The sequence below is a fragment of the Leptonotus elevatus genome, chromosome 9 (genome assembly GCF_054856555.1).
Source record: "Leptonotus elevatus isolate MCC_2025b chromosome 9, RoL_Lele_1.0, whole genome shotgun sequence".
In the NCBI taxonomy this organism is placed as follows: Eukaryota; Metazoa; Chordata; class Actinopteri; order Syngnathiformes; family Syngnathidae; genus Leptonotus; species Leptonotus elevatus.
The window spans coordinates 14,759,557-15,047,914 of NC_141247.1; the positions used below are offsets into that span (position 1 = coordinate 14,759,557).

A 288,358-nucleotide genomic window follows, 5' to 3' on the forward strand; every position below is an offset into this window, starting at 1 on the left:
TAAAATGAAATAAATACGCATTCATGTATAGATTCTTTGGAAAAGTTCCCTTGCATATGTCCATCGTGTTGACAATATGGCACACGTCACTGTCATGACATGTTTTCTGTGGCTTTGCCCCAGACCGGTTGTCATCCAATCACAAGGCCCATAGAAACAAACATTCATGTACACAACTTTGAGAACGTTATAGTTGTCAGTTAACTTAACACCCATTAGAGAGTCTACCCTGCTTCTTGCACAAAATCAGCTGTAACATTAAATTTATCATTAAAAATATCATTTTCCAGGTTTTCTTTAACTTCAGGTGTATATGGGTCATTTTCATAGAACTTGATCAATACCGATAGAGAAATACCTAACTGAGATGGTTGGCAGTTTTCATTCAAGCTTGTTGAAACAAACACATTCTTTAGTAAAAAATTTTTTTTTTAACTGTTAATACCAAAATGTCTTCACCGTTGTGTCCTAAATGAAATTTTCAGATTTTCTCAACATGCTAGTTCAACATTTTTTATATCTATTTTTGTTCTGCTTTTGTTTAATATAACTTTTCCATAAAAACTACAACAAATTAATCCTAGAGTTGTCCTTTTTTCGGTTATTTTACAAATGGTCCATCTTTGTCACTCATGTTGTCTTTACCATGAATATCATTGAAGAAACCCTCATACTGTTGCAATGCACCAGAGGGATCTGTAAACTGAAGTGCCAGGATGAGATTTTGCATTCACAAATTAGCAGACAGTAAAATAATGCTGTAATTTCTGGGATATGTATGGTATGAATTTATGAAAGTGTCTGAACTACTATATGTCTTTACCATTATTATAATTTTATAAAGACAAACGTGAAATGGGTTTTCTGAGTAGTTAGGATAATTTATGCACTTGTTAAGTTTCAAGTGCAACATGTAAAATGTGCAACTCACTGGATTAATATGAAGTTATTTGTCTTTCCCTTTATGGACTTTTGTATTGGCTATAATGCAAGAAGTGTATTTCAGTGGGCCACCACCATTTGCTCTATAAATAGGGACTGCTTTTACTGCGAATACCTAAAATATTAAATCACAAAAAAGGACTTCAAGCGTTTTTACTAGCATACACATAAAACCAAAGCGGAATGGAAACAAATTAAATTAGAATTGTGTTATTTATTTGGAATTGCCTTTACCACTATTGATCAAATTAAAATATATGAAAATGAATGACCCATAAGCATATTCTCCAAAGCCAAACTCAAGCAGGTTAATCTTTTGATGCTCACTGAACTGAGCAACTTTTGACGCACATTTTTTGTGATCATTTTGACCCATCGAGTCACTCAAATTTTAAGGTATAGGCGATTCCCACAGAAGCGAACGAATAAGAATGGAAATGCATTACCAATAATATTATGAAAGCCGAGTATGAGAAGCTTGCAGGATATAGGGAAAATGGCAAAAGGTGGCTGGTGTTATTCTACACCAAAATATAAGTCTGTCCATTTGTAATAATGTTTCAAGATAATTTAACCATAGCAGCAATTAGTTTTGTAAACATACAGTGAGGGAAATGGGCTTCTGGGCAAAGAATGAAGTCATGCACCCGCATGTGCGATGCAATATGAGCTCTGTTATGATAGCTGCTGCGGCCTCGTGTGTGCATGTTCGTGCGTGGCATGGCGGGATGGCAACTCAAAGTGGAGACTTGGACGTACAGTGTGTAGAATCTTAAAAATAAAAGAAAAAGGCTTTGACACTAAGCTGGAGCAGACCTGGAATTATACGTCTGGTTGGCACATATGGCACAGCAAGCGGGCTATCGGCGGTATCGTAACTCTTTACTTGCTCACTTAAATGTCAGTATTCAGTGAAAATACTGCCAAGAGTAGCAATCAAGGGCCTCTGAAATTTCATTACACTTATCACGTTTGACTATAAACCCCCCTGACGTGGGGCTAATGGGTGATGATGCCATATGAATCATACAGTCTATTTATTGAACTTTTGAACCTTTGGGCTGAACATTTTTTGGGGTCAAAGGATGAATACTGCATGCAGCACGGTGTTTGAGTGGTTAGCAAGTCTGCCTCAAAGTTCTGAGGTTCGCATCAACACCAAATTTCACTGGCCGTGACGACTTGGAAGCTAGGCAGAATGAAGATCTGCCACTTTCAAGCCTCTGGCCGCGCTACTCTATCAGGAATGCTATCATAGGGTGACCATAGTTTGATTGCTTAAAAAAGAAAAAGAAAAAAAAAAGAGGACAATTGGCCCGACCTTGAGATACTTCAATTATACTGATAGTTTACACTTAAAGATATCATACATTATTAACTATTTTAACGTATGCAGAAAATAAAACAAAAAACATAACTCTCTTTTATGATATGACAATGTTCTTAACTTCTTACCCAAACCTTTTTGCTTTCGCGATCGATGTAAAAAAATATATTATGGGGAGTAGAAGGATTGAACGTACACCACGACCATGCCTCCAGTTTGGAAGCGCAGAGCGCTACTCGTAAGCTAAAATTCTGCTTTTTTGAATATGTAACAATAACATACAAAGTACACACACAAAACCTGCTATATTTGCCACCTACACTCCTCATGATCAATTTGAGAGCAGTCCAGTAGTGGTAACAACACGATGCACTCCGCCTCCAATTTGTCCCACAATGAAAACCAAACAATAGAATGAATGGGGGAAAAAAACAAAAAACACACACCTTTTGCAAAGTCGACATGTCCGTGCAAAAGAAGACGTTTGGTCACCCTATGCTATCGTCTCAAAGTCAAAAGGCTCTACAGAGTTGGGCGGATGCACAAATTACCCTTAGTTAACACTGTTAGCTTCCAACAAACAGCACATACCTCGTTGGTAGGTGAAGTTGTCAACACAGTTGGCAGTTGCAGTAGGTTATTTACATTTTGCCATTTAAACTAGACAAGTAATTGTTTAACCTTTCTTCATTCATTCCAAAACCATGTAAGAGGGCAAGCGCTAACGACAAATGTGAGTCACAATGTAATGGAACATTACAGTACATGCCCACTGAGATAATGTACATGGCGTGTTCTGGTGGTCAGTCAATGCAGGGCACATAGACAAACAGCCATTCACACCTATGGGCAATTTTGAGTCTTCAGATCATATGGACAATTGGGCAAATTCCACACAGATGTTCCAACACAGATTCAAAATTAACTGTGAGGCAGATGGGTTAACCACTATACCACCATGCGAGCCAATTAAAATCAATTAAATCAGGACCATTCAAAAGTTTGAGAGCCAAAGTGGAAAAAGTGCCGATGCACATTCCGTGAACATACTTCAGTTTGGTCATTTAAAGTGATAGGGGTTAACATATTCAAATGCAATTACAATTTTATAGATTACCTGCGTAAGGTTGTGCTACCGCCATAGCCTGCCAACAATAGGACGAGTGTTCCAAAGACGTGTTTGGAAGATCAACTTGATTTAGTGGAAAAATACCCTTATTCCCGGATGCAACGCTCCTGAGGGCATTCCATTCCCTAGAGTTCGTTGCAGTGCGTCACTGCTGTCGTGTGGAGAAAACAAAAAGGTAGCTGTAAGCTCTGACCTTCACAAATAACGCCCATCAATATCAGCATCATTTTTGATGCTGATATTGATGGCAATTTTACGTGGCTTACGAAAAAAAGCTCAAAACCTTCATGTTGCTCAAAAAACACTTGAGAGAGGGAGTACTGAGAAACTTTCCACATGCATATCAGAATTCCCAATGTGGCTCAATAATGGCGGGGGGAAAAGCGCTTTCACAGTTGGGGTGAGTTACGTCAATTTTGTAGGGCACGCAGCTTACGAAAAAAATAAAAGAATTCAAGTTGCTCAAAAAGACTTCAGACAGGGAGTGTCAAGACTGTGCAAAGGCAGAGTACTGTGTAGCACTCAATTGTTAATCGATTGGATTTAACTGCCTCTCAACATTTTAGTTTTCTTACTTTTTGGGCGTGGCTAAAACCACAACACAGGTTGCACTTTGGTGTCTGACACATGAGTTGCCGCTATATAAGAACTAACACCTTCGTTGGTTATGCGGCACAATTGCAACATGCTCTTACAGGCAGCTATGACTCATTCCTTTGGAGAATCTGGCCACTTTAAAGTGCCTTGTTGTCAGCCCTAAGTGCGTGCACATCACGCAGATAAAGGTGGACTTGGGGGGGGGGGGGGACCCCTTTAGAGTGCCTCATTAATTGCGTCATGAAAAGCCCTATGATGACCCAGTGGGACATATTCCAGCCACCTCAGACATTTAGTGGATATGTTGTCATGGCTCAAACGAGTGTAATAATTCAAATTTGGCAGTAGAAGACATTTATTTTTGCTTTAAAGGAACCCAGTGTTTTATTGTTTCTACGCATGTATGTTTTGTCTGACATTTAAAATAATTGCTTACACCGTTAATCTATGGTAGACAGTTTAACCTTGAAGCTGCTGATCCAGAAGATTGCTGAGCCTTGGCAGAGGTCTGAGTGTCATTCTAGTTTCTAATGACTTCCCTATGCCGTCTACGGAAGAGACAGTTTACACATAACAGACCGTATAGGTTGTAAAGGCTGCACTTTATTAATTTGTGACAAAGAAAAGCAAGTTATTGCAGACGGAAAGTGATGTAACAACTGTGTCATTCAGTAGCTGCTATCATTTTAAATTATTGCAAGTTAATGCATCCCACTCAGCCTTGAAGCTGGTGGGACAATCCATCCAAGTGTGTTAGGTCATCTAGCAGGAGACTAATGCATCACGCAGCCAGTTTAAACACACTCGCGCGCACACACATCCTGATCTGTCAAACTGCTCTTCTTCCTTCCAGTCCAAGCTATTGGCGCTACATTCTGCATTAAAAACTTCCAATATTTCCACCTTTGATCCACATTGATCTGTTTTTCCTATTAGCGACCGGCCACCAGCACAATGGCTGGAGGAGTTGCGCAATAAAGATGACCCTTTTATTGGGCAGAAGGTACAACAGTGAGCCAGCAGCAGTGCACGAGCCCGCGATCCTCTTTCAATGGTTTGGCAGGTTCTCACACCCGCTGGGGTTTCAGCGCCATAATTCCTCATCCCTTGTGGAAGTGTACAAATAAATATAGATAATCTGGCAGCCCAGCATGGCAGCTGACAGCACTGAATGCATTGCACCGTTGCACAATCCCAAGATGGACTTTTGGAAGTAATGAGGCAAAGAGCGTTTGAAGTCTGTCTGAATCAGGCCTGTAAAAATACGGCGTGCATCCTAAGCCTCTTTCTACACCAAAACTTGCATACGCATGCTTACACAATCTGTCTCTCCTTCCCTTATAGAGACATGAGGTATTCACAGACGTGGCAAAAATATTTACACGCTGCACTTAAGTAGAAGTACAGATACTTGAGAGTGTGTGTGTGTGCGTGTGGGGGAGTGGGCATCGTAAAAGAAGTATTGATTTCACTCGTTCAACAAAAACTTACCGTTACTTAATGACACCAAAAGGCTATGAATCGTCATCAAAATTCATACATCCCTTCTCATGTCCACTTGAACTTCTGAAAATATCATAGAAATTGCTCATTTCAATTATATTATTTTTCTAAATAGTTCAGTTCTAGTATATACTGTTATTTCTTTTTTTTTTAATCTAACATTACATTGAATATTATGAGTTAGCTAGTTTTGGTTTGACTTGTATGCTTCCATAACCCATAAAAAATAAAACAAGAAGCAAAATTAGCTCAAACCTGAATAAGTACACCACATGCGTGTTTTTTTTTTTTTAGATTACACACAAGATTTTTCATATTCTAGAATTGTTTATTTATTTTTGCTTAGCCCAAGAGAACACATTTGTAACTAATCACTCTTGTAGGTGGACAACCGCAATGAATCTCACCGGATATCTTGAGGATATTCTCAAGCGTTCCCATTCACATGTGGTTCTCATCTCATTTATAGTTGCTCTATTTAGTGAGGAAGTTTAAAAATGTGATAAAACAACTTGGTCACCACCCCAACCCACAAACTAAAAAGGAGATATAGTATATATATATATAGAATTAAACTCAAAATTTTGTATGTACCTCAATATGCCTGAAAATGAGGGGGGGTCCAGATGGGCTTTGAGATAAATTATGTTGTACTACCATAAACACTTATTGAACAAATATGTTGATTATGACTTAAGATGTTGAAACCAATTTAAAATGTTTGAGATGTGGGCTTTGGCTCATTAGCTAGCTTGCTCGCGTAATCTAACTAAAGCTGATGGTTTTAATGCTTAGTAATTTGACTCTTGTGTACATGTGGGCAAACTGTTGCTTGAGATATGTTGTGGTCTAATGTATATCCTGGGGTTAGGGTACCGTATATTCTGGGCTTGTCTAGTCGAAACTCCAGAGGGCTGTAAACTTCAGCTACAGATAGGAAAGTAAAAATTGTTTATTTGGAGCTTTTACAGACCAAAAGCAACAAGTAAATACAGAAAAGTGTGTTATTTTGGCCATTGCAAAATTGTTTATCAACTTAAATCTTAAAACCAACCACAAAATTTTATTTTCAAGTAAAAAATTGCATACATGTGTTTAAGTCCCTGTTAAGTGAAAACATTTGTATTCTAAATTTGACACACCACGGGTAAATAATGTTACCAATCTGGCCAAATTTGAATGACAAAAAAAAAGTCACACAAAAGTGATGCTTCAAAATGAGAAATCAAGCCGTTCTCTCCACTCTTGAATGCTGAAAGCACGCCCAGTTGTCAATCACATATCACTTATAAAACCTACAAAAATGGATGCTACTTTGTTTAGCATCTTTCCTATTTCAACACAATTACATATTTGAGCTGTGAAAATAAACCACTTAAAACCTCCCAACTGTCCTCGTGGGGCTTTTCAGCACTGCAACAACGAAGCGCTCTAAAACATCCACGCAAGCTTGAATCCCCAATCTACAAATTGGCTATCAAGTTGGACTAAAAAAATAATTATAATAATAATGCTTTCTGGCGCTTCCGCCTTTCTCACTGGAGCATGCACTCATGGCCAACAATGAGGTGTTCTAAAGCGGCCACACTAGTTCCCCTGTAAGCACACTGGTTGTCAAGTCAGACCTTTAGTTGAAAATAAATAAAAATACAAAACTTTTACTAAGGTCGTAATGTCTTGAAAAAAAATACAATCGTAATTATAATACCGATACACTCAATCAACAACTAATACTTCCGTGGTGTCAAAACATGGCCAGAGGGCTACAAAAGGTGCCTCGTGACTAGGTTGCTGCTTTTAGTGGGCCGTCATTTAAAAAAGCAAGCCTCCGGTTATGTGCATGTGGTAGCAATTTTAGGCATGATAATCTCCCAGCCTGCTCTTTCTAAGGCCTGTGGGTCTAAACAGAAGCCCCCTTTCCCGCGCACCCCGCATACCCTGCCCACTCGTAAACTTGTGGTCGTCTTGGCACTGCAGCACCATGCGATGCCCAATAAAAGAACCGACCAACTGCGGTAAACAATTTTGTTTATAGCGCAAAGCTCTGTAAAAAAAAAAAAGTCAGTGTCCTAAAGCAGCAAAGCATAATCAGGGGGGACAAAACACTGGCAGTCTCAGACGGTTCAAATCAAATGAGCTAAAAAGACAGAGTACACAACAAGAACCAGTGGAAAATTGAGTAGTTAAGTTAAACATGTAAACAAGTGTTTAATTTTTAAGCTTTTATTTAAAATACGGTGTGGAGTTTACCATTGGGAGTTACCATCACAAACATGATTGTTTCTAATAAAAATAAAAATAAAGTAAACATAACAAAAAAATAAAGCTTAAGAGCCTAGTTACAGACATGTTTTTTTTTCTTTTCATTTTTGTATTTTTGTTTTTGCAGTCTGGTGAAAAATCAGTTCACAAATGAGGGTGAGAGGGAGGGGGGGGGGGGAAACATGTTCACATGTTGTAAAAATACATTTCCCAATCTTAACATCACACAAACACACGCACACGGTCACTTTCAAGCGTTCATTCACTCCTTGTTAGATAGATGGTTAGATGTCAGTGCCAAAAGGAAAACAAGAAAGTAGGAAAAGGGAGGTGTGGAACAAGAGAAGCGGTTCGCGGCTTCTAAAAACACATGAGGCTGCTCTACATTCGGAGGGAGGACAACTGCTAAAGGATATGTGTGCATTTCAACCCTGAGAGAGAGAAAGTGACCAATTCTCTTTTTGTTTTGTTTTTTTGGACAGATGACACCAGTGTCTGCTGTGCCCAAACACTCCAGCCCTTTTGGGAGCTCTGGCAGCAGAGTGAAAGACCCTTCAAAAGCCCCGAGTAGTAGCAGAAGTAGTAGTAGGAGGTGGAAGGGTGGTGGTGGCTGCATTCTAACACCCAAGAGTGAAATATCAGCTGGAGCTTTGTGACCGCAAACACACACAATGTGCTTATCTGTTAGCCAGAGCACAAACACGCTGCTGGCGTGACTTTAGAAGTATGAGGATTTACTGTGTAATGAGTTTTACGTCTTTGATCCAAAAATAAAAGCTTTCAAGATCAGGTTCAAATGCTGCAAAGGTGATGTAGAATTTGCCAAAGGAGTATTAGAGCCACACAGGGCGTGTGGGGGGAAAAAAAGGTACGATGAGAATCAAGTTGAAATATTACGAGAATGCCATAACATGAGGGCGAAATAGTCATTTTAGGAAAAGTCTAAATATTACGAACATAACCATGACTGTATTATGATTGCTGTCAAGTTCACAATGAATGTCAATATTTTGGCACATAAACACCATCATCAGTAAGAATAGTAAATATGCATGTACACATTTTCTTCAACTTCTTCTGAGATGATCTGATTAATAAATGGCCTTTAGAGGAAAAACAACACTTTCTCATCTCATAATTTCATTCTAGTGGAGTTAGCAAATTACAAAATGTCACATTTGTTAAAACTGTCATTATGACCTGGCGGAGTAGCACATGAGAAATACGATCGCTCAAAAACAAAACAAAAGAAATAGTCGTCTCTGGCTCCATCTTGTGCCTCTAATTTGATCTAGAAGAAACCACCGCGCATGAGAAAAAACAACCATTTAGAGCCAGGAGCATAATTTACAAGGTGTCAGTCATTTGTTGTGCTCCCATGGGAACACTCATAGCGAGTTACTCTCAGGCCATGACAGTTTTTACAAAGGACAAAAAGTGTTTTGTTATTTAAAAATTGCAAACTCACCCTCAACAATATGACTTCCCTTCATCGTTTCTCCTTTTCAGTGTGACCTTAATACACCTTTGTCGAATTCTGTCTGCCGAGCGACTGGGGAGCTTTTGTTCTTTTTGGCTTGTTCATTTCTACTGGTCACTTTCTGTGGTCAACTGTATTAAGGCAGTGAGTGGTTCCATGGCGACTTTCTACAACGGCTACAGTGAGAAAGGACATAGTAAGGCCTGGGATGGGAGGGAGGTTGGGACACAAGATGGGAAGTGGAGTCTGGGTAGTAGTAGCAGGAGGAGGGGGAGATTTCATATTTTTCAGTACAACATGTAGAACACAGACAGCAATTATCCATAAAAAGAAATCGTCATCTACATTAAAACTAACTGGTATACATGACAGTGCACGGCTGAAATGAAAAAAATATATATAATCATCATCAACAGCAAAATTTAAGATTATTCATCAATGGGACTATAGGGAAAGAGGGGAGGGGGGTATTCTTAAAAATATATACTCATCACATGACAGAGGAGCCAAGCATCACATGCTCCAAGTCACTGGTAGACTCTGATGGGGGAAGGGTGCGGTCCGGAGGGCAAAACTGCACATTACTGGAAACTGACCACCACATAAATGGCAACTGGGGCAGAAAACACTCAGCAGAGGGGAAAGCAGCCACTAATTTGTAAGTTTTTTCTTCTTCATCTGCTTAAAACAAAATCGCACATGCACAACAAACAGAGCAGCAGGGCAGTGACATAAGGGATGCAAAAAAAGAACAAAAATGAAGCATCTACTACTAATGCTCTAGTGACCGAAAACTAGCAGAGCATAAGAACCACCTTTCATTGTTCCTCGTAAATCATTAGCCAGTAAGATGGAGGACAAAGGGGCCGAGGTCAAGGCAAAAAGACGAGCATTGGTTTCCAAGCCTGAGTATTCAGTAACCTATAGAGAGAGATCCTATGTGTCGCTTTGTTTCATGATGGGGGATTATTTTTTTCTCATGATTTCATCTTATCGTTACTGCTACAATATCACAACCCTTCTGGTAAAGAACAGTAAGAAGAATCTAGAAAATCTGTACAAAAAAATAAAAGGGTATGCACGGTACATTCAATATCTGTTACTGAGGTACTAGAAAGGTGTTTCCTTGACACCAGAGCGACAGCGTTAAAGAGTTACTCGTAGGGAGGGACTATTCCTTTGGAAAGAAAACAGCGGAAAGGGACACACACCTGCGCACGCGCACACATTCTTTTACACACCACTGTCGTTAACAAAGCTAGCATGCAAAAGGGAACGTCCCCCTCGCTCCAACTGAGGAATTTAACTCTACTGTCCCCAAGCGTTTAAAGGAAGGATGCGTACTGGGTTCGTGAGCATGTGTGGGGCCGGGGGGTAGTGGGACATACGGCCTGGGGTAGGTCAGTGTGGGGTCATTGCTCAACTAAAGCTTAACAGGAGACTGTCTTCCTGGTCAACTGAAACGAGTGGTTGGGCGGCGCCCTCTGCTGGCGAGGCCCTGCATGTACGGCGCATGATGGAGTATTGGCGCTGCAGCTTTTGGGCATGAGACACAAGTTCATGCCCCTGGGTGGGTCCAGTAGAGGTGAATTCATCAACATAAGGGGAGAGTGAAGGGCATTTGTTAAACACATTTTAAATACGAGCAGAACAATTCCAAACTGGGCAGGTGAGGGTATTTTTTTTCGATTGGGTCTGGTTTATCTGACCCCGTCACAAGTAGGTTGGATGGGAAGGGGGGGGGGGGTATAGAAAAGACGACAGAAGCAGTAACACGAGCCTTTCATGGACAAAGGGGCACTTTCTGCCTGAGCACCTCTACTGGTCAGCCAGTCGAGGATGCAGCCAACTGGAAAGCCTTGATGCCAGAAATGCTTTTTTTCTTTAGAAACATGAACACCAAAAGTCACAACGGATTGACTTTCCATGAAAACAACAGCCAACTACGGAAAAATACCAATCCGATCACTGAATCCTTGAGAACAAAGTTATTGCTGACGTTCGGGAGTGAGAGGGGTCAGTGAAATGAGGATGGATGCGGGTGTGTGAGAGGGGCGGGGGGATTCCGGTGCTGGTCATGTGAGACCACGTGGAGTCACATCAGGTCATCGTGGTGTTCGGGGGGTCGAAATGTGTCTGATGGAGGGAGGAAGGTTTGGAGCCTGGTTATCCAGAGGTGACGGAATGTGCTGGCGGCAGCAGGGGGTCAACGGGAGGGGGCCCGGGGTGGGGTACGGGTGGCTAGGGGGGGGGCTATTGGTCGGAGGGGATGTCTCTGTCGCCTTCAGCCTTATTTGGCTGCCCTGGGGAAGGGGCGTGTGGTGGGTGAGAGACGGGGGCTATGCCATGGGCCAGGTTTGCCGAAACCAGGCTTTCAACCCCAGCTACGGCTCCTGGGAGGCCCCCTGCTGCGGCAACATTGATCAGACCTGGAGGAAATCTGGAAAACAGATTGAATAGATTACATTTGATTTGATGCATCTCCTCCATTTATCTTCATGCTGTCAACTATGACATATACTCCAACTGAAACTTCAGCCACACAATTTATGATCCACGGGCGGCTTACTGTTATTTAATCCAGCCAATCAAGCATTTATTTATTGGATATGTATTTATTATATAAAACATGCAAAATTGGTAATTAAAAGGTATTTATTACAAAATACATTTTTTTCTTATTAATTGGTCGGTTGAGTTATTTGTGAAAAGATTGCAACATTTAATTTGTATTCAATATATTTGAATAAACTGGTTAATAATGATTAACTACATGACAAAAGAACAAATTTAATAATCAAATTTGTTTTCATTGAGTCAGAAAAACTCAGATTTGACATGGTGCACTGCAACTCTGACACAGCTCTTGTATTGGAGCTCATTAGGTTACATAACATCACTGTTGGGCAGAAATCTCCAATGGAGAAATTTGGTCAATTACTTGGCCTGTTATTTTAGCAAACTATCCTCCAATCTACAGTGTTGAAAATGCTTACAAGCTCATCTTGATGATGCAATGTTAATGGCTCAACAAACATACCACAGGGTGTCCTCAATTTACGACAGTTACATTCCTATGGTGCTAAAATAACCCGACTTTGTACAAAAGCTCAAACACGCCTGAAGTAATTTTAACAGTAAATATTTGTATGAAAAAGTTAACCCTGCTTAAATGAAATAAAAAAGCACTTTGCAGTAAACAGAGCGTGGGCCTTCTTCTGCCACATTATCACGAATGCGCTGCTGCACAACCTCTCATTGTGCAAACCGTAAATCGTAAACCAAGTATCCTACATGATGCCAAATAAGTCAATAAGACAAACACAAAATTGCCACACATTCCCACAATTCTTCCAGCAACCTTGTTCAGCCTCAAAGATTACTAAAAACCTGTGCAGCCAATTGTCTTTCTCACCTGTAGGTTGCTCCGTTAAGTTCGGGGTGAACAGTGGGAGCCTCCATGCTGGGCCACTGAGATGCTGCCATCAGATACTCTTTATTCACACAGTTCTTCAGGCTGTCTGGGATACGCCCTAAAATACAACAATCGACGTTTACAGGTTGCACTCTGACAGGATATAGTGCGGCGCCAGTCATGCTGATAGCTGCGTCATGCTGCACCCATCTCACGGCTCCTTTTAACAGACACTTTATTCTTGTATTGGCAGCTAATACAAGGAGGCAAACGCTGCTCATGCCAACACTTCTGTATTAAGTGTACATTTTGTGCTTAAAATATAATATATAAGCGGTAAAGAGTGCCAAACAACACATACACTTACTATAAAATATATACCAGGTTTCATTCACACCCAGATGACAAAAAAAGGGGAAATCTTTTATAGAGGGTAAGTCCAACCCTCTTATAACGGAGGGCATGGCTGTGATCAGAATTAACCAATCACATTCAAACTCCCGTTCAATATGAGTCAGCAGTGCACAGATATGCCACCATTTAAAGTGGTCCTGAGTAATCTCAAATCAAATTCGGTTGTTCCAGTAGGCTTTCCCTGACATTTCTGTAGTCACATTTTACAGCACAAGCCTTCTTTCCAAGCTGGCTGGATAAATAAAAGGTTAAGAATAATCATATGTAGACGCATGTGGATAAATATACATATAATATATAATTATAAAATAAGCATATACTGGAAGACTGTCATTAAGTGGAGAAAAATGCCATGGGCACGTGACAAACATCTTGTTTTTGTTTTTTTCATGTGCACGGGCTATTAATTTAGAGGCCTTATCTTACAAAGCAAAATATCAAAGCCCAATTACATTTAACAAAAACACACTCGAAATCCCGTAGGGAAATATGTCATAGTGTCATAAAACTTAGTCTAAACTTTTCCGCCCTAATTCCAAAAGTTATGTTTGGCAAAAACCAAACTGCTCATCACCATCCATGAGCCAAACCTACAGTGAAGCATTGTGCTGCTACTGACATGTTTTGAATATTTTGTTCCCTCCCTCGGCTGGAACAGGCCTTAATCAGGGTGGAGGGAGTTATGAAGAGCGCTGAACGCCAGTCAGTGAAAGCACAAAACTTTCAGGCTATATCAGGAAAAGCCTACTAGAACTGAAACTTTATTTGAAGTTAATCAGAGGAAATGTAAATGATGGCAGGTGTGTGCTGACTCCTATTTAATATGAGTTGAAATTTGTTTCATTAATTCTGAACACAGCCAAATCTCCAGTTATAAGGCTATACACACTTATAAGCGTATACACAACTACATGATCCCAGTTTTTTATTAAATTGAGTTGTATATGTTATGGGTCACATAAATGTAGAAAACATTTTAAAATGATTAATCACAAAAAAAAAGGCATTTGAAAAGGTCTGTGTAGACGTTTTAGATCCACTGTGTTTAACAACATAATCTGCCATTGACTGACAACTTGATGCGCAGAATCCCAAGTTACATGTCAGCATTTGTTATTCTAAGTCATGCTGAGCATCGGCTAGTTATGAAAAGATGACAGCTGAATGTTTTCATTATTCCAAAGGGAGAGCCCCCGGGAGTGTCTTTCAGCAACCGGAGTTAACGCATTCACAATAAATGGGCTAAAAAGCAGGAAACAACCATACACTATATTCAAGTCGAAATAAGAGTGACTTTCTTGCACAGTGCGCGATTACAGAAGGGAGCAATTCTGCAACACTAGCAGGCTCACATTTATAGTATGGTACTGGAACAGACTATATACTGGCAGTCTGGCACAGCTTCAATTTTAAAGAACCAGATTTCCACATATTGCTAAATAAGGAATTACATACCTACAAAAGGAGAATTACATGTTTAGACAAGCTAGTCATCTGTTTTGGGTTTTCGTTGGCTGCTTGTTTGCACAGCAGATGGTTAAAGTCAACTCGTTCTAAGCTTTTCCTGGAAGCCTTCATATGGTATGCGAGTGATTCTACAGCAAGCGGTGGCATTGGACGTGCCCAACTCCATCATGCAATAAAAGACATCCTTACCAGTAATGGCACGGCGCACTTCCCTAGCTGCTTCCTCCCGAGCCTCCACCGAGGCCTGCTCGCTGTACCAGGATGTGTGTGGGGTACAGATCAAATTGGGGGCGTCTTTAAGGGGGCCAGCTGAAAAACTGTCAAGAACCAGAAGGTTGGTAAAAGGGGAGCGATCGAGTTAGTACTTATCACGTACCTCTCAAAGGGTGAGTGCTGGTTACCTGAAGGGTTCGCTTTCATGGACGTCCAAAGCAGCCCCTCGTATCCGACCTTCTTTTAGGGCCTGAGCCAGTGCTTTCTCATCAACTAGGCCGCCTCTTGATGTGTTCACCAGGAAAGCTCCCTGACGCATCTGTGTTGTGGAGTTAGCAATGCTTCAGTGAAGCTACAGCCCATTTTCACACTCAGCCATGCATACAATAATACTACTGTGGTAACTTGACATACACGTGGACAACATGGTTGTTACCCCTCTATTAATGGGGGTGGGGGGTGCAGTGGTCACTGAAATAACTTGAATCTGGCAAAAATAATGATAAATACAAATTTCATGAAAATTAACCAGTGAAAATCTGACATGGCTTTATTGTGATTCAACAAAATTATTTTAAAATATGAAACATGCCTGGACAAAAATGACGCTAACCCTGGAAAAGATTGGAAATAATTTGATCATATACTGTAGACATGTTCAACCAAGATGTGATCAATTAGCATCACATGCATCTTTGCTTTCAGTTGTGAACGAACTTTGCTACGTTCTCACTGCAGGCAAACGCACTCATGACTACGTTCAACACTGCAGGTCTTAATGCTCAATTCCGAATTTTGGGTGAAATCCAATTTTTTTGAGTAAGCAATTACCTATTAATTGCGACCTCAGTCTGTCTTCTGTGTGATATCGGATTTGAGCCGTTCAGACTGACAAAGTCAGATACAGGTCGCGTTTGGGCAAGAAAATCTGATCTGGATCGCATTTGCCTGCAGTGTGAACATAGTTGCAGATTTTATTCTTCCCCAACTGAAGCCTCTTATGTACATGAAATGAGGTACAATAATTTTGGAAATAATATAATATTTTAAATTCCTATACTGTACTTCATTTGGCCATAACTCTTTTCTTTCTCTGCATTACTGAATTGACTTGAAGGCAGGAAATTTCCCTTTTATTGTTTTTGTGTGTGTGTTTTTAAACCAAAAAACACATTATAAAAGGAATAAAAATAAAGATTATTAAAAAAAAAAACAAGGGGGGGAAAAAAAATAATCCCAACAAAATGTTTTGATTTTTGCTGATTTTTCTCTCTGTTGTAAAGTTAAAGACAAAGTATTGTTAAACAAAATGTTTAGCCTGTATTTCAGCGTTAAGACCAAAAACAAGTTATTTAATACACCTTTTCTGATTAATCAGCCAATTAATTGATTATCAAAATTGTATTCTGCCCAATATCGGAAAATGTTTATCATTCTCCAAAAACCTTTATCAGCCGGGTCCTAATCTTTGTGATTAATTATTCAGAAAGAAAAATTCTGAAACACTTAAAAATAAAGATATAACGTTAACCTGCTCAAAAAAATGGAGGTAAACTGGTTGGCTTTTGTCTAATCTGCAGATACATATAAACAGACTATTCTTATTTCTTTATTTTATACAAGGTAAGGGTCGGCTGGAATACAAAAATTAGCAGGGAGGTGAGTGAGGGGACATATGGTTTAGCATATTTTTCCAGCTCACCTGTTTGATGGTGAAGTCATTGATGAGGTGGTGGTTGTGCTCGTTGAGGCTGCAGTGCAGGGATACGCAGTCCGAGTGGATGAGCAGGTCCTGGAGGGTGGCCATACGCTGCAGTCCCAGGGAGCGCTCGACGCCATCAGGCAAATAGGGGTCATAGAAAATCACGCCATACCCGAAAGCCTTGGCCCGCAGTGCCACCGCTTGGCCAACACGCCCTGAAGGGCCACAATGATAATATCATAAGAGCATGCCAGGTACTCGTATATACAGTATATTAAAAGGAGCTAAACGAGATAGAGACAGACAAACCATTCTCACTCTAAGAATGTTGGCGGGGAGTCAGCCATCCACTTACCAAGCCCAATGATGCCCAGCGTCTCTCCTCGAATACGAGCCGCACCACCAGCCACTTCTCGGATCTGCTCTACACTGGAGGCTCGGGTTCCCTCCCGGAGAGCCTGGTGCATCCAGGTGACTCGCCTGTACAAGTTGAGGATCAAACATAGCGACGTGTCGGCTGTCTCCTCCACTGAGGTTGCTGGAACGTTACACACGGCAATGCCTGCACGGAGAGATGGAACAAATTAAACGGCTAATTCAGACCTTTCGAAAAAAGACAAAGCTCGTATTGAGTTGCATCTCCTCACCAAGCTCAGCAGCTGCTTTGATATCAACATTGTCAAAGCCAGACCCGATTCTGACTATTACTCTGAGGCCTTTAAACTTCTCTAAATCATCTCTCGACAAAGTGATGGTGTGATAAAGCAGGGCGGCCACAGCCTCATTCAGCACCTACAAAGGACAATTGTGCATCAGTTTATATCCTTAGGGTGGAAACATATTCATGAAGACACCATGCAGATGTGTGTATGATTATTTTAGAGTAAATCTTGAAGACTTAAAACATCTTTACCTTCTCGTGAATTTCTTGTGTAGACTGGGCATCACAGAAGGCCACAGTAGCGACGTCTTTGAGGATGGGCATTTCAACAGTGCAGTCGCGCCCATCCAACAGCGCCACCAGTGGCCGTGGATGCATAGGCCCGTTTAGGATGGGGGGTCGGATACCTGAACCAAGGGGAAAGAAAATATCGATGAGCTATACATATGAATGGATGGGGATTGCATGAGCAATTGATGTGACCCGCTATGTTATTCAAAAAAATAAATGGAAGGACTTTATAATAACCAAAATGAGGTTCTGCACCCTTTTCATTAAAGAGTGCAAACTAAATGTTAAAGGAAAAGGACAAACACTTCATGAGTACTTCTGCCAAGCCCAATTTATTACAGTGGACCTCCAAAAATAGCAAATTTCCCTGAATAATTAACACTCCCCTAAAAGTGATAAGCACCTTTATTAGATTAAAACCAAAAATTAACTGCAAACTAGGCTCCCAGGACCTTTCAATTGACTTAAAATATTGCTGTACCCTTAAAAATACAGTACAGCAATCATCTTACAACTAAGCCAGCAGATCCACAACGTCTCCGTACACTTCAACAATAAATTACTGTAGCGGTGAAGTCTGGTGTAAAACAATGAACAATTGACTGCTCAGCAAAGCGCAGGAGTTACATCAATGCGGTGGAGCGGTCTGTGCTCAAAGGAAACACAGTTGCTTTGTAGGTTGAAGTTACATAGAACAGCTAGCACCTCTTTGGTGTTTACAGACCCAAAACCCAGTGGATCCACCTTGTGACAACATGAACTGATGTTCAAAGATACTAGGTAAGCACAGAGTGGACACTAGGGAAGTTTAGCAATGTTCCACTGTGTTGATATGGAATTAACTAGTTTTGACGCTGCGTTTAGTCCTAGATTGATTAAATTATTGCGAGTCAAGACAGGTTCAGCAAACATGAGTGCCGCCATATTTCTGATCTCCCGCTGCCTGGCAATCAGAAATCTAACATGGTTGCTGCAAGATTTTTGATTCAATGTTCTGTCTACGCCGCAGACGTTTGGTTCAAGTGGACATTTAGTTTGATGTTTGAGTTTTACTGCGCATAGCAGAGGATAGATTCATTAAGAAAAAGAAAAAAAAACTGCAAGTAACTGAATTTGTAAATGTCCAACCGCAAATATGGGAATCCACTGCATACACAGGCCAAATGTGTAATAAGCACAAGACAATGCTGTTGCAACTACATATGTATTGTTAGATTTTGACAGTATGCTAAAAAAATGACTTTGCAAATCAGAACATTCACTTTTCATTGGTAAAATAATACCGTATTATACAGTCAATATAGCTAAATAGGGTTAGACAAATAAACAACCCTCAGATAAGATGCAATGCAGTCACTACAACAATAAACCGTGTCTAAATAACTCATGCTACTGACCGACCGTAATTGTTATACCTTGCCATGTTTTCGAATGAGGCGTGTAGGAACTTTCACTGAATTATCTTTTGATTACGTTTACAGATGGGGAATGGGGACTTAACGCAAACCTCTGTCAACCCTTATACAAAACGTTTTTGTGGGATTGTCACTGGCCCGTGATTCCCCCGCTTTGCCAAATTTGGGGACATTACATCAAATCCTTGCTTTGAAAGTAATGCTGTGAACGCAGATACTAACACTTATTACATAATCTTAGTGGTAAAGGCGTAACTTGAGCACAGTTTAATTCTGGTACCAAAGAGAAAAAAAAAGCTGGCAAAACATAAATGTCTCAAGCAATTTCTCACAGCACAACAGCCACTCCACAGCTACAGAACCCTGAAGAGATATTTCTACATTACACGAGTGTCATCTCATTTCCCCAAAATATTTCTACCTCCTCCTGCATCTCTCTTGTCATTCTGAAAGGAGCCATTTACCAATCATCATAACGGTCTGACAATTGTACGGTTCTTATTCCCACAGAGAACTTCACAAATTGTATGTGTCCCATCCATGATTACTAACATGACATGTAACGGAATCTGTAAGCTAACAAGCAAGTGTACAACTTTCCAGCAAATTCGACATGTTGAATTGGCGTCGGGGCAATTGATCACTGTAATTGGCTGTTAGCTAGCAAATCAGCGCACGGGGCAAGAAGAGGAAGTGACGAATGCGGATAAACAGCTTTGGGTAAGCTCCTTGCCTTGGTCGCTGGAGTATCCAGGATTTTGCCCATTTTGTGCGGTTTCTCCTTATCTTGCGCCTTTGCTGCTTTAATCTTAATCAATCACAAGAGAGAGGGTTGACAATGACAGCAGTATACGATACTGTGCAAAAAGCCGCGGGGTTTCATTCACGTGGGAAGACTACGTGAGAGGAAAAAGTAACCAGCATGCGTTTTTTACGTTTTTATATCACGCCCCCGAAAAGAGGTCTCCGGTTGCCTTTAGGAATAATAACTACCACCGCCGACGGTATGGGGGGGAATTACTTCTCACGTAGGTACGTAATAGTCAGAGTCGGTGCGGTGTGCATGTACGTCATTTTTCTATGCGACGTGACGACGTCTGGGTCGACACCACAGGTGGTAGGCGTCTGTCACATTTGGCCGACGTCGGATTGGTGTATCGAGGCTTTAAGACCATGAGCACCTTCGTTGTCATCACCTGATATTTGGCATAAATGCAACATGCAAGTAACTAGCTAGCTATGCCTACACCCTGAAAAGGCATCACCCTTTCAAATTGTCCTCATTTTGTGCATTCAACAAATCAGCGGTTGACCGTTGTGTCTGACATCATAGGTGCTCACTATTAAGTCCAACAACTCGATCTGCCTTACTGTATGTATAAGGACCATGCATGGGAAGAGGAAAGAGATGGGGAAAAGGTGACTGGGAGTGTGGCGGCTGGGGATGAGGGGGAGGGGTGTAGCAATCTGCAGGGTCTCAGAGGGGAGGCAGAAAGGGGGTTCAGGACAGTGTCTGAGTCATGACCTAAATTCTCCAATGTGGGAGACTTCCTCATCCATATTTTTCTACATCCCCTCCCCACTTTTATGAGACACCTTTCTGACAACAGCATCCATCATGCCAACAAATGCTGCATTTCAGAAATTACACACCAAAGGATGTGAACGACAACATCAACTCAAAAGTGGCATTTAATTGGGCTTTTTTAACAGCAAAGCCCATTTTTGTTTTTACTTCTCGCCCCCTACACACCATCTTGATCCTGCTGCGTGACAGGTGTCTGTGGGGGGGGGGGGGGGGGGTTGCGGGGGTAGTGTGGCGAGCTGGAACATTTACTTGGACAAGGAGCAAGAGGTAATGGTGAGAGTGCACAGGAGGAAGACAGCTCAGGGTGAAAAACAAATATTTGTGAACACTTCCTGTGATGGCTGACATTTATCAACACAAAGGAAACGAAAGCACACAGCAGTTGTAAAACAGGAGCTTTCCATTTTTGAAATTTGAAATTTGTTGCAGATGGCTGGAGAATGCGAACAGGCTTACTTCTTACATGCTGGGAGGACAAAGACTAACCGAAAAGGCTTTGTGACAAAGAAGGCCTCAGAAGAAGTTACTGGGGAAATACACAAGCAGGCCTACACACAGGGTAATTTGAGTAAATGACACTGGCATAGCGGGGCCGACAAAATGCAAGCATGGCCGCACACAATACATTTCATTCAGTGATTCATTCATTCTCCCTCCCCTCCCCTCCACTGCATGCTCCCTCTGGCTGCAGTTGGAGGAGTGAGAGGTGAGGGGGGAGGGGCAGCAGATGATGATAATGCAGTAAGAAACGGTACTCCACCCAGACGTGTGCGCGCGCGCATGCACACACAGTTATTCAGTTCCTTCTTAACGGCTGCGGCAACGCAAACGTGCACTGAGCAACACACATGGGAGCGCACACATATTTAGCTGCGCCACACCCAAAACCATAGACGTCACCCCCTCCTCCCACCAGCAGCCAAGGTCCCAGATTTGACACAACACAATCCGAAACATCGAAACGCATGAGCACAAGAGCTAACCTTGCATTATGAAGTCTGTCAGCCCTTCTTCCTCTCTCGCCTCGCTCTCCCTCTATTGCTTTTCTCGCTCCCTCCCTTGCGCTCTCTCAGCTGTCATCCCCGCCCAGGCCTCCCCCCCACCTCCGTTATCCAATCACAGGCGGCTCCATTGAGGGCCAGCCAACCAGCACTAACCTCATTAGCATATAGCAGAGGCCTGAGGGCGGTTTGGGGCCGTTGTCGTTTTTTAAAGAGACAGCTGGCCTGTTTCCCCACGGCGGCGGCCACGACCCTTCACCTTGCACTCTCCTTCTCATCCGTCTCCAGAGAGACTCCCACAATATTCCCTCCATTTTAAGATCGCCATTCACGCCTCGTCTCCATCATCATCATCAACTCCACGCTATAAAATTTTTTAAAGGCCTGTGCCAGGTAACTTCACTACACTTCAACATAGGTCACTAAAATACTTTTCGGCAACAGAAGTTCAGATACTTGTTCTACATGTCATTGCAATTGTATTGAATTTATTATTCAGATTATAACTCATCATGGGGAAATTCCATTTACACTCCGCTTTATATTTTATGCTGCATACCACAGAGAGAACCTGATCACACGCATGCAGGCATGCAAAGAGAAAGTGTCAGAGCGTAGGGGGGGGCTGTATTTCTTGTGTTAGGGGTGCTCCCTTGCTTGCGGGCACCTTAATAGCAAGTTTTAGGATCACAGTTTGTGAAGTCTTGATGATTTAAACTCTTAATATAGGCAATTATTATTATTTATTTATTTTATTGATGAGTAGGGGGACAATTAGTCTGGGATTTTACTTGTTTTATTTTTGACAAAAAATTAAATTCAAAAGTTGGAGATGACATCGCATTAAAGTATTGAATTCAGAATTTTGCCAGTCTAGTGTTTAACACCGATCAAAGCAACGACTTGTTGGCACAGCATTGAGCATATCATTTTGCTCCCTCATATAGCTAAACATTAATTACAACTCACTGGATTGTACAGATGAGTCTAATGCTGTGTGGTCTCTGGGTGCACATTTTGGGTCCAATCAAGAATTTGCTTGATTGTTGTATTTTTTTAATTACTATCAATCAAAACCGGGCATTACCGTCGACAAGGGCTTTTTCTTTTATTGAACTCGTGTTGAATCTTCAAGTCGTAGCTACTTGCTTTAAATACACAAAGGACAGACAAAAACGGATCATTATCTTCTTTGTAAAGAGCATTATTTTTCTAACAGTAGATATTCTCAAAGGACTATGGTTGATGATTAAAACGGTTTAAAAATAATAAGAATCTGCCTTCTTTTGCAACAATACCAACACAACCGAATAAAAACTCACCCTCACAAATGCGGTCGAGCCTCTGGCGCTTGACCTGTTTGTGTTTGTCCATCAGAGCCATAGACTAAGCAGTCTGGATGTTAAACACAGTAGAACCAATATAAGCCTCTTAATAACCTCCACTCCTCTTGACCTGCAAACACAAAAGACATAACAGCTAAAATTATACACTAACCATAAACTTAATTCTTTAACTGCAGTCATGTTTTAAATATGTTTTTCTTTTTCTCAACCAATCATGGCTCACCTGTTTTCTGAATATGAGCCATGATTGGTTGCTACTAGGGATGCACGATAATGCTATTTTCAACTGATACGATCAAGAAAGTGCCAATGTCGATAACCAATAAGTAAGCCCATAATGGTTTACAAAATTAACTTGAATAAAAATGTACTTTTGAACCCTACTATAAGTCCAACATGTACAAATACATTGAAACATTGTGTAAAGCACCATGAAGCAGAATTTTTTTTTTGATCTCTGCTTCAAAGACAACCAGTAACTCATTTTGAGTTTGACAAAACAACAGTCACGTTTTAAAAATGCAACAAAAAAATGCGAAGGTAACATTTTGGGGAGTGTTGCGGAATTTTCAGCAGTTGGGCAAGATAAATAAAACAGTCTGGAAACAATTTGTCTTTTGGATTTCTTGATTCTGTGAAAATGGCTGGGAGTGAATAAATTAATACATGTTAAATAGTTATTTTCCATAACAAGCCAGTAAAGAAAGCCCGCACTGGCGATTGCGATGTTGCCATGATGCATCTTCTGTGAACACGAGGTCACGCGCATTATGATGTCACAAATGTAACACTATCATAGGAGAGGGGAGGGGTTGAGGACTTGGGCACAACTTGAGCAACAACCACAATAGATGGACCAACGTGGCATGTCTATTTTATTATCGGCGGATTTCTTTATTATCTGGTTTATCTGTATGACGACAAATTTGTGGAAAATTGACGATAATAATCGCCCACCGATATTATTGTGCATCCCTAGTTGTCAGGGTTAGGTTAGAGGTGTCTGAAATTAAGGTCAAAACGTTTAGATTTTAAATGCTCTCGTGTGTGGTGGGCACCGGCCTGTCCTACTTTTTTTTTTCAAGCCGATAGGTATTATTTGAGGTTGTGTGCAGGAATTCACATGCCTGAAATTGTTCAGGATCACCACAAAGCCAGTTCAAACTGCAACCTGGGTTTCATTGCGTTATTTGTTTAACAAAAAAAAGAAAGAAAAACACTTCTCGCTGATATTTGAACAAAGTTGACGAAAGAGGCAAATTTCAGTGAGTATAGTTCTTTCTCTGAAGCAGATTTATACAATCACATTAAACTGTCCATACTCATGATGGAGGTACTGTACCAGAACTTTGACCTGATTCCTTAATAACCTTCATCTTAGAAAGTTGGATCATATACATCCTTATTCTTATAAACTGCAACCTTTAAGCGCAATGACAATCTCGTAAAATGTATCAATATATTATTTTATTTTTTTTACATGGTATTGGGACAATCTTGTACAACCACTTAATTCTGGTAATTAAATTCATTTCATCTATATATGTATTTCAGTAACAGCCTTATTTACTTGGCATTAACTAAATTTGGGATTACATGCATAACTGAAATTAACCCAGCTGCGATAGTGTCATGAGAGACCAAGTGCATTCGCTACAATTCAATGAAGACGTTACGGGATGTTGCCAGCACTCACCTGAAAAGCGGTGTCTGTTGTGACAGTTGGGTTGTCAAAGTAGTTTATACTGTAAACAAAGAACAGGAACATACAAATAGACTTTAGATTGTTTCTTGCACCACTGCATGTGCTTGGCTAGTTTGGCAATAGCACATGTACAAAAACTAGAAACCCAACATTTAATCAATCTTATAGAGTAATACTACTGTCAGTCAAAGTCAATCAACGACACCCTGATATCAAGCACTTTGTGGTGTAGATTAAGTATGTGAAGACAACGTGCACATCTGTCACCAACTAGCTGTTGGGAGTTTCCTTGATGTACTGTTCAGTGTTCACCTCACTCTCCTGACCACTAAACACCATTACTTGTGACATAGATTTTAACCACAACCTTGACATTTCTCTAAAAAAAAACAAGTACTTTATAATAATCCAAGATAATTTCCTGAATTTATAATTGCCCCCGAATTATGATTTGTTACTTTGCATTTTATCAATTTACAGTGTTTGTTCAATCTCAACTCTTAATTTGTTTTGTTTATGAATATTTGAGTGCCAAATTAAACCATACATTACCTGACCACAACTGTAAACTTTGGCTCCTTTTTTTTTTTTGTATAGTTTTTAAAACCTAGCCGTTTGGCTTCCTATAACTACTTTAAGTTCATCATTATAATATGCTGTATGTTTCTGTGTTAAGCAATCTTTCCAATAATACCAAACTTTGGAAAATAGGATAAAGCAGGAATGGCGCTACACCTGGGGTAGAAAGGGCTATTGACAATTCTGAACTTGCATCACAAGGGTTTATTGGGTGAAAGCCAAGGACGCTCTCCGCTCATTGAAAAGCATTGGACTTTGGATCATTGTAATTTGATTTGTGAGTATTATTTTCGATTTCAAAATGTGATGAAATGTCATTGGACTACTATAACAATGTGCATAGTTTATACGTTAGTAACAGGCAAAAGCAATATGATACGCCATTTGTAAAGGGAGCATTTATTATGCACTTAAAATACCAGAAATGCTCAGATGTTCGAAATTGTCTATAGCCCCATCATAAATGTGTAGCCCCAGCTAAACCCCTCCAACATTGTATTTGATATTCTAAAATATTCCTAAATTACTCTCTGAGCCCCCCCAAAAAAAATATTAATAATTATCGTCAAGCCCCGTTTAGCCCGAGCACAAGCAGAGAAAAAAAATCTGGAGCAATACCTCGGATAAAGATTAGTAAAGTTCCGAAAGTCTCAAACTTTGATTTAAAAAAAAAATAGGTCAAATAATATGGGCCAGAAAATGGTGCACTTTTTAATTTGTCTGATGAAAATGACACCAGAATAGTCTTTTAAAGATCTGCCTTATAATGCTGGACTCATGTAAAAACTTTTCGATTTTGCACACATACCAACAAAAAGGGGCACTACAGTATTGAGAAACAATAAAACCACACGTACGCGTTCGCATTTATACGCGTACGTGTGGTTTTATAAACATGTGTTGGTAGTTTTAAGCATGCGGAGTTAAGTGCAATCATAGCTTATCATACGTCACACAAAACACTCAGATCATTTGACACAAGTAAACACGTTTCCCGTAAAAGCAATGTGCGAGAAATATAGCATCAAGAGTGTTTAAACTATTTAACAAAGTTGCAAGCTGACTCGATTACAAAGTTGCCTTGTTAGCAGGCAAGTTACCGTTAACCAATTAGCCGAGAACGCTAGCTCGACCGCCTCCCAGACGTCGATAAATGGAAACAATACAATGAATGGTGGACGTTATTTTCTTTTGTCGCGCGTGCTTGATTTTAAGCGGCTTATAAATATCATAAATATCATCTATATTCGCCCAGTAGGTGAATACGTTCCATGTTCACAGCTCTCTAACTGGCGCTAACTAACGACTTAGCATAACGGCTAGCTAGCACAAACAAACAACTCGAGGGTAAAATAAGCTGATATTTGAATGGGAAATACCAAACCGCACCGATTTCCAATGAGTGTAGCATGTAGGGTTGCGTGGCTACCGTAGAGAAGCGAAAAAAGATTGTCGGAAGCTATTTACATAACTACATACGTGATCAACAGCGCTAACTCTAGTTAGCTAGCTAGCAAGCTAGCAGGCTGTTGCCGTGGACGAACGTGCAGCTGTGTGTGTGTGTGTGTGTGGAAGATGCGCGAGGAGGGAGCCCGTTTCGCTCGATTTGTTATCGGCGAGTGGCGCTACGGTTGGGGGTGATCAAACTCAAATCAACATTTCTTGAAGACATAATGAGCATCGCTCACGTGACGGAATTCGAGTGTGACTACAGCGGTAGCCGGTGTTCGAATCTTAGTGGGGGGAAAATTATAGTTATTTACCCCGAAGAAACTCTTTGGAGAGTGCTGAGACCGTATGCGTGCGTCGGCGGTTCCCTCTCTCCCGATCGCCATGAAATTGCACAAAAGAGGAAGTGCTATGTTTGGTGGGGGGCAGTGTGCGTGTGAGAAAGAGCGGCGGTGGTCTGGAAGGAGCGCCCTCACCTTTCATGGCGGAACGGTTACTTTCTACTGGAACTTGAGTCAGCGGATCTTTATTGAACTCACTTTCAGTCACCTGCAGAGGTGACAAAAGTACTCACACTGTATTTATATACTTGTGTTAAAAAAAAAGAGGGGGGGGGGTTGGTATAAGTACTGATGCAACTACAATGTACAAAGAATTTAGAAAAGCATGTGCAAAGACTGATAATATATTGTAAATATTCACATTGACAGCAGCTTTTGAACCTGGGCTTCGGGCTGACTTGGCCGCTTTAGAGTGCCTCATTGTCACTGTGGAATTACAATATGGTGGCTGTATAGCCTAAGGGTGCACACCGTAAAAGTGCTAAGTAGTTCAATGCATGTTGCTTTAGTTGGTTACAAGTTACAACATATTATTTTTCTGTAGTTTTATTTTTATTTTGGTGGTATTATCTGCTCGTTAACTTTTATTCCAACTTGAGTGCCGATGACAGTAATGTTGAAATACTTGCCTTAAAGAATTGTCAGCTAAAGTTTAGTACGTACACCAGCAGCTTGAACTTGGAACTAATTAATTCACTTAACACAATTTAAGTCTGAAAATTAAAACAGCCAACTAGCATGAGAGAATAGTTGTAAAGGTCTGGCTTTATCTGTAGTGTCCACGTTTGTTCCTTTTTTTACTATATAAGAGGTAAAATAGTTAAAGATCTAACAAAAGTGCAGAGTCAAAAATTCTTCCTTTACAACAATATTCACTTTTGATTGACAGGCAGAGTGGAATAATGCAAGTTTATTATAGTGAAGCAGTGCTTTGCATCATACTGAAAGGTATTGTCATGTTTATTGAGCTACATATCACACAGACATTTTTGTCATTCTCTATCAAATTTTATTGGTACATAAATTGTGCAATATATTCATAACCAGAATATTTCCATCAGAAAACGTATGCAAAATCAATCATCTCTGAAAGGCCACCAAAATTCATCTGTATCATTCACTCACATCCACACTGACTCGGGTTCCATTCGCTTCACGATCCATTACATTGTGCCATATTGTTTGTAATGGGCTTGCTGCAGCATTAGTAATTCAACAAGCTAGTCAAGTGCATAACATACCCACTCCGAAGGATCTGAATCAGCACAAAATGAAATTGTGAAATTCATAAAGCTATATGTTGAGTTTAAGGCGTGATCCAATTACAGCGTCGTCTGCATTGTCGTTATCAACCAACTAAAAAGAAGCCACTGAGATGGAAGATAAATGAGTTCAAACATTCGGAGATTTATATTAACTGTTTCATCTACAGTGGGAGGGGCACTTAGAGGTGTTCCAGACTTGTCAAATTGGAAGGCATCTCATCAGACGTGAATACATGTGAGGGGCATGTAAAAACTCTGAACATGGATAAATGGACAAAGGGGATTACTCATTAAAAAATACTCATAACATACTGAAAGACTAAAAATATTTGTCGTGAATGGGAGCTGTATCTCGGAATGTATCATGTGGAGCCTCCATGTACAGCTAATGAGGATATGTCCTCAGGTCATATCATCACATCAGAGGCCGACTTCACAATTTAACACTGTTTTAACTTCCATCAACTGGAATATTGACAAAGCTTCCTTATACAGTATATGCAGGAGAGGAGACTGTTTGCAGTCTTCTCATGAGGGTCATCGTTATAGATGCGATTTATTGTCAGAGGCTAGAGTTATGCCTTACAGGGGGGGGGCCACATGCAAGGTTACACAATTATTCCAGTTTAGCTTTAGTGTATTCTCAGTGTGGACAATGTACCTACTGGTCAGAGAATTAAGTACACCATACAAGAACTGTACAAATAACTAATTTACTGCCATTGATGGTTATAAACATCAAAAAATCATTTGAACTATTTCTATTAGTTGTAACTTTTTTCCCCCATACTTTTGTTGAGTATGAAAACCTAGACTTTTTGTATTGTACATTTAGAACATATATAAAATTTGTGATTAATTGTTGAGTTAACTATTGAAGTCATGCGATTAATTACGATAAAAAAAATTACATTTGATGCCCCTAATTTTTAACAATCTAGAAAATTTTTAATCGTAATTAATCACATGACTTCACTAGTTAACTCACGATTAATCCCAAATTTTATATCTGTTCAAAATGTACAATAAAAAAACAGTTTCTAGGTTTCCATACTCTCGTTAACAAAAGTAGGGAGAAAAAAAAGTTAAACTAATAGTACAAATGATTTTTTTTACGTGTATAGCCGTCAATGGCAGTGTACTAGTTAATTTAACTTTGAGTATTATTTTTCCATCAAAGTGATTAGCATGTGTTGTGCTTCTGTTTCAACATACACTTGTCAGCTTTTAAGAATTACATCTTACCAGTAATACGGCAATTGAACAAGAGAATTATATCAGAATGCAAAACTGAATATTGTCTTTGTAAAGTAAAAAAATATTGATACAGCACTTGTACCGGTTCTCAATAGATTGTGCGGTGCATGACAGTTGTATAGTAGTGAGCATGTGCGGGGAGATCCAGGGTTCAAATAACAGCTCCCACATATTCAAGACGTATGTTAAGCTAATTGGTTACTTTTCATTGCCCATGGCTTAAAGGGGAAGTAACCCCCCACCCCAAAAAGACAATATGTTCTATGCAGCCCCACTACTCAAAATATATGAGTTAAGCAGAAAAATCCAGCCATTTTTATCCATCTCAGGGGGCGGCCATTTTGCCACTTGCTGTCAACTGAAGATGACATCAATGTAACAACCAATCACAGCGCAGCTTCACAAAACAATGAGCTGTGATTGGTCATTGGATTAAAGCGGCTGGATTTTGCTTCATAACTCATATTCCACAAATGTAATGTTAATCATGTTTCGACTAGTGAGGTCACATAAAACATATGATGAGTCATCAGGCCTGTTGCGCAACCTACTGGACAACTTTTCCAAAGAGTAAATTTTGTAGCGCTGGCAAAAACGTTTTGTACTGTGTTGAGCACCAGAAAAAAATACTACTAGTACTAAACATCCACATGGCAGCCCTACTTAAAATTAAATAATTTACCAGCAGAAGCCACAAATTGTCAATTTCACTTCGGAGTGCTGAAAAGGGAGGCACTATTACACTAAAGTTTTTTTTAACAGTAACTAGCTGGAGAGTGGTTTGTTTTTAGCTGCAAACTGCTTTGATCTCGAGTATATTCATAAGCCTGAGGCAGCGGGCGTGTACAAGTGTGCTTAACATAGTGAAAGAAGCTGAGACCACAGGAAGCAGAATTTTCCTCCATCGTCAGTTTTCTTCTATGAGGTTCAAGTCCAGTTCTGTGCAGTCTCGCTCAAACATCAAATGGGCCTCGGGCGTCGCAGTTCTTTTAATTGTATCGTCTTCATCCTCCTCCTCCTCCTCACTTTCACTCAGTGGTCTGATGCTGGCTCGACCCAGAAACTCCACAGGAGACGGAGCAGAGTTCTGGGAATGCACCAGAGCCATGCGAGCGCCTGAACCAGAGACGAGAGCCTCGCCATTGCCAATCTGGAGAAAGAGGCAAAATTGATATCAGGGTGACATACTCGGCCACCATTAACTCATTCACTGCCATTGACGGCTATAGACGTCAAAAATTTATTTGAACTATTTATATTAGCTGAAAGCCATGTCTAATATAGAACAATATTGCTTTGGCGCCATTTTGTGGCATCTTTGGGCCAATGAAGGTGCTTGATTTAGTTAAGACATAGCCTTGTCTAATAGGGGGGGGAGGGAGTGCTTTGCTGCCATCGTGTGGCATCTGTAAGTAATTACAAAGCTATTTTGATTGGTGCCAATTACTTGTGAGAATATTAACTATAGACATCAATGGCAGTGAATGAGTTAACCTAGATTTAGAACAGATATAAAATGTGTGATTAATTGTGAGTCAACTAGTGAAGTCATGCGATTAATTATGATTAAAATTTGTAATCGCCTGACGCTTCAAATTTGTAATAATGTTTCCTCTTTTTTTATTTTATTCATTTATTGCCATTGACGGCTATAAACGTCAAAAAATCATTTAAACTATTTTTATTAGTTCACCATTTTTTTCCACTTTCGTTGACAAGAGTATGAAAACCTAGATTTTTTTATCGTACATTTAGAACAGATATAAAATATGTGATTAATCATGAGTTAACTAGTGAAGTCATGCGATTAGTTACAAGCTCATACCTGCCTCCATAGTTCTTAAGCCGCTCCACTTGAACTAAGGCTAATGGTCCAGTTAAACAGCCCCAAAGCATGATTCTACCCCCACAATCAAACTTTTCCCAACAAACATACCATTTAGAAGAAATTAAACTTCTTTTTTTTTTGTAGTTTCAAAATTATGCAAAACCACACGTGAACTCGCTAACACGTGGGAAAATGCGTTATTGGTCCGATGAAAGTAGAACAGCTGTAATCTTTTTTCTGACTCCTATTTCACATTACAGTTTGAATGTGATTAGCCAATTCTGAACACAACAGAGGGGGTGTGCACAGTTGTGCAATCATATCATCTCAGTAAATTTTTTATATCTCCTCTCAAAAATATGTTTTTTTTTGTACAGGTTATGAAGCACAACAGCAGAAAAAGTTTGGAAATGATTTATCATTGTATCTTTATATATATACATATATATAAACTTGGCATTTGAAGGGGTGTGTAGACTTTTTATAGCCACTACGATTAGAGCTCCTCTACTATATCACATTTCATTGTTTGCTTCCCTGCTAAATTGCATGTGTTTAATACACGAAACCAGTTAAAAACAAAACACAACTGCAGTTTGCCACAGCACACGCCCAGACACAAGCAGACGTGTTGGTTACACCCCACCTCTTAAAAAAAATAAAAAATAAAATAAATAAAAAGAGCTCGTATCTACACAGACACCCCAATACAGTATTTTTAATTTTGTACTAACAATTTTTCTTCTTGCGTCCAAATACATTTACAATGTGTTTTAAAAAGTGCATTTGAGTATGCTAAAGTAATTCTATGGTCTCTCTATAATCGCCGATTTTCATCTTTTGTGGCGGGTCTGGAACCTATCCCTTTCCGATAAACTGGGGTTAAAAGGTGTGCTTGTGTATGTGGACTCAAAGTATGTTCATTTATTTTTATTTTTTATTTTTTTATTAACAGCACCACGCCAATGGATCAGGTATGGCAAAAAAGATAAATTAGACAAGCATCATTAAACTGGAACGCTATTAGCATAAAGCTGCAGCGTAGGGCAAAAGTAGTACACATGTATTGCATTATGTTTATAGCAACTATAAAGAGGAATGAATGTGCATCATATTTTTTAGGGCGGGGTTTAAAAAAATTACGAATCGATATTGAATAAATTTTCTCTTTGGCCTGATATCGATTCATCGATTATTTTAATATCCCTTTTACCCATAAATTCATAAGAAAAACAGAATTTTAAAGGCCATTTTTTGGTATCTTACTGTTTTCTTGAAATGTACTATTCACAGGAAGTATTTTCTTACATTTATGAAAAACCTGACTTATTGCACTTTAAGACAATTCAGAATACAGTATTTTTAATTTACATTTACAATTATTGTTATTATTTATATTATTATTATTGCTATTATTATTACTGTTATAATTATTATTTAGTTACAATTGTTGAATTAGAATCTCAATAAACTAAATCATTTAACCAGTTACTGCCGCTGCAAAATTTTATGCATGTGGTTTGTTTTTCATGCCCTTGGTATTTAAGAAGAATTGATGTCCCGTAATTAATGAATATCAGAGAAAATGTAAATTAATCTGAAAAAAATTGAAGTTGTGAATCGAAATTTAATCGATTGAGGAAATTAGAATTGATGCCCAGCCGTAATATATTGTTTTAACATGTTTTTTTCTTTCTGTACCCTCATGAGACGACCAAAGTGTGAGCCCTAAACTTGCTTCATTTTCAGCAAACCTTTTCCATTTTGCTCTGTTCATGAAGCGTCAAAGGGCTTAACTCATTCACCGCCATAAATTCATTAAAAAATAAATAAAAATTAGGAGTGACAAGCAATAAAAAAATGTTTTATTGTAATTGATCACATGACTTAACTAGTGAACTAATGATTAATCACAAATTTTATATCTTCTAAATGTACAATAAAAAATTATAGGTTTTCATACTCTTGTTAACAAAAACAAAAATTAATTTTTGACGTTTATAGCAGTCAATGGCAATGAATGAATAAAAAAATAAATAAAAAGAGTAAACATTATTACAAATTTGAAGCGTCAGGCGATTACAATTTTTAATCATAATTAATTCCACAAGTCATGCATGAAAGGCGCTGAAACTACCCGAGGCGATGATACCGGCATCGCCAAGCGCAAATAAGCTAACCTGTGTCATCTTGGTGAAGTTGAGCCCCGGCCTTGGGGCAGGTAACACATCTGGGTCGTGGCGCCTCTTCAAGCGAGGTTTGCGCATGTCGCACGGCTGCGAGTGGCATCGCGGCAGCGCTCGGTGCAGGTCGCGCCGAGAGCAGGATGGCGTGCTGCAGGCTGACGTCGGGGAAGGAGACAAAGCCGGGCACTCGGCGGCGGGGCGGCCGTAAGGCAGAGCAGGAACGTGGGCCGGCTGAGGGTGCTGGGACAACACCGAGGTGTTCAGAACTTGCAGAGGCGACAGGGAGTAGCGGCGGTGTAGCACAGAGCGACCGGCTAAGGGCGTCGGGGACGAGGAGCACGAGGACGGGGTGGCGAATGACGAAGAGCAGGCCGTTTTGGGCGAGTCGCACGGGTCCCACGGAAAGCTCCACGACAGCGGAGAGTCGGAAGATAACGCCAAGCTAAAGAAAGTAGGGCTCGAGGAGGAATGTAGAGAGGACGACTTATAGAAGGTCCTGGGGCCGCAAAGAGGCAACGAGCTGGCGACTGAGCCCAGATGAGACGTCCCGACGCTTTGGCTGGCGCGTTTGACCGCAGTCCACACTTTGGATGCACTCGGATGCCACGTGGAGCGGCACTGGGGCAGGTCCTCCGGGACAGACAGCGAGCGACAGTGGCGTTTTGGAGGCGGCGGTGGAGGGGAGCTCTGGAAAGCCGTCACGGAGACCTCAGTCCCATGGCGAGGTTTTGCCACTTGGTATGGCCGCGTGGAATCCAGTCCACATGTTGCAACCGGGTTTTTCTCTGGAAATACCAAGAGAAAATGTGACACGGGTCGTCAACAACCGCGCAAATATTATTTGGGTGAACTTGCCTTGCGTTGGTTTGCACGCACTCCAGGAAGTAGTGGGGCTGGAGCCTAAAGCAGGGAGTGTCTGAAAACACCAGACAAGTCATTTGAATGCCAAAACAAGTCCACAAAGCAATACAGAGTTGTGTTGGCAAGACGGCAATATGACATCATACCATAGCAGGTCCTGTGATTCATTCAACAACAAACATAAACATAAACTAGTGCACACTAAGGACGGGTATTTCACTGCATTTCATTGATTGAGTGAGGAGAAAAACGTCAGTTTGTGTAGATCTATACATGTACTAAACCCATTTTTATATTCAGCAGAGTAATGGACAGAGCTGGAGTAGTTTGAATTTGGGGATGGGAATCTTTGAATGTCTCACGATTCCGATTTTTGGGTCTGCGATTCGATTCAGAATCGATTTTCGGTCAAGAACGCTTTTTGTTTCAAAATGATTTGATTGACAATGATTTTTGCTTCAATCTATAGATGTGCAAGGAATTGTAATGAGCAACTCCAGTCTGACTCGCTAATGCTAACTTTTATCACTCAAAAGAACGGCTCCACACTGCAAAAAAACAACTTTTATTGGAATAACGTGATCGTGACTTTTTCCTTCTACTCTCTAATGTGGCTACAACTTAACAGTGAATCAGACCGCGTGGAACCACACACCTAAGTGGCCAAATCTTGTAAAACATGAACAGCGCTCCAAATAAAAGGCACACACAGACAAAGGCAAGACAGTATAAAATAATTTAAATAAAATCGATTTTGGGACATTAAAAATCGATTCTGAAACGTACTAAATGAGAATCCTTTTTTTTTGCACACTCAGAGTTTGAATGCAGCTCAACTGCACATGGATGACATCATGTTGTTGTTTGCAGCGCAACCTAATTGAGAGTGAATCAACATGCCAGTCTGTGTTGGTTGCTGTCAACAGCTACAACACTCAATTAATTAAGAACAAAACATGAACTGATTATTATGCCCAACCCTACAACACTACCTCTAAACGGGAAAGGCAGCTTTGATTGACTCTTCTTTCTTCCTTGTAATCCATCTACAATATGTTGAAAAAGGCAATGAATGGTGTTTATTTTGTACTTATAATGATTTTGTATTGTATTTTTAAAGGGGGCGTTGATGACGTGCTATGTTACCGGTTCATTGTTGTCCAAAGTAAAAACAGATGTTTAAATGTCCTATTTTGATTAAACACAGAAGATTATCAATCTTCTTTCATGTAAGACTACAGAAATCAGTGAACAATTACTGTTGATATACTGAAATCATAAGATCTGGACAATTTAAAAAAAAAAAGGCTTCCAACCCATTATTCGATTACTAAAATAGCTATCAATTAATTTGATAATCCATTTTTTTTTGACAGCTTTAATTAGAAGTGATAATTTTAAAATGCTCGCATTGTGATGTTTTTCCTACCTTGCTAAACAATTGTTAATAAATAGGATGTGAATAGATTAACATGGTCTTCATTAATATTTTACGTTTACGTACCACATTCACATTGAAAGCCTTGTGATAAGGTTCTTCCAAACTTTGCTTCCGGAGCTGCTCTGTGATGAGTGTCACCATAATGGTAGCGCTGATCCAGGAAGAGACATTTGTCAGACACCTGGCATGATTGATGCCGTGTGCCCTCCACACCTCATTTGGTTACACTGGTTATTACCATCTTCATTTCACCTGAAGGGAGATGAGAAACATCATTACTCTGGAGCACACACAGTTTTCAAGAGGCAATGTTAACTCATTCACTGCCAGTGACGGCTATCGACGTCATAAATTCATTTGAACTATTTCTATTAGTTTAACATTTTTTCCCCCACTTTTGTTAACAAGAGTATGAAAACCTAGATTATTTGTTTAACATTTAGAGCAGATATAAAATGTGTAATTAATCGTGAGCTAACGAGTGAACTCATGTGATTAATTACGAAAAAAAAAAATTTAAATGCCTGACGCCAAATTTTTTCTTTAAGAAAAATAAATAAAATAATTGTATTTAATTTTTCAACTTTTAATCTTTTTTTTTTAATTAAGAAACGATTATTAAAAATTAGGGGCGTCGGGCGATTACATTTTTTTATCGTAATTAATCGCATGACATCACTAGTTACCTCACAATTAATCACAAATTTTATATCTGTTCAAATACAATAAAAACATTCTAGGTTTTCATACTCTTGTTAACAAAAGTGGGGAAAATATTAAACTAATAAAAATGGTTAAAATGAATTTTTGACGTCTATAGCCGTCAATGGCAGTGAATGAGTTAATTTACCAGCAGTTGAACATAGTGCAGTTTTTGAGTATATTCCAATCTTGACAGTGTGAAAAGTTGGATAAAACTTATGAATCGCCAATAAGTGTCTACTGCACTCATGAAAGCCAAGAGTAGAAGTTCACGTTCACAAAAGCCAAAAGCACACATGGACACGAGGAGACCCAGAACAAAGAAACACTTCGCATTCCATCATGGTCACTTAGTATGTGAGAACTGCAAACCCTTATGACTCGCACAAACATCGCAAACCATAGTGAGCGCAATGAACATGCAGACCAAGTCCCAAGTGGAAAGCTTTTTTTTTGGGGGGGGGGGGGGTGAAAATGTGGCAGTCAAAGTTAGTTGGGTCAGCCTAAACAGATAACAGCAGTTGTGACTTGTGGAGAAACCCGAAGGGGGAGGGAGAGACGAAAAAGGGAGAGAATGGGGGAAGTGTGGGGAAAATGAATGGGGATAGGGGTTGGAAGCATGCCATAGAGTCTTTACAAGAGGTACAAAGGAATGATGACAAAGTATACAGCATTTGTAATACAAAGGCAATAAAAAACCACTTGGATGCATCTACATAAAAATAACACCATGTGTTTTCATTTAATAAGACATTTGTATGTATATTAACATGAATACGATCAAATAATTATCAAATCTGCAAACCTCTTTTAAAAAAAATGTTACCATGCCTTAACCAATAACTGTATTACAACCCAAACCATAATTGGGATTAAAACACAATATGTATTTTATGGGTTTGACAGCAGCCAGTAAATATGACAGCAAAGGTGATTCAAATTGTATTTGTTCTAGAAAGTACGCATTATGTTCCAAGTCCAGGTTAAAACTGCTGACAATATGCAACTGGTTGAATATGGTCTGACTCAATACTTAGTGTTGGCAGTCAGATGTGGCCTCGAGGGCCTTCCTCCAGAGGGTAAACGTGGTGCTACATGTCCAAAAAAAAAAAAGCAAGCAAGCAAGCCTTTTCACCAGAATCTAAGTAGTATGCAGACTAGACACTCACAAATAGGAGTAGACAGTAACTATCCGAACTAGTTTTACAAATAAATTGAAGTGCATCTAAAAAAAAATAATGGTACATCATGAATCTACAATGAATTGATTTAATAACGCGAATGACAGCACAGATGAGTTCATTTCTCTAACTTACGTTTTGCGTAGTTTTCTGCATCCCTTTTTGGGGGGGTCTTAATTGACATTAAACACTCAATCAAGACTAGGCAAATAATCGTCAGTCAAAATACAACTTCTTTGCATTAAAAAAAAAAAATCAGACACTGTCTATTGAGCAAAGTTAGCTCAGCAGCACGATGCAGCTCGTGCAACACAACTTAGCAGTCGCCTCTGCTAGCCAGCGAGTAGAATCACAAGAGTCCCTACTATTGACTTTACGTCATATTCTGCTCATTTATGTCGACTACTAGCTTGACATTGCACACAATTGCTGCTGTTATACTTGAGACAATATGACATGACGGAATAAGCACGTCCGGGTAGATACGGTCGCGTTGGCTAGCTTTACGCAGCTTATTTGCAAGCTAGCGTGCTACAGCTGTCTTGATGTATTACCTTCGTTCGGTGGTTCCTTAGCAACCGAAGCTGCACACAGTGCACCGGATGAGAAGAGCGAGGCGGAGTATTTATATAGCCTCTGGGCGATACCATTAAGAGGGGTAGACGCTGCTTCAAATGTCACCATTAGAGAACACCACAAACACTATTCTTATTGTAAACAATGTTTATAAACAGGATCATATTTATATTTATAAATATATTTGCTGGAGTTCTGTTCGTAGCCTCACAATAAACATTTACGCTGTACATATTCAAATTTTAAATAGACTCATCCATAAAGGGCTACAGCAGAAACGAAGGCGGAAATGTCGAAGCTGCGTACAGATTATATATATATATATAAATAGAATTTTAGCAAACAACCTATTATAATTCTGATACATGTTGTGTTTTTGCGCAGACATCTACAGTGACGTACATTTATAATGCAAGGAAAGCTGACTAATTTACCTCGTGTCTACTAGAGACGTAAGTTTACCTCAAGACTTGAACTAACTGAACCGTTCGGCTTTTCTTACACAGAATTATAATACTCTGCCCTGTAAAATATGGCTTCAAAACTACTCCGAAAAGAGGAAACTCTGGCAATGAGGAGTCGATTGATCGGGTAACTATACTCTTAAAAACAACATTCGACTGCTTACGTGTACTGTACTGTTCCATATTTGTTGCTTGCAGGCAATCGTGCAGACTTTTTTATTCAGACGATCCTGTCAAAATTGTACGGGCAAGGGGCCAATATCTTTTTGATGAGAACGACAAGCGGTATCTGGACTGCATCAGCAACGTTCATCATGGTAAAATATTTTATGCTTTGTAATGTTTTTAAAACTGCATGCCATGCTTGTGCCACCTAGTGGCAACGATGACTCAAACACACGGCTTTGCACTATTAGTGGGCCATTGCCACCCCAGTGTCACAAAGGCTGCAGCAGAACAAATGGATCTTCTGAACACCAACACAAGATTCCTGCACGACAATTTAGTCTTGTACGCAGACCGCCTGGCTGCCACCTTGCCCGAGAGACTGTCTGTCTTCTATTTTGTCAACTCTGGGTAGGTAACACTAAAGAAATAGGGATATCAGCTTTTGGGGGGGAACTTTCAAGATCATCCCAAACAGCACTGTACCTTTTTGCACAATTTGCTGTTTCCTCTCCGAACAGCAAAATGATGTACCTTTCTGTAACTCAGGGTTCGAACCAAACCCTGAATCGCATGATTAACTCCCACTCTAACCGAACTAGTAAATTTTAGATTGAACTTCAGCAAATTGTGCAAAAGGTGCAGTACATTTGACCCAAAAGCTCGACGTGTTCTTGTGACAGCTCCGAGGCCAATGATCTTGCACTACGCTTGGCTCAGCAATACACTCAACACGAGGATGTCATCGTGCTTGACCAGTGAGGATTTCCCTACAACAAATCACATTCATTTGTTCACTGTGACTCATCAGCGTCAAATCTCCTTTTAGTGCATACCACGGTCATTTAGTGTCCCTCATCGACATCAGTCCATACAAGTTCCGGAAATTGAATGGACAAAAAGAATGGGTTCACGTGGTGTGTAAATATTTGGTTGCACAAAATGCTAAAATGTGTTTCTGTGTTGTTAAATACTGTAATGTTTCACTGTGTCAGGCACCCTTACCAGACACTTACAGAGGTATGTACAAAGAGGATGAGCCAAATCCAGGTCAAGCTTATGCAGACACAGTCAAGGACTTAATAGAGGAGGTGCACAAGAAAGGTCGCAAGGTGATATGAGAAAAAGGAAAACAAGTCACCGGGAGGCATGTAACAATCATGCAACAAAGTAACACACTTTTGCCCGTTTTCCACAGATATCGGCCTTCTTTGCCGAATCAATGCCAAGTGTGGGAGGACAAATCATTCTGCCACAGGGATACTCGGCCAAAGTTGCAGAGTAAGTTTTGTTTCGTTGATGCACAGTATGTCATTAGCACAAGATTGCACACTTTTGTTTTCCACAGATATGTGCACTCAGCAGGCGGGGTGTTTGTGGCAGATGAGGTGCAGACCGGCTTCGGACGTGTGGGTAGTCACTTTTGGGCTTTTCAGTTGCAAGGAGCAGAATTTTGTCCCGACATAGTGACCATGGGCAAGCCAATGGGGAACGGGCATCCAATTTCGTGCGTGGCAACTACAGCAGAAATAGCTCAAGCTTTCACCGGCAATGGAGTGGAGTACTTTAACACGGTAACTATAATTTAATAGCATTCGATTCATTAGAATTCTAATTTCATGCCGTTGCGCATTTTACACAGTTTGGAGGGAACCCCGTGTCCTGTGCAATTGGTTTAGCCGTCCTTGATGTGATAGACAAAGAGGACCTGAGAGGGAATGCCAAAAGGGTCGGAGCACATCTGAAAGATTTGTTCAGCAAGCTGAAAAGCCGACATAAAATTATTGGAGATGTTAGGTAAAACGGACAAGAACGGTTATTGTTAGCTTAACCATATTTATGGTTGGCTAATCTCATATTCTCAAAACCTGGTGTAAAAGGCATTAAACGGTAGCGGTGCTGTATTACAGGGGCGCCGGACTTTTTGTGGGAGTTGAGCTGGTAGAAGACAGAGAACTGAAGACACCTGCCACCAAATCCGCAGCACAGGTGACGAAAAGGTATAAATGCCAGATACAGCATACACAAGTACCAGGGCTAGTCACAAGCTATTTATATAAACGTAGTGAGTTGGATTTTCAAGAAAACGTCATACATTTGAGCTATTTTTGTTTATGTATTTACCCAAACGTACCTTTAGTTGCTCCATTTAAAATAAATTGATTGACCAATTTTCTGCTCTCATTCAGGCTCAAAGTGGAGGATCGAATCTGTGTCAGTACCGATGGGCCCTGGGAAAGCGTCTTGAAGTTTAAACCGCCCATGTGCTTCAATATGGAGAATGCTGAGCTGGTGGTGCGGTGCATTGATCGCATACTCACAGGTTCATATCAGCATAACGAACATTGAACTTAACTGAACTACACCCTCAACAAAATTTGTACTTTTTCTAGACATGGAAGCCAATGTGAAGCTGGAAAAGGAAGACATCTAGGTTTGTTGATCCTGTAGAAAATGTTTTAATTTAAATCAGACATTGTCAGACTGTCACATTCATTAAGTTCAGAGGTAGAGATGATCTATCATCTGACAGATATAGCACGTTCAATCATTTCACACATTGCTATTGTCTGATGCTCTACAGGGTGTACAAGTTTCCATACATAGGGATATTTATAATGTATACATTTGTTATATTTCAAGTATCCATAGGTATACAAACCTTAAATATGTGCAACATATTGTAATTTGTTTCCAATACCTTAGATATTAAGTACTAACCCTTTGTATGTTTATTTCGTTTCATGCATCATCGGTATACAAACCCCTATGTATGGAAACTTATGGCCCACCCTGCATTTAGGAAATTTCAAATCAGAGGCAACTTAGTGTGGTTACACTACTGTTATCCTGTACTCTTAAGTAAACATTCATTTTTGTGCCAATAGGTATTATGCACCATTTTGCAAGACGGAAAGGAGTAGATTCAATCCATCTGGAGTACATACCTAAAGACAGTTCTACAATCTTTACTGCTCTGATATGTAACCTGTGCATTTTTTAAGTGAACATACGTTCTTTTCAATAAATTTGCAATACTGTGTCAAAATACTCTTCCTAAAATCAATACACATGTTAAAGATTAGCACTTACCAGACCACACACACTATGTTCGTTCAAGTATCCCAGTTCCACATCTAGTGGGTTGAATATTAACACTGCAGGTGGCGAAGCCCTCTCCCGCAGCTTCCCAAAGAGGCATCCGCCGCGATGATTACTCCGGGTATATCGAGCAAGCCATTTAACAGTACAAGACATTTAACATTAACTTTACAAATAATAACAAATAGATCCATTTGTAATATAAACCAAAAGTTTATTTCTACCAATTTGCCCAAGACACTAGAGGAATGAGTATCCAGTGAGAGAGAGGGGGTACCCTCTTACATTTAACAGGCTTGCGTTGAGTTGTATTACACTAGTAAAGCCACTTAAAATTGCAGACACGATCGGGGAAGATCTCCATAAAACCAAAAATAAAATGAAACAAAAGAACACAACAAAAAAAACAAAAAACAAATGCTGGTTGTCTTACTCTACTAGGCCATCTGCAAATTCTTTTAACATGCTTACAAATTTACCCTTTGATTAGTTTCAATCCCTTGAATTTGTCTCACCCCACATCCGAAGCCATGCAACTTGCATCCAACAGTCAGCACGGGAGTACACAACTAAAGATTCTAGAAACACTGAAAAAAGAAAAAAAGAAAAGAAAAAAAACTAAATTGTTTTATTTGTGAGCTTTAAAAGCTCTTGCTCCGGTTTGTAAATCCAGTAGACATGTAAAAATACAACCATAACAATAACATTAGATTCAAAAAGGTACCAAAAAGTACAGTAAAAATAACACTTCCATCACTGGAAATGTAAATGGACACAAAACAATATAAAATAAAAAGTGGAAAAGTGACATTTGCTTCCCCAATTCCTCACTTGATCTGTACAAATGGAGCATGAGTCCAAATTTCTGCCAACTCCAAAGGAAAAGCCAGAGCCCATGTTCGCTGTGGTCAGACCATGGATCTCTTTTCTTATTTACGTTAGACCTTAAGAGAAAAACACGTTGCTTAACGTTACTGAGAATAAACCAAACGTGGAAAGCAGTTACAGAAAGACAAACAGGTGCATGAATGAGTTAATAAACAAGTCAGTGAATGAACAAAGACTTTTCGGGGGTGAACAAAACCGGAAGCAATTACACCAAGGTGAAACGTCCTATTCTCAACCACCACCAGCTCAACCCTTATCGATCAAGTAGTGTTTGTAGGGATGCATCTTAAGATGATAGGTGGAATGGATCCAGACCCCATCAAACAATCTACACTAGACCCCACCACAATGTTGGAATGGAATTTGAATAGATGGAGGTCTTTGGGGGGGAATCAAGAAGGCACCAATGGTAAGAGGAGCTATAGTCTCATACTACCACGGATGATGCAAAAATGCATACCTGCACTACGTGTGATCAGTATGGCTTGTAGCTACTCGGGTGGCCACGTCTTGGAGTTTTCCCATAGCTTGTATTGCCCTGGTCTGGAGGACAAGAGAAAAAGGGACTTGAGTTCTGTACAACATGGAGGACCAAGAAAATAAGCTTCTCCCATTCGCGCTTTCCGTCGGGGGCGCTTATCGCTTACTGTAATCGTAGCCACCCCCATAGCCGTAATAACCAGCAGAGTAGTCATATCCTCCATAGCCGCCATATCCTCCATAGTTTTGCTGTCCGTAGCCTCCATAGTTCTGGTTGTAACCACCTTGGCCCCAGTTGTTATAGTAACCGCCTTGATTCCAGTTCTGGCCCTGGCCTAGAAAAACAAAATGTAGCCATGGTTCCAACTCTTCTACATAAAAGCACAGACCTGCAAATAATCCTTTCTTGGATAAGCACTTACCTCCACGGCCCCTGCCACGCGCACCGCCGTATCCTCCGCGAGCGCCATACTGCTGCTGCTGGTACACCTCTTTGGGTTGGGCTATTTTAATTTCACACTGAAACACAACACACAACCATCGGTAAATCAGAGGCAGCGCCATTAGACGTGAAAGAAAAACGATATTTGCGCACCTTGCTCCCACCAACTGTGTGATACTTTTTCTCCATGACTTTTTTGACATGAGTCTCATCTTGAAAGGTGATGAATACAAAACCCCTCCTCTTTTCACTCTTTGGATCTTGGGGAAGCTCAATTGTCTCAATCTATTTAAAAATAAGGCAAAAATTAGGACTTTTGGATTTCATCAGCTAATTCTATTGTGTGGCAGTATCAATGTAATATCCTACCTCTCCATATGCTTTGAAGTAGTCCTCAATAACCTCCTTTGCCGTGTCTGGGTTAAGCCCCCCTACAAAGATTTTCTTGACTGGATCTTTCTTCATGGCCATAGCTTTCTTAGGGTCAATCTGTCGCCCATCCAGCCTGTGTTCTTTCTGGTCAAGAACCTAAAAAAAAAGAGGAGGAGGGGGGTCAGAACATATTGCATGCATCAAGTGTGCAAACCAATTCAACTTTATTGTGACCACCACTGACCTTATCTACGCTGACTGCATCTTTGAAAAGAATGAAACCAAATCCTCGGGACCTGCCCGTTTGCTGGTCAATTTTGATGGTGCAGTCTGACACCTCGCCAAACTTGGAGAAGTAATCTTTAAGATCCTTCTTGGTTGTGTCCCAGCTAAGGCCACCAACAAACATTTTCCTAAATGCAAGAGAAAAATTGGGTCATTTGATGCAGGCGCCCCCCACTAGGGCTACTTTGACGCTCAGTGTGGCTTGGGGGGGGGATGGTAATAGTGAGCATACACTGTTGGAGAACATCCGTTTACACAAGTACATGGTTGGTTTTATTAGCTAATAATTGTAAAGGTGATATAATCATGGAGGATCTCGTATGCAGTTCTGCTAAAACATTTCGTGATGGCTTAGCCTTGCGCACTGCGCCCATCCCCCACTCACACTGCACATGGCGCCAACAAAGGCCGATTGAACAAAGAAACACGGCAACGGACCTAAGTGACCAAATAAATAAATTCAAGATTATATTTTAATACTCACCCTGCATCTTCTTCGCCTTTACTTGCGTCGATTTGACCACCCTCCGAGCCGCCGTTCTGAGAATCGTCGGCCCCAGCGATCGCTTCGGCCTGGCCGGCTTCACTAAAGTCATCGACTTCGTGGCCGTTTTCGGATGTCTCCATGTACTGTTGCTCGATTTCAGCCATGTTGTGATAATACACCTTAACACACACAAGGCAAAAAAAAACTTAAAGTACGCCGAGCGGGTTTCATAATTTGGCATGCAAACTAGTAGCCATTTGCTAATGCACACGCATTTCCCACCATTTTGACCGGCACGGTTTTCCTTCAACTTAACGGTCAGTTACACTGCCATTTGTTTGCACGGCATAATTACTACCATGTTTACCGCATTTATGAAACACATTAGGCAGAACATCAGTTTCAAGAATATAAAACACAATCGAATGTTCTATTCATATTAACAGTTACGTAACGCGCAGTTAGGCCGCACAAGCCGCATCGCGGGGCCTAGCAATTACCGTATTTTCACATCAACTACTAACATTACAGCAATAGTAAAACGTAATGCTTTCGAAAAATCTACTTACTTGTTCGGTGGAAATTGTCAAAATGTAAAGTAAACTACGCAGATCCGCTAAATATGAAACCTGGGTGCTCTCTAAGATGGATTCTCCCACACGACGACGACTCGTGGTTGGTTTTTCTAGAGCCGGTGGGGAAGGAGGGGGGGGGGGGGGGCGGCTTTCAGATAGAGACGTAACCCGATTGGCCAATCATTGCTGCCAATCACAAGACTGGCCAATCAAGTACGCGGTGACTTCTTTTCATAACTATCACGCAAAATGACACGAACATGGTATATATTATAATATGTGGATGCGGGATTCTGTTCAGTCTATTCTGACCACGGTCCTCACGTCTGGACAATAATCGCATGGTACTTGTTACTGACTTATCATGTCCCAAACTAAAATTGTGTTTGTCATCGGCCCGCCCATGAATGAGACGGCAACTCCAAGATGGCTGCTCCTCCTAGCAACAGGAAGTGAAAGCCGGAGTGGTTTCATGTTTTCTTTGCATCTGTGGCAACTACATCTGTCGGCGACATTTTGAGTATCGTCCACTCGGCCATATTAGAAGAAGCGCACTCACAGATGTGTTACTTTTCGAGCTGAACCTGTACACTAGATAACACATGCTCACTTCTACGAAAGGCTTAACATCTCCATAGCAAACCCGGGTACACCAGCATCGTTTCTACCCCAAATAATATTTTTTAACAACATACCTTCGAAAGTGCTCTATAGATCTGGAAACGTGCGTCGCACGTGTAGCGTAGACGCTAGTTTGTGTGCGTTGAAATCGTATCAGTACAAGCAAGCACTGTGAACGTCTTTACGCAACAACCTCTTTCATGTCTGTGACGTAGACGTAATTAGAAACGTTTTTAAAAGACTAAATGATTTCTCTCCAAGAGGCAAATTTTGAATAGAAATGTCACTTTGAGGACATACGGAAGAAAACGTGACTTTAACTGTATCAATATTGCGTCCATTACAAAATAAATTAAGTAATTTTCTAAATTATTTACAAAATATATTATACAAGCTTTTTAATCTTCAAATTTGTGGTACTGAGAATAAGCGGTTCAGAAAATGAATGAATGGATGGATGTCACGAGCAATTTTAACATATTTACACATCTACTAATGTGATAACTATTTTCCTTGAAACTAAACTACCATATTAATAAAATAAAATATAAGTTTAAGACACTGGAAGATAGACATCTTGATGATTTCATTTCAGTGATCTTTTGCATACTGAACTGTTTTATACAAACCCCACTCCATTGTGTAATTTATTTCACTCTACAAATCCCTTGCCCTGTGAAATTATAGCCTACATCTGTAAAGGTGGTCTCACATTTGATGCTACTTTGCCTCTATCCAGTTGTTAAGACTTTTTATAGCTTTGCTATTGGTTGACATGTAAATGTGTTGTTTTCACAAAGTATTAAAACGAGGGGAAAAAACTAGACAAGAATATGAATGTTGTTTGCATTTTCAAGGGAAGTTTACCGTCGCCCCCTTTTTTTTTAGTAGTGTGCTAAATTCACATCACAGTTTCATTTTGATCCTTCAATTTCAAAATAGTGGGATACTCTTTGAAATTTTGAAATACTTAACACATATAACTGGAATCAGATTGCGTGATTGATTTAGCCTGTTTTATAAAAAATAAACTATTCAATCACGTGCACTAGAAGCTAGAAGAATGTTATTAAATATTCATATTTTATTGCATCATCATATTATTCTTCGCTCTTCTCCCTGATGTCATTCTGCTCCTTCCACAACAGCTCCATCACATATTTGAGGTTTGTTTGGGTTGTTTTTGATGAGCCACTCAGCAAGCCAAACCTATTGAAAGGTTAATAGGGGGTACATGTAAACAATTAAATCCAGTAGTGATGAATACATGTGGGTGACTTTACTTACACAAGGGTTGAGTGGTTTGTGCTTGCAGAGCTCAGTGAGTCCTTGTAGCAAAGTTTGGTTGACATATCGACTCAGGTATTCTTCTGTTTCCTCTCTTGTGGGAACAGTTAGAGCTACACACACGCAAAATAGTATTTCAGTGTCGCTTTTTGAATTTAATGCAAACAACAGCACGCAAGTGTGGATGTGTTTCTTACTGTTTGGGAACATGAATTTGATCTCTCGCTCTGCCACATGAAATGACTCGCTGCCATGGAGAGCGTTTTCCAGCTCAGATGTGGCATATTTGGCTCGAAGGCTGGGGGAACAATTTGCAAATATTTTAAAATAATGTCAATAACTTGTATAATTCATATAAAAAGACGTGTTACTTTTTTCAATTTAATTTTAAATGGTGGCTGGGCAAGTCGCAGTACTAATAGCACCTTCATACCTTTCATGTTCTCCCCGTGCTTGCGTGGTTTTTGTTTATCTCAGAGTAAGCTACTTTCTAACCCAACATTCCAAAAACAACAATATATATTGTAATTGTATCTTAATTTATATTGTACATATTTGTGAATTCTAATAATAGAGCACCATAAAAAAACAAGTCCCATTCAAGTGAAAAATATATTTCATAAAATAACATAACAATGCATTGTTATTTAACCCTTTGTCATTCAAGGAAATTGAATCAAATATCTAGTCATGTTTTGAAATAGCTGTTTACATCGGTGAGAAAACGTTTAATGTAAGAACAAATACTTTCTACTGGCTAAGTCTGTTCTAACAACAGCCATCTTTTGTACCTTATGCCCGAGATACAATCCCGCCAAAACAAAACAACTACGCTTCAAATAGAACATACCTTTCTGGATGAGTTTCTGCTGCCTTAATAGGTCCAATGAGGGCCTTCCAATGGGCTATTGCGTTGTCCCGAGCCAGAGTCAAAGCAATGATTGGACCAGAGCTCATGTACGCTGTCAATTTGGGAAAGGTTAGTTTTCCATGATGTTCCGTGTAGAAGTCACTGCACTGTTCTGGACTTAGTTGAAGTTTTCTCCTCTGCCAGGGATGAATAATTGGGCATGTCAGTGAAATGTTTATAGAAAGTTTAACTAACTAACTTTTGACTGAGTGATCTATGCAATAACACTTGAAATTCACTCTTAAGGTAAGGACACATTTTCCTCTTCATGTGTATGTTAGCCACCATCACTATAAGGCTCTATCAGTTAAAGTTTTTTTTCCATTATTATTTTTTTTTGAAGGTACAACCATGTGGCTTTTTGCAACCAATCGAAAAGAACGATAATAGTATAATAAGTCCATCCCTTTTATTTGTTTTTATTTTAATTTTTTTAACTGCTTATCTATCTCCATTAGGGTGATGAGTGAGCAGCAGCCTATTCCAGTTGACTTTTGGGCTATAAAGAGTTTTCAGTTAATGAAAATATCTTTTTGGATATTCACATTTTGAACTGACAGTGAAGAACACGCATTATTAGCGTTTTCTTACACAAGACGCCCCCTTCTGGTAATACAAAGACATGCATGTACATTTTTGACTGGACCAACCTGTAAAATTGTGAAGCCCGACGTCAGGATGATATCCTCTATCTCTTCACTTTTGTGAATGGCATTCGGTTTAATGATCGCCAAAGTTCTTTCTACATAAATACGAGGGAATTGAAATTCTTCCGCCGTACCCGTTTCTTCCATGTTCTAAATGTTTTATTTTATTTTTTTATTTTATTTTTCTTGTCTTCAATTTTATTTTTGCATTCTGATAGCAGTATGAACGCTTTAACAGTTTGCAAATAGGGATAAAGGTACTTTATGACATCACGCGGTAGTTGGACTGGTAGCGGATTTGATGACGTCAGAATATGAACATGACGAGATTACTTTAATGAATCACACAACGCAGTGTGCCATGGCTAAAGATAAGTGCCACTTCTCCATTTCACGATGGGGTTGTTTTGAAGAACAGATAAGTATTTCAATTACTTCATTCATTAGATTCTGTGGATAAACTCAATTTTCTGCGATTTTATGAACTCAAAATTGGAGTTCTGGATGGTGTTTAGGATTTTAGAAATGCATGCAAATTGGCTGGGTTAAGTAATTTGATGAAAGAATGCACTGCACTGTATTGGATATAGCTTCAACTGAATTTGCGCCAAACATAAGCCCCACCTCAAAAGTATTAGAACAGTAGATGCCATCTTTTTTTTTTTAATTAGTGGGTTAGGGTTGAAATTCACCTTCTTTTTTTTTTAAATTAGGGCTGCAGACTAAAACATTTAAGTTCACAAGATGAAGGAAAACACAACAGCTTATATTTCAATTGTGCTTGCTAGACTTTTTATTTGAGCCCATCTATTTTTCATAATACTGCCCCACTAATTATAATAAATAGCATTGTATTTATATGCTTAGTTTCAGAATTGGGATTTTGCCAAACTACATTGATACTAGTTTGGAATTTAAAAACATGACACCAGTGAAGTATATTTTTAACAAACCATTTTGAACCTGGGAGAGGATAAAAAATGAATGCATAAACACAAACATTGGTACATTAAAAACAAATGATAGCCATCAAACAGCTAGACCAAGGAAAATGATTGACGGCGGAGACAATTTGAGAGCCACAAAGAAACCCCTTGAAACAATTATTGGTGACATTAGCAACAACTTCCAGAGGGTATGAGTGAAGCTCATACTCATAAACATAAACGTACAGCTGCTATGCTAGCAGAACACACATTAAGGATAAAAGTAGTTGAGAAGATCACATGCATGGTCAGAAAGGCCACAAAATAAAATTGTATTGATAGATTTCCAGAATTTCATTTGATAAACAATTTATTTCTTATTTTTCACTTTTTTTTTTTCAGAAGTGATTCAATAATAGTCACATGCACACATGCACATTTATAGTCCTACTGTTTTGTCAGCAATGCTATAACTCAATGATAATCACAGCGTTGATTTTTAACAGGTTAACCGTATTCATTGACAAAAACAAGCATGAATAGATCGTTTTATTATGGTGGATGTTCACCAACATTTTCTAAAGGTGTCAGAACAAGCAGAGCAAGACCTGAAAAAGGGATTCATTTTAAGAAGCAGTTTGAGGTCTCACTTTTTTTTTTTTACCTTGATTACTAGTAAATTACTTTAGATCTACTGCTATACATGAAAACACCGTCTAGACATACACACATTTTGAGTTACTGTATAAACAATAGAACTACAAATCATACAGTTGGAAACATTTTAAATATCTCATCTAAAGGAGCAATTCATAAAGCAAAACTTAAAAAAAAATGTCACTACTCCAAAAAGTATTTTTGCAGTGTTTAACTTTCTTTATGACAGTCCAAAATGTTAAAATGTTACTTGAAACCTTGCCTGTACGGTTAGTAAAGTTATATGTGGTCGGCCAATAGTTTGACATGGAACAAATTCATTCCGCTGACAGTACATGAATTCCCATTGTTGTGAAATTTGAACAACTTCTTGGTCACTAGTTCAACTTTGAAATATCTGCTGTGTTATCCTTTTTCATCCGTCATTTTGCTTCTTGTACAAAAGCTTCGTTACATATTTGAGGCCCATTTGGATTGTTTTTGATGAGCCAGTCAGCAAGCCAAACCTATTGAAGGACACAATGTTAAGGTTTTAGGAACCTGAGGTCATTATTCGTAACTGGTGTTTAATGAATCTGCCTGTCTTGAATATTAAAATAAAATGAATTACTTACACACGGGTTCAGTGGTTTGTGTTTGCAGAGCTCAGTGAGTCCTTGTACAAGTGTTTCTTTCACATATCGACCCAGGTATTCTTCAGTTTCTTCTTTTGTGGGAAAGGCCTCGATCAGAGCTGCATATGGACATAATTATAGGTTGTGCAAATGTTGCATGTCAAACCAAACAATTGTGTGTGTGTGTGTGTGTGTGTGTGTATGTGTGTGTGTGTGTGTGTGTGTGGGTGTGTGTGTGTGTGTGTGTGTGTGTGTGTGTGTGTGTAAGCATCTTACTGTTGGGGAACATAAATTTGATCTCTCGGGCAGCAGCCTGAAATGACTCGCTGCCATGTAGCGCGTTCTGCAGATCAGACGTGCCATATTTTGCTCGAAGGCTACGAGAAAAATCAAAATTCACATTCACAGGAAGATAGATCGACACTCATTAGAGACTGGTGGACAGAATTAACGTAAAACTAATATTAATAAAATTTAAGGGAAGAAATATATTTCATCAGCTGAACGTGAACTTTCTAATCCAAAATGGAGCACTTCTCTTTTGCCAAGCAAGTTGTGGAGAAAATAGGTCTTTGTGCACATTTACAAGGTTAGCATAGTATGGCTAGCAAAAACAAACCAAAAGTTATGTTAAATGGGTATTGAAATGTACTGCTTCATGGAGCTCACCATTCTATTTGAGTTTTTGTGATCTTAGCAGGTCCAATAATTGATTTCCAGTGGGCTACCGCATTGTCTCGGGCCAGAGTCAAGGCAATGGTTGGACCAGAGCTCATGTAGGCAGTCAAGCTGGGAAAGTTGTGTTTTCCATAATGTTCTGCATAGAAATCACTGCACTGTTCTGGAGTCATCTGCACGTTTCTTTTCTGCATGCCAGAGATAAATTGTTAAGACAAATCTTGCAATGCGCACGCAATTGTTGACAATGCTTTCAACATTGAACATACCTGCAAAATAGAAAAACCGTTTCTCAGAATGATGTCCTCAATCTCTTCACTTTTATGAATTGCATCCGGCTTAATGAGCGCCAAAGTTCTTTCCACACGAATACGAGGAAACGAAGCAGGGTCCATGTTACACCAAATGACGAATAAGCGCCCGTTCAACCTTTTTGGTAGGGAGCTCCGTTCATGACGTTGCTAGGATACGGTAAACATTGTACCGCAAGCCCCTCAGGACAAAACGAGCACTCAGCCCTGCGGGCCACCACGTTTGATTTTCACTAATGCTTTAAATTACATTTACATTAATGACTTATTTGGTTAGCAGACAATTGTGTGTTCATATAACCTGAGCCGCACGGCTCTATTGCAAAAGCACTGCCATCTAGAGGACAATAGCGAACACGAAACACTCAAGAGTCAAGACAACTAGACAGAGACAATGAATTTTATAGTACATCACAATACCCGGAAAAAAATGCTTATCCATCAAAACCTTAAATGTAGCTCTAACGATCGGACAATATTGGTTAAATTCCGAACTGCTGTTTATAACAGCAGCATTTTGGTACATTTGTACAATACATTGTATCAAATATAAGATAGTGATATTCATGTCAGGATACGTTTTGGACAGAGCATGAAACCCATACACACAGATTCTTTCAAACAGTTTATTCAAAGTTACTTTGATGAAAAGTTCTTAGCGGGTTCCAATAGTAACCTGCCACACTCTGATCTGGTTGTCAGTGTAGCCAGCAAACAGGGTCTGTACAAAGGGGGGGGGGGAAGAAACATGTTAATATGAATCTAAAATTATGTTACCATATCAACTAAAAAAACAAACATTTGACCCCTCATATTTGCAGGACTGTCACCAGTGAACATCAGAGTTTGAAGTGAATGGGAATAATCACTGGGGAACACTCACTTTTAACACATCTGTACTGAACCGAGCACGTACCTGTCCATCAGCAGACCAGGCCAGAGAGGTGCACTGTGGGGGTTCGGCCTTGCAGTTTGTGCTGATCACCTCCTGTCTCAGCTCATCCACAATAATCTTGCCTTCCAGATCCTGCAGAAATGGGGATAACCCGAGTCAGTAACAACAGCAGTTGGACAAGGAGAAAAGCAGATTTTTTTTTTTTAATGACTCAGAAACAGCCTCTTTATCATCAAATAATTACAGTTGGCATTGGAAGTTTCATCACCGTCAGATACAGCAACGCTAAATACAGCCAGCATGGCTTCTAGAGCATTTAGAAATAGTTTTACCCAGATCTTGATACTGGGACCAGTGGCTGCGCACAGCCAGTAACGGTTGGGGCTGAAGCAGAGGGCATTGATGGTGGCACCGCTGTCCAGGGTGTAGAGGTGCTTGCCCTCGTTCAGGTCCCACAGCATGGCCTGACCATCCTGAAGAGGACAAGACAAACATACTGCATTCATTGTACTTAGACACTCAGAAGCCTCCTTTTTGACCATGACTGAAATGCAGATTAGCGTAAAAACGTCTTCACTGTTGAACCCCGCAAGCGGTGCCTCAACCTGGTATTGTGTTTACCTTTCCACCAGATGCACACAGGGAGCCATCAGGAGAGACTGTCACTGTGTTCAGGTAACCAGTGTGGCCGATGTGGTTTGTCTTGAGCTTGCAGTTGGCAAGGTTCCACACCTTTGAGCAAAAAAACAATAGTCACTAATATGAAGGACACAAACACAATTAATACGATGCTGCACAGCGTTGTGCCCTCATACTAAAAGTATTTCATCAGTGTATGAAACTAAGATAATACATGCAAAATTTGTTTTATAATCACTGGACACAGGCAAATATACAAATATGCATTTTTGATGAGCAGTCTGTAAGGAAGAGCATACCTTGACCATCTTGTCCCAGCCACAAGACACAATAATGGGGTTGCTGCTGTTGGGAGAGAAACGCACGCAAGACACCCACTCGGAATGGCCTTCATCCTGAAAGGGCAAAAAGAACAGGACGTCTTCAGCTGGAACAATCTTGATCACTTATGACAACATTATTGAAATTACACCTTGTCAGTAAGGCAGCAGCTATGGCATATTTTCATAATTCTACCAATGGACCTTATGCACGGCAGGTCATGACGCGTTTCAGGAGGCGGGCGAGCTTCCAGTTTCTCTTTATTCTAAGCTACAGGGAGACCATCTGGAGGAAAAAAATAATTTTTATTTTTGTAATCTGTATATTCAATAGCTCGGAGCTGGTGCTTTTCAAGATGGAAATGTCATTGTGAATTTTACCTCTGTGAATATATTTGAAAAGAGTTTGATTGTATTGCTTTGCGTTAAACTAGCGACCGGAGGTTAGCATGCCTCAGTGGCAAATGCAGAAACGATGCGTGCATAGAGTCCAGTATCCCAACAATTCATTGGATACAAAATTATTTGGATGATTAAAAATACTAATAGAACTAATGGAGGTGTGTGGTACACAAGTCACTAACCCGGGAAGCTTCCAATCAGCCTAACCCAGTTTTTCATTTGACTGCAAAGATTCCATTTTGGCCGCCCACCTGGATAGTGTACTTGCAGATTCCGAGCGTGTTCCACAGTTTGATGGTCTTGTCCCGAGATCCTGACACAATCTGCCGGTTATCGGCAGAAAACGCCACACTCAGGACGTCCTTGGTATGTCCAACAAACTGCCGGGTGGTCATGCCACTGTGGAGATGTCACAACAATTGATAAAGATAATAATAGGGATGTGCAACTACCGATACCAGGCCCTATTTAAAGTACATTATAAAATAAAGCTGAGCTGTTAATAGTAAATTTAAGGAAATGCTATATTGAGATATACAACTAATTTCTTTAATCAGCTGTCATCCTTTGGGGGGAAATTAAAATTGTATGTATTAAAAGTGGTTTCTGCAAAAAATCAAATCGAACATCCCTAGACTTTAAAGCTAAGGATAGGCGAGTACAGATACCAGGTATCCGTATCAGGCCGATACCAAACCCTATATCAAGGTATCGGTACTCATGAATGTGATCGATACTTGTAGCTATCTGATGATCAAGAACTACAAATTTGAAATTAGAAGAACAGAAACATGTCATTAATTGCCATGCACTTTTATGGATGGGATTGATACATCTTATAAATGATGTGTAATTGTTATTTTGGGGAAAATTTTATTTATCAAAAGTACTAGTGGTTTAAAGTGACTACTCAAGAATTTAGTATTTGTAGAGGTAATTGCCTGGAAGTTAAAGTTGTATTGAACATCCCTACTTTTTAAGCAATAATTGTTCCAAAAGGAAATTTTACTAAATATGTAACGGTCAATCTAATCAGATGTGAGGTACAGTTGTAAAGTAAATTAAAAAAAATTGTACATTTATCTTGCAAGAATTTTTTTAAAGGAGCGTTTCCATAAGTTAGAAAGCAAAACCCATTTTAAAATGTTGCAGATAAACTGATCAGTCGATACAATTACATCTTAGAAATAACTTTACAGACAGGCTGAAGGTTTAAAGTACATCCCTTAATGTAGCATATAATCCGTGCAATAGACACAAACACGATCACTGGTTCCGTATATTCCTCTAATCACACAAGCCACATGTCTTAACATCTTGTATTTACTTGGCAAGGTCCCACAGGCGGAGGGTGCCATCCCAGGATCCAGAAAGTGCAAACTGGCCGTCAGATGAGATGACCACATCACTAACAAAGTGAGAGTGGCCCTTCAAGCATCGCTGGGGGATGCCATAGTTGGTTTCATCACGGGTCAGTTTCCACATGATGATGGTCTTGTCTGTGAGGAAGCAATATAAGAAGTATTCAGAATAAATAGATTAACATTTTTACTCAGGCAGTACACTGGAAGAATATTAGCTTGAAATGCTAAAGTGAGATCAACATCTCTAAACTTTTGATTTTAAACGTTCCATGTTCCTCTTGTGGTAGCGTCAAATTTCTTATCTCGCCAATCCTTCATTTTACAGCTCGTTACGGGTTGCACTAGTTAGTGTTAGCAACGCGGCTAAAAAACGCTTTCCTCACGTCTGCCCACCTGTCAGGCTGACTAACTAGACACTGTATTGCCTTACAATTAATGGTAGAGTACGTTTTACACCCACTCCCAACGGCATTGTGCTTTTTTTAACGCTAAGACAGCCAACTCGTTAGCCGCCTAATGCTAAGGCAGCCATGTTGGCGAAACCGGCGGGGGAACCTCACCTCGGGACGCCGACAGAATCATGTCGGGATATTGAGGCGTAGTAGCGATCTGGGTGACCCATCCATTGTGCCCCTTAAGGGTCCCCCTCACTGTCATCTGCTCGGTCATTTTGGCGTCGATCGGTGATGCCTTCAACGAGGATGGAATCAGATTTTCAGAGGTCTAAGTTTACCTAGGTCCTCATTGCATCTAGGCACGGAGAAAAAGGAAGTTGAGACCCGGATGCAAAAACTATGAGGGGTGAGAAGGCAGCAAAGGATTCTGGGAAATGTGGACGTAGCGTTTGGAGATAAGCAACCAGCGACAGTAAACAAGGATTATTATTCACGCACTTGACTGACAAAATGTAATATTTAATTTAAGTGCGATTTATTGTGGTAAATAAAGGGTATTTGACGTTTTAAGTGAAAATTGGGACTTGTATGAATGACACACAGATTATTTGTACTTTACTGCCAGCTAGTGGTAGAGCATTTGTTTGCGTTGCTGGCATCGATAGATAGAAAAAACAAAGAAGTGTTTTAATAATTTTCGGACTAGTGGTTGGGAATCATTGATATCAAATATTTATATAAAATTGTTCTGTTGTATTTACCTTTTATGTACAATACATATGGAACTGTTCGTTTTAAAGCATTTATGTAGGTGCAATTTTTGATTTATTATGTATGTACCATACATTAATTGGACCATTTAGACACATTCTTTGATCATATATATATATATATATATATATATATATATATATATATATATATATATATATATATATATATACACATATATACATATATATATATACATATATATATATACATATATATAAATACATATATATATACATACATATATACATATATATACATGCATATATACATACATATATATATATATATATATATACACACATATATATATATACATATATATACACACATATATATATATACATATATATATACATATATATATACATATATATATATATATGTATACATATATATACACACATATATATGTATATATATATATACACACATATATATATATACACACATACATATATATATATACATATATATATACACACACATATATATACACACACATATATATATACACACACACATATATATATATATATACATATACATACACATATATATATACACATATATACATACATATACACATATATTTATAAATATATATATGTACATACATTTATAAGGGGTAAAACCTCAGTTTTTTTATGATCACTTAGGCTACTGTATTTTAATGTTTAATGTCGAGAGCCTTTTTTTTTTAAAGGTGGTACTCGGTGAAAAAAAGTTTGATAACTAATGAATTAGGATAACATATTAAAATGTACTCCCACTTGAATTAATAAAAAAAAATACATCATGGTACAGATAATTATGCAAGGAGGAAGTGGGAGATGTGTAGTTATAATTTTTCTCACTTTACTGAATGCATTTATTTATTTCAATTTCTTTTTGCTACCAATGTGAAATGCTGCAAACACATTTTTGGTACAATTACTGGAAAAGTCTTCTACATTTCACCAAATGGATAAAATGTTTTAAAATTATATAACTTCATCAACAAAAGATGACCTGTTGAAATCTCAAATACAGTGATCAAACTGATCTGCACACGAAAATGGTGGTGGACAGACAAACGGATTGATCAAACGAAGTCCCAATTTTGACACATGAATAACTGACAGCCACAAACAAACAAAACACCAAAAATAATAGTTTCCACACCAACTTTATTTGATACTAAAAACTGAGTGGTCAGAGTTGATGTAAACAATTCAGGAAAATGTTAATGTCACTTTTTTATGATGAAGTTGTAAAGATCAAACTATTGTGTAAGCTGTTATTGACTTTTTAATCAGTTACAGAGACATATCAAAACTGTTTGCAACTATAATTCGAATAAATTTGGAAAATTGAGATCAACATTTACCTTTGATGTCCTTGTCATTGTATATTTGTGTGAGAATACAGCATATAAAATAATATATCTTAGTTTCTTAACACACTCACACATTTTCCCTGCTTGAACCCAAACAATGGCTGCAGCTGCAGGTTAAGGCTGGAGGCAAAACATGTCCATTTATGTTAAATCAATTGAAATGTGCATGATACAAGATACAAGGCAAGCATAAAACCATACTTTATTTCAGCCACGTTAAATTGACCCAAATTAAAAATATATTTCAACAACAATTACAAAAATAGCTTAATTCATTTACAACCAAATACACAAACAAACATTCTCACAAAGTCAAGCTAATACTGTGATATTATTGGCTACAACACCAAACAATCTAGACATTGTGCTAGTTACTGACTCTGTTAAGGCTTAAAACTGATAGAACCTGCAAAAGAAAGCCCAGTCCTATGTTAATTGTAAGATAACCACGCAACTTCCAGTCAAAAGGCAACACTTTATGCTTTACAGTGACTGTAAACTGGCTTGAGTTAACATTTCTGATGTTATCTTACGGGAAGCTTGTCATGTTAAGAAAACCTTTCAAATAAAACTACATACATGAATGTTTATGCACAAGTAGACTCACTTGAATCTACAAACCCTTCTATGATTTTGTTGTTGGTGCATTAGTATAGAACTTTGGCACATGTATAAAGCTTGTATTACTTGCTTTGGTGACATTTCAATGCTTGAATATTGATAATTAAGTCAGATAAGCCAGAACAAGTAGGTCATCTATCCATTTTATTTTGAACAAACTGCAGTCAAATTTGTACTAATAAAAATAATCCAACTAGTATTTGAACTTCCTATTTGCCATCTATTGCAGTACACAAGGAATTGGGAAATATCACACCTGCATAGTAATTCTGTATAATCAACTAAAAGTGAACAATTTCCAAAATTACTGGTTTACTGATGTTCTTAAAGAACGTGAAATGTAGTTTTCCGTTCACAATAATGTAGTTCCATTGGTGTCATCTCTGTTTTGTGTACATGTAGCAAAAATAATTGTATTTTTCCTGTATCTTTAAATCATTGTGAAACATTTAAAGAAACTTGACAAATATATAAGTCCAGCGAAGTAAACAAATTATTCAGGCCATGTACATGTGTAGCAAAGACAAAAATACACCAATAAGTCCTTTGACCGCTTGGACTAAAACTTTTTCATGACAATTCAAACACGGCCCACAAGATGGAAACATTAACGGCATTCAAAGCCAGTGTAGGATTACTAAATACAACTGAATTCCAAACAAAAAAAGTTGGTAGACAGTTGACCAAAATAAAATAATTTAGTCGGTCAGTCATCAGTTTAAATGACTCCAAAAATAAATCATACAAAGAACAAACATTTAAATCAGCAGCAAGAAAGAACAAAAATGTCTTCATCTGGGATTAGATGACCATGATCAGTCAAACTGAATTACACGTGGTAATGCCAGTTCAAGACAATTAAAACTCAACCCATAAAATGATGAAATTGATTGACTGATGCATTGGTTTACTATGAATACTGTAACGGCTCCTTCAAATCGGCCAATAAACATGGCAATGCATAGGAATGCAAAACGTAACATGACAACACACATTTCCATGTGCCACATATGGAAAAAACAAACAGTGGAAAGCCTATAAAAGAGTGCTTGAAAAGCTATTATTTCTATTATATTCATCCACAACATGGGTTATGATTATGCATGTAATTTGGGCAGATCTTCACTACATAGCCAAACAAGTGATGACTAAAATCATAACGTGCTGTAAATCCTTTCCCTATTTGCCAGTGACGTCACACCACATCATCAGCGAGAGCTTCCAGGGCATCGCGGAAGTGGATTTGTCGAACCCTCCAGGAGAGTTTCCATATTGGAAGGTTTTAATTGTTCAGTAAGACACAAAGGGTGTGCAGGGCGTGTTCTGCTCCATAAAGGCCTCTTTATGTGTCCTTTTTCCCAACAGGCTCTCCCGCTCGCCTTCATGGCTGAATAAGACGCTTGCGTTTAAGCTTCTGCCTGGCCATCTCCTCCTTTCAGAAAACAGAGAGGATGAAAAGAGTGACGCACACTCCTTCATCAGCCACTGCGGAGATCTATCCAAGCGTCCATCAAGCCAAGTAAGTCAGACTTGGTTAGTAAGGCAATTAGACTTCAGCACACTGCACCTGGATTGCCCTGTAAAGAGTCCCACTTCCAGTTCAGTTTTTTTCTTCTGTTAAAGAATGGTTGCTTAGTTGACAACATGGTTTTCTTGAGTTCTTACAATACTGCCGAGTTGTCCATGTTTCAATATATTATATAAAAAAATAAAAATACAAATGAAAAGTCGTTGGTAATCAGTTGCAATATATGCCAAAACAATATGTACAGGTTCCATGCTGCTGGTTAGTCATAGTCATCACTGCAAAAGAAGAATAGAGGGGATACTTGATTAGTTGATTGTTAATCGCATTATCATTACGATGGATTTGATTTAAACTCACTGATTGAAATGCGCAAATGTTAGCACTATAGGCACACACACTGGTATGCATGTTATCCCTGTGTACAAACCCGAATTTTCCAAAAGTTGTGATGTTGTATAAAATGTGAAAAACAATCCAGTAATTTGCTTAATTTTTTCGACTGATAGTCATTTGAATGAATATTCTACAAAGCCAAGCTGTTTAATGTTCAAACTGATACACTTTTGTTCCTTTTAATATTCACTCTGCAACATGTTCCAAAAAGCTGGGATAGGGGTATTTACAATAAAATTATACAAAACAATCAAACATCTAAAAACAATATCCAACTTTATGAGTTATTAAATTAATAAACCACAAAGCAAGCCCTTTTTCTTGTTGTTTTGTGCATTATTCATTTGGCACTTTTGGGTTAATTGAATAACGCGATTGAATTGGGTCAGAAACAAAGCGACCTAACTTTTTGATTTATATAACCCAAAATGTTGAGTCCAATTAAATTAATAACCCACAAAGCAACCCAATTATTTGGGTTGTTTTGTGGGTTATTTATTTGACCCAACGTTTTAGGTCAATTGAATAACTGGATTGAATTGGGTCCGAAAGGAACCGACCCAACTCTTTGGGTTAAAGAACTCAAAAAGTTGGGTCGGTTCGTTTAAATTTTCATTGAATAACCCATCAAGTTGGATAGATCCTTTTTGACCCAATTTAGGTTAATTTTGAACCAACTGTTTTAGAGTGAATCGAATATAGGTTGAAAACAATTTGCAAATCATTGTAATCCGTTTTCATTTAAGTTTTACACAAGTCCCAATTTAATTGAAACGGGGTTTGTCATTATCCCAGTTAGTTGTAATTAGGCCTAACAGTTTAATGGTAAACTTGATGTACTATTCGATTTCTTACCTTGTGCCAGCAGCCTGGTATGGGCAGTCCATCATGTCCCTGCAGAGTAACAACAACAACAGATAAATGTTCATTAACAAGCCACAAAACGTACAGGAATTTAAAATGTTGCTGCATTTTTAGAGTGTATATTAAAAGTCTACACACCCCTGTTCAAATGCAAGGCTTTTGTAAAGTGCCTCTGTTAATACCAAATAAAGTGAATGTGTTCTAGTGGGCTTGTCCTCTCGATTTTTTCTAGCAGAAGCGAAAAGGTTTTGTGCTAACAGTAACACTGAATGGTATTTGGAACCTTTCAGAATTCCCTCCATCTTGACTAAGGCCCCAGTTCTAGATGAAGAAAAGCCACAAAGGATGATGCCGCTGCCACCATTTTTCACTGTTGGTATGGTTTTCTTTTGGTGATGTGTTGTGCTTACGTCAAACATACCTTTGGAAATTATGGCTAAATGTTCAACCTTGCTTTCAAATTTTTGCAAAAGCACTCTTAATATCTCACAAATTAAAGCGTGAAAATGTGTTATTGTTTGATGGAACCAATGATTGTAGTTTGTCAAGGTGGAAGGAAGTTCAAAGAAAGCACAACGTTTCTGCTGGAAAGAAAAACAAGTCAGGAAACGTAATTTATTTTTGGGTTAATCACAGCCAGCACTTGAACTGGTGGCATTTTTCAATTGACTTGTACAGGTTATAGTGGATTTAAAAAAAACCTAAATGTATATAAATCTCATTTTGACAAAAAAATGGCATTAAAACTGGGGTTTGCACAATTTTTATATCCATTGTACACAAGTACAATATAAAATGTATCCTCTGCGTGAGTGCGATGTAAAACAATCTTCAGTATTTTATATTTTTCAAGTTCCAAGTTTTTCGCTTTGCTTCTGGTTTATTTAACAAAAGGCTTTTCCCTAAGAATAACTAACCTTTATCAGTGTCACCATGCAAACAACAGGGTTCAACGAAGTCGACAAAGACACACAAATGAGATAAACACACACATATAGCCAAAGTATAGTGGCGGAAGGAGCAGTAATACTGTACCACAGGACAAGGAGCCACAGGGGAGGAAGGAGGAAGAAGAAGAGGTGGAGGAGACGAAAGTGCTCCTTTCACAGTGAGATCTTTTTTGTCATCACAACCCTGTTAGCAAGAGTCGGTTACACATTCACAACTTGGATGGAGAAACTTACAGAGAAGAAGAAAATGCAAAATTGGAATTTGAGCAGTAGGAGAGATACATGAGAAACAGGAAGAAAGTAAAACACAACAGATACATTAAGTAGTGGTCAGTAATATGGGTCGGAGGTGTCGTACCACAGGACAGGGTTGGTCCAGGCCTGGAGGACCCTGTTCTCCCTTCTGACCCTTCAGTCCTCTCTTTCCAACACTTCCTCTGTCACCCTGGATGAAAACAAAACAGTTCACACACTCTGGGTTACTAAAAGCAACCAACATTTATTTACCCTGACACATTCATAGAAGATTTATCACGTACAAGTTAATTTACATCAACATGATGCCTTTACAAAGATTAAAATTTTGATTGAAGCTGTCAGAGGGGTACTGTCTCTCATTTCCCCTGTTCAACTATAGCTAAATGAAGAACAGTACAACAGTTAAAATATTAGAAACACCGTTGCAAATTACAGCCACAATAATAAACTTCAAAACCTGGTCAAACTAGAAACGAATGATTATCAGCACCTACTGTGTACTTATACAGTATAGTGCTTTACAAATTTATCACAACATTTGTGTGATTTGAATTTCAGTGCGCTTTCAACATTTGACTATTCCAGTTATTCTTTTTATGCTCAAATTTGATGCGGTGAATTATGCATATATGTAAAAAAAAAACAAACAGACTTTATTATTTCCCCCCTGTAAAACATACATTATTTATAACTTTCAATGATAACAATAATATATTTTAGACCTAAAAATGTAGTTTTGGTAAAAAATGTTTTACATATAGTGTATCAACTACTGTATTAAAGAAAAATTACAATGATTATTTTAATTATCACTGCTGTTATTTAGCTGTGTGCAGCTGTGGGATAAACCTTGGGTGGTGGTCTCCACGACAATGAGACGATATGCCTGGCGCATCTGCGGGGGACACTAGCACACATCCACATCCACAATAACATACGCATACACGATCCTGCTTTCATCGCCTTTGTTGGATCGCGCATTTCTTCCCTGTGACGTCCCCAGCACTGCTGAGCTGCTTGTTCACCCGGGTTCTATCACGGCCTACCCTCAACCCTCAATTCCATCTTCCCCGTCTCTGACACGTACAAGTCTTGAGAATTGTTGTAATGTCTGTATGTGCTGTTGTATGAAATATTAATGTGCCAATAAAAAAAACACTGGTTCTGCTCCTTAAGAAAACATTTCTGGATTTTTTTTTTGTACCAACCTTATCTCCTCGTTCCCCCCTGTCACCTTTCTCTCCCATGAGGCCTGGGAAACCCTGCGAAAAGATCAACAAAGAGGTCAGAGTGCAGCTTCTGAGCGGGATAATTAGAAGTGATCCCATTTAAATTCTTAGACACTCACATCAAGTCCGGTTTCCCCTGGCCTACCCTGTGAGATGATTCACATGATACATTTCTTAGTATGAAGTTTTACAATGATAGATGTTCAAATTGTGGATGTGGTCAACTGCCTACTTTTTCTCCTTTGGCCCCTGGAAGACCCACAAGGCCCGGAGACCCAGGTGAACCCTGAAGTCCGTCCAATCCCTGCGATTATAGCACAAAAGCAGATTATCATTGCTGCTATATGTCTGTTTTCTTAACAATATGCTTGCGGCGTTATTCACTTTGTGTCCTGAAAAACCCGTGTCTCCTCTCTCCCCCTTTATCCCAACTCCTGGCTCCCCCTGCATTGTAACACAGGAACTTAAGTACCAAACAACATGGCACAGCATCCACTGAATTGAGAGGTTGCATGCTTACCTTCGGACCAGGCATTCCATGCAGCCCCTGGAAAATATTTTATGTGAATCTATGATTGCTTAAATATCTTCTGCTTTTTGCAATAATGAAAAGAGTACTCACCATGGATCCAGGTGACCCAGCAAGTCCTGGTGGACCTGGTGGGCCAGGAGGGCCTGGCTGGGATATCATTTGAACCTGAGTGAATCAATTAAAGTAGATAGTAAAAGACTTGTCATCATTAATCTCTTTACCTTATCGTTCTGTCAAAGACTCAAGTACACTATTGCGAGAAAACACTTGGCTCGTTTGTGGCATGTGCGACATGTATGATATACAATATTTTAACATTTAAGAAGCTTTGACAACATCTCTCAACATTAACATTCAACTTCTTGGGAATCTTAATTCCATTTTAAGTAAAGATTTAAAAATATCAATGACACTTTAGCAGTGACAATAAATCAAGTCCACTGACCAGGTTGTCGTCCAGTCTGCAGTCACCCTTTTCTCCTTTCTGTCCATCCATGCCCTTTGTGACAAAGACCAAATTGAACCTCAACAAAAACATCACTCAGTATGAGAACATTATTCTTTTTGGGAAAATAGAATTGCTGATATAGATATCAGTAGGTTGAGCACGTGTACCTACAGTAATATTTGGACTACAAGCCCCTACTTTTTTTCACTTGCATTCCTCCCTGCGGCTAATAAAAAGGTGCGGTTTATCCATCAGATCACAAGGGGGCGCACTATAAAGGAAGCGCAAGAGCGTCAGGCAGAGCAAAACAAACCAAGTGAGCCCAAATACAGTAGAAGAGACAGAACGAGAGAGAGAGACAATTTGCGCCCTCATTATGGAAAAGAAAGTAGCAGGAACATTAAAACACCTGCAGCTTCTAGTCGGGTGCGACTTATATGTGTAACAAACTCAAGTATTCCCCAAATTTAGCTAGCGTGGCTTATAATCAGGTGTGCCTTGTAGTCCAGAAATTACTGTAATTAATTTACTATGTGCATTTGCTCACTCACAACTTACCGCAGGCCCAGAAAGGCCCATCTCTCCCTTTTCTCCTCTTTCTCCTTGTGGCCCTATTTCGCCCACATCACCTCTAGGTCCCTGATGGGGAAACAAATTATACGGATTTGTAATAGTGAACAGCCAAAAACAACAGACATTATTTCCTAACTTTCTTTTGCGCACCTTCTCCCCATCCATCCCAGCTAGACCAGGTAAACCAAGCTCCCCCTGAAACATAAAAAAAACATTCTTAAGTAATGAACATGACCTAAAGTAACATCAGCCTATAATAAAGCGACCAGAGTGTAATTAGTCATATTGTTAAATCTGGGCGATGATAATGATGATAATATTACAATACCTTTTCTCCTTGGAAACCTGGGGGGCCAGGTGGTCCAGGTGGACCCTGGTGAAACAAGCAACAAAAAACGTTTAGTTATGCTTTTGGCTATTTACTATTTTGAACCTTTTTTTTCCTGCCGTGTTCAACTTGTTAGCTGGTTAGGGGTAAAATTGCTAACTGCATCCAGTAGCTACGAAAACACTAAAGAGAATAGTTTGCAGATTTTTTTTCTTCTCCAGGTCCACACTGTGCTCCCCTTTAAAGGAGCACAGAAGCTAACCATTTAGCAATATGTTAATGTGGGACTAATAAAGTTGATCTCATCTTATTGTAGTTGAACTTTGCTCAGATGTAAAGCTGCAGTGCATCACGGAGTTGGTTCAATTTGTTTCTCCTATTCTTTATCATGGACTATATGGCATCACAAATACTGTTAGAAACACCTCTCAATTGAATACAATGCTTTTCAACATCACTGCAAATTGCAACTGTGACTCAGGAGGAGCAAGTGAATATTATTGCTAGTGTATGAAACATGACAAGAATCCCAGTGCATTCTATTTATTGTATAGTCATCCCGAAGCAATTTGTACGCCATTTGAGGAGTCCCTTAAATCAGGCACCTAAATCCACAAAAATTCACAATGCTACACTTAATACTTTTCCCTCCGAAGTACTCAATCATCTTGAAGTCATAAAAAAAGTAAACAATATTGCCTCCTCGAGGCGTAAAATGCCTCTCTCCTGTCTGCCATCTAATTTATGTCTTCGATTAAAGCCATGGCAACCATTGGTTGTTTACAACTCAGCATTTGATCTGCAAACATCCATCACGGAAAAAAGGAAGGTGATCCATGCAAACGATCGAGAAAGAATGGTATGAAGTGAATTTTCATATATATATATATATATATATATATATATATATTTTTTTTTTTAATCATGAAGGTTCATTATTGTTGAGATATTTCACACAAATAAGTGAAGTCATACGACCACATTCCTGCTTCCATAAGTCCAGCCGAGAATGTGCGTTATGGTATCAAGTGATAGGCTACTTCCTTCTTGAAAGGCTTCTGATAATATCTCATGTTCGCGTGTTCCCTGACTATTTTCTAACCATATCGTGCTGCTTCGGCAGAATTGCTCAGGGGAACCTAGCTCTGTTAGTAGTTGTTGTTAAATTAAATACACACACCACGGCAGAGATAACCATCTGGTATTAGCATGTAGCAGGGGGACGCAGCCGACAGGGACGTGATGTTCTTTGCTAAGCATTCCCTTAAATTGTGCACCAGCTGAGTAATGGGGAACAGCGCAAACACAGAAACGCCATGCTGCTCGATATATTGTGAGGCACGAGATGGCATGAAAACACACTCAAAACAACGTGACAAAGGCTGTTGATGTTTCTGCATGATTGAGCGTGCGTCTGTAATCGCCGCTCTAATGGATAGGGGCTTCGCGGTTCTCACCAGATGGCTATAGCAGCAGACAAATTCAATAAAAATCGTTTTCAATATGGTGTCATTTATGAAGGGTTTTGCGACAAAGGGCATATTGGTTAAAGAACAGTGCTCGTTTAAGCCTATGTGAGTCTACATATGCTGTGTGATATCTTTTTATGTGTGTGTTAGTCACTGTTTACACCACAAAAGACCATGCAAAGACTGTTGTAGATTACCGAAATACTGATTGTGTTGATGGCCTGTGAAACAAAACAAATCATGCAGCATCACTATCTTGTTTTTCTCCTTTAGTTGTCTTTAATGAGTAATGACTTTAATATGGAATGATAAGGGGATGCCTTTCAAAAAATAATACATGGATATAAAATGGAATCTCCAAAATTAAACATATTGCATTATGGGACTCTGTTTTAATTCCAAGTTTCAAAAGAGATTTTTCCGATTGGAAATAATGGAAAGGGAGTCTCAAGAGGATCACTGAACTAAAGATTTTTTGTTATCGTGGATTAAGATAGTTTGAACACTGTATTTTGCTTGACTTTTGAAGCAAATTTTTTCACCAGAATATTTTTTTTGATATCTACAGAAGCGTATTGCTGCCACATTAAGAAAAACAAAACAAAAACAAGAGTCATATTACGTTCTAACATGATAAATATTATGTTAAAACATAAAACTTATCATGTAAAAACGTGAAAATTATCATGTTAAAACGTGATATGGCTCTTGTTTTTTTTTCTTGGTGTGGCAGCAATACGCTTCCGTAGATATCCAAATTAGATGACTTTTGGAGCGTTTTACTTTGTTGGCTCCATTGTATCACAAACGTGATAGGACATATTCCAAAATGCGTCTTCTCACCTGGAACGCGTCAAGAAGCTTCCCATTGAAGTCAATGATGTCTGAAGTGCCTGAAATGCCCTTTTCACCAGGATAACCCTAAAAAAAAAGATGACAAAATATGAAAACAAAACCATACCATGACACCAAAATACAAAACACACAGCATAATGTAAAAAATAGAGCTACAATAAAATAAGTTCAAAGACTTTGGGCTACTTCATTGGACATCAAGTAGGCACAAAGTTTTAAGTGGTATTCAAAAGATGCACTGAATTAAATATTTAAACTGTAAAATGTTAACAAAAAAAAAAAATCCAGTATAATCTATTTGTTAAGAACAACAATACTTTGAGGACCACTGTACTGTATTATGGCATACATGATACATTTGTGGATCCTCGAGAAGGAAACAAATGAGCAATTTGGATCTCATGCTAAATTGGTTTGCTAAACTTCTTTTGGGTTATGTACTCACCATGGGACCTTGCAGGCCTTGGTCTCCTACTTCTCCTTTGTCTCCCTGTGTGACAAAAATGGTTCAATACACAGAAACATACTCATAATGTTCTAAAAAGTAAAATACAATTCTAATGCATGCTTTGGAGTTTGTTTCAATGTTTTACCATTAATCCTGGCAGTCCATCCATGCCCCTCTCTCCTTTTTCTCCCATTCCCGGCTCACCCTATTTCACACACAGTAAACCCGTAAGTGGTCCAGCATATGCCAGGTGAAAAGAATGCGGGGGAAAAAGATGCAGTATCTCTGGATCTCTCATACCTTTGCCCCTGGAGGACCCTGTAGTCCAGGATATCCAGGTTCCCCATCTTCTCCCTGAAAGTGACAAATAAACAATATGCGTATTACAAAAAACAAAACTTGCACAATCAAGAGAAAGCATTTCGAACAAGTATTATCCAAATACTGTACGTAAGTCAGTATTAACCTTACCGACTTTCCAGGCAATCCTTGAGGCCCCTGAAGCAGGAATAAAAGACAAATGTTTACATTTTCTAGTACAGTATTAGTTAAGGCAGACAAAACAGATCACATTAAAGTAATACAAATGTGAGTTTGCTTAAGAGTCAAACAAAAACACAAAAATCGTGAGATATATTCACCTCAATGCCATCACGACCTTGAAAACCCTGAAGGCACAGAGGAAATGAATGAGAAAGAATCACCTGTACTGATTGTGCTCTAACTATGGCCACTAGGTGGCAGTATTCAACAAGGGAAGCAACGCTGAATTGCAAGTGCAATATACTATTAATGGTAAATGGAGCAACAATGTCCAACAGTGCCCCATTACAGAGGACTTAAGCAGATTAATAACAGCTGGACACTTAAAACACATTCTAGACTGTACTGCTGCCAATAATCATCCAAAGCAATGGGGAATATCTTATCACCACATCAGTTAAGTTCAGGCAATCATTGGAGGCTCATTCTAGCTAAAAAATGACTTGATGTTCGGTAGTTAATTCATTGCATTTGTCAGTCATCTGTATCTAGACATACTGCATTAAAAAATATTTAGGGAAACTGCAGATTAAGCCATAAATGTTAAAATCAAATTGTGTAAAAAGAGAAACAATCCACAACAGCTATAACTCAAACACCAAATGCCATATCGCATTTCTGGCAGCAATTAGGCTCGTTTAAAGTAAACACAACAATTTGTGAGGGCCAGTTGGTCGTTTGAGCCGCTCAACATCTGTTATGAAGTCGCGCATGGCAGAGCATCTTATGAGCTTAGCTTGCCAGCGTGCTATTGCCCCACACATACACAAACATGTGTTTTGAGGGCTATTTAAAGCCTAAAAAAAGACCCTATTAAAGTCATGTTTCAGGGCCCCCACAGAATGGGAGGCACCTTTGGTGTTTGTAAAATTGAAGTTATAAGTCCTCTACATTAAACACATTTTATATATAGATAAAAAATAAAATACAGTACATAAATCTGTTTTATATCAATATCAATAATATGCGAGTCAAAATATTATCAATATATAAAATTAGGGATGTTCAATACTTTTTTTCCCCCAGACCAATACCAGTATGAGTACTCAAGTCATGAGTAGTCACCGATACCAAGCACCAATAGCACTAATACTTTTGAAACATAAAATTCCCCCCCAAAAATCAATGATTAGCATTTTTTTTTTTTATTGCATGAATGGCAATTTTATTTTCTTATAATTTATAGGTCCTCATCATAAAATGGCCAAAGCTGTCACGAGAACCGATACCTTGAAAAAAAAACAATGAAATGCTTTTCAGGATTTGTGCAGTGATTTTTTTTTTTTTTTTAGAAAATAAACTAATTAAAAATAAATAAATAAAAAAAGAAGAAAAAAAAAGAAGAAAATAAATAAACTAAACTAAACTAATGTAATTTAGTACTACTACTACTACTACTACTACTACTACTACTACTACTACTACTACTACTACTACTACTACTAATAATAATAATAATAATAAGCTTCAGCCTCCTTGTGTAGAGTTTGCATGTTGTGTGGTTTTTCTCCTACTTTAGTTTCCTACCCACAAGCCAAAGCCACAGTCACACAGGTTAGGTAAATTGGAGACGATAAATTAGGTGACACTTGAAATAGCTGTCATTCCATTACTTCCTTTCACTTTATAGTTATATGACATACATGACAGGACCGAGCACAATGGCTCAGACTGGCTTGCAGAAACGTCTGAAATCAGACATCTGCACACAACATGGAGAAGCCCTCTGTGATACAAAGCTTTGTCTCACTGCTTGGGAGTTTGGAAATTCCTTTAATCAGCATGCAAAGTTGATGTGAAATTGTCTCTGTCGGGGACCTTCTCTTTCACTTGTCTGTTTATACTCATGATCTTATTGTCAACACAGCAACTCAGTCCCTAAACACTCCCGTACCACTTAAAGGAAACATAGTAGTCATTCCTTTGAGTAAATCAAAACTATTCAGTCTTCCATGCCATAACCACAGCTTTATGTTGCCACTGTGTACAGTATGAACTGAGCTGTGGGAAAGTTATCCTGAGAAACATAAACGGCCTTAGGCGAGAGGCACAGCTATTGTTTGGTGGGGCAGGCGAACTACCAGAGAACTCAAGACTGGTTGCTCAGAAAAAGGTCCTGGAAGGTGGGTGCGGGGTTGATGCTATCGTGGGCACTTGGTGGAAGAAACTTGTGGCTGCTGTCGTATATATAAATCAGATGAAGCCACAAGGGATGTTTTGCAGCTGATTTTAGTTATGCCTTAGCCCATTGGCAGACTCGATTGAAGGAGAGTATACCGTTGCCACTTAATTCATGAATGACAGTTATATACGAGCGTCATCCATTTTAGATGATGCTCACTTTTAATTTACACGGTCTCACAATTAATTTTGTGAGCAGGTTTCAGTGGTGTGGAACTGCACTCCATCATATTGACAGCTGCCCCATCATTATATTTAGCTGAATCAAAATGCTTCCCAGCAGCTGCAATAATAATAATCATGCTGCTGAACAATGTTACCACAGTTACCTTGAAAAAGTAAAGTAGTTGCTTTACTGATGATTCGTTTTGAAAAATAACAATTACTTAATTGTTTACTTGATTTAATTTTTTTTTATTGGATTAAAATTTACTTTATTTGTTACTTTCAGCAACTACTGAGAACTCCACTTAACGTAAAAATGACATCTGGTGTTCATTGAACATTAATGGTCAACAGCACTTTTTTTAATAAAAAAAAAAAGAACTTACTTTTTTATACATATAAACTAAAGGCAGTCTTTTTTTAACTGACAATTGTAAATACAGTAATGGTAAAACTTAGCATTTATAAAGCACATTGTTTATAAATCTAACTACAAAATGCAGGGACCACAAAACCTGCTGGGACTTTGTTAGGTTGAATGTACCGTGCTGCATTTAAAAAAGAAAAAAAAGAAAGAAAAAAAAAGCTAGATAACGCTTACTCTACAGTACAGAATGTAGACTAAATTTAATATTTTCATCTTTAGCTGTGACAAACTGAATGCAAAAAATATTATGATAAGCATTTTTGTGTGTGTGTTTTTTTAGTACATTAATTACTAAAGAAAACTACTGATAATAATGCATCGGATTTATATAGTGCTTTTGTAGACACTCAAAGACGCTTTACAAAGGAATGGATCCATTCACTCACACATTCATACTGCGGTGGCGGTAAGCTACTACTTAAGTAGCCACAGCAGCAGCAGCAGTGTGCGCCTACGGCCCCTCCGACCACCACCAAACATTTGCACCTTCCATACACCAGTGTGACTCGCACTGGAAGCAATTTGTGTGAAGTGCCTTGCTCAAGGACACAACGACACGTGACTTGGGGAGAGCGAGGATCGAACAGCCGACTTTCTGGCTCCGGAACGACCGTCTCTACACCCTGAGCCACGGCCGCCACAGATAATTTGTTATAGTCGTTTGGGGTGTGGGCCCTTGTAAATCTCGAGCCCCAGGACCGCCTGTGTTTGCCTTACGGCGAGCCCCTCGACATCGACAACATTGTGTGACAGTGCGCTTGTTTGTGCATTAGGTCTAAGCTTGTCACATGACAGCAAAGGCAAAGGTTCTTACTGGCTCTCCTGGTGGGCCACGAGGTCCATCTTTGCCGGTGTTCCCAGGGGGGCCTCTGGGACCTGAGGAACCTGGGGGGCCGGGCGGGCCGGCAGGTCCAGCCTGCCCTTGGTCACCCTGAAGAAAGGCAGTAAAAAAAAGAAGAATGAGGGATTGAATGGAGAAAATTGAAACACTTGGGAGAGTGATTTGTCTCTCCACATGAAAGCAAAATGCCTAATCAGCAAAGATCCACAATATGTGTGGAAAACAATGTGTGCTTTTCATGTCAATACTGGGCCTGCACTGCTTGAGTTGACAGACAGTGCTGGCTATTATTCTCTGTTTTACTCTAATGTATTTTTTGGACACATGGGAGAATTAGCAAGAATGCTGTAGTTTTTTTATTTATTTATGCCTGAACAACAAAAGCACAATAGGACCTGATCTTTATCTCTCACAACTTTGAATCATGTTTGATGCCAAATGCCTTACTCTAAGGTAGCAGTGATTTAAACAAGGCAAATAATAACGTTATGTGTATAATGGAATAAAAAAAAATGGAAAAGTAATAATACTGATTACGTTGAATAATTAAAATGTAACAAACTAACTGATAAGTGATGAAGAAAGTCATGTTAATTCAAAAACATGCAGGAGACGCGAGAACTAGGGTCAAAGATAAAAACTCATCTCTTTCAATTTAAACAATCATTAAGAGAAAAGGCTAGAGCTGATTAAAATGAAAGTTTAGTTAAAGTGCTAAAAAGGGAGTCAAAGAAATAATAATCTTAAAATAATATGTTTTATGCACCCACTAAACAATATCCTGATTAATACTGCGTTGAACTGAAAATGGCATCACAGTGGGCTCAGCTTGTGAACATCACATGACCAAACCCAGAAAACAGGTGAGGTCATTACCTGAGCCCTTAGGTACTGTCATGTCATTTTTTTAATCAACAGTAAGTGCGGCAATACAATGCAAACTGGCCTCCCCCTGAGCTGAATAAAAACAGGTGGATTTTAATCTAATACTGTGTTTAGACTAGTGGGGGCACAAAGAACAAATTATGGTCAAGATTCGTTTTTTTTCTTTTACTTGACTTCCCTTCTAAAACAGCACACATGCTTTAGTTGTGCTATACCTTCAGAAAACGTCTCTGAAAGGTGCTGGACTGGTCACCAGCGAGAAAGCCATGATCAAATCTTGGATAGACCATCTAACAGAAGTAGCATGAGATGCAGCAAATGCAAAGAAAGGAAGAAAGAAAGAAAAAGAAAGAAGCAGAGGTCAGTTAAAAAGTAGAGAAACGGCATCAGGTGGGAGGCAGCAATAGAACGGGTGTGGAAATCAGGGGTGAGGGGCTTCTGGGAGCAGAACAGCTGCGGGAACAAGAGTGATCAGCAGGCAAGAGGAAAGAGAAATCTGTCAGGGAGGATGGTTCTCCTTTCCCCGCAATGAGAGACAGATCAGCAGCCCGGCAGAGAGCAACGACTGCTGGGAGGCAAACCAAGAGTTCGCTGCTAAGGACAAACCTTGACAGTGAGAATCTGATTACTGTGCAGTCCTGCAAATGTGTTGTAGTTAGGCGGACCCTGAGAAGAGGAAGTGACAGGTGAGCACCTTGAATGTGGCTTTTGTTCGGCCTTTATTAACCACTTGGTGTCATTGAGATCTCTTGCAGCAGTAGGAAATTTCAGACAACAACATTAAAGGAACATAAAAACATGATTAACAAGGTCAATAAAATAACAAAAATATCAAGACTTCTCAAGGATTTAGGATTGTGCTCCACTAATGCGCACGTACAGTACTGTGCATGCACAAAATATAAATGTCGAGGTACGGTTTTGGGTGATTTATTTTCCGGAGCAAATGAAGAACATTAGTGAAGCTTCCCCGCTTGAGTTCCCATCAGAAGTCGATTGAATGTAAAGTGAAAAAAGGATGAACCGCAAGTTGACAAGAAGAGTCATTTTCATCAGGTTTCTATTAACAGGCTGTGGCGAGTGCAAGGCAGTTTGACTTGTTTCCCATTTTTCAAAACCTTTCAGCATTTTTTTTTGGTCTGTATAATCTGTTCTCTTGACAATAGCGCTCACACACATTTTCTTTACATGCCTTATAAGCGTGTCTGTTTCACATTGGGCTTCTCCGATCCCTCATTTTTATCAGACCATAGCTTGATAGTAAGACATTAAACCACCGTGCCGTTTACTCCGTGGGGGGGGGGGTGGAATGCTTTGGTCGAGGATGAAACTGGAATATGTCGTCTCGTTTTTCAACTCAACTGAAACTAACCTAAACAATGCAGCGACAATCTCCTCCATATGCATTGGAAGCTGTGAAGGCAGGCGGTTTTATTCCTGCACTGCATATGACCTTTACTCCGGAGTTGCTGGCGCTTCCAAGGACATTTGATTATGTTTTAAAGCTGCCGTTATCCTGCGATTGTCATCAGTTCTCAAGAAGGCACTCTCGCTTGACGAAGGCACTCAAAATGAGCGATTGACAGGAAGTGAAAGGTTGACAGAGATTCATTGTCATTTCCCGGTTTGCATGTTTTCTCCTTGCCTCTTAAAAGGGTTCCAAGGTGGAAGAGGCTATGGTAGGTGATGATATCCTGGCCAAACTGAGTTTTTCTTATTTGTTGAGTCTTTTTGAATGAATGAATGAATTAATGAAATTTCTAAAACTATAATCAACCATAATCATTGCTGTCATCATTTTTAAAGAATCTTTGTGCAGTTTGTCACTTTATTTTTTTATTTTTTATTTTTACTCGCGACTGCCTCTGGCCCCAAGCGTAACTGCAGTATCTGTGTCAGGCTCGTTCATGGTGCGCGTGCGAGTACGTGCACGATCTTAACCCTGGAGAACCCACGGGATCAAATTTGGCCCCTATAAATTCTGCTACTCAAATAACAAATAACGTTTTTTTTTTTTTTTACAAATTTGACTTCAAAAGTCCAGAGTGCCATTTCTGACCCCTGCATGGGGTCATCTAGTGGATGAATATTGCACTTACATGAGCCAGAGTGGTGGTGACAAGATGGCTGGCAACATGCCAATTTTGTTGAGCTGGAAATCAATCCAAACAAAACCATCTTCTCAGCAAACCATCAGATGGTAAAATTTGTTTTTTTTTGTTAATCTATTTCATATCATGTTGCAGAATGCCTAGGAGTATGTTTTATATATATATTTTGATAAATTAGCAACTCTGAGCTAGTTAAAAAAAAAGGGTTAAAATTGAAAAAACATATATTTTGGTGTTCAGTGAACTTATAGCTGTCATTTAATGTATAATTCATAATTTTCCAAAGAAAAAAAGGGTTCTTGGGTTCTCCAGGGTTAAAGCGAGAGCCCCTCCCCTCCCCAAAGAAACTGTAGAGCGTGCAGGGTCCGCACACTCTACTGTAAAGCGAAGATAAAAGCTGATAGGTGCAGTCAGAGTAAAACAGTCAGGGCTCTTCGTACTCATCAGGGCATTGGTGGAGCATGCATGATGGAGAAAAAGCCTTAATATGACCTTTTTAAACGGCACAATATGTCAAAAATTATTTATATATTTTCTCGATACAGACACCCATATGTTGTAAATCAGTGCTTCTCAATTATATTTTGTCAATGGAGTTCGCCGTCACGAGCACTTCAAATAAGGCCAGGTACCCACCGGATACCGATACCAGGTATCAGTACTCGCCCATTGCTACTTAAGATTCACAATCATTTAGAATGCTGCAAAGTGTGAATTTTTTTTCCATTGTCACGGATATTGATAATTTTCAAAATGTACAATGAATCAGTAAACATGAATGAATGGAAATTCTAAAACAACATTTTTACAATGATTGTCCCTTTCTTTCATTTCCAGCCATAAAATACAAATTGGCCAAATACAAATGCACTTGGAAGCCAATATTTGGCAAGGCTATGAATAATTGTGGGCTCAGCTGTAGATGTTTGAGTCAATGCTTTAACAAAAATGTCATATTCAAGTTGGAAACCAAACCGCAGTGGATCTAAGCGGTCAATTGTTTATCCTGAAACAAGCTGGTCCCTCCGGGTGACTCGCTGAGTGTTTTGGGGGCTGCTGCACTTATCAGACTCGCAAAGCATTTTCCAATGTAAATAGACCAACAGAAAATTTATGCAAACAAGATGTCTTTGTAGCTAAAAGTATTATTAAAATAATAAAGGAGTTAGGAAATACTTGGGTGGTATTTCTCCAGTGTGTGCAATACCTGTGGCTTGAAACAGGAAGCGCACGGCCAAAATAAGCAGATTGGCTCCATTTGCTCGAACCCCAAATATTGCATAATCACCTCAGAGGGCGAGCCCCGCTTTTATTTTCATGACCTGATATTCTAAGCATAACAAAGGCAAACATAATGAATTAATGGGGTACGTGACTTCTTCAAAGAATCCACTGTGCAAGTCACAGGGGGCCTATTTTCTAAAACCACACTGCATGAAGATAATGACATAATGCCATGGTGAGTGGAATGATATCACATGAAAAGGCAAGACTGACAACATGGACCAGATACAGTACAAAGCTTAGTCACTTCAGAATGTTTAAAAAAAACAAAAAAAAAACACTTTGGTTTGAGACTAGATGGCAACTTCGGCGCTCCCGCAACTATTGTTATGACTTTTGCGGCAAGTCTATATTTATACAGTATCAGCATTTTTCAACTACAGCTATCTTGGTGAGATGATGAGGACATTTTAAACTTCATCCGAGAAACCAGATGAATGTTGGTGATGTTCCAGAAGTAGATGTATAAGGTAAACACATTTCTTTCTTTGCTTAGTATTCTTTTCATTTTGTGTATTTCTTTGGTTGTGTAAAAATGTGTTTGCTTGACTGCATCCCAAAAAGGAAAATATGTTGTCATCAAACATGACAACTGCGTGGTTTTTAGCAGAAGACTGTAAGACGTGTAGGTCCTGTTTATTTATCTTTACTGATGTTTGATAAAGAGTTGTCATATAAAACTGTCCAGGTGACTTCTGAGAACCCGGGCCAGAATGTCAACATGATGTTGTTGTGGTTGATATAACCCCATTCAAGATCTTTAGTTTCCACCTTGTGATGGTCTGTTAGTCTGTCTTGTTTGCATTTTCACTTCCTGCTCTCTTTAGAGAAACTGATTTGGTCATAACAGAAAACTATTGGTTGGCTTGGGAAAGAAACTATACCTTGAGTTCAAATAGGGGTGTTAGAAAAAAATCGATTCGGCAATATATCGCGATATTACAGCACAAAAAAAATCGATTCGATATGCGGCAGAATCGATTTTTAAACATACATTTTTTTATGGGAATATTCAACAAAACCTCTTACTTAGGGTTAGGATTTATGCATTAAGCATGGAAGAATGTTATATTAATGGAACATTAAGCCTTAATATTTTATTTCAGTGCTGTTTAAACATGAAACAGACTGGAACCTGTTTGTTAAATGCAGTGGCTCAGTTATAAGCCTAAATTTTCAGATAAATAAATACATTTTCATACAAATATTACAGTGTTCATGTACAAGTTTACTGATTAGTATTTTCTAAATTTGAGTAAAAAAATAAAATATATTTTGTTGCATATTTTGTTGCATATTTTGACCAATCAATGCCAAAATCAGCTGAGCGAGGATTTCATTTTCCCAAGTAATGTCCTGTGATTAATTTAAACTTTTTTTCAGACCAATACCAGTATGAGTACTCAACTATTGAGTAGTCACGGATACCAATATCAAGTACCGATACCACTAGTACATACAACCCCCCCCTGCCCCCAAAAACAACAAAACAAAACAAAAAACAATGACAGATCATTTTAAAGAAATACCCAATTACAGCCTTTTTCCTTGAAGTTACATGAAATTAATGGCATTTTTTATTCTTCTAATTCCTAATATGTAGTTCCTGATCGGCCACAAGAGGGTGACCGATACTAATATCAGTCACTGTCACAAGTACTGATGCCTTGAAATAAGGTCTGGTATCAGCCCGATACAGACACCTGGTACTGGTACTCGCCAATCCCTAGTTATAGGCCTCTTACTGTTTTGGAATTCTGGAAAAATTGTGTTTTGTAGGACAAAAGGTGCAAATTTCCACGCAACAGTTGAAGTGTGTCTTACCCTTGGCCCAATATCTCCTTGGTCACCCTGAAAACAAACAGGAAAAGAAAAACGTATTATTATTTTTGTACATGGGAGTAGATATACAATACGGTTGTGTAATTGGACAAATCAAAAACGAGTGTCTAAAGAACGCACAACTGACAGTTTCCCTGATGAAAAATTGGAGACGATGTGATGAGCATGGTTAAATAAGGGTGCCAATTTTCCCATCTTGCAATCTGCTCCTCTTAGACCGTGACAGATTTTGTTTACGTCAGTTGTGTTGCGCATTGCCGATGAGTTTATTGAGGCAAATTTGAGCGTTAATTATTTGGATGGATGCAATGTATAAATATCCTCCGATGCGCGGTGCCCCTCGCCTGCCCTTGCAATCGCATCACCATTGTCTTCGGCTTGGCCAGTGGTACAGAGAGCGGGAAAACATCTGGCTATCATCGAGGCTTGTAAACCTGTTAAGTGCCCTAACGTGAGAATGTTCCGAGACACATGAGTTCCCACTTTTCGTCATGTAATCTCAGGCTGCTTTGATGGATGCCCAGTGAATGTGAATGGCGAATGGTAGAGCAGAGACGAAAACACCCAATCAGTTATGTTTGCTATCATGTTGACGGTGTGTGGTCATTCGCGTGAGATACATGCAAAAAGCGTTTAGTTAACTGGTGTCGGACCAGAGTGAAACTTACCTTTTCTCCCTTGGGCCCGGCTGGTCCCTGTGGGAGGGGAGGAGATAAGTGGAGACAGATGGTCAAGATAAATCATCTATCAGACAAGCAACATGTATCCGAAAATGGCACCTCACAGCAGTTCATCAAATGTCAAGCTGGAGGCAGTGATGCCGCTTGTTTCAACCAGTCTTGCGTTTGAAGACATTTCACCATATTACGACTTGACGTCTTTCAAGAATCATTTTTAAGATCGATTGTCTTTGTGAGATAAAAGTAGAGGGGAAAAAAATATTTCTTCGTACAACAGAGGGAAAGTCAACCTTAAACATTTCTTGACAATAATATGTTTTATGTGACCTCACCAGTCTAAACATGAGATTCTGATTAGTATTTATATTAATATTTATTCATATTTGTGGAATATGAGTTATGAAGCAAAATCCAGCCGTTTTTATCCGTCTCAGGTGGCGGCCATTTTGCCACTTGCTTTCGACTGAAGATGACATCACAGTTGCTCGGGGTTCATGAAACGACCAATCATAGCTCAACTGTTTTTTTGAAGCTGAGCTGTGATTGGTTGTTACCTGAGACCTGAGCAACTGTTTTGCCATTTCCAATCAACAGCAAGTGGCAAAATGGCCGCCTTCTGATATTGAGAAAAACAGCTGGATTTTGCTGCTTAATTAATATTCCACTAACGCAACAATAACCAGAATACTGTGTTTAGACCAGTGGGGCTGCATAGAACATATTATTGTAAGGAAAAAATTGTTGCAACCAAAACCCCAACGTTTTGGGTTTTTGGTTGCAATGAGTGCAGTTCAGTTTACACAAACTGAACTGACAGCCTCTTCCCTGCATACAAAAAAAACCCAATCTCAAATGCATCCCAGTAGGATGCAATAATAATGGCTGTTTTTTTCTTTCTTTCCCCTTTCCCTTTCAGTTTGAGTTCATGACCGGGACCTTGGATGGGGGAGGGCACCTGTCCGTCAAAAAATGTTGGTTTCCGACAGGTTGATTTGTAAAATAAATAACTTCAACAAGTGTTAGCTATTAAATAATTAAATATTAAGACAGACTAGTTTAATATAGCAGAAAATGTCCATTTTTAAAATGAACGTAGCAAAGTTGATCCTCTTGAGAAATACGAGCTTAAATAGGCATGTGAATGGAATTGAGTGACGTAATTGAAACCTTTTGTTCCGTTTCTCCACCAAGAGACTCCCTGGGCTATTATCATCCTGCAACAAATGTTTTCCTGACCTTTCTATCGTTACGGTTCCTTTCTGCACCACATTTGGTACCTCAAGGTAAGTTACACTAATCAGATGGCTGTTTTTCATTATTAGGGAAAGTATCCCTAACTTATTGGGCATTCTTTAAATTATGTTAACAATAAAGCCTAGATTTGTGATGTAATACGGAAGTGTGGAAATGCTATAAATAGTTTGGATTGGCAAGCAGTTGAAAAATTGATAGATGGATGAGTTCGTACAAGACAATTCCCCTCGAAGCCCACTGTAAAAAAAAAAAAATAACTCAATGATGGTGCTTAGAGAAAGGAAGTTGTTCAATGTCCGGTTATGATGTGGGTAAGGGGTTTGAACGTTTGGCCAGATGAAGAGTCACCTTGCTCAGGGGGCCCTCGTGGAAGGTTTATAACTCATGTTCCCACGAGTGCGGAACCTAATTTCTGTGCTTCGCCTGTCCCACGCAACACCTGAGGGTATCTCAGAGTGTGGCATTTCAGGGAAAAGTTTGATGAATGGTACTCGGAGGTGAAGTGCTACTTGGTGCGGTTGACTTCAACCTTAACCCCCTCCAATCCTAGGACGACTTTGGAGGTAGAACAAAAATCAAGATGGCTACCGTCAGCGCTTTACTGGACTTGAAACATTCCCTCAGGAGCAGTGAAAGTGACTGATGAGGTTCCGGACCAAACACCCACGTGGATCCCATTGCTCCGAAAACGGGAATTCCTTTGGCGCAAACGACAGGCGCTGACGTGGAGCAAGAACAAGACAACAGGTGTGTGTTTGTGCATGTGTGTGTGTGTGTGTGTGGGGGTGTGTGTGTGTGTGTGTGTGTGTGTGTGTGTGAGAACAGACTACCTGGCTTCCCTTGAGACCCGGTATTCCCTGAAAGGAGTTAAAATACAGTTAAAGTTCAACCATGTTTTGCACGCTTGAAGCATGTTGTGTATTTGTGATTTATGGTCTACTTACTGGTTTACCATCCAAGCCAAGTGGACCCTGTTAGGAGACCAATAAAGAGAATGCATAAAACACACATTTGAGGGAGATGTGCTGGCCCACTACTATTTGGGAAATTATACATTTGGCGATAGTGTGCTCATTTGTTTCTTGGGAGAGACAAAAAGGTTGACAATCAAAATGGTCAGCTGACACATTAAGATATTTACTAACATTTTTTGAAAATATATATTTTTTGCAGTGGTTGTGCTGCTTTCATGATTAGTTTCGGACACTTGTCAAAAAAAACAAAAAACGTCTGGTTAAGAAAAAGGACGGGCATACAAATCAATTAAGAATTGTACTTATTGTCTCTTGAAGGATCTGAGGCAAAATGGGGTATAAATGATCATTGATAACGCTGGCATCAAAACAAGACTTCAGAACATTCAGAAAATCCACAATTAAACTTAATCAATGGGCCATCCCATCCCTCGTTGAGAATAATAGCCTGGGTGCTAATCTTAAATGTTAGATAAATTATATATTATCATCAGGAAACATAACAAAAATTGGAATACAAAGGAAGAATTAGTAAGGATAATCTAAGATTAGGGGAAAAAACAGACCAAAAGGCAGAAGATGGAAAAGAAGAATTAAAATGTAATTTATCCCGTCCCATTCATTTGAACCTGTGTGACAGCTCTACAAGAATGTATGACATTCATTTTACGATGCTTACGGGTAGTTGATATATGTCTGACCATTTATTGATATTGGAAAAAATGAATTGCTAATGGTTCAGGGCCATATGACCTCAAAGTTGTTTTTATCTTTTTTTTTTTGTAATTGTAGATCACACATTTGCTAGTTAGTCATAAAGTACGTTCAGGAATTTACTCATAATGTAGCAAAGAAAAAATATTGCATCAATCATTGCTCTGTATTTAATATAAAATGCATTTTACATGACATGACACATTCTATTTTTCTACTCCATTTTTTTAAATTTTCTTTTGGATCACATATTTGCTAGGTCGATTTTTCCTGGAAAGATTGTGTGGTAAGGCACAAATTGTTGAGCACAACAGGAAGTCATAAAGTATGTTAAGGAATTTATTCATAATGCAGCAAAGAAAAAAATGATCACATTGATCATTAATATAAAATGCATTTTAATAAAAAAATGCAATGGAGCGGGGGGTGGTGGTGGGGGGGCAGTCCATCTGTTTTAATAACTGCAGAATTCTACAGATCCATATCAGATTGATGCTCGTTTGTAGTGCGAGAACGGGAACGAGAGAAAATTCACTATAGGTACTTAATCATGTTGTAATTCTCTGTCAAACCACATCAAAGTAAAAAAAAAATGCAGTGAAAGTTGTCCATTGTGTCAACCTGTGTTTAAAAAAAACCCCTCTCAGCAGCCACTGAAGGTGCAGTTCAAAAAAGCCTTGAAGACCACTTGAACATGAAGTTGGATCAAACTTTCCCCCAAAAACACTCAAACCGCTCAATGCGGACTTCCTCCTTTAACAAGCAGAAACAATGTTAAGCTAAATGTTTTTACAGGCTCCCTTGGGTCACACTTTAAACACAAGCAAACTGGAATCCATCTTTGACCGTCATCATCTGGCCTTGAATGGTTCACATAAGTACAGCTTCTACTTTATCACACTCCCGGGTACCATCAATAGAAATATAGGCTGGAGATGAGGGAGAATGGAAGCGTCTTCTTCTCCTTTTGAGGCGACGTTCTTCTCTTTTGTCTCACAAAAGGGTCACGTAGATGTGAATGAAAAGATTTACAACAAACACTTTTAAGAATGTCCCGATGAGTTTACAGATTCAGATCTTTGGATAGAAACCAAAGATGATCGGAGGTGAAAAGTGTGAAGGAGGAAAGGAACGGCTGATGTTCCAAAGCATACCACATCACGTGTCAAACACGGTGGAAACAAGTGAAGGTGGTAGCAGTGAAAGCCTGGCAAAATTTGGAGGGAGGAAAGCATTCATCATCCAGACTGCAAAGGATTAAAGATAAACTCCATGACCTATTCATCTTCATTCATTCCTGTGTGAAATGAAAACTGAAAATCGACACTTCAGTCACATCTTCAATCCGTAGTTTTTGACGCTTAAAGGCCAAAAACCGATGGACCCAAATGTGCATATAATGTCCTGTATTCACTTCACATAGTGCTTTTGTACATCACAGGATGTTTATTTAATAGACGCAGGGTAATTACTTGCATACTAGTTATTACACCTAAAACAGACTAAGACTAATCATGACACCTAAGACTTCGACTAAGACTCATCATGCACACCATGGAATGAACACAATGGAATGTGTGAGTGATTTTTGTTTTCCCACCAAAGAACCTATGAGCGCTAATTACCGAACCACCAGGCTTCCTGTTCTGTCTCCCTCTGCTGGTCAATGTCATTTTTGTCTTTTGGACACGTTGCGACGTTCCTTATGTATTATTACGTACTTTGCCAATAAATCGGATTCTCATTCTAAAAATCGCAGGACAGAGCATTAGGTGCTCCTGCCATATACTTACGGCATCAAACATTCTTCTTTGTACGCTTTTGAATAATATTTTAGATTTTATTGACAAATTATTGCTATTTTTGGTAAGTGTAAAAGTGCAGCTGTACCATATGGAACACCAATAATAATAATAATAATAATAATAATAATAATAATAATAATAATAATAAAATTTGTATGTAAGGTGTATTATAAATGTCACCACTTAATACCAAATAAGGAACAAAAACAAAATACAAAGGAATAAATGACTATCAAGAATCAGTCATTAATGTTAAGGACAAGTAAGAAAGGGAGGAAAGGTCAACTTTTCATCAGCATTCCCACCACTTTTATGGCCATTGAACACACTTCTGGAAAATAACTTGGCCGCAGGTGGTCATGTCTGTGTATGTTTGCTAATGTGTCTATTAGTACCAATGAAACAGGGCAAGGGGAGTCCTCGCCTTCTTTACTACGCCGCCAACAATGCAGACTCCCAATTAGTCAGTGGGGTGTAATTGTGGAGGATGCGGCTTAAGAAGTTGGTCTACACGCCAGAACAGGCGCCTCGACTGCACATTAAGTTGCGGCACACACATTAAATAAGCTCCATAAGGCATCATTATGTGATATTAAGGGATCACTTCCTCTCCATGTTATCCTACATGATCCTCGCACACAGCACCCGGTAAACTTGTCAAGTTTCCAAAACAACAGCATGGCCACAATTTGTTGCTACGTGACATCTGGCTGTTATAGGAACAGCACAGCAGAGCATACTTCCAACACAAGCATGGCTGACATGTTGTTGGTCGACCGTCTGGCTTTAATGTGCACTCATCAACCAGAGCGCCCATGCTCCGCTGTCTGTCACAAACTGGCACTGTCGTAGAAAACACACTGACCCTGGTGGTGACTGCGCATAGCAAGTGAAATCATTTGGTGTGTGTTTTCCATCCTGCAGAGTTCCTGTCAGTTTGTTAAAGTTGATTGTTTGACAGCAGGAAGGCGCGAGACTCACAGCGGTGATTTATGGGGAAGAAGTATGACAAACCAATGTGTGTGTGTGTGTGTGTGTGTGGGGGGGGGGGTGCCTACACTTGACCACCAACATGCATATACACATTTAGTAGGAAAAGCACATCACAAACATTCGACACTAAAAGTAGTCATGGCAAGGTTGTTCGAGCGTACCATTAATAGTATTAAGGCAAGGCAACTTTATTTATATAGCACATTTCATATGCACAATTAGAGATAGACTCTAATGTTTTTTTCAGGGCCGATACCGATGGCGATTATTAGTAGTCAAGGAGGCCGATAACCGATATTTGAAGCCGATATTCATTTTCAGTAAAAAGGGGGTAAAAATGTTGGCGTCAACATTTTTAAAAATACAAATTCCAATCTTGACTCTGTTGTAATGTCTTAAAGCAGGTTTATTGAACAATTTTTCAGACTTTTTAAAATGTAGATTCTTTTTTTTTTTCATCTTATACAATTGACATCCTTTTAAATTTTAAACAAAATGTTCAGGGAGCTCCCAATGTTATCAGGACGTCTTAAAAGGTTTAATGGAAACTTAAGCAAGTAAATACCATAGCTCTCTATAGTTTTATACAGTAAATATTTCCCCCCCAAATTTAAAAATACCTAAAATCTTAAACTTTAAAATTTTTATATTATTTTGTTATTTTTTTATCACAATTTTTATAAATTTTTTTATTTTATTTTATGTCTAACAAACACAAATGGTTCAGAAGTATCTCTTATAAAGTTAACAGAATTTTTTAATAAATAGCTCCCTGAGATTAAAATGTTTTTTTGATTTACTTTATATCGGCCAGTGAGATTTGAAAAAAGGCCGATATCGATATTTGTCAAAATATCGGCGCCAATAATCGGCTTGGACAATTATCGGCCGGTCTATCACTATTCGCAATATAAAAGTAGCTTTTTCAAAATACAGCTCTATAGACATTTAAAAGCAATAAATAAATGTATAGTGAAGTTCATTTTAAAAATGCTTAAAAAAAACTTAAAAGAAAACATTTGATGCCGACTGTAGTGAGTATTTTTTTCCCTTATGTTGACAAATCCTTACAATATGTTCTATTTGGCCCCACAAGTCCAAACCCAGTATTTTGATTATGAATGTCACATGACCAAATCCAGAAGAACTGGTTAGCTGTGATTGGTTCTAGCTGAGCCCTTAGACACAGTGGTGTCATTTTCAGTCGGCACAAAGTGGTAAAATGGCCGCCCCCCCTAAGATGGATAAAAACGGGTGGAGTTAGCGGCTTAATTCATATTCCACAAACCCAATATTCATGAGAATGTTGTCTTTAGACTAGTGGGGCTGAATAGCACATATTATTGTATTTGCCCTTGAATGCATCTTTCTCCATATAATTTAACCTTTGCTTTTCTGCACTGAATCTTACTGACACATTTTGCCCCATTATGTAAATAAGTTCACATAAATAATACATCACACACCTTTCAGTATGACACTGTGTAGCACAGCAACAAATTACAACCATAACAATAACTGAAGAAACATGAGGGGCCCCGAATGTGATTCAAACGTAGAGCTTTATAACTGTGAGGTAGATGTGCTAAACCCTTTGTCACCATGCTGGCCCAATCTATTATTATTACCTAAAAACAACTCTTTAAGCCATTATTTTGGTTTTCTGTGCAATATAAGGACTACAACATGCAAACTAAGAACGGTGGGATCATCCAGATTATGTACTGTACCCCCCCCCCCCCCCCATGGTAAGAATTAGAAAAACAGTTTTAAGGGATTGCTAATTAAGACGGTGACAAAGACGAATTGAGCCACAGACAAACAAAAACAAATGTTTCACACACTTTGTGCTTTCACTCCACCTGTGTGTAATTAACAGCAGGCATTTCCCGTCAGGAGGGCTTTGCATTACCAGTCAGATTGGGAATCGGACCGAGCGAGAAACCCTTCCACCCCCTCGGGGCGTCTACTTCCCAAAATTCCCAATCAGGCGACACCAGGTAACACAAGTGCAACTAGACTGCGTGCAGTCAACCGTAGTAGCCAGACGCAAGACAGGTCGTCTTGCATAGAGCAGGCTAACCACCCCCCCGGCTAATATCCCATAACAGCTCGCGTGTGCGCTAAAACACTGTGCAGACGGCCAGTTGTGATGAATCAATGTGCTTATAAAACCTGAGCTCTCTTGTGGCGAGTGTGTATCGGTGTGTTCTGATGAGAATTTGATGACGGCGAAACCACAAATCAACAACAGAGCCGAGAGCCGTTTCATCTCATCGCGTCCATCCATGAGCCACACTGTTTATCCTGTGCGGCCCACAAGTGTCACTCTCTCTGGATTAATCATCTTTTAATTGTAACACTGTGCTCTATGGTGAGCAGTTTGATTATTTAGTCGATATATTTGCTATCCAGGTTAAAGTCAAGGCACTAGTATGCTCTTTGTCCCGACTGGTAAAACAATTCAGTGCACTAATAGGATGTCAAAAAGAAATAATAAAAGTCAGGATCCCCCTTCCAGCCACTAGAGGCCACTAAATCACAGACGACAATATCATTGTGCAAATTAATGACATATTATTCAATACTGATTTCATTATGGAACCATAAAGTTAATCATTCAGACACATGTAAGATGCAGGGAAATTTTATTTTGTTTGGTAATCATCAGCACTACATGAGCAAGATAATAAACTCCCAGTTGTTGGTTAAAGCTGCATCATAAGTATATTATTGTATGATGACATTTAATAAAAAAAATGGGCTTCGTGCAAGTCCATTGGATGTTTATGCATTTGTGTATTTTTGGTCTATATCAATGATGTGTGTGTGTTTAAAAAAAAAGAAAATAGTGTAAAAAGAAAGTGGCATATTTTGTCATTTGGGGCCCCCAAATCACATGGTAAGAATATGGAATAGTTCATTGCATGGGAAGGGGGAGAAGTCAAAATGATCATGATAAACGAAGCATTTTGATTTATTCATAAAGTGTGTGCATTTAGACTAAAACAACAACAGTTGATTTAAATCTAAGCCTTTTTTTTTTTAAATCAGCTTTTTTATATGAGATGTTTGTGCCCCCCTAGAAGATTTAAGAGCACTTAATGGTAAGTCTTCCCTTGTAAAAAAAATTTCAATGCACTTATTCTTTTTCCACAAAGAACATGTCAAAAGTAATTTAATTTGCTTGCAAATGCTTATATTCAAATGTTGCGGGGCAGGATACATTACAAATGATCATAAGAAAGAGAAAACACAGCAACAAAAATTGGAATAAAGGGCTATAAAAAGAGCAAGAAAAAATGGAAGAAATAGGGTGAAAAAAATCCAGGAGATGTTTCAAAGAGTTCATAATTGGGTCAAAAGAGGAGTGACAGGCTATAGAACAAATCAAATTTACCGGGTATCCATCCCGTCCCGATTTGCCCTGGTGAGGTTAGAGATTAAAGGATGAAGCAATGAAACAGGTTAGAACAGTGCTGCAGATCATTTTTGAAATATTGTGTTATAATTGTATGACAATCAGGGTTTAGATTTATTTGCACTGTGAAAGTACTTATGAGCTACAAAAATATCAAATTTATTTATTTTTTCTAAACAAATCAGACACCTACTCAGTTTAAATCTTCATGCTAATCAAGATTCAAGATGTTTATTTATCATGTGCTTAGTGAAAACAATGGTAACATTGAACAATGAAATTCTTTGCAGGCATTGAGAATTTTGAGTCCTCAACCGGAAGACAGCAGTTGTGTGCAGTTAGGACATGAATGGAGTGTGTGTATGTGTGCGTTTAAAAAAAAGAAAGATTTATGAGTCCTCAGAGAAGAATAACTTAAGTTGCTGTCCCTAAAAAACACACACACACACACACACACTTCCATTGGTGGTCCATTTACTGCCGAGTTCTGCGGGTGCAGATGCGCAACATGGTTTTGTGACAGTTTGTCGGCCGGTGTTTTCTTTTGCTCTATTCCACATGACAACATACACCCGCTGAATGCGACTTTTATGTGTTGCATGCCTTCACACTGGTCAACGTTAATACTACCTTCCTGGGTGAGATGGAAATGTACTTACAGGAGGTCCTGCAACACAGACAGAAAACAGACATTAGAAAAGAGCGTGTGCATCTCCGTCCGCTGCACATGAATTGTGGTTTGTTTGCAATCAGGCCCCAAACATGGTACAAAACAAGTTCATAAGATTTGCTGCCAAAGGAGTTTGCGGTGAAGTTGTGACGCTACATTCACATCAAAACCGAAAAGGTGATCTGGAACACTTCCTTTGCTAGCGTTTTTAGAGTTTTTGGGAACGATTGCCGCTCATTCGTGCACAGGGTTGGGGAGTAACGGAATACATGTGCGCCGTTATGTAATCAGATTACAATTGTTTTAACTGTATTCCCTTACAGTTGCAGAAAAAAACATGTAATCAGATTACAAGGTACATTTATTAAAAATGGGGATTACTTCGAGCGATTACAATTTCTACGATGACAGAGAGAGAGAGAGAAAGAGAGAGAGAAAAGAGAAAAGAGAAAGAGAAAGAGAGAGAGAGAGAGAAAGAGAAAAAGAGAGAGAGCGCGTGCACGCCTGCGCGAGTGGGACCATTGCTACATGTCGGGGAGGGGACGAGTCATGTCCTCTACACACGGGCAATCAATCAATCAACCAATCTATAGCCTAAATGCTTTTTAATTACACAAGGACTTTTGCTCTTTGTAGGCTGCCCGGGTCCCTATCACCCCCGCAAATCGCAAGGGCACATTGCATAGAATATATATTGTGGTGATATTTATTTTTATTTTGTCTTCATGAGCATACTCGGTATTGGAGTAATCCAAAAGTAATCCAAAGTAATCAAGTTACATTACTTTAATATTATGGTACTTGGATTACGTTACTAACTACATTTTTAGCAGGTAACTTGTAACTGTAACGGAATACATTTTAAAAGTAACCGTTGGAAAGGACACAGTTTACTTCACATAATTTCCAGTGTGTATTACAGAAGTTCTTAGGCTGGTACTTCTTTTGGAATAAATTCCACAAATGCAATCTGGTGTCAGCAATCTTGCACAATGTCATGATGGTGGTTTGAACTCTGAAACTATTATTTACACAATCTTTGGTTGATTTTCTTATAGCCATTCTACTTTAGAAGTTCTACTGTATGCCACAATATAAAGGTAGGTTAAATATTACACTCATGCTGCCCAAATCTACACGATCTGTCAAATGTCCTGGTTGACTGGAGAGAAACTGGTGAATAAAAAAGGAGGGGGTGAAGAAGTGTGAGTTGTTGGGGTTTATGAGGCAGGGAGACTGTCAATTAGTGCTGCTTGTGTCTAGACACTGGGACAAGGGCCTCCTGGGCCCGACACTAAACAAACATGCAGACTCAAAAAGCAATGGAGTGAAAGCAACCTCAAACTTACACTTGACACTAATTGCAAAAACATGAACTTGAGAGTGCTACATATAGAAAAGGTAAAAGTTGAAAGGATTGAAGGGCAGGGAGAAAATAGTGTACGTAGACTACCGGTAAATCATGTGCAGATTCCTACTTACAATTGAGTCTAAAAAGCACACGTCTTTGGGTAATTCAGTTGCCCCAAAAAGTTGGGTCAAATTATTGTAGCACCCTTTAATACAGGAGTTCGCAAATGTTTTTTGTAGAGTACACTTACAAACAAAAAACAAAAAAATAAATACAAATCCTCCTCATAAACCTCATGCCAATTTAGTCAAAGTAAAAAGTAAAAAAAAGATAAAAATGACTGCTTAAAAAAAAAAAAATTCTACCAGTACAGTATAGTATATTGCAAAAATAAAAAAATAAAAAAATAAAATCAAACATTTTTCAAACCCGAGAACCCCAGCAAACCCCATTGTTTGTTTACTGCGTTCCTTGTTTTGCTGATGAATTCTTTGAAGGCTTCCACAGTGTCATACTGAAAACAGCTATTCAAAACGTCATATCAGGGTCAGGGTTATTATAGTTTTTGGAATTTTTCATTATAGTTAGTTTTTATTTCGTTTTGAGTTTTGGTTTTAAAATTTAGTTAGGTTTAATTAGTTTTCAAGGTGGTTCTGTTAGTTTTTATTAGTTTTAGTTATTTCATAAATGCTTAGTTTGTTAGTTTCAGTATTAGTTTTGGTTTAAAAAAAAGTGTATTACTTGTGCGCAATATTTAAAAAACACCATGGGAGCAACTTCATCTGAAGGTGCTTTTCTATTGGCTGCTGCTAGATGACGTCACTTTTGTGTGAAACACTTTTAAATGTCCTTATTCTGCTTAATATCTTAAAATCACATTTAAAATCAGCCCCAAAGGCTCATGCATTAAATTTATTACCAAAGACTAAAACGAAGGACATTTTTGCTATAATTATGGTTAGTTTTGTAAACATCAAATGCACTTTCAGTTAGTTTTCGTTAAAAAAAAAAAAAAAAATCCGTTTTTTATTTTATTTCCTTAACGAAATTGTTTTGAATTTTAGTTTTAGTTTTTTGGTTAGTTTTAGTTAACTAAAATAACCTTGATCAGGGTTTCTCATTCTAAACCATGGGGCAGAGATGTTGGTGCTCACTGGGCTTCAGCAGCTGCTAGTGCTCAGTGAGACAGGCTGACATCTGGACAATGTTAGTACTACCACATGGGCCAGGTTAACACGAGAAGTTGGGCCAACTGAAGCCTAAAGGCCCGACCTGCTGGTTGCAGGCTTTACACCAATCTTCCAGTCACCAAGAGCGCGGTGGAGCGAGTTGGTGGAAAGAGACAGGAAAGGCAAGACAAAACAGGTGGTGGGCTTCACTTACCCGCTTCCCCTCTTCTTCCCATCCTTCCACGCTTTCCGGGAGGCCCTGTGAAAACACACAGATGGAGCAATAAATTCCCCAGTTCAGCGCAGAATGCTCGAGTAGAGAACAAGTGAGCCTCGCTTGTTGTCTCTCTGCAGGCGGTCGTGTGTTGTCTGGCATCCAGGGCGTGCTGATCACACGCAGACAACCTCACGTTGTGTGTCGGCCGTAGATGGATGAGCGACAGTGACGTACGCTCAAACGTTACGCGCAAGATGTGAAAACAAAAAATGTCATCGTGTTCAGAACGGGATGGAGCCTCAGGCATGTTTGCGACTGTTTTTGCACTCTCTTTGGCTGGAGGTCAGGTTCATCAGACCTTACAGCTTTTGCTTTATGTCGGGTCTGGTGTTGGGGGGAGGAGGATATGTTGTGGCCAGCGAGAAGTTTGATTTATGGAATACCAGACTTGCTGCTTCACGGCCATGAATCATTCCTACACCACCGCCGGTTTACGTCAACTTCTTTTCAGTAATTGACCTGGGTTCCCACTTAACAAGGTTGTCACTGACGCTCTGTAGAAATAAATGTTAAGGGCTGCGCACAAATCAGTGGTAACTTTGAGATGTGAATTGTCCGTTAAAAAGAGGACGCCCAATCAGAATTCTCGGATTCGAGTGAGAATAAATCATAGCATATTTAGCTAGTATTGAAGTGGAGGGTGTACAACATGTGATGTGCGCTCTTCGAACGTGACATCAAAAGTGTGGCGTTACTTCGCTGTTTGTCTCTGACGCCATCCTAGCATAAAGGGAGTTTGCAAACTTTGATGCTGAACCGGAGAGATGAACCCTCTATAGTTAGCTTAGCACTAGCTAGGTAGTAGCTACGGCAGATAGGACATAGATGAACGACATGGATAGTTTTAAAACTTTATCAAAAACAAATAAACACACTGTTTTATGCCATTGGCTGCCACTGGATCCTGGAAGCTAAAGAGTGTTATTTCAAACTCAAAAGGAAAACCTTTCTGAAGTGGTTAAGATGTTAAAATGCTATTTATTTCAAGAGTGCTAGCCTATTATGTTTGACTGAAACTCATACAATGTTCAAGAAAAGTTTGTGATATACTGAAAACTATTTGATTTAAAAAGCACATTTCCTTACAATCGTTCGACATAATGGCATTATCAAGTATCGGTACTCAGTAAGTGCTTTATCCTCCTAGATAAAAAAAAAGAAAAAGAAAAAAAAAGAGCTATTAGTCCATTCTTTCCACCAAGTAACATTTTAAAATTCTCCACTGTCAAGTTAAAGTACCACTTGATCGTCACACCCACCCCATTTTTATAATCTTTTGTATGTCATGAAAGTATAAAACAATGCTAGTAGTTAAAAGTAAAAGATAAACTCTCTACTTTGAAGATGAGTGAAAGACACTGTGTGTAATATAGAGAAAGGAGATAACCGCTTGGAAGACAATGCTACATTGAAGCCGCAGTTCAGAAGATTCAGTCACATTCTTCTATTGTTTCAAACCAATATTCAATCATTCATCTCGCGATTAATCAAAGATATTGAGTCCAATTGTTCACTTATTTCAGCTGCTGAGGGCTGTGAGCTCGTTTGCGAATGATAATACACACATGGAAACGCATGCGCGGCTGTGTACGCGTGTCTCAAGTGTTACACTTCTCTATAAGTGGGCTGTGGTCCAGAGTGTTATACTGGAGCCAAGCAGAAGATCATGCGCACCTTTTCTCCTGCGTGTGTGCGTATGCGAGTGTGCTTGAGGCGTCACATCCGAGGAAACTAACACATGGATCCGTGCCAAGATCTTTGTCTTTTACGTCCGATGATTCATGACTGCGCACATAAAATGAAGTCCATCTGACTCACGTTTACAGTATTTAATTTGTTTGTTGACAATGCAAACGATCTGAAAAGGTTTGGACACAATTTCTCCATCAACATCTGAATACTGGTAGTAAGTGTGTCTTGAACAACACACACAACTCTCCATCTATTGTGGCATCACACACACACACACATGCGCTCATCCTCTGTTTTTCACAGCTTGCCTTAAATAAGCTACTGTGACGTTTATTGCAAACAAAGTGCTTCCAGGTAACAAAGTGCAGGAGTCCCAGAACACCGCCCTGACTTTCCTCTCTTGTTGCTCGCATTGTGTGCAGTAATCGAGAACAATGAAGAACAAATGGACGCACGGACACATACACGTACACAGGAACAAGGTTTCAAATTAAATGCTTATCCTTCCAAATAAACTATTTCATCCCCGCTGACCTCAAGAGGCGGTGCCTCGAGTTTACGTGCCAACGTCATTGGTATTTTCTACAGTTCAGTGAAGAGACATCGCTGGCTAATATTTACTTGACAAAATGCAGTTCTGATCTGTCTCTATTGTCTTTCTATCATCCATGCAGCCATCCATCGTGAACTTGCATGCAAGAAATACCAGGGATTAAAAAAAAATAAAATAAATAAAAACAATTAACAAAAATTAACTATTTTCGTAAAAATACCGGTAATTAAAAAAAAAATCATAGAAATCAACAAATCTGCTTCTAAAAACTAATTAAAACTAAATGAATATGAAAAAAAACCCCTACTGTAACTACGTTGAAAGTGCCAAAACCAACATAACCCTGGCAAAAATTGAGCAAAAATTCAATTTTGACAATTGCACGTGTTGTCAAAACAATTCAGGCAGAACAAATAAAGCTTTGAATTCATGAACTTCCAATGACATTTCAGATCAACTATCACTGACGCGGACGCTTTCTTTGCGACCGCCTGAATCCAAACAGCTGACACAACATCTCCTGATCTGTCAAACTTTCCTCCTCTTCGTCCAACTTCTCTTCTAATAAAAACTGGGTGGGGGAGCAGGAAGGGCAGACATGCTGTGGATGTAAACAGTTACAAATGTAGGTGATTCCCATGCCGGGTGACTCATCCGCCCTCGGCGAAGTGTGTCTCTATTGGGTCAAACACGGCTTTGTGAAATAATTCAGTGGGCACAATCGGGATTGGACTCCAACTATACAGTTGATGCATTTTAATGGAGGTTGTTTTAAAATAGGTTCGGTATTGTGCTTATTTGAATGGAGCAATGAAGACAACCTGTTGATTGAAGGAAACTCGCTAATACAATTTTTCTAAGATCATAAACATGTGCATCGTACAGCTGTGAACACTGCGAGTACATACTTAAACTCTCACTGAAAAGTAGGAGAGGGATGCTAAACACATGTAACGATTGTGCGTAATAAGAAAATTATAGGTCCTCTTTTATACTTGACAGTAAGTGTCAAATGAGTTTTATGATAATCACGATCATGTTTTGTCAGAGCCGAGTGATGTCGTAATCCGCTAACATGCTACATGGCTGTTAAGCGGTATATGAATGTGAGATTAGCCCATCGAGGAAACTCGCATCACGTCTGGAATCATTTGGGCTTCTCTGTGACAGAATGTGTGTGAACTTAATGTGTTTATGCTTTCTGGTGAGGGTGTGCATGAAACCGTGGCGCTGCGCTGATGTCTTGCGGGAGTCGAGCAGGTGGTTTGTGTAGAGCTGGTGCTGAAAGACTGTGTAGGCCCTCGCGTGTCACCGTTAATGAGAGGCGAAGGTACGATGGAGCAAACCTGCTTGGAGTGACGCAGCCAAAACAATGAACTATGGGAGGTAAATATGGTGCAAAACTAACTTGTAAAAAAAAAAATTACCTGTAGAAAAAAAGTCTTAATTTGTATCTGTAAAAGTCATGATTTGTACCTGTAAAAAAAAAATTGTACCTGTAAAAAAAAAATTGTACCTGTAAAAGTCATGATTTGTACCTGTAGAAATGACAACTTGTAGTCAAAGAAGTCGCCACTAGGAGTCACAAGTGGTTTTTCTGCTACTGTGCAGTCACGTGAGTTTTGCACCATTTATCTCGCTATAAAAGGTGCAAAACTGATTCGTACTTGTAGAGCGCTGAGATTTGTACTCGTAGAAGAAGAGGGCGGGCTAATGAACAGTGTTGATAAAAAAATAAAAATAAATAAAAAACAAGCACCAAAAAAACAGACTACAAAATAGATCAAAACACCAATTTTGTGACACTGGCCGGTTTGACGTAAAATAATATTTTAGACTCGCATAAAATAAAAACAAATATGCAATTCCATTTAAACACTGAATACGGTCATTGCTAAAACAACAGTATACTTGTAGCCTGAAAACGCAAAAAAATATCTAACTTGATAGACAAATACGAACCAAATCTGTCTTCCGAGTCCTCGTGAATGTCGATAGATGAATCGGTGCACGTCTTGCAAAATAATTCTCTTGCGTGACAATGCTCGAAATAAGCTAAACCCAGATAAACAAACCATATTCAGCCGCCAAGGAATCAGACGTGCGTTCAAACAAATATCTCTCCTCAATTAAGATGCGTGTTTGTTGACCTTGGTCGTGTTTGTGTTCGTGTGTGTGTGTGTGTGTGTACTGAACACGCTTGTTTTTTTCACATGATAGGGAATGGGATGTTCCGTCCATTAAATTGAAGCGGTGACTGCAGACGAGGGAGTATTTCAAAGCAAAATGTAGACAAATGTTAATATCATTTAGATGATACACTGTCTCTTGATAATGAAAATAACATTTTTGATTTGCTGTGATTGGCTGGAGAGCAGTCCAGAGTGAAAAGTTGTTTCCAACTGGATGTTTTATTTTTTTTTAACTTTATTTTTATGTTTTGCGAACGACAGCGGTAAACTGATTTTTTTTCACTTATACCCGTAATGTCTGTCTGAAAAAAGTATCATCTTAATAACTGTGCTTCCTTCGTTTCTTCAGTTATGTGGGATCCCCTTCTTGTGATTGATGTTTAATATCATCTGACATCTCGCTAGAATTTTGATCGCCGTCGCATTGGTCAAAGTGTACTTATGAGTTCTGCTTAAATCATTGCTCAAATGTTGAGTGGAAGGTTTTTTTTTTTTCCGACAAGTTAAGGTTGGGACCACCGGTGTTGCAAGAACATCGAGAGAGAGGCCTGAAGGTGTGAAATCCAGTCCTCAAAAAGAATAAACACAAGGGTTAACATGCTTCCCAATGCACACGGAGCGCACATTAGGAAAATAATTGGGTCACCTGAAGGAGTACAGACAAATAATAAGACTGACTTGGACTACAGACAAGACTCGATGCAGATTCTTTCATGTGATGAACTTTAGCTGTGAGGTATTTGTTTTTTGTGAATGTTGATTTGTCAGAGTTCAATTTATTTTAAATGCTGCTTCTCACTGGGAAAAAAAAACATGTTACTACAATATTTAATCCTTAAAATGTGGTCCTAGTTTGATGTTCTGGAACATGTTAAAGTAAAACCAGCGGTTCTGGGGGAAATTCTTTTGCATGAAAAAACAAAAAGTCTGTGCAGTATTTTTGTGTTTAGGTGTGTATATTTGTGTAAAACAAGACAATGTGTGTGCCCTACTTCAGGAAACAGTTTGAAGGACATCTATGCCTCCTGCGTAATCCTGATAGTTGACGACTGATTTAAGACAGCATTATTTTTTCTCTCCTTTTCCCCAAGTACAGTGCCCCTAATCCCCCCCCAGACATTACCTTTAAGTGGCTTCTTGCTCTGCTTTATATCACTTATTTTATCACACCTAAAGCAGACACGCTAATGACAGCCACTATGGCTGTGGTCAAGGTGAGAGAAGGTAAGAAGATGGAGGTCTTAGATCTTTTCAAACATACTTATAACATATTGCTCTCTTTAAGAATAAGGAAAAGAAGCTCTTAAACCCCCAAATAATCAATGTACTTTTAAGGGTACTGTGTTTTTTCCACTGGGGCGGTACGCTCATACTCATATTGCTTTTGTACCCTTGACATTTGACTTTGCAGCTCGGAAGTAACTAGATCAGGTACATTACAGTCAAATAGTAGATTTGTCCCCTTTACAGGCACAAAATGTTTCTGGGGTCAAAAGTTAATTGTCAAAAGGTACAGAAACAGTGGATGTTTGATGACATACTTTTTCAAATGTACTCGTACAATTAGCGAAATTTACCTTATTATTTACAGATTACTTTTACCGGGATTACTTAAGCTACCACATGCTAAGTAATGTTTTCTGTAAAACATATGCAGCCATTTCATCCAGTATTTAAACACAAGCAGAGAAAGCTGTACAGGATTGTTTTGAGAGTCACTGTGACTATTACTCAGACTCACTAATGCAGCTCTTCAAATGACTTGGATCGATATAAAACACTGAAGTTGAAACATTAGTTTAACACATCAAACCGCGCTTTGAAAATAACTGGGGTTTGTCGTTGAAGCCCCGTCTGCACGGAAGACTAAGATGAAAGCTAACAAACAGTTCTGTTCCTGTTAACGATTTGAAAACGGCAAAAAAAATAAAAGTACAAACAGTTGACACATTGGCCTATTGTTTTAAACTAGAAATAGAACGAATTGAATACAAATAGGAACTGCGGTAACAGAACCATAATTTACACTAATTTCACAGTTGTTCATATGGTATATATACCTTAAGAGTTGTTAAAAACCCCCACATATGGTTGATTCAACTTAAATCGTGAAATGACTGAATCAGATCAAAAATAAAAACAATACCATTTACACCCATCCATAGACACTTTGCTTATGCTTTCCGATTCTCTCAAACGACAACGTATACTTTATAATAACGAGAGAAAAAAAAATGCTTTTGATACCACATACTAGCAATTGATGTCTATCATTTCATTCCTAACTACCCTCTCGGCACGATCATTTGTTATCCACCTCCTTAAAACCGCTTGATGGTTATCCGCAGCCACGCTATTCATCAAATCATTGCGGACGCTTTCAAACGCGATCATGTGTTTGTTTCAAAGACGTTCCCCGCCAAGGTATCATTTCATATTGCTTACACATCGGATGCCATCGCTAGCTGCCGTCTGCGCCGGGATGTTATTGAGGTAATACACACCATGTTTCCAAGTCAAGAAGATTATATTTGTAACGCCATGTAAAGTGGCCACCATGGCAGGTGCAGGCTTGGCTTGGAGGGCGTGAGGGGAGATTTTTGTGGTGGGGGTGGGGCGGGGTGGGGGGGGGGCGGGGGGGGCAAGTCTCCCCTTCTTCCAATGGGTGGCTTCCATATTTGGTCTGCTGAGAGGTTCAAACATGCACAACTCTTCATGAAAATGGGTGGTAAAAGGACTCACACTATAGTTAAATACGAGTACAGTACTTTTGTGGGAGGGAAAAAAGTTTTATCAAATAGAAGTACTGATTAAACTCTGAAATGTAAAATGAGTTTTTACTGCATATAATCAATACTAATCTTAATACCTTATTAACTGTGCTCATAATCAGAAAAATAAAAACATTGCTTGTTGTACGTTTTTTTTTTTTAGGAGCTAGCTAGCTTTGGCTCACCTTTTATACAATCAAAACAATGTGTTTTTATAGCTTTGCTAACATTGCGGAAAGAGCAATGCTAATAATTAAGTACACCTCAAGCCCTTTATACACTTCACTTGGTTTTCTTTGTGTCCGTCGTGGCGTGGGATGGCGGACGGCACACGGATGACGGCACCCTAGCGCAAGCTAATCCATATATGGCACTGGTTGAAAAGGAAGTAGCCTGGTGCGTCTTCTTGTTGGCTGGGACGTTAATTAGATGCAAATAGCTTTGCTCAGAGGAGGAGGAGGAGGAGGAGGAGGCAGAGATGTGATAGAAATACCAGCTAACATTTTTATTGTTAAAAATGCAAAAATTACACATTTTTACCACAAATGGTATATTCTTCAAAGTGAGGTAGATGCTATGGACTTCCGACTTCCGGGTTTCACACATCAGCGCCGTTTCCGGCCACTGCTGGCCACGTTCCAACACTCGCACCCCCACCCCTGCGCCCCGCAACCGAAATGCTTCGGACAACTGAGACAGACACACTACACACTCGCACCCGCAACCGAGGGGCACAAGCGCAAGCACTGGGACGCGGCTCACACGTCGCAAACAGCAACCGGAAATAGCGCTGATGTGTGAAACCCGGAAGTCGGAAGTCCCGCCTCCTCCGTGGCATATAGCCCATTGAGATCTCCATCTCTTGCTGAGCCTTACCAGGCGGCAAAATGAAGAACATTGTTAATAAATGAAAGTTTATTTAATTAAGCCCCCCCCATCCCAAAACTTCTTTACTTTGTGTCCTCATTCCCAGGTTTTGAAAAAAGTACATATATTTTGACAGTAGAAATACAGAAGTACATACTATCTGTTTGCAAATGTGATCTAAGTAAAACATCGAAAATACTCAAGTACAGCTACCTGAAAAATCTACAAAAAGTAGAGTACTTCCCACCACAAGAGTATATTTGGTTCAAATCAAGGTTCCCGCCACGCTTGCAACTGCTTCTGTGCACTCGTAATGACTAACACAGCTGGGAGGGAATGACAAAGAAAGAGGTCTTCTCCAGTCACCCCGGTTGACCGGCTGCATCTCTATCAGGATTTACAACCAGGTGACTTTGCAAAGAGGTGGCGTAGGAGCATGCAGGTAAGCAGGAGTGAAGTGCAGCTGCACAGGGAGCAACGCAACAAGTGATCATTTAGCTCCTGTCAATCCACACGCGCTCATCATCCCACCTCTCCTCCTATAAGTTTACTATTTGATGTCATGGAACAGATTCTTTACACTCTAACCCTTTTGCACATTCTTGCCAAATGACCAAAAACAAAACACAAGAGTCTCTTTTAGGCTGATCAGTGATAAAATGCCCCGAGGCACTGACCTGCCCCCGGCTGGGCTCAAATATTAAAGATGATTTGGAGCCACTCTGGCGTGCAATGCCAAATCATTTTTTTCGTACTCATCTACTAGAATCAGAAGAACCGCAGACATGATCTTGGCATAATGGAGTAACCAGGGCAACGGGGGTGAACGACACGCGCTACATCACTAAAATGTATATATAGCCAATGTGAATGTTATCTAAGGACACTTTTCCCTCTGCTGAAAATATTCAATATTTTCATTTATGAGAGAGGCCGTCCAATAAAACCCTATAAAAGAGTTTATGGTTGAAATTGACTTTTTTTTTTTCCCTCAACAATGAAGCCTTTGTGTTCCTGGTCAATAAATCAGAGAACACGTTGCTTTATCCTAAAAAAGTAATTTTTTCTTCTTCTTCTTCTTTTTTTTTTTTTTTTAAACATTAGAAACAACATTCTCAAGTGTGCAAGCTACCATGGGTAGGCTACGCAATATAAATTACATATTACAATTTATTTGTAAAAAAAAAAACATTTAGAAAGGCAAACAAATCATGTATCCAATCATGAAGCCCTTAGTGTCATAAATTGGAGGATATTTGTGGGATACTCTATTTGTTTTGATTCAATATTTAAATATTGCACCTTTAAGGTCTTGGCAGATACTAATGATAAATTGAGGATAGAGCTTTGAACTTTGTTGTTGAATCGCGGATTGAGTCCTTTGTGTTCCATAAGCCATTTAATTTCCCCACCCTCATTTTGTACAAACCTCATTCATTGTCCAAACTGTAACTCGGACCTTGTCAAGTGCACAACCTGGATGGTGTTTTTTGCACACATTATAGCTTCCTGTAGGAGTGTGCGCGGCTGTTTAGGCGTGTAACACAGTCAACATGTGACCTCCATTCTTCAGGCTGATGCAGACCGTAAATCTGCCGTTGTGCTCTAACACAAGTGACCTCCGAAACCTCACGCGGGAACTCGCATTTCCTTCGTGGTCTCAGCTCACGTTCGGTTAAGAAAGGCCTTGATTGAAACACCAACAAGCAAACACATGTTTTTACTCGGCGGTTTGTGCTATTATATTCGCCTTCTGACTTGAAGCGCTCACAGCTCTACTTCTGACGCATGTGTGAAGCGCTGATGTCGGTGCGAGGTTTCTCATGTTCCCGTCACGTCTTCCCATCTGGCTCAACACTTCCTATGGCTCACGTTTCCTCACACACGTCTGCTGCTCTTTCTGCCACCCCTGCTCTTGTTCTGTGTCACATTTGAGGCAGGCTGCACTTGTCCTTTCGGCATGCTCGACGTCCATCGGCGCCGCTTGTCGGGGTTTCAAATTTCAGTGTACCTCGAAGCCTCCTCACCCCTCCACATGCACCCACCTCAATCTGTGACACACTAAAAAAAAAAAAACATACATGACTCTGTCATGGGCCACTTGTTAGGGAGACATTCTATTTTAATGTATCTTATTTTAAACGAGCGCTTTGATGACTCACAAAGACCTTTCCGCTGTGACCGTTATAAACAAGATTTATCATCACTGCAATAAAGTGCGTGGCTATTACTGACTGCGTTGAGAGTTGTCTACAAATATTGCATTAAGCGAAGCATCTGGGAGGGCGTTGTGATGTGTTACTGACTTAAAGTCAATGCAGCACATGCATACACACTTATAGTAGTAGCGAACAAATGTAGTATATTTAAAAATAGTCAGCACTGCGGACTAGTGATTCACGCTTTTACCTTTACAGTTGAGAGATCATGGGTTCGAATCTCAATGCAGGCCCTCCTGTACGGAGTTTGCAAAGAAGGTTTTCTCTGAATAAACAGGCTTGCTTCAACATAAAAAAGCATTTTAGTTATTTGATGACTCTTTAAAAAAAAAAGGAAAAAAAAGAAGCATGTTAAGTTAATTGATGACTCTATTTTGCCATTAGATGCGAATGCTGTGTTTTGTTTATATGGACCCTGGTTTGACATGTAACCAATTCCGCCCACCTTGCAACCCCAAGTCATGGTTGCTGCTATACACAATGTGAATTTAAGAAACAAAAAACTGTTGATTTTATAAAAAGAAAGAAAATAATGTTTATTCATTATATTGTCATATTGCTTCAGTTCCCTGGAATTAAGCTGCAAAAAAAAAAAAAAAAAATGCTCCACAAACAAAAAACAAAGTTATTGATTCGAAAAAACTGCTGCGCAAAAAATAATAAAAATAAAAACAAGTCTTGTACTTGTTAAATGTAATCAAAATTCTATCAATTAGGCCAGTGATTCCCAGTAATACTTGTGTGCTGCAAGAGATGATCTAATTTTACTTGATAAAATGTATTATTATTCATTACAATTATAACTTTGTTCATCTGCCAGAAAAGTGACAGGAAACAAAGGAACAAGGAAACAAACAAGAAATTGCACAATATAAACAATTGGGTCAATCATAAGACATGGTGATCATATAAGTTTGTGATACAAGCACACAACTTAACAGCAATATTGATTTAATTCATAGCAAAATAAAAGAAGGTTTCTGGGATGGTCCATTGATATTAAACTAGCGGGATTCATTTTTTACAACCAATTAAGCAGACATGAACTACGTTTGCTGTATTAGCATGAAAACTCTCTGACAAGCTGTCATTCCCATCCATTTGTACTATTTCACACACATCTGTTGCACACGGACAGATCACACCAGTGAGGAAACCTTTGCCTATAAGCTAACATAGAAAGGCCTATAAAAAGCTTCTAAATGGAACATCTGTGCTATTTAAAACAAAAAACAAAAAAAAAAAACCCGGATGTTATACATCATACAAACCCGGATAGGTCACAAGGGTCAGACACTTTAGACACTTATTTTAGCAATGCACTCGCTGAGCCTATCCTCATCCGCGCTAAGACGGCAACACAATAGACAATGCCGAATGTCTGGGAACGACGTTCGCGTGCAGCGCGCCAAAGACTAAACAAATGGAGTCGCGCATTAGACCTCACGTAGACTGTGTGTTTGAACTGCTGCCATAAGACATCACAACAAGCGCTCCCATTGAAGACTGGCACTGCCGTGTTATGGTAGGAATGGACACCGCAAAGAAACACTACTTCCTCTCCCTTTTGGGTCCTTCATAACAGCATTAGATGACGGATATCAAAATATTATGCAGAGCCAGTAACAGTGTTTGGACGCGGAGCGGCACAAAGAAAAAGAAGCCCTGGCACTCCGAGGAATCGGCTTGGCTCAAATTTGCTGCGGCATTGTCATTAGTTGCCCATTTTGGACACAAAATGTTTTTTGTCCGCTAAGTGAGTACTTGGCTGTCCTGCCATGGTTGGAGAAATAAACATAGGGGACATGCTTAGAATAATTCACCAATACATAAATATTTCAGGGAGGGAAACACAATTGCTTCCATGTGTCAATACACAGTCGACCACCAACTGTTTAAACACCCACGAGCCCACGTTTTACTCAAGACTCATGCTCGCAAAAGTGGGTGTAAACCTGATTGCTTAAGCAAACTTATGAGGCCGCTGATCTACAAATCGGGTGTACCCCGGATTGTGGGAAACCTCAATAAGAGCATAATGGGGGTTTTGTGTGTTTAAATGGCCTTTCAAAACCTGAATATTGCCAATATTTGGGTTTTGAACTTCCACTTTTTGACTGCAAGTAAATGTGGTCAATGACATTACTCCTTTCAACATTGCATTTTCTTGCGTCTGAGTCATTTCAGCTCAGGGTAATATGTGCGGATTCTACCACAGCAGTTTTTACTATGCTGTCTCAAGTTTTAATGCAATGTTGGGCACATATACATCTATTTAAAAAGAAAAGTTATTTTCTGTAACAATTTGTTTGTCTTCCACTAACACTTCCAATTCCATCACTTCAAATTTCATTTTATGCTTGCGGTGCCCAAAATGTCCATGTTGAAACCCATCACAGCTACATAAAGTGCAAAAATCTCTTTGAAATACGATGGTCACCACCACTTTTCCACCTTGTGCACAAATCAGTTAGAGTGACTATTTTGGGATCTTAGTAGATCAGGCCCCAAGAATGTAAGGTACTTTTTTTTTTAAATAGTGGCTGACATGATGGCAGTGAATTTCATATTTAGTTTTCCCATTTAAAGCTATGCTACACAACTTTTCAACATTCATTGACAGCAACATGGATGTGACTCGAATGTAACCTGTAGCTGGCATGCGAGCTCGACCAGGAGACCTCACACAACATAGCAACGCAAAAACAACACACACAACTATTATACTCTAAACAATTCACTCCTGAAGAGTCTATTTTTTCCCCCTCGTCTTTGGTTGTTGCCAGCGGTCGGAAATGTCTTGTTTCCTTAATGGTTTCCTGTAAAGTTCCCAGGGTCCCTTGTGTATGTTCAGCCATCCTAAAGGGGAGCCTCCTCTGGGCGTCCAAATTGGGCCCAACAGTGTAATCAAGACATGCTCTGCTGAGCCGCTTGATATTCCAAATGGCAGACCTGATCCGGGATTTAAAGGACTTGAGGTCAAAGCAGTGGAAGGCGTCGGGGACCACTCGCATGACTCCGTCACATCATCGTGCAAATGCTTCCCCGTTAGCCACTTTCAGGACGAGGACGCTCAAGAGGTTCTTCCAGAGTTCCGCGGAGGAAGAGGAAGACATTCATTTTTTTCTTGAGACTAGGTTTGTGTGTGCGTTTCCTATCGTTCCACCCGCAAGGGGACCGCCATTCTCTTTACCTCTGCGAGACCTTGTGTAATCACTAAGCATCAGCTCCTCAGGGCAAGACGCGGCCCTTCTACTCCACCATAGTGTCGAGCGGACGCCGTCTTGCGTTCAAGCTCCGCCCTTGGGACTCTAGTCACAATGGCACTGACTGTTAGCACTATAATGAATGGCTATTAAATGGCACAGAATGAAGGTAAGGCATTAGGTAATACAGGGATTATTAGGCTGGGTTATTAGCAGTCATCCATGCTGATTTGGTTCAGTGAGCCAGCACAGCTGTTAGAAACACATGTAGGCAAGAACACAGACAAAGGAGGGGGGCCAGTCATTTCCCTTGCTTATAATTTGTTAGTAGTGAAGCTATATATATATATATATATATATATATATATATATATATATATATATATTAGGGGGTGTGCCCAAAAAATCGATTCTCATAAGAAACACGATTTTCATTTAGTACGATTCAGAATCGATTTGAAATGTGACAAAATCGATGTGTTGCTGCAGTTGGCGTGACTTTTATAAATAGAAGAAGTTCAGAGTCACACCTTAAATGATGGATGAACTTACGGTAAGTGTCTCAAGATATGATAGAGGTTTGAAGTTATATATTCACAGCCGTATTTGAGAAAATATTGGTCTTTTATTTTATTTTTAATTTTTTTATTTTTTCTATAAAGAGCTCAGTATTGTTCATTCGGAAATGTCATCATCATTGCTCTATATTTTTTTTTAATTTTTTTTAATTTTTTTCTCTTTTAATATTGGTCTTAACACTTTTGTAGCTCGCATAGCTAAACAAGGCGGTCAATATATGTTAAACAACTTTTCAAATGAGTTTTTTTTATGTTTCTTTACTGACCAATCGTGGCCATGAAGAAACACGTTTTCAATGGTACAGTACTGGGAGTCCCAGCTGCATTTTCCGTGCCTTCAGACAGTTGTTGATGGATTCTCTCATTATGACTCTGCAAGCTTCACAGTGACACGCACCGTAAGAGTTTGCCCTGTGCAGCTGCACCATCAGCCAGGTGGCTTCACTCCCCTCCCTCACTATTAAATACACGTTGACCTCACGATCCCTGATATTTACGTCTAATTGAGAAAAGTAAATAATTCAATTTAACATGGTGAATAGTTTTTTGTTTGTTTTTTTGCTCACATTGCTGCAGAGCTTTTCTCCAATTTCAATCTGGATCCTGTTAAGGATATTATTAATATCTACAGCATTTCTTGCATGTTTAGTTGCTGATTTCCTTCGGTATACATTGTTCTCCCCACAATGTCGTAGTTCATCATCAGTAATTATTTTTATTTAAAAAATAGTTGTATGTATTTCACTTAAACAGGCTATTTTTTCCTTTCGCTGGCAACATTCCAAATAGTGATTGGAAATTCTAATCAATCTCTCTTTTCACAAAGCTTCCTCAGGAATGGGTTAAAAGCAGAGAATTAATCTGCGACAATGTTATGTGCCTTTAGTGCAGTGTTCTGCTTCTTTCATCTGCAAAATCCAGATTCTCTCAGCTCATTTGATCGTACCCACTTTGAAGCGTTTCCAGCATCTTACGGTACAAAATGACTCACCGCCGCGAGACCTGTACCCGTTTCGGTTCAACGAGCTACTCTCAGGTTCACATGCGCACATATGCTCTGCATCACATACACGAGACATGCATCCACCCTAATCTCCTAATTGCACACGCGCTAGCATGCGCAGTACTCCCACTAAGGTGTTCTGCAGTGTATCACATGCAGCAACGCGTGTGTTAAAGCAAAGACATGAATATCTCAGGTAACCCACAGTATGAATGTTCTTCAGCTGGGGAATGCCACAAGATCAAGTTATCTAAGCAATCGCTTTCATGCTTGACCCACACTTGGGATCGGGGGTGTGTTGTGATGGCTCAGTAATGCGGGTGACACGACGCACGGCGTAGCCACGAGGAGAAATGGTTTCCTTTTATTCAACAGCGTGTTCTGAAGTTCTCGATAATGTCAACACTGAGCAGAACAGAGGCAGCCTTTGATTTGATAACACGCGCGTTTGGCATATTTAGACATTTGTGAGGGCTTTCATTTTCACGGTTGTGAGGAACAGCATTTATTGCACCTTTTCCCACTTAGAGCTGCATTGGACAGGCATCTCCATTACATTGATCTATGTGCTTTGTTTATATTATCAATATGTGTCTCTAAATGTTTCCCATGATTTGGCTTGCAGTAGAGTGAAATTCCCTCCATATGCATTAGACTACATTGAATATGAATAAAGTGGAATGAAAGAATGATGCACATTGATGCTTTTACAAATAATGTGCCTTTTTGGTGAGTTTATATGAAGACTGGGATGCTAAAACTAAAATGAACAATTTGCCCATTGGGCAGAGCAGCTGTTTGTTAGTGAGCAGGATAATGCAAGAACGACAAAAATATTATTTTTTATATATTTATATATTTTTATAAATTTTTATTTTTTTATTTTTTTAAATCCATCTCAGGGGGCGACCATTTTGCTATCACAGTTGCTTAGGGCTCAGATAATGACTAATCATGGCTCAGCTTCAGAAAACAGGTGAACCACGATTGGTCACCGCTCAGCTAAAAAACAACAACAATAAAACAGGTGAGCCATGATTGATCGTTACCTGAGCCCTAAGCAACTGTGATAGCAAAACGGTCGGCCCTTGAGATGGATGAAAAAATATATATAAATATACAAATATATAAATATATAAATAATAATAATAATATATTTTTTGTAATTCTTGCATAATCCTGCTCACTTACAAACAGCTGCTCTGCACAATGGGAATCCGTTCCCCAAACTGAATATCATGAGAAGTTTACATTTCATGGTGAAAACACAGCACACTGAAATGTGCTGCACGTGCTGGCTGCTCTCACATAAAGGTCAGACCCTGCGTGAGCAGAGACCCATAACTTGACAGCCGAGGGCCTAGTAAAGCTTTGGAGGAGGAACATCACTCGTTTCCTGCTCAGTGTCTGTCTTACCCCCCTGGTGGAGGTCGGTGACAGAACATGAGCGTGCTGACAGGAGAAGATATGGCTGGGACCAAAATTCATGGACCGATCGCAAGACGGAGCAAAAGGTTCACATACATCATTCCTATCCGTTCCCCTTAGCACGTATCCCATAGAGAACAGAAGTAAAACTTGACCTAAAACTCTTGCGATCGAACGAGGTGGATTCATCTTGCGTCAAGCTGTGCCTGTTCTGAACCTCACGCTGATGCTAGATGTGGCTTTTGTTTGTTTGCAGTCATTTAGTGGGAAGCGAATGATGAAGTGAGTTCACAAAAGTTTACGGAATATTTCAAACCTGCCCCCGATTTTAGAAACACGTGCTGAACTTTGGAACCTGGATGCATCTAAACACTGGAGGAGGGAACTCCTTTACTTTCACCACATTGCACCCACGTCTGGTTACTCCAAAGGGTAATGGCTTCTGTATGTTTGTAGCTCTACAACATGTACACTATTTGGTAAGCTGTATACAACTTTGATGGTGGGGGTCATTATTTATTCATTTTATAAAGTTGTTTAAGGTCAAAGCTTATGTAGAGTGCAGTGGGGAAAACATTTATACAGCTGGAATTGTAGCGCTCAAAAATTAATTACAAATGAGAAAAACAAACAATTTAACATAATAATTTTCATAAATATTATATATTGTACTGTCTGAACCTGGTTTTGACAATCAGCAAAACTCATCTTCCAGAGCAGTGTTTTTCAAATGGGGGTACGTGAAGCCACTCCTGGGAGTATGTGAGACTAAAAAAAAATAAAAAATAAAACATAGCATCCATGCAAACATGCTTTAAAAGTAATCACTCAATTATGCAAATGTTTCAGTAAAATTTAAGTTCATAAAATAACTGTTATTCAACTTCATTGTCTCATATGACACCTGTCAATCATTTTAAAACATTATTTAAAATTATGATAGGGATTTAAAAAACATTTTTTTTTTAGAACAGACCTTGACTATTACCCCAAAGGAGAACGGTTAATTGTGATAATTTTTATGTGCACAAATCTATAATTAATTTAATTCTTTTTTTCTCTTTTTAGTACTGTAATTGCTTTTTATTTCCAAAAAGTTCAAGGGATGAATGAAATGAGATTCCAAAGTTGAATAAATCAGACAATGATGGCACAACACTCTTTTAAGTCTATTCTGGAAAAAAAATGCTTTGCGTTTGTTGTTAGGGGGTACTTGGATGAAAACATATTTCATAGGGGGTACGCAATTGAAAAAAGAGGTTACTGTGGGTCCACAGGTTTAATGACACACACACACACACACACAAAAAAACGTGACACTGTAACAAAGTATGAGGAAATATCACCTACACTTCAAACATGTGCATAGATTACTGTAAAAACAACTTAAATTCACAGTCTATGGTTCATTTACATTCACCCATCAACAAGCTAACCTAATAGTACCTCAACTTTTCTGAGATGTCATTATGCTGGCACAATTAGTGAGTGCTGGCATAAATCTGAATGTTTACATAAAAATCACCAAATTTACATATTTCAATATCACAGAAATATATATAAATAATTTAAAAAACTTGTGTGTACTGTACCTACGATGCTACCAAAGATGTAAAATGTATGTGGATTGTGCTGGATTAAATTGACAACCACCACTCTTGTTGACAATCTACTTTCTTTACTTCCTGCATCCGCTGATGCATTTTCCTGTTTCCATTAACGCGTCTTCCGATTCAGTGACGTCACTACGCCAGTTTTACAATGACATCAATAGTTACATTACATAATAATATTCTTAACTATTTATAGAAATAGTAATTTATTTGACTGTATACCTTAAACCAGTGCTCATCAGTTTTTGTTACGCCCGTCTAGGAGACGGAAAATATTTCGCCCCCCAACTCTCCGATGCAACCTTAAATACTACAATTCGTCTATAAAATTGCTCTAAGTACGCCTCTTCAGAGCAGCTAATAGTCTTTGTTCCCTGGGGTCACCCACGCACCCCCCAGCATCACACTGTGCCCCCCCCCTTATTTAAGAAGGACTTTACACAACATTTTAACTTAAATTTGACTATAAATAACCAACATGTATCGTATTATTACCAGTATGTTATCTTTAGCATGATCACCGTCAGTGAAAATCCTCTGCAGTCCGACAGGGCCGCCGAGTTAAAAGTAAGCCGACATGCTGGTTCTGATTAGCTTGTTTGCTTTCGTTGGGCCCGAGAGAAGGAACTTCCCCTGCGAGGGCTCAGTGTCAACAGGCCACCTTCTCTACCTTGCAACACGGCCTCCCATGTATGGGAATGACAGTTTCACGCAGGTCCAAAAGAAAGATGAGCAAACGCGACACGGGATGTAAGCGTACCTCACTATTGTTGTTGTCTCTCCTACCAGACGAGGTTAGAACCCAGACTGATGTTGGAATCTGGTGAAACACGCCACAAAGGAGCCACAAACAGCCTCTAATAGAACTGGCCATTATCCTCACCACTGGAATGTGCAGCTAATGCACAGCGACCAGAGACAGGCCCAGTTAACAAACTTGTGGTGGCGCACGGTTTAAAGCTGTAGGGAGCTTATGTTTGGATGTTTTTTTGTTGTTACAGGAGCGAAGCTTGGGAACATGTTAGGAGTCGACGGACAAATATGTTGAGGACGCTAATTGCTAAGTGTATTGCCAGCTAATCAGAAAGCTGATGTAACTGTATTGGCCTTTTCTTGCAACCTATTCACTCCCTCCATGCCTCAGGCCAGGATTGCTCCGTCGGACCCCTCGTCGTACCGTGCCAGACCGTGCTATGCTGAGCACGGAGAGGGTAGTGTTACACTCTATTTGTCACAGGTCAGTGCATCATCTCAGGTTAATTATAACCTGCGGTCTACAGTAAAGTCTCCCATAGACATGTCTGGACATGGTTAGCTACAGTCCCATACTGAAGATCAAATGAACAATGACCACTCAACTGAGTTATCATCAATTTGAGACAAATGTGACCTGGAAAAAGGGAATGTGCGTTCACAGGATCAAGTACAGTGAGCCTTCATTTATCATGAGGGGATGCATTCAAGACCCACCTGCGATAGGTTAAGATTTGCAAGAGAGAAAGTGTATATAAAAATGCAAGCTGTTTGTCACTCCCAGTAGAAGTTTACACATAAAACGGAAAATAATTAACCAATGCCCAGATGAGTACGAAGAGTCCTGACTGTTTTACTCTGACTGAACCTATCAGCTTTTATCTTCCCTTTATAGTAGAGTGTGCGGACCCAGCATACTCCACAGTTTCTTTGTGGAGGGGGAGGTGCGTAGTTTTTCTGACCTCATTTGAAGTCATGTCTTCCTTTGTCAACGAACGCGCACCATGAACGAGCCTGACACAGATGCTGCAGTTACGCTTTGGGCCAGAGGTGGCAGTCGCGAGTAAAAATGTGACAAACTGCACAAAGATCCTATAATGTTAATGTGCCATAGTCTGTCTGGCCATTGGAAATGAGCATGGACACTATATGGTAAGTATTATTTAGGAAAAATAAATAAAAACACATTGCACTTAAGGATCTTCGTAATTGCTGCTATGTTGCTATTCAAATTCACCCATTAGAAAAAAAAATGGATTCAACTTTGTCTGCTGGCCTCCATTTTTTTCATTTTTGTATTTTCAATATTGAAAACTTGCTTTTCATTCAATAAGTCAATTGAACAGATCATTGTACTCATCACCCATTAAAACTGAGCCAACACTGTAATCCGTAAAAAAATGCATACATTCCATCCATCCATCTGTTTTCTTAACCGCTTGTCCTCACAAGGGTCGCTGGAGCCTATCCCAGCTGGCTTGGGGCAGTAGGCGGGGTACACCCTGTACTGGTTGCCAGCCAATCGCAGGCCACACAGAGACGAACAACCATCCACACTCACAATCACACCTACGGACAATTTGGAGTGCTCAATTAACTTTGGAATGTGGGAGGAAACCGGAGCACCCGGAGAAAACCCACGCAAGCACGGGGAGAACATGCAAACTCCACCCAGGAGGGCCGAAACCCGGACTCGATCTCACGCCCTCTGGACTGGTAGGAGGACGTGCTAACCAGTCAGCCACCGTGCCACCCGCATACATTTCAGTATATTCCAATGATTATCTCAATCGAATTCCAAAACCAAAAAGGTGCTACATCATGATTATCATAACCCGTTAAAATACACAAGTGTATAATCTCACCAATACAACCATTTAATGGATCACATTTCACGTGATAGGCCAATGGCAGTTAATTTCCATCCCGAATGCCCACGCTGGTGGCAGAACTACGAAATCCATTTCTCTATATCTTGAAGAGGGGGTCCCTTCTGCAGATTTGCCCAACTATCAGTCAATGGACAAAGAAAAAAACTAAAGTTCTCAACGGCACACATTCTGCATGATTTTTACGCTGGTGTTTGTTCCATGTGTGCGGTTTACCAAGTGATTTCCTGCATGATCAACCCTGAAATCCTCCAAAGAGGTCATTCAAAGCGTCTCAAACCACAGCCTCAAACCAACTGTCAATCTTCTCCAAAATCACTTTGGACAGTGTGAAGCTCATATTGCATTGGCACAATGTCTGCCAGTAATCACGCCAACGAGCAGTGACACAGTGAAGCAGGAGAGGGTTAATCACTTGATGTCACGGAGATGAAGGAACGTATCGTTTCAAAAGTTGAGACGACGAATAACGTCATTGAGCTTCATCAAAACAAACACGAAATGACAAGACTGAGATTATACGGCTATATATGAGGACTTTGGTGAGGTAAGAAAGAACATTTGGAGATGTGGTGGCACTTACCAGCCAAACGAAAAAAAAAAGGCAATGCATGTGGTCGGAATGTCGGATGGACGAGAATCGGATGATGGAAGCGTTTAAGGAAATGGTCAATTTTGATGAATTTGTTGGGAGGACGGAGGTCTGGCTAACAGACGGTAACCAGAAACCCCCGACATTTTCAATGTTTTTTTGGAAGGGCCTGACACAATATGCATGTGGTTGGAGAAAAGTCGAACGAAGAAAACCGCTTACAAATGAAAGTCATAGGACGTGAACTCTAAAAATATGCTTCTGGGAAACCATTAATAAGAGGGCCAAAATGGTTTGAGCTGCACAGCACAAAAGCAGAAACAACAGGAACAGAACGATTTGGCTCTTTCGCAAGAGCTCAGCACAATTACATCGATTACCGTCAGGCCAAAAATGTCTATTAATTAAGGGTAGGTATTTGTCAATTACGCTAACATAGTTTAAACTTAAAGGGGAAGGCAACCCTAACAAATATTTCTTGACAATAATATGTTCTATGCAGCCCCAATAGTCTAAATACAGTATTCTGGTTAATATTAGTGGAATATGAGTTGCGCAGCAAAATCCAGCAGTTTTGATCAATATCAGAAGGCGGCCATTTTGCCACTTACTGTCGACATCACAGTTGCTCAGGTAACAACCAATCACAGCGTAGCTTCAGAAAACAGGTGAGCTGTGATTGGTTGTTACCTGAGAACTGAGCAACTGTGATGTCATCTACAGTTGACAGCAAAGGGCAAAATGGCCGCCCCCTGAGATGGATCAAAACGGCTGGATTTTACTGCATAACTCATATTCCACAAGGCTAATATTAATCAGAATGTCATGTTTAGACTAGTGAGGTCACATATGACATATTGTCAAGAAATGTTTAAGGTTGACCGTTACCCCCAAAAGCCTTAACTCCTAATATGCCTATCTTTCAACTGTAACATATTTTCCACAAAACATTCTCTTTTCAAGTATTAGAACAAGTTATATTTCCTTTTTCTAAATTACAAATGGAATATATTTTCTAGATTTATATATATATGCCCGGGGCATTATGTTCCTAAGTTATACGATCCTTTCCATCTTTTTTAGTGTGTTTCAGTGCATAAAAATATGCAAACTGAAAATTCCAGGCGGATGTCAAAATCTCAAAAAGTTGATATGTCTGGGTCAGCGGCTGGTACAATAATGTTTTTAGTCGTTGAGGTTTTACTGTGTGGTAATAGAACCAAGATGTGTGTGATTAAAAGTAGAACAAAGGGTGTTAAAACAGTATTTGGGACAACGTCACCCTTTTCTCTTAATTGGTTACACTCAATGAAAAACCATGTGCCGTGCGACCTTCCACTCATTGGTAGCCTAGAGGAAGAACAGCCCTTTGATGGGAAATATCAGGTTTAATTCTCACATGTGAAAAAGAGGGATCCTTTCCCAGATCTGTGGTGTAATGCGGGGAAAAATGATGAGGAGATGAGATCTTAGCGGTGTTACGACGATCTGGTTTGGCTTCAGTGAATCTGAATGAATTGATGATAGCGAATCATCACAATACATAAGGCGCCAAAAGAAATAGCTTGCGGGAACGTTTCCTCTTGAAGGCAACGGTAATGATTTTCTTGTGGCAAAGCATCAATACACATCTTTAGACTTAACTTCATTAAAAAAGCAGATATACCAGCTGTTTACTATTGAATTCACTCTAAAATAAATCAGATGCAGGATTTGCTCAATTGAAGCCGCATGAGGGAAGAGCTAAAATAGCCTCTTTCCACCAAACCTCTTGTTGTTCTTGGACTTTTTTTTTTCTTACGCCATCCCTTATAAAGTAAATTGTAAACAGCAGAAAGGGCGCGATACTGAACATGTTGACAATGAGTGCGTAGCATGAGTGGCGAGTTCTGCGCATCTCGGGTCTAATCTGGTTCTGGATGAAGATCCAAGCGTGGAATTCATACCAGTTTTGGGAAAACGAGCAACGTTGCAAAAGAAGAGGACGAGCTAACGGACACCCTACACTTCGACAACTGCCTGGTAAGACAAATTCGATAGCACCCGCAAAAGAAAACGGATGACGAAGAAGTCTGCTCACTAAAACAACAGCAATATAAAACCCGGACACTACAATTTCACTAAAAATCAAATACGCATAATTCTCACCATAAACTATTTAAAACTAATTGAATTGCGTGTCAATCTGGTGACTGGTGGTTGTGTTAGCTAATGCTAAATGCTATCTTGGTTGACAGTTCAACAGCGCTAAACAAGCAATTGCTCGATCCAGGAAGATACTGGAAGCTGGTTGTGCCGTTTACCTTGCGCCGGTCCCACATTGTAACAATGGGAATATACCACCAGAAAATCTCAGCTTGTATTTGTAAATGATGCTGCATTCGAGGATTGTCGGATATATGCGAGTTGTTTTTTCCCAGTTCCGATCTGAAAGCGTTCGAGGCGAAAGTAAACAAAAAAAATGGTGGATAGTGATACATTGTTTTTTATTTTGGTCCTCAAAACTCATTTTGATCTCCAGCCAATTTGCCTTCTCGTGATTTTGCTTCATTTATTGTTTTTATATTATTTCATAAGCATTCCATACAGTTCAGTAGTTCACCGTATAATTTCACGCAGGGAGACATTGGCATACTGCCACATTACGTTGTGTGACGTGAAGTTATGTTGAATATTTATGAATGAAGAAAGCTATCTGGTTTTATACTCGAGTCAATTGTGCTTTACCATTCACGGTCAGTGTTTCCAAAGGGGTCGCCATTGTAGAGTGACGTCACACTGTAGTCTGTTGGTGAATTTGGGGGCCTTTTTTTTTCTCCCAACTTCGCAAGTAGAATTTCTGAGTTCAAGTTCATTCAAGTTCCCGTACACACTTCCTGGTTTGAACTCGGAAAAGTCCGACTTCCGGCCATCTTCGAATGCGGCATTAGTTTGTAAGTAAGTAGGACTTTATTTCCCATGATTCTTAGACACAGAAAGGAGGAAGTAATTCTCGTTCCGGTAAGACGATAACATGGCACACCTGCAAGCGATTAGATGCGGATAAGAATGAAAACGCAAACATGAATGTGAAAATAGATAGGAAGGAATTTAACAGTTAAATTCCTTTTTAATTGGTTTATCGTATGAATCGCTATGACAACTGTGTTATTGACATACACATTGCTCAGACAAATGCTTGCTGACTGAACGAATGAAAAAAAAAAAATAAATGAGGATGCCAAGTGTAAAAGTGGGACAAAACATTGGGGCTGACGAAATCCGCCGGGACTTGGAACACAAGGCTAAAAAACGTGGCCGTCTAACCGGGACGTCTGGCATATGGCGGAACCTCATGATCCCACACTATCAATTCCAGGAGGTGTTGGTCAACATTTCATGGCGGTGGTTTGAACTCGGAAGTTTTGTGCGAGTTCAGAACCATATTTCGCTCCAAACAGGTGTTCAAGGCAAGGGGTCCTCTCCTGTTGTGGTTCCGCTGTATTTAATATTGCGTCAGGCTCCAGCATGCCCACGATCCTCGTGAGGATCAGCAGTTCACATAATGGGTGGATGTTTCTGCAAAATCATGCTAAAACATTACTCTGAAAATTGTTTTTGTCCTTCATCATCGTCTGTCTTAGATCTGATCTGAGCGGTGCGTCTTGTCCATTTCAAGGAAGAACAAAGTGTCTCAATGGACCACCACTTTGACTCCAGCTAGTGGCTGCCAGAGAGGTGCGGTGAGGGGGGGTGGACAACACTCATGTTCTGTCCTTGGCCTGGAACACCAGACGCCACGACACATCCCGCAGAGACTACAGGCGTATGGTTCAGGTTTCATGCTGACAACATGTGCACACACATAAACACATGCAATGTGATCAAGAAATGCGTGTAGGAATCCTCTCCACTGTATTTTTTGAGAAAAGAGATCATTGTGGTTTTCACCATCAGGATGGAGTTTAAAGACAGAACTTCCTTACTGGTATTCCATAAAGTAGTTCACATCGTTGCAGCCACCATTATCATTGTCGGGCTAGAGAACAATATACAGTTTGCTAACAACAAAGAGCTCCAAGGCCAAAAGCTCCCCTCTGAAGTCTGCAATTGATTGACCGTCCACATAGGAAGCTCATCTTTCCTTCCCTGCAGCGACGATGTAATTCACTTAAGGACAACGCAGCCAATGCAGATGAGTAAGGTGCACGTTATCCGGCTGGGTCAGAGGTATGGCTAACGGTCTGGGAATGTCCGGTCGGGGTCAAAACTCACACACGGATGGACAGAGCGCAGCATCCTGTTGGTGGCTAAAAGAGATACCGAGGTTAACTGAGCGGAAATCGGAGGTCAGGTAACCTCACCTGTCCTTGTCTTCAGTTGCAGCCAGTGGAACGAATTCCAAAGCCGAAGGATGGACGGATACGAAGCATGTCACGCTAGGTTACATATGGACACTGATGCAAGAGATACTGAAGTCCTTGAATACTTCATCAAACAGTGGTTGGACTAAGTCAAGTTGGTTCGTAATCCTTCATCTTACATCATAAGATTTTTTGGACAATTTGATTATTTCCAACTATGGCCAAAAGGCCCTTTTCTGTGCTCCAGTATAAAACGCAATAAGCATAAAACCATGATTAGATTTTGGTGTGTGATTAGAACTTGAATGCCTTGACCTCAACTCCATGAAACACATTTGAGAGGAATTTGACACTTTTCTCCATATCGTGTACGGATTTCTGACTCTCCAACACAGCACATTTGCTTCACAGTTTGGAGGTTCTGGGTTCCATTCTTGGTTCTGGCTTTCTTTTCTGGACTCTGATGTTCTCTCCCTTGCCTTGATTTCCTCTCCGTAATTAAACTTCCTCCTATATTCCAAAAAGATGCATTTTATATTCATTGAAAACTTTATAGTGTCCAAAGGGGTGAATGGTTGACTGGGACCTGACCAGTCCATGGTGTAGCCTCTATCTCCTGTCTCATTCAGTCATCATTAGGGTGTCACCTTGTGAAACTTCACGTCTTCTCACCAAACCAGGCCCTGCTAATGCAGTGATTAGGCTTGACGTGCATTGCACAGCGCCAGAGATAAACGATCAAAAATAATCGCAAAAAAAGAGCCATCTGTCAAACAGACGATCGCGGCGCAGCCAGCAGCAGCAGATCTTTTTCATCACGACTGCCGCGGGCAAACTCTCACGGGAGCGCAGAGTAAACAAAGAGAAGCCAGTGAAAAGTGTACTCGCGTTGCAGAGTGAACAAAAAGTCAAGAAAATAAAACTATGAGGCAAATACTTATTGATGGATTCAATTAAATAACCGCATCTTTTGTCCGCTGGGGTTCTGGAGACAGCTCTTGAACCTTTATCTTTTTCTTTCCAAGGTTCAATCTGACATACTGATGAGATTTTATTGTTATTGTTCGTTTTACTACAAAGCAGTGGCTTTCATCATTGCGTTTGTTTTTCCCCTTTTGAGGACTTATTAAACCGGCACTGAAAGCCCATTTACTCTGACAGATCCTGCAGTGATGATAAACAGGAACATGCATTGCATTTCAAGCCAAACACGTAAACAGCGGGGGGTTGATTAGATATGCAGCCAGGATGTTTTATATCTCCTATTCAGAATTTTTGCGATGCACCGCATTTAAGTCCTGGTGCCACTTGACAGCTACATTTTACATGCGCCCCAGTATAGAAATGGCATCTCAGCTTTCCACCTCAAAGCACTTTATGTGGCTTCCACAATAATAGACAACAACGATGAATAATTTTCCAAGGAATTCCTGTGTAGTGGTGCCAGAAAAGCTGGAGGTGCTCTGAGCTCAGAGGAGGCATTACGGTAATTAAGGAATTTGTTCAATTTTGTTTGTGGAGCATAAAGGACATAGCAGTCAAATGGCTCCACCCCAAACTAGGTGCTTTCCCGTATCGCCTTATCCCTATTTCAACCAACTTTTCTTCCGAGAAATTACAACTGATTTTCAAGTCGGGAAACGGACAAGCTGCAATCATTTATCAACATCTTCATCCTGGCGGGAAACAAAATGGTGTTTAAGGAGCGACAATTTGCACCTCTCAGACTGGGAGTCAATCCCAAAAGTTGGGTGGACTTTATAAATCGGCATCTGTTGCGAATTTCTTTCTCGTCATGGTCTTGTTTTTCAATTTTGCTTATGAAATGTCAGGCAGAAAATGATGTCAAAAGCTTCACCAACAAGGAGAAAAATTGCACCTCATGTTTTGATGAATATTAAAAAAAAAACTCAAAAGATTAATACCTTTCTAGTTGTAGAATTTAGCATTCAGCTAAAATGATCTCCATTCAGATGACACACAGACCTCAAGACCTTTGACCTTAGACCATTTTTGACCTCTCTTTCTTTACCCACGGAATCAAAATCAAATTTGTTGGCAATGTATGTAAAAATACATAAGGAATTTATCTTCACACTCACAAGAAACCAGAAAAATAATGACTAACAGAGGCAGGCAGAACAGGAAGCCTGATGGTTCGCTGTTTAGTGCTCCGCTTTTCTTACATGTAAAAAAAAAAAAAAAAAAAAAAAGGAATGTGAGGAATGGATTGTGTTCAACCTTGGAGGTTCACTGAGACAAGCTTCTCCTCTAAGACGAAAATAAATATGGGAGGACTAAAATGGCCCCTCCCACAACCTAATGAGTTAAAGTGCGCCTCCAACAGCAGCATCTGTGACCTTCTCCTTCCAGCCCCCCCCCCCCCCCCCCTAAGGGTGATGTTAGCTAACGATGGCTGACAGGGCCTGAGATCAGGTGTCCCTTTTACCCTGCAGGAGAAGGCTGCGGCGAGGTGACCTGTAGCCTGAACAGGAGTCGTCTGACATGGGGGATCAAACAGTGGCACATGCACATATGTGGGGTTAAAGCCCCCCCCGAAAATCACACGCCTCATATCTTTTATACTGTTATTTAATTTACTGTTTGATTTTTGATAGTATTCAGTTTAAGCAAATCTATTTCTAGAACTATTTCTCACGCCAGTCATGAGACTTCAAACTAAATAATCGCAGCAGGAGAGCAGATTGAATTGCTTATCATATATCAGATTGCATTTATTTCACACAGTATCACAACACAGTATGGGATTTGCACCACTGGACGGAACTTCGCCACACACAACCACTGATTTCTTTTCACTGTCCGTATCGCCAGCTTTTTAAAATTACAACTGTGGTTTTGATCAAATGTATGCATGTATTCAGTCTTGTTTGGAATTTTAACCAATGTAATGTGGAAGCAAATTACATCGTGCCGAGTGAAGAAAAAGATGTTGAACTCTTTCATGACAAAAAAAAGAAGAAAAATGTTTCGTATAATTTCCTACTGGGGAGCCTTTATTAAATGCAGACCAGCAAACCTCAAACTTAAAACACAGCATTATTAACTAAGATTAGATCACCAGTGTGATAGCTATTACTAACAAAGCTTTACACACGTACCACCTAAAAATAAATAAATAAATACTTGGCTTTTCAAGTAGCACTATAAAGTACCTGAAAGTTAAATACAGCTGAAGTATACTAAAAAATGCACTTTACAAAATAAAATAAGAGGTCAAACCACTGTATTATTATGCATAGCCCCCGTACCAAGGACATTTCACACTCTCGGCATGCTGTCAAGGTTGCTCAGCACCAAATTACAACATACACTAGTGGAAACACGGCATTCTGATTCATATTGGGTTCGTGGAATATGAATTAAGCAGCAAAATCATCCCCCTGTTTTTATCCATCTCAGGGGCGGCCATTTTGCCACTTGCTATCAACTAAAAATGACACCACAGTGCCTAAGGTAGTGAGTGACCAATCAGAGCCCAGTTTGCAAATGTCACATGACCAAACTAAGACAACAGGTGAGGCGAGATTGGTCGTTATCTGAGCCCTGAGCAACCGTGATGTCATTTTCAGTCAACAGCAAAAGTGACAAAATGGCCTTCCCTTGAGATGAGATCAGAACACCGTGTTTAGTTTAGTGAGTGTGCATAGAACATATTATTGTAAAGAAAATTATTACATTATGTGCGGTGGAGGTTCCACTAAATTCCTTCACGCTGCTTTTGAGATTCACACTTTCATTTTTCTGGTCCGGACCAACGTGTGTGACGAAAAATAATGGTGTCACATGGGTAACAGATGTGTATTGAATTTGTGTTTAAACGACTGTAGTGTTATTAGCGGACATATTGTATACACATTTCAGCGAAACTGTCCAAAAGTGCACTACAGTTTGTATGCAAGCAGACCAACCCCACACACGCTTGATTCGGCCATCCATGAGATTTTATTTACCATTTAGCCTGTTAAACCTTACCACAATTCTCCAATGATTCGACTAGCCAAAATGATTACAATCAACTTACATTTATTTATAGCCCACACTAAATCAACCATTGCTGCATACAAAGTGCTTTACCTCAATTTTTTTTTTTAACATTGCTGCACAGAACACCGTGAAAAAGTAAAAAAGTGCCATCTTTGATGTGATCCAAATGAGCGCAAAGGAGTCTTAATGAGGGACAAATGAGCACTCTCGTGCGTTCGACTGTTGTGTGGCGCTCACTAAAGACAGAAAGCGTGCGGAATTTAGCAGCTGTGTTTCATTTGGTCAAAAAGATTTTGTCAAAACACACACATTTGTTGCCCATTTGTATAAAATATAATCTGCTTTTAATGGATAATACAACAATGCTGCTCGTCATACATGTAGGGGCTGTAACTAACTCATTACATATACGAATACGCGCACACACACACTTGGCATGACTTTTTCGTTATCTAAAAAAACAACAAATGTTTATCTGAATTAGCCAATGCTGGAGAGCAAAAAGTCTTATAATTGAGCACATCAGTTTAACATCGGATACACTGATGGCTGCGCAATGTTTTCTTTTAAATACTGGCAATGGAGAGAGACTACTTTTTTCTTCAACTCAACATTACATATGTGAATGCAAATTAAGCAATGAATTGTGATTTCTAAATAAAGAGAAATTGATCGTGGGGAGAGATTGCGTTTTAATGAGGAAGTTCCATTTGAATGGGGAGCCTGATATTGAGTTGCGCAACTTTCATATTGAATAATAGCCGACTGCGGAAGACGGGGCAGACATGTTTTCATTAAAAATTAGTAGCTTAATTAATAAACGAATTATAATAATAATTACATCAACACGCACCAGAGCCACAGCGTTTCTTAATTCCTCACATTTTGCAGTAGAAAGCAAACATCTGGACATGAACAGCTGCTCAGAGCCAGTGCACCGGTGTGAAGTCACCGAGGTTAATTGCAGTGCACCTTCCGATGTTTTTTTTGTCCGAGCGCTATATAAACACGCATAATTACACTGTAGGGGCTGGTGTTCCGTATCAAGGCGAGTGTCATCACTTGAATATGATTTCACACTTTGATTTATTGTGACCATTGGCTCGTATCAGCAGAGCAAACACATAATGCGAGAAACAAAAGACATGTGTGCATGTGTGCTCCAGTGTCGTTACATCACATTAAGGCGCTTCTATCGGGGCAACTGCAGCGGTGGCAAGAAAGTTGACATTAGTCACTGACAAGGCAACTTTTAGAAGTGCAATGCTGTGGCAATATTGACTTTATATCTAGTGATGATATTTAGAGTTGACCAATCAAAGGGACAAAAAGTGACATCACACAAAGTCTCCACATTCAAGCGCTGATTAAAAATTATATATATATATATATATATATATATATATATATATACTTGAGCATAATTTTGGGCAACTCTCCCAACCTCCGAATATCATCAAATGTGTACACCACTTTATGTATTTGAAGCTGGCTTACGTGACCTAATTGATCATACAAATCTCACACAATGTTCATATTGCTAAACATGTAACCTCTACAAAATGACACCTGGAGCTTTTATGGCTGGTGTCGGCGCCGAAAATTCACAAGTTACAATTTCTATAAATCTATACTATTTATTGGTCATGTGTTGGTGTTATTATGATGATTTATTTCTTTATGTATTTATTTATTTATTGTTACAAATTATTGACCAATTTAAAGTGCTGAAAAAGGCTTGCTCTCTTTGATGATGCAACGTTAATGGTTGACTTCTTTTTTTTTCAGGTCACAATATGATTCTCAGTCTTTCCAAGACCGCCAGTGTTAGCAAGTTGTTGTTTTTTTGGGGGGTGGGGTTAACAGTTTCAAACAGCTGCAAAGACTGTTGCAACCATTGCTTTATTAGCAGATAAAAAAATTACTCCCCCCCCCCCAACAAGTCCCCTTGTCACAAGCTCATAAAATAAACATCTACCACAATTTATCAAACATGTAAAATATGGCCCCTTATTTTCATTTCTGCTCAGGTGGTCTGCTTTTTTTATTCTGGACAGCGGTCCAAACAAGATAGATTTTGGTGGTGAGTGAATATGTGGAGTCAGATATCAGCTTCAATAGTATTGGCAACGTGAATAAAAAGCGCTACAAAAGTTGAATGTGCAAGTTTTGGATATCCTCAAGGTTATCACCCTGTTAAAATATTGTCCATAAAGATAATCAAAAACAGAGACATGTTGTAACAAAATATAGCGGTATGATGGAGAAGCATTAATAGCGTAATAGATTATAAAAGTCCTCCAAGACAAGGCATGCACATTAAAATGTTATCTCATCGCATAAACGACATGCATGAAATGTAGCTTATGATTAGGTGCCTATTTAAACACGATCTCAGATCTCATAAAGTGTTTAATGTGATAATAATAAGTCAGAATATTAGGTACGCATGTGTGTTCAAATAAAAGGATTCGCTTGGTCCAGGTTCGCTTGCATTTTAAAGGAAGTATTAGATCGGTATTATAGGAATGACAAAATGGTTAACAAGATGGTATGAAGCGCTTATTGATTATTTGGAATGATTGTATTAATCAATGCTAATATGTTGGTAATAAGTCAATTATTAGTTAGTTAAATGTACAATACAACTTTGGATCATAATTGTAAATACACACATAGCCAAGTTGACAAAAAACGTATTGGGAACAATCCTGTTCTCATTTTTATCGCCTCTACAACAGTAAAGATGGCAAGAAAAGTGCATGAGAGCAATTTGTGACTGCAATTGAAACATGATTGTTCAGAGCTGCTGCAAGTCTTCACTGATGACCACAGTATGGTTTTGCGGTCTATCCCGGGTCCAAAAGCCCCGTGGACTGGATTCAGTCGAAAAATTGGCTCATTAAACACACAACACACTGATACACGTGAGCCGCGGCTTATTTGTGAAGCGCATTCCAATGCGACGCTTCCTCGGACATTAAAGAGCCCCCCAGCAAGACAAGCTGTGCCCCCTCCCCAGCACGCATCCGCTGGGCCAGGGTAGGGAGTCCTATTTGCTTTATCGCTGTTGTTTGGATTATACAGTCACTATCCACTAGTGAGCACGAGTGTTGGCCTCTTAGTTTGTTGTTGTACCGTATGGGCAGCCTTTTGAAGTGGCGGGAAAGAAAGCGTGTGCTCCATTTACAGCACAGCGGAGGCCATCACTGCTGCATGCAAATCGGGATCACGTCTGTTCAATATGAATGCTGGCCCAGACCCTGTGTATATTCTAACTTGGCATTGGAAGCTGAGAATCAGTTTCTGAAAATAAACATGACTGTTTTATGAGCATTTAAAGAAACAAGCAATTAAGTCTACTTTACCATTATTATTTTAGAGGTCAACAAGCGAGTTCATATTTCCATATATTTCCATATTGCTGATCATAGCTCACATTTTAGGAACATATTAGGAAGGTCTTAAAATATTTATATATATATATCTGTGATTTCTTACCTTTTTGGTAAACAATCTGAAACCATGCCCCACTGAAAAATGAATGTTTCATCGTTTAGAAACTTTTTTAAGCAGACACCTTACATGTTTAAAACTGGAATATAGATCTTCTTCAGTGGCTGGAATATATCCCACCATAGCTTTTTCACGCCACGACAACCCCAAGTCCCGTCCAGCTATTTTTCAGATGTAGGCTAAGATAGCTAGCTAGCTAGCTAGCTAAATACAGGTCGCAACTGATGAGAATGAAAGTGCTCAAGCTTTTAAATAGTGGGGGAGCCGTTTTAACCACACTCTAATAAAATCAGGAAATCTTAAATGGTGAATTAAAAATCTCCACAACTTAGTATGGCTCTCAGCTTTTGCCCATGTTTTCAGCAATTATTTTCAAATGAATCTGAATTAAATTTACTGTGTATAGTGTCTTTAAATAATGACCAGTCTGTTAGGGTAGACAAAACTTGTAACATATTACATTAATAGGTGAAACCATCAGTCATGACAATTATGAAACTGTCAAGAAAGCCAAATCATTTGGAGCTTCTCTTGGTGCACACATCGACATGATGTATTTACAGCACAGTCGAGTTGTGAGTAATGACACCAGGTCCAACCATAGGAACTGACAAACAAGTTGACAGAGAAGATTAAAGTACACGGGAGGTGAAAACCTTCAGCTTCATCTCTCAAATATTTGCCTCTCTCCGATTTAGCTAAATGTGTTTGAAGTGCTTCCAAACTCCCAAATCCCATAGCATACTGTATCTAATTCAGGTAGCACTTGAGTCATCTTAATGAATCAAATCAGGACAACTATTTCCTTGTGGTGTACAAGTGCAGCATCATTGTATGCGCAACAGCAACTGGAGCAGAACATAGAAAACACACACACAAACTATGAAGCATTCTCTAGCCAGAATGCAAGGCTGAAATAGTTTCTCGGCTGCATGAAAATACTTCCACATGGGAGTGAGATTCAGTGGAACCAAAACAGGACTGTGATTAATACCATAACTGGCACATTGTCAACACAGTGACGTTGTCATGCCAACCACCGCTAAGGTATATGCTCATGTCCATGTGTTGCCTTGACCCATGGTAGCCACTCAGTGTTGACACAGCATGGTGGTTTTGTAAATCAGTGAGCAACACACAGGCACTGATTGGAAATGTTGACTGTATCGTAAGTTGAAGCATATTCCTTTTATCGAATTTGGTGATCATCACGAAAAAAAAAAATATAGACAAGGTTGACAGTGTAACAAATAAAAAAAAAACATTAAGAAAGAACATACCTGCGATGACAGATGGACATCAATGAGACGGCATCATCAGCACCACCAGTGGAAATTCGCAAAGAATGCAAGTAGAAGGAGAGAGAGAAAAAAAGACATCAGTTAAAGGGAAATAATGGAAAAAAAAATACTTTCATTGTTCATTGATATGTACACTACAGTTTGTGAAAAAACTTTTACATTCTCTCCATCTTGGTTACATGCCCGATCACAACCTTTGTTAACATCCTGAAATGACATATTTCAATAAAAAAAATCCACCAATCTTAACTACATGCACCTGTAAAAAAAAAATATATATATTTATATGGCTGAAAGTCATGCCACATGAACATTTTACTGGAGCAGTAGTTCTTAACCTTGTTGGAGGTACCATGAGTTTCCTATTATGCACATTCATCGAACCCTTCTTTATTGAAAAAATCCCCCCAAAGCAAAACAAAGGTATACAAAAGTACAAGAGTAGCCTTTTCATGGAATCTGGCTCTCTCCACCTTGAATTCAGAATGGCTCAATGGTTTGAGTGGTTGTCTCCCATCCGTGAGGTCGTAGGTTCGATCCTCACCCCTGGTGACCATGTCGAAGTGTCCTTGAGCAAAACACTGAACCCAGATTTGCTCCCAGTGGACCTGGCAGCGCCTTGCATGGCAGCAGCCGACCACTGGTGTATGAGTGTGTGTGAACGGGTGAATGTGAGGCTTAATTTGTGTAGCGCTTTGGGCACCATATGGTGTAGTTAAAGCGCTATATAAAAAACAGTCAATTCCATTCCATATGTTCTTGTATACCCAATTTCCTTGAGTGTTGTGCTGGACTGGAATTGCTCAACTTGGCATTGCAAATCATTCAGTTAGGATGCTGACTCCCATCACTCAACTCTCTGTTTTGAAGTGTCAGTGGCAGCAGATACAATGAAAACAGCAGAGGCCCCAGAATTGAACCCTGTGGAACGCCATATGTTTCCGTTATACATGTAAATTCATATTTCACATATTCTTTGGACCAATTTCTTTTTTTTCCTCAACATCGTATGACGGGATTACAACAATAAAGAAATCACACTATGTACCATCACAACTTCCCTGCAGCACAAATAGGCCGAATAATTTAGCGTGATCATCTGCAGCCAATGATGGCCAAGCAGGGCGCGTCATCACGAATAATTTGAGTCGGGTGTGTGTCTTGACGTCCCTCCCGAACTCCTGAGACTCACCGAACCCTTGGGGTCCGATCAAAGAACCACTATGACGTGATATTGCGAGGTAGCAAAGTGCTCTACTAGAAATGAAGGCCAATGGGAGAGGAACGTTAGTATTTGGGCCACATTTCGATGCGGAACACTGTCCTCCTGAAAATAACATCAACATGGCTGTAAACACCACATTGCATATCTAAAAACTTGGGTAAATTGTTTTGCACTCTCTCTACATCCATCTCTGCCTCCATGCTGCACTTGCACATGTGTTTGAGCCGCAACACTTGAGAAACAATGCACTTTTATTCCTCCTTAAAGGGCCGTTCTCACTTCACGTGGTGCGTCTATTAATCTTACTCCAGAGGGCGCCTGACAGTCATCCCATTGCTCAGGTTGTGAGCATCAAAGTCAAAGTCGGACATTTGGACAGAATTTCGAAGTGTCTCAATCAATGAGGAGCAGCTGAAAGCTGTACATATTTTCTCCTCCATATGGAATAAAAAAGGCAAGAAACCACAAGCCTCTATTCCACATCAAGACATGACAGCAGCTCCATTGTTTCTACAAAGAATGATGTGACTTTTCCACTGTGATACGCATAAAAGCAAAGGCCAGGGGTATACTTTATGAAGTTGGGCTTCCTCACACATATATTCACACAACCTCTATAAACACATTAGTCCAGGAAATTGAATGAAATCTGATCTAATGGGAAACATACAGTTATGTTCCTATGGAACTTGACAGATAACCCGCAGACTTTCGCACAAGGCTCACATGAGAACAAGTGATCTGATGTGTGGGAGGTCGAGAGGACCCCTGAACGGCAGTAACGAATAATGGTTACTCTAGGTCAGGGGTCAGCAACCTTTACCGTCAAAAGAGCCATTTCAGGCCAAATAAATGACAAAAAAAATCTGTCTGGAGCTGCAAAACCTTTGAACATAGTGATGAACGAAACAGTAAGGGCATATTATGGTCATTGTTGACCTATTTTCTTCCTTTTTTGGACTTTGGGCTATTTTCTGAATTTTTTCTGGCTTTTTTTTTGAGGGTCTATCAATTTTCTGACATTTTTTGGCAATTTTGTGGACATTTTATGGCAATTTTGGGGATTTCTTATTTTGATTTTTGACATTTTATAGTTACTTTTCCCAAAAAAATTCTGCCTTTTTTTTTAATGAGTTTTCTGACTTTTTTGGGGCAATTTCAAAGACATTTTACGGTAATTTTCAGCATTTCTTTTGTTTTTGGACATTTTATGGTTACTTTTTGAATGTTTTCTTTTCTGCTTTTATTCAAATTAATTTTCTGACTGTTCCCAATTTGATTTGATATGGTGCAGCTCAGTTCAATAGGGTATTATGCAATGAATTTTTTGTTGTTTTACATAAATTTAAATGAACTTGTCAGATATAGCTGCAATAAAATACAATTCGATATGTATCGATATCTTTTCAGGTGGAACGATTTCATTCGGTTTGATTTGACGGACTTGTATCTTTTAATTAATATAATCAGATTCACAATTATTACATCCCTAATAGGTCCCTTCTTTGAAATGATATGTCATTCATTTTGAGGGGAAATGTTATGCATTAATTATTTTGTATAGGTGTCGTTACATTGAACAATATTTCATTTCTACTTCCCTTACTTACTAGAGAATCCAAATCCAAACAAGTCAGAGGTTTACTAGTGATCTGGGACAGATTGTGTTTGACCATGAGGTTAATTTCGTAGTACTACAACATGCAACGAGCAGGTTACAATATGAACACGGTCGTTAGTTGAGAAAAGTGTGACATAAAAGCACTCATTAACCTTCCTATACAAACACAATGGCAATTGGCCAAAAGCCCATTGAGATGCTTATCACCTCTCTTCCTTCTCCCCAGAGGGCTAAAACAACACGGATCAACATGTGGCCCGTTTATATTCTGCACAACGGGGGGGTCAAACGCTGAGCAGATCTCAGCGATAGAGAGTCGTTAGCTCACTGATGGCATCTTCAGCCGATGGGAAGACAAAAAACAAACAAAAAAAACCGCCCTCAGCCAATGGGAGCAAACATCTGTGTCGGCAGAGTCTGCTGTCTATTAAAATATAAACGCTGCTAATAAATGGCGATTGCCTTTCCTACGCATTATTACATACTCTGACTCATTTTTGCCAAGTTAATTAACGAGCATGAGTGGAAGGAATGAAGTATGTACTTTTATTGCGAGTCACGTTGATAGTGGATGATGAGTCGCTGCGTGTAGGTGTCCCGTTGCGCCCCCCACTGACTGCACATGTGAACTGCAGATGGATAGATGCAAGTTACAATCCAGTGTAGCGCCGGGCCCGTCTTCGTTCTCCCCCCCGCCAGCCTGCACGCACCCACGTTTATTCCCACGAGCTTCAAGCTGAGAGTCAGCTGTCGCTCTTATCACCGGGAGAGGAGGCATGGGGTCGCACATCTGGCAACCCCTGGCAGGGACGTCCCGCTGCCCAGTCTCCTCCATCATCCGCCCCCTTTACGGCGCTCACAAGTTGAGCCCTTTTCGTTGCCTTTTACGCCTGCTGAAAAAACAGCTCAAAATGCAGAGGGGAGGTCTGGGTTTCATCTCGGCGCACATGCTCTCACTCAGGAGCTTTTCCAGAGCTTAGAGTGCAACTTAATCAATTAATAACCACATTAAATCATCTTTAATCACTCCGCTGCAAGGCTGCTCGCAGTTTTTTTGATTTTACAAGACTAATCAGGGAGGTGATGTCTAACTTTCCCACATGCCTCCGTTTCCTCCCGAATCCGATGCGGGTCACCCAAGTTAGTGAACGTAAAAGCTGTTTTGGAAAGCGCCGCACCAGCCTGTCTAGATAATACTAAGTCCTTATACTAACAGAGCCTACCGGGCAAGCGGAAAGCCGCTAATCTCCCCCATAGATACACCCTGCAGACTCGGCAAGGACCAAAACCCAGAGTGTTACAAACTGCTTCCCACAAAGAAGTAGATTAGTGCTTGAAAAAGGGAGCACTGGAGCGCTTATACATACTGTGTTGAAATTCCCAAAGACAAATGGAAGAGTGTCGGTTTGAAAAGATTGATTGATCTTGCATCACTGGTTGATACAAGGCAGCTGTTTGACAGGCTTTTACTGTACATCTCTATTGAGACATCTCAAAATCCCATGTCACACTAGATTCTCATTACAATAATTCAGCATATTTGCAAAAGAAAACATGCTTCATAAGTGGTGTGTCCAAATACTCAAAACCGGTGTTTCACATGGCATTTAATTACCGCAATCGGCTCTGGGGAGATTTTTGCAAGTACAAAACCAACCAATATGGTTTTGATTTTGGTGTTTAAAACTCTGTGTGTGTGTGTGTGTGTGTGTGTGTGTGTGTGTGTGTGTGTGTGTGTGTGTGTGTGTGTGTGTGTGTGCGCGTGCATTTTTACATGCACGCCGCTGGGACGACATGCCAACAGCGTTCCCGCGTCTTACAGCATGATGATTGGCATTTGCAAAAAAAACGTCTGGATTTTCGAAGCTCAAACTCAATTCAAGTTGACTTGAGACAATCAAGAGAATATCAAAGACAACAAAGACCATTTTCGACATAAACAGACCTTGAACGGCGCACCGGTGCAGTGCAACGTCAGCGCAAGTGAGCAGCACACCTTTTATTCATTTGGACAGTTCATTTGTGAACGAGGCAGTCTGCATGTGGACTTTAATGGCAAGACTACAACAAACCTTTCAGTTGGAAAATCCAAAAGAATGATTTATTGACGAAGCCAGGGTACCAGTCAAATTTATCCCAACAAAACAAACTTTGCATTAGAATCCACACAGCACCGTTATTCCAAAATGCCACGTTACATTTCCATTCAATAAACCACTTGTGACTATGCTGGTTACCTTATTTAGCACGAGAGATGCAAAAATAATAGAAACGCCTCCTAGCTGTGCCGTTCCAGACAGCTGACGCAATCTTAAACAACTAAAATCAATGAAATGTCAGCATTATTATCAATGTCAAAGCAGGTTGCTTCATACAGCTCTTGTAATGTTCTCATTGGTTTGTGTCAGAGAGTTTAGACATACATCCACATTGGAGTACAATTCATGTCTCTTATGCTATGTAGTAGCTATATTATCAAAATGTGACTCAGGTAATGAGGAGGTCTATATATGGCCACACCGGTACTGTTTTTCACTTTCTCCTTCAAGCTTGAGGCCAACAGTATAATCAAGGTCAGGGTTAAGTTCGCTAATTACCCAACACACAGATCTCTAATAATTACGCCAGTCAATTCAAACAAAATTGACTAAAATACATAACTTTACATAATTGTATCTGCCTTATTTTGGAAAATGTGTCTGTAACCCTCACACAAGATTTCTCTGCCCATGACTTGGCTGGAACAAGATTTACCACTTTCAAGTCGCGTCCATTAATCTCTAGATTTGAAATTCTGACTCTTCTGACTCTTCTGTACAATTGATGAATTATTCACATCTTGAAGCAACTGAGACAAATTGAAGTGCACGTCTTGGCCAAAAAGAGCAGATACTGATTGCAGTCCCAATTATTATTTTTCGGTCTAAAAAACATCAACATGACACAAGCTTTAGGCTGCATCTACTTCTTTTCTATGGGATAAGTGCTCCATTTGTTTATTCAGTACAAAAAAAAAGGTTATGGAAAGAAAAAGTTCTGAAAAAGGAATGTTCTGAACAGAAGCTCACAACATACAGCAAGAAAGTCTAACCCTCGTGGCAAATGAATAGCTTACCCAAGCTAAAACGCAAGCTAGTAAACTTAGCATTTTTATGAAAGCAACCTACAATAAAAACCAGAGTGTGTTAATGGCAGGCTATTCCAATGTAGTGGGTAGTTGACGTCTTTATCAGTAGTGAAACGGCAGCTGTGCCTCAAAGAGTCTCTTATAATGTTTATCGTAGAATTTGAAGCCCACGTGTTGAAATAGCATCTGTAATGCAGTGTTTTTGAAAGTTTAGCTAGCAAACAAAACAAATCCATGTGCAAAAACAGAGCCTTTAATTCGAATTTACAACACAAGTACAAAAGGCACTCCAACAAGTTATCTACAGGTCCAAACGACAAGAATATACATGGCTGGGTCAGAGTTGTTAAAAGCAGAGATTTATTTTGACCATAGCTGGATTTCATGAGAGCTGATTGGCTTTCACGGCAGCGGCCTCTCCCATGAAAAAGTCATCTCAAAGGAGGAAAGCAGTAACTTCCATTTCACCTTTAACATGTTCATACACTCCTCATGCCAGTTAAATGGAAGCAAGTTTTAAGAGCTAAGGAGAAAGGAAATGTCATGTTAAACCACAAGTCTAAAGAATGAGTCTCAACGGGACCTTCCTTGGATCGTTGAACGTGAGCAACAATTACATTTTAGTTGGTTTAATGTTAATATTTCCCGTTATTTCCCACCGTGTAAAAGATTTATTGCTCTTAAAGTGGAGAATTCTGCCATGATTCAAATAGCCCACATTCTGGACATGTCTGTTTTTAATGTTGCAATATTTTCTTATCAACGTCTCTAATGTGCGTGGTCAGTAGTTTTTCAGGGCTTGGTGGCATGTTGCCAACATTTTCTACCGCATATATTCAGGAATCCGCAAAAAGAGAGAAATGCAATCTTTCATTCCAAGAACACACTGGCAAAGACTGCAGTCACAAATTCTTCTCAGTGGTCCGCAGGGTGAAGTTCTTGCTTGCACTTTTCAACACTTAAAACATGCAAAAATAAATAGGGACTGGAAAACTGTGGTCCATATTACACCACAACAGTTTTTGATTTATTTTTAAGATAACATGGAATATCTTTTATTTTCTATCAGTTCTATTCTATTTTTTTCTGTTACATTTTTATGCAAATTACAATTCCTCAAGAGAAAATTCAACTCCTCCTGTATAATAGTATTTTTCTACATATCACACAAGAACCAGATCACACACATGCAGCAATGAAAGGAGAGATGTAAAAACAGTTCTGCACATTTTGGGGGGTGGGAGGGGGGGGGGGGGGGTTCGGGGGTAGGCCTTGTTCAAGGGCACCTCAGCAGTATACAGCAAGCACAGTATAGGCAACAGGTGTCACCAACCTGGTGGCTCCGGGGACCACCAAAAATAGCTTACCAGTGATGAGATATTGTGATTTCCCAGGAATATTGTAAGATTGATCATTTAAAAATGGGAGAGATGTATAGAAATAAAGTGTTGCGTATTGATATTTTTCTAATTATTGTGAGAAACAGGGTTATAATAGTTTTGGATTTGTCATTGTAATTAGTTTTATTTCGGCTTGGCTTTTTATTTTTATTTTTAAGAGCAAGTTTGTAGTTTGTTTTTATAATAGTATCTATTTTTTCAAAACTGTTTTGTTTTAGTTACATTTTTATTAGTTTTAGTTTTTTGTTTTTACAATATGGAATATTTGTTGGGTGCAAGATTGAGAAAAAAAAGGCAGTAAGTGTTTTGTAATAAAGCAAAGTAAACTACAATTCTCAAACAAATAATTAATATCATAACTGAGCTTTTGAGGTGCATTTTAAATGTCAACTTTCATTATCACTTTCAATTTTATGCATGCCCATATTATCTTGATTATGCATGCATGTGTAGATTTTATTTTATTTTTTTGTTTGTGTATGAATTTACAAACAATTGCCATTTGCCACAAGGGACTAAGGGACAATTAAAAGTATTTTTGTTATCGTTTCGATTTGTTTTTATTTAACAATGAATGCCAAATATTGGCATGCAATATAACAATGCAACTAAATTCTGTCCACCACAGAAGGCAAAAGCGCTGCCAGAAATAATAAAGTACACAACATGGATCATTATTCTCGTCTCTTCATTTTTTCCACTTCCCATTTTAACTGAAAAAAAGAGGATGATTTTTAAATAAGTCAACAGACTGGTTTACAAGCTGTCCTCTTGTAATAACTACGCAAGTCTTGGCCTCCACACACTTGGCTTGACATCAAGTAGAACACAGTAAGCAGAGGAACTCCCCCATAAAACTCCACTAGGATATCCCTCTTTGCCCCCCCCCCCCCCCCCCCATTTATACAGGCATCCATCTGATTGGCAGCTTTTATAGTCTTATATTATGTTCAAATGAGATTTTTACTGCGCAGACTGCGATGGGAGAAGATTGGCGGGTCCCCAAATCTTCTTTAGCCACACAGTAGGCTCTTCCTGCCTTGTAATAACAAACCTGTGGCTATTGTCTGTGTGTGGTGGCCCTTCAAATGCATGCGATTGTGTTCCCGCTCATGTGCCAACAAAAAAACAAAGTAAAAAAAAAAGCGTGCTGGGTGTGCTGACCGTAACGAATGAGCCGTGTCACAGCAGCGTCGCCCTCTGCTGCCACCCGGGCCTGCGTGGCCCGCGGCTCCCTCCGCTTCCCAGAGGCCCAATCCAAACCTCGCGTCAACCCGCCCACCTTTTGACCCTGGTAGTAAGCGCGCTGATTAAGACTTCATCAACACACCACGGTCCTCACAGCTGCGTGTTGGTACACACAAGCTTGGCTTTGTCTGCGCACATACACAACATTGCACACATCATGCTGACCCACAATCACTGGGAACCAGGAAGTTGGTAACCTTTCAACCTTGATGACTAGCTACTTAATCTCTCTTCCTTTGACCCCTGGGACTACTTTGCGTGTGAGTGTGAGTGTAGGAATTGAACATCCCACAAATGCTAAGCCAAAGTTTCATATCAATTCACTTTGACTTAATTTTGCTCCAACTTATTAGCCGGGTCTAAGATGGCAGGAGGATATTACGATTTCTAGCTTGTGGATGATTGTTGAAAGTGCAGCTTAATTCCCAGTCAGTCCAACACGTCTGACCCTCAGGCTCAACTTGCCTTTGTCCTCCTCTAATCAAGTCGCACTTTAAAGCTGAGTTGTAACATTCCAAGGACTTTTTTTTTTTTTTTTAATAAACAGCAGCAACTGGCAAACAATTCCATGAGTTGCAATTCAATTGTACTTTCACACCAATCACTCTTTTGTTCTCAGTTGATGAAGAAAGAAAGAAAGACAGTTTTGAGTACGAACTAGTCAAGTATCCTTTTAAGATCAGGTTACACATTGTCACATGGGATAGTATAATAGTAAGAATCATTTTGGACAGATTAGACCTTCTTCCGCATCTGGCAGAGAAAGACCTCCACAACTGTATCTCAAACTTTATAGCATCCATCAAATTTTATTTTTTCAGTTCAGTTGAGCTCAGCTACGTTCATGTCGTCAATCTATGCGAACAACCAATCAGGAGCCAGCGTCAGACGGGGGCGGGATTTTACTGAGCATACAGACACGCTATTGTCAGTCAGTGAGTGAATATTTCCGGTTCGCGAACGAGTCATTGAACGATTTGGTGAATGAATCTTTCGAACGGTTCTTTTTGATGAACTGACTAATGATTCAGTTCACTTAAGTGAAGTGAAGTTAAGGGACTGCAACATGAAAAATCAACTTTTTGGAGCTCTTATCCAAGTTTTCCTCCATTCGCTCTTCTATGAGAAATTCTAGGTTATTCTGCTCTCCGAGAACCAGCCCCTCCCAACCTGAGAAAACGAGCTGTCGGCACGGTTTGACATCATTGCGCGCGGCCCCACCCCCGCACCGCGGACTAAACGCACGCCCACTTTTTCTGAGACCTCCCTCCATGGGAAGATGACAAAAGTAGCCTTTATCAATAAACATTCTGTCCAAATGAATTCAACGCAATCAATTATTCTTCACATTTGCAACGCCAAAGTGCAATGAAATGACAATTGGCTGTCTTAAAATCCATTGGCTCGTTTGCTTTTTTTTTTAACCACTTTTTTTTTTAACCTCTCTGCTCCCCTCCTCTTCCACGATTTCTTGCGGCAAGGACCCATTTTGTTTCAAATGTTTATTCGAGAATTGATGGCTTGCGTGACCAAACGCAGAGATCTAGCAGCCCGTGAAATTTAGAGTCCATTTTAAAAATCGGCTTAAAGCCTATCTGTATGTTTCGTGGGCGTTGCGCGAAACAGCCGGCTCGGATGACGTCATGAGAGGGGCGCGGCAGCCACAGGGGGAGAGGCGGGGTTTTACTGAACCGAGCGTTTGACTTCCGGGTAAGAAAAATAGCCACCGAAATAACTCATATTTCATAAGAAATGACATCGCGATTGTGTCAAAGGTAAGATTTCATCATTATATGTCTATAGTTAACTTTGGAAGGGCTTAAAATACTGAGACAAAAATATTGTGAGCATTAAAAATAGAAGGACTGGTGAAAGTTCATCAGAGCATTTCAATTGGTGCCATGACCCGGATTCCTAAGGTGTGTAGTATACAGTGGTAACCAGACTGTCATACTATAGTAAGAACAGCACTAATTGATTAACAATTGATTGACAAATTGTGAGAGAATTTAGTATCCTATTGCTAAATTAAGGTAACTCAACTATTAGCACCACTGCAGTGCATTTTGCAGGTTTACCTCATGTTGATCAGTAAACACTTTAATGACGGCATCAAGAAAATCTGAAACAGAGCAACATTTGGAATATATCCTCGGCTGTTACTTCATTGCGAAGGCTAGTGTTTTATTTACAAGCATCCTGATTGAGCATAAGCACCGCAAGGATGTGAGCACGGCAACGCCGCCGTTTCATGAGCATGTGCTCGGAGGCTGCAAGGAATTATCACAAAGGGAGGCAGAGAGGATCTCAAGCCATACCGCATCTACGTATGTTTGATAGTGACGCATTGGCCACAGGGCATTGAATCTGCTCGTTTCACGATAGAAGGTGCAGAGGATTAGAAGCGATGGAAATGAATGCAAACAATCAAGAAGAGCAAGAACGTGATCTCAGGCTTCGCTCAAGAATATGAGCAAATTAAAAAAAGGAAAAGAAAAAACGAACATAACCACTGCCTTGTCAGGCAATCCTGATGTCATCAAAGCGCTGAGGCAGCGCAGCGTGACATTGCACTACCCAACAAGTTTATCTCGTGTAACCTGAAGACAAATGTGCTCTCACACAGATATAGGGGGACGACGCACCCACCCGCCATACATGCGAGGCCGGATAAACGGCAAAGTCAATCACAGCGCAGATGCTACTCCGGCTGAGGAAAGATTGTGTCAGGCTAATGTCGGTCATGTCCGGGCATTTACCGGGCAAAACATATTTCAGTTCCTGTCACAACCAATTTGTGCACATCAGTGAGGAGTGTATTTTGGGAGGTATAAGTTGTGGGTGCGTTGGGTTGTTCATTTCAGTTGCATCTTACAGTGTAATTAATTGCATGACTTCAATAGTTAACTCACGATTAATCACACATTTTATATCTGTATTTCTAAAAATAAACCCATGTCAATGAAGACATCGGCTCTTTAGACAAAAGCTAATCATCACTGATTATTATTAACTCATTCACTGCCATTGACGGCTATAGACGTCAAAAATTCATTTGAACTATTTATATTAGTTTAAAAAAAATCCCCACTCTTGTTAGTATGAAAACTTAGAAAAAAATATTGTACATTTAGAACAGATATAAAATGTGTGTTTAATCGTGAGTTAACTATTGAAGTCATGCAATTAATTACAATTAAACATTTTAATCGCCTGATGCGATTTAAAAAGAAAAGAAAAGATTATTAAAAATGCAGGCGATTACATTTTTGAAATGAACAATAAAAAAAACGATTGTTGTTAACAAAAGTGGGAAAAAAAATTCAACTGATAGAAATAGTTCAAATGAATTTTTGACGTCTATAGCCGTCAATGGCAGTGAATGAGTTAACAATTTGATATAGAAATAGCTAAAGAAAATGGATGGACTGACAATGCTTGTCAAATGGTTGCAAATAGCCATGGTTACCAGAACAACTTCCTACTGGATTTTGCTGAAAATACATCCCAGGGATGTTCTCTCACAAGATCTGACTCACCGAGTGGACGCACACTGAGTGTTTATGTACTGTATAAGAGTGTGTGTGAGTGAGTGCGAGCGCCTGTAGCAAATCAAAAGTGTGTGCTCGGTAAACAGCCACTAGAAGCAGAGCAGACACAAACATTTATAATAACAGATGTGTTTGACTTGGGATGATCACGGTCAGTACACAGAAAGAAAAGATCCATTCACATGCCGCCATCCAAGTTAGTGCTGCTCTCACGACCAATCACATTGCTTTGGACTGGGTTGTGCTGGGATTACGGAAACGGGAGAGCCGGCCGATGATTGTGGCATCCATCAGGCGGAAGGAAGATATATCCACTTGCAATTGATCATATTGGTATGACAAATGACCACAGTCGGCGTTAATCCCCAGGAATTCACTTCAGTGCAGTGCGCATATCGTCAAGAACATATATACTTAGTTTGAGTTCTTCCTAAAAACATATACAGTATAATCTCATATGCACTTTGCATCGATAAAAACAGAGCTCTTGCTTTACAAAGAACAGCGACTTCAACGCCCGTCTGTGCTCTCAACACGGATTGAAGAAAGCCAGCCAAGGCGCATTCGACCTCAACACTAACATAACGCTAAATGTGTTTCCACTGAAGGCGGCGGCCGCACTCGAAATTGCGCTATAAATTGGGCATTGACATACACAGCACATACAAAGCGCACACTCGGAGCGCATGCGGTGTGGAAGAGCAATGAAAATATCAAACATAGGACGAAAGAATGTTGAAAATGTTGCTGGTGAAACAGACATGAGGTTCCAATAATATTATTAACAGCGGCATACACTGTAAGATGGAGCTGAAATGAACAACCCAACGCACCCACAACCTATACACTCATCACTGATGTGCACGAATTGGTTGTGACAGGAACTGAAATATGTTTTGCCCGGTAAATTTTCAGATTCGGAACAGAGAAATGAACCCTCCTAGGTTAGCTTAGCGCTAACTTGCTTGGAATACGACGGACATGATAACGGATGGATTTTAAACTTTACCAAAAGCAAAAAACATCCTGGGTTCTACCCGCGGATTCATTAGCGCATATATGTTTTAAAAAAAGGGAATATGAGGCTTGGTAAAGCCTTTGGGACAACAAATGGTGTCGATTAAGCTCTGTATAAGTGCATTCCATGTACCACTACAATCAAATTATAATTTTTTTTTTTTTCTTTTTTTACTATGATGATGATTTTCGGCAAAGGGACATTTAGTAAAGCATTCGAATGGATCCGGGATTTGGTGGTAAAATAGTAAGCAAATATGTAAACGTGAATTTGGGGTACGAGTTCAGGCTATACTAATCATCAAGGGTTATGGTTGAAATTTTAAGATGAACATAAACACAACTTCATTTGACCTTTTCTTAACTTCTCAATGCACATGTCGACCAACAAATTTCCCAGTTCAACTAGAAATGGTATTTTACTAATTCACTGCCATTAACAGCTATAGACGTCAAAAATTCATTTGAACTACTTCTATTAGTTTAATTTTTTTATCGTACATTTAGAAGAGATATAAAATTTGGATTAATTGTGAGTTAACTAGTGAAGTCATGCGATTAATTACGATTAAAAATTGGAATCTTTTTAATTTTTAATCACATGACTTCAATAGTTAACTCATGATTAATCACACATTTTATATCTGTATTTCCCCAAAAAATCTATAGGTTTTCATACTCTTGTTAACAAAAGTGGAAAAAAAATTAAACTAATAGAAATGAATTTTTTACGTCTATAGCCGTCGATGGCAGTGAATGAGTTAAACAGTCTTATTCGTCATGTTTTTCACATTGTGACATTGTGAGACCAAAACGACACGTAACCTTGCCATTGCGAATGAAGTGACCACTGAGCTTATATTAAAGAAAAAAAAGAAAAAAAACGAATTTAAGTAATAAAACAAACACTTTGTGACAGGACATGTTTTTACTTGCGTGCTTTAAGATAAGCAAAAAGAAGGGAAACTGAAAACTAATTGGTCTAGAAATATTTGATAGAATCAGATGTCCCAAGTCTGACATCTGTGATAAGAACTTCAAATGGAAGAAAGTAAGTCAAAGGAAGATAGCCAGGGTACTTTCAGGACAAGAACTTTTGCCTTAAGTGGAAACAAACTATGACCTCAGTGAGTCTCGTTTGCTGCAAACCATTACAGGTTGCTATTTTTATTTTTTTTATCTTTATGCAAATAGATCTTATCCCGTTAAAGCATTTCCTGACAAACAGGAAGTGCTGAATTGGATTTTTATTATACAACAAAGGCAGGGGGTGAAGCGTTAATTAGCCGAAATGTTCAAAAATACATTTAATAACATCAAATTTAGGGTCACCAGACGTCTGGGTTTAATCGGTACAGTCCCGTTTAAAGGACATTTAACCAGTGGGGTTTAACTAGTCAGCGAACTAACTGTTTGGGTCCTGTGTATGTGTCACTCACACAGTTGTCCTAATGATCCATATGGTAAACCAATTAAAAAACACCTGAATCGAATCGCTAGCAGGCGTGTTTTGGTCTTACCGGAACAAGAACTACTTTCTGCTTCTGTGTTTAAGAATCATGGGAAATGTAGTCTTGATGTCGTCGTCGAATATTTCCAATGTTACAATTCAGGACTGGCGTGAGCTAGCTGCCAAGTTCCCAGCTAAACATAAAAGCAGCAATGACACAGCTTAATATGAGCTAACGACCCTCGTGGCTTGAGTTTCATGGTCAATAAACAGCCTCTCAAAAGTGTGTGCGCCGATCAGCATCTTAATGGGAATTTTTCACCTTTAGCACCACAAAAGATTAATGAGCAGCATGTCAGCTCCTTCAAGCAGACGTTCAGAAAACAAACGTCTTAATTGCCTCGGTCAAGCCACTCTCCTCGTTGATTATGATGATTTAAGTGAGCGGGCAAAAGGGCTTCATTAGCGTGGGACGCCAGGTGACCGCAACATCATCTGCGCCATCTGCGCCGCGGAACCTCGTCCAATCTTGAGACCTGCGGCGTGCCCTCTGACCCCACCTAAGCCTCCCTGGGGTTGTTCCCTGTGGACCCTTCCCACTCCGTCCCTGCTCAGTCACATATCACCCACCAGGAAGCGCAGATTGTCCCGCGGCGAACAGATTGGACCCGCCTGTTGTGGTCGGCCTCTGGGGAGGATGGAGGTGAAGTGAAGGCTCGGAAAAGCGGAGAAAGATATCAGAAGCCGCACTCGGTCTGAGAATCGAGTACTGGGAGTGGGTGGGGGTGATGGGAAGAGCGTTGCATCATGAAAACACTATAGCTGAAATGTGATGGAATATTTTAAGAGACACTGGATGTGATGGCTTCTAATGGCCACAAATTGTGAATAGTGACATATATGGAGGTATGACAAATTCATGTATCTCAACAATGCATAAAAAAACAGAGGTCTAGATTCGGCAGTAACAGGCAGCTAAACGAAGATTCTACTGTGTGATTTATTAAAGATTGACCATTATGTTGGAGCCGTTATTCAATTTCAGTAAAAGGGAAAATATATTGTTGTAAAAAAAAAAATCAAAATACAAATTCCAACTCTTAACTTTTCAGATTTAAAATTGCAAAATATATATATATATATATATATTACTGATGTATTTATTTTTTATATCTTAAACAATCGCCGTATATAAAATTAAAAACCTTCTAACAAAAACTTCAGGGAGCTCCCAGGGTCATGAGTAAGTCTTAAAAACCTAAACAAGTAAGTATCATAGCCCCCTATACTTTTCCACAATAAATAAATGTATCCAAAATTATAAATAACTCAAATGTTAAACTTTCATGTATCTTTGTTTTACTTTCAAACAAAAACAAGAGATGCAGTGAGTTCCTAGGGTCAGCAATATCTCTTATAAAGTTAACTGAAATTCTAAATAAATAATTCCCCAGTTTTAAATGGATCTATCTATCTAGGCCGTCAGATTTTTTTTCTTATAATATTCAATATTCGTCAAAATGCCTGGCTGATAAATCGGTCTATCCATACTCCATATGCAGTATTTAGAAGTCATTGTAAAATCTACAAACTGTATCAAGTCAGTGTATGAAGATGTTTATCAGGGTTTGATGAAATAAAATGCACACATGCAGAACCTTGCTCAAGACGTTCGTAATACAAACACAAGCACATTAATGTATATGGTTTCTGTTATTTTGTCAGTTCATCTGTGGTCAAAAAGAAGCATTCTCTTTGAACATTTTTGAGCAATTGTACCTAATGATGTGACCGTGAGCCGAGACGCAACAAAGGACAATTACAGCTGCAACCTGTAAACATGGAAAAAACAAGATAATTGAAGCATTGACCGAAATGCTATCCAGTGTGTATAACTAGCTTCAGCGTAAACTACACACACACAAGTCTCTCTTGACTAATGTGCTTACGTAAGACAAATTCAAAGAATTTCCCTCAGTTAAAAGTGGAGCAATTCGGGTGTTGCCCATCACCACTCTAACGCTCCACTAACATTTCTTCCCCCCCCTTCAAAGAGGACCAATGAGGAGACATTTGTGTGCATCATCCTGTCAAACAAGCTTGAATGATATCTATGAATTACTTCAACATTGTTTGCAAAGACAAGTGTGCTGCTCTTTCCATTTCTCCACGGAAGAGACCTCGTCACGCCGACTGTGCTTGTGTGTGGGCCTTGCACACGAGCTGATGTTTCCATTTCTGGTCATGAACTTTCCCTCAGCGTCAGGGCCCCAAAGGTCACCAGACTTCTCCCGGTTAGCAATTATAGCTCAACAGGAACGTGGATGCAAACTTTTTCGGTAGATCGCGCAGGAATGTAATCCTGAATAAATAGGGTTTACGCGTCAGAATTTGCAATGTCGGCTATGTATTTATGTTGCGTGCCTCAACCCTATGCACACACACCTCACCCCGTGGCACTTCCCTTCAAGCCAGATGTGAGGTCATGTTAACTGAGAAGATGATGAGAAGTGGCACACATCTGTCTTCGCAGCATCATAAGCTTTTGTATGTCTGAATGCCAGAGGTGAGGCCGCGACGACGAAAGACGGCCTCCAGGATCGGCGGATCGCGCCCACGCTGGGAATTGATGGTCTCCAAAGAAATGTAATAATGGGTCTGGTATTGACATTGATGGAAACAGACAGAGGGCAGTGTGGTAAAGATGGAGGCCAGGGTTAGAGGTTCGCCGACGTAGGTTGGAGGAAGGGGTTTGCAGGTTGGGAATCACAAATGTACACAGACATTACAATCATTTATGGAAAAAAAAAAGGGAATAATACTTCAGGGGCGAGAACACAGTGATCCAAAAGCTAAGACTAATTTACAAGTAAGTATATCATAGTATGCAGTGGAAAACAACATTCAGACAAATCATTTTACAATCAATTTGGCTTTTTTTCCCTTTTTTTTTTTCAAAAGGGGAAGTCAACCTTAAATATTTCTTGACAATAATATGTTATATGTGACCTCACTAGTCTAAACAATACATTCTGTATAATATTCCATTTGTGAAATATGAGTTATGCAGCAAAATCCAGACGTTTTTATCCATGTCAGGGGCGGCCATTTTGCCACTTGCTGTCAACTGAAGATGACATCACAGGTGCTCAGGGATCAAGAAACAACCAATCACCGTTCACCTGTTTTCCGAAGATGAGCTGTGATTGGTTGTTACCTGAAACATGAGCAACTGTGATAGCATTTTCACTCGACAGCAAGTGGCCGCCCCCTGACATGGATTAAAAACAGCTTGATTTAGCTACTTAATTCATATTCCACTAACGTGATATTAGCCAGAATACCGTATTTAGACTAGTGTGGCTGCATAGAACATATTATTGTCAAGATTTTTGGAGGGGTTGACTTCCCCTTAAAGTATTCCAGAACAGGAATATATAGCAGCACAAAAAGTTAGTTAATGTACAATTTATATATCAATAAATGTATTGTTTCCTTAAAATAACACAAAATACAGCCACCATTTTTGGCAACGAGTACACCCCTAAGTAAAGTTGCCCATTTTACATCTTTTTTTTTTTTTTTTTTTACAGTGGCTAACGTTTGCTCTCGTCAGTTGTCAATAAAGTTATATATTTTCATATGACAACACTGAAGAAATGACAATGCTACACAAAAAGGTAGTCAATGTACAATTTATATATCAATAAATGTATTGTTTCCTTAAAATAACACAAAATGCAGCCACCATTTTTGGCAACGAGTACACCCCTAAGTAAAGTTGCCCATTTTACTTCTTTTTTTTTTTTTACAGTGGCTAACGTTTGCTATCGTCAGTTGTCAATAAAGTTAAAAGTGCTTACATTTTTTAACATTACCATAAATGTAACTGTAACCACTGCCCGTTAAAGAAATAAAGATTCAAAGATGTCTTTTTTCATTATTTCCTCTGGGAAAATTATTAGAACGCTAACAAAATGGATGTCAACCACAATCCCAACTTCGAAGGCTTCACTGTAAATTGGCTACAAGAGATCTGAAGGGTAGATCGTGGGAAGATACCCCGAGCCTAATGTCATACACACTCTCCTCCAATAAATCTTTTGTTAAAAGCACCCTTCATTTGATGTCCCGCTTGAGGAGAACCACTGTTTACCCGCAAACATCTGCTTACCCCTCAAAGAAGTATACAAAGTTAACCTGGCAACCGCCCTACACACATTAGACAGCACTTACGCTCATTAATACCTGAGAAACTTGTTCTAATGGCGGTGACGCAGGAAGTGACGTTTCCTCCTCGAATGGATGTATTGCAAATCGGCCAAAAGAAACAGACAAGCAAAGACGCGCATACACTCCGAGAGCATTTTCCTACTCGAATCTGTGTGTTTATTTGTGTACGTGTGTAACCGAAGTGTAGCCCGAAGATAAACGTGTTTTGCTCAAGGGCTTTGCGGGCGTTGCTGGAACTAATGACACTTGCAATCACGGTGATAGTCATCAGAGAGCGACAACACGCCGAACCAGCGTCGGCACACACGCCAAAGCCACACATGGGTAATAATTTGTGATTTCCTTCAGAAAACACATGTGCAGTTCAGCCGAGTGAAATCTTTTAAACCAGTCCCCTAAACAATCTGGATAATCGCGGCAAAAAAACAAACAAAAAAAACATTCTTCAACTGAAAACAACAGCATTCTACTTACATTGCAAAGTAATTTCAAAAACATATTTGGCTACACTGGACCACCTTTTGTGCCAACAAAGAAAATGTTATATAGACGACACCAAGTTCAGCTCATATCCATTATAATGGTTTTAACCAGGCTCCACGTTGAGTGACAAGAAATAATATAATATCACGGCACTTATCCAACATCTGCTTTTGCTATTTCCCCTTTAATGACACAGCAATTTGAACAAATCAGGAGCATGTAATTGCCAATGTCTTCAACAAGCCCCATCGCTGTTGATTCTTTTTATCTGATGTATCACGAAGCTCACAAAATGAAGCTCAGCCAGAGTAGCCTGATGTTGATGATGAGATAATAGCCATGACAGTGGTGAAGATTCCTGAGGCTTTTTCTCTGGAATTTGGAAAAGGAAAAAATGTTGACAATAAAAAAAAATAAAAAAATAAAAATAAAAAAAAGTTTGAGGGTGCAGACCACAAACAAACTCAAAAGAGACATCCTGTAAATGTATTTTACAAAATATAAACAGACACAGACAAGCACAACAAGATCCCACCTTGGTTTTCCTGGATGTTCTTCTCAACCTCAACCAAACCGCAATCCAACTACTGTAGTTCCCACAAAGTGACAGGTTGACATAGGATTTGTGTTCACTTGTGTCTGAGACATTTTCAGCACTCCAATCAATCCAAGTCTCCAAGATTAGGAATCACATTTGACTCTCAATTTGAAACGTGGCCCCAGAAGATGAGGTCAAGAGTTGCAATACCATTTTTTTTTCTCCAAACTTGTCAAATCCATTGTCTGGAGACATTTCTACATTATGCAACGTAATTACAGCAATTTATTTCTGCTGCAGCAAAGTAATGGACCACGGGTGGGTCACAGCCAACACACTGGACTGATCACCAATCAATCGGAGGTCACAGAAGGACAAAACCAACCATTCGCATTCATCCTGGATGGCTTTCGGTACAACTCTTCCATTGTAATTTCCAACAAATTACCACTTCAAGGCATAGCAAATGAATAGCAGTACAAAGTAACATTTTGAATTTCTAATGAGAACAACTTTGCGTGTGGAGAGGCGGTAAAGTGCAGTACAGTGACACAAACTGCCCCAAAGGGAAACCGAGTAATTTAAGTCAGCCAAGCGACGGTTGACCACACACAGAGTGCGCTTAGCTCCAAAAATTACCCCCATCTTGGGGGGGGGGGGGGGGGGACATTTAAGTCAATTAGGGATTGTGCGTTCGGCAGCACAACAGATGTAATAACAATGACAGTCAAGTGCACATAAGGTGATTCAGCTTCCAAAATCGGTGAAAAATCTGTACAGCCATGAACAGGTCCCTGGCTAAAAAAATTTAAACAAGTTGGGGATTTAATTGTGTGCTAGCATATTAAGAACGACAAGACAAAGTGTTGTGATATTTGGTTAAATAAGCAACATTTCTATTTTTGTCTTATGCTTGGTTTAATAGTAACAGTGTATTTTTTGAAGAATTGCTCATCATCTTTTTTAGACCGTCATGGTTAGCATTGTGTGTCAGCATTAAGCTAGCTGCTAGCAGACCTTCAAACGACAACACAAAGTTATGACATTTTGTCAAATAAGTATTGGGTCTTTTCTTGTGTTTGTATTATGTTTAGTTTAAGAACTTGGAATCTTTTTGAAGAATTGCTCATCATCTTTGTTATGCTATCATGGTTTGCGTTGTGTGTTAGCATTAAGCTAGCAGAACTTCAAACGACAAGATAAAGTTTTGTTATAGGCCTTTTTTTGTTTGTTCTATTGTGTTTAGTTTAAGAATAACTTGGTATATTTTTCTTTTAGCATTAAGCTAGTAGACCTTCAAACAACAAGACAGTTATGTGATATTTGATATAAACGTGTATTTTTTTGTTGGTTTATGTTTAGTTTTCTAAGCCAAACTGCTGCTTATTGTCAAATTTGCTGCCGCCCTTTAGCACCTGTGACTCAAATGTTTGCTTGCAACTGAAGACAAACAAAACAAAACAAAAAAGCGGAATGATGGCTTGTATCTTGAAAAAGTCTTCAGTTGAGTTACTCTCACGTAGAAGTACAAGTGCACTTGAATGCAAGAGAACTGTGATACTGAGACCAAAACACGCATAGGTCAATCCGGTTGGTTTTATTTTGAGTGTATTGGCCGAGCAGCCCGACTGCTTGTTTATTTAAAACGGCAGGTCCTGTTGGCTCAAGGTCGCCGTGTCCTTCCCAGCTGATGTATGTTTATGTGCGCACAAGCCAGTCGCGGCGGGTGTGATGCAGCGATCCGATTCCAGTCGTGGGCTTGTTGGTATGTTTTTACCCCCGAAGAATTGGGAGGGGATGAAAGGAATGCAAGTAACCCAGGATCCCACTTTAACCTGACACCGCCATCACCGTACCAGCGGGACAACAACGTGCCAAAGCATTCCAACGCTTCTCTAAACAGGGCTTTCGTTCCTCTAGTGCAAGACACTCCTCGGCTTTAGTGTCCCTAACAGTGATCTATGCGTCACAGAAAATACGCTCTGCACCGCAGTTGTCTCTTCACCACTTCTGAGTCCAATTGGATTATTCTGGCTTGTCTGTTGAACAAAATGAGGGCCATCCAATTAGAAAGCTTAAACAATCGATCAGGAAGCCTTACCCCAAACAGTTGTGATAAGACCGTGACGGATGCTAAACACAAGGTCTGAGCTCTTCATGCCAAGGATAAAACTGACTGATAGGCTCATCATGGAGACAAACGGCTCCACAAATCCACACCCGTGATTATTAATGTTCCGTAAATCTTATGGACGTCTACTCACTGACTGATATTTTTAGATGTCAGATTCCATTGTAAAATGGACAGTTTTAATATGAATTGACTGCATATTATACAATTATTAAGTTTCAGGAGAGATACAGTCCCCTAACCTTGCCAGCAAGCGGAATTCTCGCGCTATTTGTTCACAAATATGACAAGAATACATCTTGTACTGCTCCCGCCAATACCTTTGCAACCGACCTTTTTTTTTAAGGTCGGACCAATCAGACGTTGTTTAGGGCGGGACACGCAGCTGTGACGAAACCAGGAAGCGCCGACGCCAAGGGAAACAATTAAACCTAACATAGACCAATGAACGCTGCAACTAATTCTGTTCCCACAGAATTATTCACTGATTCCTTGTTGTATGTTGAAGAGTGAGAGGCGCTTCATGCATTTTTATCTGGTAAAGATTTTTGTGCTCCCCCCACCTCTAAAACGAGACCAAAGACGACATTTCCATCTGCTGCCGTGATTGGGCACAACAAACATGCACTAGATGCCGCATCGTCCAATCAGCTCGAAGTATTGTACAGCAACTCCCTCCTTTCCTGAAGGGATCTGCCGAGTGAAGTTCCAGATTGATAATGTGAAGAACTCCCTTGTGTAAATCACAATTATCAATGTGGCTATTGCCAGGTTAACAGTCTCCGACAAAAGTTTTGGAACGGTGAGGTCAATTCTTTTGTATTTGTTGTATACTGAAGACATTTTAGCTTTGTATCAAAAGATGGATATGAAACAACTTTTATTTCATTCTATTCACATCTAGATAGAACAAAGCCATTTTTTCTTTAAACCCACACCCTTTTCAAGTGAAAAAAAAGTATTGAAACGTGTCTGGTGAGTGTTTCTAGTGAGTTGCCTTTTAGATGTATGGTTTAAATATTAGGTAGTGCTTGTTTCGAGCTTTGGGTTTCACCTGTGAAAACTGCATCCAAACATGAAGACCACAGCTGTCTGTGTGATTAAGCCAACCATTCTAACACATTCACTGCCATTGACGGCTAGAGACATCAAAAATTCATTTTTAACTGTTTCTATTAGTTTAACATTTTCTCCACTTTTGTTAAGAGTATGAAAACCTAGATTATTTTGTTATTGTACATTTAGAACAGATAGAACATTTGTGATTAATTGTGAGTTAACTATTGAAGTCATGCTATTAATTACGATTAGAATTTTAATCGCCTGATGCTCCAAATTTTTGATCTTTTCTTCTTCGGCTATAAACGTCAAAAATTCATTTGAACTATTTCTATTAAAACCTAGAATTGTTTTATTGTACATTTAGAACAGATATAAAATTTGTGTATAATCGTGAGTTAACTAGTGAAGTCATGCGATTAATTACAATTATAAATATAAATTATAATTTCCTGACGCTTTCTAATCTTTTCTTTAAAAGAAAAAAGAAAAAAAGATTATTAAAAATTAGGGGGCGTCAGGTGATTAAAATTTGTAATCTTAATTAATCACATGACTTCACTAGTTAACTCACGATTAATCACAAATTTTATATCCATTCTAAATGAACAATTTTTTTTATAGGGTTTCACAATCTTGTTAAAAAAAAGTGGAAAAATGTTACACTAATAGAAATAGTTGAAATTAATTTTCTATGTCTATAGCCGTCAATGGTAGTGAATGAGTTAATACTGAGAGAGGAGTGAATTTGTACAAACATTGGGCATAGCCAAAACAACAATTTGGAATGTCCTGAAAAAGAAAAAACCTACTGGCGTAGTGACATGAATATGAATAAAGCTTTCATGACAAACAATGCAAACTAATTTGGAAGTCGACAAGGATCTCAGAATAGCTCGTGACGGACAGGAGAAGTTCCACTGTGTTTATTTCAAGAGGGAGGTATTATCTGTCCCAAGAGGAGCTTCATTTCACAAGATATGTTTGGATTGTCTCGATGGGAATTTGAATGAAAACTGCGAAGTGTTTCACATTAAAGCCTTTTGCGTGAGAAGTTTAAATGAGCGCTGTAAGACGAGAATCTAATTGCAAAGGCAGGCGTGGAAAATGTATTAGGCCATTTCGTTCGGCTGTTAGTGGCTGTGGAGCACCGTTACAGGGTCACTGTTCTCACAGGGGGTGTGAGGGGAGGGGGGGGGGACTAATAGAGTCTTCAAGGCCACTAGCATACTCCCTTACGTTTCTCAATTATCTTTCACGCACACACTTGAAACGCACAGCAAATGCAGGTCACTGTGAAAGGGCATTCAGCATTCCCTGCATTCCCACCCGTGCCTGGCATCCTGGCCTCCATCACTGAAGATCTTTCAGACCCTTCTGCGCCACACACATCTTCAAACCGCAAGCTTTCGCGTCACAATAACACCCGTCTAACCTCCATCCTCCCTTTCTTCACTTGCTCCCATTGAGGGGGATTAGCTGCGAGCCACATGCGATTCTCATTTGTGATGTCATTTTTAAGTAGGACTGCACATTGCTCTCCAATGATGCTGATTTATTGGGGAGGTTTGTCACTGAGATGTCGCTCGCTCGTTTGAGAATCAGGTGGTATAAAAGCTCCAAGCGGGGAGTAAATGAATGTTCTGAACAGATACTCCAGCAGGAGCTAAATTATTGGCGTGAGGTGCCAAAGGGTCAATGGTGTGCAATGAGACCTTCGCTATTTGAAGTCAAATCGTGCTTTGCAACTTCTTTGTTGTCTCAAATGTGTTCCCTTGCACTGAAACACAATCGTTGTACCTTTGAGGCTTGATTTTTACTGCTTTGGAACATACCTTTTAGTTACCTTGGAGTCTAATAATTACCTTTAAGTGGTGCAATAATACGGAAGCGTATCGCATTCACTTTTTGACTAATTTTTGGGGGGAGCTTTGTTTTTTTTTGTATTTTTTTTATTATTATTTTTTCTGTTTTATTGAATATTTTTTCCCTAATTTTTGAGGTTTTTTTTTATTTTTTATATTTCTCTCTGTTTTTCAGATTTTTTTTTCTAAAAAAATTTATAGGGTTTTCCCCCAGATTAGAGAACAAACCACAATACAGTATACACATTCATTCCTTTATTAAGAGCTAGTAAGTAAGTAGTTTCTGACTAATTTTTGGGGGGAGCTTTGTTTTTTTGAGTATTTTTTTTCTGTTTTATTGAATATTTTTCCCCTAATTTTCTTGTATTTTTTTTTGTTAAAAAAAATCCTCTGTTTTCCTGATTTTTTTTCAGTTTTTCTAAAAAAAAATTATAGGGTTTTCCCTCAGAGATTAGAGAACAAACCACAATACAGTATACACATTCATTCCTTTATTAAGAGCCAGTAAGTAAACATGACCATCTTATTGCATATGTATGCGGGAAAGTGTCCGCTTCCGCTAATAGTAATAATAATAAAAGTCTGCAACAAGTCACTTGGAGTTCAGAGGTAAAAAATACAAAATTGCTCCAAAAAAACAGAACACCAGCTCTGTTTTTGGAATAAAATTTTCCCCTGTTTTTCGGAGTAATTTTTCCTCCTGTTTTTCTGAATTATTTTTTTCAGCCTGTTTTTCGGAAAAAATATTTGACCGAAAAAAATATCCTGAAAAACAGAAAATGAAAAAAAAAAAGACTCAAAAAACACTGGGGAGGGCAAAGGGCTAACTGAGCTCAATTTGGTCGTTTTTCACCAAAGGGTGTACTCGCTTTTGTTGCCAGACATTTAGCTGTTAATGGCTGTATTTTGCGCTACTTTGAAGGAATAATAAATTGGCACTGTAATATAAGCTCGACACTGACTCATTATCATTGTGTAGAAGTTTCAATTATTATCAATTATTTTTATGATTGTTAAATTTGTCTATCAATTATTCAGTGAATAAGATTTGAAAACATGTTTAAATGTGCATGCCTTTATTCAAAATCAGGAAAACAATTCAAATTGACAGTTCAGAAAACGCACAAATAAAAATGAATTATGATTCAGTTAGTGGTTTGGATGTCAGAAAATAGGCAAAAATGTTGATCATTGTTTTCAAAAGTAAAAGCAATTTTTTTTATTTTGATTCATCCATCCATCCATTATCTGAACTGCTTAATCCGCTTTAATGGACAATGAGAGAAATTGGATAATATTTACTGCCGTGAAGCTGAAATTCCAAGCATTTACCCAAAAAAGATCGAAATTATTCATTGATTATCAAAATATATATATATTTGGATAATTAATTGATCATTGCACCTCTACTGTATATTTAACCACCAAAATGTTCAACCGTAGCATGTAATTTCATCTAGCAAAAGTCTGCTAGCTTCATGCTACCATATAATGTGAATCACTATAAACAGGCTAACACAGATTAGCATACAATCTTCATGACGAATGTACTATAGAAAATTAATGGATGATGGATTTGGTATACTGTAAGAACGCCAAAAAGCCTGGATGGTTTGACACACACACACACACACACACACACACACACACACACACACACACACACACACACACACACACACACACACACACACACACACACACACACACACACACACACACACACACACACACACACACACACACACACACACACACACACACACACACACACACCACGCTACATCGATGGCATCCATCCACCACACCTGTTTGAGTTCACAACCCCGCTGATCGCTGTCAGGGCCCGCCTCCTCTCTGCTGCTTTCATTTCACACCTCCAGCTGTCCATCATTCTGCTTGTCTGTCTCTTTGCGCGTCCTCCTGCTTCACCCATCGCCGCATCTGTTCCCAGCTATCTGTCTGTCGGTCGAGGTGATGATCTTTCTCATCATCCTGGTCTTTGGACTTGATCATCACAGTATTAAATCGCCCACACACACACACGCAGGCATACGCACGAAAGCCCCCGCTGTCCGCCACACTTGCGTCTGCCGTCTGACAATGGAGGAGGCGCTGAGACATGGGGCAAGCTAATGAAAGGCTAAATTTAACCCTCCCGCGCTCACCCCTCCAGTGAGATACAATAAAAAAAAAAACAATCTGAGGAATTTGGGGAGAAAGCTAGTTGGCAAGCCGTTTGGATCGCATGCCTGTATGAAGTCCCACGAGGGAGGAGGAGAAGCAACATTTTGGGGGGATTTGTGGACTGCAAATACCCGAGGAGGTGACATGGAGAAAAAGAGATTCTTGGGTGTAAATGTTAGCCTTAAGTGAGGACACGACCAGGCTGATTAGAAAAAAAGGGTTTTTGAAATACTTGACGTTGTTGACAAACGTACAACCTATCATCAAATAGTTATCTTGTATTGGGAGTCAACCACCATTTTTATTTAGAGCAAACTGTTTTGAAAGCCATTTCACAAAATCCCTTTGAAAATTCAATTTGCTGTTAAAAACAATCCATCAATCAATCAATAATATGATGATAGCTATACCTTCATGTACTTTTTCACAGTTCTAACAACCTTGTGAGGGGAAACCACAAGTACAATGTGGCTGGCAACATTACTATTACTACTACTACAGCAACCAGCAGAGGGCGTACCCAAGTCAGCACTAACTAGCTTGACTTAAAAATAGTAAATAACTTTAACAGATCTGGCTGTTGTTTAAATGCAAAAACATATGACGTCAATGCTAGGTATACACACATATCTAAAAGTAATCTAATGTGGAAAAACTAGAAGGAAGAGAGGAAAGTTTAGCACTGGAACATGAGTGTGCAGCATCATCACAGCTTCAGTACGTTTACATCAGGGGTGTCCAAACTACGGCCTGGGGGCCATTTGTAGCCCACTGTGTCTTGTGGCCCAAGTCATTATATATATATATATATATAAAACAATGACTTTTAACAACCATCTTGAGTGCAGGTGTTGAAAAAGTGGAGCGAGGAGTCGGATAAGAAATCCGACAGAGCTTTTCTAGGTATGCAACGAAACAATTTACAACTAAAATAGTTACAACATTTCTCTTTACGACTCATCATGAATGATGAGATTTCAATGTCAGAAGCCAAAATATTTGTGTCGAGGTCTGATTGGTTCTGAATGTGGAGATTTGCTCAGGGCAGGTGTGGATCTATTCTAGTGGGATACAGGGCTGGAGGCTACCCCAAAATCATGAAAGAATGTTAGAGAATGAAGAGTTAAAAATAACACCAACAAAAAATAACGGCAAAACGTAATTGCTTGATCTATTGTTTTTTCTGTAAACACCCTCGAAAGAAAAATGTTTGGACACCCCTGATTTAGGCTGTTTTTAGGCTAAGGCTTACTTTACTGTGTGACAGGCGGTTCTGCCATTGAATGATGAGATGGTTAGCAATGAGCATATATATCCCTGATATTCTTTTTTTTATTTTACAACAAGGCATTTAATTTTGAATTGCTGGAATATGTTCACCTTAAATAAAGCTTGGAATAAAAATGATTTATCTGTAAGGAAGGAGACCGATCATGTCATGTAGCAGAAAAACAGTGAGAAGAGCACAGTGAGTAATAAGCAGAGTCTTGGAAAGGAAAGTTAACTGACAGTTATCAGAGCATTGAGACTTTAACTGTCCCCGTTTTTAGAACGCCGTCTCCCCGACACACAAATGGCCTAAACATCTGTTGCCGAGGAGACGAATATAAAGCCGCGAGGATGAAACGAGGCGCGAGCTCGCAGGACGGACAGCAACTTATGAGCGGCACTCGGAAACTTGCAGGCAGGTTTGTCAAATAATGTGCTGCCAACCTAATTACGCTATTATGTTCAAGTCCTGAGCAACTGCAAACATCTTGAACGAATCACAGCGAGAACAACATGCGGGGTCCGCTAAATTGGAAGTGACTCTGAGGTTTTGGCTGCGTCGTGCCCAGTCAAACAGAGGATTTACATCTGAGCTTCAAGAAGAAGGAGGAGGAAGAAAAAAAAGAAAAGACGACTTACGATTGGGATTTTAACAATCAATATAAAGCCAGATGCTGAACACTAAATTCTTTATAAAGAGAGCGCAGGAGAGAAATAACACGGAAACGTATTGTTTTCAGACGCCGTGTCCAATTATGTTTATTAAAGTTCATACAAAAATGACAAATGAAGGTCTGTATTGCATTAACTCTGCTACATCCATCAAGCTTGATGCAGAGAAATGGAAAAGGGAAAGCCAGTGCTGTAGGTCCATAAACTTTGCAGGGGGGGCTTTGAACCCCCCACCAACCACTTCATTCGAAATTTGCTCAACAAAAATGAATCATAAAGTAGAGACGCATAAGCTGTCATGTTTAACATGTTCAAAAACTGCAGCACTTGAAATGATGACGAGTTGAGCAAAATATGAGAACATGGCAATACTGTGAGCATGCTTAGTAAAAAACATTTTTTTGTGGGGAGTTTTTTCTTGTCTTTGTTTTATCGTATGGAGGGAAAAAAATCTTAAATAAAATATTTCTAAAAAGAAAGCTGAGTGTTCTCAAACATCTTTCTGTAAACCTCAAGCTTACAATAAAGTGCTATCATGATATTTCCACTTTATTTTGAAAGAAACACATTTCATTCAGTCAGTTAATATTTTTTTACTCCTCAAAAATGTTCGAGTTCACATAAAAAGAACCATTTATGGAACGATTCCACACATGCACACAGTACATTCTGCAGAGTCAAGTTGACCCAATTTAGAGTGGGACCAAATAGACTCCGTTTTAGAGTAATATTTACCCTTAGAAGGGAGTAAAATAAAGAATTGAACAAATATAAATAAGTCACTCAAGGGTTGAGGATTAAACTGGTGACTTTCAGCTTGTGACACTTTATCACCTTAGCTATGCCACTCCTATTGTTTATTTATATCCAAGAGAACACCTGACACATTGTTTTTACTCTTGGAGTTACGAAGGTTCCAGATTACACGAGCGATATACTAGCACAAAGCAGGAGCTGCGTGGCTCGGTAAGTAGATCGGGTGTTTCCCAAGCTGAAGGTCATGAGTTCGTTCCTCAACCCTTGAGTAACCCCCCCCCCCCCCCATTCTTTATTTTACTCTCTTCCAAGTGTAAATGTTACTCTAAAACTGAGTCTATTTGGCCCCACTCTAAAAAGAGTCAAATTTACTGATGGACAAAATAATCAGCCAATAGGAGAACAGTATAAAGGGGTATTACTAACACTAAATAACTCACTTTGAGCTTGCTTATTTTGCTGCATGAAAAAAAATCCTTTATTAGATAACAAAGTGTCATTTCTTAAGGTTTTCCAATATCATGCAGCCCTACCGAGCACATTCTCAAAAAGACATGCATGACATGATTTTCTGCTGTCTTAGCTGAAGAAGTGCTCCAGGCACGTTCTTTTGGCCCAAACAAATATTTTTGCTGCGTCTCTGAAGCAGACTGCTGTGCGAGGTCCACTTCCACATTCAAAGTTAGCGTTCTAACAGCCTGCACATATGGGCTGCACTTGCAGGGAAACAGAGTACACAATGTGCACACACATGCCTATTTGGACCGGAGTGTGTGAAAGTTTTGCGTGTGGAAGGATTTCCCTCTGAAGATGTTTTAATCACCGAGAAGAGGAGCGTCGTTCGCCCCCCGGTGTTTTACCGCAAAGCTGCATCGAATTGCACAACTATGACACTGAAGAAGCCAATACCACATGCGCAATTATAACCAGCAGCAAGAGAAAGTTGGCATTGGTGGGTGTCAAAAAATTTCCACACATTTAATGTTTTTCTATTACTTTGTCCTGCTCTGAGAGGGTCAATTCGTGCAGACTTGAAGTGCAGAAAGAGTCAAAGTCTTTGCGGGTTTACTGGTCCCAAGTTAGAATTTGTATTTTGCCAACATGCAAACATCTGGATACATATTTCCTCTGTTTACGCAGGTCCAATCCCAGAATCCCAAGTTTTTTTTGGTTTTATTTTTTTTGCTGAGCTATACTGGTGCGAGGTAAACGGCACAGCCAGATTCAAATAGATGCCGAGACCGAGCAAAAAAGGTTGGATAATGGTGAGTGCATTGGCTTGTTTAGCGCTGTTCAACTGTCAACCAAGATAGCATTTAGCATTAGCTTAAGTAATAACACAACCAGTCATCAGATTGACTAACGATTTAAGTGGAGAGACTTTATTGTATATTTGATGTTTAGCAAAAATTATAATGTGCCGGTTTTTCATTTTGAAAATCTGGTCACCTGAACCTGTTTATATGTGTTGGCATGTATGTTTGCTCAGGTTCGACGTCCTCCCCAGGCTCTTCTTCATGGCTAACAAGCGGAGAACAGCTAACTGGATTCAGCTCCAACTTGAAGGAGATGAAATGCAGCCAAGTCCGGTATGAGCGCCCGGGGTCAGGTACTGGTCCAAGAGGTTGGGGCCGGGGCCATGTGTGTGCGTGTGTTTGCGTGCAACAGACTAAGTGACTGATGATTGACAGTGGGCAGGCTTGTAAACAAACCGGCGGACTGACAGGTAGACGGACAGACACTTCAAGACCATTAAAGCAAGGTCATCTGATCTGGTTTTTGTAGAGGACCATTTGACCTCATCAGCCTGTCCTGCTTGGACACTCTCACCCCCACTACCACCCCCACATCCCCTGCTGACATCACTACAACCCCTTCATAAGATGCTTTGTCCTTATCTCATTCTGCATGAATATAAATGCTACAGATTCTCCCCCCCAAAAAAATCCCAAATGCCGTTTCAGGTAATAGTGACATCATGAAATATGATCTCTGGAGTCAAGACCAAAGAACAAGAACAGTTAGCCTGAAGAGCTTATCAGATGCCAAAACACTGCACGCCACACCACAGATTGAATCCAACAGCAACCAAGATGTTATCACAGCGGCAATCAATTGATCCTTAATGCTAGCCAGATCAAGTGCAGAAACGGAGAATTTAAATGGGAAGTGTGTGCTCGAGCTATTGGAACGGGTTCGATGGTGCCCTGCCACTTGGCATACTCCCACCGTTTCAACAATCCGCAAGTCACTTGGTAACAGAAAGTGAAAAGAGAAGTAAGCCTTTGGTTGTCAAGCATAATTTATGTTGTAGCTCTATTAGTGACCCCTCATGAACCCTTCCTGTAAATAGTACTGTGGAGTTTTTGTACCTTAAAATTTGAATGCCAAACTTTAGTTGGGCTCTCCAACTTGTGGTTTTCTCCTCATTTCTCTTCATGGACCCCACCACATTTTTCAGCCTGTCACTCGTCCAACTATTCCCACTCCACATACGACTGGAGAACAGCGCTCGGGTGCTGATGGAGGTTTAGCTCCCAGTGGAAAGAGGAGACCGGTGTGAGGTTCTAATACAGCTGGTGTGGGAGTGTGGTGTTGGAAGAGGCGGAATCGGGAAAAACGGTGGGGGTTGCGTTTCTGGCATCCTGTTTTGGACACACTAAATAGGACTTAGTTTTTAAAGCTTAACTCTGAAGACATTATGAGACTCCACTTTTGCAAAAAGGTCAAGGGGTTGCAAGGTTACTGGCAGGAGATCGTTCCTGGATGCAGGGAGGGGGATAAACAACACTAGTGAAGTTCTACGGAGGCCGCCAAGCACACTTTTAAAACTGCCCCCCAGACTGGCCTAACTTTAAAGAGATACTTGACTCATTGAGACGTTTTCAGCAGTAAAAAGTACATATTTTGTCCAGAATGAATTTGACACCTACATTATTTTTTTGTATACAAATAATACCTTTAAAAACTAATTTTGCCACTTGCTGTCGACTGAAGATGACGTCACCTGTGCTGAGGATTGATGAAGTACGTAATTACTGCTGAAAATGACTCAAGTATCCTTTTAATAGAAGGCAACCCAAACATTTTATTTACAATATGTACTAGGTGGCTCCATAAGTTTAAGCAATGTATTATTGCGTTTGTGGGATGTGAATTAAGCAGTAAAATCCCCCTGTATGTATCTATCTCAGGGGGCGGCCATTTTGCCACTTGCTGTCGACTGAAAATGACATCACAGTTGCTCAGGGCTCAGGTAACAACCAATCATAGCTCAGTTTGCAAATGTCACATGACCAAACCCAGAAAACAGCTGAGCCATGATTGGTCATTCCCTTATTCCTGAGCAACTGTGATGTGACGCCATTTTCAGTGAACGGCAACTGGCAAAATGGCCGCACCCTTAGATGGGTTTAAAAATGGCTGAATTTTGCTGCATAGTTCAGATTCCACAAACACGAATATTAATCAGAATGTCATGCTCAGACTAGTGGGGGCGAATAAAGCGTACTGTGCTGTATTATTATAGAGACATTTGTTGCGTTGACTTCCCTTTTAATGCAAGTTATCAGATAGTGAAATTCAATCTTGCAACAATATTGAAAATAATTCTGCCATGTGTGATCTGCCGCACACAGCAGACTATTTGCAGCTCGGGCTCCGGTGAAAGGAGTCAAAATAGAAGTGAGCTTGCGACAACAGCTGTCTTTGTGTTGCCATCTGAGAAAAGCTAAATATACATAACAATCATTCCAAGACATCACAGGGATCATATTCTCTCCAAGTCTTCACTTACAACTTCCGCGTTTAGGTTATGAATTTTCACTTTCAAGGCGGGCTGCGAAGAAATATCGACATTCGCCCGCGATCAGTGGCGCCGCCGCCGCGGCTTGACCGGCTGATATTAAAACAGGTCACGAAAGATAACAAGCACAGCTGCTTTGCGCTGTTTTTGCTTTGTCTTGACCCACACGGACCTGCGAATGTAAATTCGCACAAAAAACATACACGTCCTCGCAGAGGGGCCCGACTTTGAAATGTTAGGCCTACTGTCATGTCTAGGACACGACCCGGGGGGGGGAACATGAAAGGCAATCAGTCACTTTGGAGAGGCGTGTATTAATGAAGGTGGTCAAAGAGCAGCGACCAAACAGAGGAAAGACCGCATTAAATGTGAAAGGTTGACCCCACTTGAGTGAAGCCCCGCTGAGACGAGGAGGAAGACTGAGAGGGAGCCGTAAAAGGGGGAGACGCCGCAGAGGAAAAACGAGGAAGCGCCAAGCACGAGGCGCTTGCGTGGAAAATAAAGTATAATGGAGTGGCATGGGAAATAAAAGATGCTTTCATTCAGGGGAAAGGAAAGTGGTGGAACGAGAGGACTTGAGGAATTTGAGTAGGCAGGAAAAAAAATGGGGTCAACTCAGGAAAGCTTCCAGCTGCGCTGCTCCATTCTGATCTTATCGGTCTTTTGCTGGATTGCGGTGTGCGAAAAGCGTTCTCACCTGCACCTATTGTACACCTTCTCGCATCACACGCAACGGAATCAAATGAGCCGATCTCTTCCGGGAATGAATTGGAGTCCCAGACAAATACATGATCACGTCTGCCCGACTGGATCAACACAGATCTCCCGTAGATAAAGCAGCCGGGCATTTAGTGCCAATAAAGTCATCCCCTGTGACATGTGCTTGTTTAAAAGGATCAGGAGGATTCACGTTGACCAAAATGGGGCTTGGTTCCGAGCTCAAGTGTAGCAGACTGTAAAAAGTAATGAGAAAATAATTGGCTGGGTCCTGACATTGTAAAGTACTTTGCAAAAGGCCACCATACGAGCTGTGGTTTTAGAAATGCTATGTCCACACATAAACCAATATATTTGATTAAAAAAATAAAACAAAATAAAAAAAAGGTTGGATAATGGTGAGTGCACAACCAAAATAGCATTTAGCATTAGCTAAAGCAATAACAACTACCGATCACCTGATTCACTAGCGATTAAATACGTTATAAATAGTTCCTGGTGACAATTCATTGCATATATGACAATCAGCGAAATATAATTTTGAAAACATGGCCACCCTAACGTACATTTGATGAGTAGGAAACTATATGTTAATCAGCAGCTGTACAGCTGTAGAGTCTTTCAAATGTTTACACACCAAACAAATTAGCAGTAGTGGTAGCAGATCAGCAAGTGAGTGATGGTTAAGGCCACAACATTAGGCACATGCACAACATATATCTATGTACCAAATAAGTTCCAGTAATAAGACCCTCAAATGAACTCTTAACATCCTTTTCCTTCACAACAGCCTGTGTTTTCCGCAGACACACACAAAAAAAAAAATGTATGAAGCAGTGGCAGATGGATAACAATGAAGCCAATGCAGCACATCTGGGATGCAATGACACAATGTCAGATAGGTATTAACTTAACAATGTGTTTATTATTGTGGTTGTTTACAGTGGTTAAGAACTGCACTCACACACATGCTGGAAGCGGCTCTAAGTATGATTCACTGCAAACTGCAGTCACAATAATAAACCAAAAAAGACAGATGAGACATCTCGATGGGGGAAGGAATCTACATATGAGACCAAATAAGAGTGGGGAAAAAAACAGCAGAAGCCTAAAAACAAACATGGGACATTTGGGACACTTGATTATCCATCAAATGAATTAAGATCAAAAATGGACAAAAGGGACCATGAAGGACAAAGGAAGTTTCTCCCACAGAGAATATGACGCACAAAGAGCTCTACGAAGAACAGACCTCAAACTTTTGACTTACCGAGCAAGAATGGTACCAATGGTCTTTCAGCTTAAACAGAAACATATTGCATACAGCATTTTGATACAAATGATAAGATCGAGATATAGAACGTCAGGTCCGCTACAAAATCTTTCCGTGACCGAATTCTCCTGATTTAAAGTGCATTCATAAATCCAATTCACATGAGCTGTTTTTTCTTTTTTTCTGGAAATGTCTTCCTTTTTGCATGGGTTGTAAATGAGTTCCTTCTTGAAAATATCATCCATGTGAAAGGTTTGCATACATAGGTCCAAAATGTTCCACTTGCATTCCCAAAGTGGTCCTAAAGTTGCTGGGGGTAGAGGAGGCAACGCCAACAGTGTGATGCAATAATCATACCGCTTGTTCCTAGTGACTGTAGTGACAAATTGCAATATTACATTTCATCACAACGTCAAGTTCTTGTATTTCGTATTATAAGAGCCACATTGTACACAATCCGTTTCCAGTAAATCACACAATCAGAACCACATGGAAACGAGAAAAAACGAATACATAAACATCCCTGTTCCGCGAGAGCATCATTGATGTCTAGATTGAAATAGTCGCAAAAACAGCAAGACACTTGCCACTAAAAACAAACATGCCGTATCTGTATGCGTGCTTGTTTATACTCCAACCCAGCAACCGCCATCTTCATCCTCTGACATTAGTCGTGACCTCTCAACTCGCTCGCAGCTGAGAGACAATTACGCACAAATGCTTAACTGGATGACCATTAGATCACTCAAGTGAAGGCTGAACGGGCCAGCATCAAAACCTCCAGATGTGCAGGGAAACGTAAGGACAGATGGAGGCTGCGGGGACACGCGAGGGCAGCCAAAAAAGATGTCTGCCAAATAGATTGTCCACATGTTCATGTTATTCATTTAAAAAGTATGCGCCAGAAATACTCTCCCGCCTCCCAAAACGCTCTCAGGTACCATTTTTGAAATGACGACTGCAGATAAAAAAAAGAAAAAGAAAAGATAAGGACTCTCAATAGGGGCTGATTTTTGACATGGGCTGTTTATTGAAAAATTAAGGGCCATTCAAAGCATAAGAATGGACATGAAGGCCCACATGTACCACCACTTTAGCTTAAAACGTAAAAAAAAAAACAGATGAGAAAATTATAAAAAGGTTCAACTTGTGTAGCATAAGTCAGTATGAAGCAGGCCTTCATTTCATACCGCGTTTGTTGAGTTCTACAATTACAAAAACAAGAATACTATATAAGAAGAAAAAGATTATCTATTAACTCTATAAGTGTTTTTCTTGGGCTTTTTTTTTTTTTTTTAGTGATGCCACCACAGAAGGGTATCAGTAATGGTAAAAGAGAAACATTTTAATCATAACAATTCAACTAGAAATGGAAGCTTATTGCAACATATGGAACTTTACGAGAGGGACATGAAGTTGATTTGCACAATTTAGGATTTTTACATTTTTAACAAGAAAGCATGTGATCTGAGCAAACCTGCTTTCTCTCTAGCTTCGACCTCTCTACATCTCACCTCTTTTCACATTTGTCCCCCCCCCGTCAGATAACTTGTATCCCCCGTGGTGACAGTTCTTACTCTCGCTTGACTTTATGTTGCTATTTGCACATTGTACACAATATCAGGTAGGGCCGACACAAAATCCAATTCAAGAGCTATGTTAAGAAAAAAACAATCTACTGTCTGTTACATGCTAGAGTGCAGACTTAATATGGACTTTGTTGTTTGTTTGCTATTATTACAGCTGCACAACAAAAGCAGGAATTGTATTTGCTCGTGTGTACTTTTCTTCTGTTAATAAAAGGAAAGGGGGAAAAACAAAACAAAACAGACAAGCTTGTAGTACATTGTGGCCAAATGTTTTTGGCTGCAATTGTTGGGCTGGGCGATGTGGTCTAAAATGAATATCAGGGTGAGATATAACTATGGCAGCATTTCTGAATTGATAAACAAATTTTAGATTTACATTGATGATTTAAATGCAGCATCTTCTTTACTCAGTGAGTATCCCTCTGAGTCTGCTCATTTCTGTATACAACATATGCCCCCCACCCCTCCTCCTCCTCCCAACTGCAGGCTGAAGTTATAGAATGTTTACACAAGGGAAGAAGAGCGGTCACAATGTGGAAGCATTCAGCAGCCTCGGGACATCCAGATCCCAGTCTGGCTGAAATAGAAACTCCCCAGGCAAAACATTAGGCACACCTGTACAATGACATCCTGTACCGGAGAGATTAAATATTTGTATCATTCACTTGTTTGTCATGTTGTTTGCCTGTAACCATAAAGGGCTGAGTATTAATTTGGAGCTGTGTACAAAATAATGTTCTCTGAAATATGATCTTTGTTGTTGTTGTTTTTTTACATATTTTTGTAATCAATGTAGTTTTTCTAAAACTCAATTCAGAAATGCTGCCATAGTTATATCTCACCCTGATATTAATTTTAGACCACATTGCGCAGCGCCAATAATTGCAGCCAAAACAGGCTTGCAAATACAAATCCTGCTTTTGTTGTGCAGATGTAATAATCGCAAACAAACAAGCAAAGTGTTTGGTGAAGTCTGCACTCTACCAAGTAACAGACAGTAGATTTTTTTTATTTTTATACAGCTCTTGAATAAGGCCCTACCTAATATTGTGTAAAATGTGCAAATATGAACAGAAAGTCAAGCGAGAGTAAGACCTGTCACCACGGGATACAAGTTATCTGATGAAAAAAAAAAATAGGTGAAATGTAGAGAGGTCGAAGTCAGAGAGAAAGCAGGCACACCACACTAACATGCCCCGCCCCCAATAGCTCCCCTTCCCATGCACTGGTGTTAACTTGTTGATAGCCATCCCGTCCTCCACCCCTCCTTCTGGCAAAACAACATGGAAAAGTGATGTTGAGGGCTCGTTCAAAGGTCTCCGCATCATTTTTATGAGCGCTACTTTCATTAAAGAGGTGCCGGCAGAGTGACAAGCCTGTTGGGGAACATCTGGATCGCCAGCCTTCACACTTGCAGCACACCGGTGGCTCCCAAAGACAAATATCCAGGAAAGTCGCACCTTCAGGAGGGATGGAGGAATGAATGACGACCTGTGCGCAAACTCCACCTTTCTGTTTTCACTTCATTGCTTCTTATCTGTCTGCTAAATCCATTTGAAGCTCATACTGCAGCTGCACTACATTCCTAATGCACTTAATAGAATGTAAATCCCAAAAGAAGCTCCATGTTTGACATTTTAACAGGTGACAGAATTTGCATCAAAGCCCGCTTGTGCATTTTGCACAAATATGATTTTTACAGTTCAGATTGGTTGTAAATTTAAAGAAGTCATGGGCAGTAAAGTAGAGGATCGTGTGGACCTTACAATGGCATCAATCAGCAAGAGGCCCAGTGGCTGCGTTTTACATTTATTTTTGCTCCTCCGCTAAAAGTCGGTTCAACTTGTCACCTGCCACTTGTGATAATTAAAGACAACTTCCTAATAGTTTCCATATTTAAAAAAATGTCTACTCAGCGTTGCTCAAGAGGGGTCCGTTTTTCTTACTTGTTCTCAGGGGCAATATTTAGAAGTGTATGTGATATTTTTAAAGTGAAAGGAAATGTATTGCAAAAGACTTGGTATAGTTTCCCCACAGTTATAACCGGCATCTTGACAGCATCGGCTCCCTCAGCCCTCCTTCCATGTAAGAGTCCCTTGTCCGTCATTATCCATCACCTATGAGGTCTCAGGGATCCAGAGCGCTGATGTTTGCATTACGTGTAAGTGGATTAAATACAGCAACTGAAGCCAAACGGAGTGCAATGCGTGACTGCAATGCCAGGAGAAAGTAAAAAGTACTAAAACAGGAGCTCATAATAGTCAGAGAGAAAAATATGTGATCACATTTAAAATAAAAACTTACACAAAAAAAAATTATATAGTGACGACTTCACCAGTCAATTAAGGATTTTTTATTTAATGTGAATATAATGTAAAACTGCTTTGCATCCCAATGAGAATTATTCCTATCAACCCAAAATGTTCTTTCTAATAACACATATGTTGCCCCACGAGTCTAAACACGCCATTTTGATTAATCATGTGCTTGTACAATGTGTATTTAGCAGCCAAATCTACCCGTTTTTTTATACATCTCAGAGGGCGGCCATTTTGCCACTTGCTGTCGACTGAAAATGACATCATAATTGCTCATGGTCAGTAATGACCTATCACAGCTCAGCTGTTATCCGAGTTTGGTCATGTGACATGTTTAAACTGAGCCGTGATTGGTCGTTACCAAGCCTTTGAGCACTGTGATGTCATTTTCATTTTTTTATTTTTTTTTATTTTGTACGTGGGTGAGTATGTGCACGTGCGTGTGTGTGCGTGTGCGTGTGCGTGTGCGTGTGTGTGTGTGTGTGTGTGTGTGTGTGTGTGTGTGTGTGTGTGTGTGTGTGTGTGTGTGTGTGTGTGTGTGCGTGTGTGCGTGCGTGTGAGTGTGTACTCATTAGTTCACCTAAAACCTATTAAAAATCCCATACCGTTCCCCTAAACCGAATACTTCAGAATCCAGCTAGAGTCGTGAGGTTGTTAGGAGACCCGAGGAAGGATCAAAGAAAAGAAAAGAAAGGAAAGTGAAATCCAGCGCCGACCAGACATTACCTACTACCCACCGGGTGTGATGTCACTTTCAGTCGACAGCCAGTGGCAAAATGGCCGCCCCTGAGATGGATAAAAACAGGTGGATTTTGCTGCTTATATTTCACATGCACAATATTTATCAGAATACCATGTTTAGACTAGTGGGTCTACATAGAACATATTAGTGTAAATAATTTTTTGGGCTCGACTTCCCATTTAATGAAATGAAACAAAATGACTACATCTCTTAGTACGATTGCAATTTGATGGCCGAAACGGAAAACCTCCTCTGAAAAATTTACATTTTGGAGGAAACCAAAATAACAACTATACTGTCTGTCATAACAACAAACTAAAAGACAAAAAATGTGCATTATCAATATGGCCCCCTGTGGAATAAAGTGCTACTAGTGGACAAGATGGACCAGCATAAGCAGATGATTTGAAAGTGTCGTAATGTGTGTGTGTGTGTGTGTGTGTGTGTGTTGCGAGGGTGGCGATCTCAATGCTGGACGTTCGGCCCTTTGCTCCTTTGTGCGTTCCTCGTGGGCCCTCGAGGCCCCTGCGCAGGCTGCTGAGCGGCCGGTTTGGGTCCAACTGTTTATTTTTCAAAAAGAAAGAATGTCGGCCTGACTATTAAAACGCACAAAGCGAACTTTAATAAGACGGCTGATGAGAGGCCGAGGGGCTTTGGGTTCTGGATATGGTTTGTGTGCATGCGCGTCCATATGAAAACTGTTATTCCTGAAACATATACATTTTGTAATTCAGGAACACATTAGGGTCATACCTGCAACTGCAACTTCGTGTTCACAATTAGGGTTATGCGCTGCAGATGTTTCCTGGCGACAGCGTGGGTTTTAAGTACGCAAACCTATTATTCACTCACAGTTAGCAGGTGAGTTAGAATTTGATCAACCCTTAAAAAAAAGCACACCCGTTGTGTCCGAGCCAACCTCCAAGACACCACCAGAAACATCTCCGAGCTAAATGCCCGCAACTGTTCAAGTGGTCCCTTGGTCTTCTGCAAATAAACTGCACGCACACTTTGGCAAGTGTTCCAACATCATCATTCAAAATAAAGCAAAAAAAAAAAAAAAGCAAGATAAGAGAATGATTCTCATGGTCTTGAGCAGCAGCTCAAGCAGTGAAATGACCTCGTGGGAGCCACTTTAACACTTGATTGATTCACCTTCCTATACATTCAAAATGTACATAAGTGTTCAGCCGCTGCGGCTGCACGCAATGAGATTAAATATATGCCTGGCAAAATCAATGATTGGTGATTGCTGTGTGTTTAGCCCTTTTCACACTGCACTCTCTCATGAACTCATTCACTCCCAGCCATTTTCACCGAAGCAAATCACCTTCGCTCTCGGCTGTTTTACTGGATTTTGACTGATTTTGCAAGGGCCACATAATATTTTGTTCTGTTACTAGAAAAACATGGAAAGATTAGATTCTCATCTTTCATCAGGAAAAAAAATTATATTTCTATCTTTTTTCCGTTTTGCAGCAATTAGCATTAGAATATCATTATTCACAAATCTGTATAAAACTGTGGGGGAAATTAGCTTTTTTCAACATTGCCCTGGTTGATCTCTTTTACTCCAGCTGGCCGTTTTTGTAATAACTAACATTTCCTCAACCGTTCTCTACAGTTGAGAGGCTGCATAAAACACTTCTGTATGCTCTAGCATAAAAAAAAACACATACAAACATATGAATACGTCTTTGGATGACTTAAAACATTTAAAATAGAACGTATTTATACGTTTTTGGAAGCAAATGAGTTAAGGAGCCACATGGAAACATGGAATTGCCAGCATGCCCATATTTGGAAGTGCTGCTATAACAGGCTACCAGGAAGTAAAAACTGAGATTTTGCCACTTTGCCAATTTCAAGAATTCAATTCGATGTCGTCATACCGTGCTGCCCAGCGTCACTCCATTCCGTGTTCCCTGCCCTTCACCGCATACACAATGAATTGGTTTGATGACGCCGTGGGCTTTAAATTTCACACTCCGCTCATACCCGGGTTAGTCAGAAACAGTCCGAAAGATTTTGATTGAACTACAGTATGGGTTTGTTATTGAATTGCAGTTCAATTAACACTGCAAACTGCAACCACAATAATAATAAAAAAATATAGATGAGTCAATGCCTTGCTGAAAATGACAATCAAAATAGATTTTTTATCTTTAGTCAGATTTGTTTTGTTCTGGGTTTTGGATCGATCTCATTACATTCGTATACCGAATAAAATGAACTTGGTAAAATTAGGAAAATAAAAGTATGTATTGTATTGTATGTATTTTATAATGCCAGATGAGTGATTTTCACACATAAACTACATTTAAATTTTTAGTCTGTTTCATGAGGTCATCATCCGCTTATTTTTAAGTCTGTGAAGGGAAACGTAGGAAGAACTTCATTTTCTCCGAGCCTTGCAAACCTTTAATAAAAGTTGATTGTTTTTTAATCAGCCCTTCGTCTGAAAGACCATACCAGTGTACCTAATGTTATGGCCACTGAGTATGAATGGGGAAAAAAAGTCTTGATAATGTTTCAGTAGGGAGAATGACAGAACAAACCAAATGTATTCTTTAAACAGTCATAAAGTCGAACAATCCTTAAGTGAGAACACCTGATAAAAACTAATTTCCTGCATTTCCACTTTTCAAATGGCCATTAATGACCCTTATTATGGCCGGCGTATTCTTCCTGTGGCGTAACATTGGCTGACTTGAGGCGAGTTTCCTGCCTGATTTATTATGGCTTTAAAAACAAATGCAGCTCAGGGGGGTTGTCGACCCCATCCTGGGTCTCAGTCTCCCCCTAAAGCCGGCTTTGCCTCCGTCTCCAACTCCAGGCAGGGGAGCAGGAAGCGCGCCATGCTCCCCCCCCCTCTGCCTTTCGAGGTGAGCTGGAGACCGGCGTGATGGTGGGCTCATTGTGTGCGGCCAATTCAGCGTCGCACAATCGGTGCGGGGAGGCCACGCTTGCCGGAAAACAGGACAAGAAACTTTATCTTATTTTCTTATGTTGGGTGTCAAGGATCCCCGCCACGGACATGCCCTCTCCATTATACAAATACACACAAACATTCTTATCTGGAGGTCTGTGTTGCCATTCAGTGTGTTAATGAGCTCTTATCTGATGGAAATAGATCTGACCGCACAGTCGGGGGTCTGACCTCATGCCCCCGCGCATACTAACACCAAACACTTGGATGCCCTATCCACACTGAAGGGCGAGAACTATGACTCACAGGGATGGGCAAATGACCGTTTGAATGTCCTCCATAGACTACGGTGAAAATTAAAGATCGGTTTATTGCTTTATTATTTTCTTAAAGGGGGAGGTCAGCCTTAAACATTTCTGGACAATAATAATATATGTGACCTCACTAGTTTAAACATGACATTCTGATTAATATTATATTGGTGGAATATGAATTAATAATATGCAGCAAAATCCAGCTGTTTTGATCCATCTCAGGAGGCGGCCATTTTGCCATTTGCTGTCGACTGAAGACATGACAGTTGCTCAGGGCTCAGGCAACGACCAATTACAGCTCGCCTGTTTTCTGAAGGTGAACTGTGATTGGTTGTTACCTGAGAAACAGTGATGTCATTTTCACTCGACATAATGTGACAAAATGGCCGCCTTCTTATATTGATTAAAAAATGTTTTTTACTCATATTCCACTAATGCAATATTAACCAGAATGCCGCATTTAGACTAGTGGGGCTGCATAGAACATATCATTGTCAAGACTTTTTGGGGGGGTTGACTTCCCCTTTAACTCATTCCCAGCAATTTTCACTGAAACAACCCCCCTTTGCTCCCGGCTGTTTTACTGGATTTTTGTCTGATTTTGCAAGGCCCACAGAATATTGTGTTCTATTGCTATACAAACATGGAACCTACCAAAAGAAAGATTAGAGTATCTTCTTTACTCAGGAAAAGATTTATATTTGAACCTGTTTCTGTTTTGCATTAATTAGCATTAGTTTCATCATTATTCACAAACCTGTTCAAAACACTGGGGAAAAGAGCTTGTTGCAACATGGCCCTGGTTGATCTCTTATACTCTGCTGCCACCTGCTGGCAATTTTTGTAATAACGACCATTGCTTAAAAGCGACCTCATCAGGTCAGAAGCTTTATAAAAGCCTTTTCTATGCTCTAGCATAAAAAAAACAAAATAAAACATAAAAACGTATAAATACGTTTTGGGACCATGGCCATATTTAAAATAGAACATTAGTATATGTTTTGGGGAGTAAATGAGTTAAATTAGATTTTTTTTATGTGATTGGAGAATCTGTTTTGAAATGTACAGAATATAATATTGGACCACAAGCTGAGACTTAATCAAAAGTGTCTGTCCTGCTTGGGAGCTGCACTGGAATGACTGTAGGTCGATGTGGGAGTCCTCCGAATGTCATGGGCATTTTTGGAAAAGAGTTTTAACTGAATGAGTCACAACACTCCCCCCATTAGAATTAATAATTGGCTCTGCCTGGCATTTAAAATAGATGCGTGCCCAAGAGTGGGTGGCATCAACACAGCCTGGCCCAAGCCCCCCCCCTCGCTGAATCAGACCTGTTAAAGAGCTTCTAAGAGCAAATGGCAACGATGACAATGCACCGGGACACACAACGCTCACATGGTTGCAATTAGCCCAGACTGGAGCACTGTTTGTCTCCATGCGCAAGTACTGAATGTGTGTGTGCGCGCGCACGTGCGTGCGAAGCGGGTGTTAATGGCAAACACCTGAAGCTTGTAAGAAGCACTGCAGTGTGTTTGCCTTGGCGACTGCTGGCTGGTTGTTTGTGCAAGTGTAAAAGTGTCACGAAGGCTGATAGGACACAAGATAAATGTCACAAAAAGTGTTCTTATCAAAGGAGTGTCTTGAGCTTTTGGAATAAAAAGGCTGCCGTAAACGTTTTGTGCCAATGACATAACCGGCAGCAATGAGAGGAGAGCATATGTGGTTGAAATGCTGCCCCCTCTTGGCCTGATGTGGCAGGGCAAGTAAATGCCACTCGTGTTGCATGTGGTACTGTAGCTCTCACGCACGCAAGCGGCGCGGATGCCTCGGAGATGAGCTTCGGGTTTCAAGTGGTATGATCTGGTGCTAAAAGGGAGAGGAGGTTCTCCTCTTACGGTGTCGTGTTGAAAGAGAAGCTCAGGTCGGCCTCTCAAAGACTTTGCTTCAATTTACGGGACGCACGCAAGTCAAGTCCAGCAAATGCCACTTCAAACATTTTTCACTTGTGAGCCTCACAAATAAAAACAAAGAGTGCCCACGCACATATTTCCTGCCCTGAGCAAGCAAACAAGCCGGTACAATTTTCAGAGAAACGCCAACAACGCTTTATTGAGCAATCTAATTGTTGAGACATGAAAACATATCAAGTCCACAGGCACTCTGGCGCACAGAGCAGCAATAGTTGGAACGAAACAAAACACCACTGCTAACAACCAGAAAATGCATGAAGAAAATTCTAATCACAATGCTGATTTCTTGCATGAAAGCCACGCCAGCTCAGTAGAAACAAACATTTCTTAGTATTGGCAAGATGTCAAACTCAAGACCCATCTGGCCCGCAGTATTATCTGCTTATAGTCAGACAAATTCTTCAGAACTTCACAGTGCATACTGTGAAAGTGACCACGTTTTGTTTTAGGAAAATATGAGTAATATTTTTGCAATGGCCATGTCGTTCAGACATTCACCTGACCTGAATCCAATTGAGCATGCATTTTACTTACTGAAGATGAAGTTGAATAAAAAAAAAATGCCCCAAGAACCAGCAAGAAGCTGACGACAGTTGCAATAGAGATCACCAGTGATGAAATCCAGTGTCTTGCATGGGGATGTTTTTCGATTCCAGACTTCAGGCTGGATTAGCAACCAAGTATTATAAAAAAAATAAAAAATAAAAAAATAATCATGTTTGATTTATGATTGTTTTTAATTTGTCCAATTACTTTCGATTAGGAGGCACATATACAAACTGTTGTAATTCCTACACTTGAATGCTCCATTCCCACTATATCATTAATAACCACGTCACAAATTTTGGGACCGTTTCAAAATCTGATCAGGCATTCACGCCGATCATGATCTGTCGTTTGGTCATCCTGTTTTGTGCATGGTGACCTGAAATGTGATTGCAATGGCTGCCAGGAACATAGTGTACAGTAAACATAGCATAAAAAGACAAGACGTGGAACTACCTCACACTCTAAAACTGGGGTGGGCAAACTCGGTCCTCGAGGGCCGGAGTCCTGCAGATTTTGTCTGTTTCCCTTCTACAACACAGCCGATATAATATGATCTGCTGAGGTGCCAAACCCGGGTCCAGAAAGTAAAAATCCTGCCACAATTTGGCTTTAGCCTCGGGTGCTAGTTAGATAGCTCCCGAGCTAGCTCCCGTGGTGCTCATTTACCTGCTAGGGAGCTAGCTAACCAGCTAGCACTGGGGGCTAAAGTCAAACTGTGGCAGGGTTTTTACTTTCTGGACCTGGATTTGCCACCTCTGAAGCTCTGCATAACCCCGATAACGATTGTGTTGATTGGAATCAGCTTGTATTGGAAGAGGGAAACCTCCCAAACAAACAGTGCCACTCAGATTCTGGCTAACGGACACCATGGCTAGCGATATACTTTTGTCAGAACGGCAAACATGTTAACTGATTTTAAATGACAAATACGAGTGCAGCGTAAAAAAAAAAGAAGCTAATTCTTATACCGCTTTTCTCTTACCCTATGAAGCCAATGTCATAAAAATTTATGTTATAGCATTAGCATTATAGCACTCTCTGAAACAAGTCAAACCTGATGAAACCGCTGAATCACTATTTCTGGCATACTTACATCACTAGCTATTACACAAAGGAAAACCATAACCTGAAAAATGAAAAGAAGTTTGACGCTCCCTACACAAAGAAATCAATAAAAGCACCGATCCATACTGAGATGTAGTAAAATTTAAATAAATACATGCAAAAGGAATAACAGGTCAGTCCTAATCAACTTTTTATGAGGTGCATAAAGTTGTACTTGTGTTAAAAGCATCATCGGTAGCTTTGGCTGTGAAAGGTCCGGCTAGTCGGCGGCAGGGCTCCATTTTGGCAAACACCACCTCACACTTAAAAACTGAATGTGTTGACAACAGGCCAGAAATTCCACTTGTGAACACTTTCACCTGTTCTCCGCTGTTGCAGAACGGGAGAAAATGGGCAACCAGTAGAGAATATTCCCGAAATCTGCAGATAAGCATCTAAAACAAATAAATCTGCACTCGTTTGATATGTGCCTCATGGGGTAGGGGGCTTATTTTCACACTAGCCATTTTCACAAATAACACCTCCCAAAATAGCCATGTCAGGAGTTCACAACATTTTTCTTTTTTTTTTTACTTCAAGACACAAAGCAGAAAGGCGGGTCCTCGTCAGGACTTATACACCTCAAGATCCAGCTTCTAATACATTTATCACCATTCACATCATCACTTTCCATTCAGTTCAGAGGGGAGCGAGAGGGAGTAAGTTACACGGTGTAGGATCGCACCCTCCTCTCTTTGCATCGGGAAGAAGCCAAACGGATCAAAGCGAGCATCTCCCACTGGCAGGAGTGCGAGTGTTCGATTACGGCTGTCACAATAAAAGCTTACGGAACATACTTGAAGGCTCCAACACAGAAAAAGCAACACGCGGACCAGTTCCAAAAGCATCACTGGCAAATACGCAACTGGCTTTCTCGCAGGGCCACTGATGCAAGAACCATCCAAGTGTCCAGTTACTTTATAGTGAGGACACATACCTGGAGGACAGGCGCATTCTTGCCCAAGATCTCGAGTTGTTCGGAGTTTTGGTATCAGCACCATGACTTTCTGAAAAATACACAAAAAGGACAAGTTGAAGTAACTGTACGTGGATTTACACTCACTGACCTTCTTATTAGCAAATTATAACAATATTGTGCTGATAAGGCATTTTTAGTTAGGATTTTATGTATTTCTCTTTTTATTGATTACAGGGCTTAATGCCATTATCAGTAGCAGGCAGAAGCAAAGTCAACACCTGTATTAGAACTGAAGAACATAAAAAAAAAAGTAGAATGTTCCAATTAAGGTGATTTATTTACATCTTTCTTCACTAAAGCTTTTGCATCATTTTATTTTCTTGTATAATATAAGCAGTTTGGAAAATTGGATGGATAGAATATTCTGTATTATATAGATAAATGATTTGTATTTGTTGTTGCACTTTGCACCATATATTATTTTTTCAGCACAAATAATAAACCAGCTGGCATTACAGTAAATGCATGTTACTTTTAGTAGGCCATGATGATATTCAGTATCGGACTTGGTGCCTTATCACTTCAAATGTTGCGTAAATCAATCCCTACCTACTATTGTATGTGCTACCTATAGATGTAAAAAAAAAAAAAAAAAATACATGTGCAAAAAGTCTTCCGTACAATGTACACCTCTCTGCTGACATGATTGAATTTACATTGACAGAAATGAGAACCCCAAATCAAAGATCAGTGGTTTGCTAAGCTAATGCCAATATTTGGAGCTAAAAACAACAACAACAACAACAACAACAACAACAACAACAAAACATGAAAAATGGCCAGATGTTAGAACGATTGGGCTCATTTTTAAACGTTCTGGTCCGAGTGTGTCTCAAGTACCACAACCGACAAGTACCTCTTCCACGAGTTTCCCCACGGAGGCGCTCAGTTGCGGAACCAGACTCCCATCCTCGTTGAGGAAAGTCCCGTGCCCCGCGTGGAAGGTGGGCACTCGCTCCAGTTCCATCTTCAGTCTCTGCTCCAACTGGAGGGTCTTGAAGCTCATCAGCAGACACACGCTGATGGAGCACAGTGACATGAGCATGCACAAGACCACGGGGACCCCGGGAGACCACCGGTGGACGGCGGACTTGGGTGCGCACTGGCACTCAGACGACTTGCTGTCCCCGGCAGAGTCGCGTGAAGATTCCATGCTGAAATCCGACTTTAGAAAGATGAGGTTGGAAATGACGCGTCTGGGAAGTGATACTCCTTAATAGCCTCCGCGGATTATAATTGACGCGTGACACAATCACATCATCCTGCAACGGGCTTTTAGAGGTCCGGTATTGGAACCGGAGGTGCACAAGTTGTTCGGATGCTTGCGGATCCAAAAGGGTAAAGAAGTGCCTCTCAACGTGGATCTTGCTGCGCTGTTAGTGTCTTATGTCCTGCCTGGACTTCAGCGGGACTCGCACTGGAGCACATGTGATTGTTTGCCTCATTAAAAGTTGCACGTTCTACTCATGTTAAGACCGCCCCTCACCACGTGGGACGCCACAGATTTGACAGCTGATAGGAAGACAGCGGATTGGCCACAACACGCCTGATTGCTTTTAACAACCCTCCTCCCATTTATCACCTCAAGCGTTCACTGACCAAAATTGTAGGTGTACAGTTAGTTAAATTTAATGTTGAGGTGGTCATTAACATCAAAAGTGACAATAACTACCAATTGTGACAATCTAATCTGCTGTCTGACAAATGATCAATGTAGGTGTACAGTTAGTTACATTTTATGTTGAGGTGGTCATTAACATCAAGTGAGACAATAACTACCAATTGTGACAATCTAATCTGCTGTCTGACAAATGATCAATCTTGACAGTTTAGTTGTCCCCAGAGGTGAAGTGGCGGCCTGCTTGAACATCGGCAGTCAGTATAGTTTTGATAAGGTTCACGAGTAACTAACTGCCTCCCAGGCGTTGTCAGGTTGTATTTCCAAAATAATTTTGCTGCCACCTTATGTATTTGAGAGGTAACTGCATTGTTAAAAAAACAAAACAGAAAACAGGTATCCATTCAAGTGTTTGGCATTATTCTCATTTATTGAGAAAACAAAACAAGAGACCAGAATACCAGAATCGATTCTATGTACAGTACAAACATTTTGTGCCTCATAACTTTTTACAATACAATGCTGCTGAGACACACAGTATTAATTGGACAATTAATGACACGACCATTATGAACTGTACAATGCAAAAACAACATGGGATCTAATTAGGAAATTGGACCAATGGTGAACAAAAACAAAAACCTACACCTTTATCAAAGCATGTACTGACTGAATGGCAAATAAATAGACTTTAGTTGGGTATTCAATATGGACATTATGCTAAGATGTGACAAAGTCTTGGGCAAAGGCAGAGGACTGATACAGTCAAGTGCATTCACCTCTCCCGGAGAGTGAGGACGTCAAGGCCGGAACCGAGCGCCCTGCCGAAGGCGTCACATGACGACACACTTCGGGGGCTCAGTGCTTTTTGCTGGAGCTACTGCTTGCACTGCTGCTCTCGTGGTAGCAGGAAAAGAACGGATGCTGGAGCGCCTTATCCAACGTGACGCGCTTAGCTGGGTCGTACTCCAGTAACTTCTCCAGGAGGTCAAATAGCTGCTGGTGGTCTTCGCTTTGTGACACCATGTAACGCTTTAGGAAGGATAAGGCCGAATAATTATTATTTTTTTTTAAATAATCATTGGCGCATGTATGCAATGCATTGTCTTCTCATTCTCACCCTGAGCGGTTTGCAGTGTTTCCTGATGTATCGGCCACCGGCGCCGTCAACATCCCAGTCCAGCTTGTTGCGGTGGAGATACCGTTGCTTCCTGTGCAACAATAACAGTATGGGAAACATTCGCCACATGTTTAGAAGTGTTTAGAATGGCGTTCCTCCAAAAGCTGTCCCTGACCTGGTTTTCTGAAGGAGGTTCGTCGGAATCGGGCCCAGGACCCTCTCCATCATAGCGAGGTGTTCCTTGCTGTCATGAGTCTGAAGGTGAAGACAAAACGTGACGAGTGATTTGGACACACAACACTTTACTTTGACAGCCTCGCAAGGACGCACCTGGAAAAGGGTTGAACCGAGGTAGTATTCGATGAGGATGCAGCCCACGCTCCACACGTCACACGAGTGATCCCAGCCAAGGTCTGAAAGACAAAATGTACACTCAACAAAAAGTAGCCAATTATGGTGATGTTTCAGTGCAGTGGTTCATAACCCCTCCTCTTTCCTATGCACATTCAACGAACCCCTTTTCCTTTTTTAATTTTTGCGTGACACAGTACGAAGAGATTACAATAATAAGCAAGTCGACTACTGAGCACACCAATTTTCCCGCAGCACAGATAGGCCAAGCAATGTAGCGTGATCACCTGCAGCCAATGATGGCCAAGCGGGGGTGCATTCAACATGAATCGGATGTGTGTCTTGGCATCCGCCGAACCACTGAGACCGACTCACCGAACCCAGGTTAAGAACCACTGTTTTCACAAGGACCACATACCTAAAATGACTTCAGGGGCACGGTAATGACGTGTGGACACCACAGATGTGTGATGCTCGTGTTCATATGTTGCGTTTCCAAAATCCACTAATTTTATATCCGGTCTCTTCAATGTCCGTTCATCTCGTTTCTAGGGATGAGAATACGTACACGTCGATTAAACTGCAGCAATAATGCAAGCAATCATTGAGAATCCCAATAAAGTGCACGTGAACGTATGCTTACCTTTGTTGGATTGTACACCAGGGTATATTCTGAATCAATAAAGAGGATATTCTCAGGCTTCAGGTCTGTGTGAGTCAATTTATGTTTATGCAGAACTGAAAAGAGGAAAGCAGAAGACATCCATCAAATTAATAGACGCAAAATTAATCATCACAAGTGGGGCGTGCCGCCAGTAACTCACATCTAACAGCCCGAATGGTCTGATAGGCCATTTTGCGGATGTGCTCGACGGGGAAAGGAGCGAAGTTGTTCTCCTTGAGGAAATCGTAGGTGCTGAGGCCGAGCAGCTCGAAACCGATGCAGATGTGACCGTGGTAGTCAAACCAGTCCAGCATGTGAACGCAAGCGCTGTTGAGAAAGAAAGCAATGTCAAGCATCCCGAGCGCCACCGCTAGCAACAATTAGCACGCCGTGCCGTCGCTTACTATCTGCTTTGAGAGTCGAGGGACTTGAGATGTTCGAGCACAGCGACCTCAGACTTGGCTGCTTCGCGGTAGCGATCAATGTTTTTTATGATCTTCAGAGCCACTCGAGCTCCATTGCTAGAACACACGCAGATAAGAATTACAATCTGGTGGGAAACTTAACGCCAACAGGTAAGCCTTATTGCAATCTTACTTTAGATGATCAAGGCATTCGACAACCTTTCCAAAGGCACCCTCTCCAAGAGTACACACAATCTCATCTACACAAAATAGAGAGGGAAAGTTAGAAACAAAGCAATGGCATGGCAAACGCAGCCCTTGGGCTGCTTCATTGCACTAAATAGCTACACTACTATAAATAGGCTTGACACGAAGTGTCATAAAATTTAATGCTTAATGTTATATGACAAGTAGCAAACCTAAAAATTACATCTAACGCAAATATGCATTATCTAGTTGATATTTAGAAATAAAAGACCAGACAAGAGAGTGAAAAAAACAAATGTGATCAGTAGGAAAAAAAGGTATATATTCTATACATCTCGCTTTCAGCATGTCTCCATTGTGATAGATGAGGTGACCCTCGCCATCATCCTCAACACTCCGGGATCTTTTCCTGCTCCTGTGGCGATGACTCCTCCTCTGCATCGGAACCGCCGCAATCCGCCATCACATCAATAACCCATCAGTCAGCCAGCCAGCCGGCACCAGGCCATCACAACGCGACATCGTCATTCATTCAAGCAGGCCGAGGGGGGAGGTGTAGGGGTGGATAGTTTCGGCCCGTTCAGTAACACCGCCAGGCGATTGGACGGAGCAGCAAATTCAAATTCGGCCCCATCGAGAAATTGGGCGCCAGCCACCACATAGTGTGCGTTACAGAAGAAAAACATGGCAACAAGATTTTCAGATGAGACGTTCTCAGAGTAGTGCAGGGAAAAAATGAACTTTTAGTGACAAGTCTTTTACATGTATCTCTTTGCAACTCTTGCAATACAGTGTCATTCATTAGATTTCACAAGCTTTTAAGCTGCTATGTTCCTAATTTTTATTACAATTAAAAAAAGTGTTTTATCTATATGGCAGCTTGGCTAAGTACAAGTGATAATGACCCTTTTGATGGTGTGTGATACAGACTGAAGTGCAAAGAGAAAGAGGTTACTCATACCGAGGAGGACCTGTGGCGAGAGTAGCTTCGTCTGTGCCTTCTGTCTCTGTGTCTGCTTCGTCTGCTTCTTCGACTGCGCCCGCTCCGCCCGGATGATTTGCTGTAATGGTGCCAGTCCCGATCTCTGTCCTTGAAGGTGTAGTCACGGCTGTCCTCTGCACAGGCCATGTCTAAACTGTGTTCCCACGTCTCCCTGTCCCGTGAGTCCACACTGTGGTTTAAACTTCGGTTCTCCAGGAAGAACCTAAAAAAATTATCAAAGATGAACCCAAACCATTCAGATGAGTGGAAAATGGCTTCTTTACAGGGGGGATGCAAAGTCCGGCACAATACTTTTTTCTTTATACCAGCCCTGTAATTCAATGACTCCTAAACTGGATGGAAGCCATAGCACCAGATTGCATTTTAAGTACTTCCTGTGCGCATGCGTAGTTGTACGCACCCTGGACCACAGATAAGAACACAGCTTTGCGTGCAAAAACAAGCAAACAACGCGTTCAAACGTTGATGAAGACATGAACATGATTTTTACCCGTCGTTAGTCTTGTGGTGTCGCTGAGTTCTTCTGTACTTGTTTTCTCGTTCGCTGCTGTGCGAATCTCTGGCCTTCCGTTTGCGATAGTCCATTCTTTCTTCCCAGCTGTACTCGTCAAGCCAGACACCCGGAGAGTACACTCGCGTGCAATGGCGCATCTATAATATCATTAAAGAAGTAAAGAAGTGAAGAAATGAAAGCGCGATCATCGCTTAACAGCAGCACGTATAAGTAAAATTATACACAACAACGGCGGCAATTGTATTGTAAATCCGCCACGATGCATTTGCTAGGCCAGATTGACGTAGAAACATTTTATGGATACATTTACCAGTTTACAGGCGCAGTTTTAATTAAATAAAACTGCATTTAATTCACAGTGTAAAATGGCCATGCAGATGTCAATTGCATAAACGCTACAATATTTATCAACGTTAGCATTAGCTTAGCTTAAGTGCCCAGCAGCCATGTTGGCCCTGCCATCGAGGCGTCGACGTTAGAAACTAATTTGCTAAATTTAGCATTCCCAATCGTGAAAAAGAACTAATCCTCCGAAACAACCACTTTTCAAATATCAAATGATTAATCTTACCTCACTTGAAATACAAGTGTGTCACAATGGTTTACTTTAACGGTACTAATGTAGAAATATCAACCAAAAGCTGAAAAATAGCTTCGACGAATTTCTCCCAAAGATGGCGAATGTTGAGTCCTCGCTGAATAGATTTTTTCCTCTGTCACGTGATTTTCAAACTCCGCCCACGAAGGTGGGGCATCATTTTAGTATCTCGAGTATAAATTTCCAGGCACCTCATATTCGTCAGTGCTTTAACATAAATATAAATAGTGTCATTTAAATAATTAAATGTAAGTATTTTAGTATTTTCCCATGACAGTACGTTTTTTTATGACAAGTTTTGGATCCTGAAAGGCATAATTCAGGGGAAATTAATTTATCCATGTGCGCATTGCATTGTGGGTAAAACATGTCTGCGCCCTGTTTGACAGTAGAGGAAACACACCACCCGAAACAAATGTCTCGTTGAGCGCATAGCGTACCCTTTAGCCCCCCGGTCATCGTTGAATGTGTTCAAACAACCGGGACCATGTCGGAATATGTTGAAAAGGACGGGGTTGCCGGTAAGACGCTTTCACGAGCAATGATCGCCGAATTGTTGGCAAGGAACTTCGAAAAACTGCCCGACGGTGACCGCAATTTCTTCATGTACGGTCCCGTTTATCTGGGAGGAAACGGTGGGCTTGCCGGACTGGTTGCCAACAGCTTCTACCGCCGAGCCCTGAACGTCACTCAGGCGCCCATCGCCTCCAGCCTTTCGATGGCCGTAATTCCCTTTATGACTACGTACACCCTTTACAACGCCATGGTGTCAAGCCCTCTCCTGCTCGGTGACCTCAATTGCCAAACTTGCGTGCTCATGAGAGGCGCACTGGTGGGCATAGTGGGTGGCACAATGTATCCCATCATCCTGGCCTTACCTGTCAACATGGCCCTTGCGTCCAGATACAACACGGCTCCGATCCCGGAGAAGGGAAACGTCCTCCGGTACTGGATGGACCTCTGCAGGCCGATCGTGAGGAAGATGAGGGCAGTGATTGTCCTCCAGGCCCTTTTCGGTACCTACCTCAGCTCCAAGCATTTTGACTGCTACATCAAACTGGCCAAGATCACGTTTGGCCGGGACGAAGAGGAATTGTAAGACTGAAATGTGCAAAAGTGAATAAACTGCTGATTTCCCTTCAATTCTCGTGTTCATGTGATTGTTTAATTTACATAAACTCAGCATGATTTATTGTGGTTGCCAGAGGGGTCGAACCTTTTCCGTTGCAGGTGTTCCTGTCTTTGGAATGCCCCCCCCCCCACTAAACGTTAGGCAAGCCCCATCTCTGTCCATTTTTTTTTAAAAACTTGTCTTAAAAACAAATTTTGAGTCTGTTTTTTGATTGAGCGTGAGTCGTCACTGTTTTATTGGTTTGAAATGTTTTAACGTTCTTTATTGTTGTATGACTTCATTTTACTCCATGTACAGCACTTTGTACACAGCAATGGTTGTTTAAAAGTACTCCATACATAAAATAGTGTTGAGTAATAAACTTCAATGACCCTTAGTGAAGTACAAAAGTTTTAAATTGAATTTATGTCAGCTCAGCTTAATTTTGCTTCATGAAATAACTGAACAGTCATTTGGTTGCTCGACTGCAAGGATGTTCGTGAACTAAAATAAAAAATAGTTCATGATGTACTAATGATTCAAGTCATTTTGTTACTGTACTGATTTAGATCTTGGGGACAGAAAAACAATGTGAAGGAGCATTATTAGATCAATATTTATCAATTAGGAATTTCTGAGTCCGCACTGTTTTCCTTTTAAGAACCAATAGCTTACTTCTAATTTTACCAGCCCCCTTTTAATATCTTACCAACCAGTTATGTCACAGTACAGTTAAAACGGTGTGGTATAAATAAAGATAAACACCTGAGCATGGCTTACTTTATTAAAGGTTTTAAGTAACACACATTTTGCAGTGATGCTGGAATCAAAGGTTTCAGTTTGACCTAGATAACAAAAGAAAACAGTGGTGCATCCCACCCTTAAAACACACTTGCTGTAAAAATGAATGCGATGGATGTTGTGCAGGCGATTGTCATCAAAATCACAGGATAAATGTAATCAAAACCAATCCGTGGTTGCCATAACTGATCTTTAAGGTTACAGGGAAAGTTTATGGTTGAGGAGCAGCATTATTAGTCTTACAGAGAGGAAAATGTGCATCTTAGGAGAAAATATTGACATCAAGCTATTATATTGAAGAGGGTGGTTTTGAAATGCTTGTAATTACACTTCCCTATTAGGACATCCTTATAAAGAGCTCCAAAAAAGCACGAGAAAAAATCTAAAATCAAACCCACAAAACAATCACACCTCACAAAAGATGGACCTGAACCAGTAAATTCATATGGCACAATTTCCCTTCGTTATTAACACTGTGTCCTTCATTAGCATATACCAACGCATCATCACTACAGCTAGTGGTCAAGTCACAAGGCCAACTCGCCGAATGCCCCTTTAAGAAAGAACCCACTGTAACATGCCATATCACTTCATTTGAAAGTAAAAGCACAATAAACAATACATCTGTCAGCACAGAAATCTCCATAAATATAATAAGACAACTGAACATCAGTCAAGAGGGAAGACTTCCTGAGGAGCAGAAAGGTGAGGGCTGCATGTACACACTTGGCTAAGCTAAACTGAAGTTTCCCCGCATTCATGACACAATACATGTGAAACGAGTAAACACTTTTCCAACAGCACCTATTACCCCAGCCTGCAAAAATAAAATACAATAAATAATCATAAAAAAGAAAATTAAATAATAACTTCCAGTCATTCATGTAGTAGACAATCTCAGTTGAACACATGGAGGACACACTTGCACACACTCACTTAAAATACTTCCCAATCCTCCCAGTCACACACACACATGAATTCCTTCACTACAGGAGACCCAACAGTATAAAACTCAACAGCTGATATGGGCAAGCCAGCGCCCTTCACATCATGGAAAGTTTCATTACAGTACGTTACAATGTAAGGACATTTTCAAATAAAAGAGCTATCGAGGCGGCTTTGGACCTAAAAGGGAGCGGAAAATTGGGAGAAACAATTACCAAAACAACAACAGCATCAGTAGGAATTTGATGTTATAGAGTGGTTTTCCCTGTAACTGTACTCTCCGTGGTAGTAAACTCGTCTTCACAGAGTAAATGAACGTTCATCATGATACTATGTCAAAATGTGTTCAGTAGCTTCATTATTTTCACATCTTTTTTTTTCTTCATCACACCCTTTTTTTTTTCTTCATCTTGATGAATCCTGTTCATCATCCTTTTTTTTTTAAATTCATATTTTCTTCATAGAAAACACCTAAGTACCAGCTTGGTTCCTTCACAGTTCGTTATAGTGCAATGAGAACTTGCGCTCCCCCTGCTGGCGAGAGGAAAAACTGCCATCAGCGCCTCATGTCTTTCCCAGAACGTTTGACCTGGGAGGGAGAATAAAGATGCTGAATGAGCGATTCTCGCAGATTTACGGTTATTTAACATGCTTACGTAGTAGTCAATTATCCTTAAATAATTTTTAAGAAAAAAGGGAAAGTTTGCACGGGAGTGGATTTTCGTCTGTCTGTTTTGTATTTATTGGTACAAACGTACAGAAAGAAAAAAACGTGAAAATGCCTCAATGCATTCAAGTTAGGTGATCTTAGCGAGTGGCAACCTAAGATGGCCGCCGCTGGCTTCACTTTTCGCAACAGCGGCATTAGCAGTCCAGGTTATTATATTTATTCGGACGATCCGCCATGTTTTTCCGCGTGGACTAACTGACTCCTTCTTTTCATTTGGGTTTTTCCTGTGTAAATAATTTGCTCGCCACCTCCAGCCTGAGCCACTGATATCGCTCATTTGAGCTCGGCAGCAACGCATTTTAACTGCAGTTGCAGTGTGGCGCCCTTAGGGAGGCGCTATATCAACAGCAGTGCACCGGAAAGACCTGAAGCAACAACCGAAGAAGAAACAGCTTTCAGCCGTTGCACACGCCCATTTCCTGGTTGTGAGGCAGAGGTGGCGCGCTCCAGCCATCAAACACAGTATATAAACATAAAAGTGTTTTACAACAACGCTGAACTATATTTACAATTTAATATGCAATAGTGGATGAATTTTTAATGATTGTAGAAAAAAAAAGCAAAAATTAATGGCACTTTGTATTCATATCATTTCTAGTCCCTGATCGTAAAATGGCCGATAATGGCCGCCGCGAGTACCGATACCTTAAAATAAAGGATGATACCACCTCTGCCTGATTTTGAGCCAGGAAATACTGCTTACCCCAAACTGTTTAAGTGAAAAATAAATAAATAAATAAATAATAAATATAATTATTTCTACTTCTATTGCGGTGAATGTTGCTCATAAGTTATATGCCAGAGGCCCTCTTTACTGCCTCCTATAGTCTGGGAGAAGAGTAGGAAAGGCTGCAATCTGACAATGAACTAGAAGAAGGTGACAAAGAAGAAGAACTCCTCCAGAACTGCGACACGTGAGTACATCACATTTTTAATATTTAATTTGAGTCGCTTAATAAAGTTTTTTTTATTAAGAAAAAAATTATTTCACCACTCAACAGTTACTCCCTCATGATAATGATGATGACAGACTGACGAGCTAATTAAATTTATTGACGGTCCTAAAATAGTGACGGATTGACTATGACAGATGGCTGTCCCGGTCGTTGGCGAATGATGTAATGTCAAAATGAATTGACACGCCCACCTGTGCAAAAATACACACATTTATGGCATGTATAGTTCCAAGATGACAACAATGTTCCTTGATTTAACACACTAGTAAATCCCGGTCATCAAATTTTAAGGGGAATGACAATACGGTATTTGATTTGACTGACACTTACCTGAGAGCTTTCCACCTGTCCTTTTCAACCTGGTTCTCTGGACTCTCACTTTCATAGGATGCAAGGTAGAGTCCTGCCAAGAAGCATTTTATTTGACATTTGAATTAAAATTGTCATCTAATGAGCTCCAATAAAAGAGTTATGTCCAAATTTGATCTTGAAATATAATAATGCTCAGATTTAATTGACATTGCAATGCTGGCAAATATTTCTAATATTTTGCTTCCTTTAACTAAAATATTAGAAGCACCTTCTGATTTGATGGTTGCAGGCTCACACCATTTGCAAAGTGCCACCACAATAATCAACATTATTAACTCATTCACTGCCATGAATTCATAAAAAAAAAAATATATATATATATATACATATATAAAAAAATTTGGGCGACAGGTGATTACATTTTTTAATTGTAATTAATCGCATGACTTCACTAGTTAACTCACGATTAACCACAAATTTTATATCTGTTCTAAATGTACAATAAAAAATATTCTAGGTTTTCCTACTCTTGTTAACAAAAGTGGAAAAAAATGTTAAACTAATAGAAATAGTTGAAATAAATTTTTGACGTTTATAGCTGTCAATGGCAATGAATGAATACAAAAAAAAGAAAGAAAACATTGTAAAAAATCTAGGGCGTCAGGCGATTAATTTTTTTTTAGCGTAATTAATCGCATGACTTCACTAGTTAACTCACAATTAATCACACATTTTATATCTGTTCTAAATGTACAATAAAAAAAATTCTAGGTTTTCATACTCTTGTTAACAAAAGTGGGAAAAAATGTGAAACTAATAGAAATAGTTCAAATGAATGTTGACGTCTATAGCCGTCAATGGCAGTGAACGAGTTAAAGAAAAAAAACAACCACAACTAACCATCCTCACTGAAGATGGGAGCGGTGTGGAGGTAATGTAGAATGGCCTGATCCTCCTCAAACGGACACTCCACCTGCTTCCAGATCATGAATTCCCCAACTTGCCTGCCCAGCTCCACAAATTTCTAAAACAAGTTCAACTTATTTTCAGAAACAAAAGAGAATGTTTTCCCCTACGGTGGTCACAATAAAACAGTATCTCGCCCACCTCAAAGTTGACGTGGCCGTTGGGAAGTCGATTGGCGCATCCTTCATTCAGGAAGTAAATATCTTTAATGAGAAGGCTGAAGAAGGGGATCACAATCTGAGGGGGAAAACGAAAGTGAGGGAAAAGCAAGACGAAGAGCCAGAGAAGCGGCGGGACAACAAGATGGGCCACCTTTTCTCTGTTGCTGTTGGCCATCCGAGAGCGATGGGCGGCGCCCCTCAGGGCGGTCCTGTAGTTGTAAAAGTTCCCTGTAGGATCCATTTGATGCTGTCAAGGGAAAGCGCGAGATATAAACAAATACACAGATGGGTGAGAATGGTAATATGTTTTCAGTTCTAAAGCTAAATCCATACTAATGTTATATTCTTTCAGTTTCCTTTCTTTTCTTTGATCCTTCCTCGGGTCTCCTGACAACCTCAAGAGTTAATGAGTACACACGCACGCACACATGCACACACACCTACACACGCACATACAAAATAAAAAGTAAAAAAATAAATACAAATAAAATAAAAATACCGAATGAACAATACTGAGCTCTCTCAAAAATGGAAAAAATAAATAAATAATAATGTTCTATTCTGGTCTTGTGTGGTTTATAATAATAGTTCCAAGTAACCAAACACTTTGGAGTCGTCCATTTGTGGCAATAAACGTGGCTCGTATTTTATTCGTACATTCTACTTTTGGCTATTACTTTGTATTTGTCGCTTAGTGAACAGTATTTTCTTACCTCCAAAATGAAGAACTTAGCTGTCTTGGCCTTGCCCCAGGTCTTCTTCAGTCTCGACACAGGACTCATATTCATACCAGCTATGGGGGGGGGGGGGGGGGGGCATATTTGAATTATTAATGTCATGCGATGCCTTGACATTCAATCAAGCATAATGTTAATGGACTCACATATGATAGCCATGAGTGAGTTGAAGTTTCCGATGTTGAAACACTCTCTGGCCACGTCGATAAAAAACTCGATCACCAGGGCCCTCTGCTTCTTTTTTGCAGGCTGTAATCGACAATAAACAACCAGAATAAGGACAGAGAGAAATGGATCAGCCTGTTCATTATTTTGTGGAACCTCTAATGAGGTGTTTCTTTTACTAAAGGTCAAACGCCTTGCTTGAAATGAGTGGGAGTTCGCTAAGGAACCAAACAGTAAATGCTCAAATCAGAGCAAAGTGATTTGGTCTTAAAAAAAAAAGAAGGAAATTTAGATCTGTTAATAAAAATGAAAGAAAATTGCATTGGGAAAAGATATGCATACACAGAGTAACCATTAGAGGGCACTCACGATTCATAACAATTTTACTGCTACTCATTGCAGCAAAGTAACCGTCTTTCAAATTTAAACTGATCAGACATTTAATATAAACAATTTGTAATACCGGGCTTTTTTTTTTTTTTTACAAAATGTAATTGCTTTGAATTGCGTTATATAACACATTAAACAAAAACATAATTTTACACCTTGAACTTAAAGAAGAAGAAGACTTTTTCTGTCACAAATAAATCTGTTAGTGCGCACTTCTCCTTTGCCGATCATCTCACAGGTGCGGCATAGCAAAATACTGATTAGACTGCATGATTATTGCACCTGTGTCTTTAGCCACCTGCAGTGAAAGGCCACTCTAAAATGTGCACATATTTACATTTTTGTTCCGTACAAGCGCACCCATATCCACGACTCACCATGCAGATCTCAGTCGCTACCAGATAGCACAGCCTGTTGAACCACCTGACATACGCCTCCAGGTTGGAGGTTTTCTTCTGGTCACTGAAGCACGACTGTTGCTGATGCGCACACACGCACACACACAAACAAGCAAATACAAGTGAATAACGGAAATGCTTCCATTGGGAATTGCTCTAATGGTAATTAGCTTCCTGTCTACAAGATGACCCCTTGCGCGAGCGTAAATGACAAAAGCAGCAGCAGGCCGAGAGCATCTGTAACACGATCGATGGCGCGAGGAAGACCATACGGCACTTTGGAGACGCTGAGCAAATGCAAAAGAAAAGCCCAGCATTGTTCAACACAACATTGCAAAATGACACTGTGCTTGTTGTGACCCTCAATGTGTTTGTGCATGAATCTAAATAGCCACACTATGGAGGACCAAAAATGCCAAAATAAAAAAAGAAATAAATAAAAGTGAAAATAAAAACAGATTAAAAAAAATTGTAATTAAAAAAATAAAATAAAATAAAAATTATATATATATATATATATATAGGGGTGCACATACAAATCGATTCTCATAAGAATCGCGATTCTCATTTAGTACGATTCAGAATCGATTTTAAATGTTCCAAAATCGATTTTATTTTAATTATTTTATACTGTCTTGCCTTTGTTTGTGTGTGCCTTTATTGGGAGCGCTGTTCATGTTGTACTCGATTTGGCCACTTAGGGGCAGTGTGGTTCCACGAGGTCTGATACACTGTCACGATGCAGCGTGGAGACGTTCTTTAGAGTGATAAAAGTGCCGCGAGTAGCATTAGCGAGTCAGACTGGAGTAGATCATTACGATTCTTTGCACATCTATAAATTGAAGCAAAAATCATTGTCAATCAAATCATTTTGAATCAAAAATCGTTCTTAACCGAAAATCGATTCTGAATTGAATCGCAGACCCAAAAATCGGAATCAAATCGAATTGTGAGACATTCAAAGATTCCCACCCCTTATATATATATATATATATATATATATATATATATATATATAAAGTAAACATAAATACAAAACGAAAAATATAAATGTACAAATCTTGGAATATAAAAATAAATGTTGAAATAAATACAAAAATAAATATATAAATAGAATTAAATGCCAATCAATAAATAAAAACACTAATTTCCATTTTAATAAAATTTTTGAATTACAGTATATTTTTTATATCAGATTTTATTTTCACTTTTATTTATTTTGGGGGAAATTTTTGGTCCTCCATACCTCACAGCACAACATAAACATATTAATAAACTATAAATACGGATGACTTTATTTTTAGGGGTGTCCCGGTATAACTTTTCACTTCCGATATCATACCGATATTGCAGCCTAGAGTGCTGTCCAATACTGTATATGGATGCAGAACTAGCAAAACTAAAACCATATAATTATACAATTACAACTTGACAACCTACCCGGGTTCCATCAAGCGGGTCTTTTTGAACAAAAGCTTGAACAAACTCCTCTGGTCCAATTTGACTCAAATGTTCCTGGAAAACACACACAGACACACAGAAACGCATGAATAATTCTTTCATTTCAGTAATGGAAGTCAATCAATAAACGGAAGTAACGACGCATTGACGAGACTCACGGGAATTATGTTTCCTCAAATCGGTCGCACGATATTATCGTCTATTAAGATAATATTGTCAGAATCATAATTTGACCTTTTGACAGCTTGTGCAGCCTTCAAAATAAAATGTCGCCTACATGAAAATTGTTAGCTGTTATGTCTCAAGGAAATAAATGCAAATCATTGTCATGTCAAGTGTGAGTGTGTGTGGGAGAGAGTGAAGCTGTCACATCTAATACACTCACTGCAGTTCGTCCACGTAGTTTGCTGCCCCGGGGCCGCATGACTGACTTGGTTGGGGTGATGTCAGCGCTCAGACACGGGCCTATGCAACCGCCCACTTCACATAAACGCGCCCACAGGCACGTGCACGGATCGACGGGACTGCCTAAGCAACCATTGGTGTTCTTTTGCCGTGTAGTTTGTCTCGCCTGCTGTTAAACGACTTCCAAAATGGAGACCAACTATTTCCACTTACGTTCCTTACCTACGCTACACGTTGACGCTATCTCAAGGCTTGACCAACCTTGGCCTCGCGTCTCCGATCCCCCACCAGCCGTTTCTCCTCACCCATCCTCGTTATCGTCTCATTTCCTGACCTTTGTCCGACCCCCGGCCTCCCTCCCTCCCTCCATCCCTTCCCTCACCAGTTCCACGTGGGTGAGCTGCTGTGCCAGTGTGTAAGGGTCATTGCAGATGGAGAGCATGTCCTTCTGGACGGGCGGGGGCTTGGTCTTGAAGGCCACGAGCTTGTCGGAGATGTAGGAGGCATTGAGGGAGACCTTGATGATGCTCTTCTCCCCCTGACTCATCAAGGCCAGCCTTTGGCTCAGCTTCTGCAGAACCTGGTTTAAGGTTTTCCAGTAGGCCTGAGCAGAAGAAAAATGTGAGGAGCGATGAGTCAGAATCAGATTTATTGGCCAAATATGTCAAAGACACACAAGGAATTTGTCGTCACACTCACAACCTGTCAAGCGGGAGATAGAACAGAAAGCCTGCCGGTTCACAAATGAGTGTCCCAAATTTCTTAGAAGTTAACGCCTTTAGTCCTAAAGGAGTACTGCCAGAATATCAATTGACTGTATCACACAAATGACCAGGGTTGTCGGTATCTGCTGAATGTAACTGATTACTAAAGTAATTTGCAATCTAACTTTACTTATTACTTGCTTTAGAAAGTAACTAAGTTTAATTACAAGTTACTGTAGTAATCTGTTACATTCAGCAGACACCGACAACGATGGTCATTTGTGGTAATATGATACAATCAACTGATATGCTGTAATTAAACTTAGTTACTCTTCTCTTAAGCAAGTAATCAGTAAAGTTAGATTACAAATTACTTTAGTAATCAGTTACATTCAGCAGATACCGACAGCCCTGGTCATTTGTGTGATATTATGGCAGTACTCCTTTCGGAGTAAAGGGGTTAAAAAAGGATTAAAAGGAAGGGCTAACGGTTTGAGATACTGTACGCTATGGTTTGGTCATGTGCTACAATACTGACCTTTGAACTATAATACATTCATCCCTCACTATATTGCGGTTCCGTTTTTTGTGTCTTCACTGAATAACAGATGTTTTTTTTTTAAATCACACTTATAACCCTAAACCAAAAATGAAGATAAAATGCAATGTGTTCTACTGGAAAGCAGAACTCGCTTACACAACTGCACATGAACAGTAAATGACGTTAGCTCATTTGCCACAGCAGCAGTTAGAAAGAATTGTAATCCCCCCACAGGATAGACACAGCCGCTGGTGCACGTTCAATGGCTTTATTGAACAAATGATAACAAAATACAGCAAACGCAAGCACATTCTTCGACCTACCAATGGCCTCAACTGAAGTTTGTCACTCAACACCAGAGTGGCTAATGTTTAGCTAGTTTACAGCCAGCTAATTCTACATGCTCATTCACCGATTTTCACCTCAAACTAAAGGCCAGGCGCACATACAATATTGTCGTTTTCAAATTTACACCAGTGAAAGGGCTCAAGTAACAACCAATCACAGCTCAGCTTCAGAAAACAGGTGAGCTGTGATTGGTCATAACATGAGCCTTGAGCAACTGTGATGTCATTTTCAGTTGACAGCACGTGGCAAAATGGCCGCCCTCTGCGATGGATAAAAACTGATTTTGCTGCTTAATTCATAATACCAGAATACTGTCTTTAGACTAGCGTGGCTGCATCGAACATATTATTGTTGAGAACATGTTGGGTTTTATGAATAGTAAAAGACAACAAAAATTCGACTCATCTCACTAACAAGCCTCGTCATTTGCAACACAAAATATTTTCAATGATGTAACTCATATTTTGTGCAAATATGATTCATCCCTTCTTTTTCCGCACAGGCGTTTGCAGCGATGCGGTGAGTAAGTGTTTCGCTTTGCTCCTCCCTCCCTCCCTCCAAATTCTGCTCACAAAGGCCGTGAGGTCAGTGTGTCGTACAAATGAACGAACCATCACACACACAAATACGTGGCCGTAATTAGCAGCACGTTCATCACTGCCTTCTTTCTGCCCTCAAATCTACTTCCTCCATCTTCGCTGCTCTTTAGCTCAGAATCCTCTTCTACCTTTCCCCTCTGTCGTCAAGAACCCATCCCCCCGTGGCCGTCCATCCATCCGTCCGTCCGTCCTCCCCTGAGGCTGCACATACAACCACTCCTCTTAACGTCCTTCTTTCCTCTCAGCCCTGCCATGCAAGCATTGTGTAACACTGTGCCATGGCTACTCAACCTCACACTGACACAGTGGTAGTGATTTAGCAGAATTCATTTCCCCATCACTGCATTCCTTACTCGAGCTACACAGAACGTACGTGTTATGTAATGCTGTAGCTTGCTTCGAGTGTTGCGTCCATTCCCAAACATCCATCCGTTCTGAACCGCTTATCAGATATTGAAAAAATGTGTAATGACCTCATCGCAGGGAGCTATCCTGTGGATGATGTCTTTAAAGAGTCCAACCATTTTCTCCTCCTTAAAGTCAGAAGGGAACGTCTCTGTCCACTCGGTGAGCAGCTGCAGGATCTTGGGACCGAACTTGCGCACTTTTGCCTGTTGTTTGGATGACAACAATCGTTGAAGAAGTCATCTCGTTGCACACACGGCGAGGATGCGTGGTTTTAAAACATGGTGCGGCGCTCACCGTATCAAGTGGGCTCTGGTCCAGCTGCTGCTGCTTGATGCACAGCTCGCACACGCGGGCCAGGAGCTCCGGAGGAGGGATGAACAGACGGGCGCTCAGCAGGAACGTAAACACATAGGCTTTCTGTCAAAGGACAGAAGGAGACATTATTTGCCGTCGTGTCAACAAGTCCTGCGCCAAGGATGAAAGAAACATTTCAATTGTTCCGACTGTTGCGTGGCAAACGTCTCAGAACTTGAAGCGATCGCATTGTCAGGAAGACCGTCAAGCTAACCGTAGCAATGCTATGCATGACGGTAACAAACATGCCACCAATATGGTGAGGAGGCCAACCTCAAGTCAAAATCTTCCCAAATACAGTCATACGTGGATACAGGACATCAATGCTTTTATTTTGGAGTTGTTTGTGGCGGTCTGTGGTGGCTGACTTGTCTTGTCTTCCTGACTGAAGGACAGTTGGAGCCCAGTTTAAGTTTAAATTTGCCATCACAAACTGTTGGTGCCAACACATCATGTTTAATTGTTAATTAAGGAAACTTAAAATAAATAAATAAATAACTACGGTGACATTGTAAAATGTGGCACCTGTTCCAAGCGTTAGCGGCTAGTGGCTAGCACCTAGCCGCTAAGCGAGTGTCCCAGATAGGCTGGCAGGTCCGTCAAACTTCTTTTCAAAGCCAGTTTAAAAAGATGAAAATGACTCTTAAAAACGTTAACGTTGACAGCCTTGACACACCAAACCAGGCTTACTCAAAAGTGCTGTTTTAGCTGATTAAAATCAAACTAAAGGCTAGTTTAGTCATTATTAAGTGGAATGTGTTAGTTTGTGTATTCATAATTGTTCTATACCCAATCGTCTGAATACTTGATTATTCAATAGAATTTTCTGCAAGATATCCGAATACCAAAATATTCAATAGCTGCAACATTTTGGTGTCCAATATTGTACACAATGTTTAATTCTCTTTTGCTGTGTCATTTTTACAATAAACTCCATCTGGGAGTGACAAATAAACCGCCTGAATCAAGCAGGTTTTGCTTCTGATTTGTGGGTCCTCTTTTAGTTTCCTGTGATTTGATATTCTCTAATTTCTTGACAGTGGCAGTGAAAACAAGTGCTCAATAATACTTTAAAAGTGTGTATTTTAGTCAGTTGAACTGTATTTTTACAACATTAATATTTAAACAATAATAATGGCAATGACAGCATAAACTAATTGACACACTGATGGAAAGAACTGTGACGTTGAAAGGGAGAATTTTTTTGTTTGTTCCATTCGTGAAATAAGGCATCTTTTTTTTTCTCCTTTTTGCTTAGGTTCTTTGTTAGCAACGCACAAATCCTCATGAATGAATGCAAAAACAGGAGGTGTTGATCCCGGTTCCGATTATTCTTGGAGGTCAGCGCTCTACAAAGTGTCCTTTACCTCGGGGTAGTAGTCAGCAGTAGGCACGAGATTCTGGATGAGGGTTTCCAGTGAGGCGGAGCTGATGGGGGGCCCATCAGCCAGGCAAGCCGCAGGCCCCTGGCCCTCCTGTGCGGCCTCCTCCTCCTCCTCGTCAGGCTCAGCGCAGGCCAGATGGGGGCTGAAGCCACTAGGAGTGGTGAACATGGTGCCTGAGCACACAGTCTGGGGCATTCCTAGCTGGAATAGAACCAAATGCACATAAAAATAGATTGGCAGCAAAAAATAATAATAATAAAAAGGCAGAATGATGAACAGACAAGTAGGAGAAGAAGTACTGTGTACTGTATGATGCTCTGTGTTTGGTCCTCTATTTATCCTCTCAGCGCATCATCCACTTTTCACTTTTGTCGTCATCGGGGGACAGCGGGTACCCCCCCCCCCCCCCCCCCCGCCCGCCACAACAGCTGTGCCGTCTCCCACAAGACAGAACACCCAATGAAAATATGGGTCACTCAGTCGCCAAGGAAACCGGCTGTAAAATGAGTGCGTGGCCTCCATTTCCGCCCTGTATGTCTTTTGCTGTACGAAAGCATTGGGGTTACGCGCGTTAAAAATTCAACATGTTGCTTCCCTCGCTGGGCTGACACCGCACCGGAGCACTCAGTGAACTGTTGTGTAAGCTGAGAGCTCTGCACAGATACTATACAAACAGATGGTCTCGAGTTCCTCAAGGTGCAATTGAAAAAAAAAAAGAAGCTGACAGAAAGATCTTGAACAACATGTCAGATATTATTAAGATGATGACATGACTATTCATTCGCTTGTCTGTCAGCCAGGGGGCGGGGCATACAAATGACGCTTTGTTCCAAATAAAAAAAAATACTGTAAGGGACTCATCTTATCATTTGCTTTTGTAATAATGTGGAAGCACTGCAATGACAAGAATATTTTTGTGTGCAAAATTACTTAAAAGTCGGTTTTACACAATTGGATTTTGGAGCTGATTACCAAATACTGATCAGTGAACAAAAACATAAAAAAAGATAATTGATCACCAATCTTGACATTAGCCATTTGCGGGGGATTGGGCCGGCCAACGAACAGCAAAAATTAGCGTATAATTATAGCCCACTAAATGCATTGGGGGGAAAAAATTAAAAAAATTTAACCTTAAAGATTCTACCCAAAATGCTTATAAAATTTAATACTCGGAAAATTACTTAGAAACATTAGAACAGAATTGAAAACAAAATTTGACTGTATATGCTGAGAAACATTGGATTAAAATCGATAGCAGCACAGAATGTCCCTGGATTGTGTTTATTTTGCGGATAATTGCCTCCCATACCGCAAATACCGGGAAATAGCATGAACTGAGGCCAGCTGGACAGCGGCGACTAATCTAAAAACATATAAATAGACATAAACAACCCCGTGGAGAGAGCAAAGAGGCAACTCCAACGCCATGAAAGATTTCAGATCATCTGAAATACATCGTCGAAGTGGCAGCTGCCTCCACAGTGAAAATAATATGAGCGACTCGTGACTCGGTCGATGCTCCTGTTTTGGTTAGCAACAAGGTTGAGCTCAGCAGTTAGCTGTTTAAAGCTTGCCTCAACCATATCCTTGAGCAAAATACTGAACTGAGGTAACTGTGTAAAAGCACTTTAAGGGCCTCGATGGTAGAAAAGTGCCATACAGATTAAGCCCATTTCTCATCGCGGAAATTCCAAAGTACAAAACACAGTTACACACAAATAAACTCGAGGAAATGAAGATACTGATCAATTAAGCACACCCTCTTCTTCCTAGAAGAAATCCGAGAATGGCATTTTGTCATCCACGGGTGCCCTTCAATTCTCTTCAGCCACCTCAATAGAGCAGCATCCTGGCTGCCTGGGGTGAAAGGTCAATCGCTCACTGGCGCACATGTCTCCAGTTTCCTGTGAGATTGGCTCCGTTTCTCTTTGTTCCGCACCCCCGCCATTTCTTCTGAACTTCTTCATGCACGTGTAGACACCTCGACCCAAACACACACGGACAGGCAAACAAAAGGCTAAGGGGGATGGGTGGTCTTACCGGCTTTCGGAAACCAGCAACTTTATTTCTAGCTTTATGCCCATAGCTTCTAAAAATAAAAATAAAAAATAAAAATCACGTGCATGGTAAAATCGAAAACTGTCTGATGTGTTGCTTCATTTTGTGACGTTAGACTTGCAGTTTCAAATAAATCAAAGTAGGTCCCCATGTCATGCTTCCCTCTCAAAATATGATGTGTCACTATCTAAATTAGTTTCAGGAGTTGGTGGTGTCCTTGCAGTAACCTCCACTGGACTGCATCACCGCGGAGACGTGGCCTGATAAACGGTGAAGAAGGAAAAAAATCGAACTTGTCCGCGGTATACGTTAAGCCAAAAAGGGCAGAATGTGATTTCTTTTAAATACCCAACATCTATAAATCATTCCACGCAAAGCAAACCCTCACAGACAAAAAATATTTTTTTGTTGAGTGAGATTTATTCTACGTGCACACACTGTAAAAGACTTCCTGTATCATTAGAGATAATCTTCTATTTACTACGTACCAGCCTGCCTCCTCAACAGCAGCTGCCTGCTTGTGATTCACCACTGCGTCACAGCCATCCTGCAGCTACTTTCTCAAAGTCTGATCAGTCGGGCAGCCGCGCTACACGTGTAAAGCAATGTCTGCATGTGGATGACACATCGGGTCGCGCGCTGTACATTTACAAGCGCTACAAAATCAGCTATTAGAGATAAAAAGGGTTGAATACAAACTCTCGACAGCAAACTCTTCCATGTTGAAAAAGTAAAAAGACCGAAATATATCCTAATTAATTTCTGTATGTATTGTGAGCATGGTCAATGGCACTAGAAAATGTTTGAGAGCAGATTTTATAGTTCATTGGTAATAAATGTATCGTCTGAGAAGTTGATCAAACAATTTAGTCAGATATACATGGGTCACAACAAGCAAAAATCATCAGTAAAATGGAGGTTATGTTAAAAAAAAAAACACAAACACATTTACTTTACATGAACCAGTCTTCACATGCTATATTGAGGTTCATTGCTCACACTTATATTCCAGATTTTTAAGCAATTACTTTTTCTTTTCTTTTTTACACAGAATACTGGTAAGTACACAGCTTCTATGGTGGCACAGAGGGGGGGGGGGGGGGTATGTTTCTCATTAGGACGAGAAACTTTCTCACCCTCTCGAGAAACTTTTTCGTCCTAATGAGAAACTTTCTCACCCTTTCGAGAAACGTTCCTTTTCTAAGGAGAAAGTTTTCTCGTTTGAATGAGAAACCTTCTCGTTAGGATGACAAACGTCTTTACCTGCCACATGGAATACTTTCTCATCCTAAAAAGAAAATGTTTCGACGTAATGAGAAACATTTTTCAATAACCCCTCCCCCGTCAAATCATAGCATACTAGCAAGCATAGCGTTTCCCTTTATATGTTAGCATTAAGTCAGCGGGCTTCAATGAAATGTATTTCTTTCTTTCTTTCTTTCTTTCTTTCTTTCTTAACATTCGAGTGTTTAAATATACAAAGTTGAATCTTGTTTAGTTGAACATGCCAGTTTTAAATTAAAGTTCACCTGGGAGTGACATACACAGCTTGAATCAAGCACTCTACCAACTGCGCTAGCAAGAGTGAAAACTAGCGCTAACGAATACATTCAAAAGTGTATTTTGATAAGTTAAGCATGTTATGTGTTTAAAGCATAACTTTTGATTGATTTCCACCTACTACGGGGGGCGTCAGGGACTGGAACATACCCTTAGGATTGAACAGTTTTCACTCTATTTCTACTTTTGACAATGTTGTTATTCTTCCACTACGCTGCTTTCACAAATGTTTACTTCCAATGTGACCAAGCGGTCAGCCGCAGACACACTACTCTTTCTCAGTGGCTGTCACTTTGTATTAACACCACATGAAAACACAGAAAGAAACACACAGATAAGAACAGGTGAGCGTGGCGGTGTGAACTCTAACCCCTCCCTGGAAATCTCCATGGGCCAACCAAGCAGCCCCGCTCTCTGTCTAGACTGAGAGTGTCATTGTTCAAGCCCTTTACGGCGCGCATGGGAGCGTGCATGTGTTGTCTGAGCTTCAGTCGGGCTGTTATCTCGGCCATCGGGGGGGGGGGGGGGGATCTGCTCGCTTTGTTCGATTGTGATTAACACAATGGCGCTGTCTGGAGACAAGTCATTTTTCTATCAGCACTCTCAAGTGTCTAGTGGTGAGCGAGTAAAGCGGGGAGGTGTGTCGTACCCGTCGCAGTGTTGATGAAACAATGGCCTCAAACCTGAAGCTGTCAGACAGATTATAGTTACTCTTCTTTTGGTTTCACTGTCAACTGTGAAACCCGTTCCACCACACACACATACCTGCGTGTGTGCGCGCGTGTGTGAAAGGAGTAACTGGGTTAAAAGCAGCAGACTGAAGAGGCTTAGTCAGTTCAAATCGAAAGGCAAATCTGACCTTTGTCATTACGGAGTCGAAGGACAAAGGTAAAGCTCGAATGGGGGTAGATGGAGTACAGTGGCAGCTTTGTTACCAACCATGATCACTTTCAGGTATTTTTCTAGGGGAAAATACCGAAGGCTGCATATCAGCTTTATCTACAATTGTGAATTTTTGGGAGTCTGTGAAAAAGAATTTTGAGGTCATCACACTTAGAGTTGCACCCTATCAAAAAAATGTTTTTGCCCACAGTGACCATGATAGTCTCGTGAAAAATTTAATAGCCAAAAAGAAAAAACACACACACGTTCCATACACATGACAGACAAACAGACAATTCATATTTTCAGAATCAGAATCAGCTATATTGGCTAAGTATGGAAAAACACAAAAGCAAGTACAGTGGAACCTCAGAGTTTGAACGTCTCGGAACCCATAAAATTGAGTTGTTAGAAAATAACCCAAAGTTGGGTCAAGTAGAAGGTCGGTCCATTTTTTATTTTTAAACCCAGCATTTTTAAGGGGGCACCATTAGAGCCAAAGTACTGACCGTTGACAGTTTTGAAAATGATGCACACAGTCATCAAAAAATGTTACAATACGAATGGATATAAAAATAGATAAACCGATGGTAAAAAAAAAAAAAAAATCTAATAATGGTGTGGATCTTGATTAACTGTGTTCGGAATCAATCGAGGCAAAATGGAGTGCGCTTTTCTGCAACTTACACCAGCACATGACTCAATTCTCAAAGTGTAGCTGAGGAGTAAAACTAAGGAAATACTGTAATGCTTACCGGCGGCATTGAGGTGTCAGTTTCACAATACTTGATTATAAACAACAAACATCGCACACATGTTCCGCTTTCTGTTTATCAGCTGTGCAAATGACTTCCTGAAAAGCTCCACTATGACACACGCTCTCAATCATTTGCTCCACCAAAAATAAAAAATCATGTGGTTGTTTTGTTTTATAAATGACCTTATAGAACACAGAACTCCGAATTTAATCAGGTTTCCTACAGCGGCACAAAACCAGATTTAAAAGGTTCTTGCCCATGTTTTGTTTCCGCTAGTACTTCCTTATTCCTGGATGGGATACGTTTAGCTGCAAGAAGGAAGAGAAAACCGGAAAAAATTGTGCCTGTCGACGTGAATCTAGCATCCACGTGACCACTCCTTCAACACATGGCAATGCCCTCTATTTTGGGAGCGCGCTCTAAAAAAACGTGCTTCCTTGTGTCATTTCGGTCCTTCAAAAGTCTTCTTTGGAAAACCAAAGCTGTGCTTCCATAGAGCTGCAAGTTCCGACTCCGGTCCTGGCCCCACTCGCACGCCCCCTCTATTCACTTCCCTGTCAACATTCTGCTTCTCTATAGCGAGGCTTTTGTACCCCAAAGTGTATAGACGGAATGGTGATGCACACGCGAAACATATAATGCGCCCCATATGTTCAGCCAGCTCACCATTGTGGTCTGTGGTGTGTGTCTGAGGAGGAGCAAAACCCACAAACAAATGAGTTCATTGTGCCTTGGAGAAAAAAATAAACTTGCATGCACACTTGCACCCACACTGCAGCCCAACGTAGGGTTGAGTTACCGCAGAGGCATTTTAGCCCCGCCCCCTCCCCACCCATTCTCCTCCAAGGCTATGCTATGACACATGTTTGGGGGAATCACACTTATCAGGGACACCCCGAGTCACTTTATTGACACCTGTTCCTCAGCCACCGACCACTGGGGATTCTTGCCCACATCCCACCAAGCCAGCCTCATTCTTGAGCGAGTTTGGACACAGTTGTGTGCATGCATGCGGGTGGGTCATGTGTATGGGCTTGTAAAAAGGTAACTTAGTCACACCTTCGCTGTAAATGCAAACATCTTGCGCTACTATTCAGCTGGAGCGGAGGAGGGTGATATATCTTTTAGGCGCCACGCAAAGGCAAGCAGCAAGGATTGGAGGGCACCAGACGACCACCTTGTAAAAAAAAAAGCTTTCATTCTCTGTGTCAGTTTCTCTCATAGAGGACAATGTTGTGAAAATGATCCCCATTCATTAAAAATGAATGAAAACACTGTAATATATACTCCTGCCCTGCCAGTAGTTGGCGATACGAAGAAAGACTGAATGAAAAGCGTAGCAGGTCGCGTATCAAGAGGCCATGTTATGATGTAGGGATTGCGTATCCAGTCGAATACAAATATTTCGAGAGCACGTTTAAAAATGACACATTTGGCAAAAGTGCCGTACCAATTATTTGAAACATATAAACGAATGGGATCACAATGGATATTAAAAGTATTCACACCCTTGTTGACCCATTTCTCCCAAAAACGTATAAATACGTCCTATTTTAAATGTTTTAAGTGTCCCAAAGACGTATTTATACGTTAATTTTTTTAATTATGCTAGAGCATACAGAAGGCTTTGATACAGCCTCTCAACTGCAAAGAACGGTTGAAGAAATGGTAGTTATTACACAAACGGCCAGCAGGTGCCAGAAGAGCAAAAGAGATCAAGCAGGGCCATGTTGAAAAAAATCTCCTTTACTCATATTTCCAAATAGATTTGTGAATAATGATGAAACTTAGCTATATTCTAATACTAATTGCTGCAAAACGGAAACAGATAGAAATATACTTTTTTTTTCCTGATGAAAGAAGAGACTCTAATCTTTCTTTTGGTAAGTTCCATGTTTTTATAGCAATAGAACACAATGTTCTGTGGGCCCTGCAAAAGCCGGCAAAATCCAGTAGAACAGCCGGGAGTGAAGGGGATTGCTTCAGTGAGAATGGCTGTAGAACAATTTAATTGGGTTCAGTGGGATTGCGATTCTATAGTTCGCTAGGCTTAGTTCGAAAGTGAGTTTTGCATTTTGCATACATATGAATGGGCATGTCAGTAGTGTAAATAACAATAAAAGACGATTCAATTAAAAACTAATTTGTCATTGAAGATGATAAAAAAAAAAGTTAAATGACTAAAAAACTGCACACCATAGTAAGAAGTAAATAAACAAAGCTGACTAGTCTCTAAGGATGGGCCGGAAAACAACAAGGAGAAGAAGTTTGTTTCAAATTTGACTTGAAGTGGACTGAAGCTGAAACACACGCAAAATAATCAACCTAACAGAAAGCTTACCATTATACAACCTGCCGACACCACTTGAAAACCACTCTACATGTAAGAAATTACACTTTTCTCTTTTTGGTGGGCTTATAATGACACTCTGAAATGAATTGGGAGTGTCTGACATTTGCTGTGCATCATATTTACACATAATTGCAGTTGAGATGAGATATACTCTTAGCGGCGACGGAGCTTAGCTGTGAGTGTCCCAAATCTGCCATTCACAATGGACATAAATCTTTAAAAAAAAAGAGGCAAGTACCAACATTCTTACAAAGATTCCAATCTCCACAGGACAGGAGGGGAATTTTCTCTCTAAATATCAACATTTACTCCCACTTAACTCATTCACTGCCATTGACGGCTATAAAAGTAAAAAATTCATTTGAACTATTTCTATTAGTTAATTTTTTTTATGAAAACCTAGAAACAAATGTTTTGTACATTTAGAAGAGATAAAAATTAGTGATTAATCGTGAGTTAACTAGTAAAGTCATGCGATTAATTCCGATTAAACATTTGAATCAACTTTTTTATTTTTTTTATAATTTATTCTTCTTCTTTTTGATAATTTTCATTATGTTTTGTTATTTTTAATAATCTTTTCTTTTTAAAAACAAAAACAAAAGATTATTAAAAATTAGGGCCGTCAGGTGATTAACATTTTTAATCGTAATTAATCGCATGACTTCTCAAGTTAACTCACGATTAATCACAAATTTCATATCTGTTCTAAATGTACAAAGATTTGTTTCTAGGTTTTCATACTCTTGTTAACAAAAGTGGGAAAAAAATGTTAAACTAATAAAAATTGTTCAAATTAATTGTTGACGTCAATGGCACTGAATGAGTTAAGGGCTCGTCAACGAAAGAACGAGGACAAAAACAAGAGTGGATCAAACACTGAATCAAATGCATGCATAATACCTCAAATTCTTTCAAGGGCTCGTCTTAAAGAGCCTACTCATGTACGCGCAGACAAACACAGCAAACGTGTGCAACGTGTTGCCGCCACGCTAACAGATGCAAATCTCATCATCAGACGTCTACTGGAGTCATCACGGCTGTCTCCTCTCATGCAGATGAGATATCTATCTGCTCATTAGGACCAGCGCGGGCAGATGTCGCGCACCGTATCGCTACGGATGTATGATGGCCATGCGCCATAATTAGTGCTGGGGGAATACACAATCCGCTCTGAACGTAATTCTTGCCTCGTATACACTAATGTGATTAGAGAAAGCACTATCATTAGTCGGCTCAAACTAACAAATCATTCTTTACCTTAACTGTCTACAAATCTATTAAAAGACTGATTTCATGATTGAATTTTGAATGTTATAATTGACCATGGAATAAAAGTCAAAAATCTAAAGTCATTGATGGAATGATAATGAGCAAAAATACTGCGGCATCATGTATTAAAATTACAGCGCTAAATAAAAAAAAATTGGGGGGATAAATTGAAGAAAATACATTGTTACCCTTCATTTTAAACAAAATACAATATATTTGGAACCAAAGAAATGTACGTGTTGAGTTTAATTAAATAAATAAATGTAGGGCTGTGCAATTAATCAACATTCAATTACAATTTCAATTATTATACTCCACAATTACAAAATCAGCATAATCGTGAAAAAAGATTATTAATACTCTTTTTTTATTTGCTCCTTTAAAAAAGTTTTTTAAGTTATCCAAAAGGAACTTGCATAATTATAGTTTTTCAAATAATTTAATTTGTCTTAATAATTACGTTAAACATTGTCTTGTTTTGTACCAAAAAATAAATGATCGTCCTAATCGTGATTTCAATTATTACCAAAATAATCATGATTAATATTTTCTTCATAATCGAACATCCCTAAATAAATGTTAATATTCTTGTTCTGTTTTAATTCTTCGTAGTAGTCACAGACCTGTGTGCTACTCATGCGGTCTTAGGCTAACAAGTACCAGCTGGCACCATTTTAATTAGGATAATGCACATTAAATCATAGGCCTCAAACTCAGATCCTCATCCAGCATATTTTGGATGTTTCTATCTGCCAACACACCTGAATCAAATTATTAGGATCATGATCAGGTTCCACAGAGCTTGCTGGTGAGCTGATCTGTTCAATCAGGTGTGTTGGAGGAGAGAAACCTGCTCCCTTCGAGGACCGGAGTTTGACAAAGGGATCAGTGTTTGCACATTGTGTTTTTTTCGTCATGCTCCTTCCCTCCTCTTCCTCTGTGCATAACTGCTCACCCCTCCCCTTCCTGCTCGCCGAGAAGACAGTTCATTGGAGGCAATAAACTTCAAAGAGGCGTCTCGTTTACTCAACTCTGCAAGCAGCCAATCATATTTTGCTCTGCTAGCAGTTGTTGAAACCTTGCTTTTTTCCAAAACCACAATAAACCCTTATCTATATATGAGATGTCGCAAGATGCTGGGAAAATAGAAGAGTCCGCGAAGACGCAATCGGCTCCATTGCTTTTTCGACCCAGCCAGTCCATGTGTGTCAATAGCCATGCGGCGGTGCCAATGCCCGCTCCTACTGTGTGTGCGCGTGAAGCGTTACCATGGAGTCAAGGCTCCCGTTGGGAGGTAATTAGACGCCTGTTGAACTCCCCACTGTGGCTCCCCCACTTCCCTCTTTGTCAAAATTCCTTTTTGTCCCCGATTTGTCAGCCCTATATGGAGGCACATGACTCTTTTGACAGAGCGACTCTGCTCCACAAGTTCAGCAGTCTGAAAATGTCACGTGAGGCTCTGTCAGGTGCACCGTCAAAATGCTTCTGTCCTCTTTTCTAACCATCAATCCATTTTCTAGGCTGTTTATCCTGTTCAGGGCCGCAGCGGGCTAGTGACTTCCAGCTGACTTTGGGGCCACCTGTCAATCAAAAGTAGAATTGAGAGGGAAATGACAACGCACCCCCCCCCCCCCCCCTGCCGATCCCCTACATAATCTGGTTTGTCAAACTGAGGTGTTTCCCCATTGGGCAAGAACACTTGGAAGATGTTTTGACAACGAGATGAAAATGCACACTCGGCATTTTTTGTTGTATTTGTCGCCATATATAGTATCAACTTCCTTTTCGTATTGCGCAACTTCCCCCGCAGGAGACCTCATGAAAATATTTCAGTTCCTGTCAGAGGCACTATTTGGATTACAAGTATTGCAACACTTGGCCATGGAAAGATGATATTTAAAATAACAGGTCATGATTGCGCACCAATTTCCAGGCGTGGCCAATATACACACGCTTAATCCAGCTGTTTCATTCATAGAAATTGATTAATCAGGCCTGAAAAATGAGATGATGTAATTGAAAGCGAATTGTTGCCGTGTTACTGTCTCAGATGCTCCGCTAGCATAGCAACAGAGCTGGCTCACATGCAAAATAATAAACAATAGTTTTATTGTCTAGATGTATGCAGATCTTAATGGATGGATCGGATCGGAAGATATTTTGCATTTATTAAAAATTGGTGATAATTTGCTGATCAATCTTTTTTTTTTCAATTATTCTACCATATTTTTAAAAAAAATCTTGGTTTTTTTCACCAATTTTCTATAAATTCAACATGTTTTGGAGAATTTTTTTTAGGATTTAAGTATTTTTTCCCCCCTAATGCATTTCAATGGGTGTCAATTATAGACAAATTTTGGCTACATGTGGCCAAGCCCCTACAAATTGTTTAAATAGATATATTGGTCCAACTTATAATCGGATCCGTGATCGTTTTTATTCGCTGATCGGCTCCAAATTCCTGATTGTCTGTGTAAAATCAAAAAAAAAAGAAGTTCTATAGCACTAGGATAAAAATCTTAGCACAGCACTAATTGCAAATATGGTAAGCGGTTTCGGAAGATGGATGGATGGAATTGCATCGTTCCCTCCATTTTTCATCGTGCTTGTCCTCATTACAAATATGCTGTGCCGTCCCCAGCTGTCTATAAGCGAGAGACGAGGAACACCTTGTACTACTTTGCAGCCAATCGCAGCACGACAGATTAATTAATTGATTAAGAGGATGTCCAAGATCCTTCGGGATCGTACCACTCGCCTGTATATGCCGTTTCCTATATTGCTGTTTTGATTGCTTTGCCTCACGACCATGATAGAATTATCTCACGTCTGTGGAATGGTGAATTGGAATTTCTGCACTGACGCACGCCGTAAACCTTGTGGCGGCGATAAAGCTGTCATTGCAAGCGGACGGCTGTGTCTCCAACCCCAGACAGGAAAACAGACCCTGCCCTCTTCTTACACAAACACTAAGAGGCCTTTCCTCTTGTTAGACCTGTCTCATACTCTGATTAACTCAGCACACCTGGTCTTATCTACAAAGGCAAAGTCAAGTTGCGGGGAACAACATATTGCTGCCTCTGTCTGTACCTGCACGCTTGTTGTGACTCATGCACTCGTAGGAGGAAGTCGTTCACGTCACTCAAATAAAATGCTCGTCCCCAAAAATATTTGGTGGTCCTTTTTTTTTTATTTTTTACATGCATCAGAGGCCAATTACTGTCTATATCGGTGTTGGTGAGCACTTCTCCTTTGCCAAGGTAATCCATCCACCCCACAGGTGTGACATGTCAAGATGCTCCGTTGTGTGCTGTTTGTAAACTCACACCCAGGCTTGGGGAGTAACGGAATACACGTGCCGTCGTCACGTAATCAGATTGCAAAATTTTTTTAACTGGATCCCATTACAGTTACAGGAAAAAACATGTAATCAGATTACAGGTACATTTATTTAAAATGGGGATTACTTTGAGGGATTACAATTTCTACGATGAGAGAGAGTGCGAAAGAGGGCGAGGGAGACAGAGCGAGAGAGAGCGTTGCTACATGTCGGGGAGGTGGGAACGAACAAACTGAAAGCTTCACGGCCGGGAGGAGGAAATGGTGACCGGTATTCACTGGAACTTACTCGGAGCGAAAGTTTGAGCTGAGAGTCCAGCGGCATGCTACGCGCTGTAGCTTCTTGCTAGCTAGCCCGCTAGCCCGCTAGCCCACAACCATAATGTGAGTTGCACCTTAAACATCATACACAACATCTACGCGGCTAAACTTGTGACGGGGATAAAAGTTCATTTTGCAGTTGATGTCACACATCGTCATCTATCGATCTATCAAACTGTGAGGTGTGGTTGCTTTTAGTGACAGTTCGAAAACAGCATATGGCCTTCAATCAATCAATCAATCAATCAATCAGTCAATCAATAGCCTACATGCTTTTTCATTACACAAGGATTTTTGCTATTTGTGGTGATATTTATTTTTATTTTGTCTTCATGAGCATACTCAGTATTGGAGTAATCCCAAAGTAATCCAGTTACATTACTTTAATATTATGGTACTTGGACTACATTTTTTTTAGCAGGTAACTGTAATGGATTACATTTGAAAAGTAACCCTCCCAACCCAGCTCACATCGTTGTATGTTGTAAATAATCCCTTTGCTGCAAATTGCTTCTCCGTCTCATCACTAAAATATTACACTTGTATAGCATGCAATAAAAAGTACCAGCCACTCGGAAAAGCGTTTTTTTTTTTGACAACTGCTCTACGACTCTCAACAAATTGCACAACAATGCCAAGTTTCAGGAAGCGGCCCCTATAAAACCTCAATTGAATGGAACCGATTATTATCTTCCCTATCGTTGACTGTCACCATGTCATCACGAGTGTTGTGAAAAGGGCCAATACTTGTGGTGCACACTGCCAACATATCTCAGACACAAATTCTCAGGGTGGCATCCTCAACCGGAAGACGCTTTAAACGTCCACAAATGCGATGAGAAGCACCGAGAGCAGCCGAGGGTGTGGGAACGACGCACACAAGTGGCTTGACTGGTAAGATCAGCAAACCCGAGTAGTCTTCCTCCCGACCTAACTGGTTTGTGACAGAGCTCGCCTCGCACTTGCGCACCTTGCAGTAAGCTGCTAAAGACAGATAACAAATCCTTTTCAGCTTGCTTTGCCAAGCTGCTACATCAGTCAGCCTGGGGCTAAAAAAAAAGAAGAAAGAAAGAAAGAAAAAGGCTGCTTTAGAGCAACATTCAGATTTTTTCCCCCCATTTCTACTATATACATACATATACAATTTGGAGTTATTATTACATTATGATAGCCCTTGCATTGGTTCTGATGAGGCTGTGCAAGTGAATGCATGAGTTGACATGGATCGTATACTCACCACTAATTACAAAAAAGAACGTTTCCACTCTCGCGCAGTGTAATAGTTACAAGAACGATCGATGGCCACCATCTTTATCGTTACACAGTCCAATACTGTACCGCCACATGGTCACTCGGTCACCAAAGCCGGGTGCAGGGTCCCTTAAGACGTGCGCACACGCGCAATTAAGTGCAATTATTATACGGCAAGTAATCATATTTTTAGAGTAAACGCACTGGCCGAGGGCGTCAACTAATTTAATTACGTTTATAGTGATAATGTAAATATGTCTTCTTACCACCACTACACTGCAAGCCCCATTCTTGATCCGACGAGTGGCTGTCCGATGTAAGCACTAGTGGACCTCCAGATATCCCCCCAAATGTTGACGTCCACGCAGCACGATCACACTCCAAACAGGCAGCGCAGCGTGCGTGATTGATGTACGAGGAGAAAATGTTCCTCCTGCGTGGGGTAAGGTGAGAGAGAGAAAAAAAAAAACCCTGCCAGGTGGAGAGGAGGGCCACGGGAGGCGAGTTGACGCCGTGTCAAAGTGTTTCCCCAAAGGCGTGGCGACCGTCCTGCTCCGCGCCGAGATGAGACGCGATGGAGGTTATCAACACGTCCACACAGTGCAGGAGATGAGACACGAGAGGAGAGAAGTACTCGCAGTCGTCAAGTGCGGAGAATAATACGCGCAACTTCCGGTTCAGACTTTCAAAACAAAACTAGGACAGGATGACGACTTTAAAATCCACACTTAGTGTTCCTTTTTTTCAGACCATTTCGGGAGGTTTAGCCACATTGTAAATCTTTGACTAAAGCTTTGAATTATATAGGGACGACAATATCATCATAGTTACCAACCTTTATAATAAAGGCAAGGTCATTACAGGGGAAGTCCCCCCCAAAAAATATTTACAATAACATGTTTTATACAGCCCCACTAGTCTAAACGCGGTATTCTGATTAATATTGTGTTTGTGAAGCATGAATTAAGTAGCAAAATCCATCTCAGGAGGCGGCCATTTTGTACTTGCTGTCGACTGAAAGTGACATCGCAGTTGCCTAGGCTCAGGTAACAACCAATGACGACTCAGCTTGCCAACATCACAGGTCCAATCTCAGAAAACAGGTGAGCCGTGATTGGTCATTGCTTGAGCAACTGTGATGTCATTTTCAGTCAACAGCAAGTTGTAAAATGGCCGCCTCCTGAGATGGATAAAAACTGGTTGATTTTGCTGCTTGCTTGCACTAGTGTTGCACATACAACATATTATTGTAAAGATTAATTTTTTTACTTAAATACATCCATCCATCCATTTTCTTAACCGCTTCTCCTCACAAGGGTTGCGGGGGGCGCTGGAGCCTATCCCAGCTGGCTTCGGGCAGTAGGCGGGGTACACCCCGAACTGGCTGCCAGGCCAATCCAGGTACTTAAATACAAATATATCTTTATTGATATCAATACAAATATAGTCAAAACAATTTAAAATATGCTTTTATTAGATGGCAGAAGGTAGAATAAACACAGCACAATTCACCATGGCTTCCTTGTCAATGTATGTCCAGGTTTCACACCGAAGAAGTAAATTTTTGAGTAAATTATTCTAGTATTTTTTTTTACATTTTTGTTGTTGAGAATTTTTGAATGTAAAATAGGTATTTTGTGCCTAATAATATCTTCTTCTTTTTTCTTTTTTTTTTTACAATGTTATTACGAAAAATATCGATTCTGAACTGCTCCCGATGCTGGACATAACACAGTTGGACGCTGTTATGTTGTATTTTCAGTGTTGATGACTGATAAGAAGTATACTAACAAATCTTCCCATACTATATTCCCATAATTCCCCCTCTCACATACACTGGCATGCTTATGGCATGGTATGGCATTGACTTAATAGACGATGACTGCTTAATCAATTTCATCACCTTATCGAGAAAAGCGACCCATAAAACGGTTGAAAGATGAGGAAACAAAGACAGTCAGTTTTGTTCGTAATCCCGAGGCAAAAGCTTCCATGAGCACAATTTGAGTGACACTCCAAGGGTCATCCCTCCGATGAGACCTTGACATTTAGAGCCCGCAACTATATTTGCACTGAAACTACAGTTAATGAATATCATTAACCTCATTCAAACACAACAATGGGGAAAAGCGTCCTTGCTGAGAGAGGAGAGGAGAAGCCCGAGCGACGAGTCGGGCGACGAATGCTGTCAAGCTGGTTGCGACAGTCGCGTTTTTCTTATGAGAACGGTATTAAATTGTCAAAGGGGGCTAATTAATTTGCAAGGAAGTGCTGATGGCGTGAGAGGGAAATAATGAAGCACATGAGAAGCAGTGTGATAAAGGTCTCTTGTTTGCACACGAGGGAAGGTGTGCGCGAACGGTCTTATTCTTGGAGCACGGGCAGGTGCCGGAGAGATGTTAAAATCCACTTGACTTATTACCGTGGCCCTCGATTCAAATTTAGACCAGATTTGTTGCCTAACAGTCTTGGTAGAGGACACACTGACAGACAAACACGGACACGGTCATTCAACGTTTTCACATCCCTTCCGTCCCCTCAGACGCTGAAATTATACAGCGAGGGTGTTGCAACAGCATGCGTGACGGCGTTTCCACACTTACAAAGTATCAGTGCTTGTTTGCTCTTTTCTCTTTTTTTTTTTTTTCTTTCCACCAAGACGATTTGCATGGGGAATATAACGCTGACATTTCGCCTTTATCGCAAGCTGTTGCTTGGTGCTTCTACACGGGGAAAGGGACCCGGACAAGTGCAACATACATCAGACGACAGTTGGATTGCTGCAAAGGTTTTACAGTTGTGCCATTAAATCAAAGGGTTTTATTGGGCAGAGATGAATTTGCAACTATTTCGGCAAGGGCATTTTATGATTGCTCGTAGCGGAACGGAACCAAATTTCTACATCATATAATTTTCCAATTACGGAATCCATCAATGCATGAATCTATAATTCACGGAGATGGTTAGATAAATTATGATTGCTAGTGGTCTTTGCTGCATCTATGTTGACTTACGACTAGGGATCTTCAATACCACTTTTTCCCCCCGTATGCGTATTCACTTAGATATATTCTTTTGATGTATATTTCATTTAACATAATGACAAAAAATTGTGAACCTTTCTTTCTGATGCAGATGCTGACGTGCCAATATGTCATTCTGCCACAACATAGCGCCAACTACTGCTGAGGAGGACTTTTTTATTTATTTATCAAAATGTTAAAAAATACACATTGGGGGTTAAAATCAACTCTGAAGGATTTAACACCAAATTTTAACACAACAATTTTTTGCTGTGAATGTATATAACAATCTTAGATTCTCAAAACAGGAGGATGAGAAGCTTGGTCATCCGGGAGGGATTCAGTGTCGAGCCGCTACTCCTCCGCGTTGAGAAGAACCAGTTGAGGTGGCTCGGGCATCTGGTTCCTGGACGCCTCCCTGAAGAGGTGTTCCGGGCATGTCTCACCGACTGGAGGCCCCGTGGATGACCTAGGACACACTGGAGAGATTATGTCTCTCCCCTGGACTGGGAACGCATTGGGATCCCATCGGAGGAGCTGGTTGAAGTGGCTGGGGAGAGCGAAGTCTGCTAAGGCTGTTGCCCCCCGCGACCCAACCCCGGATAAGCAGTAGATGATGGATGGATGGATGTTAATTCTCAAAACACAAAATATAGAGCTTTGAACTGAAAATGAACATTACATTAACTGTCAAGTTTTACATGATCAATTTTGCACACAAAAAAACAAACTGAAAATATATTTAAAAAAAAAAGACATTATTGGGTTTTATTACATTTTCAAGTTTGAGTGCAAATTTCATTACATTTTCAAGAAATTATTACATCACAGTGTGCTACAAGGCCTCCCAGACTCCATGTCACATTTAGTTTTTCTATCACAGCATATATTTTCTATTTCTCCAACAACCTTAGCACACCCGCAGGCCCGAACACCTCCTCATAATTTATCCCACTGAAAGTGAATCCAAAATGATGTGAAATAGCAATTCCACCCGTGACATGTTTCAATCACGTTTGAAATGGGCTGTAAGACGGAGCAAAGAAATGAGGTGTCAGTCAAACACAGTGTGGATCCAATTCTAAGTGACAAAATGGGTTGTCAATAAGCACCTTTTTGAAGGATGTCATGTTCAGGTGGCGTGACCTCTGCCAAGCACAGCAGGAAAAACTCACATGTTGGGTGGGAGCAAGGAGAGTATTGAAATTAGCAGTAATGAAAAGCTTGTGGGGTGGGGGGGGGGGAGCTTGTTTGGTGCAAAAAATGGTTTAAGAACTACATCTGCCATGCGGCTCAGTCTAGACTAGCACCCTGGGTTCTTCACATTTGGTTTCCCCAGGCGCCTCTCTGTCGCCGAATGTCTTGGCCTGCTGTCCTCCCTTTCAAAAGACGGACGGATAAACAGCCAATGCGACAAAAAAAGAGCCGTCTTTTGTGGGGGGGGGGGCGGGGTGGGGCGGGCAGGTTGGTTGACTCTGCCAGCCGTGCCCACCCCCTTTGGCGAAGCACTTAGGACAGCAGGCAAAACAGAAACCACAACAACAAACAAGAGTAGGCGGTTCCATGCTAAGTCAAAGAGGGTTAAGAAAGAATGTTATGGAGTCACTTCATGGTAAATACATACCACAATATAATATCTCTATTATATAAACCATTATTACTACAGGTAGTCCTCTAGTTACAAACATTCGCAGATGTATGACTGATGTCCTTAAATGCTTGCAAGTTAATATTTGTAAGTGCGCGTCACATCAAACATTATAGTACTATACAGTAGTTCCCCTCTCTGCCACAACCCCGCTGAGAATTTGCGCAATTCATCTACCTTTCTGTCTTGTGACGCACAGCACACACACTCTTCATACACAAATATTATAAATAAATAAAAATTATAATAATATTAAAATATATATATATATATATATTTTTTTTATAAAGAGCTCAGTATTGTTCATTCGTAAATGTCATCATTGCTCTTTATTTTTTTTATTATTATTTATTTATTATTTTTATATATATATATATATATTTTTTTTTTTGTATGTGGTGAGTATGTGTATGTGCGTGCGTGCGTGCGTGCGTGGGTGCGTGCGTGTATTTGTTAGCTCACCATAAAATATATTTTTTTAATGTAATTTATGTACTAGTTAGAAAGTATATTCTGCATATTGTTTTTTTTTAATCATATTTTTTAAATAATTTCAGCGTAGATGAAGAATCAGCGAAGAAGACAAAAACTTTTTTTCCTAACTTTATTGCAATCTAAAGAACAAACATGGATTTGCATGTATCGAAACAACATGAAAAAGACGAACAAGTTGACAATGGCGGCTGATTCAAGTACAACACCGCTCGTTGAACCTGGGAATATAGAAGCAAAATATTTTTCTTCAAAAGCATAAGCAAGCTAAGGAGGCTGCGCAAAAAAACGACTACGACACAGCTATCCGCCATTGTTGTTGACAGACTGATGGTTCGCGAAAATTGGCGCATACGTCATCAATCTGCTGACAATGCGTCGTCATCGAGCTGCGACCATTACGTCATCACGGGAGGCGTAACCTGCATATGGTGTCCACACGGAAGCGTACGGGCCGTGTTTTCAAATCTTTCCACTCTGGAGCCCGGTTTCGAAAGTGATCGTTTTCAAGCTCCGAAACAGCGCCATCGTGTGGACGAACGGCCTAAACGGTAAGAAACGTGTGAGGATATATTGAAACTGGCTTTCAACAGAAACAAAACACAGATGACACAGACAAAAGACAAACAACAAACCAAAACAAAACAAATCAAACCCAAACCACAACACATCTAAAGAAAATATAGTTTATTATTTATCATTTGCTCCCAAAACATATAAATATGTTCTATTTTAAGAATTACCATGCTCCCAAAGACGTATTTATACGGTTTTATTGTGTGTGTTTTTTAAAATGCTATAGCATACAGAAAGCTTTGACGCAGCCTCTGAACTGAAAAGAATGCATGAAGCAATAGTAGTTATTACAAAAACGGCCAGCAGGTGGCAGCAGAGTATAAGAGATCAACCAGGGCCATGTTGCAAAAAGGCTCTTTTCCCTAGTGTTTTAAGCAGATTTGTGAATAATGATGAAACTTAGCTCTATTCAAATGCTAATTGCTGCAAAACGGAAACAGATAAAAATGTACTCTTCCTGATGAAAGAAGAGACTCTAATCTTTCTTTTAGTAGGTTTCATGTCTTTTTAGCAGTAGAATACAATATTCTGTGGGCCTTGCAAAATCAGTCAAAATCCAGTATAACAGCCGGGAGCGAAGGGGGTTGCTTCAGTGAAAATGGCTGCGAGTGAATGAGTTAAATGTATTAGGGAATGGCGAGTACCAATAACACGTATTGGTATCGGGCCGAAACCCGGTCTTTGCATAAGAAACTAGCGTTCCTAAAGGCCTGCTTGGATGAGTCTGAAAGTGACCTCAAGCCCATTAAACTTCTTTAGGATGAACTACAACAGAGGCGGTGAACCGTGTCGTCTCCTGTTCTCCTTTCTGGATGCTCAGATGTTGGACTTCATTAAAGCCATTCACACCAGTGATAATGGATGGGCCGAGACTGGACTACCGCATGTGCTTTCATAAATCCCCGCCCTCCATTAACCAAAATTGGATGTCGTCCCACCACACGCTCCATAAACATGATGGACATGCTGTAGTAAAAAATAAAAATGGCAACATTTGTCTTCATTTACGGGTTAGTGCACTTATGATCCCAAAAGTGAGCTATTCCAACAAACTGCCATTAGTTGTGTTCCGTTGAGCTTTCTCCCTTCAACCTGTCATGAACAACCAGAGGGGACGTCTATTCAGGGACTCCCTCATTGCACTCACTCTTCCTCTTCACGCGTTATTGTCTCAAACGCGCCTCACACGCCGAATTTCCAAGCGGGGGTCCTCCTAATTCTCATTTGCCACAGAGTACCCGGGGTGAGCGGGTCTGTTAGGTACTTCATGGGCCCCACAACAGGGCTCATTCAACATGCCGGAGGACTCAACGTTGTCCGTGTGGTTGAAAAACCAGCAGGATGGAGGAGATTACACGAAGGCATGGAGTAAAATGCGGGCATGCTTCCTCCGAAGACACGGGACTTAGCAGCTATGGTCAATCCGAAGTTAAGATCTCGGAAATATATTTAAAAAGCAATTTCCATTCATTACATTTTAAAATAATATAATAATCATTACTACTACTATTACTACTGAACAACAACAACAATAATAATAATAATAATAATGCCATGACTGTTAGGAATCTGTTTTGGGTCATTGTGTTGTTATGATGTTGATGTCAGTTGCTATGTCCCATATGATTCTTTTTTTTTTATTTCTTTTTTTTTAAGAGAGTGCTCAGTATTGTTCATTCAGTAATTTTACCGATTCAACATGTCATCATCATTGCTCGCTCACTCTTTTTGTGTGTGTGCGTTATGATTCCAATGCATTGGTCACTCTTATTTTGTCTAGTAAACCTTATTTTGTAGTTGCTATGTCGCTTGTGATGGTGAAAGTGTCAGTTGCTATGCAGTTTGCTACGATTCTGTAATTGTCACTCTTAGTTCCTGTATTAAGTTTTGTGTCTCTTATTTTGGCTAGTTACTAGAGCTGTCAAGATTAGTCGGTTAGTCACGACGATGTCGATGATCAAAATCGTAGACGATTAATATTAATAGACGACGAGTCGTTTATGTATTTATTTGGCGATTTGTTTTTTTTATCCAAACTGCCTCATCTCGCGCTTCTTCCGCTGGCTGGATGCTATGTCTGTGTTGCAGATGCACAATAGTGGTCATCCAGTTTGTCAGTTGCTATGTCCCTTGTGATGATGATGATGATGATGATGATGATGATGTATTTGTCACTCTTATTTTGTAGTCAGTTGCAATATAGTTGCTATGTCCCTTGTGATTATATTTTTAGTTGCTATGCAGTCACAACGTCCCTTATGATGACGATGACGTATTTGTCACTCTTATTCAAGTCACTCTTTTTTTTTCGTAGTTACTAGGGCAGTTGCTATGTCCCTTGTGATGATGTTGTCAGTTGCTACGCAGCTGCTAATTCCTGTAATTGTCACTATTAGGTCCATTGCACTCACTTCCTTTATTTAGGCTCTGTATTTGAGACTCTTATTTTGTCATATCAGCCTTTATTTTGTCATACAGAATAGTGCATTGCCCTAGTGAGAGTTCCTGAATGAATTTGTCAGTACGCCAAGGTTTCTCTCGACACGTTGAGGTTTCTTCCATGTGTCCTGCTGGCTACGGTTACTTTGTATTTTTGTACAAGACTCTCTGTTTCTCTGTGATTTGTCTGCGTTTGGGTCCTAATTCCAAACTCCATGTGACAAGGACAGAGAACGATAAAAAAATTCTCGGAACCCCTGGCGGCAACTTTCATCCATCATGTCTCTCACGAGACGAAAGACTAGAGCGTGTGAACATACTGTATAGGTGACTTACTAAACACAGCTTCACATAAAAACATGAGGCTACTCAATGATGCATGAGATTTACTCATGGAAATCGAACCCTATACAATTCGTCCATTTTGAACCTGATTGAAATTATATGCGTTTGGCCAGTCGCAAACATTGCACTCAACTTTTTGTTGGGCTCAATTGACATCAAACATGGTATGAAATTACTCTGAATAATAAAGATAGTGAATTTAAAAAAAATGCTCTTTTTTTTGGAATACCGGTTCTCGGTAATTTGATTCTTAGGAATCGTTTGTTTTGCTTTCAAAAGATTCCCAACAGAAGCACTCTGAAGTTTGATATATTTCACCTAACAAGATTATAGAAACCCATAGTATCATTTCCATTAATTTATTGCCTCACCCAATGAGAATCAATAATGGAATCAGAATGGTGGGGGGGAAAAACGGCCATTTTTGCTCAAATGCTTCTTAAAGAAATGCATTCATGACTATACTGCTGAATGAAACATCACACCCTATTGTAGCAACGCCCACATTTCCCAGGGGATGTAAACAATATAGGAGATGACATCAGAGCAATCTAATTAGATGCTAAGTAAGTGCTATGACATCATATCCAAAGTATTGGCTCTCTGTTCACGTTTGATCAATAATAGACATCGAAAGAGGTCATTCCAGGGTTGCTATGACAATGACACAGGCGCCATTCTCCTGACAATAAACACAGTAATAAAATGTTTAATGGGTCATTCCTTAAGTGAATGTAAGTGAAAAGTGGGGTGGCTGATCCTTCAATACATCTTTATAGACACCACGTCTCGAAATGTGTCCTCCCAATCAATGTTTACATCCTTAGCGAACCTCTTTTCCCTTCCTTCTTATCCGCCAACCATTCAGGTTCCTGCAGGCAGCATGATTGACGGGCCCTCCCTCAGTCCCCCGTTGCCACGGTGACAGCCAAAATACTCTTTTCTCCATCCTTGTATTGATGATTGAGGAAGAGAGAGTGAGAGAAAGGCGGCAAGGTGATATTTTTTTTTCATGACAAATGAGACAAGTGCCACGGAAACAAATGCACTCAACACCATGTGCTCTCTGCCTGAAGGCTGCCGAGGACTTAGAGAGCACGCTGGTACCTTTGGAGCATGACTGACTCACTGTCGGCCTTACTGCAGGATGTTTGAGCACCTATTTCTTGCTACATGACATTTCCATGCTAGTTTCAGTTAGTGATTTGCCAGGCCACATGCAGATAAAAATCCATCTATTTCATGCTGTTGTCGTCATAATACGAATCTGGAGTCAAACCAGTGATTTTTATTAAATGTTCCCATGTTTCTCATCTGACTGAAATTATTCGACAGTCTTAACATTCCAAATATTCAGCGCATGGCTATCATTAGTTTTCACATTAAAAAAAAAAAGGGACAAAAATCTATATTTATCACCTAAAAGGACTCCGTTGTTCAGCAAAGAAATTCAAATTGCAAATTAAAAATGTTCAGCTCATTCAAATTACAGAGAGAAATATTTTAATTTTTTTCAACAATAACATTTCCAAATTTGCCAAAATAAAATGCCTACAGTAAGACATATTTCATAATATTCCCTCCTCCTGCATCAGCCATTCCAACCTTGACATTTTATTTAAACTGCTCCCATTTTCAAAAATTCTTAAATGAAGAGATATTTACATAATAACATGCACATTTCTTGACCGGTTCAAACTGTTCCAACATATATATTTTTTAAATCTTCTTCAGGATATCAACAGAATTAGTCCCATTCGCAAAAGTCCTTAAGTTTTCAAAATAACATCACAAATTTAGCGATAAGACTTTATTCTAGACGTGTAACCATGAATCAGCAACTAATCAGTTATCAAATGAATTGATAATCAGTTCATCATTTTAGAGGCCTTGTTTACTTTAAAAATCTTAAGTAAGATATCATTTCTTAAATTCGACCAAAATTGGCTTATTTTGCTTTGAAGTTATTTTTTACTTAAAACAAGATGGTAAATAAATAATTATGTATAAAAAACAAACAAAAAAAGAAGTCCTATTTATTACAACTTAAAAAAAAGTCCATATTACTTGTTTTTAGTGTAAAGATACTATTTTCAAGACCGCTGTGGTTGATATGGGCCTAGTATTCATCCATCCATCCATTTTCTTAAACGCTTATCCTCACAAGGGTGGTGGGGGGTGCTGGAGCCTATCCCAGCTGGCTTCGGGCAGTAGGCGGGGTACACCCTGAACTGGTTGCCAGCCAATCGCAGGGGCTTAGTATTATTTTTCTTATTTTTCGAAATCTTACAGGTAAATGTAAGTAAAAAAAAAAAAGTGTTCTGTTTGCAGATAATTTTGCTTATTTGAAGTAATCATTTTCTTATTTTACTATATATTTTTTCTTAAATTTTCTATCGTCTTTTTTGCAGTGTCCAAATTATGATTTCAACCTCTCAACAGTAAAAATCATCCGTGAAAGCAGATTAACTAGATTTGTGATTTATATTTTTTTGCAAGCATCTCCTTTTACTTTGAAAAACAATTTTTGCTGATTTTCTGATGGATGTTACTGACCAAACCTGGAACCGAATTTATCATGAAATTATGTTTTCATTTTTGAAATAACATCCTGGATGGAATTTAAAACATGTTTCATCGATTCATAAACATCTCGGGGATCTGCTTTATTTGGTTGTGAATTGCATTTCAGTCTGCCGTGTTCTCTCTTGTCACTACGCATCAGCGCAAACGAGACGGATGACATCATCCATTGTGCATGCCGCCAATCCGGTCAGGCTCCCGTGCGCTAATGAAGAGCCCTGGACATGATTAGCTGGAGCATGACATCATGGTTCCGCCAGTCTCCCTCCGGAGGCATGACATCATCCTGACCGAGTCACTTATTAGAAACCGCTAATATCTAATAATCTGTCTGCTCATCGGCTCGTAAAGATTGTGAGTGCAAGCGTGCTCCCGAAAGAGCGATCACGGTGTAGCAGATGCGAGGTCTGATGAATCATAGCTGTAGTGGCAACGCGTTGCTCCTTGTGGAGCACGGGGCGCACACCTGGAATTTCTTGAAAACAGCTGTTTGCTGTAAGGCCAAGGATATCAAGGATATCAACATCGCTTGGAGCCATTTTTGCATTGTTGTTGTTGAGGCATCATGACTCATTTAAATACTCTAAACTGCCAATATGTGTGGATGGTTGTTTGTTTATGCTGTTTACACCCTGCGTACGCATTCCAATGAACTTTGCCTCATTGCAAGTCGTATAATTCAGACTTGACACTTTTCCGGTTTCAGCATGCAGACAGCGCAAGTACGTGATTTTATGTTGCCATGGTAATGACAGACCTCAGTCTCCTCATTGCAAAGCGCTGCTAAAATAAATGCTTTTTGTATATTACTTTTGTCTGCCACATTCTTATGTTGATCCATTTCTGTTTTTCTCACCTTTGATATTTACTCAATATTTCAGGACAGAAGCCAAATACAGAGCAGTAACATTATCGATCGAGACATTTTCTTCTTCATTGACTTCAAATCAAATCTATCTATTGAAACCTTGAGCATTTTTGTTACATAATAACAGTATGACATTTGGTCGTGGTCACACAATTGCTGTGCTTTGTATTATATAGCACAGTTGTACCTTGACATACAAGTTTTTTGTTTTTTTTATAGATACAAAGTCATTGCTTGGCCAATTTTTGTCTTGGGTTTTGAGCAAAACTTGTAGCTTCTTATTGCCACTCATACTTGAAGTCTATAAAGATACAGATAATTGTTCTGTTATGTATTTAACTAAACTACAAAACTCTCTGTAAAGAAAGTTTATATGCTAAAACAAAATGCAATTGATGAGCTAGTATTTTATTTTTATTAATTTTTTTACATCTAGGCACATATTCTCTATCCTCTGCCAAGAATGTCCAATATTACAGCAACATGCTGAGCTTTTAGGAGACTGTCTTCCTTGTGAATTAATCTTGTGAATATTATACTGCCCACTGGTGGCCTGGTGGGCAGCACAATATTATTGGGCACTTAAGAATGAAATTATGATGCATAAATTATTTTATTTTTCTATGCAAGTACGATACGGTACTGTTATGTACTATTTTTCTCAAACATTGGAACGGATTAATGGCATTTCCATTCATTTCAATGGGAAATATGATTTGAGATACAAGCATGGTCAGAAGTTAAGGGGCCACTGTATTAGCAAACTGGATAGTCCACTCAGGAACGCAAATAATATTTAAATGTATCACAAGGTTGTGCTGAAACAAATTTTGCCTGTAGCAGAAAATTCTCGCTCTGTCAAACAGGATTGCGTTGTCATAAAATGTACCTTTTCAGAGTGGGTGTACGTGACAGGGACCTTTGAAGGAAATTTGTGCTCTAACCTTTCCTCGCTGCCTCCTTGCTTCCCGTCCTTTGCCTAATTTAACAAGAGACGACTCTCTGCTTCTATTCTCCTGTTCACACCGGCCCTTGGCTCGCCCCCGTTGACAGGCTCTCTGTGGACACGCACGCACACACACACACGGCATCATCGCAATCCGAGAATAATGGAGTTTGACATCACCTCGTCGGGCATAAGCCACACAGTGCCCACACACTCCAGTAAAGAATGTAATCAGAGGCAGTGGAGCCTATCGACTTCCTGGGGTTACCTCACCCCGCGGGTGCCTTACACAAGGCCACCAACTCAGTAGCCCCAGAGGGCCACCCGACCCCACACTCAGTTTCGGACATGAAACCTCAATAAGTGTGAAGGTTCAAAGTGATATTAGAAAAAGGTGCCTCACAGGTGCTTGCTGGCCCTGCGTCCTGCTTATTAAATCACTTCTCATTAAGTACTTTCCACACTTCCGTCCTTCCTGTGAAGAAGCAGACAGACGTGATATAAGAAGCCAGCGATGCATTCACATGTTGTGTTGGTGAACATGAAGCAAGAATCATATCATAAGGACCAATTTGATGGTTGCCTTAGTCATATTGGATAGAACACATGTAGTAGTACACTGAGATGAACAAAAAACAAAAAATCTCATCGCTGAAGGAGAAGTTGGTCTCCACAATGGATGTAAAGATTATTGATAGATAGATAGTATGGATCGATAAATTAGCCCAGCACTAGTGGTGGGAATCTTTGAATGTCTCACGATTCGATTTGATTCCGATTTTTGGGTCTGCGATTTGATTCAGAATCGATTTTCGATTAGGAATGATTTTTGATTCAAAATTATTTGATTGACAATGATTTTTGCTTCAATCTATAGATGTGCAAGGAATCGTAATGATCTACTCCAGTCTGACTCGCTAATGCTAATTAGCGCGCTACTCGCGGCACTTTTATCACTCAAAAGAACGTCTCCACGCTGCAAAAAAACAACTTTTATTGGAATAACTTGATCGTGACTTTTTCCAATCTACTCTCTAATGTGGCTACAACTTAACAGTGTATCAGACCGCGTGGAGCCGCACTGCCCCTAAGTGGCCAAATCTGGCACAACATGAACAGCACTCCCTATAAAGGCACACACAAACAAAGGCAAGATAGTATAAAATAATTTAAATAAAATCAATTTTGGGACATTTAAAATAGATTCTGAATCGTACTAAATGAGAATTGTGATTCTTATGAGAATCAATTTTGGTTTTGACTGTTGTTTTGTAATTCCATTTGTTTTAATTCGCTTTGAGAGACGTTTTGTTAGTTTTTATTAGTTCATTTTTGTTTGTATTACTTTCAGTAACATCTATAAGTATGGCAGCGTGGCTCAGTGTTTGAGTGGTTGTCTCCCAACCCAGAGGTTGTGGGTTTGATCTCATGCCATTGTGAGCATGTCGAAGTATCCCTGAGCAAGATACTGAACCCTCAGTTGCTCCTGATGCTGTGGCATGAGTAGGTGAATGTAAAGTGCTTCGAGGGCCTTGCAAGGTGGAAAAGCGCTATATAAATCAAGTACCATTTATATATTTCTATAATATAATTAGTATTTGTCAAATTGCAAGATAAAAATCATTACTAAGTGTTTCATAATAAAGTACAATTCTTAAACAAATGTTTGACCTTCATTCTTCTGTACAGCAATACAAAAAAAATAAAAATCCAACCCCAACACATTTAAAATGAACCCTGAAAGCTAATGGACAGAGATGAAAAAGGACATTTTAGTTATAATTATAGTTTTTTTTTTTATAGCATTTTCATTTTTATTTCATTAACAAAAATATATTTTCCCTCCAAGTTAAATTTTTACTTATCTTGTTACATTTTATAAACTATCACAACCTTAGCCAAGACAGAAAATCAGTCAGGCTCCAAAAAATGTAACTGAGCAAAGAGCAATTCGGACAGACAGATAGACATAGATAGATAGTTATATAGAGGAGTGCAGCAATGCTTTAAGTCATGGACATCTGTAGGGGGAATTGAGTGGGTGCATAATCCTTGAAGGACTATACATTATGCAACAAGAGTCACTAAGAATGCTAATATGACTCACGGACAGGGTTACTTTGCGTTTGTGTGTTAACTGGACCTACGCACTAAACAATCCTGTGGCTTATGTTACTGTTTACTTTTTAATATGTGACAAACTTCAGCCTTCATTTGAACAGTAACTTAAACCAGAAGCGTCACATTACCGGAAATTGTCTAGAGACCAGTCCAGGGTGTACCTAGCCTCTCGCCCAAAGTCAGCCAGCTCCCACGCCCTAATGAGGACAAGTGCTGTAAAAAAAAAGATTTAAAAAAAAAAGGAAAAAAATAATAGATTGAGTCACATTTCAGCTGATCAAGTGACTTACTTAAGTCCTGACACGAATGTCATTTTCTATCTTTCTGCCTCTTCGCTCACTCGCTCCTCTCGGAGTCTTCAACCCTCGTCTGACACGACTTCTCAACCGGAGACCCTGCAGGGAATCACACGAGACAGCAGAGGCAGCGGGTTAGGAAAGAAAATGAGGGAAAGTTTGTTGAGTGGAGGCTGAGAGGCAAACATCTACACTAATGCTGTTATACAGTATCCACCATTGCCAATGATACATATACACTGCACATTTTTTTTACCCTGAACAACAAAAGTCTCACCTTTTTGGCAAAATGATAAGGCATTGCTCAAAACATTAGAGATAAATACAGTTTCTACCTTTCGATGCAAAAATTGACTATAGTTATAATTGTGTAGAAAGCAAAGCATGGAGAGTCAGCTTATTAAAATATCCTTCATCTTCTTTATTTCTCGTTTCCTATCTTTGGGGAAATGCACTTTTTCCTTGACAATCGCACCATGTTTTTGTGGTTCTAAAAAAAATTATACTAAAAAGCTGATAAAGAGCTGCAATATTTCAGTTGCAGAACATTGGTGGAAAAAGTCGGCAACTAAACGTTTTGCATCACGATGACATGTCTGTATTTATCTGCGTCTTGCTACCCGTGATGCAGCAAATGTATTTCCAGGCACCAGCATCAAGGTGGTTTGTTGTTTGATAGCATCTCCACAGGTCTTATGACAGGTTTCCTAGCAACAGGTTTGTGTGAGGGCCTGTATGATGGGGGAGGTTTTTTTTTTCAACCCTCTAATTATTTTTGATGGAAGGAAAGGTCTTACACCTGGTTAATAGTTTTGAGATTTCCAGCTATCATGGAGGCTAGCATTAGCCACCTACAGACATCCAATCATCTAAGACAGGGGTCAGCAATCTTTCCTGTCAAAAGAGCCATTTTAGGCCAAATTAATTTTAAAAAAAGTCCCAAAACATTTAAACATTGTGATGAAAGAAACAGTGTGTAAGTGTTATTCTACTGATATATATATAAAAATTTTCATGTTTGTCATATATTTTTAGAACTTTTTTTGCAAAAAGTCATTTTCTGCCTTTCTTCTTTCATGTTATGGCTAGGTTTTTGACACCTTTTTTGTTGTCAATTTTTATGATCACTTTTTGAACATTTTCTTTCCTCCATTTTCTTGAATCAATTTTCTGACTATTTTGGCAATTTTGCTAACATCAAACTTTCATCTCTCTTTCTTTCACAACTCAAAAATTTGGACTCTGACATTTTTTAATATTCTTTTTTAAAAATCAAAATCATTAATTTGTTTGGAGAATTTTTTAACTAAAAAATAAAAATATGTAAAAAAAATTATAATATATAAATATATATATATACATAAAAAATATATATATATATATATATAAAAAAAAAAAATATATATATATATAAAAAAAAATATATATATATAAATTAATATATATATATATATATATATATATATATATAAAAATATGTGTTTATAGGGTCTCTTGAAAATGTGGGTCCGTAACGTAACCCCCCCTGATACACGGGCGTTCACTTTAATGAGACAACATTTCTGTTTTGTTGTTATGATTCTACAGTGAATTGAAAAATCCTATTTTTAATGATGCAGTGTGTGAGATAAGGTGCATGAGTCAGGTATTGTAGGCCCAGTGTAGGAGGGACAAGGAAGATGTGCCTATGTATAAGAGAACGCCTTTGTAACCAGCAAAAGACTTGGACGGACTCAATACCCAGTTGGTTATATAACAGCATAGATCTCATCATAACCGTATAGAAAACATACAAATATGTGGATGACGCACAGAGGGTGATGCTTCACATCATGGGGATTTATTTTTCTTTGGAAATTCTGCACCCACCATTAAACCCACACAACCAAACCGCTTATCTAAAATACTAGTGCAACCCACTCAACGCTGGCAAGTGTACATAGAGGATGTGGTGCAGGCGATCGCGTGTGTACACGTGCATACAACACGTTGGCGAGAACACATGCATGATGTGTGAGCAAATGAAAACGACATCAGTTAGTGAGTTGTCAACTGGAACAAAAAACGCTAGTCACAAAAGGTACACATGTAATTCCCTTTGCACTGCACTGTACAGCAGTGGCACTTTCTGGCATGCGCAGTATGTGGGGCGGCACAGGACAGCATTTTTGTCGGGCTGTAACAAAAAATGACCTGTCGTTTGTAAGGGGATTGAGCCTTTTCGTAGCATCCTTTGTAAGAGTACGAGAAGAGATGCACGGTGACGCGCCACTGAACATTAAGATCAATGCTAACGCAGTATTAAGCTTTAGATTGAATCATCATAATGAATTGATTCTCGTGATTCTTTTCCTTAAACAGTGAACACAAGCTGGTTCATCACTAAACAAAATCCTAGCTCTACTAAAGGTCCACACAAAATGGGGGTGCCAAAGGGGGGTTTCCACAAAGGGCGGCATTCAATCGATGACCGCCACTGCTGTAAAGTATGTGCTTGTTTGCAACCGTCTCCTCCTCACGTTGTCTTTGGTACATGTCTGGTGTAGCAGACGGAGGCTGTGTAGAAGCGAGGTGTCAGATTGGCCGCAAATCATGTAAGCTATTTGGTGATTGTTCACATCCGTAGCCAACTGGGAGCCAAATTGATTAAGTGATGTACACACAACGGCGGCTGCTCAGTTCTGTAAAGGGCTGGAAAAGCACACCCAGGGGATTATGAAGGGTGCTTGCACTAAATGTGGTTCCCAAAGCAGCTAGTATTTTTTGTTTTGTGGCTGTCGTGATGAGCCAGCGGTTTTTTAGGTCTTCTCCAGAGATGAGAGAACATTTGAAGTGGGTATCCCTTTGTTGCATAACTACACAATGTCCTCATTCTGATCCATTTATGTTTTTTTTCTGGGAGGGATTAAAGGCGTTTAGTATTTTTAATACATAAACAAACAAAAAGAAACGCAATAGCAGAGAATGCCTGGTTTATTTTCAAAGATATGACTTGAGGATTGCATTCTTTATTCCCCATTTTGCTTCGCATACACTCATCAGCCAAACATTAGGTACAATTATACTGCAATCTAATGATCTCCAAGAAAGGCACTGTTGCAGGTGCACCTAAGGATATTGTATGGTTATTGAGGTCTCACTTGACTTGAATAGGCTGGCCCTAATTTAATCTAGTCACTACATGTTGTCTTAATGAGTGGGAGAGCGGTGCCATTGCATCAGCTGTGCATCGCATGCAGCCAGATGGCCGCACATTCTATGCCAACACTTTGGGCTGCATTTATAACGCAGCTGAGAGCAATGCCGCGGCATTTAAATGCTTTTGAATACATTCCATACATTAAACGTGCAAATGAGGCTCAAGATAATGCACAGCTATATTTACGCTGACATTCCATCAGGGAAACCTCTCTCGCATACCAAACACCTCTCACGCTCCAAAAAATTCATACACATCAAAAATCCCATCACAAGAAAAACATGTTACCAAGAAAATTCACACACACAAAAATACCTCTTACATTCACCCGAAAACATTCACACTCACCCCAAAAAAATCTCTCACACTCAGTATAAAAACTTACACACAGACTAGAGAGCCTCTCAAAGAATTGTCACACACACACACACACAAAAAAAGAACACACACGCACGAAAATACCTTCATCACACACCCGAAAATCTCGGAATAAATAAATAAATAAATAAAATCTCCCGTGTAAACTAGAAAACCTCACATGGACCAAAAACTATGACACTCACAAAAAAAAACCCTCTCAAACAACAAAAACAACTCATACACACAAAAAAAATCACAATCACCAAATAACCTCTCATCACGCACCTTCCCTACCCACCTAAACTCTCACACTCTCATACTAGAAAGCCTCACACCTCAAAACCTCTGTCACAAACATTTGCATAATCTCTGACTCAGCAATAAATAAATAAATAAATAAATAAATAAATAAATAAATTCTCCCATATAAGCCAGAAAACCTCACATGGACCAAAAACTATGACACTCACAAAAAAAAACCTCTCAAACAACTCATACAAACAGAAAAGTCACAAAATAATGATAAAAAAAAAAAACTCGCACACAAAAAGCTTTCATGGACCAAGAAAACACACATGCCCCAGAAGACCTCTCTCAGGAAAAAATTAATAAAAAAAAGGTCCCACACAGGCCCAACGTGCCCGAGAAGTGATTTGATGAATGAGAGAGTTTTTTTTTTTGTAAAGAAAGAGGCAAATGCTATTTTTGGCTTATATGGCACAATAGGTATTTGGAAGCACTCAATCAGACGGATTTGATGCCATCCCCTTTTTACTGCTGATGTTATGTATGCTAAAAATGTACCATATTAAAATTAAACCAACCATGTCGTCCTCACCTCCTCTCTTCGTAATCTTGGCTAAGTGACATCACACCTCTCCTGCATTATCACTCCATTTCCAAGGAAACTGCACATTCCAAGGGACTGTCACAGCGTTGTTAGAGTTTATTTGCCCACACTGTTACTTACTTTCTAGACTGTTTATAGCTTTTCTCATGAATGTCGTCAGGTATACAAATGGTCTTTCTCTGTGCTTGCAGCGTCTCTGGCTGTGCCAACACAAAGCCTGGGGGAAATAGCCCGTGAAAACAGCATGGATCACTCCTCTCTATCACAGCTCTACAAGCTGCTGCGGGCTTTTTTTCTTCCTCTTCTATTCTCTCCATTACTCTCACTCTCTTACTTGCAGATGAATCGCCGCTCGCACTGATCACAGTCATTCAATTCCTTCTGTCTTCATTACAGATGCTTGGGAGGCAGCTGTTTGCGCTGCGTCAGGGGGAAATATTCATCTCCAACATGTTCTGCTCTCTCTCCATGTGGTCCCCGCATCAGCGAGTTGATAACTGGCCCCCGTAGCCTTGTTCTCCCTCTCACTCATCCCAGGCGTGTCGTGCCTCTCGTTAACAAGCTTCTCGGGTAGGTGAGATTTATTCCGAGTGAAAACTGTGAGAGAAATATGAGGACAGTGAACATGTTTTCGTCCTATTTTACACCACGTTAGGCTCAATCGCATGAGTTCAAGAGAAAAATGTGTATCAAACGCAGTTGTGCGAGCGTCGAATCAATATCTCTCTGATTCGACCGTACTCTCGAAATTCCCGATGGCCGTCGTAATGGGGTGATTTTATTAGGGTTCCCACAGAGAACATATTAGGAAAAGAAAAGTAACTTCTGGTCACATGACTACACTCTAAAAAGAGAATTGTTGAACCAATTTAAGATCAAACAGAGAATTGTTGACCAACTTAACAAAATTGCTTCAAGTGGTAACACATGATTGAATTAAGTTAATCCAAAGCGGATATATTAAGTTTAATTATGAGTTCATTAAATTTAATATATTCACTTTGGATTGTTGAACAACTTAATAAAATTGCTTCAAGTGGTAACACACGATTGAGTTAATCCAAAGTGAATATATTAAGTTTAGTGAACTCATAATTAATTTTATTAAGTTAGTCAACAATTCTGTTTAATCTTAAATTGGTTCAACAATTCTATATTTAAACAAATAGAGTGCAGCTCAGCTTCTGAAAAAATGGTGCAGTATTTAAAGGCATTTAAAGGGGTTTTAAATAGCACTATAAAAACTGTTCAAAGTGCTACTGGAAAAAAAATGTTGCACTTTGCTAAAAAGCTAAAGCAAAAATGATATTCATTAATTTCGATTTACATTTTGCATTACAAAACAGTTTTCTTTGAATTGTGTTTCCTTATTGTAACAAATGTGAACCAAACCATGAAATTCCAACCAAAGTACATACCACACTGACTGTGATTTTTGTCATACAGTTCCACACCTGGTTATTATGCACTTCCTGTATATGGTTTCACCGGTCCCCTGAAGACAATAATAACAACAACGCGGCCCACGATGAAAACAAAATTTGACACACAAACAGATGTGGCAGGTACAATGCATTATACCTGTAGTTTAGCTGGCACTGACGAGTACTTAACACCAAATGTTCTTTAAACGACTTGGACAGCCCACCTTTAGTCGGTTACCTTCTCCGCGGAGACGTGCTCACACTGCCCTGCAGGGGAAAGACTTGGCATATAAATGAGACACGGCTCGGCACTGCCTCGCTTATACACCGTGGACAGCTTTGAAGCTCGAGCTTGAATATCAATACAACTGACATTTCTATAGGCCTTCCATTATCAAATCATTATTTCGTAATATTAGTATTATAATAGCTAACGGCAGGGGAAGCCGTGTTGATCAGAGCGCCTGTGTGACAGTTCGTGTATTAGTCTTGCAAAAGCTGACGTAGGTGTGCAAGTAGCCTTTAATCATTAAGCGCGGCATCACACAGCATTTCACTAACAAACGAAATGCTTGATTTTAGAAAAACAGTGACTATTTATTATGTAGACTACGCATAGGCCCACAATAAATATAAATGTGTATGTGACATAATGACATTTTCAGTTGTGTTTTTTGCACAAAGTGTGTAGGAAACAGTATTTTGTCTGTATCATATCCAATTAGCATGCACGCTCAAACAAATGGAACAAAAGACTATTTTGGATTAAAAGGAATATGCTTGCCAAATATGCTCAATCTTTTCATTGCTTGCTAATATCACACCATCTCTTTATTTTATTCACACCCACAATGTTGGCATAGCAACTTTTTTTTTTTTTTTTTTTAAGTGAAATCATCATTTTGGATTCATATCCAGACTAGTTTGGCTGCTTCTGGTCACTCAAGAGGAAACGTGTGGGGTTTTTTTCATAGTAAAAAAAAATTGCTTCTCAATGATGTCTAGAACTCTGTGACATGATGTTAACGATTCATAATTAATGTGAAGTAAAAAAAAAAAAAAAAAAAGGATCTGGGGAGGTCAAAAACATTGAATTTGAAGACAATGGCGCATAAAGTAGTCGTCGTTTCATTGCTGCTATTTATTATAACCAATGGAGCCTGACAGGAAGTTGAAGTGATGATCAGACCAGAGTGACCACTTAGAAGTTAAAAAATGACTGCTGAAAAGAAAAGGCCCTTACTGAATTGAAAGACATGGCAAAAGTAGCTCTCAGTGGTTCGCATACTATATTATATTTCTTCTTTTTCTAATACTAGCTCATTTCTTTTTTTTGTGTATTTACCCCCCGACCCATTTATTGTTAACTCTCTTAATGTCCTTACATCTCTGAAAATCCTTTTAACAGACTTCAGGCTTCGTGCTGGTGCAGTTAATGGATGGTTGAGAAATGGCTAGCGGCAGCGTATATGGATGAAGGAGGGAGGAAAAGTGGCCTGCGTGGGCTTCTCTTTAGTGTGTTCAAAAAAAAAAAAAAAATGGATAGGAGTGAAATCATATTACAGCCCTCAAGAAAAGCTCTGGGCACATCTTCATCCTCTACACTTTGGGAAAAGCTCTTTTGAAATGAGTTTTTGGACACTAAAGCTATATGGATCGTTGTTCAATAGAAAGTCGAGCTGTTTGAAATGAACGGTATACTTTAAAAGCAAGCAGAGACCTTTACAATGTTGTCCTATGAATGCTAAGCTTTTTTTTTAATCGCCATTCTTTCCATGTGGTAAGCAACTTGAGATTTCAGCTTTCCCTCCCTCCATCTCTCTGTCCTCCTTCCTCCCATCCCTTTGTCCGCTCCACTCTCCGATCGCATCGGAGCTGGCCTCTTGCCTCCATCCCTTGTCTGGAGTTTGATTTAATGGTCAAACAACAACTACGCAGCTCATCTTTAACTGCTGTCTGAGAAGGGTTGGAAGTCTCTGTAATCTTCCTAATTGATTTCTCCAGTCGGAATAAGATCCCAGGGAATAGTGTGGGTGTGCGAGATGGGGTGTTGCCTTTCGTTAATGAGGCTTCTTACGATACAGGGAAAGCAATTAAGAGGATTCCTTTTCCGAATGTGATGAAGCGTCAAGGCAGCTTTGAACAAGAGGGGGGGATGAATAAATATCACATGCTCAGCCCCTGAAATGTTCCCTATCATATGTATATGCAAATACAGCATGTTATCAACTAAGAGTCTACATCAGAAGAATTATGATAGTATACGAGAATGAGAAACATTATTTCGGTTTAGTACAAAGAACAACCAACAACTACATTTATGTAAACTCAAAAACGCGATCAATTCAGATTTGAACAATGAAAATACAGGTAAAGAATTGTCACAATTTAATTTCCATATACAGTATCTCACGAGTGCTATTCGTGGCATCAGTTACGAGCTATAAATACCCAATAAAGTAAATGAATTTAATTTGTTACGTGATCATGCTTGTAACTCAAAACACTCGCATCTCAAATCATTTACCCACTGAAAAGACTGGAAATGCCATTAATCCATATAGCCTACCCCCAAAAATAATTGTAATGTGTTTTTAATGAATAAAGTAGCACTCTATAATACTGTACTGTACGGACAAAACGTAAAAATAACATTTAAATAGAATGTAACAAATTCGACAGTTTGTGCATAATGATTAATTAGTTGCATCTCTTCTACTCTCTCAGCGATGTGGCCAACAGGCGGTAGTATAACACAGTCAGTCACAGTCAAGGACAACTGAAGAAGAGTTTTACAACTACTGTGAGTGAATCACTTTAGCTGCATTAATATTTTACACATGCAGAGAGTAAAATAGGCAGAATAAAGTTGCTTGAGTGCCCATTTTGCAGGTTGCAGTCACAGTTCGTTCGCGTTCTCTCTCGCTCTCTTATATATATATATATATATTATATTTTATATATTATTTATATATATTTTACTATGACATTTTAAAATGAAGAGGTGGCTTAAAAAAAGTGTGATGCTAAGAAAAAAGTGACCTTGTATATATATATACCGTCTAAATTAGTATGCAACAAAAGTGCAGTATCTAAATCCCATTTGTGAAATAGAGTGGTGACGCAGTACATGAGGAGAGACTGTAAAAATGTGAGCCCCCTCAAGCTATTGTTCCATTTTTACCGAACGGTGTTATCCCGTTCTTTTGTCATCTCTTAATTTCCACGCTCAAAGCCCAAATGGAAAGATTCTAAAAGGATCCTCCTTTGTATGGAGAAGCAAATGAATACCCCGCCTTTCATCTTGGATGAAAATAGAAAAAGTTCATTTGTTCTGCCTGACAAGTTTCCTGATGGGAAGCAAATCTTGGTGAAGAAGACGGAGGAGAGAGGAGGAGGAGGAGACGAGGCAGGCAGTGACAAGTCGTGTGCGAGGGCGGGAGATAAAGACGCAGAGGGAAGACATGGAAAGCATTATGTTCAATAATTTGATGGTATGTGGCTCTCCTGTAAGCTTGAATGAGCCCGTTTGCTGTCACTGTGAGAGGACATTTAAAGAGTATCTGATGAATGTGGGCTTCAGCAGTGACAAAGCGCACACTCTGCCAATTACAGCTCCACTTTAAGGTTTCCTTTTTCATTTATGCTGGATATTTCCGTGCAGAAGGGTGCATATTGCTCAGGGAATAAATGACAGGTGGTGCTTTTATTATATATATTTATGGTGCACCACAAAACACTCCCTTATCGAGTACCCCAACAGGGGCACATTTGCAATATTGTCCTTTATAGCAACCCGATTTTTATGGATTGCAAGTGTGTATGCGTGCATGTGTGTGTACCTGGAGGCGTGGAGGTGTGCAAGGAGGAGCGGCAGCCGAGTATGTGATCATCAGCCGTCCCACTGAGAGATATGCGGGTGTGAAATAGAGGCAGAACATGCCTCCAGCTTTTCTTAGAATTACCTTCACCCGGCTTCATCTGCGCTTTTCAGTCTCTCTTTTGTAACTGCAGCAACGGGGAAGCAGGCTGCTGAAATAACAAAACATCAGATTTAAATGCACACAATCACTCATAAAAGGCACGTTAAACTCTTAACAGCTGATGAGAACACATTTGGAAAAAGGATCAAGGTATGTGCTTTTGTGTGATGAAGTGTTGTAGCATTTGAAGGAGGGAGGGAGAGATAGAGAGAGAGAGAGAGAGAGAGAAAGACAGAGAGAGAGAGAGAGAGAGAGAGAGAGAGAAAGAAAAAGGAGAAAGAGAAAGAGAAAGGAGAAAGAGAAAGAGAAAGAGAAAGAGAAAGAGAGAAAGAGAAAGAGAAAAAGAAAGAAAGTCCTCTCCATCTCCATTTAAAAAACGTACAGTTTCCCTTTCAAAATGCCAAGGTTTAACCACTCCAAACCCTTCTCAGTCATTGCAGTGTGAACTTAAACCTGTAAGATCTCCCTCAGCAATATCATCCTCAATCCAATAAAAGGGACACTACACATTTCCCGGTCTCGGTGATTGTCATCTACCGCTTCGGTAAAGGTATCGCTCTTCCTTTCAATTATTCTTCATTTACAATGACTTAGGAGTGTTTCTCTACAAATGTCAGTCTACCAATATTGGAAATCTTCTTTTATTACTATGATCAATCCCATTCAACATTTGCTGACAGACAACAAATCCGACCAAATCTCCACAGTGTATCTCAGTGTATTGTGCAAAGACAGGCTGGTGGTGTTTGTCGGCGCCTCGCATTGCAGTTCTGCTCTAAAGCGGACTGGTTTTCAAATTTTATACTTGATGTGGACGGATAGACTTTGTCATTGTTATTACATAAATAAGCTTATTTATTCAAGACAGAGCCCCACTGAACAGGACACAAAGTTTGTGGCCATTTATTTCTCCTTCCAAACACATTCTGGAGAGTGGGGCTTTTTGGGAGGTGCAACCACTACAGAGAGCAATCTGGTCGGATGAAGATACACAGATTTCTGTCATTTCAAGATCTTCAAACGCAATTATTATTTGTTATTTTGTGACTGCCTGGATTTTCAGTAGGGTTTTACCTGACTAAATACAGCACTCAATTCCACCACTGTCACATAACACTCATAGAAACCACCAGCAAGAAAGAAAAAAAACATAAGATAACATGACAAACGTAAACAAACAAAAACAAAAAATTGAAATAAAACACAATCACTAAAGATGTATTTTAACTTATTTTGAACTTGCCTTGCATTGACCAACCAAGAAGAGAATGGAAAAATGCTGACGTTTGTGAGGGCCAGCATTCTAGTGACAATCCATCCATCCATCCAGCCAATCTGGCAACCGATTAGTTAAGGAAACAATCACAGCCATTGCTAATAGGTTTAGTTTGGCCAGCATTAGTGATTCTGGACAGGTTACATTGACATTGACTGACTGACTTGAAACTAAAATAAATAAATAAATAAAAGCAAGCACATCTTCTGTCCATGTACTGTGTCTGTTTTCAGAGGGGAATAGCAGCCTGGCAGCACTAACAACATTTCCACTCACACACATCATTTCCTCCCATTTTGTGTTAAACCCCCGTCTATAAAGTGCGCAGCGCTTTCTTTGATGTGCTACTTTGTTTTAATAATCCACATTTATTGTGGGCTCATAAATACACACACCTCTGTTCTGCTCTCACTATCTGTACGCTTGTATAAATAAATATGAGCGACAGCTTCCCAGGGCTTATAAATAGAAAGCGACCAGAGGTAAAGCCGGCGTGCTGCATCAGGTCTTCGCTAACCTGCTACATTAAACCCGTATGCACTCAGGCGTCGTAGCCTCAGCCTGCAAACACAAGCCAGGAATAATTTGCAATGCTGCATTTGCATGAAGGGTTGTTCGCTGTCATTCTCGCCGACGCCCACCGAAAAGGTTGACAGGTGATGAATGCGCCCCAGCCCGCTGACCTGCCGACCCCCGCATGCGTGAGCTGTTCCCATCAAGCTATTGTTTACTCTCCCAGACTCGCTCAGCCGTCCCGGGACTGTCTCCCACGGCGACCCAGGGATGGCCAATGAGCCGAGTGCTCTGTGCAAACTGGCCCTGGTTCAATTGTGTGCCCATCACACACACATAGATACACACAAACACGCACATTTTCTGCAAGCCAACACTGCATGTCCAGATTGTCCTGTTTGAAGGAGGAGAAGGTAATATATTATTTTTGATAAAAGGGTCCAGAAATACTAAATGCTCACATTTTTTTTTAGCCATAATGAATTCATTCATTTTCCTAATACCTCTTTGTAAATTCTCTTGTATAACTTTCTTATGTACACTTGTTGCCTTACGTGGGCTTATCTATGTGGGGGAGGTATCCTTACTGAGATCTCCTACATTTGCTCTTATTTCCAGCCAGCCTTTCTCTCTGTTCCCTCTTGCTAATCGCACCTCCTCCTATCCGTCCGTCGGTCTGTTCCAACAACTCTCAGCTGCACATCCTTCTAACAAACACACACCAAATGCAAAGCAACATCAAACACACATCTTTTCAAAGAAACCATTGGAGGAGGACTCCAAAGAAATCCTGAATAAGTCAACAAATCAGCATTTTCTCCCCATCGTTCGGACAGTGTGATGTTTGTTTTCCTCACTCCTCTCCTTTCCTTTTCTTAACAATGACCATTTTGAAACTTACTGTACATCACTTCTTTCCTCTTAATCAACTCAAACATCAATTAAAGACAAATACTACAACAATATGAATGTCACAGTGGGTATATGTGAGTTATGTATGCATTTGAAAACACCAACAGTGAGACTCCAAAATTGTCCTAAACCACAAACATGAGATTCTTTCCTTAAAATGGGCTAATCAATTTTTGGGAACTCTAAGATCATTTTCACTGACGACACCCAAGCCCTCCTGGATTCCCTCCAGGCTTGTTCAATCAAGGCATCACTTAAAAAGAAATCAACTGACAAAATGAAGTTGGCCAAAAGATCTCAAAAAGCAGCAACAACATGGCACATTCCAAAGAAATTCAAAAACAGATGATGATGACAGTAATTGACATCTATCAGTCAGCAAAGCATTACAAAGACATTCCCAAAGCTTTAGGACTCCAGTGAACCGCAGTGAGAGTTATTATCCACACCTGAAGAAAACATTGAACGGGGTGAACCTCCCCAAGAGTGGCCGACCTACCGAAATTACCCCAAGAGCACAGCGACACAAAAGAACCCCGGACAACATCGAAAGAACTGCAGACCACCCTTGCCTCATTTAAGGTCAGCATTCATGGCTCAACAATAAGGAAGAGAGTGGGTGACGGACAAAGACCACTGATAAAGGCTTTCTTTTGGTGTGTGTCTCATTGGATCTGGCGTACGTATAACAGTATTTCAGAAAAAAAAGACATCGTACCAACAGTCAAACATGGTGGTGGTGGTGTGATGGACTGGGGCTGCTTTGCTGCTTCACAACCTGGACGACTTTGATCTAACCATGAATTCTGATCTTGACCAGAAAACACGAAAGCTGTTCAGCCATCAGTTTGTGACCTCAAGGTGAAGCACACTTCACACTACACATACTCACCCACATACAAAAAAATTTAATAATATGTGTATATATATATATATATATATGTATGTATATGTATATATTAAAAAAAAAATAATAATAATAAAAAAATAAAAAATAAATAAAGAGCAATGATGATGACATTTCCGAATGAACAATACTGAGCTCTTTATGAAAGAAGAAGAAAAAAAAAAAAAGGTGAAGCACACTTCTGCATCAATGCCAAAACACACAGGCAAGTCAACTTCTGAATAGATTAGAACAAATAAAATGAACGCTTTGGAGTGGCCTAGGAAAAGTTGAATTTGACAGAAATGCTATGGCATGACTGTTCATACTCAAAAACCTGCTAGTGTTGCTGAATTCAAGCACAAGAGTGGACCAAAAATATTTCCACAGTGATGTGAAAGACGCATTGCCAGTTAGGCTATAGAAGATGCTTGATGACATTTGTTTCTGCTGGGGCACATACTTTTACCATATACAGGTCCCGATAGCTCGGAATTATTCTTATTTCCCTTAATAAACAAAATCCCCATTTTGAATGCATTCTATGTTTACCTGGGTGATCTTTGTCCTTTCGGACACATTATTACAGGTTACATCGTTCACGTCATATCATTTGCAACATTGACATTCGAAAGAAGGGCTGACGGGTAGAAGCCACGGCTTATTAGTAACCCGTCCCCAGCAATTCTTACTATACGCATCAGTCTTATACATTGATTATAATTATAATGAATTAATAATTATTCAGAGGCAAGCCATCAATTCTTCAATAAACATTTGAAACAAAATGGCTCTTAGTCACAAGAAATCGTGGGGGAGGAAGGGAGGAGAAGGAAGGAGAGAGAGTAAAGAAGAAGGAGGTACCAAAAAAAAATAAGCGGGTCATGACCTGCTGTTGAAAGGACGAGCGCACTAACCACTACACCATTCATTCAGAATGGTTCAGCGGCGCAAAAGTTTCATGTGTCATCCAGAACCTTTTCTGAGATTTTAAGACGACCAATTGTCATTGCACTTTGGCATTGCAAATGTGAAGGATAATCGATGGCTTTGAATTCATTTGGACAGAATGTTTACTGATAAAGGCTACTTTTGTCACTATCCCTTGGAGGTCTCAGAGAAAGTGGGCGTGAGTTTAGCCCACATAGGCGTTGCGGGGGTGGGTCCGCACCTAATGACGTCACAAAGTGAGCACCCGCTCGTTTTCTCTTGAAGAGCAGAATGGCGTAGAATTTCTCATAGAAGGACGAGGAAAACACTACTTTGGTGAGGAATTAGCATTTTAACATGGCTAAAAGCTACAAAAAGTTGATTTTTCACATTAATGTCCCTTTAAAAATTTTGTTTCTCATTTAAGTTAGATTTCTACAAATCATATACTGTAGTATTTGACTATACTGTTTTTAATGTGGTTTTTTTTGCACATTACTCTACTTTCCAGTTTTTCTTTGCCACTATTTCTTCTCCTCCCAAAAATCGGAGCACTTGCCAAACATCTCAGCTCAAAGGGAAACCCAGAACAGAACATCTGATACTCCAGGGCGACGGCTGTGTGCTACAAAAGGGCGGTTGGCTGCATGCGTGCCTCATGCCTAACAGAGAAGCAGGTTGGTTGCTAGGTTTATTCTTCATAATGCTCTCACTCAAAGAAATTGTTCCCATGGTAACTTTGCCTTGTGATAATAACTACCAAGTACTGTGATGGTTCGATGAGTTGAAAACACACACAACTAGTACTCTAAGTGCAAAAATAATCAGTTGCCCCTGGCGATATTACAATAATGAACACCGATGTGAGCATGAACCCATGACTAAAGATGTGTCAGAAGTTACACTGTGCAGGGAAATGCTTTTAAATGAAGGCAACCTAATCTGATTAAGCCTGGCAAAAACGTGTCCTACCCACGCATGGATCTGCAGTCATCTCCAGAGTGTGCTCTCCCTCCTCCTGTGGATGTAAGCATCTGTTGCCAGAAGACAGCTTGTTCACGTTCTCCAATCATCCACGCTAACAATGAAAAGAACCTCAGAAATAGACACTTGTTTAAAATGGCTGACAAATCCATAAATAGACGCTTGGTGTTGCAAATAATGCTGCATGGAAAAGTAGCCGACATGTAGGGCGCTATAACAGGTAAAAATCCTTCTTTGGAAGGATGAATGACAAATCATTTGAGATTAGATGTGTTTAGCCAATGTGTTAAAAAGATTTTTGCTTCAAATGAAAATCCTCTTTAAAGTTCATTCTCTGTATCACCCCAGCATAATGCTTTCATTCAAATGTAGCAATTGTTTAATCCAACATGTACCAGAGCTCAGCAATACAAATTATATTGAAGTCTTATGGCTATCACAATAAAATCAACCAACGACACACACATTTGGAAGAGGATAATTTCATGGGGAACATTTTTTTTAACATGCGGTACAAAATTTACTGTAAGTGAATGTAGAATTCAGATTACAACAAACCCTGCATACTCGTGGTTCTGCACCTGCCCCCCCAAAGATATATGTATATATATTTTTTTCTCCTTTTCATTACTTTGGTGGAGAGACAACCCCTGTTTTTCATAGAAAATGCTTACTTTTACAATCCACCCCCAACCACCCATCTCAATTCAGTTATAATGGGTGTCAATTATACGCAGATTTTCCTTGTTCACAGGCCCGGTCCGCTGTACTTGAAAAGGCCTTTTGTCGATTTAATGAAATTATGCTGAGGAAAAAAGATGTGCTTTAGATGATTAGCCAGAAGACAGATATTCTATACACCGTGTGAGAAATCGCTTTGCCACAAAAGCAATATGCACACATACTTGTACTCACCCATATTGATTAATTTAGTAAAGCACAAAAATAACAAAGAACAGCATTGAGAGTGGATTAACATAAATTGAAATGTTTTCTAAAAAAGAAAACCCCCAAAATTGGTTATTTTATATGGTCAGTATTTCTATAATTAGTGTAAAGTAGGAATGTATAATATTGTTGACAGTGACCAGTGGTGGTTCTAGTTTGAATGACACAAGCCACACATATTGCACATATCAGAAACCACCACCGAAAGTGATATACAGTACCGTATAATGACATATTGATGATATGCCCAATATGTATCATGTATTCATTATTTTATTGATATGCAAATGCATAACTGTTGCAGTATAAATATAACACTGTCTATAGAAATCAAGTGTTTCTTGAACTGCAGGCCAACATCACGAGTGGATTGCATCATAAAAGGTCTTACCGTTTTTTGGGACTGCCTCGGGGGTCGTGTTGCCATGGGGCCTGTTGTCATAGCTACTAACAATTATGCCGATTTACGGGAAGTGGAAAAGGGCCTGAGTGATGAGAGCTTTCGGAGATAACATCACCTCTGCATCAGCGGAGCACCAGTGCCTAAGTGACGAGGTCAAAGGTGAGAAGAGGTAAAGGCCACAAGGTTTTCTATTTTTTTGGTGGAGGGGACATGACATATTGGAGGAACAGTTAAAATAAATGTCATCTTGTTTTTGTTCTGTTGCACTTTGTCTCTTCTATGAACAGTCCAGGATGATGTTGATGAGGGCATGGATATCTAAATATCATTCAGTGACCCTCTGCTCTATACGCAAGCGTCACAGCTAGGAATGGTTTTATTCTTTTATTATGTACTCATGCTGCTTGCAGTAACATATCATTAGACCGTATAGTCCACATTAGGGTCGCGGGTGAGCTGGAGCATATAGATGAGAAACCAGTCACACTCACATTCACACCTTTGGCCAATTTGGAGTCTTTAACGGACCTAGCAAGTTTTGGGAATATCCGAGGGACCTGGAGTACCTGGAGAAAACCCAAATAAGGAAGGAATTATTGACCTTGAAAAAGTAATTGGAAATATTCAACTTTGTTTACAACAATTACACTGACCAGAAGTGATCATTTGAAACGCTAACTAAAAAAAAAACCTAAACCATGCTAGAAACCCAAACTTAATACTGAACCCTGGCTTGAAAGCTTCCACAAAACCTACTTGCCTTCAAACCCTATTATCTGAGCCTTGATTGGAAATTTGTGCCACAGTGTTTCCCCTTGGCAATCTGTTCACTTGTCCTGCTCTTACATGAGAATTATTGTAGGACAAATAAAGGACTAAATTAACTTCTTCTTTTTTTTTAAGCACTTTAAGGATCTAGTGTGATGCTCCAAAAGACAGGCATTATATTATACTGAATATATTGTAGTGCACTAAAACATCAAACCATAAAATATATTCAATAAATATGTAATAGGCTTACAAATAAATTATGTCTTCATTTTCTTTTGTAGGGGAACAACACACTCAATTGGAGGTAGTTATGAAAGTCTGCAGCTCCACCATGTGGATCAGTGATCCAATTGGTAATGGTAGAATATTGCTTCATGGGTGTCCTCGACAATATAACGCGTAATAAAACGTCATACGGCTTAAAAAGGAACCCCCAGTTTCCGCCGTAATGCTTTAATTTCATTGTTTTAGATATTTATGATGACCTAGAATTGTTTTTGCAATTACTTGCTGTAGTAATTATGACTTTACTACTGCTTTAGGGAAGATTTTTTAATTTGTTGAGGCATTTCCACTTTTCTCTCAAATGTCAAATTTATTTTAAGTGAAAACTCAGGAGCTTGAAGTCCAATCATTTCACAAAACCATTGGACTGTGTGGTTTGCAGTTTGATGCAGCTTTTACGTTGCTGTGCAGTCAAGTCAATCTTGTGAGGATTAAAGCACTCAACCATTAACACACAAGGAGCTGACTTGGATGAAAAAGAGCTGACTCGGTTAAAACCAACATCCGCAAAATCATATGGCAAGAACAGGTCAGGGCAAAGTTGACAGTGGGCCATTTCTGAAGATCCCAGTCGTACACTGGGGGAAACAAAATAGTATTTTACATAATCAACATGATTTTTAATGTAGAAATTAGGTAGGAACTGGCCGCTGAAAAATCTGTTCCCATTCAATTTGATGCAAATGAATCTTATCAATTTCACTTTTTTAATTGAACAGAGGTAATTACATTTTCTATGATATTCAAATTTATTTAGATGTTTATCAATCTGAACTGGACTGTAAACTACATTTACAGCATCATCCATAACTGAGCATTCCTAAATTGTTGTAAGGCTATGTATTAGCTCCCATTAGACTGTTTAACATTGACTAAACAAATAACACAGGGTACATTTTAAGGCTTTACATACACTGGCCACCACCGTCTATTTCTGGGGTCCCAGTTGTGTCTTCGAGCACGGCTCTTCACTCCCTCGGAAGTAGTACTAAAGTAACAGCTGATGTCAGTCCCCACTTAAGGATACACACATGGACGGGCACACGGTGCACAGTTACACCAGACACCAGTATAACCTGATGTTCCTAAAGAGTAGGAGGGCTCCCACACTCTCACCTCCTCTTTCTGGGCACAATCAGCAGGAAGGCTCTATAACAGAACAAAATCTCACTTAACAGCAGTTAGACTTAGGGAAGGACTTTTTTTCTTCTTCTTCTTTTTTTTTTTTTTTAATTACATTGTTTTCTCATGGAAACCCTGACCACATCCAGTTCCTCCTCCATGGAAGCTCTATACAACAACTGCCCATCTTTTACTCAGCGAGGGAGGGACAGGGAAAGAGAAATGGAAAGTAGAATTGCGTACCCCGCTGTAACCAGACCCCCTGGCCTTCGCAGCCCCCAGACTGTTCTGGCCCCTGTTGTAGCTGAGGTTCCCACATGGGTCAGTGAGGGAAGAGCACCTGGCGGTGGGCCAAATCACTCATACTGCGATTGGAGAGGAGGTTTGGGAGTACTGGAGCATGATCCGGGAATAAACAGAGCAAGAGGAGGAGAGAGGGGGGACGAGCAGGGGGGATACTGGCGAGACAAGTCCCAACTGTACTACAGCCCCAGCCCGACACCAAGCACAGACCATCAGAGCACTCTGTCCTTTTATGATAACCTCCCTGGACCGGAAACTGCTGACCACATTGAAGTCTTTGAGATGGAATCGAGCTTCCAGGAGGACTTCCCGAAACACGCATGGGCTCCTGAAGAGAGTGAACTTTGGTCAGAAAGTGGTTCAGACAACCAGAACCAAGAAATTGGGCATCAGGAGGAGCCTGAGCGAGAATCTGCAAAAGGGGACCAAATGCTGCAGCTGCAACAGTCATATTCACCTCAGCCACGACGACAGACGTCATGGCCCCAAAGTGAGGTCCAGCACCCGGAGGAGACTCGCTGGGCTCCGAAGGTGCCCCCTCCTCTACCACTTGTTGACCCCTCTGCTAGTGCACTTCGCAGCCTCCTCACCAACCTCCAGCAGCACATCGTCAGACAACATGAAGCGTATGAGGCGCGGATTCTCAGGTAATTTTCAATCAACAATTAATGCACAAATCCAAATGTCAAGCCGATTTCCAACAATTGTAGTATTGGTGCATTTCCTGAGAATTACATTTTGTCTAAGTTTGCCAAGATCCAGAGAGCTGTGCTTTGCAGGTCATACATTTCACCCTGCATCCTGTTTCACTCAAACGGTTCAACTGCTTTAGTTAAGTCTTTCCTTTACAAACACTGGGAAATAAATATTACTATGCCAAGTGAAAACTATATACAGTACAGGCCATAAGTTTGGACACACTTTCTTATTCAATGCATTTACTTTATTCTCATGACTGGTTACTTTGGAAATTCTCACTGAGGGCGTCAAAACTATGTATGAACTGATGAGTTATGTTGAACAAAAAAAAAGGTGAAATAATTGAAAACACGTTTTATATTATAGATTCTTCAAAATAGCCATCCTTAGCTCTGGTTACTTTTTTGCATACCCTTGACATTAGTACCTCTGGGAACTCCTTAAAGACTGTTGGAAAACCTTTTCAGGTGACTACCTTTTGAAGCTCATCGAGAGAATGCCAAGAATGTGCAAAAAAGTCATCAGCAAAAAAGGTGGCTATTTATTTATCTTACTATTTTCACTTTTTTTTTTTTTGTTAAGTACATAACTCCAAATGTGTTCGTCAGTTGTCATAGTTATCGTCATCGTTTTGATGCCTTCAGTGAGAATCTACAATGCACAGAGTCATGAAAATAAAGCATGTATTGAATAAGAAAGTGTATCCAAACTTTTGGCCCGTACTGTATCAACAACACCAAGAAATGCCACCATCTTCTCTGCTAAATTGAAATGGACTGAGCGAAGTTGAAAAGTTTGCTGTGGTCTGACGAGTCCACATTTCAAATCGTTTCTGGAAATTAGGAAGCCATGTCATCTGGGCCAAAGAAGAAAAGAGCTATCTGAATTGTTATAAGCGCAGAGTTCCAAAGCCAGCAGTGTGTTAGTGCCCAGGCATGGATAACTTGCACATCTGTACCACAAGGTACCATTAATGCTGAAAGGTACATAAAAATTTGGTATCAACATACGATGCCATCCAAACAGTGTTTTTTTTTACGGAATATCCCTGCTTGTTTCAGCAAGACAAAATCAAGCCACATTCTGCAAACTACAGCAGCGTGGCTTCAATAATCTCCCACTGTATGCTTTAAAAATAAGACCGCGAACAAAAGTTTGATTACCCCTGCATTGGAATGACTCATGTGGGTTGAGTTCTGAATTAAGATACTCTTAAATCTATTGTATCAGTGAATGCAGTACACTTCCTCTGCTTTAATATTTTCAAGGGTCTTTGGCGGATTCGTCTGTGGTGGTTGATCTATGGAAAAAGCACATGGCGCAATGAGGGTGCGGTGCGCTAAATTAAGAAGCCATGCTGCTGACCCAGTCCCAACACATACCATTTTTTACTAATATAGATGGAGCAAGGCTGGCCAAAAGGTCAGGCAACGGCAAGGGCTAAAAACAAGAACAAGAAGCAGCGATGGACAAGCCCTTGTACATTTTTCTTCATGGCATATGCTCCAATTGAAACTAAACGTTGACGTCTTGCTCCGTATTAAATAGCGCCGCTTGGCATCCATTGTCACCCAGTTGTCTGGTGCAATGATTTGTTAGTGGTTATCAATTTACTTTACTACAAATAATGTGTTTGTTCATCTATTTTTGCCAACTATTCTGTATAGTAACAGGCATAACAATCAAATGCTCTTCTATCCACTTAAACTGGCCTAGATTTCACACTACGCAAAGCTGTGAGTAAATTAATATGCGCTCATCATTTTTTTAAGTGCTCTGTGTACCCTTTGTGGAATTTTCCTATGTTAAATATGTGCTTTGGGTCAAATCGCCTAAGATTGAAAAATACTTGTCTATTTTACCTGCTTCTTAGAGATGCTTATTTGATCACATTTCCTAATAGAAGTTCGCAAAGTGCTATAAAATTTTTTTAATAACTGCTTTAAACCAAAATGTCCGATTTTCTGTTTAATGTCACACACTGACTTGAGTTATGGATGGTCTTTCACAGGACCTCTATATACCTACATTTTAGTAATATACAGTATATATATTGGCATGTCAATCTTGGCATAGTCCTAACATACTACTACTCACTGGGTCGCAGTATTAGGTAGTAAACTACAAATTAAACATTTTGGATACAGCTCTTGCATGGTGTTAAATTCAGCATCAGGTGTACCGGTAACTTGATACTGTAGTCAGTACAGTGAAAACTCCAAAGTTGAACACAATATATTCCATGAGTTAGTGACATGAATTTATTAGCAAATCAGCAGCAGCTTGTACACACTCTAGTGGCCACCATTTTTTAAAGATTGGACATTGGCACATTGGGGGGTTCACTGTAATCGTAATAATCACACTTTAGTCTGACCAGAATATTTTCCCAGAAAATGTTACTGCATGAACTCCAAATTGCTTGACTTTGGAGTTTTCATTCTATCAAAATGAAGCAATAATCTCAAATACTGCACAGTACTGACCTGAGCATTATCCTGTCTTTGATCGTATGTCTTGTCCTTCCAATGCACATCCTTAATCTCAGCCTGGAGGACAGAAACAAGGAGCTGCAGGCAGAGGTCGTTCTGTTGAAAACCAACCTGTCGCGGCAGCGTCACTGGTACCAGGCTGTGCAAGCAAAAATCATGCAATCCGAAAGAGAGCGGGTCGCCGCGGAGCTACATAACTCGGCACTGCAGAAAGACTTGGAGCAGTTCTTCGACACCTTCGGGGATCTTAACAACGAGGCGAAGAAGACAGAAAACATCATCAGGAGTTTTTGAGAAATACTGTACTGTATGTAACGTCATCAAAAATAAGAACACAATAAGGTGTAGTATAGTTGTTTATCTCTCCCTAGACAGAACATTCCCTTTCCTCTTTTGGGAAAGGTTTCCAAAAAGTACAGTGAGTTCTTCATGAAGAATCTGAAAAATACAGAAATGAAACCTAATCATGTTTGACAATTGTATGAGCTGCATTAGCCGAATACTTCATGTTCTCATGAGAATTTTGTTGAAAATTATAAGTGATTACACACTCCACCAACAGATATTTCCAGTGGCAATTAGGGTTAGGGAATAGCATTTGTAAAACATTCATTAAATAATGTAACTTTTCAAAGCCCCAAAATATGTGACCCCCCCATCCTCCCACGCAGTACTTATAGCTTGTGTGAAATAAATTTTTACTAAATTCTCCGGAAAACAGGCTCCTGAATGATACTGAAATCAAAGCGATTGCACAGGACAAGTAAAACGATGTGCACAGTTATTTAGAAAGGAAGAAGTGTCACAAAACATGGAAAAAGTGAGCTGGCCAGTTCTGAGGTCAATCAAGGAACAGAAGAGAGTCAACGGTTGCATTTTGAAAAAGAAGACTTATTGTGTAGTGTCACCTTTTAGTCCCCAAGTGACTCAATTTTTGCGTAAAGCTTTAAAGTCCACATCCAAAGTTTGCCTCCTTGTTTTGTGCCAGGCTGTAGGATTTACTCCACATTCCCATCCTCATTCACCACCCAATATCTTTATGTTGTTAAATTGCATCTATCATTAGCCCACGGTGAACTTGAAATGGTAGCGTAAGACGGTGCTGTAGAGTAACATCTTAATAGCGTGCCAAAAGAAAACAAACTTCCGTTGGTACGTCATTCAGAACGGAAAATACTAAGCGAGGACTTTAAATGATTTGTCTTCCTAATAAAACTTCAAAATGTTCATGCATCATCACCTAGAGTTGCTTTTATTTCTGATCGTGGCGGATGTTGTCAGGGAATGATTTAGTAAGGGAGTTGCGTGTATCCTGGTTGATAAAAAATAAAATGTATACGGATAAATGATCGGACGGCTCTCAACAAGTGCAACATTTTGCAAGAAAAAACAAACAAACATGTATCTCTTTACAAACATACCCCTTCCCCGAGTTCACAGGATATAATGCTTCTTGTTTATGTACACTTTGATATTTTCTAGAAGAGTACCTTATGTAAAATGGGTGATTGCAACAATATACATATCCACAGGCACAAAGAGTTGTTGAAGAAAAAACACTATTTGCAATGAATCCGGTTTACAACCACAATGTGTGTGCGCGTCTTTACATACAGTATATTACATGACGGAATAAAACAATGCAACCACAGCTTTGCCATGCTGCCAGCAATAAATCTACGCAATTCAGGTCAAATGAATGAGGGCACTTTGCTGGGTGCACCAGGAGAAAATTGCAAACCAGCTAGAAAATCAAAGGATCAACTCGTGGTTGAGTTGATCACCATAACATCGACTTGAAGCTTTTGTTTGTTTTGGCAAAGCATGCATGAGGACAGCTGTGGTCTACATTTGATGCACTTCTGCATAACGTTGATGACAGTCAACCTCTTGTTGCAACATATTTGCTACAAAAATAAAACTATTAAAATACAACTATATCGAACAAACCACAATGCCCCCAGATCGCACGTGCTCTAGTAAACCAATGCATGCATCATCCACCAAGTTAGAAAGGTAACGAGTCGCATAGCACAAATTTTGATCCCTAAGCAGCAGTCCAAAACTGGTTTTGTGAGTGAAGAGGATAAAGAAGATCCACAATTTGAAAGAAAAGAAAATAGACCAATTTGATGAGAAAAGATCATACGATTGTGAGGATGGTGGGTTGGTAAACGGTGGAAGACCGACTGCGTTCACTGACTCTCATCCAGTGTGCCCGTAAGCGTGTCGATGCTGCTGCTGTCTGTGTCTGAGGCCACCGTGTGCTCCGTGGACATAGAAGAGATGTCATTGGCCGAGGACGATTGCGAGGCCGAAGTGGACACCACATCTGAGGCGCGACAGACACATTGATGGAAGGGGGTTGACCTTTTATTTCAACGTACACCTTGAAATGAATAGTCTGCACGTGAACATACCTGAGCAATCCTCTTTCATAACACCATTCTTGTTCCTTTCCTCCCAGTCGATCACCTCTTCATAAATGAGCTCTGAGAATGGACAGAAAATGAAAAATGAAAATTTAGCTCTTAGTAAATTGTACAGTAAAAGTATATTATTCATATACTGTATCTACACACACACAAATCTGGCATCAGGCTAAAACCTATGTCACAATTTGGCTTCCCTTTTTGACAGATAACCTAATTTTGAACTGGACCACTAGAGGGTACTGCATCCTACCTTTCCACTGCTCGATGCTGTGCTCTCTCTCTTCTAGCTGCTTGTCAGAAATTTGGGGAGGAGGCTGAGAGAAAAGGAGGCATGCACAATCACACAGAGGACATGTGATCATTGTACTAATGAGGAGCCCAAAATTGGGGGTGGGAAGGGTGCGAGCCTTACCGCATCAGCCTCAGCGGGGTCATACCACATGTGAATGTAGGGATGATTGAGGGCTTCCTCCACGGAAATGCGGCACTCTGGGTCAATGACCAGCATTTTGGACAGCAAGTCTCGAGCTTGACCCGCTGTCACGGCAACGGACAATTAGAACAGTTAATATGGAAACGATTACATCACTTGTTTTTATGTGAGCTGAGGAGTTCCCCTCAAGGTGTTGTCATCCCTGGTAATGTCAAGCAACCATGTCCTGCTTTATCGTTTTAAGGCCCATTATTTTGTATATTCAATTACAATCAATATAGTAAAGACAAGCAAAACTAAAAAGCTTCACCATCGAAGACAGCAACCACCTAAAATGTACAGTAAAGCTAAACTATTTGACAAGACGTTTAACTCTTGTGAGAGTGTTTCTTACTCTTGAGCTTGTCGAGCTCCGATTCTGCGGGAAAGGCCCAGTCGGGGAACAGCTCTGCAAAGCTGACACCTGGATACTGTGGCTTGTTCATCACGTAGTTTCTCACAGTCTCCATCAGACGGTTCATAAACTCCAGACTGGGCGTGCCCAGAACCTCAATTACTTTGTTCCACTGGTCGATGTCTGGCCAAAATGCTCGTTAGGGAAAATGGGCAAGTGCATACACCAAACAACCACATGATTATGGCCACTTGCACAAGATATTGATATTCAATACGAGAGTTGTTTAAAATATCTTCTTTATCAAAGACAACATTGACGCTGTCGGAAAGGTAATCAATTCACAAAATGTTATTTACTATGGCTAGAGTCCGCAGTGGTTCAAACCGTACTGCATTATAATGAGATTTGTGTGTAATATTTTGGTTACCCCAATTAGTTACAAGAGAGAGATGCAGTATAGTTGCACATCATTAAATACTATAACCAGAATAATAAACATTGTTAAATTACTACCTCTCCGAGAGTGACAATCAAACCATTATTATTTTTAGAATATTTGTTATCATTATATTGCCCAAGTTGTTATAATGCTGTTCTTAACCATTGACACACACACACTAGTAAACTACAGTCAACGTATACAGGTCATATTATACAGGGTGTCCTTAAAAAAAAACCATATTACAAAGGCGATTGACGGGTTATCGTAATCAGATTTCTTCTATGTACTCAGAAGTTTATCAAAGCTTTTAACCACATCGCATTAGTGTACAGGCATCCTATTGATGAAAAAGCTACTGTTACTGTAAATTAAGTTTGCAGTTAGTGATGAGGCGACCTTTCGAGTTTTAGCAAAAACGAACACACAAAATGTGAAGCTGTGACTGCGAACAAACTTTATCAAGACAGAGCAAAGGTGAGCATGTGGTGTGGGAGCCTGCATAATCAAATCCCTGGTCCATTTTTCTTCAATGACACATCAAATATGTGGCACTACAACTAGACAACCTTCAACCATCCATCATTTTTCAGTAAGATGGTGCACCCCCACATTGGACACTAAATGTTTGTGAGCTCCTAAATGAAACATTTCGAAACCTTTAGATTGGAACGGATAGCCAAATTCTCTGGCCACCTTGTTCACCAGATATCGCGTACCTAAACTTCGTCTTGATGCGCTTCATGCAACTATTGACACCCATATAGACATTTATTAAATACGTTTTTTTTTTTATTATCAACATCTACTCCTCATTTTGTAACAACTTCCACATATTTGGCTGTTCACTTTTGTAATTATCCATTTAAATGTAAATATATTTTATGGACACCTTGTACAGACGACACAGCAGTTGATCTACGATTAAAGTAAAATACCTGTGCTAGGAGAACCTCACATTGACAAAACTGCCACGGCATGGTTACAAGAGGTGCAGGATACGGTCAGTGCCTTGGAAAATGACGCTACCTTTTACCATCTCTCCCATAATGCACCCCACAGACCAGATGTCCACTGTAAACAACATAGCTGGTATTAATATCTTCACATTTAACATCAAGAACATAAACCATTCACATTTAACATGCAGGCAGAGGGAGAACTGGTTCATCCTTTCAAGTTAACACACGGACATTAAAGTGTTGCATGTTTGTGTCTGTGATGTGAGTTATGCTGTGGTCTGTTTCATTCATCATCACACTCATCCTCAGGCTGACTTAAGTTGGTTTCATTTTTCTGGCCTAGGCAACGACACACAGGCTCCACTGCTTATCACTTTCCCACAGCTGCTGCCAGAGTGTGCCTGGCAGGGAGGGATGTAGACCCTCCCAATTTTTCCCTGTGATGACTTTTTGCTTGATGTGCGGCAAATAGCCGCCAACTCATTTCAGTCAAGCTCAAGTTGAAAGTCGCCACATCAGAACTCTACTTTCAACTTGGATTTCATGTTGCCTGCAAGACAATGCAATACAGCTTGGGCCTTAGTGGTTCAAATGACTCACAGAGCTCTCTGAAGTGTTGAAATAGTGAATATACCCCAAGCCTAAAAATTCCCCGGGAGAGATGCTTTCTAATTAATAAAATGATCAAGTTGGGTCAATCCTTTTGCCTCAGTTTCATTTCTCAAGACATCCTTGAGATGTAAATATTACATAACACTATAAAATCCCTTTACTAAAGCAAATCAAAGCGAATCACCATGTCACGCATCACCTTTTACACTTTCACTGTATCGGCAACTTTTAAATTGTAGGCTACATATCTAATTTCATATTGCAGAGTTTTTGCTATATGATTTTGTGTTGATTATTTTTCTACATGGACTGTTATTGTAAACTCACATAGCAATAAGTGTGAGTTGTCCAAAGTTTGGAATCATTTCACACTTAAAAAAAGAAGATAAAGGGAAGAATTTGCTTACTCAACTACATGGCTAACTTGTTAGCTAATTTAATACAGCTCAAGCTAACTCCAACGTCACTCAAAAGGCCAGGCTCCGTCTTTTAAAGTCACAGAAAATATGGATCTCACATCCATATTTTTTATTGGTACTATGCATTGTTTTAAAATACTGCAATATCCATTTTTAATACCACTAATCCTGTTCATGGTCGCGGGGTGCTGGAGCCTATCCCAGATGACTTTGGGAGAAAGGCCTGCCTGAACTGGTTGCAGAGGACACATAGACACGGACAATCATTCACACTCACATTCACACCATCAGTGAGTGTGAACTGAACTGCTTTAAAACACATTTAAATAATAAAATAAATATATTGTGTCTAGGATATCATCTTGGCTTTAAGCATTCCACATAATCTTTTTAAGATTGAATGTATGTACAACCTGATCTCCTACTTACCATTCTCCTTATACTTCATGCCCAGAATGACCTCGGGTGCCCTGTAGTATCTGGTCACCACATATGGAGTCATCATGAAGTTTGTGCATGCCGTCCTAGCCAGGCCAAAGTCCAAGATCTTTAAGGTGCAATCTGACTTCACCACAATATTACTGGGCTTCAAGTCCTGAAAGCACACAAAGATGCATCTTAATCTTAAACACAATACGTAACTCATGACTATTATGTCTTTGCGGGTATCAGCTGATAAGCAACAATTTATGCTGATTGTGTCATAGTCACACTTTTTTTTTTTTTTAATGATACTCAACCTTATTAATACAATGGAATTAAATATATAAAATTATTACAAAAAGGGTTACCGTTCATGCTTATGCCACTAAAACCTAGTCTATTTCTTTTCCTTGTACTGCCTGACAAACTGGACTCCGGCACTCCTGTTATGGGGCATTCTGAATGACTAAACGGCACATTTGAAGAACGAATTAGAGTTTCTGAACAGTCGGAGTGAAGCACGCTCGAAGGGTATTTCCGAAGACGGCCACTATGAGGGAGCAGAGATTTTGGGGGCGACAGGTTCTAGTGTTGTTGGTCTCGGTTTTTGTAAAATTAATTTCCCTCCAAAAATGTACTTATTCCCCAGAGCAACTTGTGTTAAAAAAACAACAACAACTTTATTATGCACTTTCTGCACTGGTGCCACTTGTGCAACACATAAAAATAAAAATATAGTAATTCTCAATATTGTATAGATTATGCTGGAAATGTAAACAGTGTGTAAAACATCTGAAAGGACAAGCCACCATCCATACCCTGTGAATGATACCAACAGAGTGCAGGTGTCTGATGCCACAGAGGATCTGGTAAAGCAGATAAGACATTCTCTCATGGTCCAGATCCATATGGATCACCTGGCACAGACTGGCATCCATCAGCTCCATCACCAGATATCTGTAAGAAGAAGTAATTAACATAAACTGGTCAAAGTTCAACACAAATGCAAGATTTGAGAATATGCTTCAACTAAACAGCAACCAGTGATTCCTATCCATGGTGCAGCAGAGATTCTGCCATAAATGATCCAATCTCCCTTAATTCTGCCAAAGATCTACACACACATACATATATATATATACATATATATATATATATATATATATATATATATATATATATATATATATATATAAATATATATATATATATATATATATATATATATATATATATATAGTCACCTATCCATGCCAGTGACGTATAGTGACAGGCAGAACAAACAAATACTCTTCCTTTAGGTAGATAGTAAATTTAGATAGGATCATAATAATCATTCATTCAGTATTAATATTTTTAGTGACTTTTTGTCACAGATTTTTCTAATGTAAAATGGGTACCTTGGCTCAATAAAGGTTTGGAAAAAATTGGTTCATACTACAACTCACAGATCTTGGAATTCTTCTAGAGACTTCTGAGGTGTAAACACATTGATCAAACGGATAATCTGCAAGAGAGACAGCAGTACATAACATTGTGACTGTCACATCATCATCCACATCAAATTTGAACTTACATTTCCAAAGGACAAAACTTGTTTTTACCATAAACTTTAGCAATTAAAGAAACAATATGAAAAAAAATCTGCTTCAAAATCATTTGGATGGCTTGTCATGGCCATGGAAACAAAAATCAAAGTGCATAATATTGGTACGAATGAACTAATCAGACAACGTTATAATACTTCTATTTGATTGTAATACTTTTATTTAATAAACACCACTGTCTGTGACTTAAAGTAAAACTTAAAGTAAACTTAAAGCAAATTTCAAAATAACAGGGGCAGGGAAAACAAAATAATAGGACTTTTGCCATAAGTTCATAATCACCACTATTTTTCAAACGGGCGAAAATGAGAATACTATGAGTAAGTCTTACATTTTTGTGGTTGACACATTTTAGCAACACCAGCTCCCTGTATGCACGTTTCGCATGTGTCTGGTTCTGGAAGGGCCGACACAGCTTTTTCACCGCCACAGAGATGCCCAGGACTGTATCTAGGGCAGAGCTGGTCATAAAGAATACAGAACGTGTGTCACAGCCAACAAAGTTAAACTCTGCAACACTTTTATTGTCATTAAGTTTTTTAAATGAGACACGTGCAACTACAATAATGAAATGTTGAAGTAGATAGAAGGTTGTTCTTTTAGCAAAGGGCAAGAGTGAAGTTACGTGCAAACGAAGAGGGAAGGAAGCAAAGCTAAAGAGAGGACAACATGGTGACAGCCCATTGGGCGCGTTAACATGCACAGTTCATTACACAATAATAATTATTCACTTTCATGGTGCTGCCACAGTTCAGCAGGCACATACACATTAAAAGAGCATCCTAATCTGATCATTAGCATTCCTGGTCATTAGCCACAGACCACCATTTTTATTTTATTTTAGAAAGCTAAACAAATTCTGACAGGGGGCATTTACTTCATGAAATTGATTACGCTGTTTTTGCTGAAAATTGTTTTATTACTGCACCAGCAGTCCGTGTCAGTCTGTGCTCACGCCGGCCAGACAAAAATGCTTTTAATATGTCCCAAGACCAAACAACTGCAGTTTCACTTTTCTAAACTCTTTTTCAAGGTCTTAGAACCACGAGTGACGCAGCAATAAATAATACGATGACCTGACTAAAATATTTAATAGAAGGATAATAGAATGAATCTACGCGCACTGACAGCAATTCAATTTTGGCAAAACAGGCTTACTCAAATCTATCTACCATATCCATTTCCACTCAGTAGTGGCTTAAAAAAAACATTCAGACTCTCAATCTTAAAGCGATAATCCCTCTCTCTGTCTATCCATACTGACAGCAGAAATAATTATTCATTAGCTTTAAAATTAGGGCTGTTCCTGAATAAACTCTCGCATCAAGTGTCAAGCAAGCCATGAAAATGAATCAAAACACCAAAGTCAGAATTAGCCACGCACTGTTGGAAGGTTTAATGAACTCATCAAATGGCTTGCTTTTGCCACAAGTGATGAACAGCATCCGTTTGCAAATGCTTTCCTAGAAATGCAAAACCACTCACCAAACGATGCCTTGGGCCCCGGAGCCGATGGCGCGGAGCTGCTGGTAGCGATTGAGCACAGTGAAGGTGGAGTCCCCCACCTGAACACTGTTGAACTGACTTTCGGCCTCACTCATCCTGAGGGACAGTCAGGGGCACCAGCGCTGTCTGTGGAGAAACAACACACAAACAGCAACTTTTAGGAATGTTTGATGCCACTTTCATTCAGACCAATATAATATCAGTACAAGACGTCACGGACACCAATACCAAGTACCGATGCCACAAGTACTTTTGGCACATCACCCCCCCCAAAGACAAATACATTTAAAGGATGCTCTATATATTGCAGTATAGCATTTTCCTTATGTTGCATTAAATTAATGCCAATTTTCCTCAACTGCAACACATATGGACAATGGACTATAAGAGAGAATGTGAACCAGGACCCAAATTGAGTGACCCCTGACCTCAGAAATGGAAGAAAGAAAACTCCCATAGATGCACTACAACCTTGTCGAAAGTCCTCCCATAAGTGTGAAGGTGACCAAATAACAACAATGACTTTATTTTGGTTGCCTTGGTCAAAGACTGATAATGTTTCATCCAGTTTCTCACTCACTGCTTTCGTTTTCCTGCTGAAGCCAAAAAATTCAGTAAAGTTATCATGTGAACTAGCGAAGGTGACACCAGGATGTAGATGAAGGGAGAAGTATTTGTAGTGGAGTACAGAAGCAGCTGACAGCTTGGAAGTCCCAAAATCTCCCGGACGGCATCTCTGCGACCCAAACTGACACATCCTTGCTAAGTAAACAAACACACGGAGACAGTGTATGTGTGTGGGCAGGCTGCATAACAATTGCTTTGAAAATGCATGCATGAATGCACGCAAAAAAAAGAAGGCCATCAGCTGTTGGCGGGTTCGTGCTGCTCTGCTTCCACACCAATACTCAGGAAAAGGGGAGAAAAATATCCTCATCTATTTACTTCCTCTCATGCCGCTGTGGATTTTTCTCGTCCAGCTGGCTCTGTGAATAAACATGATGAGATGAGAGCTGCTTTTGGGATTTTTCCAACATTTGAGAGTCCTAACTTTCATCAGTCCTCATTATTTCCTGAATTTGTTCAGCTTCAACAAAAATATCTCTATAACCATGAAATAATGAAATAGCAGTTTCCTCCCGATCATAGATTACGCCAGTGCATCCCACGGCAATGTCACAAAACCCTCGACACATAATGTGCAGGGAGGGACCTAACTCTAACGACAGTATATGAGAATATATAGTGGACTGAAAATACCGCTGTTGTTTTTAATCTGTACTACTCCTTTATTACGACGGGAACAGAATGGGTAACTTTGTCAAATTAACAGGCAATAGATACACCTGTCAAAAATTGTCAACACAAACAATTGTTCTGGCAAAGTTATGATAGTAAAATTAGAAAAAAATGGCTTAAGTAGTAAAACAAAAACCTTTTATGCTCCCAAATGCTCCGTATGCTCGAGACACTTTTCTGAAGTGAATCAGCAAAAAGTGTCAAGCTAAACCCTGGTGTTGCTACATGATCTGCCACATAAAATGATAATCTGTTACCAATATTTCCTGAAATATTTTACCCAAATACTCAGAAGTTACAAAAATGTAAGTGTACATAGATTCCAATTAAGCATTCAGCAAAAATAAAATAGTGTTGAGGAAATTAATATCCCAAAGCCATTTGGACAGCAATAGGAAAATAGTACAATCCTGCCACAGTACAGATTTAGACAAACATATACACACAGAGGGAAAGAAATTATGTTGTCTGATGTACACTCACAGACTTCCAAACTTGCCAACTGTAGTGGCATGCAAGCCCTTTATCAGAAGTTGTGCCTTTACAAATATAACAACGCTGTACTTGAAATTTCACTCATCATGCCTTCATCAACAGTCAGATAAATGCATACATATTTGAGCTTGAACTCCTTGAAAAGGTCCTCTCACTGCGATATTTTGATTATACTATGAGTCACACAGTGTAATCAAAAGACCATCATCCACAGTTTGTGCATCATTCAGTACGTGACTCACTCGTTTAAAAAAATCGTCTTTTCTTTTTACATTAAAAAACAAGTAAGTTAAATGTGGACCAACAACAACAGTGACTGACCTTTAACATGCAAACACTCCACACAATTTCCATTTATTTGACTACCAAAATAAAACAAAAGTCCAAAATACGATCTTCTGCAAATTCAGTTACATAAGCATATGATTTGGTTATGAGGCCACTGATATGATGCAGAGTGACCTTCGCAGCGCCATCCTCCACTCCTCATGACTGCTGTCCACTCGGAGTCCAAGCCTTGGGGTCCTACATGGCCACAGCTCAAATTTGGGAGCAGGATGGGAGTCAGTGAGCTGAGATGGTAATTGGATTAGCATGGCCTGAAGACTCCACATCTCACACTCATGCAGGGAAGAAAAGTAGCTGACTTGATGATACTGTACCGGGGGATGTTCTTCAAGATGATGCCTGGTGAAGTGTGTGTGTGTGTCAATGTATACATGTACACGTCGTTCACATGCGTTGACAGGTTTAAACTTGCCTCCAAATTAATGTGGAAATGATCTACAGCAGCAGTTGACAACTGGGAGACGACTGGTGGTCGCTTGTGGTGGACCATTGTGGGAAGGGGGGGGGGGGGGTCTTTTTGGACTATCATGTGACATAACAGGGTGTATACCTGTCTGCTTTTAATCCCCAAACGCCGCGTGCCGGCTCTAAAATACACACACAAGCAAGCAAGCATACACGGAGTGTGAAGTCACGCGTGGATGACACACCAAGATCGCCACAGCTGGCCTTGAGGGCGGCTTAGCACGGCCGTAAATCGCCCCAAAAACCGAGAGGCGCAGACAGGCTGGTATCGTAAGCACCGCCTTTAGCGTAGTTTATCAGTGTTAAATAAATCTGTGTTGCCTACTGTACGTCAGTGTTCGGGAGAAATGCGGTAGTCGTGGGCCGGGGGAGCTGAAGTGAAAGCCGGCGAGTTCACGGCGCCTCACCGAGGGGGCGGAAGCGCCGGCGAATGCTTACCTTCTCGCTCCAAGGCAACTCCCGGGCATGGACACAACCGGGAAGGAGCCCGCTCTTTCCTTCCGACACGTCCGAAAGTCGAGGGAAAAGTTTGGGGCGAAAGGCCGCTCGGACTGTCACGACGCGGATGTTTCAGCAGCTCCTAGCAGGACTCCCAGTGGCAGCGCCGAGTGCGGAGGCGGCGACGTCACAGCAGGCGGCCAGGAGTTGCGTATGACGTCATCACGCACACTGACGTCAACTCCAAGGCACTTGATTGGTTGAATGACTTATGGACTACGTAGGGGCGGGCAAACTCGGTCCTCGAGGGTCCGAATCCTGCAGGTTTTGGAGGTTTCCCTTTTCCAACACAAACTGATTGCTCCGGCCCTCGAGGAACGAGTTTGCCCACCACTGTAATGTTTTTTACTAATATGTCAATTTAGATGGATGGATGGATGGATGGATGGATGGATGGATGGATGGATAATGGATGGATGCTAGGATCAAACTCGAAGCACATGTATTTTATTTACAGACAAGAGCAAATGAAGTCCACATTTTTTATTTTTAAATCTAGGTACTGATTGACAGAGCAGCTTTATGTCTGTAAAACCCAAAGGCTTGAAACAAAAATCAGTTACAAATATAAATCAAACCCTCTTTGTTTATAACATATTATACAGATAAATACAGAATATCTTTATTTGTTATAAACCCATACAAATAGCTCAAAAGCTCAAAAGTAAACACTGATAAAAAATAATAATGGCAGATCGTTCAGTTGTTTTTTGTGGATGATTCCTTACATACTGCAAGTGTAATGATAATGATGCACATAGCGGAATAAATTGAGTATTGTAATTACAATACTAACATGCTCTGATCTTGGTATGATACTAATCTTTGAAAACGATCCCGTTCTGTTACACACAAGCAACAACATATTTGTTTTAAATTAAACAAACAAACAAAAAACACAAGACAGAACACAAGGGTAAAATCAAGTCAGTAGGTGAAAACTACTTTCCTTTTGTTAGGCTATGCTTTAAAAAAAGAAGAAGAAAAAAGCAGAGAAGGTACCCTTACTGTATTCATGTACAGTTTAACATACCGAACAATAAGAATCAGATTTTCATACATTCAAAGCTCTTTGGAATGAAGTGTACCAATTCGATTTCATGGAATGTAGGATAAGCATAAAAAATGTCCCCAAAAAATAAAATAAAAAGCTCACTCACAACTGCGTACTGTACATTTATAATGCACATCTAGTCCCCATATTGCACAACTGTAATTTCTTCTATATTGCAGTTTACATGTTATTATTTGTGCCTGTTAAAAGTGTTTTTGGCTCATCTAGTGATAAGAAAATGGTACAGTATGTTGCGATCAAAGCAAGGCCTCAACAGCACTGGACTGGTGCTCCCTCATCAGTGTATTGGTCAAACTTCACATTTGTTTCGATAAAAAGAAAACAAAACAAACAAAAAGTTCCTTTTACCTTGTCCTTTTCATTTGTCTCATTCACACATCTCCCATGCACACACGGCACACATTCATTCACACGCATACACGAAGCCCTAAAAACATTCTTAAAGTTGAATTGCACATTTGCGCTGCAAAGTTACGAACGTCCTTTCTGCTCTCATCTGCTTTGTGACCTGAGTTCATTCCACTGTCACAGACTTGGCCAAGTTTCTGGGGAAGTCGACCTGCAGAGAAGCCAAATCATCTATGATCAGTTTAACAGTCGAGTTTGTCAATAGGAAAACATTCCAGGATATCAATTAGTACTGTAATTTCTCAAGCGTAATGCACACGGAATGATACGGATGAAATTCAGATATCTATTATAAGCATTGAATTCATTATAAGTGTTCTCTCAAATCAAAATCAGTGTTGTGGTTGCTGAGTGTGTTACTCCACACGTTTTACTTACATCGTATCCTCGCAGCACTGCCAAGTGGAAGGACAGTAGCTGCAGGGGGATGACACTGAGGACGCCCTGCAGGCAGTCGACAGTACGTGGCAGTTCAATGGTCCGGTAAGCATTCGTGGTCACCTCAGCGTCGTCCTGGCTACACAGGATGATGGGCCTGCCCTGAATGTGCGGGAAGAGGCGTCATTAATGGCAGTACGTGCTGATTGTAGAAATGTAATGCTCTTTCACATGATCTTGTCTTTTTTTGTTTTGTTCTTGGATTAAGGTCATTTGATTCACTTAATCATTGCTAGTCATACAAAATCCGATTGTATTCAGTCATTCCGCTCTGAATATATTTCCCACTCTAAAAGATTCATAATACGGCACAGTAATCCAGCCTATTCATGGTTTGGAATTTGCAAATCCACATGTTTTTTTTCACCTATCCTCCGTTTATTTGCTGGGGAAAAAACTACATTTTGTAAAACTAAGTTGCCACAAGGTGGTGCCAAAGCCCTGTTTAAATAGGAACATAAGAAATAGGATAATAATAAAAAAAAGTACAGCAGTACCTTGAATTTAAAATCATCTTTATCCATTGAAATGAATAGAAATCCTATTAATTTGTTTGACCCTCCCACAAAAAAAAAAAAAAGTAATACAGCTTCTCCCGTCACTTCAACATAGTTTCTTTGCACCTAGATGCGATAAGATGGCGCCAAAGCAATACTTTACAGGGCTTTAGCATGGCATTAGTCAAACATATTTTTTAATGGTGGTAGTTTGACATCGTTTTGATTATTGATTATTTCACCATTTTCACATTACAACAAATTGGCAGTTGACTATTGCCCGCAATGGGCTACTATAACGGATTGTGAAAGAGTTCACCATACACTATGGATTGTTTACAGGACCTACCGATCTAGCAGTGACTTGTTGTAGGGCGTTTTGACACTTGGTGTAGCAGGCATCCTTCATGATGATCATGATGACTGGCATATGTTTGTCAATGAGTGCCAGAGGTCCGTGCTTCAACTCCCCTGCTAGGATGCCCTCCGAGTGCATGTAGGTGATTTCTTTGATTTTCTGTAGATACGTTTAGAATAAAACAGAGTCAATAGTTTGCCCAGAATAAGGAGGAAACTGCATAAGGCACATTTACAGTATACTAGTCTAGTAGGAGTCATTAGTAAGGGGTTCTGCATAATTACAGTACATCATGTGATACTGGCATCAGTGGGCCGGCATAACGAACTTACCAGCGCCCCCTCCAGGCATGTGGCATAATTGAAACCACGGCCCATGACCAGAAGAGACTTCTGCTGGTACAGCTCTTCAGCAATGATCTTTATTTTCTCATCCAGAGACAGCACCTTTTTGATCAGATCTAGGACACACAAATTGTAGTTGTTACGATGATGTTAATGTTTTTTTTTTTTTTTACATCTATAGCCATTAATGCTGGTACCAAATTCAAAGCCTGCCACTGGTTTCTAGAATCAGTCCAGGTACCTATATAATATATTGCCTCACTTGTCTAAGAGCACGAACAGCTGAAACTGTCGCTTTTGGTCACCTTATATTATTATTATTATTATTATTAATTCATTCACTGCCATTGACGGCTATAAACGTAAAAAAATCATTGTAATTATTTCTATTAGTTTAACATTTTTTCCCTCTTTTGTTGAAAATCAAGATTTTTTTTATTGTACATTTAGTTTTGTACATACAATTTGTGATTAATCGCGAGTTAACTAGTATAGTCATGCGATTAATTACGATTAAAAACTTTAATTGCCTGACGCCCCAAATTTTTAATAATATTTTTCTTTTTCCTTAATTCATTCACTGCCGTTGATGGCTATAAACGTCAAAAATGCATTTGAACTTTTTCTATTAGTTAAAAAAAAAAATCACTTTTGTTAACAAGAGTATGAAAACCAAGAATTTTTTTATTGTACATTTAGAACATATAGAATTTGTGATTAATCGTGAGTTAACTAGTGAAGTCATGTGATTAATTACAATTTAAAAAAATGTATCGCCTCTTGCCCCTCATTTTTAATAATCTTTTTAAAAATGAATTTATGGCAGTAAATGAGTTAATGTATTTATTATTATATTTATTTATTTATTTTAACGCCTGTTAACAGTTCAACCTCAGAAGAAGTCTACATTCAAATGACTAGTACATTAGATGAGCGCTGTTTTGTTACCAGGGAGCACTCTGAGGCCGTCGATGATCTCCAGTCTTCTCTTCTGTAGGGAGATCCTGTCCTCACTCATCATAAGTCCAAACATGGTGAGCGCCACAAACTGACTGGTGTATGCCTGGATCACACACAGAGGGGGAGAAGAGGTCATTTATATTGCCAGACCCCAAATTTGATCTTAGGAAGGTTGGGTCAATGGTGCAGTAGTTGTACCTTGGTGCTAGCGACTCCAATCTCAGGCCCAGCATTAATGTGGACTCCACAGTCTGTTTCTCTGCAAATGGAGCTTCCCACAGTGTTGGTTATGCCCACTGTTAAGGCGCCTCTCGCCTTACAGTAACGCAAAGCCATTAAGGTGTCTGCTGTCTCTCCTGGTGGTTAGTGCAAAGAGTTAAGAGTCTGATCTATCTTTGGAAATACCCAACATGAAGTCTAGGATTATAGTCACCTGACTGGCTGGTGAAGAAGCTGACATCATCTCTGAAAACGGGCGTGTTGCGGTCCAGGAAGTCACTCGCCAACTCCACCATGACAGGCAGCTCCGTTAGTTCCTCCAGGATTTGCCTGGTCTGCAATGTTTTGAAGGGAAGACAGTTGAACACCACTTTCCCTATATGCAAACTTTCTCAATAATGTTTGACAATCAACCATAAACTTACAGCGACTGCAGCATGGAAACTAGTGCCACAGCCAATCACAATTAGCCGTCTGCAGCGTTTAATTTCTTTTATGTGGTCCTTCAATCCTCCGAGAATCACTAAGAAAAAGTTACATCAGACAGTTGCACAACACATATCCGCACATATGTGTCCAATAAATAGGTGGCATTTAATAATACATTATGGTTACCAGTGTTGGTGTCGAAACAAATGCGACCTCTCATTGTGTTGACCACTGACTCCGGCTGCTCAAAGATCTCTTTCTGCATGAAGGAATCAAAGTTTCCTGCATAGGGAAAATAATTACATCAAATTTTGAACATTATGAGTATCTTTTCAATTGCAGAAACTTGTAAATATAAGAACAGTATTATAATGTATTTATTTTTGTTGCAGAATATTGTTATTCACTTTTCCCCCATGATTATATTGTATTGTACTGTATTTCCATCCATCCACTTGTATCGTCTGTCTTCAGCCAGCAGAGGGCGTACAAGTCTAGGTCATTTTTTTAAAATATGTGCTATAATTCAAGCAGATAATTTTAAATCTCTCCTTAAAAGTACTTGCTTTCCAATGTCTGACCTTTCATTATCTGTTGCAGCTCCATCTTTAGAGTTTGGATGGCCCGTACAGGATCTTCACCGGCCTGTCGGTTTATTCTGTGGATGGAAAGTTTCCCTCCTCTCACCACAGCAATGTCATCGTCCTCCAGGTACAACACCTTGTTGGTGTGTTCAATAATGGCACTGTGCGTCATAGGGAACGTAACGGTGATTGCGATTAGCGAGATAAGAAATCAATAAAATATATTATTTTTATATTGACATTGGTATAAGGTTTATCACGACAGTGGAGTTCTTACCTAGCGTCAGAGGCAAAGTAATATTCCACAGGCTTGCCATCTCCTACAGAGTTAATAGTGCTACCAGAGCGGTTATGGTTGTTCTTTTCGTGGATGTCCTCCTTCAATAGAGCTGTGGGGTCAGAAATCAAAGGTCAGGGGCTTTGAGTCCCTAAAACGTGAACATGACAAATTCGTCCTCGTATGTCTGTTATTTTATAGTTCGATAAGCAAAGCTGCTTTTGATAAATCAGAATGACGTAATGAACCCATTTTATGAGAGGGCGTCATTCCAAGTGGAAGTTGCAAAAAAATATAATATTTAGACGTAACGAACCCATTTTTTAGAGGGCGTCATTCCAAGTGGAAGTTGCAAAAAAAAAGATTTAAACGTAGCAAACCCATTTTTTAGAGGGCGTCATTCCAAGTGGAAGTTGCAAAAAAAAAAGATTTAGGTGTGTAATAACTGGGAGTAGTCCATAGTTGGTCATCTATACAGCACTGAGATATTTTAAATAGAGGGCAAAAGGCACTAAAAGTATTTCTTTACAACCATTAAATTGACACACCCAGACTTGTTCTGTCCTCACCCACGACAACAACAGTAAATCTGAACTTTGGACTGGTGTGACTCGTTCCTTTGAAAAAAATTAATCTGTCATAAAAAGACAGGCAATCTGTGTGCAGACATCACGGGCAATTAAGAGTGGGCAATAGGAAATAATCAAGGCTATATATTGTTAATCTATTCAGAATAATTTTAATTTCTAGCTTTGATTTAGAGGAAGCTTCTCAACAGTTTCCCCTGAGATGCTTCCCTGAAATACTTGGCAGCTCACAATTGTTTAGAAGAAAGGGTTTTCTAAGAAGGCTTTGTGTTATTGTGCAATAGCACCCCAAATTCAAAAGAGTCTGTCGCAAGAGCTAATGTGTGTTTGCCATACAGTGGTTGAAAACAACAATGTAGAAGAAGTGAAATTTACAGTGAATGTTATTTATATTCTGCAGCAACACTGTATATCCTGTGCACCGGGTGTCAGTCACAAGACACACAACCACTCGCATTCACACCGACAGCCAATTTTGAGTCTTCAATTACATGGACAACCATGTTTTTTTGCATATCGCTGGCGTTAGGCCAAAACCTTGTACCTCCAAAATTGTCACTTTTCAGGAGACTCCAAAACAGCATATGTCAGCATGTTTGTTCAACCATTAACATGACATCATCAAAAGACAGCAAGCCATTGTCAACACTTCAGATTGGTCAATAATTCGTAAAAAATGACACCCACGTGTGGACTGGCCAATGAAACGGATTTTTTTTATTTTAAATATGACATTTGCCAAATTGTGACTTACATTTGGCACGATGCCAGTGATATACAGTGAAGATTATGGCTTACTGAAGAGTATTGATAATACCAAGAGATATTTCTTATGTTATCTTAAAAAAAATTTTTTTTTAAATAAGTGCAGACATCCGGCGAGTTAGGCAAGCAAAGTGCAGATGAGTACTTACCGCCCTTGTACTGGACAGGAATGTGTTCAGTTGACAGTTCGTGTTCGCTTCGTACGCCAATCAGCAACGGACTTCCTCTCCTGATCACATTGAGGTGGTGGAAGAAATGATAAATTCATGGTTGATGTATTAACAATTTAAGATTATGTACAGTGTACATGTTTAAAAGAAATATAGGGATTTTTCAAATATATTTGTCTTCACAAGATGCTTGTTTAATATTGATGACATCATACTTCCTCTCGTATTTTTTCAAGTACTGCAATTTTGAACCCTATCACACAGATTTTATTGACTACTACTTTAGTCGAGTCTCTAAATGGCTGTGAAGGTAACCTCTGTTAGCAGCAACATTTGACATTTTTGATTGACTTGAAAGCAAACGGTAGATTTTAAGACAGAAATACTTTAGGCCTGTCCTTCGCACGTAGATTATTTGAAAATCGGGATCTATCTTTTCTCTCGAGTTAAGATTTCTCTGGGGCTCGGCTCCAGTGACGCAAGCCCGCTGGTTGTTTTAAGGGGCGTGGGGCTTGAAGTGAGGCTTGCAAAGAGAAACATGTGGTCTATCCAGTACAATATTTACCCTGGGGGAGGTTGAAGAGAAAAGTGAGAGGTGTTAGTAGAAAGAGAGACAGTGGGAAAACAATAGAGTAAGGCAAAGCCAAAACAAGAGCAACTGAAAAGTCATCGATGGAAGCTGATCCCTGTTGACTAATGCCCATTATCAGTGTACAAACATTCTTTCATCCAAACTGGTTGTAAAATATATTTTGTGTAAAAACTATGATCTCTTTTTGGTACAATAGTTCTGGACATTTAAAGTTCTATTATATTTCTCTTATATGGGAAATTTGTGATAAAGACCAAACAAAGAAATTTGAGAACAAACATGGACATTTACTACATCGTAGCACAAGCATAGCAATCCGTGGACATCATGAAAACATAGGGATGACGTGACATCATTGCTGCCTAACTGCTTTGTTTTCCAAGTTCAATATTATGACACCGTTGTGTTTGGGATGTGAAAAGTTTTAAGGCTTACACTGCTCAAACTGGCTGAACACATTAAAACAGCAGAGGACCTGGAATTTAACCCTGTGGAACACCATATGTTCCGTTATACATGTAAATTTACATTTCACATATTCGTCCGACCACTTTCTTTTTTTTTGCTCAACCTATTTAGTTTAAAGAGATTACAATAATAAAGAAATCACATGACGTACCATCACAACAGCCACAAGTCGACTACTGAGCGCACCGAATCCCCTGCAGCATAGATAGGATGATTGGACCCCGGTTAAGAACAACTGGTTTAGTGGTATAATAACAAGCCATTGCTCACACTGTTTTAAGGTCATCGCAAGTGTTTTTTTATTTTTTTATTGAAAATAACAATGTGACTAGAGATTAGTTACACAACTACAGAAGGATACAAAAGGAAAGATTAATCGGATAAGAAGAAATTTTGTTGGCTACTGCCAGTGCCCTATATAAGTTTTTTTATTTTTTATTTTTTTTACAAATTCTCCGTTGCTCATTCAGTCATTTGCCTCTTCCAGCTCGATAAGGGATAACTGGAGCAGGAAATATATAAACTCAAATAAAACTTAGGGAGCAATAAACCAGGAATCATGCTGGCAAGATCTGAAACAGGAAACTGTCAGATAATGAGTTACAGAGATGGAGGCAGATGGCCAGCTACCCCGGAGGCCCACAAAGAAAGAAGGAGCTCAGGCCTAGAAGAGAGGAGGAGACCAAAGGAGAGAGAAGAGGAGCCAGGCCCAGGAGGGATGACGGTGCAAAGCTCAGGTGAAAAAAGGAGGTCCAAGAAATAGGCCAAGTAAGGCAGAAAAAGAAATAAACCACTGCGTCCTATCTGACCCTGGTCTTAAGGCAAATAAGGGAAGGAGACTAGCAGTCGGAAGTGACTTTCCAAACTTTTGCGCAATTAGGGAACACCCCCCCCCCCCCCCCCCACACACACACACACACTAAAAATACATTACACACAAAACTCCCATCTCACATAAATTCTAAAAGAAAGCCCAATGAGCAAATGAAAGGCTGATGATGAATCATAGAATCAAGGATTGCTTCACAAGGATGGGTCATCGCGAACTTGTGTATCACCTGACCACAAGTTCCTAACCAAACAGTGAAATGTGCATTTGTGTGTGTTAGTGCGAAAACTAACCTGGCAACCACGGCGTCTCCAGGGAAATGGCGACTTTTAAAAACCAGGGCAAAGGCACCCTCCTGAGACAATAAGACGAGAAGTCAAGAGTTTACCTTTAAGTTCTTCAACACTTTAATTCATAATCAGGATAGTAGTAAATCATGTACTGTATTACTAAATGAGTAACATCTGCTGTGTTTCGAAAGCACTGCGGTGGATAAGACGTCGAACTGGCTGAGTTTGCGTGTATGCGTGGTTTTGACATCCAGGGGCGGGGTATGTTTTGTTGTGGTCATACGACGATCTGTGGGGTCTGACTGTCTGGTTTCCATTACCGTACTCCAAATAACACAGTTGCGCACAACACAGACAACCCGCTCACACCCTAAATTCACGCAGTGGAAAATAAACTCGATGTATCACATCATGTACGGCAAGTGATGATGTTATCCGTGATGATTTTGGTGCGGTTGCCACAGAGACCCTTTTGTGATGGTCCGCTCGCTGTGTTTGAAACGGGCAGGAAATTGAAATGTACGGTAGACTGACTGATGTGTAAGACCAAACAAAAACACACTTTGTGAAACCTAGCGACACGGTGACGTCACTTATGAGGGACCATAATTCAGGATTACCTCTCATACACAATACTGAAATGCTCTCATGCGTATTATCGAAAACGCACTCTAATATACTAAAATACGCATTTTAGTAGTACCCATAAGAGCATTTCACTCATAAGTGCTTTTCACTGGTGTCTATAAAAGCATTTCACTAGTTTATGAAAACATTTCAGTAGTGTATATGAGAGTGTTTCAATTGTGAATGTCATGTAAAAAAAAAAAAAATCAATTGTGCATTTGATTAGTGTGTATCAGAGGTAATCCTGAATTATTTCTCGGACATATCCTCATCGTCACTCGTAAAAATGGCCACCTCAAAATACAAAGACAGAGAATAACGACAGCAATGAAGTCAACGCCACTCACCAGCTGCTGAATGACCCTCTCCACCAGCGTGGAGAAGCTGATGCTGTCATACTCCCGGTTGTCGTAAACGTACTTGATCAACTTTGGGATCACCTCTGTGTCTGTCTCGGACTCAAATGCATATCCCTTGGTGATCTGTGGATGGTAAGATGCATATAAATTTGTTTTTTGGGGGGGGCAGGAAGATCACTGAAATCATTGAATCCTTTTTTGAGGGAAAACAACCATACTGTGTATTATTTATGAGACACTGAGAGACTAACAGCTCTATTTTTGTGCCCGGTGTATATCTTGCATGGTGTATCTCTGCGCAAAGGCATATTAGAACCTATGTTCGTAAACTTTGAATGTGATACCCGCTTTTCACGTCTTTATGAATGAAATAGACCAGCTGTCGACCCTGCCTGACCATTTACATTAGATGTGGTCTGACGAGGCATAAGGTTTACCTAGACTTTCTGCCATCAAATTGTAACTCTGCCAGTGAATCAACAAGACACTCCTTGCTGGCCGGCCCATCTTGCCAGAGACTGGTCTTCCAAATTAGCGGACACAAGCGGCAATCCTTGTGCTGATATGATAATCAGGATCTGCCGGCATTTGTGCCATAGTGCAGATGCACGGGCTATAAATATAGAGCCCAATCTTGAAGACAGCTTGTGATATAAATGATAACAGAATAAGCATATGCCAAGTTATATAATACATTAGAGTTGCAATGGTAGTCATTTCTGTCTTTATTACTTTATTATTTTTCAGGTTGGCTATGTAAACTTATTGTTAAATATATTAAATACCTTATGTAATTGATAAGATCCAATACAAGCTTCAACGAATCATACTGGGAGATGGTTCTAATATTATACTTTTTTCTTCTACTTAAAAAAAAAAAAGATTCACTGTTGCTAGTCGTCTGATTGATTACAGCATGTTAGTTAGATCTGGGAAATCATGGACCATGGAAGATTTCTATATCTTAAATATGTCACCGTACAGTATTTACTTACCAGATAGGCCTTCAGCTCCTTGTAGTTGGTGATGATGCCGTTGTGGATGACAACAAACTCTGGTGGCAAGATTGAAAGAATTTGTTACCATGGCTACAGGTTTTAAAAAAAAAAACTGTCTGAGATGAGCTGTGATAAGACCTTTTCCTCCAATGGAAATTCTATTCTCATTTCTAACGACCAAAACTGTATTAACGATAGTGTCAGTCCTACAGATTTTGACTTGAACTTCCATATGACGTGATTCGTGAACAGATGCAACCACCCTATTGCATGGACGTCAGTGGAATTGATGGTAATGGTGTTATTCAAAAGCAATTGACATAGATGTTAAATTAAAATTTAATTAATTAAATTAATTATAATAATTAGTTATTATTATTATACAATTATTATTCATGAATAATTATTATATTATGTATTATTATTTATTAATATCATATTATAGGATTATTATTTATTATTAATTATAAATATTTAATGTTAAAAACATGTTTATGGCTATCACGCCTACGAATATGGCACCCTCATTGTAAACACTACACCATGAATACAATGATAACTGAAGAGGGCGTGGTAGCCTAGACTGTAATGAATGGACTGTAGAATTTAAAAGAAATAACTGGTAAAGTTGCCAGCTGATTCTTGTTAAATCTCAGGACATTACTGTATTATTTTTTTACAAGTATTTACTGCATATAAATTTCAGTTACTTACTGTATTTACTTTTACAGCAATTCACTGTAATCTAGTTTACAATTGTTTCTTGTATTCTATGTAATATACAGTAATTTACTGGCAACTTTAGTAAATATAAATAAATACAGTATGTCATAAAATCCATCTATCCATTTTCTTTACCGCTTATTCCTCAAAAGGGTCACTGGAGCCTATCCCAGCTGGCTTTGGCGTTGCCAGCCAATTGCAGGACACACAGAGAGACGAACAACCCGGAGCACAGGGACAATTTAGAGAGCTCAATTAAACGGCCATGCATGTCTTTGGAATGTGGGAGACAACCCACGCAGGCACAAGGAGAACATGCAAACTCCACCCAGGAAGGCCGATGCCTGGACTCGATCTCTCGTCCTCTGCACTGGGTGGCGGACATGCTAACCAGTCATCCACCGTGCCACTCTTGTTGTAAAATCAATCTTCGTTCTGCAGCCGAGTGCATAAGTGAATGTTAGCTGTAATGTTGCCTGTTTATCGGAGACATGTGATGTGAAGACGATGCAGACTGCCCTCGAGCTAAAATATTACTCTTGTCCTTGCTCCGGTGACGAAACAGGGTCCTCTATTTGCTTCTTCTTCTCCAAAATCCAATAATCTTTACAGTATTTAACTGTAATCCACGTATATACATGCCAAACCATAGTTGCTATATTATTTACAGTATTGTACCGCTAATTATACAGCAAATTACTGTACTTTGTTTTTACCCATAACGCACTTTGCTTTACCCATAGTGCATTGCTGTATACAGTTAAATACTGTCAATTTAAAAAACAAGAAAATGCTGTAATTTTTTACTGTAGATTTTACAGAAATTTGTTACAGTGTATTTACACTAAATGAAAGTGTTTTTCTTCAAGAATTTACCATTATTGTTGTCAGAGCGATGAGGGTGACTGTTGAGCGCGCTGGGCTCGCCGTGTGTGGCCCAGCGAGTGTGAGCGAGGCCAAAGTGCGTGCACAGTTCCTCTTCCAGGTCCAGGGAGTCTTTCTCTGGAGAACCCAACAGATAACAGTCTCTTTTACAGACATGGACACAGTATCAATCTTGACCCAAATATGCAATCAGAGACATGATGCCTCAAAACTTGGAATAATTGGCTTGAACTTACTGCGAAGCTCCTCATCCAAAGCCTTGACCTTTCCTCTCTTCTTGATCAAACAGATGGTTTTGCCATTGATGTCAGAGCTTTCCTTGGATTTCCCATCCACAGCAACGCCTGTGAACAAACCGCAGACAACATTCATCAAATACTTTTGACGGGCAGTACAGCAAAGAACACCCCGAACACTTTGATAACAGCAAGGCAGTAAACTTCATACCTCCAGCAAAGTTAGTTATGAGGGCTGCCAGTATACAATGTAAATTATTTTGTCATACATAGCATACAATACATTATAGAAAATTGGCTGGCTGGCTGAGGGGAAAAAAAACATCCATCAATGAATGTGTGCTTACTTGCGAAACAGGTCTAAGGCGACCTCGGCTTCATCCTGCTCAAATAGGATGAGCAAACACAAGGCACACAGTTGCAAATGGTGTGTGTTCACTTCCATTTGTGCACATTAATAAACCATTGATGACAATCATCACCCATATGACAAGAGGTTCGTGCTTTCAAACTCAAATTGTCAATGTCATCATGCAATGGGGGTTCATTCACGCTTACTAACGGTGAAGCAATGACATAGGCAAGTAAAAATATCTATTTGTGGATAAGGATAATTGAAAGACAGCAGCACTCCCAGGCCGAATGATATGAATAACCTTGATTATGAATACCAGAGATTTTCCTCTGAAGAAGCCTAGTAGATTACAGATGAAAGTAGTATCAACATCAAATTCCATCATTCCAACAATGAATATCCTTTCATCTGCATCCATGTTTTGGAACTATTGGAGGAAGTGTGAGGAACCAAAGAGTGTTCACGCAAAATCAAGGAAACCAAATGCCAAATGGAAATCACTTATTCTAACTTGTAAATGGTAGCTGATATATGCTACTGTCTCGCGAACCACCATTTTTCTGACTGCAGGATGGCTGCAATTTGCCCGTATCCCACTGAGGGACGAACGTTTGCGATGCTAGCAAATGTTGATTTCACGTAAGTGTCTTTATTGGGGCAAAGACATTTTGAACACAATTTATTGTGTAAAATAACCATTAAGACTGTTTAGAGAATGTTTAGGAAACACTGCGATCTTGAACGAACCCTGATGTGAAATCAACATTTATTAGCACTTAAAATGTTACCCCCTCAGTGGGATACGGGCTTAAACCTTCCAAAGAACAGTTACAGTGATGCCTTGTGATACAAGTTTAATTAATTCCATCATCAAGCTCATAACTCAAAACACTTGTATCTCACATATTCGTTCCCCATTGAGATTAATGGAAATTTCGTTAATCAGTTCTAGCACCCCCCCCCCCAATGTATTTTTTAAATATGTTTTTAACTCATTCACTGCCATTGATGGCTATAGACGTCAAAAATTCATTTGAACTATTCATATTAGTTTAAAAAAAAAATCCACTTTTGTTAACAAGAGTATGAAAACCTAAGAAAAAAATGATAGTACATTTAGAACAGATATAAAATGTGTGATTAATCATGAGTTAACTATTGAAGTCAAGTGATTAATTACAATTGAAAATGTTAATTGCCTGACGCCCCTAATTTTTAATAATCTTTTTTTTTTTTTTTTTTTTTTTTTTTTAAATGTCTAGGTTTTCATACTTTTGTTAACAAAAGTGGGAAAAAAATGTTAAACTAATAGAAATAGTTCAGTGAATGAGTTAATTAAAAAAATAATCCCACTGGTCAATATTGTTTTTTAGTCACTTTCTATTATACTTATCTTCTGTTTGACTTTTGCTAGCAAAATAGAAAAGCTAACATTTTGTTCTTGTTTTGAATGTTAGAAAATATGTGCCTACGTCATGTATAGTGTGTTTGTGTATACTACTTATAGATGTGTTGTGTGTCATCTTACCTGCTGAATCGTAGCCTCTGTACTCAAGTCTCTGCAGTCCCTTCACTAGTGTCTCAAATATCTCCTTCCTGGTGCGAGGCACTTGATGGTTTAAGTAAGCAAAAATCCCTTTAGGGCACAGAGAAAAGCAAAAGCAATGTGAGTGCCAAACTATTTTGGAGCTATGTCAATAATCCCTATTTCAAGAATCATATGGATTAGAGCGTCTCATAACAATCGATAAAGGATTTCTTAGATTTTAAGTAAATGTTTTTTTAATCTTAAATGCTTAACCTTTAAAGGCTATTCTCCCTGTTCATACAATAGATGACTTCATCTTACTGAGCATGTGCAGACTTTAGCCAGGGAGACGGCGGCAAAATAAACTCGGTACAGTGGTTGAGTATAAGTCTACCCGTGTGGAGCGGAAAACAGCAAAAGTTTCTTCTTTTTAAAAAAATCAAAACTACAAAAGTTTTCATCCATTTTCACAGTGAAACATTTGTGTAACTGACATAATAGTTTATATAGCACTTCTGTCAGTACCACACTATCAGCCAAGGAGAATGTAGTGGATAAGTGGATAAGTGGAAAGCGACACAAATGACACTTCAAGCGGTCCAAATGGAAAACTGCATTAAATGTTGATTAATACTCTTATCAAAAAAGTACTGATATGATTCACTTTTCGCTTAACCCCCAAAGATGGATTTTAGTGGTACTTTATCTATAGTTCAGGAACTAGTAGTTTTCTCAAATTCACATTCTTTATCGATCACATTCATATTTAAAACCTTTGGTGCTAAATATTATTCACCATACAGAATGAAGAGGAACATATTATTTAAAAGATATTTAACTAGTCACAAAGCTTTTAGCAAATTATTCTCACAGACCTTGTTTTGGGGTGAAAATGAATTTTGTCAATGCAGTTCATGTAGACAGCCCCACGACTGGGTAAGCTTTGGGCTGCCAAATGACTCACTACGGCTACACATGGGGCATGCATCTGAATGAAAGCAGAAGTTTGTGGACACTTTTGTTGAGAATTCACACTCACTGGACTCTTCACAATCCAATGAGATAGGATCAAAAGCCAAGAGTTGTATAACCATTTACCAAGAATTATTAGATTTTTTTACTATACAATTATTCTCCAATATTTTAAGAAGGCATTAGGTGAAAATAAATGCAAAGATATTTTACAGATTCTATTCCAAAATAAAAAAATCAAGGGAGCAAGATAAAATAAGACAGTCTATTTGCTTTAGTGGGCCAAATTAAATTATCTATGGACTATCTAATCTAATGTTTTGGCTCTCATACACTAAATGATGTAAACACATTATTGGGAAATCCTATCAGTAAGGCAATTCTCCACTACTTCAAATTACAATCACATTATTAAACATATTGGAAGATTAATACCTCTCTGACGGTGCCAATATTTAATTAACTACTTTTCAATATTTAAATTTGTCTCTGCTTTCATTCAATAACAAGGCCCTTGTCTGTGTGTGTCCTGTAGGAATGTTACCTGCACGCCCACGCAAACCCCCCAACACACACACACACACACACACACACACCCCACACACACACGCACACAAATACGGACGCACACAAACATAGGCTACACACTCAGCTGGGGGACATAGCAAGCAGTGTTTTAGCGACCCAGAGCAGTTTATGGTGAAGAATGAGGGGGAAAGTTGGTTAACGATTGACTTTAGGTTGTAAACGCCGTGCTCCGAAGTTGCCACACTCAAGGTTGTCACGGCGCGTAACAATCTGCATCATTTAATAAGTAGTCTATTCCCAATATCTATATCGCATAGGCAGCGAATCTGTCATGGCCGGGGCGAGTAGCCTGGCGGTGGCAAGGGGGAACACAAGACACGTAGCAGTTCAGCGTAAAGTTACACAGCTACAAAAAAAAAAAAAAAAAAAGAGTCTAAACTTTAACAGCGCTTCCTCGATCCTCGGTCTTTGCAAGAAAGACATGGAATCACCTACACGTACACGAGTTTATGCAAACGAAAGCCCCCTGACCTGACTGTGCGCGTAAAGCGCATAACAACTCCAAACAACAGTAGAATGAAATTAAGTCAGAGGGGGGTGAAAAAATGCAACACTTACCGCACATGGCTCAAGCTTTAAAAATTCGGCTTTAAGTAAAAAAAACGGAGCTGTATTTTCAGTGGGAGTGAGGATGGTGATGCTTCTCGTGTATGTGCGGCACGCTGGCAGGGAGCATTTAAACGGTCTTTCTGTTTCCTGTCAAGGCCGCGGACGGCCCCCGTTGACGCCTCCCTCGTCCTCTTGAATCCACATCTGTCACATCACGGGACACATACACGGCCTACCTGTGTAGTCACAATTTCAGCTGCTGAGCATCTCACCATTACTACTACTGACAACAATAATTCAACTTTATTTATAAAGCACTTTAAAACAAGCATTTCTGTATACAAAGTGCTGTGCATGGAACAGAAATCAGTCAAGCAGTAAAAGATAAGCTAAACAAGAACAAAAAAAGCAATCATTATAAGTAAGTAGGCTTGACAAGTAAATACAATTTACATTAATAAATTAATAACAATAAGTAGGTGAGTGAATAGAAATAATAATAATAATAATGCTTGAAAGTCAATCTAACCCAGGGCCTTAAAAAAATACAAAATAATATAAAACTTTTAGCAAATCAGAGGGAGAATCACGGGACTGAGCGACAACCATACAGGCCCCAGCTGTGCAAGGCAAGCGGTGGTTCCGACACAAGCTGTAAGCACCACCACATGCTAACTACATATGTAATCTGATTTCAATTTCAATTCAGAGGGGCAGCTACCTAGCTCACTATAACGTCAATATTGTTCCAACCTCTGATTCAGGGGTCAGCAACCTTTTTGAAGCTGAGAGCTACTTCTTGGCTATAGTGATTAGTGCAAAGGGCTACCAGTTAGATACACACTTCTGAAATTTCAAATTACTTTAATTATTATTATTATTATTATTATTATTATTATTATTATATACTTTTACTTTACTTCATTATTAACTAATTCACTGCCATTGAAGGTTATAAACGTCCAAAAATCATTTCAACAATTTCTATTAGTTTAAAAAAAAATCGACTTTGTCAACATGAGTATGAAAACCAAGAATTTTTTTTATTGTACATTCAGAACAGATATAACATTTGTGAATAATCGTGAGGTAACTATTGAAGTCATGTGATTAATTACAATTAAAAAAAATATTTGCCTGACACCCATCATTTTTAATAATCATCTCGTCAGGCGATTACATTTTTTAATTGCATGACCTCAATAGTTAACTCACGATTAATCAAAAAATGTATATCTGTTCTGAATGTACAATATAATTTTTGCCTTTTCAAATAGTTCAAATAATTTTTGGACGTTTATAGCCGTCAATGGCAGTGAATGAGTTAATTGTATGTATGTATGTATGTTTGTATGTATGTTATTTATTTATTTATTTATTTATTTATTCATTTATTCATTCATTCATTCATTCATTCATTCATTCATTCATTCATTCATTTATTTATTAATATATAGTATTATTGACCTATTTTGATGTTGTGAAGGTGTTTTTATTATAGGTGAGAATTTAGACAAAGACTATATATAATAGTTTAACAAACACCCATTAGGACATTGGTGGTGTATTTTTTTCCTTTGGAATATGCAGAGGTTTGTTGGGCCACACATTTCCCAGAAACTTGTTAAATGATGTGAAACATGCTGAGCCAGCAACGACGCTGCCTTCACCATACATCATTTTCACCACCATTTTCAACAGTGAGGATGAGGTGTTGGGTTTTGAGTGGCGCCACCAGAAACGCAGACACTGTGATGAGCTCGATGGGTAAGTGTCTGTATGACATTTTAAGTTCTTGATTTAGTGTTTTTAAACAGCTATTGTAAACTGTACATTACAATTGTTTTTTGTTTTTTTGAAATTGCAAACGTGAAAGTTGTTTGACATACTCCCCTTGCAAGGAGTCGCTCTGCCCTGATGAAGAATAAAATAACAAATATGCCAGCACTTTGTTTTTCAAGGTGCTTGCACCCAGTGGGAGTTTAACAATCCTCCATCATGGTGACAGGAGATTTAATGAGTGCCAAAATGCTCCCCACATTTTGGCACCAAAATTAAAGATGACTGAAAGTAATTTATTTAAGCATGCTACTGGATTTTACTGAATAAATTTGATGTTTCTTTTTCTTATCTGAAGGAGTCCATTTTTCCTTTCTTTTATCAAGACTGCTGCCTTATCGTCTATGACTATTAACTGGACTCTGGAATATGTGTGCCCATAGTGCATGTCTTATTGAATAATGATTTATAGGTCAAACTTCTCAACAGTTAAACTGAAATGAGTCCAGATATGAGCCTGTATCATTATATTATTATATAGCTGTACTAATCTGACTCAGGACAAGTCACCATCGCTTTCGAATTCGCAAACTATCGTTTTGAACCACTTGAATATGTTCTACATAAATGAAGCTATTCTAGTAAAATATAAGATGGGAGTTTCATTTTACGGAGAGTAACATGTGTGCCTTATCAAATTGATAACTACTACTCCTTCTGGATTTTCACGTTGAAAAGTCTTACTGAGGAATCATTAACCAAGGCAACATTTGACACTGTAGGCCGAATGATGGAAACTGCCGTTTACATGATTATATGGCTTTATGGCAACAATACATTGCTTTATTTAATAGTGATATAAGTAATTAATTGATAAGTATCAGGCAACATCTTCATAAATCACGCTGTATGTCCACGAGCATTACTGAAGTACTTGTTTTTTGTCATTGCTATTTACCTGATCTTGCGTTAGAGCCACTCATATAGCGAAAGTGTTCATATTAACACTTGAATGAGGTTTGCGTGAGCAAAGAGCCAGCAAAGACAAAGCAGCCACTGCATTCCTCTGCAGGCTTAAAAGCTTAATAGAGCAAAGTATAATGATGTTTGCAATGTGACTGTTATCCACTGTGATCCATCGTAAAAGACATGTACTCTGAGGTAATCATCTCCATGTTGCAAAGCTTTATAACAAGGCTCTTTCAAGGCGATGTCACATAGAACTGGGCTCTCAGGGTGTAAAGGACAAATGAGTTAATATGAGGAGTATTGAAGTCCAGAATCTCAAAACAATATCCGTGACAAACTTGATTCTGATTCGCTCTTTGGGCAGCCCGCCTCAACTTTATTTACATTTACTGTAGAGCACTTTAAAAACAAATTTGGTAACACGCTGCTGTTATGGGATGACATTTCAGAAAAGTCTTGGGAGAAAGTGAAGTCTCATGTCATTGGGTGGCTTTATGGGGAATCCAACACAATATACTGTGTCTTTAAACACAAACAAATGGAGTGTTATTTTTTTATTTTTTTATTTTAACCTTTCTCAGCTGCTTTCCTGTCGCACACTGGCAGCACACTAAAAGTGAATCAGCAGGATGTGGCTCGTGAATTGAATACATCCAGCTAGCTCAGTGGTCAGACCTTGTTGTAGGGCGATCTCCTCGATGTGCACATCTGTTTCATGTTAGGCACTGGGGGTCTGCACAAGAGGGCCTGAACACAGTTTTCTCTTAGTGGGGAAGAACAGAAGAGTGCCAGATGAACACTGCAGAGAGAGCAGAAATGTCACACTGACAATTAGTTTATGGTCGATAAGATTTGCAAGATTCTCGTTTGTACACACCATTCTCTGCATATAACTGTCAAATGGGAATAAGATGACACTTTCATACTTTTTGACCTACAGTACGTCCATTTTATGTACTGTGCATCCTCATTTGGGTCGCAGGTGAACTATGGCGCTAGTCACTGTAAGCCCTGCTGAATTTTTAAGTTTGCTCACTTACAAATAAATGAACGGTTCATATTTATGGTTGTTTATTGATTGTGACAATTGACAAATCCGAGCTTACATCACAAGTCAAAATGGCAGTCAACTCGGTGAAAGTAAGCTTTCCACTCATTGAAAAGCATTGGACTTTGGATCGGTGTAATTGATTTGTGAGGATTATTTTGACTAAAGAATGTGATGAAATGTCCCAAAACAATCTGCCTGGTTTGTATGCTAGTCACAGGCAAAGCAATACAATACGCCGTTTGTTTTTACTAGGTCAAGGAAGCATTTGTTTTGCGTTGTATTGGGGAAATATCAGAAAGTATAAATAATAAATAAAATAATAAATATCAGAGAGGGGAGTTTGCAAACATGGATGCTAGACCGGAGAGATAAACCGTCCTAGGTTAGCTTAGCGCTAGCTAGCTAAATATGACAGAACACCAATGGATTTCAAACGTTACCAAAAGCAGAACAAACACCCTTCATTCTGCTGTCGGCCAAGGTACGGCGAGGGATGCTGAAGGTTAAAATAAGTTGTTGTTTTAACTAAAAAGGAAAACTTTGATGTGTAAGTGCACTCCATTTACCATGTTGATCAAATCATTTCAATTGTTGACGTGTTTTTCGCCAAAAGTAAAATGTGTAACCTATTCGATTTGATTCACTTGTTAATGTTAACATGAATAGAAAATAGGGATTTTGGGTGAGTCTGAGCTCTAATACGTACATTATAATACATTATAATGACTGTATGTTTTGTGGTGGAATCTACAGTTTATTTTTTGACATCACTAACACTGTAGCTACTTGGGATGCATGACTGATGTTTACTTTTAAAGGGTAAACAGCACTTAGGGACAAGTTAACGTTGCAAACATGCAGGACAACCCAGGTCTACTCCCCCATAAAAAGAAACCTTCAGTCTGTTTGGCGAGTTCACCTCCGGGCCAGCTCACAATGAATCAGGCCCAGATGTGGATCTGTGGCCCGGATGGCGCAGTACGCACGCCGAGACACAACCCACCCAGCTGCAGACGTCAGAAGGGACTACCTCAAATTCCCTTAAGTTATGTCACTTTGTGTGAAAGGCAACCTAACTTGCGTGAAAGGCTTTTACTAACAGCATATGTTTGTTGTTGTTGTGCTTGGAGATTTTGCGCAAACACGTCTAATGTTTATGAAATTAAACTACTTGCTGATAAATTGACAATGAAAAAATACTGTAACGTGCCTTTCGAAGTGTTTCTTTTCCGTGTCACGTTGTCTTGACAGTTTACTATAAAAACCCTTAAACTGAATGAATGCACTTAAGAGGATTTCCTGTGCAAAGAGCTTCTTCCACTCCTATAAGCTTTGGATAAAAGTTCATCCATTACTCTTAAAAGCTGACCTTTATACACATCAAATATCTTTTAGACAAACCCTGGTGTTTATTGCCTACATTTGTTTTACTTGTATTTCCGCATAATGTCGCCATAGTGGCGCATCAAAACTGTGTCATATGGGTGTGAGAAATGAAAAATACTCTAAAATTGTTTTGGGGTTGTGAAGGAAAATACCACACAGCTCATTTGATTCCAGATGACAGATGAGGGTCACCCCGGTAGGGTGGTGCTTGGCGTCACACATCTGTGAGTACTGAGCAGAGAGGGCGTTTCGACACCACGTCATGTCGGGCCCAGAGAAAGAAAGCCATCTGTATTATGTCATGACTGCCAGCGCACTCCACCCTTTGCTCTCTTTCCCCCTTTTTTTTTTTTATTAGACTCTCCCCCACCCACCTATTCATGCTTTACTGCTGTGTTTTGGTTCTCTATATTTCTTCTTCTTCTTCTTCGTCTTTTTATCGTTTAGCTAACTTTTACAGCAGTTTTAGCTAACTTTTACACCAAATGACACCCCGCTTCCTCCAATCCAATCTTGTGTCACGTTTCTCATGTGTGAATTACTTTGGAGTCTCCAGCGCCCCCAGCGGCCCTTGTGAGGACAAGCGGTTAAGAAGCTGGATGGATTACTTTGGACATCCAATTACAAGGTCCTGATAATATAAATTTGGTACATTTCCATTTATTTCTGAAGATATTATAGAGATCATGCAAAAATTGAAGGGGTGCCAATAACAGTGAGCAGGACTGTATCTTGTCTGCACTTGCCGTTCTCATTTGATGCTAAACTTCACTCATGCAAAATCAGCTGAAAACCAGACATGGATGATGGACATGCAGCCTGTAATTTAGGAAATATGTGTGCCCTTCAGCACCCACTACAGTATTTCACCCATGTGCATGAGGCATAACGGACAAAAAGGCTGGGGTGGTGTTTGCATTTCCTCAAAATATGGTACGAATCTAAATGTGGCTTTAATTGAGGGTGTAGAATTGTACGTTATCCGATGGACTTTTGACCCTGACGATACTTCCTCATTCTCAACAACCAGTGTCTTGTTTGGTGCAATTCATTTCCGGTCTACTGGGTTAATGCATAACATTTACCGGGTAAACACTGTTTTATTATATTTAGATTTTATGATACATCTGGTGAGAAACTCATCTGCATCACAGTTTAGAGTTTCTGGATTGAAATCTTGATTTAGGCTTTCCTGTGTGCTTTCTGCTACATTCTAAAAACATGCATGTTAGATTAACGGAGTCCAAATTGTCCACAAGTATGTATAGTGTTTTTGTCTGTATGGAACCTACCCTGCAATTAGCTTCCAACCAGTCTATGGTATCCTACTCCGTCTCTCAGCTGGGAAAGGCTCCAGCTCATTTACCACTCTGTTGATGACAAGCGCATTAGAAATTGAATGGATGGATGGCTATGGTAGTATTCAAAACTGTGGGGTCAAAAATCCCAAAGGTTACAAATCTGTCTTCTATTTCATACTATTGAAAAGTCACTAATTTGGCAGTAAGATGTTAATTATGAGGTGAGGGGCATACCGAATATGCACACATTTTTGTGGAATGCTGTAAATTTTTAACTGACTTGTCAAAACTTGCCATATTTTCCAAACAGCTGAAGCCTCCAATTCATCCAGCTAGGTTTTGAGAACCCCTTGCTTCAAACACCATGCAAACATTACTTATCAAGAGTTCTCTACTCTAACATTTGTTGCATTCATTTAGCAATTTTTCTCTTATAGTTAGGTTAATAAAAAATGTTTACTGTACATTTTCATCAAATAATTGGTTGATTTATTTATTGTAGGGTATTTAGTAGTGTAGTAATGTAATGTACACATCGGCTACTTCATTAGGTACTAGAATGTGGGCCCTGTAGCTTTGTGTTGTTTTCTCAAGCCACAATAAAAGGGCGGAAATCAGATCTCTATGAAAATATTGGAAAAAGTGTAATTTTTACATGTTGGAAATTATAATTATTTTATTATTTTTGAATTTCACTTGGACATGGGCCCTACCAAATAAACTAAGCAAAAGATGTGTTTTAATGTTGTGATTAGATTTTCTTTACTGACCTAAAAAAAATTACACATTTTTATCTTCTCATAATGTATCATTAAGCAAGATATGAATATTTTAAACTAGAATTGTTTCCAAACTTCTAAAAAAAAACTAACAAACTAGAAAATACACATATTGTCACAGTGTGTGGATGACTATGCTTGATGTATTCATTTGTATGTGTTCAGAATGTGCATCTCAGTGTGATTTATGTGAAACATAAAACATGAGCCAATGCTGCTATCTTCTGGCCAAAGACTGTAATTAAGCGCTGCGTTCCTTCCAGTCCAGCCAAACACATATTTAACGTCTCTATTTATCTTCCATTACAAGTTCAGAAGCTGATAGTACCCACACCATTTTGTAGGCCCACGTTTCACTTACAAAAAGAGACAACTACAGTGCCCTGGTGTTTTGAGACCCATCTGTTCACTTGCGTAAGTCAAGTGTTACACTGCCACAAGTACTAAAAGACATGAAGTGAGTTTGTATAGATTTATTTACACGTGCAAGTAGGATGTACAATCTCCCTTGAGCAATTAAAGTAACTCATTTTCAAATACAACTCTTAAGGGCCAGTAGATTGTTTATACAAAATTGAATGTAAAACCACAATGCTTTTTATCTTAACGAGTTATATTGTGAGTCTATACACAAAAAAAAATCCAAACATATTTAGAGTCTGAACTATATGAATAGTGTACTGTTACCATGAAACGTTGTAATCTTAAATAGAAATGTTTAGGCCAGCAGGTACACTTGACATGTAAAACAAAGCAAAGAAAAAACACTGCTGCAGGCATAGGCACAAACACAAATTTGTGACGTCTTAACAAAATGAAACAAAACTGAATTCAGTATTGAGAGGCTGCATTATGAAAAAGAGAAAAGCTTGAAAACTTCAATCTCATGCCATGACTGACAAAGAAGCATATTGATGCACACCAATGCATCATTCTACCAAAATAAGTTATTGTACTTTTATGGCAATAAGCTCGTGAGGGGTATTTAATGTTATTTCACACATATTTGATCCTGTCATATGGAAGAAATTGAGTAGAGTGCAAGACTGCAGTCCACTGGAAGTAGTAACAGCATGGTCATATTTAATACTTGATACTACATTGGAAGGGTGGGTGAGGGAGGGAGGGGGGGCTGCCTAGGGGACGAAGGAAGGCAGGGAAGCACATGACTGAGGGGACAGAGATGTTGCGCGTCTGGTCAGAAGCTCGAAGGCGTTAAGACATTCATGTCCCGGGGTTTGAGTTTGTGTGGCCGTGGGGGCGCCTGCTTGGAATCCATGTCAGAAAGTTCAATCTTGGGGGGGATGAAGCTGGCAGCGTCCCCCACAGTGAGGCTGTCCTGGCCGCCGGTGCCTGCAACGGTGGAGGACTTCTGCAGGCCAAAGTAGGACTGAAGTGAAAAGCCTGCAAGGGAGTAAATCAGGGCTGTGAGCGTAAATCCACTTTCTTACCTAGTACCACCTAAAAAAAAAAATTCTAAAAAAATACAGAGGTTTTATTCCTAAAAGTTAAAATGGGCATCTGATTAACAATGTGTTTGTTTATTAAGAATTAATAAAAGCAATCTACTGTTTTCAGCCATCTAGGCTGACTAAAATATATGACAACGTGCCCATGGGCTTGCCTTGCAAACATCACAGCTGACCTGTTTTCTGGGTTTGGTCATGTGATGTTATCAATGCAAGCCCGTCGGCAGTTTGACAATTTCAATTGACAGGTGGCAGTACTGCATTTAAATGTCAGCCTCTCTGGAGACCTTTTTTTTCAAGTGTTCAAATTGAACCCATTTTAATTTTGAAATGGCACCATCTGGTGTCAAAGATGTAATGTTACATGCCACATTCTGGGCATTTTCTGCAATTATATTTGGCATTTGAGAAGAAAATTTACTCTACAATTGACTTTTATTTGCATTTTATGTAATGAAGAAGGAAGTAATATAAAATGTGAGAAAGTGGTATAAAATGTTTGTAAATATACTCTTGGCCTACACAGTAAGTATGGTTTGAATAAAATCAAAATCACACTAACCAGAAAAATATTTTCCCAAATTAATTCAAGCCGTAGTGTGGAGTGAGATTTCAAAATGTAAAAACACTAATGTACAGTATCTTCAAAATATCTGTGTTTACGTCATGCACCCTCACCTGTGTTGGGTTCAGAGCCTGGGTGAGTGGGGGACTTCTGTACCACTGAGCGAGTTCCAAAGAAGCTCCACCTGTCCTCTCCTCCTTGGTTTCCTCCCATGTCTGCTGTGTGGTACAAACTGTTGGTTTCTAATGGTGTGAGAAAGGGAACAGGATTCCGCTGGAACCAGCTCCTGCAACCCGGCCAAAGACACAGCGTGAGCTGTGAACACGCGACTGTGGCAAATCATTGAAGCAGCGTGCCAATTTTAGACACATAGCGTGCAGTCCGTCAACGGGACGCAATGTGAACAACGTGTAGCCTACCTGCGACTGACAGCAGGTGATGCGAGGGGACTGGCGCAGGGGGTGACAGAAGGAGTGACCGAGGGGGTGACAGAGGGAGTGACGCAGGGGGTCCCACTTGGAGTGGATTGTGCTGATGTTGTAAGCCTGTCGTCCCCGATTGACATTCTCAGCTTCTGCAAGAGAAAAGCAAAATCACTAAAATCATCAAATACACTTAAGATTTAGTCAACTGAGAAATTATTTTTGATTAAAAAAATAATCTATTCGGAGTGTCGGATAGTAGATTGTTTGAATAAGGTGGTTGCAAGCAATGCCATCTAGTATTTGACTTGTCTCTAACGCAAAAACATTGATCCATGCCAAAACAAATACTCCTGAATACACAATAGAAATGGGTCATCAAGTTTTCCTAAACCTTTTGACAAGCTGATAACAACAACAGGTCGTCAACACTCCCTGGACCAATCATCTGCCCTGTTGAGTGGGCGGAATGTTGACGAGCATGTACCAAGCATGTTCCATTTGAAAAATGAAAACGACCATAGACAGCAAATGAAGTGTACGTGACAATAAATAACTGGTTAGTTTACTGTGGTGGATCATAACTGCATTAACACCTTTACTTCACACATGATGTAGCGCATATCCCACAAATACGTGATCTTACATTTAGAAAACTTACGTGATAACGGAATAGGAAGTTTAATTGTATTTATATTTTGTGTATTGGTGTTTGAACCGGTTGGCACCCTTTACATGAAAACATGTTTTTTCATTACGGTCGCACAAGCGACCTATCAAAAACAAGTATTGTCAATTCTAACACAACTACCTTTATTCTACATAGATTTTTTAAATCTGCAATTGTTTTACGACAAAGTGATATCAACGTTATTTATCGTAGCCGTTTTTTTTCTTCCGCATAGCAGCATGCTATTGGTACAAAGCAAGCTAATCGTGCTACATATCAACTGTACATAGCAAAATTGTCCAAACTGCATGACTTACGCAACAATATCCCTTTGGTTGACTTCTGAATTACAAAAAAAATGACACATGCGGGCAAATATTTGATTTAGACGCTGTGTAGTCTCCATGCTAACGTTAGTTAGCACCGAAGACTACGGTGCGGCCTGCTTCCGGGGTCCACGAAAACCTTTCCTCGCTGGAATTAAGACAGCGGGTTGGACCTACCTTTTTATAATGATGCTTCTTTGACGTTCCCTGACGTTGGCCTTCTTTATTTTGTCCATAATTCAAAGGAGCAACGACACAAACGCACCTAATGGGCCTCTTGTTGGTGCTGCGACGTGAGCTCATAAAGGGATTGTGTCACTCATATCAGGGGTTGCATAGCAACGTGGCCAGTACAAGTGTTACATAATGTGTGTACTGTATTTACCAAGACTGTTTTTTTTTTTGGTGGCTTGCTGTCAACTCAGTCTCCACCCTTTACAATAAAACAATGTACACTTATATTCTGATTGTATGTCAATAATAGAAATAACATAACGGTAAGTGATGGCGTGATAATGTATAATGGTTGTTTAGACTTTTTTTTTTAAATCACTAAATAATTGCAACAAAAATTGATTAATAAACAGTAATCGGGGAAACATTGTTCCGAAATACTATTTTTTTTAATGCAAAATATATATTTTAAATAATTTATTCTAAAATTATATATATATATATATATATATATATATATATATTCGTCGAGAGCCCTGCTTTTGTTTACGTTGAGTCCCAGACAGTGCAACCCTCCGAATAGACTTTCCTTAGCGTTACATGAACGCCTGCTCTAGGAGTTGGGTGTTTTCATCAGTGGTGGTAACAGGCCTTCCACTGCACATGGTTTGTCAAGAACAGACCCCGTTTCGAGAAACTTGCCACAGATCGTGTAAATTGTACAATGTGTTGGAGTGTGATAGCCATAGTTTCTCTGAGACACATCTAAAAAAAAAAAAAAAAACTAAAAAAGAAAAAAGTTTTATTTTAATTTCAAATAAGCTTTATTGCAAGAGCTGTGTAAGATTTCCATAGAGGTACTTAAATAATTTATTATTGCAATTTTGCTGTGGTGTAAAGCAACAGAATCTGACGTGGATCTGAGTGTAATTTTTCTCTTCATGTACCTTACTTAATACATGATATTATTAATATATATATATTAAAAATAATAATAATATATATATATTCTAAAAACATAGTGTATTTTGCATGTCTCAATAAAGACTAACATGCATTTAACATAATCAATCTGTCAGTGTCCGTCAAACTGAGCGTTTTTTATTTTTTGTCTTTAATAGGAATTCATCAGATTGTGCAAGTGCACCTAATATTGTGACTAATAAAGTAGATAGGCCTACAAGCTTGCACTATCAAGTGGCGGGGGCTACATAGACTACTAATCGGAGTAGTGCATTTCAATTAAATTCAAGCTTACCACT

The 288,358-nt window shown here is 39.7% G+C and overlaps 14 protein-coding genes and 1 pseudogene across 23 annotated transcripts in view; 3 read left to right on the top strand and 12 right to left on the bottom strand.

Moving 5' to 3' along the window:
- Positions 1-7,705: 7,705 nt before the first annotated feature.
- Positions 7,706-26,916, bottom strand: ctbp1l (C-terminal binding protein 1-like). 5 transcript variants are annotated; one of them, XM_086085127.1, is made up of 12 exons: positions 26,801-26,916; positions 24,450-24,498; positions 22,730-22,862; positions 17,365-17,519; positions 17,099-17,243; positions 16,807-17,013; positions 16,452-16,666; positions 14,938-15,068; positions 14,726-14,853; positions 12,656-12,773; positions 11,658-11,680; positions 7,706-11,439 (listed from the first exon to the last, which is right to left on the bottom strand). In XM_086085127.1, the coding sequence occupies exons 3-12, from the start codon at positions 22,788-22,790 to the stop codon at positions 11,336-11,338; spliced, it is 1,287 nt and encodes a 428-aa protein (XP_085941253.1). In that variant the 5' UTR covers positions 22,791-22,862; positions 24,450-24,498; positions 26,801-26,916; the 3' UTR covers positions 7,706-11,335. The 5 variants fall into 5 exon arrangements, with proteins under 5 accessions (XP_085941253.1, XP_085941249.1, XP_085941250.1 ...); XM_086085123.1 differs by having other exon boundaries at positions 7,706-11,680; XM_086085124.1 differs by lacking the exon at positions 26,801-26,916 and adding an exon at positions 26,427-26,620 and having other exon boundaries at positions 7,706-11,680.
- Positions 26,917-27,819: 903 nt separating this feature from the next.
- On the bottom strand, positions 27,820-38,143 carry LOC147168501 (protein FAM53C-like). Its single transcript, XM_086084039.1, has 5 exons — positions 38,103-38,143; positions 35,729-35,917; positions 34,219-34,279; positions 33,358-34,148; positions 27,820-30,499 (listed from the first exon to the last, which is right to left on the bottom strand). The coding sequence occupies exons 2-5, from the start codon at positions 35,804-35,806 to the stop codon at positions 30,257-30,259; spliced, it is 1,173 nt and encodes a 390-aa protein (XP_085940165.1). The 5' UTR covers positions 35,807-35,917; positions 38,103-38,143; the 3' UTR covers positions 27,820-30,256.
- Positions 38,144-38,393: 250 nt separating this feature from the next.
- On the top strand, positions 38,394-41,802 carry LOC147168502 (5-phosphohydroxy-L-lysine phospho-lyase-like). 3 transcript variants are annotated; one of them, XM_086084672.1, is made up of 14 exons: positions 38,394-38,576; positions 38,682-38,715; positions 38,787-38,905; positions 39,005-39,164; positions 39,437-39,511; positions 39,583-39,670; positions 39,749-39,865; positions 39,952-40,034; positions 40,102-40,327; positions 40,396-40,550; positions 40,664-40,753; positions 40,943-41,076; positions 41,147-41,187; positions 41,642-41,802. In XM_086084672.1, exons 2-13 carry the CDS (start codon positions 38,696-38,698, stop codon positions 41,185-41,187), a joined length of 1,308 nt encoding a protein of 435 aa, XP_085940798.1. In that variant the 5' UTR covers positions 38,394-38,576; positions 38,682-38,695; the 3' UTR covers positions 41,642-41,802. The 3 variants fall into 3 exon arrangements, with proteins under 3 accessions (XP_085940798.1, XP_085940797.1, XP_085940799.1); XM_086084671.1 differs by having other exon boundaries at positions 38,394-38,715; XM_086084673.1 differs by lacking the exon at positions 38,682-38,715.
- A 246-nt stretch (positions 41,803-42,048) lies between these two features.
- Positions 42,049-45,539, bottom strand: hnrnpaba (heterogeneous nuclear ribonucleoprotein A/Ba). The gene is made up of 9 exons (XM_086084674.1): positions 45,379-45,539; positions 44,807-44,988; positions 44,282-44,450; positions 44,035-44,193; positions 43,819-43,950; positions 43,646-43,742; positions 43,391-43,558; positions 43,204-43,286; positions 42,049-42,799 (listed from the first exon to the last, which is right to left on the bottom strand). Exons 2-8 carry the CDS (start codon positions 44,971-44,973, stop codon positions 43,219-43,221), a joined length of 960 nt encoding a protein of 319 aa, XP_085940800.1. The 5' UTR covers positions 44,974-44,988; positions 45,379-45,539; the 3' UTR covers positions 42,049-42,799; positions 43,204-43,218.
- A 1,425-nt stretch (positions 45,540-46,964) lies between these two features.
- Positions 46,965-49,072, bottom strand: nme5 (NME/NM23 family member 5). Its single transcript, XM_086085122.1, has 5 exons — positions 48,853-49,072; positions 48,143-48,339; positions 47,490-47,590; positions 47,293-47,405; positions 46,965-47,214 (listed from the first exon to the last, which is right to left on the bottom strand). The coding sequence occupies exons 1-5, from the start codon at positions 48,994-48,996 to the stop codon at positions 47,131-47,133; spliced, it is 639 nt and encodes a 212-aa protein (XP_085941248.1). The 5' UTR covers positions 48,997-49,072; the 3' UTR covers positions 46,965-47,130.
- A 1,114-nt stretch (positions 49,073-50,186) lies between these two features.
- LOC147168505 (nucleoside diphosphate kinase 5-like) lies at positions 50,187-52,138 on the bottom strand. The gene is made up of 5 exons (XM_086085103.1): positions 51,994-52,138; positions 51,716-51,912; positions 51,323-51,423; positions 51,047-51,165; positions 50,187-50,938 (listed from the first exon to the last, which is right to left on the bottom strand). The coding sequence occupies exons 1-5, from the start codon at positions 52,117-52,119 to the stop codon at positions 50,855-50,857; spliced, it is 627 nt and encodes a 208-aa protein (XP_085941229.1). The 5' UTR covers positions 52,120-52,138; the 3' UTR covers positions 50,187-50,854.
- Positions 52,139-52,647: 509 nt separating this feature from the next.
- Positions 52,648-56,437, bottom strand: rack1 (receptor for activated C kinase 1). The gene is made up of 8 exons (XM_086085223.1): positions 56,216-56,437; positions 55,619-55,790; positions 54,543-54,690; positions 53,869-53,964; positions 53,552-53,662; positions 53,263-53,403; positions 52,952-53,062; positions 52,648-52,756 (listed from the first exon to the last, which is right to left on the bottom strand). Exons 1-8 carry the CDS (start codon positions 56,322-56,324, stop codon positions 52,691-52,693), a joined length of 954 nt encoding a protein of 317 aa, XP_085941349.1. The 5' UTR covers positions 56,325-56,437; the 3' UTR covers positions 52,648-52,690.
- Positions 56,438-58,019: 1,582 nt separating this feature from the next.
- LOC147168507 (uncharacterized) lies at positions 58,020-176,332 on the bottom strand (annotated as a pseudogene). Its single transcript, XR_015096017.1, has 31 exons — positions 175,784-176,332; positions 174,886-174,955; positions 92,200-92,264; positions 88,795-88,821; positions 81,853-81,879; positions 81,739-81,765; positions 79,643-79,669; positions 78,957-78,983; positions 73,953-74,027; positions 72,826-72,942; positions 69,337-69,363; positions 69,167-69,193; positions 68,996-69,049; positions 68,841-68,900; positions 68,693-68,737; positions 68,236-68,313; positions 67,590-67,613; positions 65,924-65,968; positions 65,746-65,790; positions 65,581-65,661; positions 65,020-65,073; positions 64,665-64,739; positions 64,563-64,589; positions 64,427-64,486; positions 64,275-64,346; positions 64,162-64,188; positions 64,022-64,075; positions 62,914-63,000; positions 62,641-62,739; positions 61,597-61,635; positions 58,020-60,252 (listed from the first exon to the last, which is right to left on the bottom strand). The product of XR_015096017.1 is annotated as an uncharacterized LOC147168507 (transcript).
- Positions 176,333-176,954: 622 nt separating this feature from the next.
- LOC147168508 (dual specificity protein kinase CLK4-like) lies at positions 176,955-181,518 on the bottom strand. The gene is made up of 13 exons (XM_086084229.1): positions 181,380-181,518; positions 180,785-180,945; positions 180,253-180,496; positions 179,624-179,726; positions 179,278-179,344; positions 179,085-179,201; positions 178,841-179,007; positions 178,660-178,754; positions 178,435-178,564; positions 177,996-178,078; positions 177,841-177,920; positions 177,666-177,756; positions 176,955-177,577 (listed from the first exon to the last, which is right to left on the bottom strand). Exons 2-13 carry the CDS (start codon positions 180,943-180,945, stop codon positions 177,404-177,406), a joined length of 1,512 nt encoding a protein of 503 aa, XP_085940355.1. The 5' UTR covers positions 181,380-181,518; the 3' UTR covers positions 176,955-177,403.
- Positions 181,519-181,746: 228 nt separating this feature from the next.
- On the top strand, positions 181,747-183,048 carry tmem126a (transmembrane protein 126A). Its single transcript, XM_086084231.1, has one exon. The coding sequence runs from the start codon at positions 181,894-181,896 to the stop codon at positions 182,503-182,505; it is 612 nt and encodes a 203-aa protein (XP_085940357.1). The 5' UTR covers positions 181,747-181,893; the 3' UTR covers positions 182,506-183,048.
- Positions 183,049-183,283: 235 nt separating this feature from the next.
- LOC147168510 (ras-GEF domain-containing family member 1C-like) lies at positions 183,284-209,719 on the bottom strand. The gene is made up of 14 exons (XM_086084230.1): positions 209,347-209,719; positions 195,266-195,484; positions 193,839-193,961; positions 193,610-193,747; positions 191,327-191,548; positions 190,519-190,593; positions 189,058-189,159; positions 188,272-188,374; positions 188,102-188,181; positions 187,540-187,635; positions 187,369-187,464; positions 187,162-187,285; positions 186,280-186,352; positions 183,284-184,852 (listed from the first exon to the last, which is right to left on the bottom strand). Exons 2-14 carry the CDS (start codon positions 195,476-195,478, stop codon positions 184,828-184,830), a joined length of 1,470 nt encoding a protein of 489 aa, XP_085940356.1. The 5' UTR covers positions 195,479-195,484; positions 209,347-209,719; the 3' UTR covers positions 183,284-184,827.
- Positions 209,720-243,275: 33,556 nt separating this feature from the next.
- On the top strand, positions 243,276-247,971 carry LOC147168511 (uncharacterized). The gene is made up of 2 exons (XM_086085904.1): positions 243,276-244,213; positions 246,814-247,971. The coding sequence occupies exons 1-2, from the start codon at positions 243,390-243,392 to the stop codon at positions 247,049-247,051; spliced, it is 1,062 nt and encodes a 353-aa protein (XP_085942030.1). The 5' UTR covers positions 243,276-243,389; the 3' UTR covers positions 247,052-247,971.
- mapk9 (mitogen-activated protein kinase 9) lies at positions 247,101-259,223 on the bottom strand. Its single transcript, XM_086085903.1, has 12 exons — positions 259,036-259,223; positions 255,970-256,116; positions 254,816-254,945; positions 254,326-254,384; positions 253,696-253,834; positions 252,884-253,049; positions 251,464-251,535; positions 250,020-250,202; positions 249,605-249,729; positions 249,443-249,506; positions 249,178-249,249; positions 247,101-249,089 (listed from the first exon to the last, which is right to left on the bottom strand). Exons 2-12 carry the CDS (start codon positions 256,083-256,085, stop codon positions 248,953-248,955), a joined length of 1,263 nt encoding a protein of 420 aa, XP_085942029.1. The 5' UTR covers positions 256,086-256,116; positions 259,036-259,223; the 3' UTR covers positions 247,101-248,952.
- A 340-nt stretch (positions 259,224-259,563) lies between these two features.
- gfpt2 (glutamine-fructose-6-phosphate transaminase 2) lies at positions 259,564-279,085 on the bottom strand. The gene is made up of 20 exons (XM_086085902.1): positions 278,943-279,085; positions 276,215-276,441; positions 274,097-274,204; positions 272,214-272,321; positions 271,969-272,094; positions 270,367-270,425; positions 269,360-269,494; positions 268,389-268,450; positions 266,186-266,265; positions 264,685-264,796; positions 264,405-264,568; positions 264,010-264,105; positions 263,820-263,917; positions 263,609-263,729; positions 263,374-263,531; positions 263,164-263,278; positions 262,204-262,331; positions 261,863-262,030; positions 260,957-261,118; positions 259,564-260,729 (listed from the first exon to the last, which is right to left on the bottom strand). The coding sequence occupies exons 2-20, from the start codon at positions 276,219-276,221 to the stop codon at positions 260,685-260,687; spliced, it is 2,052 nt and encodes a 683-aa protein (XP_085942028.1). The 5' UTR covers positions 276,222-276,441; positions 278,943-279,085; the 3' UTR covers positions 259,564-260,684.
- A 4,843-nt stretch (positions 279,086-283,928) lies between these two features.
- Positions 283,929-288,358, bottom strand: part of LOC147168514 (putative monooxygenase p33MONOX) — an 8,439-nt gene continuing 4,009 nt past the window's right edge. For all 3 annotated transcript variants that reach the window (XM_086085588.1, XM_086085587.1, XM_086085589.1), the window contains 3 exons: positions 285,924-286,078; positions 285,618-285,790; positions 283,929-284,874 (listed from right to left, as the gene is read on the bottom strand). In XM_086085588.1, the coding sequence (XP_085941714.1) occupies positions 284,669-284,874; positions 285,618-285,790; positions 285,924-286,078 (534 nt within the window). In that variant the 3' untranslated portion in view covers positions 283,929-284,668. The remainder of the gene's footprint in view (positions 284,875-285,617; positions 285,791-285,923; positions 286,079-288,358) is intronic.

Excerpts from the sequence above, each read along its gene's own strand:
- ctbp1l (XM_086085123.1), bottom strand. The coding sequence starts at position 22,790 with ATGGCTCTGATGGACAAACACAAACAGGTCAAGCGCCAGAGGCTCGAC. Across the intron at positions 15,069-16,451 it reads ATGACTTCACCATCAAACAG|ATGCGTCAGGGAGCTTTCCT; the intron begins GTGAGCTGGAAA and ends TCCACAACACAG. Across the intron at positions 11,681-12,655 it reads CTTAACGGAGCAACCTACAG|ATTTCCTCCAGGTCTGATCA; the intron begins GTGAGAAAGACA and ends TCTGTTTTCCAG.
- LOC147168501 (XM_086084039.1), bottom strand. The coding sequence starts at position 35,806 with ATGGTGACACTCATCACAGAGCAGCTCCGGAAGCAAAGTTTGGAAGAA. Across the intron at positions 34,280-35,728 it reads AGGCTTTCAATGTGAATGTG|ACACTCCCTGCTTTAGGCTC; the intron begins GTACGTAAACGT and ends TGGTGTTTTCAG. Across the intron at positions 34,149-34,218 it reads TGCGTGCAAACCAACGCAAG|AGAAAAACCCGGTTGCAACA; the intron begins GCAAGTTCACCC and ends TGGTATTTCCAG.
- LOC147168502 (XM_086084671.1), top strand. The coding sequence starts at position 38,657 with ATGGCTTCAAAACTACTCCGAAAAGAGGAAACTCTGGCAATGAGGAGT. Across the intron at positions 39,866-39,951 it reads TGCACAAGAAAGGTCGCAAG|ATATCGGCCTTCTTTGCCGA; the intron begins GTGATATGAGAA and ends CGTTTTCCACAG. Across the intron at positions 40,328-40,395 it reads GAGTGGAGTACTTTAACACG|TTTGGAGGGAACCCCGTGTC; the intron begins GTAACTATAATT and ends CATTTTACACAG.
- hnrnpaba (XM_086084674.1), bottom strand. The coding sequence starts at position 44,973 with ATGGCTGAAATCGAGCAACAGTACATGGAGACATCCGAAAACGGCCAC. Across the intron at positions 43,743-43,818 it reads ACACAGTTGGTGGGAGCAAG|TGTGAAATTAAAATAGCCCA; the intron begins GTGCGCAAATAT and ends GTTGTGTTTCAG. Across the intron at positions 43,287-43,390 it reads TGGGGGTGGCTACGATTACA|ACCAGGGCAATACAAGCTAT; the intron begins GTAAGCGATAAG and ends CTTGTCCTCCAG.
- nme5 (XM_086085122.1), bottom strand. The coding sequence starts at position 48,996 with ATGGAAGAAACGGGTACGGCGGAAGAATTTCAATTCCCTCGTATTTAT. Across the intron at positions 47,591-48,142 it reads GCAGAAACTCATCCAGAAAG|CCTTCGAGCCAAATATGCCA; the intron begins GTATGTTCTATT and ends TTGTTCCCCCAG. Across the intron at positions 47,406-47,489 it reads CAAATTCATGTTCCCAAACA|CTCTAACTGTTCCCACAAGA; the intron begins GTAAGAAACACA and ends GCGTGTGTGTAG.
- LOC147168505 (XM_086085103.1), bottom strand. The coding sequence starts at position 52,119 with ATGGACCCTGCTTCGTTTCCTCGTATTCGTGTGGAAAGAACTTTGGCG. Across the intron at positions 51,166-51,322 it reads CAAATTTATGTTCCCCAACA|CTCTGATCGAGGCCTTTCCC; the intron begins GTAAGATGCTTA and ends GTCCATATGCAG. Across the intron at positions 50,939-51,046 it reads ACAAACCACTGAACCCGTGT|GTTTGGCTTGCTGACTGGCT; the intron begins GTAAGTAATTCA and ends GTCCTTCAATAG.
- rack1 (XM_086085223.1), bottom strand. The coding sequence starts at position 56,324 with ATGACCGAGCAGATGACAGTGAGGGGGACCCTTAAGGGGCACAATGGA. Across the intron at positions 53,965-54,542 it reads TCTGCAAGTACACTATCCAG|GATGAAGGCCATTCCGAGTG; the intron begins GTGGGCGGCCAA and ends TTGCCCTTTCAG. Across the intron at positions 53,063-53,262 it reads GTCCCAGTATCAAGATCTGG|GATCTGGAAGGCAAGATTAT; the intron begins GTAAAACTATTT and ends CCATTTCTGCAG.
- LOC147168508 (XM_086084229.1), bottom strand. The coding sequence starts at position 180,945 with ATGCGCCATTGCACGCGAGTGTACTCTCCGGGTGTCTGGCTTGACGAG. Across the intron at positions 178,755-178,840 it reads GACCATTCGGGCTGTTAGAT|TTCTGCATAAACATAAATTG; the intron begins GTGAGTTACTGG and ends TCCTCTTTTCAG. Across the intron at positions 178,079-178,434 it reads TGCCCCTGAAGTCATTTTAG|ACCTTGGCTGGGATCACTCG; the intron begins GTATGTGGTCCT and ends TTTGTCTTTCAG.
- tmem126a (XM_086084231.1), top strand. The coding sequence starts at position 181,894 with ATGTCGGAATATGTTGAAAAGGACGGGGTTGCCGGTAAGACGCTTTCA.
- LOC147168510 (XM_086084230.1), bottom strand. The coding sequence starts at position 195,478 with ATGCCCCAGACTGTGTGCTCAGGCACCATGTTCACCACTCCTAGTGGC. Across the intron at positions 187,636-188,101 it reads CTAAGTTCTTCATTTTGGAG|CATCAAATGGATCCTACAGG; the intron begins GTAAGAAAATAC and ends TTCCCTTGACAG. Across the intron at positions 187,286-187,368 it reads ACGGCCACGTCAACTTTGAG|AAATTTGTGGAGCTGGGCAG; the intron begins GTGGGCGAGATA and ends AACTTGTTTTAG.
- LOC147168511 (XM_086085904.1), top strand. The coding sequence starts at position 243,390 with ATGGAAACCCTGACCACATCCAGTTCCTCCTCCATGGAAGCTCTATAC. Across the intron at positions 244,214-246,813 it reads TATGAGGCGCGGATTCTCAG|CCTGGAGGACAGAAACAAGG; the intron begins GTAATTTTCAAT and ends CCTTAATCTCAG.
- mapk9 (XM_086085903.1), bottom strand. The coding sequence starts at position 256,085 with ATGAGTGAGGCCGAAAGTCAGTTCAACAGTGTTCAGGTGGGGGACTCC. Across the intron at positions 250,203-251,463 it reads CATTTTCCAAGGCACTGACC|ACATCGACCAGTGGAACAAA; the intron begins GTATCCTGCACC and ends CATTTTGGCCAG. Across the intron at positions 249,090-249,177 it reads TATGAAAGAGGATTGCTCAG|ATGTGGTGTCCACTTCGGCC; the intron begins GTATGTTCACGT and ends GTCGCGCCTCAG.
- gfpt2 (XM_086085902.1), bottom strand. Across the intron at positions 270,426-271,968 it reads TCGCTCTGACAACAATAATG|AGTTTGTTGTCATCCACAAC; the intron begins GTAAATTCTTGA and ends TCTTGCCACCAG. Across the intron at positions 263,532-263,608 it reads CTTCTTCACCAGCCAGTCAG|GAGAGACAGCAGACACCTTA; the intron begins GTGACTATAATC and ends ACTAACCACCAG.